Genomic DNA, 251,724 nt, shown 5'->3' on the forward strand with positions numbered 1-251,724 from the left:
TCTGTGGAAATTGCAGCAAAAAACTTTAAAAAGCTATTTATCGAGTTTTAAGTAGATCCAGTTTGTTACTCATTGTTCAATTACATTAGCTAAAAAAAAATATTATATGTAGTAGTAAGTTTCTATTGAAGCTAGAAAAAGAATATAGGGCGTATACAAATTTGTAGATTACTTTGTCCAATGTTTTGCAGCATCTTCTAAAGGGGCCGAGGTGTCACCCCCCTAAACATTATACATTAGATGTCAGTCCCCTGCACATATATGACAGTGACCAGGGTCGTATCCAAGATTTTTGTTCGGGGAGGGGGGTACAACAAAAAATGCCTCTAAAATTTCTTTATATTAATTTTTTTATGTTTTTACGATTCGGACAAATATTTCGGAGGGAGGGTTCCAACCCCCTAATCCCCACCTCCCAGATACGGCCTTGAAAGTGACTGGTCCACTAGGACTCAGTGACTAGTCGACAAGGATCACGGTGACTCGTAACTAGTGACTAATTGACTAGGTGTGACAAGTAACTAGTTCACTAGATGACTAGTCGAACATCAGATGATTGTTGTGCTTTAAGAAGTGATTGTACCTAGATACAATGTTTTGGACGCTCAAAATTAAGTTTATGAAAAAAGAAGTTTAAGTGCAAGGTCCAATAGTCGGAAAAAAATATATTGACAACGTATAGTATTCTATCACTGATATTGCATTCCTGCCGTTATTACCAAATACACATACTAGCTATCTTTTATTTGCTAATCAAGCAAAAAATTATTTCCCGTGCAGTATTTACTTTTTATTCATATATGATAAAGCACTTACAGTGTCAAGGACAGGAAAGCGGAACAGAGCCGTTCGAATCCGTTAAGTGGACATTTACACAACCATTCAAGTATTTGCCTTTAAACCTACAAAAAGGAGGAGCCTATTTTCTTACTGAAAAAGACCTTCAACGCAGTTAAGAAGTTTTTAGTAGTAGTAGCCTGCTACTAGCAGGTGCCAAATTTAGAAAAAAGAAAAATGCAATAAATAATTTTAAATAATAATTACTTAAACTATAATTAGTTTAAGTAATTAGTTTTGCTCATTAATTTGCAAGGTCCATATTGCAACACAGACGGAAATGTATATTTGCCCAGTATAAGTAGCATAAATGATTTTGAATCTGAATCAGATTACTTTCGGGATTGATTCGTTTCAATCCCCACTGCCACTGGTAGAGCGATCAAGGTAGGCCTCCGGATAAGTTATATACCAAATCCTCCAAACTCGTCGTAGTTACTTCATTTTAGTTTTGCTCTCAACCTGCACGTCAAAATTATTTTTTTACTGGTCTTGCACGACTATTTCCAAAGGCGAGGGATTCCGTGTTTGTTGTTGAACGTTGCTTCCACTGTTCCCGACTTTTTCAGGCTGCCAACAAATTTCCCGAAAACAAAAATTGTTTTCTCCAAAATTCTTCCGAAAATCAACGTTTGTAAATACATTAACGTTATCACGAAATATAATTCGTTAAATTCGGGAATATTTTGAAGAACTTAATTTGGCCGCAAAACTGATGTTAAATTGTTTGTTTAGAATCTCTCTCTCTCTCTCATTTCATATATTGAAAGACGAAATTAGAAAGGAAGCAAATATGACTACAAATCTCAAAAAATCCGAATTCAATATAAGACATACCTCAAGCTCAGCTAGGGATGGGTCGTACAGCTCCTCCAAGGTTGGTCTTTGGCCAACATTAAACGAATGAAGATTTTTGTAATTGTCTAACCTTGGCAAGGCTTCTTTTGTATGATGGTGCCATGATTTTTCGTAAAAAGAGCTATTTCGTGACCGTGGAGTGTTATCAGAATTTGTGTTACTGACCAAGCCTGGAACGTGCAGGGTTGTAATGTCAGAGTTGTGTTTATTCGCCTGCAGAAAAAAATTAAGTGACAAAATTAACACACATAAGCTTCTGCATATAAATCATTAAGCCATACCAAGGATTTTAATTTAACTTATAACAATTAGATTTGAACTGTGAAAACTTTAAAAAGATTGGTAAACAAAATGTGAAAGGGTGCATCTGAAGGATCTAAAGGTTCCAGCAAATATCCTACACGAAAATATTAGCCCTGTATTTTAAATCGAACCATCTTACTAATTTAATATAAAGTGAAAAAGATAAATAAAATGAAATTAAGACAAGACTTGGGTCAACATTTTTCTGATAGATAACCTTACTTTGTTCATGCTTTTATTACAAAAAAAAATTATTCAAAAGAGAATAAGAGAAGGTGTCACGATTCGGGGAACACTCCCTCTCCAACACATTTGGGCATTTCGTAGAAAATAAAAATTGCTAAATGCTAAAGTATTATGCTACAATTTCAGACCAGTCTTGCCGATTTTAAGTAACTTCGATAATGGTAGAATTTTACCAAATACAGATTCCAGAGCCAAAACCCAGAATGGGTATACTAAAATTTTAGAACCTAGCATCTACATCAAGCAAAAATGGGGTAACAGAGGGTGATTAGAAACCCCTTTGACAAAGTTTGTACCTTCATCAATTCTTCCGTTCCAAAGGCAACCCTCCCCGTTCTGGGTAGGACGAATTTTGGGCTCTTACCCCCTTTAAGCATCTTCATATTTTACTATCGTACAGGTAGCTATGTACACCCACCGTATTATTTGCCCATTTCAGTACTCTTTTTGTAAGTTGCAAGTGCATTGTTTTAAACTTTTTTTTTATTCTGCGTAAGCGCCTATTTTTGCTTCAAAGCATGAAAAATTGTAATAAATAGATTTTGAGCCCTTCTGTTGCTAGCCTGACCTAGTTTAAGAAAAAATAGCTCTTGGAAAAAATATACAAGGGAAATTCCTTGCTGGTGTTAGGGTTAATGGACTAAGCCTCTTATAGGTTTTTAAGCTTAAGGTAAACACTGGCTTTCCAGGAAAACTTTGGCTGGTATTTTTAAATGGGCTCAAATATCAAATGCTGAAAAGATTCTGAAAGTTAAACTACTTTTCTTTAATGTTAAAGAAAATTTGTCCTTAAATTGATTGTTTACTCTGGAATATGGAGATTGCCCAGAACTACATTTTGGAAAAACTTTAGTTAAAATAATTCTAGGGTTTACTATATTTTTTTTTTACTATTTTGTAACTTGTATTTATATTTTTTGCTTAGTAATTTTTATTTGTAATTGATCGTTTTTTCGCCGTTAATCTTTATTTTAAAAAGAAAATACTTTTGGCTATGTGAACCTATGCGTTAATATATTACTTTGGCACTGAAATCTTAAAATTAAAGGAATATACTTCTGAAGCTGGATCAAACATACCCCTTCAACCAGGGATACATGCAAGGGAAGGGCTCTGGGCCAGGACCTTCCCCCTAAACCCCAAATTTGCTTGAATATCTGGACACTTGAATATCTGGAAATTACCAAACAAAACTTGTTTTTATTATTCCCCTTCCAAAGTTTTTGTTACTAAGCTTTTCCCCCCCCCCCCCTCTTCAAGAATAAAATTTCTGCATTCAAGCCTGACTTCAACCTGTTTGATGTCATCTACATTGTCAATATAAAAAAAGTTGTATTTAAATTGAAAAATTTTAAAACAGCGGAGTAAACAAACTAAAAATATAACAGAGTTTTAAACAAAATAAAAATAAAACTGGGTTTTCAACAAAATAAAAATAAAACTGGGTTTTCAACAAAATAAAAATAAAACTGTGTTTTAAACAAAATAAAAACAAAACTGGGTTTTAAACAAAATGAAAATAAGACTGGGTTTTAAACAAAATGAAATAAATCTGGGTTTCAAACAAAATAAAATAAAACTGGGTTTTAAACAAAATGAAAATAAGACTGGGTTTTAAACAAAATGAAATAAATCTGGGTTTCAAACAAAATAAAATAAAACTGGGTTTTAAACAAAATGAAAATAAGACTGGGTTTTAAACAAAATAAAAATAAAACTGGGTTTTAAACAAAATTAAAAAAAGACTGGGTTTTAAACAAAATAAAAACAAAACTGGGTTTTAAACAAAATGAAATAAATCTGGGTTTCAAACAAAATAAAAATAAAACTGGGTTTTAAACAAAATGAAAATAAGACTGGGTTTTAAACAAAATAAAATAAAACTGGATTTTAAACAAAATAGAAAAAAGACTGGGTTTTAAACAAAATAAAAATAAAACTGGGTTTTAAACAAAATGAAAATAAGACTGGATTTTAAACAAAATGAAAATAAGACTGGGTTTTAAACAAAATAAAAATAAAACTGGGTATTTCTACCTGCAAAAAAACTATATAAACTTTTAAATAAAGTCCTCTAAACACTATATTGTTAATATATAAACAAAGCTAGTAACTTTGAACAAGTGTAACATCACTATTTTGAAGCTCTAGGGTCTTAAGCTTAAGTGTATGAATTACTTTTAATCTCTTAATCACTTTTAAGCAAGTAATAAAAAAAAAACTTTAGAAAGGTCATACAAATGGGGCGGCCACTAAAATTGTTAGCAATATCACAAGATTCAATTGCAGAAAATTCAGAGGCTTGAAAAGACTTTAAATGATAATAATGCATGTAGTTAATATACTTTTTCAGAGTATTATTTTGTACTTTTCCCATGTCTTACATTCCCTCGAGAAATTTGCAAGGATCGGCAGTTTCGGCTCTAGAAGTGAACTAGTTGACTCCAATAGAACGGTAATTACATTGTTTTCCAAATGCGGCGGTAATTTTTCCATCAGAAAATGTTTTTGGTGAGGTATTTTTTTCAACTTTGGCTGTTCTGGATTTTGCGAAAAAGTAGTGCATTTTGATCATTAGTATTGTTTTTCATAGTAAATTAAAAATGGCAATCAGAACTTTTTTCATTACCCTAGTTTTTTGTATTAGTGATTTTGAATGATATTGCCCGAAACATTAAAAAATTAAAAAAAACTTGAATGAAAATGGAGAGGCTGATTTAAATCAAGACAGAGTGGCAGTCTTTATTGGGCCATCTGCAATAGCTTTCATCAGTGAAATTAAAACAGCCAAAGAGTTAATGTCTTACCAAGTTAATGTCTTTTAATTCTCAACGTAATTAAACCTTATTCATTTATACTTTCAGACCTAATGAAAGGCAATTTGCATAAGAAACCACTGTAAATAAACATTATGACGCTGGTCTTACCTCAACTGAATCAACAGTAAACCTGTTTGAACCATCTGTATCCATTGTAGAGATTTCTATCTTCAGTACTTCTCTACTAGAAGTCCATGAAGAACTACCCTCCCAAAACAGTGAAGCTGTTGCCTTAAAGAGAAAGGATAGCTTAGAAATTACTGATAAGGGAGGATCATTAAATTTCTGAAATTCTTAGCTAAAGTCGCAAACTTTGAACAAGTATTACGAAACTGTTTTGAGATTTTAGGTTCTTAATGAACTACGCTTAATTAAGTGGTGATAAGGTTCTTTGGAGGAGTTACGTTTTATAATGACTTTGAAAAGACATGTTTAATACGATCATGGTTCAAACAGCTACCATTCGACACATAAGTATGTTGACACGAAAAACAGTCCATAACTCATAAGTATGTCCAAACACAAAGCCCAATATGTCCAAAAAACAAAACACAATATGTCCAAACACAAATATAGGGTTATGCGCATTTTTAGGTAAGTATTTTCCTTGAAAGGGAGCCCACCACCCTCTACCCCTGTACATCAGTCTGTTGTTATTAGAAACTATTAATTGATTAATATTTAAGTAAATTAAATAAATTTCATTTATCGACTTAATTTTAAATAATTTAAATATTTTAATAAAACTTAAAGAAAAATATTTAAATAAGTTTTGTTGCTTGATGTTTATTGTGATATCCATGGTAGAAAGTTCAACTTTTTTACTAATTTACGCATTTTTTACAAACCCCTCCTCAGTGGCGTAATTTTGTCAGAATCCTGAGGGGGGGGGGGCAAAAAGTTGGTCCTAATTTTCCCAAACCAAGTGAAAATGACCGTGAAAAATGAAAAATGAGCCATATAGTACCATAAGGGCAAATATATGCTAAAGAAAACTGATCTGTTTGTCTGGGTGCTTGATTATGTAGGTTTATCTTAGTTTTTACAAGATTTTTTGCAGAAACTATATTTTTCTGCTGGGGGGGGGGAGAAAACGGACGTCTGGATAGGGCAGTTGCCTCCTGCCTTCCGATAAAAATAAAAATCGTCTAGCACGCGTGTCGAGTTGTAGGAGTCTGTGATAGTACGATAGCTTAGTACTAAACTTTATATGGGGCATCCCGCTATATTAATTAATCAAATAAACTGTCATATGCTTGTAAAGTCTCATCCAAGGATGAGTTAAGGCTGAATGGTAGCAATCATAGCCCGACGATTGCTACCAAAATATTTAAATAAATGTTGTTGTTCGATGTGTTTAAAATTGCTAAGTGTATTAGAATATTCCACACTACTTGTTGGTATTATATGTGGAAATTTTGCTTCAAGTTACTGAATTATTGAAATTATCACAATCCTAGTAACCTCCCCATAAAAAAAAAAAAAAAAAAATGTGCAACAGTAGGAATCATTGCATAAAAATGGTATATTGCAGGAAATGGTGTTACATTGGAGGGGAGGACAAATTTTGCCTTTAAATTTTTTGACGTGCAAAAACGAAGAAATAGTAAAAAAAAAAGAGAAAAACGAGGATTATACAAGCCGGTGAAAAATATGGACTAAAATGCAAATATTTCGGTCAAGACCTCCGCTTGACCGCCCAAAGTGCAAGATAATAACATTCAAAAATTCACTAATTTTAATGTTACCCAAGCCACGAGCATAAGAAAATCTGCCGGTTTTTCGAAAAAGCGGCCCCCCCCAAGTCAGTGGATCTAGATGAAATTCTACCATCATACTCAAAATATCAGAGAACCCTACTATAGAGGTTTCAAGCTACTATCTATAAAAGGGTGGAATGTGTTTTTTTTTTCACCTGGTGGGAGGCAACTGTGCTGAATCCTAACCCATTATGGAGTACGATCTCCATATTGAAGATGTGGTAATGAGGTGCATTCTGGCATCGTTTCCTCTCTAATGATGCATGGCAATGGATGCATGGGTCTTGTCGGTCTAACCACCCGACAAAGCTTCTTTTACCTGGTTATGATTAACAATAATAAAAAGCCTCGGATAAAACAGATCTTTTTTAGACGACCTTTTGCACGTCCACCGACCATCCAAACAGACCTGTTTACGGTAGCCCACTGCAATGTACGTGGTATCCTAAGTTTCACCAGTTCCTATATTTAGGGAACTTGGTCAAACCGGCTATAATGTGCATCACTGAGACCAATCTCAACCAAGACATATAGAGCAGTGAGGTTGCCATACAGGGATACACGCTCCTCAGGTGAGATTGTGAACGTAGTGACGGCACTAAATACGGAGGAGGAGGTGTTGCTGTTCATATACAGAGCCATGTACCATATTCATGCCTAAATATACCAAATTCAGCAGGTGAAGAAGCCCTGTGGGTTAGGGTGACCCTTCCAAATGAGTCCGTAATTATTATTACCGTATATATCCCTCCAACCTGTCAGATTACCAGCTACTTTGAAGCCTCCCTCGAAAACATTCAGCGCAAGTTCGCTAAATCTGCCATTATCCTCCAGATAGACTTCGACGTCCGTCATAGTGCATGGCTTCGTAGCAAAAATACTGACAAGGAGAAGTCGGACTTGTATGCTCTATCTGTCTTATACAGGCTGGAACAACTTGTCAATTTTGACACGTATCACGGCCCAAACGGATCATCTCGTCTTGACCTCTTCCTTACAGATCCCCCTGACGGCTTTAAGGTAGATGCTCTTGCTTTCAAAAGTGACCACGTTAACGATATTACACACGGAAACCTTCATGTTCCGAATACATTAAAGCATGAGTGGACAATTTGGTTATAAGAAAGAGGTGGTCAGGACGGTTTGAGAAAAACACTTTTTGTTTTCAGCAGTGGAGAGCCTTTCTCGTTGAAGGCCCAGAGAAAGCTGCAGGGAAGTACCAGCAGGCAAATAGTTGACTCTGTTGAAAAACATATCTCCCCAAAGCAGATCCAGGTATCCAGTAAGGACAAACCCTGGTTCAATGCAAGAAGGTTATCCCAGCAAACCAAAAGGAACACAAGCGATGGCTACTTTCAATGAGCAAAGAGGATAGGATTGCATTCATCAACACGCTCAAGGATGCAGTTCATGTGATTCGGTATTCGTTCATGTACTGGGATCGGTATAAAGAGAAATTTGCCACCAAGGTTCAGCATGCTTCGGCAAAAAGTTGGTGGAGAATCATCGAGGAAACTTTACCGTCGTCCAAGGGGACTTCAATTTCTTATCTACAGATTCACACTAAAAGGCTGATGCTCTTGCTAAGGCTTTTGCCGAATTCTTGAATCTGGATGAAGACGGTAAAGAAGCGCCAAATTTCTCGGACTAAACTGTACTGTATCGCGTGAATTTTTGTGCTCCTAAGATCCTTCCTATTTTGAGGCATCATGTGACCAAGTCACAGGTCTTGACAACATACCAAACGTTGTCCCCAAATCCTGCAGCGCCGAACTAGCTGGACCATTATCATTGCTTTTCCAAATATGCTTTCGCTCCAGAACCTTGCCACAAACATAAAAATCCGCCCATGTTATACCTTCCCTAAAGCCAGATGGTGATCCAAAGAGCGTGGGCTCCTATAGGCTTATTAACTTACTCTCCTGCATTGGCAAAGTCTATGAGCGTCTCCAATAAAACATTTCAACAGTTCCTGGAATCAAATGACCTTCTAGGGGATCACTTATGTGGATTCTGGAGGAAACACTCAATACTAAACTGCCTAGCGGCCCAGCATCAAGAGTGGACCAAACATCTGGCAAGGGGATACGACATTTGACTATTGTCATGCGACATTGCCAAAACATTCGACAGAATATGGCACCGTGGCCTTCTAGAAAAAACTCCATGCGTACGGTGTTAGTGGATGTCTGTTAAGAGTGAATAAGAGCTTTTCTTTCAGATCGTTCACTACGGGTTGTCCTTGACAGGTTTATTTCCCAAGATTATTCAGTGAAAGCAGGGCTTCTCCAAGGCAGTGTCATGGGACCTACACTATTCCTTATCTACATAAATGACATGGAAGACAATCTTGCAAGCCCTCTTCATCACTTTGCCGAAGATACCACGACACACTCAGCCATCCCAAAACACAAGGATTCAACACAAGCCTCCCTTTCCCTACAGATGGATCCTTATAAAACTGAAAAGTGGTCTAATACATGGATGATCAACTTTAATGCATCGAAAACAAAGGAGCTTCTTATTACCCGGTCAAATGTGGTGCATGAACACACCAGTTTCAATTTCAAAAATAAAACTGGAAGGAGAGTCGACGAATTTCGTCTACTGGGGATTCACTTCCCCACCGATTTCTCTTGGAAGAACCACCTTGAATGGGTGAGAACCTCCTGCGCAAGAAAGATCGCAGTCACTCTTCACTGCAAAAACCTTCTTCCATCCATCTCGATTATCCCACTAAGTCCTGTATCAGACCCACAGTTGAATATTGATGCCCGCTATAAAAAGCTGTCACCACCACTCCAAAAGATCCAGAATATGGCAAACAGGACGGGCTGCGCCCCTAGCCATGACAAGTTCCAGCCTCTAAATGAAAGACTTTATGTAGCGTCCATGGCTGTTTTCTACAAGTACATAAACACACACACACCTCCCTCAAACTATCTCTCTCGCATTATTCCCCCCCCCCTTGGTCCAACCGACAAGGCAGACGCGTAGGCACACAGTTCGGTCCAATTATCTAAAGGAGGGCACGCCAAGAGCGGAGTGCTTGAAGAAGAACTTCATCCGCCGTTACACTTTTATCTGGAATGATCTTCCTGGGGATGTTATTCCTGCAAATTTACTCTGTTGACTCCTTCAAAAGAAGGTTCAACAGACATTTAAAACCTCGAGGTTTCAAAATGAGGTAATTGGATAGCGGCATATCAGATACTTTTAAGGGCCTGGCGCCGTGAACATAGGAATAAAAAAAAATAACGATCACGCATTCATTTTTTTTTGTTTGCTTGTTTTTGACTTTATATTTTCTCCAATGTAACCGTGTTGAACCAATGGTTCTAGAGCATCTGGAAGGACCTCCTGGGTTAACAGTTCTAGTACACCTTATAAGTGACCATAAAAGAAGGGAGGCAACTAGCCCACCTCTTACGCCTTACCCCTCCCATGATATTCAATTAAAATTTTGAGTTAGCAATTTCGTTCAACATAATTAAAAGGTTCAATAGTTATGCCTCTGGGAATGAAATTACCCCACCCCCAGAGCCCCTCGGAAAGGGGCTGTAAGTATTGAAATTTGCCCATTTTATGCATTTAGTAGTTTTTATTGGGAAATATAAGGACATTTTTCCATTTATGGGTGCAGAATTTTCTACGGGGGGTGAACTTTCTATGTGCACAATTTTCCATGGGAGAGAAAAGTTATTGGGGTAATTATAAGAGAAAAGTTACTGGGGTTAACTTAAGGAATTAATGAAAATCACATCATCAGATTCAGCGCTTCAGGAACCCAACAGGAGGTTACAATGTCCAATCCGCAAAAATGTGGCATTTTGTATTTTTTGCTAGAAGCAAGGGCACGGATGCGTGTTCATTTTTTCCCGAACATCGGAAGAGGACTCATACGAACGGAAATTAATAGTTGTTGTGCTCTTTTTAAGTGGCCAAAAAGATTCAGGGAGAGGGACATCTAGCCCCTCTCCCACATCCCTATTTTCTCCAAAGGCGTTCGATAAAACTTTTGACAGAGCCATTTTGTTCAGCATAGTTGAGAGGTCCAATAACTATACCTTAGGAGATTATATGACCTCCCCCAGCCCCTTGGAAAAGGTCAATAAGTTATGAAATTGGGAAATATGCATATATTTTCGGATGGGGGAGGGGGTGAAGTTTCTGCTGGGGGATTTTGCACGGGGAGAAAATGATGACGAAAATTTTCTGGGGGTGAATTCAAATGAATTTACTGAAAAAATATGCATTGTCAGTTTAATGTACATATGCTGATATTTATTATTTAAAATCTTGGTTAATTTTTGATTTCTTAAAGTTATAAAAGTGAAAACATTTAAAAGAATTATTTTTCAGTAAAGTACAAATTATATTCTGGCTTTTAGAAAGCATAGGGTTTAGAACCCTACTCAGATTAATTTCTGATCGTTTTGAGTTTGACTTATTTTAATTTCTTTTTGTTTTGGGTTTCATTTATTAATTGATGCTGATTTGTGGTAGTTGGATGCTTGGTAGATTATATGATTCTTTTTTTTTCATTTTTGGTTTAATGGAGTTCTTTACTTTTTTTTGAAAAACTTATTTTGTGCAAAATTTTTTTTATTAATTTCTGTTTGTTTTATATTGACATAATCTTTTTCAGGGAGAAAGACTGGGACTCTTTTGAAGTTAAACAACCATCCCTTCCATAAAAACCTTTAATATCCCCTGGGCAAAACTCACAACCCTTGCCCCTAATCTCTGGGGTTTGTTCCAACCCCAAAAGCCTTGTTATATGATAGTTAGACTATTTTGAACAGAATGGCTATCTCAAAATTTCTATTAGACACATTACGGGGCAATATGACGTATGTGTAGGGGGAGAGGGTAGCTATCTGATCGCGTTGACTCTTAAAAAGAGCACTAGAGCGTCTCATTACCAATCCAATGAGCCCCCTTTGAAGTTTACACGACCACACTTTCTATAAAAACCCTATGTGTTCCCAGGGCAAAACTTACAACCTTTGCCCTGAGGGCTGGAGGGATTTGTTATCCTCAGACATAATTTCCAGGCCTTTCTGATTGCCTTAACGAAATGGCTATATTAAAATTTTGATTGGAAGTGTTTGGGGAAAAGATGGGCGTGGAGAGAGACATTTGCCCTCTGATAACTTTCGTCTAATAACTTTCAACTAATAATAAAAATTGAGTCCTCTCAATTTCCAATCGAATGAGCTCTTTTTGAAGCTTCTACGACAAAAATTTCTATAGAAACGATAAATGCCCCAGGGGTATAACTTACAACCCTTGTCCTGAGGGCTATGGGGAGAGGGTTGTCATCTTCAAAGAACTAATTTTCAGACCTTTCAACTACGCTGAACAAAATGCCCATATCAAAATGTTGATTGGCAATGTTTGGGGAAACGATTGCCGTGGGGGGGATGATTCTCCCTCTGATTACTTTCGACTATTGAAAAGGGCAATAGCCCTCTCAATTTCCAATCGAAAGAGCCGTTTTTCCAGTTTTTGCGACAACACTTTCTATATGACATTATATGCCCCCAGGGCATACCTTACAATCTCAGCCCTGAGAGCTGTGAGGGGTTGTCATACTCAAAAACATAATTTCCGGACCCTTCAACTACGTTCAACAAAAATGCTATATCAAAATGTTGATCGGAAATGTTTGGGGGAAATGATGGGAATGGGGGGCATTCGCCCTCCGATCGCTTTTGATTGTTAATAAGGGCACTAGACCTCTCAATTCCCATCACTAAAACCCCATATACCCCCATACTAGCTATTTCAATTTCCGATCGAATGAGCCCTTTTTGAAGTTCTAACAACAATACTTTTTATAAAAAAAACTTATATGCCCCCAGGGCATAACTTACAGTCCCTACCCTGACGGCTGTGGGGGGATTGTAATCTTCAAAGACCTAATTTCCAAAACTCACCTACGTTGAAAAAATAGCTATCTCAAAATTTTGATTGGATGTGTTTGGGGAAATGATGGGCGTGAGAGGGGGGTTAGTTGCGCTCAAATCACTTTCGACTATTTAAAAGGGCACTAGCCCTTTGAATTTCAAATCAAGTGAGCTTTTTTTCAAGTTTCTACCACAAAGCTTTTAATAAAAACCATATATACCCCCAGGGCATAACTTGCAATATTAGCCCTGAGGACTCTGGGGGGAGTGTTATCTTTAAAGAACTAATTTTCAGAACTTTCAACTACTTTGAACCAAATGACTATCTCAAAATTTTGATTGCATGCGTTTGGGAAATGGTGGGAGTGAGAGGGGGGCTAGTTGCCCTACAATCACTTTCGACTATCAAAAAGGGCAATTTCCGATCGAATGAGCCTTTTCTGAAGTTTCTACAACAACACTTTCTACGAAAACCTTATATGCCCTCGAGGCATAACTTATGACTCTTGCCCTGAGGGCAGGGGGGGGTCAATCCAAAGACCTAATTTTCAGAACTTTCCCCTACGTTGAACAAAATGGCTATCTCAAAATTTTGATTGGATGTGTTTGGGGAAAAGGTGGGCGTGAGAGGAGGGTTAGTTGCCCTCCAATCACTTTCGACTTAAAAAGGGCACTAGCCATTTGAATTTCTACTCAAATGAGCCTTTTTTGAAGTCTCTACGACAATGCAATCTATAAAATTCTTATATGCCCCAGGGCATAACTTATAACCCTTGCCATGAGGACTGGGGGGGGTTGTCATCCTGAAAGACCTAATTTTCAGAACTTTCAACTACGTTGAACCAAATGGCTATCTCAAAATTTTGATTGAATGCGTTTGGATAAATGGTGGGCGTGAGAGGGGGGTTAGTTACCCAACAATTCCTTCCGACTATTAAAAAGGGCACTAGCCATTTCAATTTCCAATCGAATGAGCCCTTTTTGAAGTTTCTATGACAAAACTATCTATAAGCACCTTATATGCCCCCAGGGCATAACTTACAGCCTTTGCCCTTGGGGCTCTCGGGGGTTTGTCATCCTCAAATACATAATTTCCAGAATTTTCAACAACGTTGAACAAAATGGCTATCTCAAAACTTTGATTGAATTTGTTTGAGGAAATGGTGGGTGTGAGAGGGGGTAAGTTGCCCCTCAATCTTTTTCGACTATTAAAAAGGGTATTAGCTCTTTCAACTTCCAATCGAATGAGCCCTTTTTGAAGTTTCAACAACAGTGCTTTCTATAAAAACCTTATATACCCCCAGGGAATAACTTACAACCCTTGGCCTGAAGGTTGTGGGGAGGGAGGGTTGTCATCCTCAAAGACCTAATTTCCAGAACTTTCAACTACGTTAAACAAAAGGAATATTTCAAAATTTTGATTGGATGTATTTGGGGACATGGTGGGCGTGAGAGGGGAGTTAGTTGCCCTCTAATAACTTTTGACTGTTAAAAAGGGTTCTAGCCCTTTCAATTTCCAATCGAATAATCCCTCTTTGAAGTGTCTACAACAACATTATCTATAAAAACTTATGCCCCCAGGGCATAACTTATAACCCATGCCCTAAGTTCTGTGGGGGGATTCATCCTCAAAGACCTAATTTTCAGAACATTCAACTACTTTGAAAAAAATGGCTATCTCAAAATTTTGATTGTATGTGTTTAGGGAAATGGTGGGTGTGAGAGGGGGTTAGTTGCCCTACAATCACTTTCAACTATTAAAAAGGGCAATTTCCAATCGAATGAGCCTTTTTTGAAGTTTCTACAACACTTTCTATGAAAACCTTATATGCCCCCAGGGCATAACTTATGACCCTTGCCCTGAGGGCTGTGGGGGGTTTTCAACCCAAAGACCTAATTTTCGGAACTTTCCACTACGTTGAACAAAATGGCTATCTCAAAATTTTGATTGGATGTGTTTGGGGAAAAGGTAGGCCTGAGAGGGGGTTAGCTGCCCTCCAATCACTTTTGACTATTAAAAAGGGCACTAGCCATTTGAATTTCCACTCAAATGAGGCTTTTTTTAAGTCTCTACGACAATGCTTTCTATAAAATTCCTATATGCCCCCAGGACATAACTTACAACCCTTGCCATGAGGACTGTGGGGGGGTTGTCATCCTCAAAGACCTAATTTTCAGAACTTTCAATTACGTTGAACAAAATGGCTATCTTAAATTTTTATTGGATGCGTTTGGATAAATAGTGGGCGTGAGAGGGGGTTAGTTGTCCTACAATCCCTTCCGACTATTAACAAGGGCACTAGCCATTTCAATTTCCAATCGAATGAGCCCCTTTTGAAGTTTCTACGACAACGCTTTATATTTAAACTTTATATGCCCTCAGGGCATAACTTATAACCCTTGCTTTGATGGCCGTGGGTGGGGGGGTTGTCATCCTCATTATTTAATTTACAGAACTTTCAACTACGTTGAACAAAATGGCTATCTCAAAATTTGGATTGAGTAGGTTTGGGCAAAAGGTGGGCATGAGAGGGGGGTTAGTTGCCCTCCAATCACTTTCGACTATTAAAAGGCCACTAGCCCTTTGAATTGCCAATCGAATGAGTCTTTTTTGAAGATTCAACGGCAACTCCTTGTTGTACGGCAACAACAACGCTTTCTATAAACATCTTATATGACCCCAGGGCATAACTTACAACCCTTGCCCTGAGGGCTGTGGGGGAGTGTCCTCCTCAAAAACATCATTTCTATCTGGAAATCAACTCCGCTGAACAAAATGACTATCTCAAAATTTTGATTGGATGTGTTTGGGGAAATGGATGGCGTGGAAGAGGTGTTAGTTGACTTCCAATCAGTTTCGACTATCAAAAAGGGCACTAGCTATTCCAATTTCCAATCGAATGAGCCCTTCTCGAAGTTTCTACGGCAACTCCTTCGATGCAAAGTGCCCTGGTATGGAAAAAAATTATACATTGTGCCAACATTGTTCTTTACTTAGGCAGCGCTATTGCGCTGCCTATGATAGAGGGAGGCAGCAGCTCTTTTTCAAATTCATTTTGTTTTCAGTTAGTTTTGGGTCTTGTTTATTCGTTGATAATTATTTCTAATTACCGTAAGTTTGGGTCATTCTAAGACTCTATTTCGGCTTGTTTCAAATTAATCTAAAACCCTTTTTCCACAAAATAAGTTTTTCAAAGAAAAGTAAAGAACTCGATTAAACAAAAAATGAGCAAAAATAAAATCAAATAATCTACCAAGCGTGAAACTGCCAGTAATCAGCATCGATAAATAAATGAAACCCATGCGAACAGAAGTTACAATAATTAACCAAGTCAAACTCAAAACGAGCAGAAATTAATATAAATTGGTCACAAAACACTTCTGCTTTCCTAAGGCCAGAACAAAATTTTCACTTTACTGAAAAAAAATAAAGGTTCTTACTCGTTTAAATTTAATAAATAAAATAATATTAACGTTTTGATTACTAAATATCAGTATATGCATATTAAACTGACAATACACATTCATTTGTATTTTTTCAGTAAAGTGCAAATTTTGTTCTGGCCTTGGGAAGGCATAGGGGTTTGGCGCCCAACTTATGTTAATTTCTGCCCGTTTTGAGTTTGACTCGGTTAATTATTCTAATTTCTATTTGTTTGGGTTTCATTTATTTATCGATGCTGATTTGTGGTAGTTTCATTCCAATCGAATGAGCTTTTTTTGAAGTTTCTCCGACAACGCCGTCTTTAAAAACCTTATATGCCCCCATGGCATAACTTAAAACTCTTGTCCTGAGGGCTGTGGGGGAGTTTCCTCCTCAAAAACATGTTTTCTATCTGGAAATCAACTCCACTAAACAAAATGAATATCTCAAAAGTTTGATGGGATGTGTTACGGAAAATGATAGGCGTGGGGGGGGGGCTAGTTGCCCTCCAATCACTTTCGACTATTAAAAAGGCCACTAGCCACTCCAATTTTCAATCGAATGAGGCCTTATCGAAGTCTCTACGACAACTCCTTCAATACGAAGTGCCCAGGGTGGAGAGAGAGAAAAAAAAGGCACATTGTGCCCACATCGTTCTTTAATTAGGCATCGATAGCGCGCTGGCTATGATTTTTAGTTGACTTTTAACTTTTCTTAGAAAAACATCTTTTTAGACAAAGGTTTTTTTTTATTATTAATCACGGATAACAGCACTCTTGACCGTAACAGCATAAAGCCCAAAATGAAGGATAAAGAATCAAATAGAATAGAAAAACAAAAATAAAAACCATGCTAAAGAAACAAAATTCAAGCCGCAAATATGTCATCATCTGGATATCAGTTCATAAGATAAAGGAGAAATTTCACATTTTGTAGATAGTTATTTTAGGCCTCTCATGCATGGTAAATTTCATTTCATAATTTCCTTCTTTGTGGAGTTTATTTCCTATTCCTAAAATTATATCAATTTTGCATGTGATAATAATGATGATGAGCAACTTTAAAATTAACATATTTTCCATATTTAGAATATCAGAAATAATATATTTTGTTGTTGTATATTACAATCAAAACATCATATTTTAGATTTTGGGTGTCTTTTGACAAGGACTACACTTTAGTTAAAGTTTTTAACTACGAGGTGTATGATCCAAGGCTCTCCTAGTTTTGAAGGTGGCTACTGCTCCGTCCTTCAACTCCAGTTTTTACAGTCAAGTTTAATATTCATATAACAATGCATTGAGAATAATAATCCTCCCAGAAAAAAATATAGAGCGTAACATGTTACACTACAGGAAAAAATGTTGTTTGCAATTTCAAGCGTAGTCAAGGAGGCACACTTGTGCCTCTATAAAAAGGCGACCCACCACAATGTTAAGCGATTTCAGGTCCTAGAGGTCGCAGAGAGACGGCGGTAATCGCATTTTGTAGCCCAAGCTCAAACTAAAAACTCGCAAAATTTCATCCTCCTCGCGAAATTTAGAGGTTAAGCTTTCCTAGGGCCCGGGAGCTTATCTTCGAAATTTCAGCTCAATCCGATCACTCCTTCCCTGTTTTCAAAAAACCAAATATAACCACTTAAAATTCATGATCATTTCTTTTTTTTTTCTTAGCCACGCCTACAGGCCCCAGTTGGCAACTGATCCGGTTGAATGAGGACTCATTTGAAGCAGAATTCAACCTGTTAGGGCCTTTTGATATTTTCAGATCGAAAAAATTATCCCCCGAATTTACATTTACGAAAAACCTTAGTTTTTTTCACATAATACACATAAACAGGTTAGACATGCTTTGTTATGAAAATATCTGCGCGAAAATTTTCATAACAAAGCATGTCTAACCTGTTTATGTGTATTATTTGAAAAAAACTACGTTTTCTAAAGAGTTAAAGAGGCTGAGTTACAAGGTCAACCCTTAAAACGTACAGGGATAACATGTCAGTTTGGACAGAGTTCTGACTGCAAATCCTGAAGACAAAGCTCCTAGAGAGAACACTTTGAGAAGACAATAGTCTTGAAGCTAAGTTTAGGATAGACTAACACAAGAAATTTTCTTTAGTTGTGATCAAGGAGGCACACTTGTGCCTCTATAAAGAGGCGACCCACCACAATGTTAAGCGATTTCAGGTCCTAGAGGTCGCAGAGAGACGGCGGTAGTCGCATTTTGTAGCCCAAGCTCAAACTAAGAAACTTGCAAAATTTCATCCTCCTCCGACTTTATCTTCATGGGGTAAACTGGGCCGGAAGTTTGGACCCTCCCACCACAGCCCCCCTTTAACGTTGTCCACTTAAAATTCATCATCAATTCTTTTTTTTCTTAGCCACGCCTACAGGCCACAGTTGGCAACGAATCCGGTTGAATGAGGACTCATTCGAAGCAGAATTCGGCCTGTTAGGGCCTTTTGATATTTTCAGACCGAAAAAATTATCCCCCGAATTTACATTTACGAAAAACCTCGTTTTCCTATATTAGCCCATGTTAATTTTTCCCACAACCACCCCCCCCTTTAACGTTTTCTGATCGGGCTGAAATTTAGAGGACAAGCTTTCTTGGGGCCTAGGAGCTTATCCTCGAAATTTCAGCTCAATCTGATCACTCCTTCCCTATTTTCCAAAAACCAAATATCAAGTTTTTTGGGAATTTGCTTGCGTCGAAAATAGCTTTAATTTACTAAAAAACAATTACTATTGTGTCTGTATAGTCCAGCGGTTGATACTCCAGATTGTTAGGCGGAAAACTCGGGTTCGATTCACCATCAGAGCAAATTTTTTATATACTGAATTTTAACTTTAAAAAGAAATTCAGTTTATTTTTTAAATTATTTGAAAAAAATTACGTTTTCTAAAGAGTTAAAGAGGCTGAGTTACAAGGTCGACCCTTAAAACGTACAGGGATTAGGAGACACAGTTGGGGGGCTGTTAAAGAGGCTGATTCACAAGTTCGAACCTTAAAACGTACAGGGATTAGGAGGCACCCTGTACGACGTGATTTGAGTATTCAGGAATTAAAAGCCTTAACACAAGAATATTCAAGAGCGGGGGGTTTGGGGGCGGCAACCCCCCAACTTTAACTCCTGACACGATCAGCTAACAGTTAGTCAAGCAATAATAAGTAATAAACTGTACAAAAACGTGCAGAAATTATTTGAAAAAAACTACGTTTTCTAAAGAGTTAAAGAGGCTGAGTTAAAAGGTCGAACCTTAAAACGTACAGGGATTAGGAGGCACAGTTGGGGGGCGACTCCCCCCCAAATCCCCCGCTTTCGCAGCCTTTAAATAAAAAAAAAATTTCTTTAAACTGAAAGTAAGGAGCGACATTAAAACTTAAAACGAACAGAAATTATTCCGTATATGAAAGAGGCTGTGCCCTCCTCAACGCCTCGCTCTTTACGCTAAAGTTTTTATTGTTTAAAAAAAGAGTTGTGAGAAAGTCAAACTTTAGCGTAAAGAGCGAGGCGTTGAGGAGGGCACAGCCTCTTTCATATACGGAATAATTTCTGTTCGTTTTAAGTTTTAATGTCGCTCCTTACTTTCAGTTTAAAGAAATTTTTTTTATATTTTCAGCCTCTTTCAGAGGCACAGCCTCTCCCATGGGATAAAAAGTCACAGCATGGCAAAATCTGGATTTTAGATCGGATTTGGATTTTGATTTTAGATCGACTGAAAAACTTGTTATAGACATATTTATTCATAATATATATTATAAAGTAATACAAATATATATAGATATATTTATTTTGACTATAAGTTTAGTCATTTCTCTGTGACTAGGGCACAAGACTAACCTGGTATATTTATATGCAAGGGGAAAAAATAATCTTTTTCATACTTTTATGTTCATTTGCATGATGGTCTTCAGTGGGTGCCAGGATTCAAATAGAAAGAAAACATGACTTTTCACAGATAAGCAAATTTTGACTAGAGGTTCAGCCTTCTGTATGTTAATAATCTTTTAATAAACAGGCATTGCTAACGTGGCATTTGCTATTATTTTTTGGCTGAAATTTTCATCAACGGTTGGCTCGTAATGCCAAATAAAATCTGTTGGAAAAACAATTCTTGCACACAGTCTAGGGCCAAGTTTGGCTCATTACCCTCTCCCTTTCCTTCCTATTTTATCAAACTAAAAGATTAAACGAGTGGAACTCATTCACCTGTAAGAGATATCTACTGAGACTCCTTCTCAGTAGGGGCCTCCCCAAGACCATTCAGCTTGTCCTCAGGTGTCGGATAGGGGAACGTTGTACAGATATGTAGGGTACTTCCATTGAATAGGAGGTTCAGACCCACGAAGGACCAAGTCCCTGAGGGTCCATAATAGAAACTAGGGCACTCTCGCCTGGGGGTCATAAATACAGGAAGAGTAGGAAGAAGTCCTCTTGTACACTCAGAAGGGCCCACCGGTGTCTGGACAGGTCCCGTGAGCTACAAACCGTCTCCCAGCAATGAGTTAAATTGCATGGTGACACAGAACACCATCCTGGGAGGATTGTCTATATGAGGACAACTGTGGCAGGGCGTAGGATCTGTTTTTATATGGACAACGGCCTCTGCAAAGGGCTGTCTTGACCCTGTCGGGATGCCAAGGGTCTGGGGAACTAATGGTCAAGAAAATTCCCATGAAGACAATTCCCATTTCTTCAAATTTATGAAGAAATGAGTGGTCCCAGAAATGATGTGCCTGTTACGGCGTCCCCGGTTTCAAGTGACGCGGTCCTGCTCCCTGGAATAGCGGCGAGATCAAAAAGTGGGAAAGATATTCCCAGTGTAATAAATCTACAGACGGATGAATTCCAAGTTTATACCTGAAGTTTGAGATCCGCGAAGCGAGAATCAACAAGGCTAGTGATGGCTATGGAAACGAACCGCTGCCAAGCAGACGTTTTTTGTCTGTCGGAGAAAAGATTGAATGGAGTGTCTGAAGAAACCATACCAATCCGTGATTCCGACAACTCGTCCCTATTCCTAAATCCTGGTACTTATGATTGATCCGGAAACTATGGAGTTCGCTTTATGATTGGTCGCCGTGCACAAAAGCTCTTCTTGCATAGGATCCAGTGAATCCCAGGATAGCCAGACTACGAGTGAAAGAAAGACTATGCAACATCTCTATCATTGCTGTTTACGCACTAACAAGAGTGGCAATGGAGGACTCCTTCTTCACTGATCTGGAGATTACGATGCAGAAATGCCCCAAACGAGACTTGTTGATTCTAGCAGGTAATTGGAACTCCCGTGTTGGTCCAACAGACCCCAATGTTCACGATATAATTGGTGGTTCATTTATGGACAGCGCTGCTCCAATGGGGACAGACTACTTCAGTTCGCGAGATCCCATATTTTACCATCACCAACATCATGTTCCACCACAAACCCTCTCAAAGGATAACTTAGCGCTCAAACGATGGCTCAACAGCTGCCTAAATTGACTATCTATTGATCCGTCAGCGTTGGTGCTCCTCAGTAATTGATTCTCGAGCTTACAAAGGAGCATGATCACACGCTTGTAGGTAAAAAGACACTCCTGAAATTGATTGTGAGGAAGAAGCAACCCCCCCCCCCCCAAAAAAAAGAAGTTAGACTTGGAGAAACTGATGATTCAATCAGTGAAAGAATAATTCTGTCTGAAGTTACAGAACCAGTTTACAAGCCTGACAAACTGTGATGAAGATCCCACCATCCTATGGAAGTCCGGGATACCACTGAAAAGGTGGCTGCTTGAGTTATCGACTATGCTCCTGCAAAGCTGAGAAAAAAAATTATCTCTCAGAGAAAACTGTAAAACTAATTGAGGCTAGACGACAGGCATCAAACAACCGTAGTAAAAAAAAGTCATTACGTAAACAGCTTAAAACCAGCTTACGTCGGGACCGCCAGCAATTTTGGAATGAGATTGCCCTGGATATGGAAAAAGCAGCCAGAAATAATGACACAAGAAGGTTGTATGGAACACTCAACGAAACAAACTGAAAAAGTCTCCTATCGCTGGTCCCTTAAAAGATAATCAAGGTAATACGATTCCTGACGTGCAAGGTAAACTTGATCACTGGAGGAATCACTTTAAAAATCTGATTAATCCGAACACAGATGTGCAAGATGCGTTGATGATACTGCCACCAACAGCTGAAAAACCACCGTATGAAATTGACATGGCATCATCTTCAACTTCAGAAACAGTGAATGCAATAATTAAACGACTAAAAAGTAATAAGTCGCATGGCGAAGATAGTCTCCCTCCTAAGGTCTACAAGGCATCACCACAAGTTGTAGCGGAACAACTAGAGCCCCTATTCAGTCTGATATGGGAGAAGAAGACCTTCTCGTCTGATTGAAAAGTGTCAGTAATAATACCAGTATTAAAAAAAGTCGAAAAAATGTGACAACCGTAACTACAGAGGGATATCACTCATGGACATGGCCAACAAAGTATTCGCGATGATTTTGCTCAAAAGGATGGAGGGAGCAAGATATGAGCGGACGCATGAAAATTAATGCAGATTTCACAGAGGGAGATGGTGCACTGACTAGATCTTCACTCTTCGTCTTATTCTGCAACAGTACGGACGCTACAGCCTCCCTATAATTACCATGTTTCTGTATTTCGTCACTGGTTTCGACTCTATAACCCGTGAAAACATTTGGCGAATCATGATAGAAGATGGTACGCCGGTTGAATTTATAGAGCTGCTGCAGACCTACTACAATCACTGCAAAGCAACTGTAAGAGTTCCGGGTGAAGAAACTGAGGCCTTCCATGTTGATAAAAATGTAAAACAAGGATACACATTGTCCCCCGTTTTGTTTAATTACTGTATAGATTGAGTTCTAGAATGAGCACTCCCAATGGTTTCAATGAGTTTTCAATGGTGTCATAATGGGATTGGGCATTAACGTGCCTGACCTGGATTCCGCAAATGAGATTGTTACTCTTGCTGCTGATCCAGCAACTGCCGAAGAAATGCTAAATGAAATAGCATATTTCTCTCAGCTACTCGGTATGAAGATCAATACGGTCAAAACTAAAGTCATGAACCTAAATATACAGTCGGATTATCAGCTTGTGCTTTACGGACAGGAACTGAAAAAATCGAAAGCTTCACTTATCTTGGCTCGCTAAAAGATTCTCATGGAGGCTGTGACCTTGACGTACAGAACAGAATTAACGAAGCCCAAGCCATATTCTCTCAACTTCGTCGCCATTTGTGGAACTGACAGGAGATCAATTTGAAGACAAAATTTGTGTCTATGAGGCGGCAGTTAGGTCTTATCTATTCTATGTAGTTGAGACCTGGCCACTGAAGGCGCTTCATCTCCATGATTTGGAAGTCTTTGACCACCGCTGTTTACGAAAAATCCTGAGGATTCGATACTCCGACAGAATCTCAAATGCTGAAGTGCGTCGCCGCTGCTGTAACATCCATCCCACAGCCACGATCGTCAAACAGAGAATACTGCATTGGCTTGGCCATGTTCTGAGAAGACCCAATGACCAAATTATCAAGCAAGTGCTTCTAGCTGCTCCTCTGTCAGATTGGCCCGGACGCCCGGGCGGTCAATTGAAAAATTGGTGGGCAACTTTTAAAGATGACCTCGTTAGGATTGGGGGATTTTGGAAGCTTGGCAGAAAGTGGGAGAGCTGCTGGCTTTGGTTTGCTGAAGAGCTGGCACGAGATTGCGACAAATGGGAGTCAGCCATAAGGAGTCTTCTAGAGGCCGGGTGAGGTGTTCACGTCTGGTCCGCAGCAAGCACAATTAAGTACCAGCCACCCACGTAACAGGTATGCACTTTACCACTAAACTAGCAACGGTTAAATATAAATTGTTTGTATCTGTGTATTGTGGGAGTAAATGAACTTGACCTGGATTCTGGAATTTTTGTTGTTTTTGGTCCATCTGGGAAAGAGGGAGTTATCAACTTGATGGAGGTGAACATAGACTTAAGAGTAAGAGTTATGGCAATTAGAGTAAAGACAAGACATGTAGTTTCTGTGAGAGGTAAAGCTGGCTTGACTTTTTCAGAGTTGTATAAAATGATTAATTTCACTTCTTGATGATAGTCTATCATCCATCTTAAGGCTGAAGTAAAGTAAATAGGCATAGAGTAAGGGTAATTTACGCAATTTTTGACAGTCAAAATTTATAAATCTATGAGCAATGAAACCTCACTCCCATTGGAGACCATGAAACACAGTAAAGGTAATATATATTTTATATATGTATACTGTGCTATGTTTTATGTTTATGTATACTGTGGTGATATTATATTTATACTGTGCTATGAAGTAAGTGATGAGAAAAGTAAGGAAAGGTTTGTTTTTTCACCTTATTAAAAATTAAATTCACCTTAATATAAATATTCCTGTTTATATTTGGGACTTGAACACAGAGAAATGGCTAAACTTATAGTCAAAATAAGTATACCTATGAAAAATCAAGCTTTCATTCTAGCTAAAACCTGAAACGCCATTGAAAACTGCAAAGAACTTGAAAAGAAAAGTAAGAAAAAGCATCGTTCCCGAAATGTTTTTTCAAATCTTAAAAACATAACAAAAATGGATATAAACAAATTTTGCATGCGTTTTTTAGGGGTTTTTTTTGTGTACCCCCCCCCCCCAATAAAAAAATATCTTTGAGTAAAACCCCCCTCCGGAAAATATCCTGGGTACGGCCTTGTTCAAAGCCTTGAAGCTGTAGTGTCTTTAACCATTGTATTAGTCATTTTGTCCAAAGAGGCCCTTCAAACCTTCAAATACTAGCTTTTAACCCAAGCATGTGGGAGGGCAATAAGAGAAAAAAAAATTATTTCATGCTACAAACAAGAGGAGCCCAAAATTTGAAAAAAAAAATTATGAATTCAGAAAGCCCCCTCCCTGCTCCCAATACGTGCCTGTTTTGATCCATATTTTATCTGAACCATTTCAGGTTAACTTGTGCAAAATATGCGCAGATAAAAACAGCTTCACATTACGCAAATTGAATTTGAACACGTTTTTAATTTTTTTCCTAATTTTCCAAAGAATAATGTACTTTTTCGCAATTTTTATTAAATGAGAACAAGAAAGCCGAAAGTGTATTTGTTTGATTACCCTGATTGCATTGAGGACAAAGCAAATACTCTTGTTAATTTCGTTTTTGCTTGGATCCAATTCGAAGTTATTGTGTTTCTGATGTTGAGCAACTCCATAGGGGTTACTCATTCTTTTAACAATTGCATACATTAGGGGCGTACACCAACCGTGGCCGAATTCTAGTCAAACGTGATGCGAAGTGAGCAGTTAAATTTTAACTTAGTTGCTAGGTTTTTAGTGATTTTTCGAAACATTTGTAGACCTGCAATGGTGGTTTTAAAATTTACGAACAGCTCTGAAATTTCCGTCCGGCAGAATCAGGTTATACTGGTAAATGACCAACAAAATATATTTACGGCCCGAATATCTAGCTAAACATTTTACTTTATGTGATAAAAAATCATTACTTCAATCGAAATTTGGAGTGCTGCTCCTGGCTTAGAAATTAATTTCTAAAAAATACTGCGCAGTCTCCAGTATTAAAGATTTCATGCTTGTATTTGTAAAATAAAATATCATAATCGAAGGCTCTGATTAATTAAAAAATTGTTTTTGCATAGGAAAGTTTTTTTTTAAAACTAAAGTATCATAACATGATCAGATACTCAAGAGGAAAATATTAGTAACTAACACACATTATTCAGCTGTATTATTTATTCCGTTTTGAATAACAATCCGTTTAACTATAATGTACTTACACAGTAAGAGTTCAATGGGACCTTCCCATCCCACTGGATGGGTGATTCTATTGATCTGAAGGGAGGGGGATATCTTCCTTCCCCAAATTTTTTTACGATCAGTTTCAAGAGTGTTTTAATAATGGAAGACAAGTGTGTATGGGGGGAGGGGGCAAATCACTGCTGTATCCGATTTATAAAATGTCTCGAAGCCAGCAAAAATCGTCCATGGAAGTTGAAATGTAGAAGATTAAAGTGAAATTTCAAGTATTTTTGGAGATATTCAGCAATGAAGATGAGGTGACTGTAGATTCAGTATCAACCTCCGTGTCAATTTCAGGTTTACAGATTTCTTCCCAGGTTCATGCAGTGTATAAATGAATGTATCCCTGTGTCTAATTATGATATTGGAAATACAGCAATAATTCTGCGTCCTGGCATGATAAAATAAACGCGGAAAAAAAATAGCTTTTGAAGTTTGGCACATATCATGACAAAATGGCGTCATGGCATGATAAAATCCACGCGAAAATAATAAAAACAGTGTTTTAAGTTCGACTTGATTACTTATTGTAATTCTTGTTCGTTTTGGGTTTCGTTTATTTATTGATAGTGATCTGTGTCCGCTTTAAACTTGAATTGTTGACTTTATTTCTGCTTGTCTTTGTCTTAATGTAGCTCTTTATTTGTCTTTGAAAAACTTCTTTTATGAAAAAGAAATTAAATTAATACCTATTCGTTTTTAATTTTTTTTAATGGTTACTAATAAGAATATTTGTAAACTTCTTACTTCGGTTTTCAAACAGTGCGTGGTAACGAACTGTAAGTAAGAAGTGACAGGTTCAATAGTAACCAAATCTCTAAAAAACGAAATTTTGATACCAATAGATGCATAAAAAGAATCGGATTTTTATGCTGATTTCAAATGTGTAAGTTTCATCAAGTTTAGTCTTACCTATCCAAAGTTACAAGCCTGAGACAATTTTCCTTATTTTCAAAAAGGGGGAAACATCCCCTAAAATTCATAGAACTTTAATGAAAATCACACCGTCAGATTCAGCGCATCTTAGAACCCTCCCGTAGAGGTTTCAAGTTCCAATCTGCAAAAATGTTGCATTTTGTAATTTTTTTTTCCCCAGAAGAAAGATCAAGGATGCGTGTTTATTTGTTTGTTTGTTTCCTCAGGGGTAATCGTATAGACCCAGTGGTCCTAAAATATCACGAGAGGACTCTTTAGAACGGAAATTCAAAGTTCTAGTGCTCTTTTTAAGTGACCAAAACATTTGAGGGTATCTAGGCCCCTTCCCCAGCTCATTGTTTCCCAAAGTCATCCGATCAAAATTTTGAGACAGCCATTGTGCTCAGCATAATCGAAAAATCTAATAGCTAAGGCTAGAAAAATGAAACTATAAGTAATAAATCCAGGGCTAAAAAGATATTCAGGGAAGTTATTGCCAAGCTTCTAAGTTAACCCTTTTCTGATTTCTAAGTATTAGAAAGTTGCCAACTTGACAGGTTGAACCCATTGAAATTTCGACAAAACTACATTTTACCTTAATTTTCAGTTATCAGTTTATTTTCACTAGCTTTACTTCTGAAAATGCAATTTCTGTTATTTGGGTAAAATTTTAAGCCATATTAATTTTTTTTCAAAATTTAGGAAACGTATTGCATATCTTTAAATACTTATGAATTGGGATTGAGCAAAGTTGTGAAGCTGGAAACAGTTTTGCTGTGCTTCATTTAAGCAGAAGATCTATTTTTCAAGATTTCACTTTTATAATACAAAGATTTTTAAAGGTCATCAAAGTCTTTTAAAGGTCATCAAAGGTCAGGACCCTCTAGAGGGAGAAGCGGTGGACGTAGGTACTTGAAAATACCTTCCCGAGGCATAGTTTAGTCTGTAGACCCAGCCCTGAAAGTTTCATTTTCCTAACCTAGCCCCTTTCCAAGACAGTGAAAAGTAACTAAACTAGAATTTTACCATGGCACCAAGAGTAAAATTTATATAATGGTGAAATTTATATTATGATCAATTTTTTTTTTAATTACGTGGCACTTACTGATGTTAAAATTCATATAAATCACGTAGATATGAGCAGTAGCTCAGCCATTAAACATCTCTATATGATATTCTGGTAACCCACTAGCACTGGTAGAAAAAAAAAAGGAGACACATCAGCGCTACCCATGTGAAAAAGTTATTTTCCTTGTTGTTCAAGGCGGAGGACTGTCGTTCTCCTATACAAGGTTCTCGATCATGCTAATTCTAATAAAGTACTTTTCATTTCAATCTGATACTATTTTCGAAGGTTCTATGCTTTTTCGAAATTATGATAAATTTATTTTAGCAAAAAACTTTTACTTTTAAGATTAACCAAAATAATATTTATAATTCCTAAAAAAGTGTCAGATAGCAATATTTTTTCATCAGGCATTTTTGTTTTTTTTTCAAAACACGTTTTCCAACTTTTGGTTATTATGGGCTGTGGTTCACTCTTTGCTAGGTTATAGCAACTGCTGCAAGCATAATATATTTTCTCGTAGATTCATGGATTGTCATACATAATTTTACAATTGCTCATTTGCAGGCATCATTTTCCCCGATACTATTTCAAGGTCACGTCAGTAAGGCCTACGCGGTCTCTTCTCTATTATTTACTTTATAAGAAGCCTCTCGTCGCCAAACAAACCTAAATTTAGAACTACAATAAATAGAAACTATTGTACTTTTTTATTGGGAACATCAAATCACCGGAAGAGGAAACGCTAACTAATATGAATATCAAACGTAATTACAAGAGCTAATTAACATGAGAATTAATCTTCTAATTATGAAACATTACAATTTATACTAGTTTATCAAAAACAAGAAAATTTGATATGAAACTAACCAATTAGGTGGGAGGGATTTCAGATTATTCCACGGCAAATACATATACAGAAGTTTTAAACAAGAGCATTGATATTAGATGGGAAAAGGTCGTCTTCTGAGATTCGCAGAAGTGTTGGATTTAAAACCGAGGTTCTATGGAAGTGCAAGACTAAAAAAAGTGAATTGTCAGTCCTTCTGGTCATTCAACATCCAAAAGCATAGATATTTTTAATAGCCAGGGGGGGCCTAATTGGCCCAACACCCCTAGATGTTAAAAATGCCTATTTTGAGGCATTTTCATTCAAAAATGCCTCTTTGTATTTTCACCGGAAAATTGAAGAAAACAACAAAATTGTCCCCCTTGGATTTTGAAAAACCTTCCCCCTCCTAAATTTTCGTGAATTCACGCCATAATCTGGGTAAAGATTTTTCTAGCACCAACAAGATTTGTATATCAACATCCTTTTATCAAAGTCTTATTACCTCAGAACAAACTTGAGACTTTAATTTTTTTTAAGAAAACGGGAAAGATAATCCCTGGAAAGAGTCTTCCCAAGGAAGGCATGTGCAAATAACGGCGTCAACTCACAAAAATGCAAAAGAGGCAAAACATGTTTTTCAAAATCTAGGGGAGGGGGCAATTGTCTTTTTTCAATTAATTCAATGGAAATACCAAAATAAGGTATTTTTGAAAATCAAAGGGGAGGACAAATTCTCCCTCCCCATTGGTACCCTGTGTGTAAATAGGGGATGGGATTGATGGCTTCATCCCACCTCCCCCCAAAACATATAAAGATCTCTATGATTTTTCCTGAATTTATCATGTTTTTCATGCAGTTTCTTTTAATGCGATTTCATTTGCTTCTTTTTTTAACTTCTTGCGTTCCTGTCCTTTGTATTTTCTTGGTAGACTTGTAAATTGGTATATTTTTTTTTTTGTAAAGGTATAAGGTCGTAAAGGTTTTTTTCGTAAAGGTTTTTACGTTTTTACATTTTTTTCGTAAAGGTTTTTATTTTTTTCGTAAAGGTAAAGGTATAAAGGTAAAGGTATAAGGTTTATCTATTTTATTTTATTTTTATTTTTTTTAGAGCTTTTTAAAAAGGAGAGGACAATATCCATCGAAACAGCTGACAAAAGACACATTTGGGGAGATATTATAAAGAGCATGAATATATTTAAAATCTAGACAGATTAGTAGCCACGTCAGTCAAGATCCAACTGGATACAATGACGTAATAACCAAATTAGTGGGTGACTTCCTCCCCTTCACACCCTTTGCAACCGCAAGGCGCCAAAGAGAGAAAGGAAGGCAGTCAGATTAGGCGTTTGCCCGCCCGAACCCCTTGAAGACCAAAAATATGCAAAAGCGGCAAAATTTGACAGTATTCGAAAAATCCAGAACACTTCTGGCTCTATTTTTTTAACCGTTGCACCCTTCTAGAAGGACTTTTACGCTCGCCTCATCCTCCCTAAAAAAAAAAAAAAAATCCACTAACTCTATGGCGTATTCCCAATATTATTTAATTAAATACTCACAGGGTTCCGTAGAACACAAACCAAAGAAACGTCTGATTTTCTTGGGGTTGGGGTATCCCGAAAGCTGTACTTTTGATAGCATGGCGAAGCCATAAAAATTTACAGAGATCCTCACTCCTTGAAATATGGATTCAAAGAAACTTTGGATTACATTCACGTTAAACCAAGAGGTTATAATGATACGGAAGTCGCCAATCAAAAACTGTCAAAACCCAGTTCAACAAAAACAAAAAAAAAGGTTTTGGTTTGCTTATCAAGTTAGACGGAAGAATAAGTTAACGACCTTGTATGACATTAAGGTTACATAAAATTAACCTGCGTTTTTTTTTTGTCTTTTTTTGGTAGTTTTCTTCGTACACAGACTTCCAGGAATTAAAACAGTAACTTGTTTAGCAGTGGTACTACCAGTTCAGCGGTATCTTAAAATACAACAAAGCCGATCAAGGAATTTGCCACGGAAGTGTTTCAGGTTTCGTACGGGATTAATCTAACCCAAATTTTCCGAGCAAATCTTCCCAAAAAAGGAAATTCTGGTGAATGATTAAGATTATAATAATACTGAAGAAAGAAGAGTAAACCGATTCTTAAGAGTAATTATCAGCGTCCCTGGACTAAAAATAGATAAGTTGTCGGAGTCGGGCCCATATTCCTCCACCGAAGCCTGAAATGTATTCAACTAACCCTAAAATTTCTGTAAACTTCCATAAAATTACCCAATGTTTGGGTTTTTCTTTGGCAGCCCTGTCCGCCTCGAAAAAAACTTCAGTGGGTGTATCTGGCGGACAACGTCAATAATAGTAAACGAAAATAGCCAATCTCCATTTCTCCGATGGGAACTCTGTCAGCAAAAGATCAAATTTGTTGTGGTAATGCTTTAAAGGTGGGTTTTTCTGCTTTATTTATATACAACGAAAGATTGCGCCTTTTTTGATAGTTTAAAATTTAGTCTCTTTAGTTAATTATTAAGACTTTAAGGCACGAATAAAACTTAACAGTGTTTATATGTCAGTATATACATCAAGAAACTTATCACTTCCTCGAAAAACATAGAATATGTATTTTGTTACTGAGGTGGTGGGTTTGAGCTTAATAATAATAGCAATTATAACAAAAAGACAAATAAAAGGAGATGCGATCCAACACTAAGCTCGAAATAGGCGAGAGTCAAGGCCGTATCCAGTGGGGGGGGGGGGCAAGGTATTGGGTTTGAGCCCCCCTCCCCCCCCCCCAAAAAAAAAATGCCCGACTCGTAAAAAAGTAACAAAAATACATACAAACAAATTTTTGATGCGTTTTATAGTATGATTTTGTAAAAAAGAACAGACCCCCCCCCCTTCCAGAACAAAAATCATGGATACAGCCTTGGCGAGAGCACAGCTTTACTTCTTGGACAAAAATTAAAGGGCTCAAAAGACGTAGAGTTTTTAAACTAAAACCGGTTATATTTATTCAATATGGGCATATTCTACTCCTGTAGAATACTGGAGTAAAATACGCCCGTATTCTACCAAATGGGCCATATTCAGCTATATGCACAAACGCCACCCTTTTCTACGAGTAGAAAACTTGTATCTAGGAATTTTCACGACTAACACTACCTTTAAGCGTTTTTTATCCTTAGTTACTTGGGTTTAAAGTTTGGTGGGATTTTACTCCAACTGAACAAACATTGGCCCAGACTTGACAGAATCAGCGGTCCAAAAATCTGGCGTAAACAGAGGATTTCTGAGAATTTTTCTAATATGGGATTACGCTCATAAAATCTCGCTTAATATTTTAATTTACGGGTGACCTAAAACAATATCTTTTTCAGCGTCCATGTTTACAAATTTAAGTATTTACCAAGACAACACTGCCTTTTCACTGAAAACATCAGAATATTGTTCAAAGATGTACGCTCTTAAAACAGTAGATGAGAACGGTACGTGCCCTCAACCCTGGCTTCCTCCCGCTCCATTTTGTTTTGTCGTATGTTTTCTTTTCTTTTAATTATCTAACCTCTAGCGTTGGCATTGCACTTAATTAGCTACACACTTTTTTAACCAACTTTTTTTTTATTTACGCTATAGTTTTCTGCGCCAATGGCCTCACATATACTGCTTTCTGTTGCCTTGTGCAAAAGTATTTTCTATGACTTTTTTTTAGTATTTTTTTCTGTCTATCTTAGACTAGAATAAAAACGTATCACGTATCCGAGCATGGCATGACCGAAGTGTTAGTATAAGATAAGGGAAAAGTTTGAAATGAGAATTAAGTCTTTTAAGCCTTTCTTATCTTTTGGTTGCTCCCCTCTCACATAGGAAATTTCGCCCCTGGCTGTAGATAAATGTTTTTGTCAGCTTTGGAAAGTAAAGAAGCAAGAACCACTGAGTGTAGAGGATGTGACATAAAAAGAAAGTAAAAGACTTGGCAATTTAAAGGTGTTTTTCAAGGCCAAATAGATAGATTTTACAGGGGGGGGTCGGGCACTGTAGATTGTGCATAAAGACAACTTTCAGCTTTAGAAAGTTAAGAAGTTGGCGCCACTTAGCGGAGAGGATGTGGCATAAAAAGAGAAAGAAGAAAAGGAAAGTTCTTCCTCTTCGCCAGTTCGCCTAAAGATTTTCAACACACAAGTAAATACACATACAAGCTAAAAAAAATTCTAAAGAGAAAGAGATTCAATAGATTACCAGATTATCAATTGGTCAGACTAGCACGCAGGGATATTTTTTCGAAGAGGGGGAATAATAGGAACAATTCCGGGGAGAGGACTTTATTTATTTTTTTATTTGAATAAGATATGCCATGCAATTCAAGAAAATTTAGGGTTTCGGAAGGGAAGGGGGCTTCTCCATTCTACATTTTAATATTTATCCACCATATTATCTCAAATTCAACGGTGGGTTCACACGCAAGCACATTTTTTGTTTAATGATATGTATATAGGCAACGGGATTTTTCATTAGGGCCAAGGTGCAATGGAATGAAGACAGTTCACAGGAAAACCATAAAGAAGCGGGTGCAAATTCAGTAAAAAAAAAAAAAAAAAAATTAAGCAGGCCTCGGACGACAATTGGCGAAGTCGTCAAAACAGAAGAAACATGGGAATTACCTGGAAGATATTTTACACAGAGCAGAGAATTATAAATCTATTTATTTCCTTCTTATTAATTAAACCCGCTTGAAATATGGGGAAGGGTGTGAAAGCTATGAAATCTAAGGATATTTAGACCCCTAGCCCGTCCTGCTTTCATCCTTGATGGAAAATTTAACCAGATATGTGACCTCCCCTGCCCGCTTAGACGACCAAACATATGTAAAAGTACCATATTTTGCCGGGAATAATATGATATTTTTGGGTCCAAAAACTGACCACCGTAGGAAAACCTTTTTCAGCCCCCCCCCCCCGACTAAAAATTCCTGCACGTACCCATGGGATGTAAGATATTTGTTTTATGAGTGGATCAAACATCTTTTCAAAGGGTCTCTTTCCTCATTCGTTTCTTGTTTTTGTAAAAAGTAAGGACATTGGGATTCTGTCTGCAGGAGAAATTACCATAAATGAAGAAAAAAAAAATGAAAAACTCAGAACTGCTAGAACTACTTAAACAATTGAATTAAATGACATACCAAGCTGAAAAACACCAGACAATTAAAAGATTCTAGCTCCCTTGTATAATCAGATCCAGCTGAATATCCGTAATTCTAAAGTCGCTATTTACAAGAAATAGCTAAAAATAAAATCCAAAAAAAAAAATTACCAATCTGTTATAGACACATTGACAACAATAGAAAGAAAAAGGACAAGAGAAAATACATTATTGGTGCTCTTCGAACTCAAATTTTACAAAGCAAATAAAGGGAGGAATGCTTTCTAGTTCCAGATCATCCCTTAAACAAATCAAGGAACAAAAAAAATAACTGGCGCCACATCAATTTCGCATAAGTTAAATTTCTGGCAAAAACTTTGATATTAAAATCACACTTCAAATCCAAAACTAAATTCTATCTTAATACATTGACAAGAAGTATGCACAAAAAGTAGAAGTTAGAGATATGTACAGGGTTATAACCCGGTAAAAAAAATCACTAGATTTTAGGGATTTGTGCGCTAATTTAGTGATCTTATAGTTTTAGGTATTATAAAACAATCACTAGAAATAGTGATAAATCACTAGGGGTGGCAACCCTAGATGTGTTGGTTAAAATTTGGCAACTGTAACCAAAATAATTTGACTATATAGTAACTAGCAAAAGAACCTGCTGGACGACAAGAATAGCAACTCGAAACAAAACCGTAACTGTGATGTCCGGAGAAAGAACATTTTGCTCGCTTTCCCTCAAAACTAAACTCAAAAGTCCCTTCACCCCCTCCCCCCAAGAACTTTTCCTGAAACTTTCAACTCGATCTCCCAGCCGAATAAAACCTACTTACTTTATAATGAGAAACACTCGCTTGGTTTCAGGCTTCAGGTACCCGTTATATAATGTTCATATAGGCAATACAGTAGCCAACACGGACAATTATATAGGTCGATGAAAATATTGTAATCTAGACCTGATGAGCCATTTGTAAGGTACACATTTTCTGAATCCTTTTCATACCCTAAAAACGATTAAAGTCCTCCCGTGTTGCATAAGTGGAATTTCCCTTGGAGAAATTCCATTTTATTATAAATTATCCTCATATTATTATCATTAAGAAACTCCTTCATATATTTTATTATATTGTAATCTAGACCTGATGAGCCATTTGTAAGGTACACATTTTCTGAATCCTTTTCATACCCTAAAAACGATTAAAGTCCTCCCGTGTTGCATAAGTGGAATTTCCCTTGGAGAAATTCCATTTTATTATAAATTATCCTCATATTATTATCATTAAGAAACTCCAATTAAAGTTCTCTTCAGTAGTTACAATTTTTCTTCATATATCAGTTTATATTGGAATTTATTTTCATATTTCATTTATTATATTATTTTGATAGTTTATAGGGGCTGGGAGAGGACACTGGGCCCGTGCCTCCCTCAAGATTCTCGAGATTTAATGCTATATCTCGTTCGATGTTGTTCATATAACTTTCATGTTTTAAGGTGTTTTCAAATTACCCCCCCCCTTCCGAACGAATTCCTGCATACCAGTTACTCGTAATTAAAATTTTAAAAGTAAAGTTGTAATGCAAAGTATAAAGTTAAAAACCAATGCCTTGAAAACGAATACAGTCCCTATTTGCTGCTTAAAAGGGTTTAAAGGGTCAATCTAAGCTTCCTTTATTAATTACATTCCTTTTTCATAAATATATATATGGGCATGGGGGCATGGGACTCCTGCCTCCTTCAACTTCTCCAAAATATAGGATTTATCTAGTTAATTTCCTATGTTATTAGTAATTTTCTGTTTTTGGCATTTATTTATTCAAGCCCAAATAAATTCCTTCATACATTTCAGAGACGTTCGCATGGAGCGGGGCCTAGAGCCCCCTTGAAATCCTATATTGTCTCGAATTTTGGGACAATTCTAATTCAAAATTTTTAAATAAAAGTAATTTTTTATTATTACCCCTCCTCCTGAATTTTCCTATTACCCCCCCCCCCCCAGAGAAAAAATGCACACGTGCCAGAAACACGCCGCGCTGGTTCCTCATCATTAAACTTTAAAAGTCAGGTTGTAAGTTAAGGTGTAGAATTAATAAATTACCGATTATTTCAAGGTGCACAAAAAGGATACAGAAATGTGTAACATGTGAAAAGGTTCAATAGGGTAGGCGCTGCCAACTTTTAGCATTATGGTTTCAATAAATATATGTTTTCCCAAGATTTATTCTCCCATTACTAAAAAAAAATCTTAATTCATTCATTTCATAGTCCTAAGTTTGAAAACAATTTGATTGTATCTCCACGAAGCGCTTGTTGTTGAAAGGAAAAACGCCTTCCTGGCTATGATCCAAGGCCGTATTCAGGGGAAAGGTTAGGGGGTTGGACCCCCCCCCCCCGAAATGTTTGTTCGACTTGTAAAAACGTGAAAAAATTGCATACAAATATATTTTTGATGCATTTTATAAAGTGTTTACCTCCCCCCCCCAAAAAAAAAAAATCCTGGATACGGCTCTGCTATGATCATATTTTCTGTGCTTCATTTTCGTATGGAATAATAATATTGACAAACTATTTAAATAAATTCATAACCACAGAAACTAAACACGCCTAAAGCACAAGCACTGGTTTTTATCTTACACAGGGATTTAAATGGATTATTTTCACTGGGACCAATTGACTAAGAATAGAATGTAAGATCTGATGTTTGGTTCCCACGAACTAGCATAAACGGTGGCATGTCTTTGGTCAGCGTTTCTAGCCAAGCCATGTACAGTGGAGCCGAAACAGTGCCCTTTTGGGGAATTGGTAACGTCCTAAAAAGAAAAAAAAAATTCATGAGCAGAGCTAGACTACCTAAAGATAGGGGGGGGGGGGTAGATATCTTAGGTATTTTATAAGAGAATTGTCTAAGGGAAGTTTTAGATACCCGTTTGAATAACTGTATACAATAAGCTAAACGAAAAATGGGCGTCGAGCCAACTGCCACAATTCTGTAATGAAGGAAAGGTTAAGGTGAGCACGGTCATATGTTACGGATGACGGGTGATAAGCTGCTAAAAATATTTTTCGGGAATCTAGACGAAAAGCCCAACACCGTCCTCGAACAGGGTGAGAAGATGTTAAAAGAAAGATTCAACGGTAGAGAGAACTTCATGGGAAGGAGTAATAGTGAAGCTCTGAATAGGAAGGTTTCCCTAACAATTTTCTATTTTCACATAATTACCTGTATTTCTATTATCGTAGATGCCCCATACCACAGTAAAATTCTCGTTCACGTATCTTAGTAACGTACTGAAAATCAGAAGTTTGAAATTTTTTTTTTACAGTTTCTAGTTTCTTGTCTTGATAATGGAGGGAAATACAAATTTAAATACACAATTAAAACAATCTACTTGGAGCACTAAGCGGGTGACATGAACACAACTACTGTAACCCAGTCAGAGAGATAAGCCATCTGAGGCTAACAAACTGGTGACCAATCACTCTCCATCACACCCTCTTTAAATAACATCTAGCTGCCACCAGCCAAAATATTCCAGAGAATTTCACTCATTTTTAAAATATCATACCATCATAACTTTTTAGGGGTCTGGTTTATTCTTAACAGTCTGGAAACTACTTAGTACAACTTCTCAGGCAATAGACTTTTGTAGATCCCGAGACACAAAAAGTCACACAAAGTCACAAAGACACCTAAGTCCCTATTTCTCTATTCATACCTTCATAAGCAAATATCATTTGACATATCCTTATCAAACTTTAGGCCTTATCTTCACAATTATTACCTAGGATTAGGCCTAGGTCTGTAGATGGACGCCTATGATTAGGCATACACAACTTCCTTTAAAAACGTCCACCAAATCCTTATTCATTATTTTAATATCTATTACAATGGCCTACACTTAGTTACCTTCGCATGACATTGCTACCCTACATATTCATAAGTTGAGTAAAATCCACCTTATGTTTTGGCAATTCTACTTTCCATGTCTCCCCCAAAAAAACCCTCCTCTTAGTTAAAATATAGACAAAGTCAAGAAACTCATCTACTTCTTTAAAACAGAACTAATAAAACAAGAGCAAGGCCATTTCTACCAGAAACGAGGTCTGATCACCAAATGTTCAATTTTAACCTATCAAAAACTGAGGAGTCATCCGTCACCTTACCGAAGGTTCGTCTTGGGCATCTAGACTTAATCTTTAAATAGAAAGCTATCAAGAGAATTAACAAGTTACGTCGTCTGGGAATGTATTTCTCATCAGATCTCTCAAGATGCACACCCCTCGATCGGTTACATACCTGACACACACCGGCAAACCCAGTCCTCCTACGTAACCAAGCTGGGAATGATCCATTGTCATAGAAACATACTACCGTACAGCTCAATCAAAGAACAAAGAGAGAAAGCTCAATGAAGAAAAACAAACAACCGGGACTACGGTCAGTAGAAAGAAAAGATAAAAAACAAAACGACGCGGATATTTCGCCTGTATGAAAACGAGGAGTCTTCAACGCTGATGAAACAAATATAAAAACTAAAATAACCTAAAAATCTTTCACAGCTCAATCACACCTCTCTGTAATTCTTATGTTAAGTCCATTGACAAATATTGATCCAGCTTTTAATTCCATGAGCTCTTACAGCAGCTGGCTACACACAACAAGATGAAAAATTAGACTTTAAGGGCGACCTGTTGCACCGATGGGACACCAGGACAACCTCTAAATAATAGTTTTGGCGTGGCTTTAGTGATTGCTTCTGAATGACCACATTCCCTATTGACACACTATCACGACTAATATCCCCATTTGCCTATGCAAAATAGCCAATTCATGAATTGGCGACAATGAAGATAAAAATAAGTTGACTAGTAAAACAGGTTCTACTAGTTCACCAAAGTTATCAGGCCCTCAGTTTATATCGGCCCTGGCGTCATGGAGGAAGTCTTTGAAAAGATTTATTAACAGAAGGTTTTATAAGACTCCAGAGTTTTGACCTACACTCGGATGCAGAACCATTGCCATCTCTATGGTTGTATCTGACAGTTTATTTCAGAGTGGGAGTGCTCTACTAATAAAAGCCATTTTAAATTTCCTTTCAAGGATCAATTTGCCGAAAGACCTTCTTGTTAATGCGATTCTTTTTTTTTCAAGGGAAGACGGGGCCAAATCTGGACCCCCTAGGTGTTTTCCTTAACACCCAAGAACAACGAAAGTAGATTTCACCTTAAGTTTAGTCTATATTTTATAGCATACCTATAGACAGGAACATATGGAACATATAGCATACCTATAGAAAGAGTTAAAAAGAAGGATCTTAAGACTCAATGATAGTAATCACAAGAAGGATCTTAATCATATAGCATACCTATAGACAGGAAGATAAGGAACATATAGCATACCTATAGAAAGAGTTAACAAGAAGGATCTAATACTCAATATGGTTTCTTCTGGAAGCAAAAAAAGTATTTAGAAATTTTGACCTCAACCAACCTGGTAGAAAAATCAAAGTATAGAAGACAAATCAAAGCAAAATGTGCAGTCATTTACTCTCCTTATCTTCATAGACATTGAAGGAGATCGGCTATTGTAAACAAATTTGGAATAGAAGATTTGATGCAAGACATTCTGACAAGGTACTAGACAGGACCTTCATGAACTTTAAACAAGGATTTCAACATAAAACATTTATGTACTTTCGAAATATTTACTTTTATCAAGGACTTCATCGACAACATATAGAACAAAGTATATATGCCTATTAATTGCCAGGGAAGCTTACGAGGTGATATAGCTGTAGCTTTCTCAGGGTCAAATCGCACTTCAGTGTGGGGCAAATGAATGCAAAATTGGTACAAGAAGATACTTACGATACTATTTTCAGATTTTATTTTATGTGGGGGGGGGGGTTTGAAGAAGACTTGCAATAGTAGAGTACAAACTCGTAAATGTGAAACTAGTTCCTTCCTTTTTTGCCAATTTATGGAATCATATTCTCTGGGAATGCAGAAAAACTTCACAAAAGGACAAAACGGTCCTCAGAATAATATGGTTTCTGCATATTTTTCATAGAAACATAAAAATTAATTTATGTTTTTTTTTTCAATTCATACATTTCTATTAGACGTCAAAAATCGTTACATTTTGCAATTCAATATTTAATTACATAAATTTGGGGCGTCGACAAGAAAAGCCTTATTATAGTTCTCAAGGTAAGTGGGCTCTTGTCTAGTTCTCTAGTTATATTATAAGGGATATAGCCCTCCCCCTGTCAGGCCCGAAGGGTATTCTAAGGCACTCTTTATTTGACTGTTGGGCCAAGAGTTCATTTCCAAACACCGTAATAGCCTACTATATCCTAAACAACGTATTTTGAAATAATACGGTCAAATAATACAAGGGATGGCGTTGTTGATTTAGCCCGTCAATTAAACGACATATCGTGAAGGTTAGATCATAGTCCACAAGCATGCATAGACTTGGAAAAGAGCGACAGTTAGTATCTCCTATACAACATTAAATATACTTCTCCCTAGCCTCATCATATAGACCAGACGACTAAAGAAAGCTGGAAGAGGGCTCATTTAATCGCACATTTGATATCTAGCACCATTTTATGCTAAAAAACAAACCAAAGGCCATCCAACAGCCCTTTCTTCGCTCCTTATGCCTCTGTCATCCATTATACACCCTTCATGGTGTAAATGGGTTTACTATTACCTTTGATCGACACTTCAGAATTGATGGCCTAATGCCAACTTTCAATCACCTATTCGATGTGATCTCCTTTGAATTGCCTTACTTTTTACCATTATCTTTATGATAAGATATAATAAGATTTATTGCAACAAGCCTGCGGGCCATAGTAACACATAGTTTCCTATTTTGAGGGCTTCAGAGGTTCGTTTCTATTCAGTTACCTCTTTTTTCATCGAGTTAAGAGTTAATTGATTTGGAAACTGTGATATTAAGTCAATAGTTATGCTATGCTAATATAGCATAAGTAACAAAATAATACTTTACGGATTGAGTTACGTGAGCACGTTTAGCGCGTTGAATAAAGTAACGATTTAACTAAAATAGTTGCTTCAAGTTGACAACATATTTATGTTAACACATAGCTATATGTTATTGATGTGGAATCTAAACATCTCATTCAATTTCAAATTTCTAGGAATATTAGTTTTTGATATTTAATAAAAGTCCTGCCAAAACGGATCTGATGTCCTCATTAAGCGCAAAAAAGAATATTCCGTAGTAACGTCGTAAAGTCAGCTGAAAAGTCCATCATTAATCCCTCAATAAATATAAACAAGATAAACTTAATTCTCTTAGCAAACGTAATATTATCTTCTGTTTACACACAACATACCAAGGCTATATTTACTTCAAATATTTCAATTAGGGAGGCTAAACCGATCCAACATTAAAATACTATAAAAAGATAACGAAATACGTTTGGCTTTAACGGTAATCGATCAAACTTTCCTCAAAGAATCGCAACATTCAGAATTAAATCTGTATGAAGAAGGATTTCTTTAATCAATAGCCAATAATAATCTCCACTGAAAATCTACACTTTTAAGCTACTTGTAATAAATTGTCTGAAAATTAACCAGAGAACAAAGTGTGTATGGAAATGAAACTCTTATTTGATGGTTGAAATTACGCCTGATAGCACAAAGAGGAGGCAATAGGCGGAACAAAATTTCGGAAAAGTTCAAACTCATAATGCACGCTGTATTGCCATACCTACACAGGGGGTGACATAATGGAGTTTATTCGCCCCCCCCCCTTAAATCTTAATCCAAAAGATCCCCCTTGAAAAATTTGTGCTTGTAAATGTTTTTCCACGATTACCAGAAGGGTGGCCGGTTTGAGACACCCTCCTCCCTAAAGGGACTGCTGGCTCCGTTAAAGGACAGATGAGCGGAGTTATTGTTATAACCTGAAAGAAACACTATAGCCGTTATCTGTCTTTCAACAATGCAAAGCAATAAGACAATATACTTACATTACAACTAAGTTTGCTTTCATAGAATAATGTTGCAGAAGCTCACGCAGTCTCATGTGTCGATAAGTTTTATCTTTTAATGCAAGTAATTCACTTTGAGTAATCCCCGTTCCACCTAAAAATAAACCACAGTAAAAAAAAAAAAAATTAAAAATCCTCTGAAGCTATAAAAAACAAACAAACAATTGACCGTAGATAGCTTAAAGCCAAATTTTTAGCCTGTTCAAAAATTTCCACATTCTAAACATGATTCAGAAATAGAGCTGAGAAAAAAACGAATGTAAAGGTGAATATATACCATTAATCTTTGTTCAGCCAACAATTAAATTACAGCAAAACTAAAACAACAACTGTTGAATGGCAAAACATGGAATAACTTGCAGTTGGAATAACGTTTGCAAAACTCATAAATCAGCACATAAAATTAGAAAAGCAATCTTGCCAAAACAATAGCAATGCACTCATGAGAATAGAAGAGGATATTCCAACACTCCTAAAAAGTCTACTTTGAAACATCTAATTTCATCAGTCCAAACGTCAATAAGGTAGTTGTCTTTCAATGTCGTAACGCCATGGCGCCAACTCACGAAAATGTAGGGAGGCCGGAAAGAGTGTTTTCAATGAAGATCCAAGAAAAGATATTTTTCAAAATCTAAAAGGGGGTATTATATTTCGTTCGATTTTTTAAAATGAAAATACCAAACAAAGGTATTTAAACATGAGGGAAGAGGTAGCAACTCCCCCCCCCCCAATGAATTTTCCACGACGGAGTCCAATAACTCGTTCTCAAGTCCCGCAAAAACCGTTAATCTGGCGTACAACTGGTCAAGCTCCCCACTACCTCTAGTTGAATATAGGCTTGAAGAGTCCCGATCCATCTAAAAATCTGCCGGCGTAGAGTGACGTATGCCTCCTCCAATCACTTTGGTCCAGTGTGAGCGTTTGCACTTAGTTCGGTCCGATGTTTGCCATCGCCAGGAACTCAGACAGACTATAGGAACATCGTTTCTTCGATCGGCCGCGAGGTCACTTCCAACCGGCTTTCATAGGGTCAAAGCCGAAGATCTTTGCGGGTAAGTGCAGGGACATTCGAAGTGGGCTTCCAAACCAACGTAAGGTACGCTCGGCTGCTTGGGTAGAAAACCGAGAATGCTTGGTGAATTGCAGCAGCTTCTCATTACTCACGAAATCAAACCACCTTAGATCTTCGATCCTTCTCAGATTCTTCGACTGGAATACATCGATGGCCTTTAGGTTTGCGGTTGATGCATGCCATGTCTCAGCTCCGTAAAGCTTTACAGAACCGACGAAAGTCGTTGAAAATCCGCAGTTTAGTTGAACGACTGATGTTTGGTTTCCGCCAAAGGTGACGGTTCAGCCTGCCCATGGCAATATTCGCTTTGGATATCCTTGTTTGCAGCTTGTGGAGATGCGAGACATCTGAAGAAACTGTGAAGCCCAGGTAGGTGAACCTTTGGACAAATTAATGCTAGTTGTTCTGTCTAGCCTAACTGGAGAATTCACAGCAGGAGAAGACGGGTCTTTAGTCATAATTTTCGTTTTATCCCAGTTTATCAACATTCCCATGTTTGTCACCTCTTCTCGTAAGATTGGAAGCACTTCCAGCAACTGATCCACGGAGTTCGTTCGGATGACCAAGTCGTCAACAAAATCAGCATCTGAGATGACGCGGTCTCTAAACTTGAGTCCAAAAGTGAGACGTGAAGTTGTCTTTGTTACAATGTAGTCTATGATGGTATTGAAGAGCTCTGGAGCCACTGCATATCATTGACACACTCCTGTAGCAATTTGGAAGAACGGGCTGCACCGGCAGTTGACCTGAACACAGCTCTCTGTACCATGGTGTAGATCTTTGAAGAGTCTGCAGTATTTCTCAGGGAGGCCGGTCGATTTCGGAATCCACCAAAGAGCTTCTCGGTCCACTGAGTAGAACGCGGCACGAAAATATTATGCTAAGAAAGTAACGCAACCAAAAATAAAATAGCATAGCAAGTAAGAGGTTAAACACTCTACCAGAAAAATATGACCTGGAAGAAGTATTCACTGCTGAAAACCCAAGGCAATGCTGTATCGACAGTTAGACCATAAATTAATCAAAGAGCACCACTCTTCAAAATCACCCTACAATCCTTTATACCGATGTAAAAAATATTTGAAAGGTTTCTTATGTAAGTGATTTTGTTATTGATATTATGCAAGAGGTTGGCATTAAAGAGGATTTTTGCTGTTTTTGCATTCCGGCCAGAGAATTCAGGAGTGATTGCAAAACTAGAATCTTTAGATCAGCCTCAGATAGAGAAAGACTTCTATTTTCATATTTTGTTTTTACAATTCTAATGGTGCCAGGCCGTAAAAACTTGGGATTTGATATGCAACTAATAAACAATTTATTTAGGTTTTGTCCTTAGAATTATTTCTGTTGAACTTCGTTTCGACGTAATCAACAGATAAGTTGTCAGAGACAATCTACATTATGAGGTCATTCCAAATGATGGAGCAGTATCTTACAAAGCGGGATTTCAAACAGCGACTACGATATATCTCTTCTTGTAGACAGTTTGACCGTACCATGCTTCTGCATGATAGCATGTTGGCTTAAGAAACGAGGATCCGTATACATACAGCTCGTCAAAAAAAGGGTTGTGGATAGAATTGGAATAAAACAGCCATTAACACTTCATTAAATCTCTCACTTAGTGGTTAAAAAGGTATCTGATCTCTGCTCACCTTATTTGGGTTCTCTGGAATGGTGCCAGTAGGATTTTAAGATCCCTTCAAAAAGCAGGCACCCAAATTATATAATAAACCTTATATCAGAAAATTAAGATCTTAGCAGCATGTTTAACCAAAGAATAGACTCTTTTCTCTTTTTGTTTTTGTTGTAGGTTTATTTAATTTTTGTTGGTGAATTAGAACAGTTGGTAAGAGAAAAAATGAGTGAAAGGGAAGAAGAGAGAAAAAAAATAAGGTATTGGTATTACCTGAAAAGGTAAAAAAGAGAAAAGAATGACGCAACAACCAGGAGGGGTATCAGCAAGGTAAGTACGAACAAACACTGCGTTTCTGAGCTTTGTGGCTTTCCTGGATGGAGATGTACCTTTAGAGGTAGAAGTACACAGATGGGTGAAACATTATGGAGTCAAAAAAGAGAACCTGATAGGTATGGACTGATCAGGGCTGCGATATAGAAAAACTATGTATGTGAAGATCACCAATAGCAGCGAACTCCATAAGTTCCTCGCGAAAACTGAAGACGGAATGTTATCATTTGATGAAAGAGTTGTATCCGTCGAAAGTTGCGAAACAAAACCCACTTTTGTAAAAATAGAAAGAATGCCGCTAGAAATGGAGTTGTTAGATGTCCAAGAGACATTGGAAAGGTATGGTAGGGTTTTCTCATGAAAACGTGAGTATTACTCTGGTGACAGATATCTCGAAACAGCCAAAACAAGGGCAATAGCAAGCAATAGAGTAGATAAGAACATCCCTTCTTTCATATTCGTAAATGGAATGAGAATGCGGATATGGTGTGATGGCCAAATCAAAACTTGCAGTATATGTGATGAAACAGGACATTTAGCCGCTCAGTGTCCTTTTTCCTCACAGAGGTCGCCAAGAAACATAACATACAAACCAAGTGGCCCTAATGCCGTTAGTAGCCAAAGCAACGTTTGGCCGGAAAAACAACCTGCAAACCAAACAAACCTGAGACCCAAAGAAAAAGAAACTAAAGAGGAAAAGACAAATGCGCGTAAGAATCAGGAAGAAAAAATAGATCGCGAAATGGAGAAAATGAAACAGGAACTCGCAAGATCGGAAAAGCGGAGCACGACCCGTGAATACAAGGACGTGCTAGAAAGAAAAAAGAAACTGGAGAAAAAATGACAAGATGCTGATAGTGAAGATGACGAGTTCCAAGAGGCCCGCAGCAGGAATAGCTCACTGCCGGGAGTACTCACTAAGGGTATGACAAGGAAGAAAAAATCGCAAAGAACAGAGTCACAGACAGGGCAAGCTGAACTTTCGAACCGACTTGAAAGCATCGAAGGTGTGATAGATAGTGTGGAAGAAATCGTACAGAGCAGCAACAGCCCTTCGGCAAGCCAGGCATTGGAACTAATCGATTACGCTGAGACGTCTTTCTCGTCGGTAGAAGGATTAGAAACCAAGAAAGCAAGAACTAGAGAAAATGCAGAAGACATGGTGATAAATCAGCAAGAGCTTCCAAAAAATTCGCAACTTTGAACGTAAATGCAATAAAGCAAAGAAGTAGACAAATAATGCTAAAAGGATATCTACTAAAAGAAACAATAGACTTAGCATTTATACAAGAGAACGAAACAAGCGAATTAAAAGGTTTAGAACCTGAATATAAGTATCTTACGAATTGCAATGCGGGTGGAGGAAGCGTGGCGATAATATATAAAGAAAAGCTCCATGTAAAAGACGTTCGAACCGATACAGACGGGAGAATAATCAGGTGTGAGATAGGTGGGTGTAAATTTGTCAACATATATGCTCCATCTGGGTCGCAAAACAAAAAATTACGAGAAGTACTGTACTGTAAAGTACTGTAATTACGAGTACTGAAAACTGTCGAGAAAGGAAGCCTTCCGAAACATTGGGAAAGTGTAGGTAAACTAGCGATTATAAAAGTGGCCCAACAAATCTCTTGTGATACAGCAAGGTTTGAAGAGGAACACGTCAGCTTTCTATATAAAGTAGTTTACCAGCTAAAAGAAGAAATAAATGCAGGGAAAAACTCAAACAAGGAATATTTTGAGGCTCTATCAGAGATAAGAGAGGTTGAGCATAAGCGGGCAGAAGCAATAAAAATAAGAACTAAAATAGATGAACATATTCAAAACGAACAGTTAACAACAACTCTCATATGCCGCGAGAAGAAAAAAATAAGCCAACAACAAATGAGAAGAATAAGAAATCAGAAAGGGGAAATCCTTGAAAACGAAAAAGATATATTAAACGAAGCAAGAGATTATTACCAGAATGTGTTCAAGAAAGAAAAAGAAGAAACTGAAGACGAACAAAAGAAGGTTCGAGAATTTATTGAGGAAATCCACATAACAAAAGTAACCAATGAACAGAATGAAATGCTAATAAGCGAAATCACTGCAAAAAAAATAAAAAAATCATTATCGGAAACGAAAAAAAACAAATCACCGGGCAGAGACGGCATACCTTACAACTTTTATGAGCATCATGCAAATTAAATAGCCCCGATTCTGTCTGAAATGTTCAACGAGATGCTAAATAGCCCCGAAGAAAAAATTGGATGCATTGGAACAATGAAGCTCCTACCAAAGTCAGGAAATCTTGAAGAACTGAAGACCTGTAAATTTAACAAACTGCGATTATCGGATCTCACCAAAGTCCTTGCAAACCGACTAAAAAAGGTATTTGCTAAGTTGCTAAGTAAGCGACAAAAAGGAGGATTAGATGGACGGAAAACAGCTGATGTTCTAAGAGCCATACGAAACGTAATACAAGTGATGGAAAAAAAGAAATAAAAAGGGAAATACATAATCACAAGCTTTGACATTCGAAAAGCATTTGACAAAATAAGAAGAACAATCCTACTTATTATACTAGTGGCATACGATTTCTGTAAAGAGTTTATCGAATGGATAAAGAAGACCTTGGAGAAAATAGAACAGACAATTGTGATAGGTAATATGGAAAGCGATAGCTTTGAAGCAGAGACAGGAGTGAGACAGAGATACCCATTTAGCTCTTTATTGTTCGAAATATATTTTGACCCTTTGTTGCGATATTTGGAGCAAGAGATACAAGGAGTCGAGATAGGAGGAGCCCAACAAAAGATAGAAGGATTTGTCGACGACCTCACGGTTTTCACGGGAACAGACATGGATTATTTACGAGCTCTGCATTGTATAACTAAGTACTGTGATTTGTTCAAACTAGAATTAAACAAAGAAAAATGCGAAGTCCTGTCTTTAAGCGAAGAAGAACCTCAGTTTATTGGCGGGATGGAAAGGAAAGATGAAATAAAGGTTTTAGGTATCCAATGGTGGAAATTATGGAAAGAGACGGAAAGAGTAAACTGGGCTAAAACATTGCAGAAGTTAAAGTCGGCACTTGCTTACGGATATGGAAGAGCTTTCACAATATTTCAAAAGGCTCAGTACTTTAATATTTACTGTTGTCCAGTGATATGGTATTTCGCTTCAGTATCAAACCCCCCAAAGGCATCCAGAAGAAAATAAAATCAATGATATATCAGTTCGTCTGGTACAGAAAACCCCCTCCAAAGCTTAAACTTACAGATATGTTTCTAATGAAAAGCCAAGGAGGCCTACAAATAATTAACACAGAAGCCAAGATAAAAGAACTTCCCATAAAAACAATTATCGAAGAAATCCATTTTGAAGAAACAACCCCAATGAAAAATTGGTATAACGCATGGGTGAGAAATGAAAGGAGCGACTGCCCGAATTCGGTACAAAAACATTTTGGAACTGTCAAAGAATTACTGGAAAAAAGGATCGCAGACCCTGATAGCAAAAAAAAAATCAAGAAAACGGATATAAAACAATGGTTCATTTTGCAGGAAAACCTACCTCCAGCGAAAATTCTAGAGACGAGTGATCTTGACGATGAAAAACTGAAGAAAAATGTTCGACCTGATACACTCTAGTTTCTTACCGCCGAAGGTTAAAGAGCATGCGTTTTTCCAAGTTCATAAAATACTGCCAACTGAAGAGAGAAAATACATGATAGACCCCACCAAGTCGACTGGAATGTGCGGAAGGTGTGGAAATCAAATTAAAACACTTGAACATTTAATTCTTCAGTGTACAAGTGTAAAAACAGAATTAGAAGAATTGAAACAACTGAAGAAGTGTAGTGAAATACAAGAAAATGAGGAACTGGTCACGTCAGATAAGGTTGTAGAATTAAATTATGCACGGAAACCAATGAAACGAAAAAACACTAAGATTTGGCATACATTTTCACACATTTCAGCTACTATGTTTGGAAAGCAGAAATGAAAGATACGAACCCAACAGAGGTAATGAAAAAGGTAAAAGTTCAGTGGGATAGGCTAGTGAATATAAGGAAAGGCAAACAGAAAGGACAAAAGTGAAGGTAAATGTAAAAGTTTTTTTTTAAGAAGAGAGTAAAAAAAATGAAGAAGTTTTTATAATTAGAAATTGAGATGTTTTTATTTAAAAAAAGAATAAAAAAAATGATAAAGAAAGAAGTATTAAAAGTAGGATAATGATAATGTTTTATTGAGGATTGAGCAGCCAAAGGGGAAATGTAAGATGAGTAATGAGGGTATAGGAAATGAAGTAGGAAGATAATGAAAGATTCTATCTATTAGCTTTTTTTGTAAAGGTGGAGTATTTCATTTCTTTCTTACTTTATCTATTTATTTATTTATTTTTTTATTATTTTCTTATATTCTTATTTTGGGGGACGGGGATAAATGTGAATTATATATCGGGGGAAATATAGGTTGATGAAAAAGATTATGAAATGTGTAATTTAAGGTCACAATGGAAGGGGTGTCCTAAGGGGGAAGGGCAGCCTGAGATATCGGATGGTATAAGAAATTTGAAATGTAGTATAGGCTACCTCTATTTTTATACCCTGGTATATTTTGGAATACTCGAGAATTTGAAGGTCACCGAGAGGAGGGGAGGTGGGATTTATAAAAAAAAAAAAAAAAAAAAAAAAAAAAAAAAAAAAAAAATACACCCAATACTTCGTTTTTTTCTAAATATTTAAAAACATAAAATATGTTTTTATATGTTAAAACCATTTTTATTTCACATATCTTAATAATTTCGGACTATTGCATAATATAGTCACGCTTCTCAGTACTGTTCCCAAGTAAACGAGGATTACCACATTAGGCACTCCCCTTGAGGTCACATTCATTCGAATATACTTAAAAAGCTATTATCCATAGCACCATTGAACATGGTGGTCCACTTTTATCTCCGATCTGCTTCAATGTGGGGCTGAGGATATTCAGCTAAGTCAAAACTTGTTTAGGTTCAACGACAACATTCAAACAGTTTTATGTCGGTGAAAAGCACCCTTGTAACTCAAAACTCATCATTATTCAGAAGGCACTTCGGTACTGTAATCTATGCGAATGAGATCGGTTGTCCGTAGAAAAAAAAGTTTTGAATGAAGATAGGCTTTCTTTTATCCTTTTTCTACAACCTATCCTGTTTACCCTTTTTTGCATATTTTCTTAAATAAGTTGTATTTAAAGGATAATATTTTTCAGAAAAGGGCAGCAGAAGAGAATAGTTTGGGTCATAGCAACAGGAACTGAATCCACTTGGCCCTGTTTTGATCTCTCACTCTCAGCTTTTACAAGGAAATATTTGCTACTTGTCCCTGAGAATTAGTCTTACAATTGTTTACTTGCCTATCACAATTATAGCCAAAAGCAAGGCTTTCAACTTTAGTCTTTTAACTATGGGAGCCGATATCACTATACTTACTCTATCTGAACTTAGTTCAGTTTAATATTGAACGGTCAAATCTCTTCAAACAAAAAAAATACTTGAATTCCTTTTAAGCAGGCTACAGTAACTAAATCCATCTGGCTTTCCTTTGATTTATTGTTCTCACTTTTACCTACAAATTATCTTCCTTATCATAGTAAATTGATTTTACAGTGGTTAAATAAAAAAAAAATTGTTTTTAAATGAAAGCAGAGCGACATTAAAATTTGTAATCAATATTTTTTTTTATTCAAACGGTGTTTAGCCTAAACAAGTTCGCTTCTGGTGGTTGATGTATTTGTTTGTTTTCTGTAATTAAAACTCCTATTTTCCAGCTTAAAAAAAGCTTAAAAAAACACAAATTTCTCCATATATGACTGGGTATGCCCCCTTCTCGGCTCCACCAGTCTTTACACTAAAGCTATATAGTGCTTTAAAATTCAAATTCAAAACTCCTTGTGATTGAGAAATTGTTTTTAAAAAATTTAGGTTAAAAAAAAGTCAAACTTTAGCGTAAAGAGAGGGATATTGACGAGCGGGTAGTTAATTTACGTTTGCTTCTACAGCATATCTAGGGTTGACCTAAATGCGAGGAGGGATACCCCCCCACACACATACACAAAAAAACAACCTCAAAATTTGACTTACACACAGTAGTAGTACAAAAAACTAGTTTATTTGGTTTGTTAAATTAAAAAAAAGTTTCTCATAGAAATAAGATTTTTTTTTAAAGAAAAGTAATGCGAAATAGACGATGCGAAATAGAGTTAAATATTAATTCAAGCTTAAAACTAAAATATTAATTACTATCAATGAATACATGAGACCCAAAACGAACAATAAATAGCCTAGTCCAGCAGGAGCTCGTAGTGGCAAAATTTTTAAACAGATTAGATACCAAAAATATTAGAACCTTCACCTATGCCTTCTCATCCGAGTTAAGAATCGAGGTCTATTTGCCTTTCCCCCCGCATTCCTTGAAGGTTTCAACATCAAACCCCCATCAGTTTACTAAATATTGTAGACATGACATTCTGATGAGCTGGTAACAATAAGTGTCATTCGATTTACTTCACTACTTAACCGTGTATATATTATAAATCACATAGAAATCACAATATAATCACAATTATAATCACAATATATTATAAATCACATCGAAACTTGTACAGCAAAAACAATTTTTTAGATCAGAGGCAAAAACAGTCTAGTCCCTTCCACCTTCCTCAACATTAAATGTCAAGTCTCCTTGCCTCTTTCCTTTCCCAAACGGTACCTCAAAGTTTTATTATCAACCCCCCAAGCCTTTCCATATATAGGAGATATGCTTCGTCAGTTAATTAAATACACATAGCGTCTTACGATTTACCCTTGCTTCTTCCTTTAAGTCGAAAGGACCTGCGACTGTAAGTTTCAAACTGATCAGCGACATGAAGTTTTCAGGGTCAGATCAGATTTATTGCGGGGTTACGTGGGATCGGGTAGTAAAAAAAGGACATGGAATTGGGGTTGATTGCCTTCCAATCACTTTAGACTCTAAAAAGGGTACTATAACTTCTAGCTTCCAAGCGAATGAGCATAATCTCAAGTTTCTGTGACCACCCCTTTCCATACGAAATGGCCAGAGAAAAAAAAACGAAGAAATACAAAACTATATATGGAAGGTATATGGCTCTTTAGACTTTTTAGGTATTACTGGCTCTGACTGAATCCTAAAAGAAAGTTTTCTGGCTCTCGTTTACTGCCTTCAACCATAATTAAGATATGAGAATAAATAATTTTGTCTATTTAAATTATATGCAAATATTATACAACTGCTTACCTGGAGCACCTTCATCTGCTTTATAGGGCCTTATGAGCTGTTCAAACCATTCAATGGTCTCTTCCTTGGGCTTTTTACTAACATCAGGGACGGCAATGACGTCAGCATAGTCAATCCTAAATTTACTCAGCAAAGCAGCCATACTGAAAATTTAGTTAATTTTAGTAACTAATAATTTATTGATTATAAGTTCCACTCTGTTTTAATTCTCTTGGACTTCCTTGATCGATAAGTCAAATACTATCACCTGCTTATTTACATCATCGTTGATCACGTTATGTCACGCATTGAGCATATTATTTGGCCGAGGAAAATGATTACGCTACTTTTAGTAGTTTTCAATTTCTTAATTATTAAAATAGACTTGTCTCAGACAGCAAAAGAAAAACAATAAAATGCGAATAAATAAATTAAAACACACGAGGAAAAGAAATAAAAGCATAGGAACCTAAAGAGAAAAATACAAATAATAATAGCAAACCAAACAATATAGAATAAATAAAAAACAGCTTTAGCTTATTAATCGACACTGTTTTTCATTTACAACAGTTGTTCTCAACCTTATTTCGGTCATACGCAACCCTCCGAAGGTTTTTCTTTCACATACCCAAGGGCGGATCCAGGATTTTTTTTTCGGGGGGGGGGGGGGTACTAATTTTTGACTCAGTTTTCGACTAATTTTACTGATTTTTACCTAGGTTTTAATAATTTTCGACTCGGTCAAAAATTTCGGGGGGGGGGGGGTTCAAACCGGGTAACCCCCCCAGGATACGGCCTTGCATACCCTTTTCAAACAGTTCGTAGTAACGAACTATAAGTAAGGAGCGATCCGGCTCAATAATAACCGAAACTAAAAAAACGGAATTTTGATACCAATAAAATTATCAAAAGAATCGAATTTTTATGCTGATTTCAAATATATATGTTTCATTAAGTTTAGTCTTGTCCATTAAAGGTTAAGAGCCTGAGAACATTTGCCTTATTTTCGAAAAAAAGGAGAAAATACCCCCTAAAAGTCATTAAATCGTTATGAAAATCACATCATCAGATTCAGCGTATTAGAGAACCCTAATGTAGAGGTTTCAAGTGCCTATCTAAAAAGATGTAGAATTTTGTATTTTTTGCCAGAAGAAAGATCACGGATGCGTGTTTATTTATTTGTTTTTCACAGGGGTGATCGTATCGATCCAGTGGTCCTATAATATGATAAAGAACTCATTCGACATAAACTAAAAGTTCTAGTGCCCTTTTTAAGTGACCAAAAAATGGAGGGCAACCAAGACCCCTCCCATACCCCTTTTTTTCTAAATCGTCCGATCGAAATTTAGAGATAGCCATTTTGTTCAGCATGGAAGGCCGAATAACTATGCCTTTGGAGATAACATGACCTCCCACAGCCCCTGATAAAAGGTCTTTAAGTTACAAAATTTGTCCATTGTTTACATATAGTATTTGTTGTTGGGAAGTATGCATACATTTTTCTGGTGAGGAAGGCGAATTTTCTGTTGGTGGGATTTTCCACGGGGATAATTTTCCTTGGGGAGGGAAATTTCCAGGGAGTGAATTTTCAGGGGGAATTTTACACAGGGGGAATTTGCCAGGATTCCTATAGGAAATTTGTCTTCTCCTTGCCGACTCAATTTTACGCGTGGAGATGTTTAGGATAATTCTCTGGGGTAAATTTTCACCAGGATTGAATTGTCTACAGAATAAATCCGGGGGGGGGGATTTTTGCGTGGAGGTGTAGACTGATTTCCTGTCATTATTTAAAAAGAGATCAAAAATTAAAAAAACAAGTTTTTTCAACTGAAAGTAAGGAGCAACATTAAAATTTAAAACAAACAGAAATGTTTACGTATATGAGGGGGGCTGCTCCTCCTCAACATCTTGCTCTTTACGCTAAAGTTTGAATTCTATCCCAACTCTTTAAGCACGATTCCTGAATCATTATCATGAAGCACGAGAAGTTTTTTTTCAAAGTACTAAAAAATTTTAGCGTAAAGAGTGAGGTGTTGAAGAACAGCAACCCCCATCATATACGTAATAATTTCTGTTCGTTTTAAGTTTTAATGTTGCTCCTTACTTTCAGTTGAAAAAACTGTTTTTTTTTATTTAATACCAATAAAGTACAGTCTCTGAGCAAGAGTTATTTATTTCTATTTACCCCCCCCCCCTCTTATCAAAAAAGCTGAGGTTTATAGACAAATAGGAAACGGGAAACGAAAGCTCTGTAAGATGGGAATTTGATGAAGAATATTTGATAAGAATATATAGCAGATTTGAAAAAATTGCATAGTTTTAAGTATGGGGGTAAAACACTTCAAAAAAAAGAAGGCGATCAGGATGAAAATCAGGCCAGAGAACCATACATCGGAGGATATAAGCTCTATAACGTAAGTTTTAAGAACATGAGATTTTGTACTCTTTCAAGAACGATGGTCATTGATGCGTTATTTTTTTCCCAGGGATAGTTGTATCGAAGCGGCGGTCGTTCATATATCAAGGAAGGGATCATTTAAAGGCATATTTACGGTTCAAGTAGGCCTAAATTTTGAAGCAAAAAAAAAATGATCGCGCCACGGCAAAGTGCCAATTTCTGGCATTTGTGGAAGCGGAGCAAAATTTTTAGCCAGAACAGAACCATTATGCTATGAGTGAAAATTCAGAGACAACCATTGGTTTAAAAATATGGCAAGGCTGTTTACACAGCCCATCAGTTTCAAAGGTTATAGTGCCACGTGGCGGTGCCTAAATAATTGAAGTTCAACTTGTAAAAGTTCGATTTGATAAATCTAGTGGTGCTCAACCTTCTGCTCGTATTTCCATCACCAGCCTTTTAAGAGCCTATTATTAATAGCCTATAATAAGCCTATTTTTTAAGCACTTAAGCCTATTGTGAACAACCTAAATAATTGAAGTTCAACTTGTAAAAATTCGGTTTGATAAATCTAGTGGTGCTCAACCTTCTGCTGGTATTTCCATCACCAGCCTATTAAGAGCCTATTATTAATAGCCTATAATAAGCCTATTTTTTAAGCACTTAAGCCTATTATGAACAACCTAAATAATTGAAGTTCAACTTCTAAAAGTTCGATTTGATAAATCTAGTGGTGCTCAACCTTCTGCTCGCATTTCCAAATAAACAGTGGAATGCAAAAAAAAGAATAGGCCCAACTAATCTAGCCCATTACTATGCTTCATATCCTGAAGTCTAATTTCACAATTAAGTCGAACTAATTAAAATAAAAAAAAATACTAGAATAGTTAAAGAAAAGAACTATAAAATACACAGTGACAGTAACTTTAGGGAGTAGTTATGGTTAGGTTAGTTATGGTTATGGTTAGTTGATATCCACGAAAAATCATAGGTAAGGATGGATCATATTTCCATCATTTATTATTATATTTTTTTTTTGCCGTGCCCTCATGACTAGCTCCCTGTATCCTCACACCATTGATTTGTACAAAATTAGTTCATTTTGTTTTCAAACATAAATCCAACCGAACACAACTCATAATTTCTAGAAACTCCTAAAAATTAAATTTGGAGGGGGGGGGGGAATATTAATTTTGGAGGGGAGAATATTAATTTTGGAGGGGGAGAATAGGGAGATTTTTTCTTGTATTAACGTGGGGTTAAAATGCTTTATATCAAAGATACAGTATTTCTGTAGTTACTTTAACGTTAAAAGGATCACTTGCCAAAATTTAATCTTCACGAGGGGAAATTATTTTTGTTTCTACTATAAAATTTACATCAAACACCTTTTTTATATTTTGTTAGGACCAGTAATCGTAAGCACATACCCCCCTTGTAAGGATATTTACATCAAAGATACAGTATTTCTGTAGTTACTTTAACGTTAAAAGGATCACTTGCCAAAATTTAATATTCCCGAGGGAAAATTATTTTTATTTCTACTATAAAATTAGTGAAATTTTCGGAAATTTTATCTTGGTTTTCTCTTAATCTCAGCACCGAGTAATTCTTAATCAGAAAAAGTAGCTTACTTTGTATACGGTTATACAATACATAGTTATACATAGGAATAACAAAGCAAATGTCCTGTATTCTTTAAAAAACTAGAAACCTACTGAACAATGAAATTCTTATTTTTTAACTATTATAAAATAATTTCATTTCACTATTAAGGAAAAACTACATCCAGCATGTATCCAGCGGGAGGGGGTGTAGGGCCTTTGGACCCGAGCCACTAACATGTTCCGATTAAAAAATATGTATATTTGTATAATTTTCCTGTTTTCTATATAATATTTCCTTTTCTTTTTTCGAATTTAAATCTTCTCGAAAACCTAAAATATATTGATGCTTAACAGCCAGGATATAATAGATAGAGTTAAAACTAGATATAAATAGATAGATAGAACTAGATAGAAATAAAACTAGATATAAATAGATAGATAGACCTAGATAGAAATAAAACTAGATAGAAATACACCTAGAGAGATATAGATAGATAGAACTAAATATAAATAGATAGGTAGAACCAGAAAGAAATAGATAGATAGAACTAGATAGAAATAAAGCTATATGGAAATAGATAGACAGAACTAGATAGAAATAGATAGATTGAACTAGATAGAAATAAAACTAGATATAAATAGATAGATAGACCTAGATAGAAATAAAACTAGATAGAAATACACCTAGAGAGATATAGATAGATAGAACTAAATATAAATAGATAGGTAGAACCAGAAAGAAATAGATAGATAGAACTAGATAGAAATAAAGCTATATGGAAATAGATAGACAGAACTAGATAGAAATAGATATATTGAACTAGATAGAAATACAACTAACCTCTGTTGATCCATATCAATTTGGTCACTTTTATTGGCAATGCAAAATACCCGCAGCTTTGATCCACTCCATGATTGTCGAGTGGTCAATATATATGGCAACAATAAACTAAGGCCTATAAATAAACAAATAAGTAAATAAAACATATTCTTTTCATTTACATGCTATTTTTCCCATTCCCTAACCGTAAAAGTCTAAATCTTGTTGCATCATTTGCGTTTTATTGAAAACTACATGTATCTTGAACAGTATGGGTTTTTTTTTCGAAACATCGACGACAAAAAAAATATAAAATCACTATAGCAATCAAGATGACTGGAAAGAACTAATGAAAGTAAACTAATATTTAATATATAATGGTATTAATTTCTGGAAACTCGGTAATTCCAAATTTTATTTTACTGTAATTTCAATTTTTATTTTTCAATATTCTAAATATTAAAGGAAATATTCGTAATATATTTTGTTTTCAGTTTACCGCAAATGACACAACAAGCTTTATACTTTTACGGTTAGGAAAGAGGAAAAAAGTCAGTAGCCAAACTCCTTATTGTAGTATTTTTGTTCCTATTTTATTTGACTTTAACATTTAATTTAATTTTTACTCGTTTTAAAATTTATTTATTCATTTATATGATTTCTCTTATCTCTGTGTTTTCTATTATAGTATATTCTAAATACTGTTTGTTTTGGGTTTCATTTATTCTTTATTAGTAATTTCTGGTCATTTTGAGTTTAAATTTTTGTAGGAATTTATTTCTGTGTGTCTTGTGTTAACACGGCTCATTACTTTTCCTTAAAAAACTTCTTTTCGGAATTTTTTAAAACTAATTATATTCATTTTGATTATCAGAGTTTTGTTTTTGATTAATAAAATGAATATGTGTCCTGTTTTTCATGTCTCTGGCGTAAGAATTAAAATATCCGATTCTAATTTAATAGTTCTAATAAGTGGCTTTTGATTTATTTCAACACTCCCCTCCACATTCTCTGAGAGTTTAAACTAAATGCCATTTACCTTTGTCTACCTTTCCGTCTGTTTTCAAATCTCTCCAAATACCTCAGAATAAAGCAATGAGGATTCTTTTTAATGTTGATTGCAGAACTTCAGTTAGACGCCTATATGGGACTTCTGGAATTTTCTCTTTGGACCAACTTCATTTAATTTCTATCTCTAGTATTTGTCATAATTATCAATATAGTAATTTACCTGTCAATTTCTCCGGCATTTTCTCAACTAATTCTCAATTTCATAATTATCCTACTACGCATCGTTCAGACTTTTCGTGCGAAATTCACCCGACATCGAGAGCGGGATTCAGCATCCGTCACATTGGCCCAAAAATCTGGAACTCAATTCCTGTATCAGTTCGAGAATGCAGCAACAAGCGACATTTTCTAAGACTGGTGAAGAAATATCTTATGACTTGTTAAGCATTTTGTTCGTTAGGACTTTCTTTTTCGTTGTTGTAAAATTTAGTTAAAAAATGGCTGTGTATTTTCGTTGGCAATATTTTCAGCGCTAAAGTATGCCACCAGGCATGTGCGCTGTTTTGTGACATTTATTTATGTACGTGTTATAAATAAAAATATTCTACTCTACTCTACTCATTAGTCTTTCCTGGGATATTTCAGGTATGCCCTTCTAAGAGCCGAATGCACATAGTATCTTTTGATTGAATATTCTGACCCTTAGCCACTCCTAAGATACTGTAGATATATATTATTTTGATAGCCCGGATGCATAGAATGTCTTTTGATTTAGTTTAACATCCCTCTCAGCATTTCCTGAAGGCTCAAGTACTGTTCAAAATGTCCTGAAAGTTTAAACTTAATTTCATCAGTTGTTCCTGAGATATGGCTGATGCACCCTTTTCACCCAGACTTCAAATTATCTGATAATTGAGGAATATTTCAGGAATTTTGAGAATCACTGTTTTTATGGAAACAGGTGAGAAACCAGTGATTACTCACCTCCATCATCATAAAGCCACCAAACGTCGATATAACCTTTCTGCTGTTTCTTCCTAAACTGAGTCAAACTATCTAAGACAGGTCTTGGAATGTTCTCACCAAAAGCGGATCTAAAATCAAAAGATTAATTATAGAAGAAAAACATTAAGTATCAGGCAATTTCAAACACAAAGAAATATTCTCATAATACAGAAATAAAATACAGCAAAAAAATAACATTAATGAATTCTAAGAAAAATATAATAATATAGAAGGGGGACCTAGACTAGACTGTCGTTTGATTTTGTGAGTTTTTACCACTGTATATATAATTAGGCAGTAAGTTTATCGCAGATGATTTCTGGTACTTCATTCTCGGTGCGAATAAAAAGCTCCTCCCACTTATTCATGCATTAGTGGGTTGCTGTGTATGCGTCAATCAATGAGAAATGATTCAAAATTGTATTATTCGTAATTCCGAAAGCAGAAAAAAACTTGGTGAGCCGGCCAAGTCGTTTGCAACTGTCCCATCTCACAGGTATGACTTAATTTATATAAAAATTATGACTTAATCTATTATTTATATACTGTGGACTTAACTGATTGGCCTATAGGATTTCTAAAAATGGGGGCGGGGGGTTGATGAAATTTGTGAAAATAATGAATTTTTGTTTCTTCTAATTACTGGTGGAATAGATGTGATGGTTTCAGGGGCGGATCCAGGATTTTTTTAGGGGGGAAGGGGGCACAAAATAGGTTGATCCGATAAACTTACGTTAGGAGTAAGTTTAATTAATGCAAACTTGCGGTAGTTAGGTAAATTACACTACTTTAGACTACGTTAGGAGGGCGCCCCCCCCTGGATCCGCCACTGGATGGTTTATCATTTTTTTTTCACGTCGTGATATTTATTTTCTCAGATTTTAGTTCCTGTGAAATTTGAAAAGGCTAATTACCGGTTTTGGCGGAGAGCCAAAATAAGAGCTAGTTTCGTTTTCAATCAATGTTTTTGCGTGAAATAGATAAACCTTTCCTGAAGCTTGGAGAATAAACCTCTCTGCTTGAAAATCTTGATCCTTAGTGTCTTAAGATAGTAACATAGGTACCTGATTGAAGCCAATTTGAGGACTTGGGTTTTTATTATTGGTTGCTGTGGTAAAAGTTGCCACAATAGCCCTATCCAAGAAAATACCAAACGTCTGTTAAGAAGTGTTTTTCGTAAAATTCTTAGGGAGTTCAATTTCAATTTCAGAAAATTGAAGGACATCACACATTTTAGTGGCAGATCCAAAATTTTACGGAGCTTTACGCTAGAAAAGCTCCTATTATAGAATATTCTTCCAATTTGTTTACCAGAAAATAAATACAGTGCATTTCTTACTGCTGAGTCTGTATAATCTTAGACCTTTTAAGGCACAATTTCTAAAATATTTCTAAAACTTTTTTCTAAATAGGAACTATAAGAAATAATACAGTTTTAGCTATATATTTCAAAGATTTCAGCCGCTAAATTTTACGTTTGATTTTCCAGGGCAACAGAATGGCTAACAGTATGTGGCCGGGAGGATATTGTGAGAAAACCCGATTTTACTACTTATATAAGGAAGTATGCCAATGTATGGAATCGCCATTTTGGCCGATCAGACCTTGTTTGTGAGGAAGAGGGTCTTCACGGCAGACATCGGAAAGTTAAATTCAATGCTATACCATATCTGCTCTTACCCACTAATCCAGAGACTATCGAAGGCCAGAGGCTGTTTTCTGCAAGTGACTGTGTTGTGAGGAAGGAGTCTAAGACAATAAAAGACGGTGTCAGAGTAACCTTAAGTGATGCTATGGTTGTAGATCCGAAAAGTCACAAGCTGAATGAAGTTAATTTCACTTTCGTCCCTGCCTTAAAAATCATTAACGAAGAAGAAAATGTGTCCCATTCTTCAGAGATAACTGATTCTTCTAAGCAAAATAATTATTTGCTGATGCTTTCTAGCTTTTCCTTCGTCGTAACTCGTAGTTTGAATCCAGAAGTCTCCCCGAAGGACCGAACCGGGCACGCCATTCTTCAGGACGGGGTAGAGCTCACGAAATCAGTGATGGCCTTGCTAGACCGGGAAGAAGGGGGCTTTTTCGTAATGGAAAGAGAAACGCTCTTGCCTCATATAACCAGTTTGATGCAACTCCTAGAAAACGTAGAATCCCCACAATATGAAAATGAAGATACCCGTGAAAAATCCGTCTTGACAACGCCAAAAAAGAAAAGACCACATGACGAATAAACTCCCCCTTACCTAAAAAAGTTAAAAGGTTATCTGACGAGCTGCCTCAGAACTCAACAGATGGAAAATTAGGGATGAGGGAGAGGGTAGAAATGGAGTGCACGGAGCAGCTTCCAAGCTCGAAAAAGAAAATGATACAAAGTCAAGTCAGGTATACACAACGTAAAAAGAGGTTTAGACAGATCATCAAAAACCAAGAAAAAATGATATCGAGATGCCGTGCTAGAAATTGTGTAATGAAAGCAAAACTGAAACAGCTTTCTGGAACTAGCAAAAAAGAAAGGATTCTTGATGTAGCAAACACCCTTCTTAGTGATCTTACACTAAGGATGATCCAGTCTGAAATTTGGAGAGGAAAAAAACGTCTACCATACACAGAAGATGAGAAAAAATGGCTTTGTCGCTCTACTTCACGTCACCCTCTTCTTATGTGACTATCAAGAAAGCTGGTATTTTTCAGTTGCCGTCGCTTCCGACTATTCGTAGATACTTAAGAATGCTCGAAGCGCGAGATGGCATTGATGACGACGTATTTCAATTGCTAGAAGCTAAACTAGAGAAACAAGCTGATAGATTTTGCACATTAGCTGTGGATGACAAATCACTGAAACTTGGATTAACTTAAGATCGGTTTAAGGATGTAGTTACCGGAATTGATAGTGATGGAAAGCTGGTAAAATTTGCAACTTTTTCATGCTCCGAGGTATTACAGATAAATGGAAGCAGCCGGTTGGTTACTTTCTTACTGAGAAAGGGCCGAAAGGTAACCAGCTGCTGACTATGGTTAAAGAATGCGTGCAGAGGTGTAAAAATATTGGATTACAAGTCAAGGCTTTGATCTCTGATCAGGGGGGGACTTCAGAGGACTTGTAAAGAATCTTGGTGTCAGCGAGAAAAAAATATTTTTTGGCTTCAGTGGAGAAAAAGTGTATTATATTTATGACCCGCCCCACTTATTGAAAAGTGTCAGAAACAATCTACTGAAAAATGAAATTTTGTTTGAAGATGGCCAAGCGTCTTGTGTCGACGTTATCAATCTTTTTAAAATCGATTCCCGATATAAAAGGCAGGGCTGCCCCGCGCCTAAGCACGCGTCATGTGTTTCCTTCCAATTTTGACAAAATGAAAGTGAAACTAGCAGCCCACGTTTTCAGCCACTCCGTTAGCTCTGCGCTTAGATTTTATGCCAAGAAACATGCAATTCCTTCAAAGGCAGAAGACGCTGCACAGATTTTCACCTTTTTGACAAACTGTTTGAAAGTGTAAATGGAAGTTCTATTCTAGATCCAAAATCTCATCGACGAGGTATTACGGAGAAATCACAATCGTACCACTTTTTAAGAAACTCAGTTGACTTTTTAACAAAGCTTAAATTTTTAAACAGAAGTACAAGAAAGCCTGTACTATCTATCAACTCAGAAAGCCTCACTATCAACTCAGTCCTCTCTATAACTGATGATCTTCTTGGTAGAGGCGTAAAATTTGTATTTCCACGACGGCTCAACCAAGAAAACTTGGAAAATTTCTATGGCCAAATAAGACAAGGTGGAGGGTATTGCAACAAACCTACATCCAACAGGTTTGCAGTTCTATATCGACAGGCAACATGCAAGTTGTTGGTTAGTAGCCGCAAAAATACAGGCAACTGCGAGCCAATTCCTAACCAGGGAAATATTTTGGTCAACTTCCTTTCACAAAAAAAGTGACATACCGCAGGTGAAGCTGACTGGGCTTACCACGGCTCACCAAAGCAATAAGCTTCTGTGTGAGGAGAAGAGTAAAGACTTTCGTGAAATATCTAACAGCCTAGAAAATTACACCTTTACATATATCACGGGCTTTTCTGTTAAGAGGCTGCTAATTTGGCACAAGTGTCGATGTGTGCTTAAAAGTCTATTCAAGATGATAGTGAAGTTTTCGACGAAATTTATTGTTTTATGGGAGAAAAGGCCTACAAGCAGTCAAGCCTGAATTTATCCAGCCTTACAGCTCCTTCGCTATGAGTCGTTTCGTTTCTGTAAGACTGTGACTCCATTTTCCTCAAACATTGTAGAAATTCTTGTTGGAAACCGGGACTAACCAATCGAATTTGGCTTGAGTGCAAAGACCTGAATTGGGAAACTGGCTGCGAGGACTTCCCCCTTGAACAATTTATAAGATTTTTTTTCGCGCACACGTGCATATTACGAATTAAAATGTAAGAATCGGGAAATCGAGAGACGTACATATTAAGGAAAACGAACTAGCAAATAATTATCTTTGTTTTAGTACTTTAAATATTCGACTTTCCCTTTTTTACCAAAGGGGAAAATATTTTTAAAAATTTTCTTCGATTGTCTCCTTAATGAGCTCTTCGTTACTACAGACAATAAAAATCAAACCAATATCAATAGACATATGTGAAACGTGGAAGTGACTATATTTAATTTAGCTGCAAGTCTACATTCATGCCCACCACGTAATTTCCCTTTGAGAAAAAATTGATAAAACTTTTAAAACTAAAATATCAATGCGAAGCGCCAAATATCATAATCAAATATCATCGCTTTATGGCATTGTTCAAATAGAACTCATTTTTAACTTGATTATCGTTGTAAATTCATTCTTTGTCTTTCTTTCCATTCTTAAACCAATTTAATATATACCTTCTGCATTATTACAGCCCACTATATATATACATTCATATAAATTTATATGCAGCGTTACAGCCATAGCAATTATTCTCTTTTCCTTTTTTATTCTTTAATAATAATTTCTGGTCGTTTTGAGTTTGAGTTATTGTATGCTTCCATTTCTACTGACCTTAAGTTTAATATGGCCTTTACTTTTCTTAAAAAAAAACTTTCTTTTTCGTAAAGACTGACCAATTTAATTTGGTCAGTCTTACTTACATATATTAGTGTTAAAAAATTGTCGAAGTTACAAGTCCGTCGGGCAGAAAAAAATTATATAATCAAGGTTCTAGCCTGTAAATTTGCCGAGCAAAAGAAAAAGAGAAGAAAAAAGGCAAAAGAAATAAGCTAATCAAAATTCTAGCCAAAGGCGTCCACCTCCTCCCAAAGTCTTGTATCCACCAATGCGTCCAAGAAGTTGTCCGGTGAGGAGCGAAGGGGATGAAAGCGGGAATGCAACATCAAGTACCAGAAAAAACTTTATACTTTCCCCTCCCCCTTAAAAAGAAAGAAAACAAAAAAATAACTGTAAATATTTCCCTCAATAACAAAGACATCAGAATTAGCCTATTAAATAACCATCTTGTTCTACCTTCCTATATTTCCTGTGTTAATTAGTTGGGTATGTTATAAACATTTAACCGTATTTCATTAAATTTCTCGTCTTGAACAGACTGTTGGATCATTGTTTTTCCATTTTTGTTTTTTCTTAATTTTTTCCACTAAAAAATATGTACCCGCTTGTTTTAGGGCTTCTTGGTTGCTGCTTTTTTAGAGTACAAAGAAAAAAAAACGTCTATTTTACAAATACCCAACAGGGAAAAAATACTTCCGAAAAAAATTGACTGAAACGTTTGCCGAAGAAATTCATACGATTAGAAAGTCCACGAGACACAACTACTGAAAATGATCCCTTATTGAATAGAGCTACTAACCTTAACAGAGCTACTAACCCCTTATGAGCACTTGTCACGTTTTAAGGCGTGACATAAGTCCATATATCGTGAACATTTTTATTTGTTTTCTAATCTTTGTCATTTCCAAAGAAGGAGCTGATTAAGAATTAAACCTAGTGGAAAGTATTTTACAAAACCAACCTAAACTGCATGTTCAAACAACAAGCATAACTCTAGTAGCATCTATTTCTACTAATGACAATCCAAGCACCAAGTTATCTGATTCACTACCAATTCTTCATTATTTTTCAGAGATATGAGGGACGGAACCGACTAAACAAATTAAGTCTTTTGTAAGTTTAATACTTCATATGAACGTATGGCCTACAGAAAACAAGGCCCGTTATCAAGGCCCTATGCAGGCGTAGGGAAATTAGAATTTTCGTCCGACTCGTAAAAACGTAATAAAAATGAACATAAGCAAATGTTGATGAATTTTTATAGCGTTTTTTTCGTAAACCTCCTGCGCCAAAAAAATACGCCACCCCGGGAACAAAAGTCCTAGATACGCCCTTTGCGAGGGGACTCCAACTTATTTTCATTGAAAAAAAAAAAAGATGGTAAAATTCTTGGCTAAGGAAATTCCATTCTCCAGAACAGAAGCTAACCAGAGACACGCATGAAGAATTACTAAAACTGAATGAGAAATCTTCGTCGCCGTTCCAGATCGAAAACTGCTGAACGAGAGCAGTTTTTACTGTATGTCGAATAATGATCAAGGCTTTACACAAAATGAGGATGCTTTTCTTAGGGATTAAAAGACTAGGTTAGAAGAACAACAGATCCAGTGTTGGGCTGTTGATAAAAAAAATTGACTAGTTATATATATATATATATATATATATATATATATATATATATATATATATATATATATATATATATATATATATGCGTATCGACTTGCCAACTATGAGTGGTTTGATTCGGACATTTCAATTTCGGGTATAATGAACTAGTGAATTTAAGGGGGGATTTGCTTAAAACTGGATGACGAGGTGAAACTGGGGATACTTCAATCAACATCTGCTAGATCCACAGTGGCAAGAGGTAGCCTTATTTGAAAAGGTTATTAGGCCCGTAGATAGGAGGTTTTTCCTTTAACTGAATCAGAATCGTTTGTTTTTGAATGTGGCTTTATCAGCATTGAAATACATATGTATGTATATATTTATTTATGTCAATTTTTGATGGATGATAAATAATAAAAATTACTCCAAAAGATTGAGAAATATCGAGGAAAACCCATTTCAGTTGTCTAACTATCATTTTTCCCATTTGAAACAATGGCGTATATCTAAAAATAGGACATTTCTAATCTAGTTACAGCTTATGTCAGTCATAGGTTCTTTTCTCACTTTATTAGTATATGGGATTTTTGTAAATATTTGCGGTACTTGTGATAGCTAGATAAAATATTTGTATTTACTGTATATTTGCAGCACCTTTTAATGTTTATTAATTAAAAAAACTTTTTCCAAAAAATAAGTTTTTCAAAGAAAAGTAAAGAACTCCATTAAACAATAAATGAGCAAAAATAAAATCAAATAATCTACCAAGCGTGAGACAACCACAAATCAGCATCGATGAATAAATGAAACCCAAAACGAACAGAAATTACATTAAATAACCGACTCAAACTCAAAACGAACAGAGATTAAAATAAGTGGGGCTCAAAACCCCTATGCCTTCCCAAGGCCAGAACATAATTTGTACTTTACTAAAAAAATACGAATGAAAGTGCATTATCAGTTTTATATACATATACTGATATTTAGTAATCAAAATGATAATATTATGTGATTTATTAAAGTTATAAAAGTAAAAACATTTACATTTTTTTCAGTAAAGTGCAAATTATGTTCTGGCCTTGGGAAGGCATAGGGGTTTTGAGCCCAACTTATGTTAATTTCTGCTCGTTTTGAGTTTGACTCGGTTATTTATTGTAATTTTATTGTAATCTGAAAATTTTGATTAGATGTGTTTGGGGGAATGGGGGGCGTGAGAGGGGGGTTAGTTACCCTCAAATCACTTTCAACTATTAAAAAAGGCCCTAGCCCTTTCAATTTCCAATTGAATGAGCCCCTTTTGAAGTTTTTACGACAACTCTATCATTAAAAACCTTATATGTCCCCAGGGCATAACTTACAACCTTTACCCTGGGGACTCAGGGGGTTTGTCATCCTTAAATAGATAATTAACGGAACTTTCAACTACGTTAAACAAAATGGCTATCTCTAAAATTTGATTAAATGTGTTTGGGGAAATGGTGGGCGTGAGAGGGGGGTTAATTACTCTCCACTCCCTTTCAAATATTAAAAAGGGCAATTTCAATTTCCAATCAAATGAGCCCCTTTTAAAATTTCTATAACAGCTTTCTATATAAACCTTATATGCCCCCTTGGCATAACCTACAACCCTTGCACTGAGGGCTCTGATGGGGTTATCATCCCAAGAGACCTAATTTCAATAACTTTCGACTACGTTGAACAAAATGGATATCCCAAAATTTTAATTGGATGTGTTTGGGGAAATTGTGGGCGTGAGAAGGGGGTTAGTTGCCCTTCAATCACTTTCGTATATTGAAAGGGCACTAGCCCATTCAATATTCAATTGAATAAGCCCTTTTTGATGTTTTTACAACATCGCTTTCTATAAAAACCTTAAATGCTCCCAGGGCATAACTTACAACCCTTGCCCTGAGGGTTGTTGGGGGGAACATGGATTGTCATCCTTAAAGACCTAATTTCCAAAACTTTCAATTACGTTGAATAAAACGGCTGTCTAAAAGTTTTGATTTCCAATCGAATGCGCCCTTTTTCAAGTTTCTAAGACAAAGATTTCAACAAAAACTTATATGCCCCCAGGGAATAACTTATAACCCTTGCCCTGAAGACTGTGGGGGGACTGTCCTGCTCAAAGGTATAATTTCCTGAACTTTAACTGCGTGGAACAAAATGGCTATCTAAAAATTTTGATTGGATGTATTTGGGGAAATGGTGGGCGTGAAAGGGGTGTTGGTTGCCTTCCAATTACTTTCGACTATTAAAAAGGGCACTAGCCATTTAAATTTCAAATCGAATGAGCCCTTATTGAAGTTTCTACGACAACGCATTCTATAAAAACTTTATATGCCCCCAGGGCATAGCTTACAACCCTTTTCCTGGGGGCTGTGAGGTGGTTTTCATCCTCAAATACCTAATCTACAGAACTTTAAACTACGTTGAATAGAATGGCTATCTCGAATTTTGAATGGATGAGTTTGTGGAAAAGGTGGGCGTGAGAGGGGGGTTAGTTGCGCTCCAATCACTTTCAACTATTAAAAAGGGCACTAGCCCTTTGAATTTCCAATCGAATAAGCTTTTTTTGAAGTTTCTACGACAACACCTTCTATAAAAAAACCTTTTATGCCCCCAGGGCATAACTTACAACCCTTGCCCTGAAGGCTGTGGGGATGTGTCCTCCTCAAAACATAATTTTTATCTGCAAAATCAACTACGCTGAACAAAATGGTATCTCAAAATTTTGATTGGATGTATTTCGGGAAATGGTGGGCGTGAAAGGGGTGTTAGTTGCCTTCCAATCACTTTCGACTACTAATAATGGCACTGGCTTTGAATATACAATCGAATGAGCCTGTTTTGAAGTTTCTACGACAACGCCTTCTATAAAAACTTTAAATGTCCCCAAGGAATAACTTAAATACCTTGCCCCGAGGGTTGTGGCGGAGTGTTCTCCTTAAAAATATATTTTCTATCTTGAAATGAACTACGCTGAACAAAATGGCTATCTCAAAATTTTGATTGGATGTGTTTGGGGGAATGATGGGCGTGGGGGGGGGGGCCAGTATATATATATGCCATTGGGACTCTGAGGGGTTTGTCATCCTTAAATACATAATTTACAGAACTTTAACTACGTTGAACAAAATGGCTATCTCAAAAATTTAATTGGATGTGTTTGGGGAAATGGTAGGCGTGAGAGGGGGGCTATTTTCCTTCCAATTACTTTCAACTATTAAAAAAGGCACTAGCCTTTCAATTCCCAATTGAAAGAGCCCCTTTTGAAGTTTTTAAGACAACTCTATCATTTAAAACCTTATATGCCCGAAGGGCATAACTTACAACCTTTGCCATTGGGACTCTGAGGGGTTTGTCATCCTTAAATACGTAATTTCCAGAACTTTAACTGCGTGGAACAAAATGCCTATCTCAAAATTTGATTGGATGTGTTTGGGGAAATGATGGGCGTGGAAGGGGTGTTAGTTGCCTTCCAATTACTTTCGACTATTAAAAAAGTTACTAGCCATTTCAATTTGTTATCGAATGAACCATGTTTGAAGTTTATACGACAACGTGCTCTATCAAAACCTTATATTCTCACTGGGCATAACTTACAACCCTTGTCCTGAGGGCTGTGAGGGGGTTGTCATCCTCAAAGACCTAATTTACAGAACTTAAAACTACGGTAAATAAAATGGCTATCTCAAAATTTTGATTGAATGTGTTTGGGGGAACGATGGGCGCGGGGCGGTTAGTTGCCCTCCAATCACTTTCGGCTATTAAAAAGGGCACTAGTTACTACAATTTCTAATCGAATGAGCCCTTTTCGAAGTTTCTACGACATCCCCTTCGATACGAAGTGCCTGGGTATGGAGAAGAAAAAGAAGAAGAAAAAAGAAAAATAAATAATACATTGTGCCCACGTCGTTCTTTACTTAAAAAAAGGCACTAGCCATTTCAATTTCTAATCAAATGAGCCCTTTTTGAAGTTTCTACGACAACGCGTTCTATAAAAACTTTATATGCCCCCAGGGCATAACTTACAACTCTTGTTCTAAGGGCTGTGAGGGGGTTGTCATCCTCAAAGACCTAATTTACAGAACTTAAAACTACGTTGAATAAAATGGCTATTTCAAAATTTTGATTGAATGTGTTTGGGGGAATGATGGGCGCAGGGAGGGGCTAGTTGCCCTCCAATCACTTTCGACTATTAAAAAGGGCACTAGCTACTACAATTTCAAATCGAATGAGCCCTTTTGAAGTTGCTACGACATCCCCTTCGATACGAAGTGCCTGGGTATGGAGAAGAAAAAGAAGAGGAAAAAAGAAAAATAAATAATACATTGTGCCCACGTCGTTCTTTACTTAAAAAAAGGCACTAGCCATTTCAATTTCAAATCAAATAAGTTCTTTTTGAAGTTTCTACAACATCATATTCTATCAAAACCTTATGTGTCCCCTGGAGATAACTTACAACTCTTGCCCTGAGGGCTGTAAGGGGGTTGTCATCCTCAAATACCTAATTAACCGAACTTAAAACTATCTTAAACAAAATGGTCATCTCAAAAATTTGATTGGATGTCCTTGGGGGAAATATGGGCGTGGGGAGGGTCTAGTTGCCCTCCAATCACTTTCGACTATTAAAAAGGGCACTAGCCCTTTGAATTTCCAATCGAATGAGCCTTTTTTGAAGCTTCTACGACAAGGCAACCAAAGTCCATTTTCAACAAATGATTCCCAGATTTTTAATGCTAATAAAATGTTGGCTTTTTTCGAGACGGCTTTTTTCTGAGCAGAGATATATCTTTCTCTAATCATATCTGACCTAAGCTAAAGACATGAATAGATCAAGATCAATTTAAAATCAGAATGAAGCTTCAAAATTTAATTTATATATTTTCAGCAAATGTCACATAACTAGTAATAATAAATTTTTCACAAATTTTTGGAACGCACAGTTGCATTAGCCAGGCGCAGGTTGAGTATTTATACATTTGAATCCCTGAGTTTTTAAAGAGTGTTACTGATAAAGAGCTTTTCTTTACTGAAAACTTTCGCATATGTCATGTGCAGCCGCAATCCCGGTGTGGTTTGTAGCGTAGAATCCAAGTCTGGGTTATTATTTTCTGTGTGGATATCCAGTTTATCTGTTTGTTTTTTTTTTTTTTTTTTTTTGCGTTCTGTCCATTTATGGTCAACTCTTTTATTGATGTGTTTACACTAATCCCCATAAAGTTTATGAGTCCTGTTAAGCGCCAAGTATTTACGTAACATATATTTTATTGGATTTTGTGTGTACTCTCCAATTATGGCCAACTTGTCTCTTTCGTGTTGAACATTTATCCCGGCATAATCTATAATTACTGTGCAAGCGGAAATTGAAGGATGTTTTTTTTTTGGTTATGAACAGGACTTTTGGAATAGGGTGTGCCACCGGATCTTGTGGTCATGTAACTGAGCCACCGGAATAGGGATTTTGGAATAGGATGTGCCAGCGGATTTTGTGGTTATGTGCCTATGCCACAAGAATAGGGCTTTTAGAATAGGGTGTGCCGCCAGATTTTGTGGTTTTGGAACCGAGCCACTGAAATAGGGCTTTTGGAATAGGATGTGTCACCGGATTTTGTGGTTATGTAACTGTGCCACGGAAAAGGGCTTTTTGAGAGGGGTGTGCCACCTGATTTCGTGAATATATAGCTGTGCCACCAGTGGGGGAGGACTCTCTGGAATGCTAGAAGCAACAGTTTTTTTTGTTAGTTTCTTATTGATAGCGTGCCTTCGTATATACTAGTTTATTGACTGTAATTGTAAAGGAAAATTCGATGCTGTTTTTTTTTTTATTTATTATTTATTTTTTTGGTTTATATATTTATTTTTTTATTAACTTTCTTTGTAAATTTGTTTATTGATAGAAATACGAGATAAAAGAAGATTGTATAAGCGACAACTAGAAAGATCAGGAAAATGTGGAATGAAGTGAATAGGCCTTTACTGAAAGTTGAATCAGTGTGAAGAATCAAAAAAAAAAAACACTCAGACGCGTACACAGACTTTTTTTGTTATTTTTTAGGGGGAGGGGTTATAACTTCAAAAAATTGCCAAAATGTAACTTTAAAATTTGAAATAATTATTGAAACTTGGATAATTAAATAGCGGATAAATACTTATGATTAATAATTAAACAATAAAATGTGAAATAAACATGAAAAATAATAGCCAGAATGTAGAATAACTAACTGGAGGATGAAGGATTTGCAGCCCCTCTTTACAGTTAATCCTGCAAGATCATGTGATGAAAATAAAGGCTGCGAAGGAATACTTTCATTATTGAAACAATTAATGTAAGACGGTTTGTATATAATTTAGGCTCTTGAGTTATTTTTGCGCAAACTTCATTTATAGCCTTTCTTTCTGTCGTGGTTTATAATTATGCCCAATGTAGTTCTTGGCTTAGACAGCTAATCAGCCTTCTATTATATGTGTTATGCATGTTCTTACGGACTCAAAATTTTAATAGACTTTTATTTATTTATTTTTAATAGCATCGAAGTCTCTACAAAAAATCCTTCTTTTACAATTTTAAATTCATAAAATTATCCTTTAGTAATTAGAATTATTAATAAGCACAAAAGAAACGGTTCTAGAGGTTTCTAAACATTCTAGGTAAGCCCGACCAACATAATTTTTTTTGGGTTGACGAACAAGACACCTGAATTCGCAAGCAAACAAGCAAAAGGAGGGAGCGCCCGTCTAGAGTCTCAGGCGAGCAACCCAACCCGCGGGGGGGGGGGTATTTTCTATTTTCTGGGAGGTATTTTCCAGGGGGTATTTTCTGGGGGTAAACACAGGCCACCAAAAGAAACGAATTGTGGTAAAAACAAAACAAATAAGGGTTAAATATTCGATAGTAGAAAATATTCGAAAAACCCGTGCAATTTATTAAAATCGTGCAATAATAACATATTAATTATAAAAATGCGTAAAAAAATTATGCAAATAATAATACAAACACATAAACGTAGACTATATTAATTGCTTAGGACATGAGGATAGAAGTGGAGGTGTTATAGTGATTTACCTGATTATTTTGTAATACAGTCAACGTGGACTATAATCAACAAACGGTCGATTAGTCATAAAATCAATAATAGCTGAGGCATCAATAGCAATGGTTGATTTTCAGCAGAGATGGGGGATAATACATATCGAGCCCCTGTAACTGAAAAAGGCAGGCAGTAGCAAATCGCAAAAAGCTGCAAAGCCGTACCCAGAGGGGGGTTTGACCCCCACCCCCCGAAATACTTGTCTGACTCGTAAAAACGTAACAAAAATGGATATAAACAAATTTTGTTTGCGTTTTTAAGGTTCTTTTGTGTAAGCCTCCCCCCCACCCCGATTTTTTTTTTAATAAACCTCCTCCGAAAAAAATTCTGGGTGCGGCCTTGAAAAGCTGCATACTCTTTTTTGGGAGAAAAGAAAGGAAATACGACAAAAGGGGATAATTAGCTAAAATTTGTTAGATAAGCAAAATAGCAATAAGATTAGCAAAATTGAATTAGCATCAAAATAACCAAAGAGGAGATTACTGCTTACGCGTTCAAAGATCTGTTGGAGTCCTTTCTCGATCTCTTGGAATGTGATTTGATAATAGTCTTGTCTGGGGATTCTTGGGACTGACTGGAATTTTCCCCTGAAATAAAATTAATAAAATTATCTTTGATATTTCACCTTTAGTCGAGCCACATTATGACGGTATAAATGGGAAACAATGGCAAAAATACTTTTATTTTACACCAAGAGTAGTCACATAAATTTGTTTTTATTTGAGCTACATTGCAAACAAGCCATATGAGACTTTTCACATCTGTTTGCAAATTATCTATCTTTTGCGAATTCTGAAGTACTGGTTAGAATTCTGAGGCTATTGTAAATTGTAATACAGAGGCCCAAAATCGAAGAACATTAATCATATTTTCCAAAAATAGAGTTTGACTTTCACCAAAGTTCGTGTTTGGTCATACAAACCAAAGTTTGGTCCCTCTTCCCAGATGAAACAGCCAAGCTCGAGAGATGGAAAGATCACTCTCTTCAACACCAGAGTTGTCCCATCTTCTGATCGGAATCAGATAAGAGCCGCATCGCTTTTACAATTCTACTTTGCAGTTATGATGGAGATACAGTTTCCTTTGTCGGAATCAACAAATCCATAAAGACACTGAAAAATAACCAGGCGCCCAGTGTCTGCGGTGTAGCCATCGAACTCCTCAAGTATGCAAGTCCTGCCTTACTGCTAGGGCTCCTGTATTAAACACTGTTTTGCACAGTATGGTACAGGAAGACCAGGATTGTCGGGCTGAAATCCTGCCACTATGGAAACAAGAAGGATCCAGGAGTCAATGCACTAACTTCAGCAACATAACATTGCTCTCCGTGCCAGCTAAAATGTTTGGAATAACAGCCTTCGTCGTCTTAAAGGCCACTTTCGACTCTTTGGACTGGAAGTCACACACCCTGGCCCACACCCAGAACAACTGGTCTGTGCCAAAAGTACCGCTCTCTCTTTGAGACTTTATTTCAGCTCCTTTTAGGTTTGAATATCAGTGTTATTTTTCTTTGAAACAATTTTTATCAGTCACAGTTTCTAAAATTGATTTTTGTTTGTTTTTACTGGCATAAAACACCACGCGTTAATTGAAGGAACCTTTGTGAAGTTTTCGTAACCTTAACCTTTCGTAACCTTTTCTGCTTAAGGACTGAAGTATTGGATTTCGATTTAAATTTTAGGCGAATTTTTGAATAATCGGTGGAAATTTTCAGTCACCCATAGTTTGACTTAATTATTCAATGGAGTTCCAGTTATTTTAGATTTCATTCCTTCGTTTTTAGTAATTTCTAGTGCTTTTGGATTGGATATTATAAGTCAGCTAATTTCTCATTGTCAAATTTATTCTTTGCTTTTCACGGAAAAAGTAAAAAAAAATTTCAAGCCTTATAATTTCAATATAGCATATTGAGAATAAAGGCAAATTACAAAATAATTAGTATTTGATATTGTCTTTATCAGAAAGACAAAGAACAAATTATTACCGTTGGACAGAAAAAGCGAGAGCTATTTCTAAAAAATGCAGCTTTCCTGCATCTTAGACTAAAATCTTAAAATATTCTTTACTTAGCAGCTTGAAAGTCAGTTCCTAAAATTCAGGCTAAAGCCAAGATATATAAACGATGTTCGAAAGCATGCTATGGAGCTATTTATAAGTTTTTTATATTTATATATTCCATAAATACTTGTTAAGTCGCTGGTCGCTATGTCGCTGGTTATTTGGTTTGGAACGGAGGTCAATGGCGTGACTCTGTACGCTCAGCCAGAGGCGACCCAACTCTAAATGGGTACCTGGATAAATCTAGGGGGGAAACACTGAAAGCGTGAGATTTGCCCCCAGCCACGCATTGCATTCCCAGCCGAAGGCAGGGAATCAGGAGATCGGTACCTGTGCAACGCAGACCTTTTTATCAGCATGCGAGAAAGGTTTTTTTTTTAATAAATACTTGTATATAATGTAAATGCTTATATATGCTTGTATAAAATAAATAATATCATATGGATACTTATCGAGAACATAAATGCTATTAATGCTAACATTTATATTAATATTGATATTTATATACTCGTGTAGGCTTAACATACCAAGAAGGGTGAAAAAAGAATTTGATTGTTTGAAGTGGAAACTTATACAGCCATATATGACATAAAAAGTTGGGAAAAAATCACAAATTCAATTTCAAGTAAAAAATTAATCCATACGTGGCTATATAGCTTTTGTAATTACAAGAAAAAGTGGGAGGAAAATCCACAAAAAAGGGTAAAGAATACGGCACTGGATTTTACTGGCGCTGCTGATCTCCGTTTCATGGCCCTTCAGTCAGGAAGTACAATTGGGATCCAGCCATCCTGTGCTTTCGCATATCTTTCCTATTTACCTTCCCCAGGTTTCTCCAGGTACCCACTTAGAGTTGGGTCGGCTCTGGCTAAGCATACAGAGCCACATCACTTACCCCGATTCAATCCAAATAACCAGCACCACCAGGACCCGAGCCCCTGTCCTCCCGAATAAAGGGTCTCGGGTTAAGCACGCTAACCCCTCAGCTAGAGGGGCTTTTACAGACGAAAAGTGGTATCAAATATAACTAATTAGTTTTCTTTTGCTTTTAAAGTTCAGCGTTGCAATACTGACGAAATCGAAATACCGCCCTAAAAACTTCACAATTTCGAAAGAAGAAAAAAAATCGCAGTTTTTAGGTATGAATAGACAGGAGGGGAAAAGGTTTTAAGGAGACAGGAGGGGAGAAGGTTTTAATTTGATGTTCGTGGTACTTTAAAGCAATTAAAGCAACTAAATTAAAGCAATTAAAGCAACTATTCTATAAATTCTTATATGAATACACAAGCATTTACACATTCCACTAGCAATTTTTTTTTTCATCTTTCATGACAGTGTTTCCCAACTTTATCCAAATCACGTACCCCTTAAAAAAGATTTTCAGCGTCGACAACCCTTGGGCACAGTGCTATTAATCACCAATAATTATTTTAAGAAATTTGTTTAATTTTCTTCGTCATCTCAATAAAGACTGAGCTTTAAAGATACAAATAAAATACAAAACATGGATGAAAGCTGAGTATATTCATAATGTTATAAAACAAGATTAAATCCAACTAAAATTCTTTTTTAAACGAAAAATTTAAGAAAAAGAACATTGATTAATCACATTGTGATTTTTCCACCATTACTAACATTTTTTCGGGTACACCCCTCATATGCTTCCGCGTGCCATAGGTTGAGAACCACTGTTGTATTTTATTGTTTTGGGTAGGAGGGGGGAGGAAAGATTTTATTCTAACATTAAAAATGACAAGGATATAAATAAAAAATCGGTTGTGATTTCCATTTCCGTTTAAAAACTTCACCCTCTATGGCCCTTTTGCAAAAGGGCCATAGATTGTCAAGTCTTGGCTGATGCCACTTTGCTCTATGGCCATTCAACTCTCTATGCCATTTCAACCCTCTATGGTCATTGATTGTCAAGTCTTTGCTGATGCCACTTTGCTGATACTAATCGTAAATTATCAAAAGAAGAAGAAAATAAGGGCAAAGAAAAGGTATAATACCTTGTTGTGAGGTAACTGAAAATGTTGAAAAATCTTCCATATCGTCGGTAGATGGTGATTCCACAATTCTTTCTTCTTTATTAACCTGAACTGGATCCAAAAATTTGACATGGTCGGAGTAGTCCAACCCTTGAGGTGATCGAAGAATAACTACAGAAATATGGTTATCAAATGCAGCGCTGCAAAATAGAAAGTCAATTTAAAGAAAAGACGATTAAATTTAAATAAATCAAATTTTAAACATATGTATATTGAAATTTACAAGGATCACATTGGATTTGGCGGAAGGTGAGTAGATTCAGCATAGGATTGGAAAAAGCCAATTTTTTTAATTCAAATTTCAGAGAGAGAGAGAGAGAGAGAGAGAGAGAGAGAGAGAGAGAGAGAGAGAGAGAGAGAGAGAGAGAGAGAGAGAGAGAGAGAGAGAGAGAGAGAGAGAGAGAGAGAGAGAGAGAGAGAAAAGACGAAAGATCATTATACGTCTCAGAAGAAAAAGAAGAAACTATCTCAGAAGAAAAAATAAATGATCATATCAAAATATTGGTTCTCTGGTAACTTTGTACACCAATATGTCTGATTAACTCTATACCTCTGATTAACTTTATAGTATGCATAGACTGATTGAATTTCACCATTAGATTGTTTTTTTATGAGCTGTGAAAAAAATTCACAGCTCAAAAGGTCACAGTTCACTTTATTTTTAGCACTAATTTCTTCTTCTATTTTTGGAGCTGAATGAACATTTGAAAAATAAACAAGACGTTAGTGGAAACTATTTATATTTATCTCAGTCTCTGTTTTTTTTTTTTTTTTACTTCCATTCACTCTCTGTCTTACTTGTAATTAAAAACATACTTGTAAGTTATCTTTTTTCAGTGCAAAAAAATGATTTGCAATAATCTATTTTGAGCATTACAAAAGGACTACCAAAATTATTAATAACCAACATTACAACTCTACGAGTGTGCATCTTTTATGAAAAAAATGTTGATTTTCAGAAGATAGAAAGAAAAAAAGAACATACCAGCTTCTCTATTGGTTACTAATATAGCTAATGCAGACAGAAAAGGGAAGTTTATGTCTTTCATAAACAAGATAATTTAAAGGTCAATATAAAAAGTAAACAATTTGTAAGGAATCACGCAACAAACAAAAATATATTTTAGATTTAAAACAAAATACCGGCCATTCCCTTAATGATATTTTAGAGACTTTTTTATTTTATTTTAAAATTTTTAAAGATTTCAAACTTTTTTCAAGATTCTTAAGATTTACAACCTTTGAAAGACTTTATTTAAAATCTCGGGTGTTTTCTTTTAGTTGTACCGTTCGATGCAAGTGTTGAATATGACATAAAGATTTAAAATTTAGACAAATTTAAATTATAAAAATTTAGTTATATATTATTAAATTAAGAAATATATTTAAAATTAATATAATGATAGTATTATAATAATAATATTATATAATATTAATAGTATTTACCAAATTATAAAAATTTAGATCCTCCCCCCCCCCAAATGTTTGTCCGACTCCTAAAAACGTAATAAAAATGCATATAAAAAATTTTCTTTACGCGTTTTAAAAAGTTTCTTGTAAGCCCCCTTCCCTCCAAACAACATAAAAAAACAACATGTATAACAAATTAATAAAAAATTAATATGCTGTTTTATAATTTGTTGTTTTATAAACTTAATAAAACAACAAATGAACATGATGAAAAACAATTATACCTATTGGGTCGTCCAAAGATTTTTCTGGGCTGTGCTGTTCGAACTTAAAAAGGTAAACATAGAAGAAACCTTAGCCAATTGCCACCCAAAATCATGGACGTATCCAAGAATCTTTGTCAAGGGGGAGGGGGGACCAGAAGATTCTTTCAGGGGGATGGGGTATACTAAAAGACGAACTTTATCTAACTGTCCCAAATAAGGGTTTGTTAGTCTACATTTTTAAGACTAATTTAAGATTCGGAGTTATAATTCGAGGGGGGGTTCAGGATCAGAAATGTCCCTTTTTGAATACGGCCCTGACCAAAATATCACATATAAGACTATATAAAAGGGTGAAGAGAGTATACTTACTGAATAGCCCAAAAATATTCATTCAACTCATCAGCAGTTTTTGTTCTCCAACTTGACTTGTAACCCATCATCAAAATATTTGGCCTCATTTTCCCCAAACCAGTGGATTGGATAAGTACCCGAACACCAGCACTGAACTCTACTTTATCAATAACAGCGTAAAATGATCTAATTTTGTGCGATTTAAGCCAGGCATAGGCATTTGTTGTAAGGTCACTTCGTTGTCTTTGACTTAAGGCATCCTAAAACAAAACATAGCACAATCTATCAAAGCGTCTAGGAAAGGGGTTAGAAGATTTTTTAAGTGGGGGAGGTCGTATCCAAGAAATATCTTTTCATGTTAGTAGATCGATTGCCAATCATACGGTGAAAAAAAAAATGTTTATGTTCGATCACGGACTTCATCCTAAAATAAAACATAGCACAATCTATCAAAGCGTCTAGGAAAGGGGTTAGAAGATTTTTTAAGTGGGGGAGGTCGTATCCAAGAAATATCTTTTCATGTTAGTAGATCGATTGCCAATCATATGGTGAAAAAAAAAATGTTTATGTTCGATCACGGACTTTAAGCCCGGCATGTACACAGAGATGGCAATCGAGCCCTTGAACCCCCTCTCATGAAATTTAAGACTTTTACAATTATCCCTATAATTTCTCATATTTTCTATACATTTTGCTTTTTCTTTTTTTTTGTATTCTTCGAAGTTATACTTCGAAGTTATACTCGCGAAACAAATTCCTGCCTGCATGCCTGGTTTGATTCTAAGACCTATAAATTACAAGAAAAACCGATAGCTGCAATTAGTCTTCTATATCATCTGGTATCTACTAAATTACCAAGGACATTAAAATTAAAACATTGTTTGCCCTCTGGCTCCATCTTAGGTCTATTCGTACCTGAAAACTAGGATTTTCTAAGATTTTTGTTTTGAATGTCATACAATTATTAGGATTTTTTATCACGTGAATAATTCTCTCTTTCGTTGTCACACTGAATAGTAGAAAGAAACAAGCGGAAAGGTATTGTTTACAAACAAGCCCAACCAAATGGTTGCAACACCTAATTTATCTTTATGTGATTGTCAAGCAACGCAACAAAAAATAGTTTGGTACAATCGTTATTGAACTTATTGATTTAGAACGTTATTAATTTAGAGTAATATTTATGATTGTTTTAGTGCTTTATTATTGTGTTGTAAGGCCCACAACAAGCCAAGCTTCTTGGGCCAAATAATTTTTCTTTACGTTTGTAATAGAGTTTAGTATTAATAAAATGATTGATTGATTGATTGAACTATTCAACAAATATTATCTTGTGAGAATATGTAAAAATTAAGTAATAAATTTATATTCTATGAATCAGAAGAAAATAAGGATTCAATCGATATGTTAATGGTGAACTAAAGAGATAAATATAACAGAATAGGAGCTTAATTGGTCTTTCTAAAAAGAAGCTATTGAAAGTAAGTCACTTAAGTAGTAATTTACATTGTTTAATCTTGAATAGTTTTAATAATATCCAGGGCCAGACTTAGAGTTGATGGCACCCAGGGCAAAACTATTTACGATGCCCCCTTTGACTGAAACATTCACAAAAAAAGACACGGTTTTCTGGCCAGCTTGCCCCCCCCCCTCTCCCCTTGAACGGTTCTTATAATATCGATACTAATGCATAGCTTAGATTTATGGTAATGTTTGTCTTATGCCACAGAAATCAGGAAAGTTCACTTTCTAGAGCTCTATGATATATTTTTTTTTCACTCATTCTCTCCTCATTTTTTACACACGTTCCATATTTACGAACTTGGCGCCCGATAAGCGTAAAACTACATAACTGCATATGGAGGTCCTTTTCATTAAAAATTGAGTTCCTGGAACTTTGTAATATTTTAAGACGTATATAGCTGTGTAGGTTCTCACTTGCCTAATTTAAAGAATCCGATTCCATTTTTAGTGTCCTTGGTACATAAATCATTTTAGCATTTATACCTCTATAAATGCTCTATACCTCTATAAATGCTCTTTTAGCAGCATACACCTCTCTTTCCGTAATAACCGTAATAACATTCATTTGAATAGAAGTAATATTATCCAGGGTAAGTTTGGTGTTTTATACTACCTCCCTTCCATACATATTGAAATAGCAAGACCCCCTCCCATGAAGGAAGAAAACATTACAAAGTCTAAATAAAAAAGAAAAGGAGAATCCTTCACCCTACAATTTGAGGAAAACGAAGCTCCTGGTAGCACTGGTTTGTCCCTTACCAATGTCAAGCTAACCTTACCAAGGGTAGCTATCAAAGCAAATTTTACCCGTCTATTTATTTGCTAGCACCAGACGCAAGATCATACCTGGAGTTTTTTTTTAGAGGAGAGTTTGTTTTAGCCATGGTTTTAGCAACCAGCATACACCTCTCCTTCCGTAATAACCAATAAAAGCAAAAATATCTAAAAAAATTTCACTCGATAACATTTTGGCACTATTCGGGCTACGATTATCACTTTACTGCACAGTGGGAGAAATAAGCAAGTGGCTTCGGCGCGATGTATTCTGTGACTTAAAAACGGCAATAGAACTTACAATTTTCCTTCAAACAAGAAGATTCTCAAAAATTATATGACCATTATTCGATACAATCGCAGAGCAAGAAAACGCATCTATAACCATTCTTTTCGAAGCCACTGACGATATTTAGTATTTTCGTAGGTGGGGACTTGAAACGTAGGTAGGGGGCTCCAAAGTTCTCAGACATGTTAAATTGGATGATACAGTTTTTATTATGAATGGGTGCGTTTCCCCTTTTTATAAACTAATGAAAAATTCCTTCTGCTAATAACTCTTGAGTGGCAACTTCAAGTGTAATGAATTTTTACATAACTTGGATCTGCATAAAAAACAGATCCTTTCAATGTATATGCTGTTTTTCAATATCCATTGTTTAGAGTTTCGGTTACTAGTGACAAGGGTTGCTCTTTACGTAATTAAAGACGAAAACCACATTGCCTTTCCATGATAAAAACAACAAAAAGTAAAATAGTACGGAACTTATCTAGTCTAGTGAAATTTCTTTAAACCTTAGATGAATATTTGAGTCCTCTTTGAACTTCGCAAGTATTGATTCTGGGACTGCTCTAATAATTTTTTTTTTTTTTAGTCTTAAAGATCACATTTTGTTGTGTCTTATTTTACGTATATAAGTCGTTTGCTGAGAACGATACTTAGATTTAGAGCCGAAATATTCATTTAAGGTTTAAACAAATTTTACTGTTTCAAATAAATTTCTTATTGTTTTACTTGTTGTTTTTATGCTCTGCATAAAAACAACAAATTTGTTTAAACAAATTGTTTAAAATTTGTTTAAGCAAATTTTACTGTTTCAACTAAATTTCCTATTGTTTTACTTGTTGTTTTTATACTCTGCATAAAAACAACAAATTTGTTTAAACAAATTGTTTAAAATTTGTTTAAACAAATTTTACTGTTTCAACTAAATTTCCTATTGTTTTACTTGTTGTTTTTATACTCTGCATAAAAACAACAAATTTGTTTAAACAAATTGTTTAAAATATCTTTAAACCAATTTTACTGTTTCAACTAAATTTCCTATTGTTTTACTTGTTGTTTTTATGCTCTGCACGCGTCGTTCATTACCAAGATTGGCTTCATAGTTTTCATTTTTTTTTGTGATTCGAATTAAACACTTTAAATTGTGGTTGAAATCAATGCCGATCTCCTCTGAGAAAGAAAACACAAAATAATTTTGGATTTAAAAAATAATAATATGCTAAATACGTTGTTAACATCTAATAGAACTTCTATTATCATACTAAAAAGAACAAAAAAACATTATTTTCTGTTATATTTTTCTTTAATATTTAAAAATATTATAGAAATATTAAAGTGAATTTAACTATTTAAATATGAATATTAATTATAACTTAATTATTGTCTTCTTTAAAACACCGACTGAAAAGAGATTTTCTTTTTTTTAAATAGGGTACTAGACCTTCTAGTCCCATAAGCTGTTCAGTCATCCTCAATAAAAATATAGCTAAAATATATATATAGCTTTTATAAACAAAATATATATATATATATTTATATATATATAATATATATATATATATATATATATATATATAAATATATATATATATATATATATATATATATATATATATATATATATATATATATATATATATATATATATATATATATATATATATATATATATATATATATATATATATATAATAAATATAATAAATATATATATATATATATATATATATATATATATATATATATATATATATATATATATATATATATATATATATAATTTTGGATTTAAAAAATAATAATATGCTAAATACGTTGTTAACATCTAATAGAACTTCTATTATCATACTAAAAAGAACAAAAAAACATTATTTTCTGTTATATTTTTCTTTAATATTTAAAAATATTATAGAAATATTAAAGTGAATTTAACTATTTAAATATGAATATTAATTATAACTTAATTATTGTCTTCTTTAAAACACCGACTGAAAAGAGATTTTCTTTTTTTAAATAGGGTACTAGACCTTCTAGTCCCATAAGCTGTTCAGTCATCCTCAATAAAAATATAGCTAAAATATATATATAGCTTTATAAACAAAATATATATATATATATTATATATATATATATATATATATATATATATATATATATATATATATATATATATATATATATATATATATATATATATATATATATATATATATATATATATATATATATATATATATATATATATATATATATATATATATATATATATATATATATATATATATATATATATATATATATATATATATATATATATATATATTATATATATATATATATATATATATATATATATATTATATATATATATATATATATATATATATATATATATATATATATATATATATATATATATATATATATATATATATATATATATATATATATATATATATATATATATATATATATATATATATATATATATATATATATATGTATATATAATATTATATATATATAATATTATACATATACATATATAATAAATATATATATTTTTTATAAAAAATATATATAAATATATATAGCTAAAATAAAGCACTAAATTGTGCTTGAAATATAGTCTAGAAAAAAGGTGGTAGGGGGTGATTTTTCAGTCTTGAAAGTTTTCGGCAACATTTTTCTAAAATCACCCATTTCTTATGATGATATACTTCAAACTGTTCAACATTCAACCGGATAGAACATTAGACATATTTTCCCCAAGCGCTTGAGCAAAGGTCTAATGTAGACAAACTATTTAGATTTCAATAAAATCCTGTTTATTTATTCAGAAATGTTTGTTATCTTGATAAAAAACTTATTGAGCAACACAAAATGGTCATCATTACTTGCGCGAACAGTAAAAAACGGCAAAAAAGATGAAAAATGTCAACTAATTATGGTTGATACTAAGGTGGTTGTGCAAGCAAGTTTCTAGGAAGATGATAAAAAACCAAATTGATATGCAAACAATCTTACATATTCAGAAGTAAATAAAAAAAAAGGATCGCAGCATATTTTATATGAACGGCAGACAGAGGAAGAAAGGCGAGAGAGAGGAGGAGAAAGAGATGGAGGGGATAGTGAGAAGCAGAAGGAAGGAGGGGGACGAGAGAGATGAAGAGAAAGAAAGATTGTTTTCATAAATATGTTCCACATGAACGTGATTTTGCCGGAACAAAGCTCATAAAGAGGCCTCTTTGACTATAAATTTATATATTATATATATATATATATATATATATATATATATATATATATATATATATATATATATATATATATATATATATATATATATATATATATATATATATATTCAGTTATTTACAAATATATGTTTTTATATAAATATGCATATTTATATCATATGCATATATTTATACATGTTTATATAAATTTATATATATTATTTATTTTTCCGGCTAAGATTTTGACGTGCTTTTATGTTGTACCGTACATGAGCTTTAGTTGAACCGTTTTACAATTTTAAGCTACGTGGTTTGTCTGTTGATGGGATATTCTCAGTTAGCTCCGTTTTCTACTCACACAACTGCTCTTCATGTATAACTACTCATTTTATTCTAAGGATCTTCCCCTCCTTGCATCACAATTTTTTAGGAGAAACAAAAACATATAGGTTCACTCTGATTACCCGTCTAAGAAAGCGTTATTGAATAACCACTTTGTTCGGTGTTGCAAATTCATCAAAAATGTCTTCTCGAAGAGGAATCTACCCTCGCGTTCAATATAGGGTACTGCAATCGATTGCAATAATGTATATTGAACGCGGGGCATACCTAAGCTACCCGTTTATTCCTTCAAATATACCTTTAACAGACACAGAAAAGGTGGTGATTAACTTGGGAAAGCACTAACGGCTTATTGGACGTATTTGATGTAAATGGCGCTGCGGCAAATGTCACGAAAAAGATCCCTAATACATCTGTGTTTGCCCAGCGCTGACTAAAGCAAAGTTATAAAAAAAGACGTTCAATCTTTTTTAGCGAGAACGACCCAGCGACACAGCTATGTAAAATCTGGTTCTGTCAGATTGAAAGCGAAATTCTCTGGTCTTTTAACACGATTTACCCAACTAAAAACAGGTGGGTATGTTATTTTATAGATACATTCTAAATACATCTGTAAAAAAGAATACCAGCAGCACGTTTTTTATGGTGTCTAATCAGGAAGCTACAATTTTACCAACAGCAGCAACAGATTTTTCAATCCAACCCCAATCAGAAAAATACAAATATTCACCCGTAGCAAGACATTTTTTCATCAGGTAAATGCGAAATCCGGCTACCGATGGGAAATTCACCTCCTTTCAGAATCTAGCCAATGAAATACACCCAAAAAGGTTCCTTACCTTGGTAATATGGCCACAAAGCATTAAACCTTGTTTTTTACAGATAAGATTGGCAAAATCAATCAATGGGCTTCTTGACGGAGGGTTTCCAGAGAGAATGAGAATTTGAGGTCGGTAATTCTTAATATGCTCTTCGAGATAAACCAACTGATAGACAGAGGCAAGCGATGACTTATATATCTGGGCTTGAGTGCTTGAGCCCCAATTTACATCTGAAAGAATAGTGGCGATGCTTAGAAAAGGAATTCGGATTATCTTGCAACATGTCTTCTGAGACTGCCATTATGGAAAATGATTTTTATTTTCTCGTATAGACCCATTGCGAGAATTCGTTGTTGAATTTACTTAACTGTGGGTCTTTTTTCCTTCTTTGTTGTTCTTACAGTAAATAACCACTATTTTATTCCGAAGAATAAAACTATGTTTTTTTTTTGTTTTTTTTTTTAGTGTAAAACACACAAAAAAAACTATCTTCAGAAAGGGAATCCTTCTGAGGATTCATGTGAGATTTCATTTCCCTGTGCTTTGGCACGGCTAGTCTTTCTCAGGGCCAAAATTTTAAATATTAATATAGTATAAAACATGGACGTCTCATACGCAAGTCTGATGAGCTGTGAACCTGCATCTCCCTTCATTATTATTAATTAATAAATGAATTAGTAATTAAATGAATTAATAATAAAATAGTTAAAATAAATTAATAAATAATAAAATAATAAATGAACAATAAAATCATAAAACAAATAAATAAATTAATGATAAAATAAACAATAAAATAAAATAATTAATTAATAATGAATGAACTAATTATTAATAAACGAATTAATAATGAAATTAATTACTTAATAAATATTATTAATATTATTTAATTCGAAACTGAGTTTCCTTTTTTTTTTCTTGTTTTCATATCAATCTGCGCTGCAATCAATTACTAGACAAGATGACGGTACGGTGCTCTTAGAAACCCCACAATTATCATCTATATATTGGTTTGGCTTTACAAAACAAAAAACATAATTATTTAGTTCTTTATTTTACAAAAGCCGTTTAACTTTATTTAATTTGTTAGTTGGACGTAACCCTACACTACTACAGTATGGAGATGATAAGTTGTTGGTTGTCAATGTACTGTGTTTTTGCATTACAATTATTTTTCAAATTTTATTATTCATCATTTCTTCTTCCTTTGAATGGGGAATTTAAAAACACTGAATCGAAACTGTAATTTTTTTTATTCACCCTATGTTCAAATTTTGGTCTTATGTCAAAAGAAAAAAGAATTGACTTGCTTTAGATATATTTATAAATTTAATTCAACTCAAAAGCCCATTATTAATAGCACATATTTCGGTCCTATATATGGGAATGTTACACAAGCAGGTAAATAGGTAGAATTTTATTTTGGAGGGGGGGGGAAATAAAAAAGACGAAAATAAATAAATTATATGGAAGTTGTTACAGGGAATATCGTAAAAATTTCGAGACTTAAGGGAAGGGGCAGGGGCCATATATATATATATATATATATATATATATATATATATATATATATATATATATATATATATATATATATATATATATATATATATATATATATATATATATATATATATATATATATATATATATATATATATATATATATATATATATATATATGTATTATTTATATATATTATTATTATTATTATTATTATTATTATTATTATTATTATATATATATATATATATATATATATATATATATATATATATATATATATATATATATATATATATATATATATATATATATATATATATATATATATATATATATATATATATATATATATATATATATATATATATATATATATATATATATATATATATATATATATATATATATATATATATATATATATATATATATATATATATATATATATATATATATATGTTTAAAATATAAAATGCCGTCAAACAATACATAATAATTTGGAAGCTACTTTCACTAAGTCCATACAAATACTTTGAAATTTTTCCCTTGGAAAAGTCTCCCCCAGCCCGCGTATTAATAATAATCACATTTTTAAATTTAAAGTGTTAAAAAAATTGCCCGGGGAAAATTCCTCTCCAGAAAATTTTCTCCTCCACTATCAAGTATTTGCGTTCAGGGTTTCTAATACAAGCCTGCTTGAAAAGTACTAAGGCCCATGGGGGGGGGGGATATTTATACCTAAAATCTTCGCAAGAGGGCATTCACCTGCATTTGAAAGTTTCTTGGCGATCGGATTAACAGTGTAGTAATGCAAACAAAAGAGACACACATTACTACAATGTTCACATAACTGTATGGTATGTATTACAATACAGTTCATGAGATCGCCAATAAACTTTAAGAGGTTGTTGGAAACGCTCTTGCGAAGGTCTTAGGCCAAGCATAACCACCCCCCCCCTCCACCCCCGCCAAGGCCCTCTTAATACTTTTCACGGTGACTGGAAATAGAGACACTGAACACTTGACATTTCCTTCCGTTCAAATGTCATATTATTGACATTATTTCGAGATTAATTATCATCCACCAATACCCGACGGGTAAATTAATAAACCTGTTAAATTTAAAAATTCGATCGTTATTTAAATATGGGGAAAATTTTCCAGGAGGAAATTGTGGGGGAGAATTTTTTGCAGGGGAAATTTTTCCGCGAGGGGGATTTTTTCTTCGAGAGAATTTTTCGCTATGGAGGGGAATTTTCCGTGGAAGATTTTCCCACAAGGGGAGGGGATTTCCCGAGGGAGCTTATCAATTTCATCAATTGCTTGAAAAAAAATCCCAGGAAGGGAATTTTCATTAAAAAGTATTATCGCTATTACTACACAGGGGAAATTTTCTGCGGGGGAGATTTTCCACGTGGAGGGGAAATTTTCTGCATGGGAATGTTTTCCGGGGAGAAGGATTTTCCTTGAATTTCTTTTTAGATCACAGCAACGCGCGACGGGTAAGCTAGTACATTTATAAAAATAATAAATCTGTGAAATGTCATTCATTTTTTTTGCCAGTCAAAACTAGTTAAATATATTTTTTTAAGTTTTTAAAACTTAGTCAGGTAGATCTTGTCGACAATAGAACTGAGCATAGGCTAGTATATGAAATAAGGAATAAAGTGAGGATTGGCTATATTTTTACCATATGGAAGCCTCTAGCACAACCTTCCAGGCAGCATTAGTTGTTCTGAGACGGTTTCCTTATTTAAATAAAAAATTTTAGTCGTACCACAGGATGAGAGGGGATTGCTGGTATACAGTATTTATTTTTCTTCTTCTTCTCCTTCTTCTGCTTTTCCCTCTAATTTTTTCTCTTTTTTAATGTGTGTACTGCTGATTCAACTTGCTGCGCGTAAATTCATTATGAAGAAGTGGGTATGTGCAACGGCCCAGAGACGTACGCAGGGAGGTTTTGGGGCCAACCTTCCCCCGCCAAATATTATGTTTTCTTGAATATATAGGCACTTCTTATTCATAGTGTCAAGTGTTTTTTTTTTCATTATTACCCCCTCACCCTGAATATTACTATTACCCCTCCCCCCTTAAAAATATTTTTATTCGTGTCTGCCATAGCCTAATATCATCTTGTTTAACCTGTTGAGAGGACACTCTGCTCAAGTATGCAGCAAAAGACCAAAAACAAGAATATTCATTTGCAGTTAGATTTTGACTTATTAATTGAAATATATGGCTATGAAGCATGGACGCTCCGAAAAGCGGATGAAGATTTGATGAAGATTTTTTCCAGAGAAATTGCTTAAGGATTGTTCTGGGTACCCGGCTGACTGACCGTATTTCGAACAATAGGGTATACGAAAAGTGTGGTTCAATACCGCTCTCTAGGGCTATAATGAAAGAAAGGTTGAGGCGGCTAGGGCACGCTGTGCGGATGAAGGATGACAAATTTCCGAAGATTGTTCTTTTTGGCCAACCATCTAGGTCTAAACGGAAAGCAGGTCGTCCCCGTCTGGGGTGGGAGGACGTCATAAAGAAAGATTTAAAGGAAATGGGAACTTCGTGGTTGGGTGTAAAAAGAGAGGCTTTGAATAGATTGGGATGGAGGAGGAGCGTGCGTAGCTGTGGTGGCCTCAGGTGGCTTGGTGCTGCGGTGAGTTGCTAGTAGTAGTAGTAGTAGTAGTATTTTGACGTAGAACACAGCTAGAGAGAATTGTAGAATTACCTGGTTTTCTGTAAACAATGAGGAGGTAAAGACAGAGGAGACAGCCAAATGTAATAAGCGCTGTGGGCCAATTCATTAAAAACATCACTGCAACACATAAAACAGTCCCAAGAAGACTTATCCATCCTTTGTAATACTGAAAAAAATTAAAACGAAACTTAAAATGTGATTTTAAGTTTAAAATGCAATTTATTTATAATCCATAATTAAATAAAAAAGAAAAGAAAAGAAGGAAACAATCAGCCAGCTTTTGTCGTCAATGACAATCAACCAACAATCAACACTGTATAAGCAATACCACCAATTCATAAAAATGCTTGAATTGGTGGGTGAGCAGCAGGGTTGCCACCTGTTGCACGACAGTGCTTTTTTAGCACTATTTTATTATGTAATTTCCTATTTTATTATGTCTAATCTATTTTGTTATGTAATTATAAAAATAAAATTTGTATTATATAATGTTCAGTAATTTCCAATTGGCAATGAAAGAGGTAAAATACGTATAAAGACCATTGAAGTCAAATTTGACCCTTTCAGAGGAACATCTGGTCAGCTCCAATTAGAAATAAATGAATGAATATAAAATTAAATTAACTGCTAGTTTGAATTTCAATCTATCAATCAGCAGGTAGAGCAAAAATTCAATAATTTTTGGTGTTTGCTTATGTGTTTAGGCATCAAAAATACTCTGAAGCGATTGTATACTTGGGTTACTAATTTGACACGCATGTATGAATTTTCCGAGAGGTGGTTTGGTAATAGAAAAATCTGATAATTTGAATAAGAACTATCCAAAAATTCAGATAAAATTTCATTTCGGAGGAAGAGTTCAGGCCCCGAGGGCCCCTCGAATACGTCCCTGACTTCGTAAAATAGACTACTAATAAAACTATTTTGCACTCGATGGTAAAAACCGGTTCTGTATTTTTCTTTCTCACCAAAAACCCTATGTAGAAAAAAAATGACTTAATGATTTATCTATTCAAATCGGATTATGAAAATAAATAAGAGAATACTTGAATGCACATACAGAACTTTTGAATAAATATAAAATTAAATAGAAAAATTAAACAAAACTGACGGATCGTATCCTGAAGTTGCAACTTTGCAGCAGCTCAACCCTAAACTCTCAAAAATAAGCTTAATGGAGTTCTGAAGTTGCAACTTTACAGCAGCTCAACCCTATACTCTCAAAAATAAGCTTAGAGTTCTGAAGTTGCAACTTTACAGCAGCTCAACCCTATACTCTCAAAAATAAGCTTAATAGAGTTCTGAAGTTGCAACTTTACAGCAGCTCAACCCTATACTCTCAAAAATAAGCTTAATAGAGTTCTGAAGTTGTAACTTTACAGCAGCTCAACCCTATACTCTCAAAAATAAGCTTAATAGAGTTCTGAAGTTGCAACTTTTTAGCAGTTCAACCCTATACTCTCAAAAACAAACTATACTCTCATATATACTCTCATATAAAATAATATATAATAATACATATAATAATAATATATACTATATATATATATATATATATATATATATATATATATATATATATATATATATATATATATATATATATATATATATATATATATATATATATAATAAATTTCATGTATTCCACGATCTCATGTGTATGGTGACAGTTCTGCTAATAAAAAATTTATCAACTACGAGGAACATAATTGCAGATGTCTCGGAAATTAATACTTTAATTATGATTTTCTGTCATTGAACATTTTATTATACTTTGTATTTCATAGCACAAGGCCATGTCAATTGTTTGGCTATTAATGCATTTATTACCACAATAATTAAGGCCCCAACTAAATTCTGGTGTCATAGAATTACCAATGAGAAACAAAAAGATTACTTTCCCGTAATCCCAACGTAGTGTGCTTCGTTTTCATTGGTTTACATCGGTGACGTATTTTCGTAAGCCAACCACTTTTCCCCTACTTTTTAATACCTAAACAATTTTAAAACTTCTGAGTGAAATTTTCGGCCAATAAAGAGAACGAGTTAAATTCCGCCTGATCCAGTTATGATGCGTGAGATTCAAAGCCAGTAAAAAAAAAAACACGACAAGGTTTGGCGAACAAATGGCAGTGTGGTCTTAGTAATAAGAAATGCCTAATTTAAAGTATTACGCCGAAAAGGAGGTTTGGAGTCAAAATATTTTCTGCAAGTACTCCTGCTTTACTGAAGAATTACTCTTATAATACTTTTTAATTTAAAATCAGCAACTTAATCAATCTCTGCAATATTGGCTAAAGCAGATCCTTGGCGAAAACGCACGGAATTCATGTAGGGTCATCTTTACTTCTACCGGAAGCCTGTTGAGATTTTCAAGGCCGATGTATCTGACAGAAAACTTTGGCAAAAACTGACTGACAGAAAACTGAGAGAAAACTCTGACAAAAAACAAAGATTCTGTAGTACTTGGAATCGACGTTCGGACCAATTTCACATAACCCATTCAAAACTTATTTTGGAACAACTGTGTTCTGTCTCTTTAAAAAGTCAGAAAAGCATAGACATACAGGTAGCAAAGTTGAAGAAGATTCATACACAAACAGATTTACATAAGGTTGAACCACACAGAAGAAACAGCAGAATTTTAGAAGATAAACAAAAAATAATAACTTAAAATGACAGAAAACACACTGGCCATTAATTACTATATAATTATTTTAGAAGCCAATATGGCTAACTGAGCTACATGACATCCTTCATACTCAAATACATAAAAACATAGAAAATAGAGAAATAGAAAAAATAAAAGAAACAAATATAAAATAAAATGTCGTGTATTACCAATGTTTTCGAACTTACCAGTATTGCTAGAAATACAAGCAAAAAGTAAAAACAATAGATTAGATAACGGGTAATATCCCGTTTCAAAAGAAAAAAATTTTTTTTTTGCTAACTAGGAGTTTCTTTAGATTGTTAAAAGTATTGTTTGTCCTTTTAAGATTTAAGTTTATTTTCTTTGCACTTAAAATATACTGTCCTCAATGTCCCCTATAAATTTCAACAGCCCCCGGAGCAACACACAAACAAATATTATTATCATATAAAGTTCTTTAATGTTATGTTTTTACATTTATTTGAAATTTCTCTTCTTTTTTTGAATTTCACGTAATTTTCCTTTCAGCCGCTACCTCTGCTTCTAGGTTATCTTTTATATCATAAGTCCCGAAATCAAATAAACCATTTCAACGTCCCTTTCAGAAGATGGGGAGCTCAAGCGCTACAATTAGTATAGAAACATTAACATAAAACTGAAAAACTTATTGTTTTACTTTAGACTTTAATAAGTAGGGGGAGTGTTGAACCAATCTTTATCTGTGGTGTTAGAGCCGTCATTCGTAGCACCAGTAATGCTCAATTTTTTATATTATTTTTTTTTTTTAGCGGGAAGATCCGCTCTGCCAACCCCATCTTGACGTGTAAAAAAAAGAAATTAGAAGACGAAAACCCGCCATTACAAAACCTAACTGCGGAGATTTGTTGAGTCTCCAAAAAGGTCTATCTAAGACCATAATAGCGCATTTTCGAGGAAACTAAAAGCTTACCCTAAAAGTTGGCCTCCAGCCAACAGGCTTAACGAGTGTCACATGGAATGTAGAAAAGTTAATCAAGGCATAAGCAGCTAAGAAGAAGTTTGAAATCAACGGAGCAATTGCATTTAATTCACCTAGAAAGAAGAAAAATGAGGGAACGAGAAATAGCAGTATTAATAAGATAATGTTGTTTTAATTATCACGGTTCCCAAACAAGGATGGTAAATCTCCCCCCTCCTAAAAAACTAGATATCCGGTTAACCCCCCTTCCCCTTGAAAAATCTCTAGCTACGTCCGTGTTGAATACATCATGTACTGTACCGATGGTTATTTATTAATCAGCTTTTCTATAGAAACATCATTCGATTTTTAAGAATTATGAAAGATTTTCCATGGTCATAACTTTCCCCGAACTTCCCATTTAGTACGATTGAATGCACCAGAAAATATTTTTCCCGTCTATAAAAGACGAACAAAATTTTTGACCCATTTCGGGGCGTCAAAAACCAATGCAGTCAAAATTAATTTCAATTTTTTTTTGCACAGGGACCCAGACGGCCAAGAAACTTATAAATGTCACTTTGAAGCTGATTTGAGGGACGAAATATAAGGTCCCATTTTCTGCATATCAAGTCTTTTTGTGTTTTGGTCTGGAATGACCAAAAACATTTAAAGTCAAGTAACTGGGTTGAAGAAAAAGTATTAGTCTTTGGCAGTAAAAAAAAGGAGGCACATTCTCGGGAGAAACAATTTTTTTCAAAGTTACTTCAGTGTATAAGCGATCCTTTGATCAGAGTAGCTTACGGATATAAGTTTCAAGCTTTCGCGAAAGATTGTCGGTCCCTTTCGAACAAACACCACCATGGGAGACCAAAACGTTTTGTACCCTAATCCCTTTCATCAACATAACATGTTGAGTCCCCTTGCCTTCACAACATTGTTCTCTAAAGTTCTAGCTCCATTCCCCAAATCCTTCCCAGGATTCAATAAATAGGCTTTTTGATAGCCTGAGTGGATATACTGTCTTTTGATTCACTTCACTACTTGAAGGCAAATATGTTCAAAGTTCCACATGGACTAATAGTTCAAAAACGTTGAAGTGGGTTGAAGACTTGCACGTTTTTACTCCCAGATCTCCTCCCTCTAAGCACAAATCGTGAATGCCCCTTGACTCCTCCCCTCCCCCCACAGACATTCCTAAACCTTTAGCCCAATTCTCATCTGTCGTTACCAAGATGCCTCTGACATGTCATTTTGATGACCTCTTTGCATAGTTTCTTACGGTTTTCTGCTGCCCCTCACTCCAATCAAAACTTAGATCTTCTTGGCACCCCAACATCTCCTGGATATTTCAAGTCAAACCACTAAGCTGTTCCTGAGACTGTACAGATAGACTATATTGATAACCTGGGCACACATGGATTTTTTTTTTTTCGTTCTAAATAGCTACTTCACCCGGAATAGATTTAAGTCCCATAGGGGGTTCATAGTGCCAAAAATTTTCAAAATTTTGTTGGGACTTTGTCGAGCCCGTTTTGAGGGAAACCTAATTTGTTTCTGTTTTTTTCCTCCTGCATTGGGTTCCCTAAGTGAGGAGCATATGTATGTGAGTTTCGACCCGATCAGAAAACATGATTTCGACCCTTTTTTCGGGTCCCATTTTTTCTGGGGGGGGAGAAGGGATGGAAATTTTGCCACATTAGGCCTCTTAGCCCAGGAGCTTACGGCTATAAATTTCAAATCGGTCAAGGACAAAAACTGGCTTATTTCTGGGCTTCCTAATTCCCCCCTTCCCCGACAGAGTATTGGATCCTTTTGATCCAGAGAATGATCCTTGAAGCTTTTGAGCAAATCACATCACTACCAATATGAAACAAACCTCCCTTTTCCATTACCCACGTTTAAACAATTGGCAATTTGCATTATTTACTGCCGTCGCACCATGGGCCGAGGGGTTATGTCATCCCTGGAGGCATATTTGATGGACCTTTCGACTGATTCAACAAAATTGCTGTCTAAGAATTTTGATGGAATGTCTTTGGAGGCAAAGGGTGGGAGAGGGTGGTTGGAAAAAAGGGCATGGGGAAGAGGCTGGTTGTCCTCCAATCACTTTCAACCCCAATAAAAAGACACTAGAACTCTCAATTTCTAGTCGAAAGCTCCTCTTCGAAAGCTTCTACAAACCCTTTGCATACGAAGTGGCTGGAAAGAAAAAAAAAGGTTTTGGAAGTTTCGCCACAATATTTACTTTATGAGATTAATTTATCCTATTTTAGCTTTAGGATAATTTGTTTTGTTTATTAGGTCCCCCCCTCCAAAAAAAAAGTTTTACGTCAACTGAAATAATTTTCCGCGCACATGCCTGTGTACACTTGACAATCGCGCCATTTGGCGCTTTGCCGTCTGCCGCCTTCACGCTGCCTAACGTTCAAGCGTTTTGTGCTTTATGTACTTATTAGCTGGAACCTAGTAAAGAATGAATTACATTTTGAAGCTATTGCTTCTTACTAGGGTTTTATTAACAACAAAAATACACTTTTCAATCACTTATTGCCCCAATTCCTCTTTTTCGGGTAGAAATGTGATACTAAGTAGGAGAACTTTCCCATTCTCTTGTCATTTTTTGTCTCCCCGAACTTTTATTAATAGAAAACGAAAATTCAATTTTTTCAATTATGAATATTATCCCTTCTGATCTAGCCTAGTGTGGAAATGGGATACTAAGCAATGGAATTTTTCAATTCTGATATTATTTTTGGTCTCCCCAGACTTGAACTAATAGGAAATGAACTTCTAATCCAGAAAATATTCCTGAAATTTAAATTCGAGATTTCCCCCCTTTTTCCCCTGAAAAAAGGGGTATTTCAGCCCGACTGATTTCGTCTGATTTTAGATATGCTATTAAACATTTTTTGTTGTTTTTTTTTGCATTTTCGTGCCAAAACATTTCTGTTGTTCAAATGTCGGGTAAAAAACCGTATAAAAAAAAGTGGAAAACCTCAGTCATTCCACGACAAAACTTTGGCAACGAGCCAACAATATCACTATCACAAAACTACTATGTAAAAAAAGAAAAAGAAAAAAGAAAACATACCAATAAGAATACAGCCAAGAGCAATGATGAAAGTGAGTACATAACCTCTGACAGGCTCATTATTTTTGCCAAAACCTTTTCCAAAGTAGCCAATATACGGGTATAAGTTATCATTGCACAAAGCTTGAAACACCTTAGGAGCTGAGACAAGGCTAGCCAAAGCAGAACTAAGAGTAGCAGCAAAACAACCCGCATATATCAGAGGTCCAAACGCAGAAACCATCTCAATGACCTATAAGAAAATTAAAAGGATAGTAAATCAAAATTTAAGTATGGCACATTGTAGTCTAGCGTTAACTAGACAATTCATTCATGGGCATCCGTGGTAAAAAGGAGAGGCCGTTAGGATACTGACCATTATGTAGAATTATAATATATATATATATATATATATATATATATATATATATATATATATATATATATATATATATATATATATATATATATATATATATATATATATATATATATATATATATATATATATATATATATATATATATATATATATATATATATATATATATATATATATATATATATATATATATATATATATATATATATATATATATATATATATATATATATATATATATATATATATATATATATATATATATATATATATATAGCAACAGAATGTGGAGATAACTAAAATAATGTATAACTATGCAAGTTGAAAATTGTGAAACAGCTCTAAAAAGGGGAGAGATCCTAATTTAAATTGTACCATCATATTCAGCATATCAGAGAACCCGTTTGCACGGGTATCAAACACCTACCTACAAAAATGCGAAATTTTGTACTTCTTTTCTAGAAAGATGATGTTTGTAGACACGGAAACAAAGAACGATGCATATTGGCTAGTTTTTTTTTAGTTTTTTTGTTGTTTTTTTTTTAGGGGTGATCCTACCAACCTGATGGTCCCAGGACATCGGAGGGGGTTCATTCGAATAAAAATTGAAATTACTAGCGCCCTTTTTAAGTAGCAAAAGAGATTGTGCCAGAGCGAAGTGGCATTTTCTGCAATGTTGGCAAAAAAAAAAAAAACAGTTTTCAAGATTATCACGGAAATCATATTTTGAGCCTCCCACTTTCATAAGCCATAGTGCCCCCACAGTTGTGTATTCATTCTTAAAGATGAACGTAGCCCATAAGAAATGAAGATTTAAAACTTCGTTTAACTAAATTTATTCATTTGATACTAGTTAAAATTATATACAGTTGTGTATAATTGCACGTCAGCTATCAGACAGTTCGTGGTCGCGAACTGTAAGTTAGGAGCGACTCGAACCAATAGTAACCGAAACTCTAAATAAGGAATTTTGATAACAATAAAAAACAAAAGAGAGAAAAGAGACGAAAGAAAAATAAATAAATAAAGAGTAACAATAATACTACAGGGACAGCAACTACATACCATATTCATGTTGTGGGGTCGCACTCACAAACCAACAAGTAATTACAACTTAATCTAAATTAAACCAAATCAAGTCACCTCCAAAACAAAACAAAAATAGAATTCATGCTTACTTAATAATTTTTCTTTCAATTTTGCTTTAAAACCACTAAAATTTTCTAGTTTCTTCATATCATTATCCAAATTATTCCATAAATTTATACCCTTTATAACAAAAGAAAACGTGGACCTGGTAGACCCGATAGGTGGAGTATAATAATCATTTTTACCCCTAGTATTTTGGTTATGTATATTTGGTTATGCATTTATTTATTTGGTTATGTAAATTTAGAAGAGAAGCAACCTCTAGGTTAAAATATTTCATACATTTGCAGAGTGATGAGTCTTTCAGTTTCATGAGTGATGAGCCTTTCGAGACATAAGAGGACAAAAATGGGGGCAAACATTTTCCCAATCTGGTAGCTGGAGAGATACAAGAAGCTACAATGAGACACGGAGGAAATTCAGGCTGGGAGGGGAATTATGTAATAGGGTGATTTTGATAGTGGAGTATTGCACTGTCATCGTAAGCGCATACACTGATAAAATTTGAAAGTAATTAAAGATTCGTAATAAACAAATTTATGTGATATGCAAAAAAAAAAAAAAGCAACGGAAAATCGGTAATTTGAGGAAAAGAAATTAAATGACGATGGCGCATCCAGAAATAAATACTAATTTAAATGAAATTAAATATAATAATTATTATTATAAGCCAAATAAACCAACATAATAGACAGTAATCCGAAGCATACACACATTGTAGAAAGTACACCTGAAAAACACACATTGTAGAAAGCATATTTTCGAATAGAAACTAGGCATGGTCTTAAAAACATGAAATATTTTACAACCACTTTTTTTTGCTCCATTTCTCGACAATCGAAATGTACTAATTTATGGTTACAACCTAATTTAGTGAACTATGGCTGAGACTAATAACTGCTTTTGATAAACTTCTTAGTACAAAAGTACACCTGATATCAGTTGTAAACTCAGAACTAACTGGAAAACATGAGACAATTTCACGTTTTGCTAAACAACGTTGGGAATATAAAAAACTGCTTTTAAATTTTAAAGTTGGAGGGCTTTCACGCATCGTTCTAGTTTAAAACACTGTAACGGAAAACTTTTCATAGTCAAACACGGTACTTTATTTCTAACAGGGATACCTTTTTATTCTTTTTTATTTTTAAAGTATCAAGTACTCAAGCGACTTATGCGTCTAAAGAAATTAACTTCTTCTAATCTTAACATCGTGGTTACAGGAGATCTACAACCTAGTAAAGAGCAAACCATGGCCCATACAAGCCGAAAACTAAAAAGAGGTTTTCCAAGAAAATTTCAAGTGCAAAACATTTCCCAATTGACGCTGATTCGGAATACCAGTTATTATTTAAATTAAACGGGATAATAATCTTATTTTGAAGACAAACTTTTGAAAAAACAATAGAGCTAAACATCCAAGACGTGATGTCAAATCGTAACAAAAAGTACACCTATTTAAATCGTTTTTGTCGAAAACCTTTGCATAGGCCCCCACCAAGTAAAACGAAAAAAATCAATTTTTTGTGTGAGTAACCCACACAAAAAATTGATTTTTATAGTGATCTTTTTTCTCTGCCAGTGCTGGCAGGTTAGTCGTAGATTGTTAGTTCGTTTTAAAGGTAGAACTCATATCTACGTACTTTTTTAAAAATTCATCTTGATAGCACCAGAATAAAGTAATAAATAGCACCAAAAATCTTTTATGCGCCATTTCTAGAGGATAGAAGGCTAAGAAACATAAAATGCACACCACTGAAATCACCATCGTTGAAAATTCTTAATTGGAGGTTTGCAGCCACCTACGATAATTGCAGCAAGGATACTGGTTAGACGTTCCTTAGATAACTATTTATAATAGATCGCTGAGATCACTGTCACGCCAAAAGGTCGTAACTGACATTTTTAAGCTTGTGAGATAACTGCCAAGTACCATTTACCGAGCTACCTCGCGCCCTGGGTTCCCATCCATGCGATTCCATGTAAAAACTACCGTTAATTGCGTGATCTGACAAATTTCTTCCATTTTTTGCAGTAAGTTTATGCGTCACAACGGTTCAACGGCTGCATTGAAATGATTCTATTGAGCCGTTGAAAAACGCATCCGTTATTCCGAATTGAAAGCTTTGTGCTTGCGTCAACCATAAATTGAGAATCATAAATTGCAAGTAAATGATAAACTAATCATGTAAAAGTAAATGATAAACTAATCAGAAGTTTGCCATTGATATTTGACAAGCAACACGAGGGCTGTGTCCTTATAATACAAGATTTTAATACTCAAGGCCAGGGGGGATATTTCCAGGGAAACGAGCATAGAAAATAAGAATTATATTTTTCGTTAGGCATAGCTGGCCTAGGCTAGTACAGAATAGCCCTTTGATTATTTTTCCTGGCTTCAAGAACTTGATTTAGCCTATGCATATGCTTTTTTAAATGTCTCATAACATTTTTTTGCGCTTCAGCGGCTACAGTGAACCGTTGAACTTTTTTTTGCGATTTTCCGACATCCACTATCCGTGAGCAGCTTTGCGTTAAAAAATCGCATCAATAAGAACCAAAAGTAAGGGACAATCTTTAATCCCATGCAGGTCAAGAGGATTAAAGTCCGATTTAACAGCCGTTGCCCTTCTAATTCCTCCTTTGAGACCAGCTCAGCAAACAGTTTTGGCAACTATTTCATATGTCTAAAAATGTCAGATACGACCTTCAGGCGTGACAACGATCAAACAGTTCGTGGTAACAAGCTGTAAGTACGGAGCGACCCAGCTCAATAGTAACCGAAACTCTAAAATACGGAATTTCATACCAGTAGATACATCAAAAGAATCGATTTTATGCTGATTTCAAATATATAAGCTTCATCAAGTTTAGCCTTACCCATCAAAAGTTACCACCCTGAGAAAATATGCGTTATTTTCGAAAAAAGGAGGTAACACCTCCTAAAAGTCATAGAATCGTAATGAAAATCACACCATCATATTCAGCGTATCAGAGAGGCCTACTGTAGAGGTTTCAAGGTCCCTATCTGCAAAACTGTGGAATTTTGTATTTTCTGCCAGAAGAAAGATCACGGATGAGTGTTTGTTTCTTGTTCTGTTTTTCCTCAGGGGTCATCGTATCGACCCAATGGTCCTAGAATATCGCGAGAGGGCTCATTCGAACGGAAATTAAAAGTTACAAGGCCTTTTTTCAGTGACGAAAAAACTGGAGGGCAACTAGGCCCCCTCTCACGCTCATTTTTTTCCCAGTCATGATCAAAATTTTGAGACGCCCATTTTGTTCAGCATAGTCAAAAAATCTAATAACTATTTCTTTGAGGACGACTTAATCCCCCACAGTCCCCGGGGAAGACCTGTGAGTTATGAACTTGCCCATTGTTTACATATAGTATTGGTTATTGGGAAGTATACAGACGTTTTATTGGGAGATTTTTTCAGGGGGGGTGGGGTGGGTGGGGCGGAGGGGGTTACGCGGGAGGATCTTTCCATAGAGGAATTTTTCATGGGAGAAGAGAATTTTTCATTTGGGAAGAGAATTTTCCATGAAAGGGGCGCCGGATTTCCCAGCATTATTTAAACAATGATCAGAAATTAAATAATAAAAAAACAGTTTTTTCGACTGAAAGTAAGGAGCAACAATAAAACTTAAAACAAACAGAAATTATTACGTATATGAGGGGGGCTCGCCCCCTCGTCAATACTTCGCTCTTTACGCTAAAGTTTTTTAGTACTTTCAAAAGAGCTATCTATCCTTATTAACTGGCCTTCTCGATACTGAGATTATTCTTAAAGAATTGGAAAAAAACTCGAGCTTTACCGTCAAGAGCAAGGTATTAACCTGGGGTCGAACTCCCTCAAATACGTAAAAATTCCTATTCGTTTTAATTTTTAATGTTGCTCACTTACTTTCAGTTGAAAAAACTAGTTTTTTTTCATTTAATGATAGTTAAACTCGATTGAGTATATAGATGAACCACCAGAGTTTTTGTACTCGTTTTACCTCATTGAACTCATTTCCCTCTACGGACGGAAATTGCACTCTTTTTGCTGATTTTTAGCTAAAATCCAACTTTTTGCAGTCTTTTATGAAATGATGATAGAAAAAGTTCTAGCGAAATAAAAAAAAACTTCAAAATAAATTATGTGAGTGAAAAGATAAAACTCCTAGCCGGTATGATCTCTGCTATCTCTGCCTGTGCTTATTCGAGTCCTCCAGTCGTCTTTCCAGTGTTTCCAACCCTTTACGCGAAAGTCGAACAAATTAAAGTCAAATTAACAAGTGGAAACGGGGAAAGTGGAAATTCCAATTTAAACAAAGAAGTCAAAAGCTGTTTAGCACAACCATTCTTCTTGAATATCGAAAAGTGAGTATGCAGAAAGGTGAGGGAGAAGCAACGACCAAAACAAATCTTTTCAAAGTCTTCTCTCCAACTGGTAAAATTCTGCAAAGACTTTAGGCATTCGCACCATTTTAAAGTGCGAGTCGCCCATCTCGGCTTGTGATAGCCATTTTTTCTGAAATAAAGATCTTACCTTACCAGCCAGGGGCCCAAGAACTTGTTTTGGATGGGGTCCAAACCCTCCTGACTTTATTTTGAACACATTAAAAAATTTAAGGGCGATATGTTTCATGATCGCAGGATAACTTACATTTTTTTTCTAAATGACGTAAAAGCGACCAGAACAGTGAAAGGGGATGCGCGCGAGGCGACAGCCACGCCCGCACTAATTTTTTGACTTGCACTGTTTTTAAGCAAAAATCTCTCTTTCTTGTGCCTTGATTTGGATTCTTTTCAGACGTTGGCAGTTGGCAACCCTCTACTGTCATATAGAACTAACACTTATTATCATCTCAGAACCATAGAGAAATGACTAAGGGCTAATATTGAAGCTAATGTTGATCTTTACGTACTTTTAGTAAATGAGCACTGAAAGTGCCACGTCTACCTGCCACATGCCGTAAAAAAGCCTCGTTTGGGAGCTACTTAATGAATGGTGAGTGTAAAAAACTGATTATTCCGACAAAAGTGAATGAACTTTTAGAGGCTAGGAATAAGTGAAGATAAAAAGGTGACGTTGGGTAATGAAAACATTGATCAAGTGGGCAGCATCACTTACCTTGGTAGTATTATTAGTAAAGATGGTGGGAGCAGTGAAGATATTAAAAGTAGAATAGCCAAGGCTCAGGGTGTTTTTTTTCACAATTAAAAAAATTTTTGGAAGAATAAGAAGATAAGTCTGCAAACCAGGATTAGAATATTAGAAGCTACAGTGATGACAGTAGTCAAATATGGCTCTGAAGAATGGGCGCTTCGAAAAGCGGATGAAGATTTGCTAGATGTTTTCCAGAGAAATTGCTTAAGGATTGTTCTGGGTGCCCGGCTGACTGACTGTATTTCAAACAATAAGCTGTACGAAAAATGTGGTTCAATACCGCTTTCTAGGGCTATAACGGAAGAAAGGTTGAGATGGCTAGGGCACGTTGTGCGGATCAAGGATGACATATTGCTGAAGATTGTTCTTTTCGGCCAACCGTCTAGGGCTAAACGGAAAGCAGGTTGTCTCTCGTCTAGGGTGGGAGGACGTCATAAAGAAAGATTTAAAGGAAATGGGAACTTCGTGGGAGGGTGTAAAAAGGGAGGCTTTGAATAGATTGTGGTGGAGGAGGAGCGTGCGTAGCTGTGTTGGCCTCAGGAGCCTTGGTGCTGCGGTGAGTTGTTAGTAGTAGTACTTCTAGTTATTTCCTTGCTGAAAATTATTCTCATCGTTGTGTCACCTTTTTTTTCTTCGTTTTTCTTCTATTTTTTTGTTCTTTGTTTTTTTGTACGTCATATACAACCTGTGTGTTCATTGAGCATGGCTGGTCCATGCTGATAAAAGTGGCCTTTAGAGGTTATGCTGAAGTAAATATGTCAATAATCACCCATAATAGTTTATATTTAACCATAAGCCATAGAAAAAATATTAAAAATGATAGCTTAATTGAAGCCAAGACAAACTAATATTATTATTACGCGGCCTATATAATTATTAAATAAAAAAAACAAGTTTGTTTTTAAACTGAAAGTAAGGAGCGACATTAAAACTTAAAACAAATAGAAATTATTCCGTATATGAAAGGGACTGTTCCCTCCTCAATGCCCCGCTCTTTACGCTAAAGTTTTTTTTTTAAGTAGAGTTGTGAGAAAAAGTCAAACTTCAGCGTAAAGAGCGGGGCGTTGAGGAGGGGACAGCCCCTTTCATATACGGAATAATTTCTATTCGTTTTAAGTTTTAATGTCGCTCCTTACTTTCAGTTAAAAAAAAATTGTTTTTTTTATTTAATTTCTGAATGCTTTTGAATTAATCCTGGTTTTGAATTTGGCTCACCGTACATGAACAATTAAAACAAAATTTGCATATTAGTTTCACTTTTTTTAAACTAATAATAACCTTATAATAACCGAAGTTTGATTCTTGTTCCATTTATTTAGGAATGACTCCTAAATCACAAAGGCTGTTTATTTAGGACAATAGCCTCTTTTAAAAGTTAAAAAAAAACTTTAGCGTAAGAGCGAGCTATCGAGGAGAGCCAACCCACCTTATATAGGCTACGTAATATTTTCTGTTCGTTTTAATTTTTAATGTTGCTCCTTACTTTCAGTTGAAAAAAACATGTTTTTTAATTTAATTTCTGATCGTTTTTTAAATAATGTTGGGAAATCAAGCGCCCCCTTCATGGAAATTCTCTTCCCCCCTGAAAAATTCATCCATGGAAAGATCCTCCCACGTAATCGCCTCCCTCCAACCCCCCAACCAGAAAAATCACCCTCCTGAAAACGTCTGTATACTTCCCAATAACCAATACAATATGTAAACAATGGGCAAAGTTCATAACTTGCAGCCCTTCCCCCGGGGACTATGGATGAATAAGTCATCTTTAAATACGTAGTTACTAAATTTTTCAACGATTCTGAACAAAAATGGCTATCTCAAAATTTTGATCCAGTGACTTTGAGAAAAAAATGAGCGTGGAAGGGGGCCTAGTTGCCCTCCGATTTTTTGGTTACTTAAAAAGGGCACTAGAACTTTTAATTTCCGTTCGAATGAGTCCTCTCGTGACATTCTAGGACCACTGGGTCGATATGGTTACCCCTGGGAAAAAAAGAAACAAAAAAAACAAATAAACACACATCCGTGATCTTTCTTCTGGCAAAAAATACAAAATTCCACATTTTTGCAGATAGGAGCTTGAAACCTCTACAGTAGGGTTATCTGATATGTTGAATCTGATGGTATGATTTTCAAAAAGATTCTGTGACTTTTAGGGGGTGTTTCCCCCTTTTTTCAAAAATAAGGCAAATCTTCTCGTAACCTTTGATGGGTAAGACTAAACTTGATGAAACTTATATATTCAAAATCAGCATAAAAATACAATTCTTTTGATGTATTGGTACAAAAATTCCGTTTTTTAGAGTTTCGGTTACCATTGAGCCGGGTCGCTCCTTACTTACAGTTCGTTACCACGAACTGTTTGACAAAACGATTGCGAACAGAGCGAATGATGATATGTCCGTATATTTGTACGATTATGCAAAGGGCTTTGCTGAAAACGCAGAATAATGGACGATTTTTTGTGCGGTAGAAGAACGAAGTGCATCAGGATGTGTTTTTACAACACAGGTCCATGAACCCGTCTTGATAGTGTCATAGTTTTATGAGTAGCTTCTAGTTTGCATCATAACTAGAAATTATCCATTCTACAGCCAGAAATATTTGGATTTTTGGAGTTTATAATATGGTTTATTAGTTCTTTATCAAAAATCACACCAAATTGAATTTTTAGAGTTTAAATTTTATCTTAGGGTTTATCGATATTACGGATGGAGACACATTATCAGTTTCATTTTTCAGTCCATTAATGGGCAATGCAATGGGCATTAATGGTCCAATTGTACTAATTTATGGTTACAACTCTAATTTAGTGAGCCATGGCTGAAACTAATAATTGCTGATGATAAACTTCTTGGCATAAAAGTACATTTGATATCAGTTGTAATCTAAAAACTAACTAGAAAACAACAGGTAATTTCAACGTGCTGCTAAATCTCGTAGGGATTACAAAGAATGTTTTAAATTTTAAAATTGTAGAGCTATCTTTCACGTATCAATCTGGTTTAAATTATTGCTCGTTATTGATATTACGCAATCACTTTTATTTTTGCTCCATTACTCGACAATCTGAGTGTAAAAATTTTTGGTTGCAACCCTAATTAAGTAAACTACGGCTCAAACTAATAATTCCTTATGGTAAATGTCTTAGTGCAAAAGTGCATTTGGTATCAGTTGTAAACTTAGAACTAACTTGAAAACATGAAAAGATTTCACGTTCTACTAAGCCACGTTGGGAATATAAGAAACTGTTGTGTTGTTTTTTTGTTTTGTTTTTATTATTATTATTATTATTTAGTTGAAGAGCTGGTTTCCACCAATATGATTTAAATTATTGCTATAAAAATAAAAAAGTTTGTTTACCAGTTCTTTATTTTATCATGAATATCTTTTTCATACTCTGCTATTTTTTTCCTGGCCATAGAGCCTTACGGGGGAGTTTATATTAAATTGTATTTTGTTAAGTTTATTGATTGAATAAATTGATTGATTGATTGATTGATTGATTTCCATCGAGTTGAATGTTGAAAAACTAAAGTGCTTATGTATCTAAAGAAGTTCTCCCTTTGAATTTTAAACATTCAAACAATCAAACCTTGATCAATAGTAATTGGAAATTTTAAAAATATCTTTATCCAGAAAATTGTCTAGTGAGAACCATTCCCAATTGAAACTGATTCAGAAATGATAATTATTATTCAGATTCAAGAGCATAGTAACTTTTAGTTCAAAAGAATTTTTAGGGAATTTCAAACAAGATCCGGAAGAAGCGGGGGAATTTCAAAAAAGAACTCGAATATGACGTTAAATCGTAATAAGCATGTTATTGTCATCGCCGTCCTTAAAAACACCGTTGGCTCAAGGTTTACATCCCCTCTCCACATCTTGAAAAAAAAGAAAAATCACTTCTGTTCATGGGTAGCAGTGATGTCTCCTTTTTTCGTCAGTGCTAGCAGGTTACTGGAAGACCCCAAGAGAAATTGAAGACTCGTGCCTCATACTACGTACTTTTATATGTTTCTTCATGACAGCATTAGAATCAAGTGCCACATAGCATCGAAAATGTCACTTCTAGGGACCGTTACGGAGAAGAATAGAGTAGGAAATATGAAATATGCAAAATCTAAATTACCTTCGTTGAAAAACCTAAATTGGAGATGTGCAGCCTCCAATGATGGTTGCATTGAGCACTGGTTAGACCCTATAAATTGAGTCTAGTACAATGTCTCTTTTCTAAAACAGATATGATTATTTTGTAGACTAGTCCCAAAAAATCAATATTGGCTGTATTACAACTATACACGTAACTTCGAATTCACAGCAAAAGTTGAAACTCTCCAGTCTCTGGACAGAAATAACTGAATTTCTGAAGTTTGTACTCAGGTTTGTTAGTTCTTTATTTAGAATAATTCTAAATTTTGCTTTTACAGTCTAAAATTTTATATTTCTTGCTAACAATATTATGGATGACGAGACCAATGAACCAGTGCCTTATGAATCAGGTTTTTTTTTTTTTTTTTTTTTTAAATACTCAATCACTATCGGGTAACAAAAACACCCGCTTTTAGTAACAAAAAAGAAACAGCTTCTAAAATTTAAACAGTACACAAAAAGTTATCGATATCAAGGGTGGCGAAAGGCTATGGATAGCCTTATAGAATAGTCTATTATTTTTTGCAAGCTGCGTGATGATTTCTTGGCTATTCTCGTATTTATGCGTGGACTTTGTGTTTTCAGAAAGTGTTAGTTTTGCATAACCCTACAAATTCAAGGGGGCATCATGAATTAGTTTGTTTGAGCTTGTTTTACAGATCTTTGTTGCATCGGCTGAGAAGGAATACTTCATTGCTTTGTTCGTTTTAAGTTTCAATTTCGCTCTTTACTTTCTTAAAAAAACTGTTTTCTTTATAGAGATAAGGGCAGAATATAATTCGCTCAGCGAAGGAAATAGATTAATCGCGCAATTGGATGAACTAACTCATGCCATTTCAACGAAGCACCAGCCTCCAATAGTCAATAGTTTATGAGAGGTTCATCAATTCACCATCGTATTATTGCTGCCAGATAGTCTAGTTTCTTGAAGATGCTTGTGACTCTGGGCCAGTGACACTGGTGACCCAGAATCATATGACTGGCACTGCCACATGACTCGGGATTGTACAAAATAGCAAATCGGCTTGAAACTCGGATTACTGCTCCCACTGCTTGTTAAGGGTTTAACTCCTGCCGTATGGATAACGACGTTTTTAATGAAGTATTTTTAAAGATATTATTAAATTTTTCAAATAATTTAACTATTGCGTTTAAACTACAGTCGTATAAAACAGCACTTTTGAGCTTGAACATGTGCTCAAAAAAACTTTTAGAAATTCCAGAAAAAGCATTTTGTCAGCGAAAATGCCTCCAAAAATATACTTTTAAAATGTAGGGTGGGGGAGGCAAAAAATTCTCCCGTTCCTAAGAAACGCCACTGGTAGCAGGTCTGCCACTGAGACTGCCATATCCCAAGATTTACTTGAGAAAATCATAAGCTTTGAAAAAAACACATTCTTAAGATATTAAAAAATATCATATGTAGGCTGCTTAAAGTACCAAGGACAGTGAAAGTAGAATATGATCTTAAAAATTCGGAAAAACTGGGACTTCAGTTTTTAATTAAAAATACCTCCATGTGTAGTTATGCAGGTTTTGGTTGTGATGGGTTGCCAAAAAAAAAAAAAAAAAGAAACATGGGTGAAAAATCTGTACAAAACAAGCCGAAAACTTATGGCACAAAATGTGTTAAGGTGTAATTGTCGGGTTCCGGTGATTTCCCCCGATAAAATCCCCCACGGAGATTTCCCCTCGCTAATTTCCTCCCTGGAAATTTCCCCCCGGAAATTTCCCCTCGTAGGAGATGTCCCCCCGCGGTGATTTCCCCCCCTAGGAGATTTCCCTAAAAGATACAATTCTTGTATCTTTTCATTTTTAATCCCCCCTTCCCCTTCCTTGAAAAAGCCTCTGACCTTGCCTCCACTAAGCATTGGACAGTGTGCATCAATGTGTGCTTGAAAATGTAATAACTCTGATTACACATACACTCGAGGGGAGGTTGAGGATAATCCTCTTCCCGCCAGATTTGTTTCAAGCAACAAGAAATTCATCTTCAAGAAAAACCTGGCTAAAATTGTAATTTTTGTGTTCACCATCAGGAAAATCTTGCGATACAAGGGGTTGTCATCCTCAAAGACCTAATTTCTAGAACTTTTCAACTACGTTAAACAAAACAGCTATCTCAAAATTTTGATTGGATGTGTTTGGGGAAGTGAAAAACTTTTGGCAATTTCTTGGAAAGGCATAGGCGTTTTAAGCCCTACTCATGTTAATTTCAGCTCGTTTTGAGTTTGACTCAGTTATTTATTGTAATTTCTGTTCGTTTTGGGTTTCATTTATTTATCGATGCTGATTTGTGGTAGTGTCAGGCTTGGTAGATTATTTGATTTGATTTTTGCTCATTTTTGGTTTAATGGAGTCCTTAACTTTTCTTTGAAAAACTTCTCTTGTGGAAAAAGTTTTTTTTAATTAATTTCTGTTCATTACATAGTCTTTCCGGGAAAAAGAATATAATACTTTAAATCTTTTCTTTTTTTAAGACTTAATACTTTGGCCTGCTATTTGTATGCTGGAGAAAAATTTTCAGCAATTTTTAGCAACATACACCCTTTTAAAAATCCTGACACAAATAGTAGTGTTTAATTTAGTTTCATACCTCCTCTAGTTGACCTGAAATAGAAAACTTGATATCATTCGCAAAAAAAAATCTATTTACTTTCTTTGATAGCTTGGATACACTTACGCTATTTTGATTTGGTTAAATTTTACGAGCAGACGTAGCCCCGAAAGTTATAACATAATATCCTCAATCGTTCTTGGGATACTGTTGAGATGTCTCATTGGGAATTAGCATTAACACAGTGTATTTTTATTTAATTTTAAGGCAACATTTAATTTTTAAATTTAATGGGCAAATATAAGGGTGGGCGTGGGTGGGGGACTAGTTGCCCTCCAATCACTTTCGACTATTAAAAAGGGTATTAGTTCTTTCGATTTTGAATCGAATGAGAACTTTTCGAAGTTCCTACGACAACTCCTTCGATACGAAGTGCCCTGGTCTAGAAAAAAAAGTAATAATACATTGTACCCCACATCGATCTTTGCTATACAAATGCCAAGCCTTCCAGTCACTTTCGAATATTGAAAAAGGCACTGGCCTTTTCAGTTTCCAATCTAATGAGCCCTTTTAGAGTTTCTACGATAACGCTTTCTATAAACACCCCATGTGCCCCCAGGGCACAACTTACAACCCTTGGCTTGACGTCTGTGAGGGGGTTGTCATTCTCAAAGACCTAATCTCCAGAACTTTCGACTACGTTGAACAAAACAGCTATCTCAAAATATTGGTTGGATGTGTTAGGGGAAACGGTGGGCGTGACAGGGGCGTTAGTTGCTCTCCAATGACTTTCAACTTTTAAAAAAGGCACTAGCCCTTTCAATTTCCAACCGAATGAGCCCTTTTGAAGTTTCTACGACAGCGCTTTCAATAAAAACCTTATATGCCCCCAGGGCATAACTTACAACCCTTGCCCTGAGGGTTGGGGGGGGGTTGTCTACCTCAAAGACGTAATTTACAGAACTCTCAACTAAGTTGAAGAAAATAGTTATCTCAAAATTTAGATTGGATGTGTTTTGGGAAAAGGTGGGCGTGAGAGAGGGGTTAATTGCCCTCAAATCAATTTCAACTATTAAAAAGGGCACTAGCTCTTTGAATTTCCAATTTAGTGAGCCCTTTTTCAAGTATCTACGACAAAGCTTTCAATAAAAACCTTATATGCCCCCAGGGAAAAACTTACAACCCTTACCCTGAGGGCAGTAGGGGGAGTGTCATCTTCAAAGACCTAATATCCAGAATTTTCAACAGCGTTGAAAAAAATGATTATCACAAAATTTTGATTAGATGTGTTTGGAAAACGTTGGGTGTGGAAGGGGTGTTAGTTGCCTTCCAATCACTTTCGACTATTAAAAAGGGTACCAGCCGTTTCAATTTCCAATCAAATGAGCCCTTTTTGAAGTTTCTCCGACAACGCTTTCTATAAAACCCTTATGGGCCCCCAGGGCATAACTTACAACCCTTGCCCTGAGGGCTGTGGGGGGGTTGTCATTCTCAATGACCTAATATTGAGAACATTCAACTACGTTGAACAAAATGGCTATCCAAAATTTTGATTGGATGTGTTTGGGGAAAAGGTGAGCGCGAGAGGGGGGTTAGTTGCCCTCCAATCACTTTCGACTATTAAAAACGGCCCTTTGAATTTCCAATCCAATGAGCCCTTTTTCAAGTTTCTACGACGAAGCTTTCAATAAAAATCTCATGTGCCCCCAGTACATAACTTACAATCCTTACCCCGAGGGCTGTGGGGGGAGTATCATCCTCAAAGATATATTTACCGGGCATTGCAACCACTTTAAGCAAAGTGGCTATCTCAAAATTTTGATTGGATGTGTTTGGAAAAATAATGGACGTGGGAGGGGTGCTAGGTACCTTCCGATCACTTTTGAATATAAAAAAGGGCACAAGCAATTTCAATTTTAAATAAAATAAGCCCTTATTGATGTTTCTACAACAAAGCTTTCTATAAAAACCTTACATGCCCCCAGGGCATAACTTACAACCCTTGCCCTGAGGGCTGTGGAAGGATTGTCATCCTCAAAGACCTAATTTCCAGAAATTTCAATCGTTGAACAAAATGGCTATCTCAAAATTTTGATTGGATGTGTTTAGGGAAAAGGTGGGCGTGAAAGAGGGGGTTAGTTGCCCTCAATCACTTACGACTATTACAAAGGGCACTAGCCCTTTGATTTTCCAATCGAATATTTCTTTTTTGAAGTTTATACGACAACGCTTTCTATAAAAACCTCAGGTGCCCCCAGGGCATAACTTAAAACCCTTGCCCTGAGGGCTGTGGGGGGAGTGTCCTCCTCAAAAGCATAATTTCTATCTTTCAACTACGTTGAACAAAATGGCTATCTCAAAATTTTGATTGGATGTGTTTGGGGAACTGGTGGGCGTGGAAGGGGTTTTAGTTGCATTCCAATCACTTTCGACTATTAAAAAGGGCACTAGCCGTTCCAATTTCCAATTGAATGAGCCCTTTTCCAAGTTTCTGCGACATTTCCTTCGATACGAAGTGCCCTGGTCTGGAAGAAAACAAAAACAAAACAAATAATAATACATTGTGCCAACATCGTTCTTTACTTAGGCAGCGCGATTGCGCTGCCTATGATTATATTTTCTTATTTTTTATATTTTTCTTATTTTTATATTCTTATTTTTTATATTATATTATACTTTATATTATATCTTATATTATATTTTATTTTATATTACGTTTTATATTATATTATATTTTATATTTTATATTCTTATTTTTCTTATTTTTTAATATCTTATTTATCCTTCTAATCCGACGCTGTGTTTTATGGGGCTATTAAAATTATGTGTTCTTTTATATGAAAAAATACTTTCACAGACAATACAAAACAGTTTCCCTGATTAATTTGCTATAGATAATTTCGGAGACCACACTGCCTTTCCATGACGATAAAATAAAAGTTCAAAATAGGGATAAAATCCTTTTTAATAGACAGTGTATAGAAAATTCACAAAAAATACCAGATATTTGATCTGGTATTTTATGTGACCGAAATATCTGGTATTTTTTGTGAATTTTCTATACATTGTCTATTAAAAAGGATTTTATCCCTATTTTGAACTTTTATTTTATCTTTAATTTGCTATGAAACAGACTTTTCCTCTGTTCATCAAATATAAGCCTACTATCGTATTCCATGGTTGTTTTTGTCATTTTATTTTGCAATACATATGAAGAAATTTAAAAAAATAAAAAGAAGAGAATAAGGAATAATATTCAAAGAATAAAGGATGAAGGAATTCAAAACTCGACCCCAACGACGACTAAATCAAAACTGGCTGATCCAAGATATAAAAATAAGCACCAAGTTTCATCAGACTTGGATTCCTCTCACTTGGCACTCGAAAATATAGTCTCTGTAAATGATTAATTAAAAAAAAAAGTTTCCTTATGGGAGTAAAGAGCAAAGGTGAAACTGGAATTATTTTTTCGCAGTTTATACAACATATATCAACAATATTGGTTCAAATAAACTGACTTGTAATATTTTCCCAAAATTATAGAATCCGGAAAAAATAGCACTTTACTGAATACACAAAATTGAAGCAACAAAACACGATTAAGAGCAGAAAAGTCCTGAAGTACCCTGCAGAAAATGAAATACTAATTTATAAGCCTCTCAATAGTCTTTCACCGCTCATGAAATCAATCAATTTTAGTGTAAAGATCTAATTCTCTCAAAACCTCAAGTAAGATCAATTTTCAACGATGTACTTTTTATTTTGATCTGAAGCCATTTTCGAGAAATTTCAGGCTCTTTTTCAAAATACTTGTAAATTTAGTTTAAAACCTAATTTTACTGTTCGAAATAATAGCTATTATTCCTGAATCAGCTTAAAACGGCAACTTTGTCTCACAAGGCAGATTTTTAAACTTATTTTTCAACTTATGGTTACTATGGGTTGGTATTTTGAACTTATGGTTGCTATGGGTTGGTATTTTTCAACTTATGGTTACTAAGGGTTGGTTGAAGCACTCGCTGCAATCATGACAGGAACAATTAGCATTAGCTTAATCTCATTAATAGCAAAGTAATTGTTTCTCTAGCCTAAATAAAACTGAGACCATTCCAATAAGTAAGAGCTCCAACGTTAAAATAATACAAAACGTTCAGAATTAAAGAGTTTTATTACCATTTATCATTGAAAAATAGCTGTAACAACGGTTTATCAAACATGTTCAAATACCGTAAAACAAGTAACTAGCGACCTTCGAAAATTGTGAATCTGTAGCTAAGACAATATTGTAAACCGGCTATCTTCAAATGAAATTCAAGAGCGACGCTAAAACTTAAAACAAACAGATAGTATTGCATACATAAGAGCGGCTACCACTCTCTTAAATATATATTCTTAGATTAGAATGTGAGTTGTACTTGTTTGTTAGCCTCTTTTTTCTCTCTTTCTTTCTCCCGTGTGTTTAGTATGTCGTAGGTTTTATTTTAAAAAAAAAGTTTTTTTTCTTCTTTAAAGTTTTTTTTTCTTCATTGAGAAAGGCTCTCGGACGCGGAGCTGCAATATACCGATTTCTTTATTTAATTATTGTTTAGTTGTTTTTTTTTTATTTCGTTTTCACTGCTTTATTTAAATTAAACCGTTTTTCTCTCTTAATGTTTTGTAAATGGAAAAGTAGCGAGGTCTAAAAAATTATTGACATAAGAGCAGCTACCACCCTCTTAAAGCTATATTATTTACGCTGAAGTTTCAATGTAAAATACATATTAGTTACACTTATGAATGCAGCAAAGCTAAACTTCAGTGTGCAGGGGGCTTAGAGGCCAGCAGCAACCCTCATATACAGAATAATTTATGTTTGTTTAAAATTTTAACGTCGCTGTTTAGTTTCAGTTGAAAAAAAATGTCTTACGTAATGTCCATCCGTTTCGAGTATATTCCGGCTTTAAAAAATACGCGAGAGGCTGCCACGTCCTCAGCCCTCTTTACCCTAAAATTCAACTTTTGTACAGCATTCCTTGGAAAATATCACAATTGAATAAAGAGCACTCCTTCATTGTTATAGGGGTAAGAGGATCTGAGAAAACTACTTTTCTGGTAGGGATGTCTAAATCTTCGGCAGGAGAAGGGAGTCACCAGTAAAATATTGCACCTGGGCGATCCCCCTCCCCTCTTCTGCCTTTGTGCAGGTGCGAGCTTCGCGCAGTACTTGAATCTAATTAATCTTTAATTTCACACAGAAAATATTTCTAAAATAAGACAGGAATAAGCACTCCTTCAGCGTTAATATCGGACGTTTAGTCCAAATATGTTTATTTTTTTTTTAAATAAAGGGAGGTTATGGGGTAAGTACGACCCCTCTATAGACCTGAAGGACCTCTCGCAAAAAAGTTGGAAGACTCTGGCAAAGCCTGAGTTTTCTGGCAAAGACTCTGGCAAACATTGCACAAAAAGATAGCTCTCTCGTAATAAGGATTAACTCAGGCTCGATCTGAAGCTTCTTTAGAACATCTCAGACAACTAGTCTAGTGTTTAGCAGTTTCACCTTCATCAAAGGTTTTACATCGGTCGTAATCCACCCAGGATGAGAAAAACCATATTCAACGTCAGCGTTCCCAAGTGACATGCAGAAAGACGCTTTCGGCATCTTCGACAATAAAGTTCGATCCGCTACGACGGCTTCAGAATTCACACGAGAAAAATTACCGCAAGAATTTTCTTAAAGTCGCTGATACAGGTTTTTGATCATCCAGTCGTAAGCACAGGAAATGATGAATATCAATCTGACTCAATAGTTACTCTTTAATACGACGGTAGGCAGACAGGTGAAGTGCAGAGGATTCCGATTGCATCCTTAACAGGCATTCAATCATCAAGCACCATTTTATCTGATTGAAGAAAATTTCTGCTTGAATGGCTGAGTTCAGAAAAGTCTCTTTATCCCTGAAGACTGTTACCTAAGGCCCTCTGCATGAAAAAACGGTTAGTAGTCATTATTGCTAACCAACGTGTTTCATCATACAGAAAGTGGATAAGCGGCTCCCCACAATGGAACATTTCAGTAAACTGAGTAAAGACCTCCCTAAAGGATATGACACAGAAAGCTAAGGCTTTTGTCGTGTTGCATTCGATGTCTTACAATCTCCATTCTTACAAGTTCGAGCAAATTGCAAAAAAATCCGTTTGTAAGAGTGCTGCCCTCATCCTCTAACTTCGAAGCCTAACAGAATGTTGCATCGATATCACAATGTTAAGCAACTGGCTTTCTTCTTCTTTGTAATGACAATCCCTAAAGGTGAGCATATACTGATGTTGAAATCAGTGATCTTGCCTTAAAAATTGGCGTGAAGTCCGTTTTCAAGGAAACTGGGACAAAATAAAAAAGGTCTAATATGCTGCTCCTCAAATTCTTGCCTAGTTTTTTCCCTGGGATTTTGTCTGCTGGATTAGGCATGTGTATCCTTCTGCCTTTTTAAATGAAATAACAAACGGGTTTCAAAGATGGCTTCCCCCTGGAGACCATTCAGAGTGCAGGTTCAGCATCTTGCAAAACAGTTCTTCAAGTGCTAAGTGCAGGGTGTCTCCTCTTGTAGATAAAGCCCCATTCACAATGAGATTTAACTTCCAGCGCTAAACTGGGCAGACTAGATTTTTCATAGGACCTTCTGATTGGCTGAAAAATTCAACGAAAAATTTTTATTGGCTCAAATTAGCATTAGCCAAATCTCAGTATTAGTAAAAACTCAGTGCTTCTTTGTGTTACCCACATTGTCCTGTCAAAGGCCCATAGTAGTCAAAACAGCTCGTCGGAGGGAGGCCTGTGGATGATTGATTGATGCCTTCACAATTCACGGAAATAATACAGCAATTAAATAAACAAAGTCACTACTGGAAGGCCGAATTAAAGTAATTTTTAAAACAGTCGTTGAGGTCACGCTACTCAATTAGAGGTTGCACTCTCGTTCGATTGGTTCTACAGCTCACCCTTCAGTTCCCACTTTGGATCCTCAGGAGAGATGCCAGTAAGGCGTTAGGAGCCTCTAGAAAAAGCGGATGTCCGTGTTCGTCAATAAGCCGAATGCAAGACTTGTACAGAGAAAAGAGCAAGCTGGATCAAAACAGGTTCTTACAACGAAGAATCACGTCCCGCTTTCTTATGAAGGAGGACCGGAATTGATCAATATGTCCGCCCCAACAAAAATCTGAGGAGAGGTGCAATCCCAAAAGACGAAGTTTTGTCAACTCTCTTGACACCATCACCGTTGATGATGAAGTCAGGATGTCGGCACGAGACCTTCGATCGAGTCATTAGTAGCTCCTTAGTCTTGTATACTTCGAAGTTGATCATCAGGCATCAGACTGTTTCTGTCTCTAGGAGACCAATTCTAGGGAGAAGGAGGCTTTCTATAAGGATGGCGGTTTCTAATTGTTTCTCTAAGTGCGATTGAATAATTTTCAGCGAGCTGTGGGTTGATCGACTTTGCAGTCTCTGCGGCAAGAATGTCCACTTTTTCTTTATAGTGGATCCCTACATGGCTAGGAATATGCTGGAAAAACACTGCTATGTCAATCTTATATAGAGAATCAAGCTGTTCTCTTATCTCCTGCAAATCAGTATCCTTTGCGTTCCAGGTTAAGGTTTTCATTAGTTTAAGAGCAGTCTGAGAATCCGAGAAGATTACTACTTAGCTGAAATGGGGAGGAAAATTTTGAGTGATTTACCTCTTGGGGAGGGAATGGGGAGGAATATTCAAATATGATTTACCTCTTGCTCGAATTAAAAAAAAATAGGTGTATAATATTTCCACTGAGGTTTTATAAAATAGCTTTCGAGTTCTGCTGTGTGATAATAGATGGCATTTATTATTTTTCCTTTTTTTCTCAGAAACAAAATTGAGTTTTCATCCTTATCAGTTTCCCTACAGTTATCAATATGGAACTCCCCCTATTTTAACGCAGTCCTTATCCAGTCCTCAAAGAACCATCAACAAATATCTACTTTACCGTCGGTTGGTTGGAACAATACAAAGAATAAATTACACTGCTTAAATTAGGCAAAAAATACCATTGCAGGATTAAAATAATCAAAAAGTATATCTTATTATCGATACGTTATTTTAATTAATTTACATTATAAATTAGTTAACTAATTTCATATTAACTTATGCGAATAAATATTTATATTAATTAATTTATATCGATAAATTTATTGGTAATAATAATATTGATTTATGTAAACATTATTTATTTATAAATTAATACGCATGAACAATTAAGTATATCTGCTTAAACTCTACAACCTATTGGGCCCCTCAGGCACATAGCTTGTTTGAAGAAAATCGGAAACTTTCCAGGAAAAGAAAGAAAATTAATTTCTTTATAGGCATTGAAAAATTGAAATTGGTCATACAAGCGTTAATTCGAAGGATAATAGAAAAGCGGACGACTTATAAGTGATTTCATGTACAACTAGGCCTATTACCTACGCTTAAACAAAAATTCCTTTTCAGGACATCTTTTTATCTAAATTCCAAGAAATTTATAAGTTCCGCCAATCGACACAGCTACAAAATCTGCATATGGAAGAAACTTAAACTAAATATAGCCCAATATTTCATATTAAAAGTGTGTGCCAACCTCCGCATTATTTGTTATGTCTAAAAGATTAATCCAAGCCAAATTCTAAAAACTATTTCTAAAAGATTAATCCAAGGTCAATCCAAGCATTATTCCAGTTTTTGGCTGGTCTTGCACCATTCACCTCAGATTTTTGGAATCAAGGTGCAAAAACCCGCTGGACAGTCAAAATTGCCTAAGCTTAGACTGTTCCACTCAGTTGGACATTGAACAGACCACTTTGCTAATATTCTTAACACAAGTCCTTAAATCACTAATCAGAGCAGAAGGGTCGAAGATTTTACCAAGAAAAAACCTAAGAAGTAAGAGTCCTCAGTTTTCTTTAAAAATCGTTTTCTGTAGAAAGATGCAAGATCTTAGCAGATTGACTGGATAAAATATATAAAGGCCGTTTATATTTTACTTATTTATATATTCTTCGTTAAACAAACTTCTTGTCACTTACATAATCTTTTTTGAAGTTTTCTTCCTTTCCACTATTGTCAGATGCCCCTTTCAATGCATCTGCATTGCTTCAAATATCCCATGTGAATAGGCCAGTTTCTCTGAGTAGCTCTCCCAAGTTGGCTTTTTATGTTAACAATCTAGTTCTATTTTGGCTTTTAGAACAGCTGAGCTACTCGGAGCAAAAAAAGTTAAATGGCCAGGTCTTATAGGGAAACTTAAAACGCCACCTATATCAGTAAGAGTTAGATAGTGGTTGAGCTAGTCATTCAGAAATTTTGTATACCCTACTTTTTACAATTTTCTTATCACTTTCTTCAAGTTTGCCGGGTTCAGAATCCTCGTCCAATCTAGCAACGAAACAGAATAGTTGCAAATGCAAACGCAAGCAAACTGCAGAAGAAGAACCTCGAAAGATTTTATTACAAATTAAAGAGAATTGAAACTAATAATTGTTAAATCTTTGACGCTTCGACGTGGCAAGATATAGATTCAGCTACTAGTGCCAATAACAGTGTAGTTTCTGTAATTAATCATTTTTTTTCAAGAATTATTTTAAGCCAGAATCTAATACGTACAAAGTAGGCCTAGGTTGGCTTGAAAAAATGTTGGAGGATTAAGTACGCTAGTTGACGTTACGTTAGTAGGTCTATTGGTGACGAAATTATACTTTCACAACCCTCCACTAAATTTAATTTCCTGACCTTCTCTGCACTTTTTATTTAAACTGCTAAGCAGAATCTTTTTTCATTACTGCTCCCCCCCCCTTGGAAAAAAGTGCTTACGTACCTGAGTCTTTGAAATATTTCAAACAGACTAAAAATTGTTTAAAACTAGATAAAGAGAAAATTTGAATGTTACTATGGCGTATTGTTAGAACTAAAATAGCTGATTTGAACGTCTCTTGCAGCTATTGAAGACGAAAAATACGGAGAAAGAATCACAGTCAGTTATTTTTGCGAATGATTACATCGGATACTCATTGTCTAATTTCAACGAAATATTTTTGTACTATATAATGACTTAATATTACAAGTAATAAATACCAAGTAAGTAATTAATAACAATTTAGTAACAAATATTGCTAATTTCTGTTATGACTTGTATTCTAGCCTAAAATTACCATCTTCTTCTCTATGGGCCAATAGGTGGCAGTGAATTTGTTTAAACAGAGCTAGTTTCAATTCCGTGTCTTATTATTTATGTCAAAAAATATTTTCTACCTCGCAATATTAACCAGTAAGGACTCTACTCCTCATTACGGAAATCGAGAATTTCTTTTTAATAACTGTGCCCATTTGCACCATAAAATCTTATAAATAAAACCAACCTGAAAACTGTTCTCAAGTCCCCATTCGCATGCTCCAGGTTCACAAGCAGTCGCATTGCCAATAGTGCCATTAACCAGGTCCAGAACATTTCCAGTGGCATCTCTAACAACTGTGGCGCCACATATAATGGCAAAAGCGATATAAGTTACCGATGATATCAAGATGGCGGTTAAAGTTCCCTTTGGAATTGCTTCAGAGGGGTCCTTGAAAGATAAATATGACAAATATATAGTTGCGATTAAATAGTTACAAAAAAATAGCTATTACATCCAAACAAAAAGCAAAAATGAATTACACCCATATAAAAATGAATAGGTAAGAATAAACATAAAATTAATAGATGTTATACAAGAACGAATAACGCTGGAAGATAAGAACGATGATTTTGCAGTTAATTCTCGCCTTTTTTTTCACCGTTGAGCTGATCAAACAAAAAGAAGATATTTCTGAAGTACCTGCTGTATACCATATTGACTCTGTAATGTTTGGAATCCTTGGACTCGTATCATTTTTGTTCAGTTGACTGTTGTCATGGATTAAGGGGTAACAATATGTCAGCATGCACTTAGTATCTCGTATTTTGTGTAGAAGCAGAATTACATCCTGCTTCTACGCTTTTTATATGGACAATCACCAAGCTCCCAAGAAAAGAAAACATCGACAACTTTTAGTTGCAGGTTTAATTCTTGCCTCTTTTTTCACCATTGAATTAAAATCAAGCTGCCATCAATCCATGGCTAATTGGAGACAAAGTCGAGACAGACAGTCTGAGTAAAAGAAACAGCTGGCATAAGCCTTTTTCAGAAATGTATAAAAATGATGTCATTTTCACTTGTTGATAGATAGTCTATCATCCATCCATCTTAGGGCAGAACTAAGGTAGATAGTCATAGAACTTTAGGGATGATCGAGATTTTTAGGTTGACTCATGACGGACAATGTCGACTGGATTTGTATTCAAAAGAATGGATTGAATTTGCTTGGACCCACAGGCGAACAAGTGACCTAAGCCTAATAGTCTTGCTTGCTTAGAGTCTCAGGCAGACTATCGTGTTTTAGGATTGACACATGACCGGAAAGTCCCCTTGACTTGCAAGCAAACGGGGAGACCTATAGTTTCCCAAGTGTTTTGGTAAATGGCTTGGGAAACGGCTGGAGTAGCTATGCCTCTCAAATTGGACAAATACTTATGCATTAGTTCTTGGAAAGGCAGGCCCGTCTAGAGTCTCAGGCAGGTTGACTTAATTTTAGAATCGACACATGACCGTTATGTCACCTGGAAATGCAGGCAAATAAGCGTCCAGTCCGAAGCCTAACAGGGCTCGCCCGCCGGACTAGAGGGTCGGGCCAGGTTCAGCACCCAATTCATAATCTCAGACGTTAACAAAAAATAAAAGAAATACTGGGTTGACCGAAAAGTCGCCTGAAATCGCAAGTCAACAATTTTTACGAAGATGACAGTTGAACTCATGTTCACCTCCCACCCTCGTGAAAACAACCACTAGTTCAATAAAAGGGTAGATGTCTTCATTCAGGACAATAAACACCCATCGCAATTTAAGGTTTAAGCCAAGCAAGCATGTTTGGCCTCTTCTATGTAATATAATCAAAGTAAGCATGCGGAATGGATCTTACAAGAACCTCTGTAAAACTTCTAACTGAAATAAGAAAGAAGATATGACCTTAGTGACTGAGAAAAATATTTAATCAATTTTTTTAAGACTAAATTTACTTTAAAAAGGATTTAAGGTGGTATCTCTCTGATCATTTCAGATTGGTGACATGTTGTCTTTATCCTTTTTATAGGAGAGCTATATGTTTATCCTGTTCAAAATTTCCACTTATTAACCTCGACCTTTCCCGCCCTCGGTTGTCCTGTGAATTTTTTCGCGGACTTTTTGGTGGATTTTGTGAGCTAGTTTTTGCCCATTTTTCCTTGGTTCTGGGTAATCAGGTACAAACATGTTCTCATTTAAGCAAAGGTTTGCAGGAGGTATTGCTTATACAGGGGCAGCGTTCTCCCAGTTAAATAATGTGTAGCAGTGCTCCAAGTAATCCCAAAAGCTCAAGCTATGACTGTTGAACAGCGATGTTTTACCAGAACTCCTTTATGATTGTGAATCATAAAGCACGTCAAAAACTGCCAAAAGGATTGCCTAAAAAAAGAAATAAAAACAAAAACTGCATTAAAAAAAAATTGTCTCAGAAACATACTTGCAGTTCACTGGATTGAAAGAATACTGAATATGCAGATTAGAGCTAAGACAAACAGCTTCTAATCACCAATGAAATTCGTAAGAGACACTGGAGGTACTGGAGACATATGACAAGAATGAAAGAAGGCAGAGTCCCATATGACGTGTGGTGCTAAGAACCGCCTGGTCTGCACAGAAGCGGTAGGCAGCCCATGACCCTTAGTTGATAACTGAGGAAAGAGGCTACACAGTCCAGTAGATCAATGGAGGAGCTCTGGTCGCTCGTCCAGGCCGAGTGACGTGGAGGTCAACAGTTGCTGCCTTATGCGCCTCAAGGCTTGAGAGGACCTAAGTCCAAGTAAGTAAGGAGGTATAAGTATAGGAGGCATTTATTACCCTATTTGATCCTTCGTTTACTAAAACAAAACATTGGTCTACTTTAGTATAGTTTTTTTTTTCCTTTTTTCCCCTCTTCTATTGTTATATTATTCCAAATCTTGACAATTATTTTATATTAAACCTTAAATAAAACGGTGAGCTAAAATGATAGCGAAATATTGATAACCAGGTTAAAAAACCTTTAATTTCTGATGTGTTAAGACATTACAAAGCTCCAAGGGAAAAGAAGCGGGGTAAATTTGTATCCGCGGAGAAGAATCTTGAAAATGTCCATTGCTATGCAGCTAAAACAAATGTTTTGGCACTAAATTACGGACTATTTATTAGTTTAAAGGCCTGTGAATAAGAAGCACTTTTCGTAGTCCCCGCTATTTTCAAAAACAGAAAGATGCCTTGTTAAATTCTCCCCATTTTTCTGCAAAGCCCCATTCACACGTGTGCTTAGCTAGCATCAAAATTTTAGCCATCATCACTTTGGATTAATCAGGGCTGCTTATGAAAGAGGAACCAATTGGACTGGCGGAGAATAGCAGCAGATTAACAGAGAGTGAAAGTCTTAAAGAGCGTTCTAAAGAAAAGAAAACTCGTTTTCATTCAAAAGACTGCTACAGTGTTTTGTAATGGGCATTTCGTACCTATCACAATGCGCAAATTCCTTTTGAAACTTGAATTTTAACCGTCAAACAGCGTTTTGGCGTTTTGGCTAAGGAAATTTTGAGCTTCACTCAACCGGAGCAGCAATGTTGAGTAATTTTGAAGTCATTTGCTAATAATTCAGAGTCCCAATAAAGTTTTGCCAATAAAACAGTGAGCTTCACTCTAGTGTAGCGACACTGAATAATTTCAAAGTCTTTTGCTAATAATTTGGAATTTAATTAAATTTTTGCTAATAAAATAGAACGTTTCACGCAAGTGAAGAGCTAATCCTGAATAATATGCGTTAAGCAACGGAAACAAAATAGGCATCATTCCAGTTCGTAGTACTGCAGTAGCTTTTAACTATCTCGAAGCTAAGTAGAGGTCCTTGAGTTTCTTGCTTGGACATTGTGGGAATAGAAAAATGAGAACTTTTGTAATGAATTAATTTTAGAAAATTTTTCCACATGAAAGATGTTTTTAAAGAAAAGTAAGGAGCTGTGTAAACGAAACATTAGCAGAAATAAATTCAAAATTTAAGCGTAAAAGAACAATAAATCATGTTAATAAATAAATGAAATCAAAGACGAAAAAAATTACAATAACTAGCCAAGTCAAACTCAAAACAAGCAAAAACTACCGCAAAGAAGTGTCGGACTACCGGCCCCTGTGCCTTCTAAAGACCAGAACGTAATTTAAACTTTGTTGAAAACAGTATTTACTTCGAGTTATGTGTTTTTATTCTTCAAAAAAAGAAAAAAAACACCATCGTAACCAAGATGAAGATTACTGAAAAGAACAAATGAATGTAGATTGGCAATTTAATGTATACTGATATTTTTTCCTGAAAATGTTGATAGCTTTGGATTTATTAAAGCTATAAAAGAGAAAACGTTAAAATGTATTTTGTTTTCAGTAAAGTGCAAATTACGTTCTGGTCTTCAGAAGGCACAGTGGGTGTTAGTCTTACACTTCTTTGTGGCAGTTTCTTCTCGTTTTGAGTTTGAATTGTTATTTATTGTAATTTCTGTTCATCTTGGGTTTCATTTATTTATTAATAGGGATTTATGGTATCCTTACGCTTGAAAAATTATTTGAATTTATTTCTGCTCATCTTTGGTTTAGTGTAGCTGTTTAAATTTCTTTTAAAAAAATGTTTTCCGGAAAGTGTTTTTTTTATTAATTTCTGCTCGATTTTAACTGACTTATTCTATTTCATTGGTTAATGATAGAACATTTAAAATGTTTTGGTTTTCCAATTCGTATTTCACCACAATTCCTTCGGTTCCTATTCCATCCTAGAGCAGAGTAAGTAGTTTTCCCTTAGCAGAGAAGTCATTTTTCCTTTCCCCATGCAGTGATACTGTAGTTTCTAATACTATTTCTCAGCTTTCAAGTAGCCGTTCAGTTGATTGTTTTGGTTTGAGTTGCAATGTTCTTTAAAAAATTGGTCAGTTTGTATCTAACCCCATCTCACACATAACTAACCTCTCTCTTTCTTCTGGTGTTTTCCCTCATTTATTTAAAGTTGTTAATGTTGTACCTTTATATAAAATAGGTGATTCATCTCTAATTTCAAACTATAGGCCTATTCCTCTTCTTCCCTTAATCTCTAAGGCTGTTGACAAAGTAGTGCATCTTAAACTCTCTTCATTTGTATTTAGTACTAATACGACTGCAGGAAATTCTCTCATAACTAACTATCAGCATGGTTTTCGTCCCACTTTCTCTACCTCGTATGCACTTTCAGATGCAACAGAGTTTGTGCGTGTTAATCTTGACAAGGGCTTGTGTGTTTTGGGTCTATTTCTTTTCAACGGCATTTGATATGGTCGATTACCCTGTTCTTTTTTCTAAATTATCTTTATTTGAAATGCATGAAGTCTCACTTGAATGGTTTAGGTCCTACCTCTCAGGGAGATCTCTGTATGTTTCGGTTAATGGTACTTCTTCCTCTACCTTGCCTATTTTGAAACGTGTCCCACAGGGCTCTGTGCTTGGACCACTTTTGTTTTTAATTTATATTAATGATCTTGTTGATGGTCTTCATCCCCTTGTGCACCTTATTCTTCATTGCTGCAGTGATCCTGCCATCTGCCACTTCCCCAGCTCAAGGTCTTCTTGATAAAGTAAAAAGATTGGTGCTGGTCAAATAGTATAACTCTCAACAGCCGAAAAAGTACCATTGTACACTTCAGGATCTTATGAGAGACGTAAGGGAGCCAATCATCCTGACTTATGGGAATGATGTTATACCGTAAGCTACTATGGTGAAATTTCTTGGAGTGTATCTTGACTGTTTTCTTTCTTTTAAACCCCATATAACTCATACTCGCTCCCTTATTCTCCACCAGTCTTCAATATTACATAGGGTTAACTCATTTCTTCCCCCAGATGTTATGCTTTCTCTTTATTATGCTTTTATTTTTCCTTACCTTTCTTATTGCTGTTCTGTCTGGGGTAGTACTAATAAATCTCTTCTCTGATCACTTCAAAGAGCCCAAAATAGGGCAGTGAAGGCTACTTTTCTTCTACCTCGTTTTTACCCTTCCTCTGATCTTTATAATGATACTGGAATAGCTCCGCTGGATCGCATTGTGGGTAAAAGTTACCTTTATTTAGCGCATTCTGCTTTTCTAGGTACACTTCCACCGTCTCTGCAGCAGTTTTTCTTACGGTCAGGCTCAGGTAGGTACTCTTCTTTTTTACGTAGTTCTTCTCGCAGATTTATTTTTACCCAAACGACCATTTAAAGCAGCTCAGAGGTCTCCTGTTTTTCAATCAGTTCTACTATGGAACTCAATCCCTACTGATGTACCTCTATATCTTTCTGTAAAGGCAGTTTCTCGTCGGGTGTTTCCATTTTAAAATTTATTTCTTTTTTTTTGTTTCTATCCTAATTTATGTTTCTCTTCATTTAATATATTTTTCATATTTTAAAGTCTTTTTGGATTCTATCCTAATTTTTTATCTCTTTTCTTCATTTAATTTTTTTCAGTTATATGTTAAGTTTCCTTTCAGTTATATGCTAAATCCCCTATTTCATAAATGTCCTTGTCTTGTTCCAGTGTTTATTTTTTGTTTATGTTTTTTTTTGTGTGTGCGCTTTATTGTATGTGTTTTTTTCATGTGCTTTATAAAAGTGTTTTATTTTTGTTTTGTTGGCCCATTACAAGCTAAGCTTCTTGGGCGTGTAATTACTTTACATTTTGTAATTGTTTTTTTTTTAGTATTTATAAATTGATTGATTGATTGATTCTCTATGAAAATCCAGATTTCGGCTTACTATTTATATGTTGGACAAAATTTTTCAACAATTTTTAATAGTAGTTAGAATACAGTTAAAAACGTGTCAGTTACGTTTACGTTAAAAACATAAACATATCAGTAATGTTACGATGGGATATCAGTTAAAAACAAGCACTACTCAAATATCCCTGTAGTCCGTCAAGATTAGGTAATATTTGTATAATTCTCGTAAAATTGTAAAACGTTAATAATGTCACTGGTTATTCATCAGGCGCGAATAAATATAGCATTAACCGTCCATTTAGAGAATTTAGTTAAAACCAGTTTTACCTTCAGATCACCAGATATATTAGCACCAGCGAGAACACCAGTAGCAGCTGGGAAATAAACGGCAAATACGGTGAAGAAACTGTGCTCCACTCCTTCACTATATCGATAATCTGGAGCTAAATTGTTTAATAAAGTTTCGCCTGAAAAAAGTAAAATTTTTCATATTAGCATTAAGATTGAACATTAATAGCAACCTCCGAATAATGGCGAGCAGGGAGAAACACCTAAAAAATTAGCGTAAAATCCTCTTCTTTTTTCCTTCTTTTAAACCTTTAAGATGCGGTTGTTTTGCATGTGATCTAAAATATTCAATTGATCAGATTTTTATCAAAAAAGGTTATTTAAAATTAAAATCTTTGTAGTCTTTACAAATAGAGAAATATAGAAAATTCGACAGAGCTCCCCTCAACGTTTATTTATAAAAAAAAAAAAAGCGATTGCGTTAATCAATGGCAAATAAACAGTTTTTGGAATTGACTCTAATCAATCAATTTATTTATCAGAAACTAGTGAGTGCCAGAAAAAAAAGTAAAACAGCTTCGAAAGACAACAAAACAAAACAAAATAACATATTTACGACTACTACTACTACTACTACTAACAACTCATCGCAGCACCAAGCCGCCTGAGGCCAACACAGCTACGCACGCTCCTCCTCCACCCCAATCGATTCAAAGCCTCCCTTTTTACACCCGTTCCCATTTCCTTTAAATCTTTCTTTATGACGTCCTCCCACCCCAGACGGGGACGACCTGCTTTCCGTTTAGCCTTAGATGGTTGGCCGAAAAGAACAATCTTCGGCAATCTGTCATCCTTCATCCGCACAACATGTCCTAACCACCTCAACCTTTCTTTCATTATAGACCTAGAAAGCAGTTTTGAACCATATTTTTTGTAGAGCCTAGTGATTAACATACGATCAGTCAGCAAGGTACACGGAACCATTTTTAAGCAATTTCTCTGAAAAATATCTAGCAAATCTTCATCCGCTTTTCGGAGCGTCCATGCTTCAAAACCATATTTGACCATTGTCATCACTGTAGCTTCTAATATTCTAATCTTGGGTTGCAGACTTATCGCCCCCTCCCCCCTCAAAAAAAAGAAACAAATTCTGTCTACATGCCTGATCCAAATACGTCATCCACCATCTACAAGTTCATACAGTCAACTTGCTGGGAACTGTAATCAGAGCCTGTCAAATTATTAGCTGAATCAAAAGAATAATCATGAATATTTCTCTGATTTATTTATACAAATCAATATCTTATATTTTACGTTTAAAGTTTAAACCAATGTTTGAAATTTATTTTATTAAAGCTATTATACGGTATTTAAGTTACTTACAGTAATAATATAACAGAAAAGGGTATTATACTTCTTAATGAATTGCTAATTTTTTTTCAGTACAGATTTTATGTGCGTGCACGGCATATGAAGATTGTCTTAAGGAGACAATTCTGAACCTGACTTAGCAACCGGATATTTTGTGTAAAGATACAGATGATATTTTTTAAGATCATCCGTTTTGGAGCTTCAAAATAAATTTCGAGGGGATACAAAAAAAAACTGCAAAAACCACATCACAAATTTGTTTATATGCATTTTTGTTACGCTTTTACGAGTTAGACAAAAATTTCTGATGGGGTTCAAACCCGGTACCCCCCCCCCTAGATACGGGTTTGATGGAAATTAAATTAAATTTTAGGATTCACGTCTTTTTAGGATAAAACTAATATTGGGTGATCTGTCGAAACTTTTTATTCAGTTGTATCTAAACTTCCAGGAATGATTAAGCTAAGCCATATTCAACTGAGGGTGCAAGTGGTGGTAACAACCGAGTGTGCCACCCTTGAAGAGGACTTAAAAAAGGATTTACTTATAGCTTGCTTTCCAATCAGATAAAACTTACTGCAGCTGTTAAGAGAAACACATTTAGGATATTGCGGATTCGAGACAGTATGTACACAGATTCATATATATTGTGCCTTACAACTTGGAAATATAAGGTGCAAAGGATGAAAATGTATCAATGAAAATTTATCACGTGGCTCAATTCTTTTGCATGTTCCTTATCTATTCTGCCAAATTAAAAGTATATGTCTATAATTTATTATGATATGCAAGTTTTGAGATTATTCTGGATTTAGTTCGACAAACCATACATCTGAAGCAAAAACAAATGTGTTTGTGCATCTGCACATAGCATATGTGTGAAAACTAGTTTTCTATAGACTGGGCTGAGCTGAATTAAAAAATTGCAACAAAAATTTCCTTCATCTACAATTGTTTCATTAATGTTTTTTTTCTTTTGTTAGAAACTGTTTTTAAAGATTTTTGGGCATTTGGATTGAACAAAAAAGTCGATGACTTAGGGAACATTCCTTATGTAGTTTTATATGCTGAATTCAAATACCATAAACGAGAATTTATCTTCTATCTATAGTGCTTCATTTTTTTTTTCTGAAACCAAAATTTCGACAAAAAAAACTTGACAAAAGTAATTACGCAAAATTGCGTGTGCAAGGAAATCTTGAATTAAGCATATAAAAATAGGTTAAAGCCTTTTCTTAAGCAACCTTTCTTTTTCCGTTTTTAATTAAAATCACGAACAGACTGTAATTAAATACAGGGTACCTGATTTAAAAAAAAAAACCTTTCTTAGAAAGTAAAAAAAAGAAGTTGTATTAATATTGCTTTTTACAGCGAATTAGACAATTCAGCAAGAATTTTTTATACAGCCCACAGTTTTAGTGTAATATTTTTTTCATTTTTTTTTTTTATTGTCAACAGATCAACTCAACAGGTTTGATTTAATATATAAAACTACAACAGAAAACACTGGTAAAGAATTTGATTTCTTTTCCGGGAAGACACAAAACACCCAAATTTCACCCAAAAAATAAACTTAAAATTATTACGTGAGAATTGTGGACCGTAGATGAATTCCGAATGCACATCGAAGTCAGCAAAAACATTTGTACTAAAAGCATAAAGAAATTTTCTGAGGCCAAAAATTTGTTTACCAGTGTTAGCCGAACATTTAACAGATAATTTATAAAACCATAAACGTATAGATTTAACGTATAAAACCATAAACCCTAAACCCAAACTAATTATTATATTACTGCAAGCTTCTCGCAACAGCAGGTCACCTGTGAGACGAATACTCCGGCATGCGCTCCACCCTAACCTACCAGGCACGGTTCCAGAGTCAAGTTAGCGGAGAGGGTTCAAATTAGAACATAATTAAGTATTTTCGGACAAATAATACTAAACTTTAAGTTTTTCACAAGCTACCCCTCCACTCCCTATGGATCCTTGCCTGTATCCCACCCTATCCAAAGTTTCTACGTCAGCTACGCCCCATGAAAGAAAGTGGGAATAAACTTTACATTGAAGAAGACCAAATTTAACACAATAGCCGAGCGCCTAGGTTAGAATAATTATAACCCTGTGGTTAAACCTCTTTATTTTTGGGGTTAAACGTCCGATGAATGAATTTCGAAATACAAACTTATGGTGAAGGTAAAATTTCACACAGTAACCGAAGGGCTCGGTCAGCATAAATATAGCCCTTAGTTAAACCTCTTTCTATTTTTGGGTTAAACCTACAATGAAGGAGTTTTTAAATAGAAACCTATACTGAAGGAGGTCAAATTTCGCACAATAGCCGAGGGCCTCGGTCAGCATAATTCTATTCCTGGTGTCAAACCTACCATGAAGGTATTTCGAAATGCAAACTTATCCTGAAGGAAGTCAAATTTCACACAATTGCCGTGGGCCTCGGTCAGCATAGTTACAGCTCAGGGATTAAACTTACCATGAAGGTATTCCGAAATCGAAACTTATACTGAAGGAGGTAAAATTTCACACAATTGCCGTGGGCCTCGGTCAGCATAGTTACAGCTCAGGGATTAAACTTACCATGAAGGTATTTCGAAATGCAAACTTATCCTGAAGGAAGTCAAATTTCACACAATTGCCGTGGGCCTCGGTCAGCATAGTTACAGCTCAGGGATTAAACTTACCATGAAGGTATTCCGAAATGCAAACTTATCCTGAAGGAAGTCAAATTTCACACAATTGCCGTGGGCCTCGGTCAGCATAGTTACAGCTCAGGGATTAAACTTACCATGAAGGTATTTCGAAATCCAAACTTATCCTGAAGTAAGTCAAATTTCACACAATTGCCGTGGGCCTCGGTCAGCATAGTTACAGCTCAGGGATTAAACTTACCATGAAGGTATTCCGAAATGCAAACTTATCCTGAAGGAAGTCAATTTTCACACAATTGCCGTGGGCCGCGGTCAGCATAGTTACAGCTCAGGGATTAAACTTACCATGAAGGTATTCCGAAATCGAAACTTATCCTGAAGGAAGTCAAATTTCACACAATTGCCGTGGGCCTCGGTCAGCATAGTTACAGCTCAGGGATTAAACTTACCATGAAGGTATTACGAAATCGAAACTTATCCTGAAGGAAGTCAAATTTCACACAATTGCCGTGGGCCTCGGTCAGCATAGTTACAGCTCAGGGATTAAACTTACCATGAAGGTATTCCGAAATGCAAACTTATCCTGAAGGAAGTCAAATTTCACACAATTGCCGTGGGCCTCGGTCAGCATAGTTACAGCTCAGGGATTAAACTTACCATGAAGGTATTCCGAAATCGAAACTTATCCTGAAGGAAGTCACATTTCACACAATTGCCGTGGGCCTCGGTCAGCATAGTTACAGCTCAGGGATTAAACTTACCATGAAGGTATTACGAAATCCAAACTTATCCTGAAGGAAGTCAAATTTCACACAATTGCCGTGGGCCTCGGTCAGCATAGTTACAGCTCAGGGATTAAACTTACCATGAAGGTATTCCGAAATCAAAACTTATCCTGAAGTAAGTCAAATTTCACACAATTGCCGTGGGCCTCGGTCAGCATAGTTACAGCTCAGGGATTAAACTTACCATGAAGGTATTTCGAAATGGAAACTTATCCTGAAGGAAGTCAAATTTCACACAATTGCCGTGGGCCTCGGTCAGCATAGTTACAGCTCAGGTATTAAACTTACCATGAAGGTATTCCGAAATCGAAACTTATTCTGAAGTAAGTCAAATTTCACACAATTGCCGTGGGCCTCGGTCAGCATAGTTACAGCTCAGGGATTAAACTTACCATGAAGGTATTCCGAAATCAAAACTTATTCTGAAGGAAGTCAAATTTCACACAATTGCCGTGGGCCTCGGTCAGCATAGTTACAGCTCAGGAATTAAACTTACCATAAAGTATTCCGAAATCGAAACTTATCCTGAAGGAAGTCAAATTTCACACAATTGCCGTGGGCCTCGGTCAGCATAGTTACAGCTCAGGGATTAAACTTACCATGAAGGTATTCCGAAATCAAAACTTATCCTGAAGTAAGTCAAATTTCACACAATTGCCGTGGGCCTCGGTCAGCATAGTTACAGCTCAGGGATTAAACTTACCATGAAGGTATTTCGAAATGCAAACTTATCCTGAAGGAAGTCAAATTTCACACAATTGCCGTGGGCCTCGTTCAGCATAGTTACAGCTCAGGCTTTAAACTTACCATGAAGGTATTCCGAAATCGAAACTTATCCTTAAGGAAGTCAAATTTCACACAATTGCCGTGGGCCTCGGTCAGCATAGGTACAGCTCAGGGATTAAACTTACCATGAAGGTATTCCGAAATGGAAACTTATCCTGAAGGAAGTCATATTTCACACAATTGCCGTGGGCCTCGGTCAGCATAGTTACAGCTCAGGTATTAAACTTACCATGAAGGTATTCCGAAATCGAAACTTATCCTGAAGGAAGTCAAATTTCACACAATTGCCGTGGGCCTCGGTCAGCATAGTTACAGCTCAGGGATTAAACTTACCATGAAGGTATTCCGAAATGGAAACTTATCCTGAAGGAAGTCAAATTTCACACAATTGCCGTGGGCCTCGGTCAGCATAGTTACAGCTCAGGGATTAAACTTACCATGAAGGTATTCCGAAATCAAAACTTATTCTGAAGGAAGTCAAATTTCACACAATTGCCGTGGGCCTCGGTCAGCATAGTTACAGCTCAGGGATTAAACTTACCATGAAGGTATTCCGAAATCGAAACTTATACTGAAGGAGGTAAAATTTTATATAGCAGCCGAAGACCTTGGTTACCATAAATATAGTATTAGGGTTGAAAACCTCTTTCTATTTCTAAGTCATTTTTTACAGGTAGCATTTCAAGACTAGAGCTATTGCAAATGAATTATGGTTTCCTATTCAAGAAATCCTTTCAACCACAAAGATTTTAAAGAGAGGCCCTAAAAACCAAGAATCTTCAAGAACGGCTATAACAAAAAGCCAATTCTATGACATCTCAATTAATAAAAAGAAAATCTTGTTCTCAACATGTCAGAACCTTTAATTCAAGCAAGGAGTATTCAATACACACATAGTATACTTGTTTCAAACAAACACTATCCAAGAACTGAAATATTATTACTCTGAATACTCTGGTACCCTCACAGCCTCTGCTTTTGATCTATTTAGGCAGTAAACAAGTCTTTTTAATCCTGAATAACCAAAGGGTTACAAATCTACACTATCAGCACCTCCCCAAAGGCCCTGGCAATGAAAATTTACCCTTGATACGTTCTAAGACCATACTGACTATACATGACCTTTGACAAAAAAAAAACAAAAAACAGAAAATAAAATTAAAAAAAAAAAAAAAAAAAACAAGAAAATGAGAGTGATTTTCAGCCAGTGGACAAAAAGAAGTGAAAAGACGAAAGCAGATATTTTGGAAAACACCTTTGCAAAGCCGTCCTCAATACTAAAAAAAAAAAAACTCTTTTGAAGAGAACTCTAACCAAGCAGAAGAAACACTCAATAGCAGCAGAAGTGTTTCTTCTCCTTGGGGTAGAGTTCACTTTAGAAGTTTTTTTTAAAAAAAACTTCTTTTAAGCTTGGAGGAGGTCCTTATCGAAATATCTGCTTTTGTCTTTTCTCTTCGTTTTGTCCACTAGCTGAAAATCAACCCCGTGTTCTTGGCTATTTTTTAATTATATTTTCTCATTTTTTGGCAAACGTCAAAATTCACTCTTTTTCTGGTACTGAGGCCCCTAGAAATTGTCTTAATATTAGTACTCAACAAAAACTAGCTTGCAAGGCTACACAGAGAGCATGGCTTGCTCAATAACAAATCCAACCCCTTGGCCTTTTATCTCTTCTGGAATCCTGGTATTACAGGATAAGGGAGGGGGGAAATAGGTGCCACCCTCCCGCTTTATGGCACCATTGAGCCGACCACGACGAGTAATAGGCTGAGTTTATCCCCAAGATAGAAAATTAATAGGTACCAATTATCAACGGGATACTGACTTACCGCTATAACCGACAAATCCTCTGGCAACATCCTCCTCTGACATGGGTCCAATAATGCTACCAACTACAAAATCCGCCATTGCTATTATAAGAATACCCAATAAAAAAATTTGAGCCTAAAAAAAAAAAAGATATAAGCAACTGTCAACGAAGGAAAAAGGATAATTTTGGCCACAAGAATGATAAATTAAATTATTTCAGGGGTCTAATCGTTTTGGTTAATTTACTCTGGAGATATATTTCACACAATTAAGAATTGCCTGTCCCACGAAAATAGATATTATTTCAAATAAATTACTTTTCCTCAGAGCTTTCCAATGTAAACGTAACCATCCATTTTTCTTTTTACACTGTAATAAACAGCTTGCAAATAAATTAAGAAAAACTAATAGAAAATATAAACGTGGGAATATTTCCATTTTAATTGTTGGGAAGCAGAACACTTATTTCGTCAGGCTGTCGGTAACAAATTGATTAATTTAAGCTGATATCGAACTTTTTGAAAGCTTAAAAGAAAACATCACATCTTGAAGATAATTCTTTCCAAAATGCGTCCCGCTTAAGATTACAATATCCACATTTTTAAATTTATTTTCTTTCATCGGACAACGGACAAGCATTATTGCCTTCCGGTTTTTTCTTCTATTTAAAAAAATGAAATTAATTTAATATACAGGAAGTTTTTTTAGCAGCAAAGAGAAAACTATATACACATATACACTGGAACACAGCGATGCGCATCCAGCTAACACAGCTGATCCTAGGATGCAAAATATACCATTAAACCTGCAAAATTCATAACAAATAATAAGGCTTTGGGAAGAAAATCTACCGTCGCAGTGGAATGGAGTCAAACCCATTGCATCCTGCCAACTTTTGACAAAAAGAAAAACCCAATAAAACCTCAAAGGTCTTTTTGTGACCGGTTCTGTATTAATGTCTACTGGTTTTTTAAAATATTTTGTAAGGCCATTTTTAATTAAATTTGTGTATAGAGCGTTTAGCGAAAATTCCCCCAAGTCCCTATTTAAGGGAATATTTTTATTATTTAATAAAAATTATTTAATAAAGACCTTTGAGGTTAGCTGCCAAAAAGGCAGGTTTAGCAATAAGAATGTGTTTTTAGTTATTTTTCTTTCATTTCAATGAATTGGCTTGCTTTACTTCATTATATTTATAAGTCCTGGTTGAACTTCGCTGGAGTAAGGATGCCAGGACTGTTTTGAAAAAAATCTGCATTTTAGTTTTATTGGTCACATGTTGTTGTGAGTCTTTTTTCTTTTATATATTTTTGTTTTGCTGAGGACGGCTCTTGGACATATTCACTTCGGCTCTTGGCCGAAATATTCATTGAAATTATCTTAACTGTTTTACGAAAAGAATTCCCTATTATTCTTCTTGTTTTTTTGTTTTGTTTTTTGTGATGGAAAGGCAGTGTGGTCTTCGTCGTTATTGACATGTATATATATATATATTTATATATATATATATATATATATATATATATATATATATATATATATATATATATATATATATATATATATATATAATATATATATATATATATAAATAAATTATTCAGAAAAAATTCGGACCATGACAATGGGCAGGCAATTAATCCAAAATAAAAAAATAGAAAATAAAATAAAACCTAGCCAAAAAGCTTGGGTCGAAGTAGCTTGGGTCGGAAACCTAAACTGCCAACCATAGCAAGGGAAGAAAGCAGAGGGGGGCGACAAATGCCAACCCAGCATTTTGCTAGTACATATAAAAATTCAAGCGTTTGTGAGTTTCTGAGCTTGCATAGGAGAAACCGCTGAACTATTGAAGCTAGAAACGATAAATATTTGCAAAACAACCTTTGGATCATGGGCATTGTCGTAGGGTATGCAAAAATTAAAATTGAGAAAATGTGGTGAAGGCGCGAGGTATTCACCGTAGTGCAAGAAAAGAAGCGATAAAAAGCCAGCGAGGCGTTGTTTTTTTTTTTTTTAAAGGCCAGTAAATTCATCACTTTTGCTAATCTTATATATATATAAAATAAACCTAGTTCTCTAGCAGGTTTGAGGCTTGAATAAACGGATAACTTGACTTTTTCGCAAAATAATTTGGAACTCTCGTGATAAAATTAAGTTATTCAAACCCAAAATCATGCCATGGAAAAAATAAAAAGATGATAAATTACGCCATAAAAGGGTGAAAGAGCCGATCTGCCGAGCAAAGCAAGGAGGTAAAAACTCTGAGAGGGGGGCTGTTTGATAGCTTATCTATACAAAATGATGTGTCTGTCCGTCTATGTAGGCTTATGTGCAGGGATTTTTTTTTCTTAGAAAATAATCTTGAAGCCTGGGGATGGCAGTAGATATTAAAACAAAAAGACCTAAAAAACATACCAAAAATAAAAAAAAAGTTTTCACTGAAAAACTTAAAAAATGTAACCTTGTAAAAATGGCATAATCCGAACAACCAGGGTCCGAGTAAAAGCAAGATTCATTTACGAAGGCCTAACATTCCAAATCCTTTTATTTGGAAACATGGATATTCTCAAAGAGCACTTCAAAAGTTACTTTCCAACGTTTCCGTTGTAAAAAGTTTGCTTGAATATAATTAATTTACGTCTTGTGACATATTCACGCAATCCATAGTGTGATATATTCACACTAATCATACTATTAGTTATATCTACTCCACCTTTTTAAAATTCAATTGGTTTTAAAACCTCCTGTAAGGTATTTGTAATATTTAAACAGTTAAAGTCTCCTTACTGGTTCTTCTGTGTGAAATCTCAATCCGGTAAAATGAAGGAAAAGTATTTGAGTCACAAAATTTTTAAAAGTAAACTTTTTGTTTCTCTGTGGCATTACTTATATCAAATTCCAGGTTATATAAAGATGAAACACGTAAAATTTGGTAACTCTTGACTCTCTAGTTTTTATTCATATAAAATAAAGGGTAGTGTTTACAAAAACATTGCTCCATAAAACCCTTTTAGTTAAACTAGGAGATTCATAAACTAGCTTCAAAAAAATGTTTTAGCAACAAAAGCGGATACATAAATCGTTTTATTCATATAAATAAGCAACAAGCTTATAATACGTAGTAGCAGATAAGGTGAAAAATAAGCAAAAACACCTCACATTAAACACGATTAAGAAAAAGTATCTTCCCTGTGAAGGTGCTTTGGGAATCAACAGATTGTGAAAGTTTCAATTTTTTTTAAAGAAAAGCGTTGCCAAACTTAATCAGCAAGCTACAGATATCTCTTTTGATGGTTCAACGTGGCAATACTGACTGAACGTAGTGCTGATCTAAAAACTCCATATTTTTGAAAAAAAAATCTGAAAAATGCGGTTTTTCGGGCGTGAATAGACCTAAGGTGAGTCTCAGGTGCCAAAAAAAAAAAAATACCACTAATATAACTACCAACGACTGACCTCAGCACCAAGCCACCGGAGGCCAACACAGCTACGCACGGTCTTCCTCGATCCCAATCTATTCAAATCCTCCCTCTTTACACCCACTTCCCTCAAATCTTTCTTTAGGATATCCTTCCACCCCAACCGAGGACGACCGAGGCAAAATAAATGATTTTATTTTTATACCATTGGTACTTTAAAAAATTCCATATGGAAAAAAAACTGGAAACCCCTGAGAATGAAAATACAAATTCCGTCTTGGTTAGGTTTTCAAAATTTATGACGTGAACTAAGAGATATCCCTATTACTGAAAATTACTCTTTCTATCATTATGAAAGTTCAGGGTGGTTTCCGTCATTATCTTCCCGAAAAGATTAAATTCTTGTCCCACATCCATGAGTTGGCATTTTCGTAATTGTTGTATTGCGCAATATTACAACGTTTTATTCTTTTTCTTTGTATTAACTAATTTTCTTAGCAGAGGCTCCATAAGAATTTCGAAATTTTCTCAACCTGCGTACCAGCACAGATATGTCAAAAAAGCCCGATGGCTGGGATGGTTCACTGGAAAAAGGATAACATCCCGCAAAGGGTAACAGATTCATTTTATTTGACAATTTTTTGCGCCAGGAATTTGTCGATAATCGTAGAAACCTCTTTGAGGTGAATATTAAACCAGCGGAAAAGGTGAATATTAAACCAGCAGCCAATAATTTGGAAAAAGCTACACCCCTGGCAGGCACTTATGGCATTAGCGCAGAAACTCTAAAAGCAGTCATGCAGGGCCATATCCAGGATTTTTTGGGAGGGGGGGGGGTTACGAAATGATTTTTTTCGGGGGAGGGGGGTTACAAAAAAACTTTAAAAAACTTTTTGTTGCGTTTTTACGAGTCGGACAAACGTTTCAGGGGGGGGGGCTTCAAACCCCCTGCCCCTCCCCCTAGATACGGCCTTGCAGTCATGTATTATTTATTGCCCTGCTAAGTAAAAGTTATCAATTTACTGCTCCAGGCGGGAGTGTTTCCAGATTCACTAAAAAGAGTTTAAGAAATACTCCTACATAAAGAGAATGTCCCAATTCTGACGCAGATATTTTACATGGAAAGGCAGTGTGGTCTTCGAAAATACCTACAGCCTGACCAAGCCGAGGAGGTATTCCAGGCCTTCACCTCCACCACTACCCCCTCCAGAACACTGACTTTAAATGCGCTTAAAATTTTTCGTGCTAGGGGGGGGGGCAAGCTGTTGTCAAAGAGAAGATCAGCAAGGCAGTGTAGATTAAAGTGGGATTGAAAATACATTACCCTACTGATCCTCTCGTTCAGTACCTCAATTATCTCAGAAATGTGAAAGTCTCGTATACGACTTTCAGGTGTGACAGCATAAAAATTACACTAATTTTGTAAGAAAGTAATAACACCCAAAGAATCCATTCATTTGAGGACTTTCAATAAGGTTTAAAATAAAGAGAAAACTAGCGTCATTGATAGTGAGTACAGTATTCCTGGTTACACTCTGCTCAGGCTGGACAGGCTGGACCTTAAAAATAACATCCCTTTTTTGGCACTTTTGATTTCTAGCAACAAGGAGGTCCTTTGGGTTAAAGTAAACCTATCAAACAAATTGTTTGTTATTGGTACAGTCTATAACCGACCAAAGATGAAAATCCCAAACATCTGGAAGATTGCTAGGAATTTGTGAAGTAAAAGTTCCCTAAATCAGGTATAATAATCCAAGGAGACTTCAACATTCATCATGGCCACTGGATGAAAGTTGTATGACTGATGTGGAGGGCTTAGCTCTGCTAGACCTGAGTCTTGCTTACAGCATAGAACAATTTGTTGAATTTTACACTTACATCGGCCTTCATGGAGCCTTCATCCAGGCTTGATCTCTTCTTAACTGATCATTCGGATTCCTTTAGAGTTGAAAGCTATCCTTTTGCCAGTGACCATGTGGCAGTTATAGCTCGTGAAAGTCTCAAAATACCTCCACCTGTAAAGCACGAGCGGATCATCAGGTAGTATCACCGCACAGACTGGGATGGTCTTATTTGCAACTTCTTGTCGGCAAAGCCGTGTAGTAAATTTTTAAAAGAAGCCCCACATAAAGCAGCGGCACTTTACGAAAAAGCGATTACAGAGGCTATTGAGTAATTCGTCACATCAAAAACAGTAAAAGTCTCATCTCGAGATAAGCCATGGTTCAATGCTGGTTGTAAAAAGGCAATCAGGGCCAGAAAGAAGGCTCACAAGAAATGGCGTTCAGCTCAATCCGACGAGGACCGGGCTGCTTTTATTAGCGCTCGAAACGAATCTGTTAAAGCTGTGCGTCAAGCTAGAGCCGATTACAAGCACAAATGTGTAGACAAACTGAAAAATGCCCCTGCAAAGCGGTGGTGGAGGGTAGTCAAAGAAGCACTACAGTCATCTAAATCAACGTCAATTCCCTCGCTTCATGTTGAAGGAATGATGATCCAGTCAGGCCAGGAAAAGGCAGATGTTCTTGCACAATCCTTTTCAAAGGTCTCCCAACTTGATGAGGACGGAGTCTCCCCTCCCTCCATTTCCCGCACGAATAGATGCAAAAATCACCAGCGTTAACATAACTACCAGGAAGATGATCAGAACGCTAAGCCAGCTGGATGTCACCAAAGCTTCAGGACCTGACAAGATTCCCAATCTCATCCTTAAGAGACGTGCCCCTGAACTTACTGGTCCGCTCGCCTCTCTGTATAAAAAATGCTTTGCAGCGGGATCATTCCCAAGAGCCAGGAAAATTGCTCATATGGTCCCTGTTCCAAAGGCAGAGTCCGACCTTACTAATTTAAGATCATATTGTCCAATAGGTCTGCTGTCCTGCATAGGTAAAGTTTATGAAGGCGTCGTTACTAAGACCCTTTACCAATACCTTGAGTCACATCTGTTATTGGCAGACACGCAATACGGTTTTCGCAGAAAACGGTCTACGTTAGACTGTCTGATTACACAGTATCAAGAGTGGATTGAGCTCCTTTCTCAGGGACACGATATTCGCCTTCTTTCCTTTGACATTGCAAAAGCATTTGATCGTGTATGGCACAAGGGACTTCTTTGTAAACTGAAAGCCTATGGAATTCATGGTCGACTATTTGACGTGCTTGCTGACTTTCTTCGGCAACAATCGTTGCAAGTTGTCCTCGATGGCTTCCTATGAAAAGAACACTCAGTTTTATCAGGAGTACCACAAGGAAGTATTCTTGAGCCAACTCTTTTCTTGGTGTTCATAAACGACCTAGGGGACAACCTTTGAAAAAACCTCACCACTTTGCGGATGACACAACAACAAAAACAACAATTGCAAAAGACGAAGATCCCAGTGAAAACCACAAGGAGCTTCAACCTGGCCGGGTGAAAATTGAGGCATGGGCAGATGTATGGGTTGTAAGTTTTAACACATCGAAAACGAAAGAGCTAATTTCGAAGGCGCGTAATATGAGGGCTCATCCTGCTTTTGATTTCAGAGGAGAGGTAATAGCGCGAGTCGATACATTGCGCCTACTTGGAGTTAATTTCTCTTGGGATCCCTCATGGACTGAGCATCTCAGTAAAATTAGATCCTCTTGCAACAAGAAGCTAGGAGTTATGGTAAGATGCAAAAGTCTTCTCCCTGATGATTCTATTCTGCCACTTTTCTATTCGTGCATCAGACCTGTCATGGAATATGCATGTCCTCTCTTCACTGGTGCACCAAAAAGCCACATTGTTCCACTCCAACACATTCAAAATAGAGCAGTGCGTGCAGCAACCTCTGGCAACGCGAAAGCTAAAACCCCACCGCTGATCCAGGAACGTTTCGATGTGGCGTCCATGTCGGTTTTCTATAAGTACTTGCATAACTCTCCATCAGAGGAGCTATCGAAGCTCGTTCCTGATATAGCAAAGCCCTTGCGATCAACTCGCCGAAGTACAGCTCGTCAGGACTACCTTGAGCAGGGTACTTGCCGCCAAGAATATCTGAAAACGAGTGTAACCCGGCGATCGGTTGCCACATGGAATAGATTGCCGGCAGAGGTAATCCCGAAAAATCCTTCCCTTGATGCGTTCAACAGAAGGTATAATAAGTACCTCAGTGTTAGAAAACGAGGTAACTACCTGGACTAGCTGCAAATCACCATTTGTGATGGACTCGTGAAGCCTGTAATAATAATAATAATAATAAAAAAAAAAAAAAAAAAAAAAAAAAAAAAATTATGTATGGTAGTAACGAAATCCGAAGAATGCAAATCCTAAGTTTATCCCTAGATTATAAAAAAAGACCATAGCACAGTGGTTAAAGTCTGAAAAAAGTAAGTAAATAATTTTGCATTGGTGTTTTTTTTAATCGGTTCATTAAATGCTGATATATTCTCGCTTATGTGAGAACGAGTCAATAATGTAAAAGCTGATTCGTCAATTTCGTCAATATTAATAAAACCTGATGAGCGATTAAAATTGGCACTGGTAATTCAAAAGGAAAAAATAAAAAATTTATTGAGGATTTGAACAGGTCAATGAAAAAATTACAATCAAACAGTTCGTGGTGACGAATTGTAAGAAAGGAGCGACTCGGCTCAATAGTAATTGAAACTCTTAAATCGGATTCTGATATTAATAGATACATCAAAATAATCGGCTTATTATGCTAATTTTAAATATATGAAATTCATCAAATTTAATGTTACCCATCAAAAGATAGGGGCCTGAGAAAATGTGCCTGATTTTCAAATAAGAGGAAAACACCCTTAAAGTCAAGGAATCTTAATTAAAATCACACAATTAGATTTAGCGTATTAGAAAACCCTAAAGTAGAAGTTTCAAGTTCCTGCATACAAAAATGTAAAATTTTGTATTTTTTGCCAGAAGAAAAATCAAGGATGCGTTTTGTCGGGAGAAGGTGCATTAGAACGGAAATTAAAAGTTCTAGTGCCCTTTGAAAGTGACTAAAAAATAGATTGGAGGGCAAATAGCCCACCTGCCAAGCCCCTTTTTACCCCAAAGTCGCCAGATCAAAACTTTGGCATAAGCATTTTCTTCGGCATTGTTGAGATGCAATAACTATGCGTATAGGGGTAATATGACCCCCCACGGCCCGTGAGTAAAGGGTTGTAATTTATGAAATTTGTCCATTGTTTGCGTATAGTATTTGTTATTGGAAATTATACAGGCATTTTCCGGGCGGGGGGGTGCATTTTGTGCTTGGGGTGGGTTTCCATGGATAGTTTTACATGAGGAAAGAAATTTAAGGGGGTGAAATTTCCAAGGGGAATTTTACAGTGGGGGGAATTGACAGGATTCCTATACGAAATTATTTTTATTTGTCTTACTTTCTCTTTGCCAACTCAACTTTGCATGTGAAAATGTTCAGGGTGAATTGTCCGGGGGAAATTTCCAGCGGGTTTGGATTTCAACGGAAGAAGGGATTTCCAGAGTAGTCGGAAAAACGATTAGAATTCGGTCTTTTTGAAATGAAAGTATGCTAAGGAGAATTTTTCAGGCTGAATCGTCCGTAATAAATTTTACAAGGGGGGGGGGAGTTCAGCAAGGATGGAGTTATCTGGAGGGAATTTTACGGCGAGGGGTGTATTTTACGTGAGAGGAACTTTCCACGGAGGAGTTTTATGTGAGTAGAGGAAATTTTTCATGGAGGGTGAGCCAGATTTACCCACATTATTTGAAAAAACGATCAAATATTAAATGAATAAAACAAGTGTTTTTCAACTGAAAGTAAGGAGCAACATTAAAACTCCAAAGAACGGAAATTATTTCGCATAATTTCGCCGGGAGTATAAACGCCTTTTAAAACCGAAGAAGAGACTGGCTATTAAAAAGGGAAGGAGGAGCTGATCCAGTTTTATGAAAAGAGTGATATGCGGTCTTTCTGGAGAAAGATAAAAAAAGGGGCCTCCATAGCTCAGCCAAAAGTCCCAACAAAGATATTGAAACAATTCCAACTTTTATTTATGCCCATCTTCTTGGCTACCTTCAACTCAGTACTGGCTTCTGGAGAATGGCCCTCGCAGTGGAAAACATCCTTGATTTTGCCGCTATTCAAAAAGAGAGACCCAGAGGATCACAGTAGTTATCAACTGATATCTTTAGTACATACTCTTAGCAAAATATTAAAAAGAATACTAGATGCTAGATTAGCTCATTGGTTAGAAAAATATAGGATTTTGAAGGAGGAGCAGGCAGGATTTCGAGATGGATATAATGCTATTGATAGGATCTTAGTCCTACAGGCGCTTGTAGAGAAATATGCAAAAGGGAAGAATAGGTTGTACGTTTCATTTTTAGATCTAGAAAAAGCCTTCGACAGTATTGATAGGATTTTCCTGTGCATAGAACTGTTAAAGGTAGGCTTAGCAAGACTTTTTGTTGGGATACTAGCTGATATGTATAGAAACACATCTGGTATAGTTAGAGTTTTAGGGAAGGGATTATTGTTACCGTTTGAAATTAGAGAAGGTGCAAAACAGGGTAGCAGTATTTCGCCTAGGTTTTTCACGTTGTACGGAAATGATTTTATTGACCATTTTAAAAAGGTATGGGCCCCTACGGCGTTACTAGGGAACCTGACGTTATCTCTGTTGCTTTTTGCTGATGATGCGGTGTTAATAGGCAAGTCACCAGAGGAGCTCCAAATCTTATTGAGTATATTAGAAGAATATTTACATAGAAAGAAACTAGTGTTGAATATTAAAAAGACTGAGATTGTGGTTTTTAGAGGAATTCGTGTGAATAATTATTATAAAGGTGAAAAAGTAAAAGAGAGCGAAAATTGTAAATATTTGGGAGTAACACTTTCAGCAAAAGGAGGATGGAAAGAGCATGAAAAACAGATGATTAAGGGAGGGAAAGCAGTTACAGCTGCCATTTTACGTAATTCAAGGCTTTCAAGTATAAAAGATCTAAAAATGCATAAATATGTTTTTAATTCTAAAGTTTTGCCTACTATCCATTACGGAGCTGAACTCTGGGGGTATGACCCGGCACCACAATTGGAATCCATTCAGCTGCAACACTTTAAGAGATTAATTGGTCTTCACGTAACGACCCACAATCAGGCAATAAAAGATGACCTAGGTATATTTTCGCTGAGAATGAGTAGATTAGCACAGATGATCCGGTACTGGCTAAAGGTTCTAAGTCTGTCAGAAGATAGGTTAGCAAAAGCAGCTTATGTAGAGATGCTACGGTCGAAACGTAAAAGATCGTGGCCGTATCAAATAAATTTTTTTTTAGATGGATTAGGATTATCATATATTTGGAATGAGGGGCTAGAACCCTCAGATCAGGGTGAGTCGTGTTTGGCTATGATTGTTGAAAGAAAAAAATACCAGGAAGTCCAAAAGCGGACCCAGGCAGTTAAAAAATCTGAAACAATGAAGTTTTATTACCAAGTAAAAGAGATATTTTGGATTTGATTATTATTTTAAACTAGGATTACCGGGGGAAACATTGACGACTTAGTTTCGGATCCGAGCGAATTGCCTGCCACTAAAAAATAGAAAAAGAGTATTTGAAAGAAATAGGGTGGCCCCAGATGCAAATGCGGATTACTCTTGCCCCAGATGTAACCTAGGTATTGAGGATGTGGCCCATATTCTCACCAAGTGCCAGCAACTTTCTCTTTTATGTGAAAATTTTTTTGAGGGGGTTAACTGGTATTTCCGGGGTATCCTGAAAACGACTGTAAAAAGGACAATCAGGCAGTTATGTAAATATGTAAATGAAGCGTTGACATCAATGAGTGAAACTTGATATTTATGTTATTTTTCTTGTGGAGTGTAATTAAGAATACTGTTCTGTATGGCCTGTTTTTTGGCTTATAATAAATTATTATTATTACTATTATTATGAAGGGGTTGCCCCTCTTCAATACCTCGCTCTTTACGCTAAAGTTTGACTACCTGTCTATTTTTTTTTTTTTTAAAAAACAACTCTTGAAACACAAGGACTGTTTAATTAGAATAGGGAGTTTTTTTAAAAACTCCCTATTCCCTCACTATTAAAGTGCTTCAAAAAGCGAAAAACTTTAGTATGAAGAACAGGGTATTGAGGAAGAGGGCAACCCCTTCATTAACGTAATAATTTCTGTTCGTTTTGAGTTTTAATGTTGCTCCTGACTTTCAGTTAAAAACAAAACTTGTTTTTTTTACAATATTTCGTAGATACCATTTTTTGGAACGTGACAAAGTGTTTCGCTATTAAGCGAGTTGACTTGAACAAAAATATTTTTTTGCATTTTGTTACACGATTTGTCTCTAATACTAGCTGCAACTAATGATACAGTCAGTCGGTTCCACTCATACGCCTAATTAGGTAAGTCTATACTAGAATAGGAAATCTGGTATATTTCTAAAGCCTTACTTTCCTTTCAATTTACTAATCAATTTACCTTGGCTTCCCATTCCATTCCAATAACGACAATACCAGTAATGAAAATGATAGAGACTGTTCCAATGATCCTTGTATCATTAATACCGTTATCAATAATGCTCAGACCATATGTTTTCAAGAGATCGTTCAGAGACTCACAAAAGCCTATAATGTACATGGCTACCGCCACAGCATTTGCTATACTAAAGATGACACCGATGGATGCACCAAATTCAGGACCCAGGGATCTTGATATCATGAAATAGGTACCACCTAAAAAAATATATAATTTATTAATCATACAGATATCATCCACTTAAGATAAGATTTATTTTCTGAAAACTCACTATCACAGCCTCCCGAATTTATTATGCCAAATTCACACTCACACTTCCCCCCGAATTATACCAAATTCACTTCAGAGTTAGACTTAACAACATAAAAAAATATGATAAGATTAGTGCGAATTATCATGCTTGTAAGATGTATTAATCATACAGATATTATCCTCTTAGTAAAAGATATATCTTCAAAAAACAGACTATTACAAGCCCCGATAGGCTTAATTCGCACTTTTGAGCCAAACGTGAAAACAGAGCAAAAAAACAAATTTGACAAGATATGACAAAAATGACAGGGTCATAAAGAGAATCAATGCTACAAAAAGATTATTAATGCTACTACTACCTACTACTCCTATAACTTCTACTAATAATTCACTACAGCACTAATCCGCCTGAGACCAACACAGCTACAGACGCTCCTTCTCCACCCAATTATTTTCAAAGCTTTACTCTTTGCCTCTTCTCATGAAGTTACAATTTCCTTCAAATCCTTCCATATGATCTCTTACCACGCCATTTGGGAACAACCTGCTTTTCATTTGGCCTCACATGAATGGCCAAAAAGAGCAATCTTTGGCAATCTGCCATCCTTCATCCGTAAAACGTGTCCTAGCCTTCTCAATTTTTCTTTCATTATAACCCTAGAAAGTGGGGTGAAACCCCATTTTTCGTGCAGCTTGTTGTTTGACAGGGCCGTATCCAGGGGAAGGGGGGTTACACGGTTTGGACCCCCTCCCCCCAAAATTTTTGTCTGACTCTTAAAAACGTAAAAAAGATGGATATAAACAAATTTTGTATGCGTTTTCGAGGTTTTTTGTGTAAATCCCCCCCCCCTCCGACAACTTTTTTTTAGTAAAACCCCCTCCGAAAAAAAATCCTGGGTACGGCCTTGATCTTCCTTTGCCTTTTGAAGTGTCCACATTTCAGAATAGTAGTTGAATACTGTCATTGTATAGCTTCCAATTTTTTAATTTCGGTTCGTAGACCTATCTTCCTATTCTTTTGAACTTTCTCCAACTGAGAAAATACACCCTGTACCTTGGTTTGGTTAATAAAAAATATCAAAAACAATTAAAACTAGCAGAATTTATAAAGAAATTAAACCGGTTAAAAAAACACAGGTAATTTAGTCTTCGTGATTAAGAAACATGAGACACAATTTAGTAAAAAAAAAAGTACCTTCAAAATTAGTAAAATAAACTTTACACAACGAGAGTTAAAAAGGGTATTTACTACATATTTAATATATTTACTATAGCCTACTAAAGGATATTTACTACTTTAACTAATCAATTATATAGGAGGGAAAAGTTCTTCCATAACATTCTGTGGAAAATCTAAAAAAAGATTTTGTTGAATCGGAACGAGGGAGGCGAGGTCCAAGTGGGAGGGCAATTGACAAAGGAGAATTAAATTCTTCGGGCGGTTTGTATTGACGAAACGCAAGGAAATTTTTAAAATGACCACAAGACCATATCTATTGACTCGAGAGCATTGCTCCTTTGATATATGACAACACCAAGGGGAAAATGACTGTCGTCTAGGTCCTAGCGCTAGAGAGACCTGTCATCCTACTTGTGTACAAAGCCAAGTAGTCGACCTGGTAAAAAGACCTGGTAAAAAAAAAATAGCGAATAAAAAAATAAACTCATCGTATATTCAAATTTATCTCCCTAGAAACCCCCATTACAGTACTTAGTTCCTGACCTATAAAACTACGCTGATCTGTGTTATCCCTCAGTTGTCCAATTAAAGAAAAATAAAGCTCTTCATTTATTCAATTAGCTGCAACAATTTGTTTCACTGATACCTAAACGCATGACTCAATGCACATATTTGACAAGCATATAAGACGTTGTGGTCTAAATAGATAAGCCATGACCTTTCTCGAAGGTGGTCGAAAAGTTGGCTGCAGTAGCTCAAAAGGCGTTATCCGACGTTTAGTTCAGAGTTAGATTGATGATTCACCCCCTTTAATCCAGCTGGCTCAACCGGCTAACTAATCTGCTTACCAAAATACTCCCTGGTTCCCAGGCTACTTATAAGTCTCTAAGTCTGAGTGCCTCAGTGTCCTAAATTTACAATGTACCTCTTTTATTCGAAACAACTAGCAATCAAAACGCTGTAAAACAACTTCAAAAACTCAAAGCGTCCAAGAACTGAAAACATAATTTCAGTTTTCCAATCACCTATAAAATTTACGTCACGTCGTATAAAGCCTTTTGAATTATCATGCTCAGAGTAATGCGTCACCCTCCTAGACAATAACGGATTCAAATACAGCATTTCACTTTATTAAAAAAAATAAAATAAAACAGCGCCATCTATTCAACGTCATAGGCTATGTGTATCTATAGATTTAATAACCATTAAGAAAGATTGACAAGCATATAAGACATTGTGGTCTAAATAGATAAGCCATGACCGTTCTCGAAGTTGGTCGAAAAGTTGGCTGCGGTAGCTCAAAAAGCGTTATCCGACGTTTATTTCAGGGTTAGATTGATGATTCACCCCCTTTAATCCAGCTGGCTCAACCGGCTAACTAATTTGCTTACCAAAATGCTCCCTGGTTCCCAGGCTACTTATAAGAGCAAACACAAAAATAAAAGAGGAAACGAGCATGCGGTTTTCATCGGATATATAAGGAACATAATCTCAGTGTGAATGCTTATACAATTTTACAGGAGGGAGGGATGGGGCTTAAGCCCTCTACCCTGCCTCTCGACAGGCTGCAAATAGTAGGCTATCGTTCCTTATTAACAGAAGAGCTCTAAGTTCTCATAACGCTTTATTCACAGAAAATTAAGAATAATAACTAAACCTCTGTTACCCCACTGATTTTTTTAAAAGCTAAAAAAAACACTCTATTTCAATAAATCTAGTCAACTTACCACCTTTAATGCTTCCATTAGTACTGATAGCAGACATAGATATGGATGTTATAATGGTTACGCTTGTGGCCAGCAAAATAACAACAATTCCTTGTACTGAAATAAATACACAATTAGTCAACATTAATCAAACTCATTTCGGGGTTATAATAAATTTTTACGGAAGCAGGGGGGCATTTACTTTAAAAAAGGCTAATTATATCGACAATTTGGAGATATAGAACCAAAAAATTGCAATATTTCACGTGATAATATTCTCTTGCTTTTTTATTTTTCTTTAGCAGTGGGGCTATACACATTTGAGTATATATGTTCCATCTTAAAATGTTGCCCCTTCTTCTATAGCAAATAGCTATTTTTACTCTTTTGATCTCCTTTGATCCGTTGATGTGGGTCCAAATTTTTGACAGAATAGACATACCTACTGGAATTGAAATAGAAAAAAAAACATATTTTTGGACTATTCTTTGTTCGGCAGTATTCTGTTGCACAATTAATCAGCATAATTAAATATTACACAATCAAAAAGTTATCTATATAGCATGAAAACGTGACAATGGCCACACTCTTAGCCGACAAAATGACAACAAATACATAGACTAGAATGAATTTGACCCTTTTTGTATTTTTTTTCAAAACTTTACGTTTTCAACAACAATAAATAAATAAAAAACGTACTAAAATGACTAGTACAAAAAGAAACTCATAAAAACCCATCAACAATTCGTCTACATGCATATTTTTACGTTTTTATGTGTCCGACAGAAATTTCAAGGGGAGGGGACGGGCAAATAACCCTCCTTTCTGGGTACGGCCTTGAACTCCCCCTTTAGCTTTTTCTTCTTCTTTCCCCCTTTTTTTACTTCAGTGTCAAGTCACTTGATTGAATTTCGACTTCGTTCGTCTCCAAGGAAATAGACGAAATGATAGATATTTCTGCACTAAACATTTTTTTTCTTGAATCCCCTTGATCATTTCGATACCAAACTGCATTTAAACACATTCTCTGTGCTAAGAAATGCTGTTCAAGCGATAAAAAACAGACAGATAAATGCCGTAATTGGATTTAAACACACAAACACGAAAAGTAGTACGGTATGCTCAGTTGAATTAAAAATGACACTGACAAGTAACTACAATGTAAAAAGCCAACGAACGTAACGAACATAAAACGAACATAAGTAACTACAAACAGGAGTTTGATTACTGTCCCCTTCTCTCTCCTCAAAACGCATAAGTCTGAAGTCTATTGCGTCGTTTTTATACTGAAAACGAATTATATTACAAATATTTTCTTCTATATTTACAACATTGAAAAATAAAAATATAAATTACAATGAAATAAAATCTTGAATTGCAGAGTTTTCAGCAATTAATATTATTATATATAAAATATTCAGTTGTCTTTATTAGTTCTTCCAAGGACTGTTCAAGATCCAGATGTTTTCAATTTAGAAATTATTATTCATAAAGTTTTTAAATGTATTTTTAGAAACATATTTTGCCCTCTCCACCAACATTCTTCTGAATTGATGCCGCTGGTCATGATCAAGAACCCCTTTTTTACTGCTAAAGTATATAATCCTGAAGCCTAGCATATTAAACATGCGTATGTATGTTTAATGGTACACCAGGGCAATACTGTTTATATACCTTCACTAGCTCCAGGGTTGCCACCGTCAGGGATTAATCCCGGTTTTAGGGATTAATCCTGTTTTTAGTTTCTTGTTGTTAAATCGTCGTAGTCTTTTTCTAACAATGTAGTTTTACACAAGCACAAACGATAGGGGATGATAGTTATAAAGACACTGCAGGGGCGTTCACACAATTACAAGATGAGATTAAGAAATCGTACCGATTTGATTGGTTAGCTGGAAAACATATCGTTTGGTTAGCTGGAAAACACGTAACATGTCGTTGCAGCGGCGGATCCAGGAATTTTTTTAGGGGGGGGGGCAAAATAGGTTGATCTGATAAACTTGCGTTAGGAGCAAGTTTATTTAACGAAAAATTGCGTTAATTAGGTAAATTACGCTACTTTAGACTACGTTAGGAGGGGGACGCGCCACCCTCCCCCCTCCTGGATTCGCCACTGTGTCGTTAGGCAGAAAGACCAAGACAAATGTCCTTCAACCTGTTGATGTAGTTCCGATTTCTTTTCTACAGAATTTTTTACAGAATACTCAGTGGAATAAAAATCAGCGAAAAAACCGATATTGCCCAGGATATAGATCTACAACCACACCAGCACACAGAGGAAAGTGGTAAAAGGGATCCCCTACCTAACGACATCAATAATAAATACAATTATTATCAACTATTTATAGATAAAATCCTTTAAAAAAAATTCAATCATCAGACGTTTGAAGGTGCCAAAGGAATTATAGCCCCGTGAAGTGAATTTACTCTAGAGATGCCACCACAGATCGAAATCAGACCAAACGTAAGGCTTGGCAGGGCAATATGCTATCGGAACATCGTAAGTATTACGATGAACAATTACAAAATAATTACTAAATTAATTACTAAAAAGTTTTAATTTCTATATTTGTGGGTACATTTGGTTGAAATTCATTAATTGGTAAATAAATGGTGTTTTGCCTACGTGAGTGTTCAGCTTTTTCTTATCAACAGCAATCCCTTGTCGATGGGATCATAATCCCCTGGTTACCAGCCCCCAGGTTAGCACAATGCTACACATTATTTATCAAATTGAAACTAGATTATTGACTGTAATTTTTAGACTTATTTTTAAGTGTCAAAACATCTTATTTAAAGTATCTTGCTAGAATATGACAATGTCAGGTATACCCTTTAGTTTTATATTGGACAATATTATATTACAGTTTAGCAACCCTGTTGAAACGTTTCAATGTTCCAATCAAGGTCAGACTTTATTACATTAAAAATATTCTTGATTAAAACGGTAAAAGACAAAGAAAAGACCGGTCCAAAGAAAAGATAGAATTAGAAATGTTTCTCCTAGGTCAGAGTACGGCACTGGAAATATAGGTTGAAGATTTACAGAGAAAAAAACTAAGAATTCTTTCAAGCCAAATTGAATAAATCTGGTACGAACTCAAACCTGATCTCTCACCAAATTAATTTTAAATTGTTTCTCAGCAAAAGTTATTCCAATATCAATTTCAGAAAATAACAACTTGTTTTACTGATTCATTTGCTGATTACTGATTCTGATGAGTTTCTCAGAATATCAGCCATTCAAGGATTGTAGTTCGTAGGCATTTGAATCGAAATCTATCTTCCAGAATTATTCAGAAACCTTGTTTTCGCAATATGAGAAAAAGTGTAAATACAGGGAAAGTACAACCAATTTAGTGAATATTTTCAAAATTGGCAGATCTTTCATTTCGAGGGAATGCAAGCGTTATTTATCTTGAGAGTATGAAGATCAAATTACAAAAGACCCTTATGCCATATATAACAAAGAGCTTATTGTATTCTGAAAGAGAAACATGTGATGACGATTATTTATTCGCTATTGAACAAACCAAATCCGTCTTCCGCTTGCACATTTTTCTTAAAACTTTACAAATGGAACCTCAGACAAGGTGGATGTTAAGCACAGGGCTTTACTTTGTATGAACTTTCGACAAAATTTCTTGGAAATTTACATGGATTTTGAACAAGAATTTTTGTTTATAGCTTCGCGGAGGGTATAACCATAATGGAAATGGAGCACATTTTTCGTCACTGCTTAAATGTTTTCTTCAGTAATTATTGTAGACGCGATGAAACGTCTGAAACGCATGATACCCCTTTGCGGCGTAACCGACACGTAGGCACCGATGAGAAGGGAAGGGGGGATATCAAACATTTGCAGTTCCGTTGGAAAGACACGTACTTTGTGTGACTTAAAACCTGGCATAGGATCAGGACAGACAAACTAGGTTTAAATACAAGTGAACGAAACCGTGAAGCGAACGCCGTAAAAAAAAGAAATACTTGTCCTTCAACATGTCAGCTATGGCTGAATATGATTCTTTTTTCGCCTTTCTTTAAGGTTAAGCTTATTATTGCCACTGTTTTGCACAACTATACTGAAAAAGTTTTATCAATATATATGTAAATGTTGTTAAAGCCTATTATTAAAAGCCAATAAATGCCTATTATTGCCACTGTTTTACATAACTATGCTGACAAAGCTTTATCAATAAGCCTATATATTCAAATATAGTTAAATTAATATATGAAAGCTTCATTCTACGACAATCACATTCAACAGAAATTGAATTATTCTTTAAAATACTTCAGTAACAGTGGGATGACATACATTAAGTTTATAATTTTTAAAATCAAGTTAATTTTTGTATAATCATGTTAGTATAATATAATCATTAACCAAGAAAAGGCGAAAGATTAACCTGTTATGAGGAGAGGCCAGAGATATTGTTTTCTCTCTGTTGGGAATTAAATATGTTGCGTATGGTATTAATAATAAAACCTTGAACCTTTAAAAAACCAAATTTGATTTTTTTTTTTTTTTTTTTTTTTTTTTTTTTGCCATCGTTTGGCTTCCCTTCATTTTTTACTATTTCGTCTTTCCGTTCTTTATGATCTCAATTAAATTATTTTTTTAAGTCTGGATTTTTTTTTTAGTTTTACGATATTTTCAGGGTACCGATTTTTTAAGTTCTTTTTTTTCTTTTGTAGTGAACAAGCTTAACTGATTAAACAGACAGAAGGGTCGGGGTCTACATTTGTATCTTGGTTTTACTGGTCAGAAGTACCGTTTTCCATTTTCTTCGTAAGCATTCTATCAAAGCATAGACATTGTAAAGACTAGAAGGATTAGAGGGCGGTAGGTTTGGGATCGGAGTGAGAGGGAAGGAAGGAATAATTGAAATTTTGAAGAGCAATTATCAACTAGACATTAGGAAATTGACGAACTATGTCCGGTATAGGGATACATATCTGAAATAGCTCTCGGATAACGGAGGACTGGCAGGATTATTTAATAAATACAAGCACATGTATAATGTAGGTGGAGTTGCTGTTTCGGTGTTTTTGTGATCCTTTGTTTTTCTTCAGTTTGTAATTTTTTTAAACACATGACCCATGCGGTTATAGTGTTTAATATATCATATAATGTCATTAATATACACAAAGTAAAGAACAATCCATGTCACAGAGAAAACCAAAATAAAGCATAGAGGAAATGGACAAATTCAGCCTAAGTTAGATAAAAAAGATCAATTTTTGAGTCTTTACTCTTCTACTGCAGTATTAACACACAGGAAAAACGAGATAATTTTCTTATAAATATGTGATAAAGAGTGTGCTTTCATTGATTGGTTAACACATCTGTGATGTATTTTCGTAAGCTAATCACATTATTGCTTCATTTATGCAATTTCTCTGGAGAGAAATAGCCCACATTTTGAAATCCGATTTGTTTTTCGTCTTAAAACAAGCAAGTAAAAAGAATAAAAGTTAACCTCCCCCTGATTGGTCTCCTTGTGAAATTTTAACACAATAAAAAGAACGAACAGTTTTGAATGACGAGATTTTTGCATTTCAACTCTCTGTTACTCTGTCACACCATAATGGAATTGCAAGTAAGGATTTAAAAGCCTACGGAACATGGAAAGGCGTTACATAACTGCTCACAGAATAATAAAGGACCCTTCTATGTTGTTGCACGCCCCTCCTCCCTCCATTCAAGGACAATTTTTAATTATTTTTTTCCATTCTTGACCCTTTCCCTAAAAGTCACCTAGACCCTTTCCCCTCCGCTAACACTCAGAAAAAGTCTAGAATATGTGTACGCTTGCATTAAATTAACATATGGAGTTTCTTGGAGTTTGATTTGATGAAGATGAACTTACTAACGCCAGCTTGACCAACTACCCAGGAAAGGCGGAGAAAGAGCATAACACCCCAGATACAAAGGAGACATCTAACGAGTACACCTTTGATCCAGCCAAATTTGAGTAAAGTTGGCTCAACTAATCCATCTTGATTTACTTTGCCGTTGGTGCCCTGAAAACGAAATGGGTCATTATGAGAAGGAGAAGAAAAAATCCTTTCGCAGTTGAACATAGGGAGCAATTTGACTAAAAGCCAGTAGTTTGCATATATTAATAAAAATCAACACAATAGACAACAGCAATATGTAGAACTTTGACGAGCTCTAATTTAAGAAATCCCCAACCATCTATCATTTCACGCGATTACAAAGTAGTAATACTAGACTCTAGTACTAAATGGTACAAGGAAGCTGGTAATAATTAGTTAGTACAACACAAAAAATGTTTTCAATGGGCAATAATCCCCTGCACTAACCTGACAGCTCTACTCTTTCGATATTTATTAATGACATTAATCACAAGCGACACTGGAGCCAGGTGTTCTTGTACCAGAATTATGACTTGGAGAAGTTTTCAATATTATCTTAATTTCTTGTCCGCGCAACTTCTTTTTCTACGTAAATGATATTTTGGTTAAACATGGAATTAATAAAATGAGATCCTTGTCGACATCAATGTTTCAAAAACCGAAACCCTTATAAAAGGCAGATCAAAGCAAGTCCTCTCTGTCCTTTCTTCTGACAGGACACTAGATTAACCCCATGATGGTATAGTCATTTGAGTATAGTAGGAAATAAGGAATACAAGTGATATGCACTATGACTATGGAAACAAGGCGGCAATACCTTTTGAACAGCATTGTAGCTTCTAAAAAGAAGCCTTAATAAATAGATATCCAGTTTCCAATTGGTCTTTGCTAGTAGCTCATGTTTAACAGCAACCTTTATTGATGTTACCGTTGCGCTTGGCTTATTAAACAATTTTATAGTAATTCAGCTTAACCATACGGCTTTTTTTAGGTTCTTTTCTGCGGTTTGACGTTTTTGTACTGGATACCTTTGAAATATGAATTAAGAGATGAAATACGTCTCCAGCTCCTACTGGATCTGGCTCACAATTTACCAGCCAAACAAATCCTGAAACTCTTAAATCATTCTCCATACTCATCAACCGTGGCCCTTTAAGTGAACCGTGGCCCTTGACCCCTTTAAGTGAAAGCTCTCAAGAAGGGAAGGTGGCTGAGAGTAAACTTTTTTGTGCTGCTCCAGCCTAGACAAAAATATTTGTGGAACACGAATCCCTCACCTAACGAAAATGAATCAAGAATGTGATTCCCAAGGCTTGTTTCTTGAAGCTACAATGTTGCTGACGGTTTAGCACCCCCTAGTTTGGTTTTTATAATCATAGTCATCAAATGTTGCATACAAACTGCGTATAAAGACACACGTGTACCGTGTACAAAATCAATGGGAATTTTGCACAGCTCAGGCGAAAACAGATGTTAAAAACGGAGCTAGTCAAATCGTCGGACTCGTCCTATGAGGTTTGTTATAGCTGGGGCTCGATTTTGTAAAAAAAAATTTGGATATTTTTACCAACTCTATTCTACACAAGTGCAAAAAAAAGAGGAGAAAAATGAAAAACGAGAAAAGGGTAAAAGAAAGAAAAAAGGAGAAAAAGGGGAAAAGGAGGAAAAAGGAGAAATAAAAAAAAAACATGTCAATTAAACTCCGCCTTATAAACATGTAATAGCCTTTGGCTTTTCCCCACAAAGTTCTCGTTTTTCCCTATTTTTTTTTAAGTTACCCCCTCCCTAAAAGAAAAATCCTGCACATAAACGTATGTTTCCTACGTATAGGCTACTCCTTTTATATTTCCCAATTTTCTCGAGCATCACCCATGTCAATTAGCATCAGAAACTTGTGTTGCTTACATCTATAATAAAAAATATCAATCAAATCTATCAGTATTTCCATTTTTCAATAAAAAATTATCTAATGTATTCAATTAATGGTCATACATGATTAATTAATTTAATTTAGGGCAACAAAATTTAAAGACACGTGGCGGAAGGAAAAGAGCGCCCATTATGTAAGCACGCATTAAAACGTGCTTTTGCAGAAAAAAATCCGAAAACTACTAAATTACCAAATCTGTCGAAAACTTTTTCATCAAATTTTGTAAGCAGATGTGTCGTGGATTTCTGTCCTAGATACTCCTGTGTTACGAAAATATGTCGAAAAATTGCATCAAAAATATAAACAGAAAATTTGTCAAATTTGGCATGTACTATGTCCCTAAATCCTATTCAAATGCCAAACCTAATAACTGACAAATGAAAAATCGATAAGTATAGAAGGAGGCAATGAAGCAGAAGTCCACTTGGCAACCATCTCACACTGTATTCTGTGTCTCCGAAGTGTCACATTTAAACTTTTTAAATAAATTTAATATAAAAAGTCATTTAAACTTCAGAATGTTTCGTGTGATTATTAATCATCCAAGCTTTGCATTTATCTGCACCGGGAGTTAAATATTAAATATAAATTAAGAAAAGAGGGCAATCCAGTTTTACTACTGTTATGACCAAAAGCAAGCTCATTTATTTGTTTTTATTTTTAAGTCAAAACATACAAAGGATGGTTTTAGCTCTATATTTCACAATCGTTTGATTCGACTTCTTTCTTTTTTTTAAATTGTCAGAAATTCGCGGTAGAAACATTTTCTGCAATTCGTCCATGGTTTATAGATATATCACAATGGAATGACATTGAATATCAATCTTGGGTCAGTCACAATTTGCGGAATTGATAGTTCATTTAATTTATGCATAGAATTTGTAGTAAATTTGGTATATCACAGACTTCTAACTGGACGTCAACATTACAGGAATACATACATAAACGCATGTTTTCAGGTACGTGCTCATAAATTTAGTTGGTGGGGGGGGGGTCAACTCAAAGAACAAAAAAAAACAGGCAATATAGACAATCACAGAATCATAAAGTTTTCAAGATTTCGGAAAGAGACCACGCTCAAAGCAACCCCTCCTTTTTGGAGGGGGTGGGAGCTTCGGGTTAGTGTTTCCCCCCGAAAATCTCAAGATTTTGCAAATTTTCCAAACATGCCTTTTATTTTCCGGAAAAAGTGCCCTATTTTTAACGTTTCTCTGCAATCTGTCATGTCCCCTCCCCCTCATAAAATCCTTTGTACATGTCTGATGCGTAGCATTATCACAAAAAATTGAGTGCAGGAATTGCCTGAGAACACACATCTGTCCAGAATCATGATTATGGGTCGAAAATCTTATGGGTGATAAATTTAGTTTTAATTTTAGTTTGATTTATGCTCAGAATGGGATGGCCTCTGCTCTCTTTTTGGTCTTTTTAGTGTTTGTTTTTTTGTTTGCTTTTTTGTCTTAAGATATTAGTGTGACTTTGTTTGTTTCCATAGTTACGTATTAATCGAGCTAACACATCGAGCTCTGCCCTTCGTTGGCAAGAATTGAATTTTCTTTTCAGTGTTTGCACTAATAGAGATTTACTAACTAAAAAATATATAATATATACATTTGCCAAATTTTTAGTTAACTGTTTGAAATGGTGATCGACCCTACTGTATGAATTACCGGTGTCTCATAGCTCACTGTATTCTTGCTTTTTTACTTGCCATTCAAAAAGCTAGATTCACGTCGATTCCCAAAGTCTACAACATAATAACTTCAAACCAGAAACACATGCAGGGTTTGTGGGCTTAGGGCCCAAACCAAGACCGATCAATGCCAAGATCTTAGTGATTCGTCTTATAACGTTGGTACTTGACAATTATATTGACCACACTCAAGAAGATGGATCTGAGTAAAACCGGTTTCTCTGTCTACATTCGGAGATATATAGCTTAGTTTCAGTGAGATAAACTACTATACAGGCATATTTTAACTAATATTTAATATATATAGTTGACATTTTGGCTATGTTAGGTTAAGTATTTAATATAATGCGTTCTGAGCGGCCTGCTTTCCATAATTCTTTGTTGTAGTTTCCATAATTCCGTTATTAAAGTATTATATTTTCATTAGATTTTGGTACATTTCATTATGATTAACATAACTTCACTTCTTGGGTGTGTTCTGGATAATATACAAGTAGCACAATGGGTACTTCCTTGTTACCTGGTACACACTCGAGTAGAGGGTACCTGGTACACACTCGTTAGAGGGTACCTGGTACCCTCTAATCAATTTCGACTACTAAAAAGGGCACTAGCTCTTTAAATTTCCAATCGAATGAGCCTTTTTTAAAGTTTCTATGACAACGCCTTCTATAAAAAACCTTATATGCCCCCTGGCCATAACTTACAACCCTTGCCCTAATGGGGACTGTCCTTAAAAACATAATTTCTATCTGGAAATCTACTACGCCACAAAATGGCTATCTCAAAATTTCTATTGGATGTGTTTCAGGAAATGGTGGACGTGGAAGGTGTGTTAGTCGCCTTCCAATCACTTTCGGCATTTAAAAAGGTCACAAGCCAGTCCAATTTTCAATTGAATAACTTCTTCGATACGAAGTGCTCTGCTCTAAAGAAAAAAATTATAAATAGTATATTGTGCCAACATCGTTCTTGTATGCCCTCAGGGCATAACTTAAAACCTTTGCCCCGAGAGTTGTGGGGGAGTGTCCTCCTCAAAAATATATTTTCTATCTGGAAATCAACTACGCTTAACAAAATGGCTATCTCAAAATTTTAATTGGATGTGTTTGGGAGAATGATGGGCGTGGGGGGGGCGAGTTGCCCTCCAATCACTTTCGATTTTTAAAAAGGGCGCTAGCCACTCCAATTTTCAATCGAATGAGCCCTTTTTGAAGTTTCTACGACAACTCCTTCGATCCGAAGTGCCCTGGTATGGAGAAAGAAACAACACATTGTGCCCACACCGTTCTTTACTTAAGGAAGCGCTAGCGCGCTGCCTAAGATATCCAAGTGTGTTTATGGATGTTTTTATGTTGAGAGAGCGTACTGCTAATCACAAAATCGTTCCCAATGACAAACCTGACAAGTCAAGCGTGATTTTCATTTATGCTGCCAAGTCTGTTAAATATAACAGGGGGCTTTTTTTCAATATCTAGGGGGTGGGGCAGTTTTATTGCTTTTTGAACTCTTCAATGAAAATAAAAAAAGACATTCTTCAATGGAAATATATAAAAAGTTATTTTTCTAAGTTTAAGTGGGAGGGCAAAAAATCTTGGCAGGGGCAAATGATCCCGCCCATGAGTGTAGGGAAGCGGGGGGCAGGAGGGAGCAGCTGCCCCCCATAGAACTTCTAATTTACGCTAGATATAAACGAGAACTTTTTAAATGTTGGAATTTTATGTTGGATGTTCACTGGTAGATAGTTGAAAAAGCTGAAAATAAACAGAAAGCTCCAAACATTTTTTGCTATATCGATAGTACGCTTCAAGAGTCATGATTGATTTTTGGCCCGACACATAGATAGGAGACTGGCCCACGATCAGCAGTTTTTAACTTTTTTAATTTTCCAGGAATTGATTCAAGCGATACGAAGCTGCTAAGTATGCCAAAGCAAAGATAACTCATTCAATACCGTCCTTGAAGAACACAATTACTAATACTCCACAACTTTTCCAACTGAAAGCCTCTGTATGCAAGTGGTCAAAAGTGTCAAAGCTGGGCCATCCTGGTACTTTTTAAAATTCATGGGGGAGGGCAAAACATCTTGATAGGGACAAATGATCCCGCCCCCATGAGCTTAGGGAAGCGGGGGACAGCAAGAGGCAGCTGCATCCCCTAAAACTTCAAATTGACACTAGATATCAACGAGAACTTTTTGTGTGATGGAATTTTTCTGTTTGATGTACACTGGTAGATAGTTGAAAAAGCTGAAAATAAACAGAAGGTTCCAAATATTGTTTCCAGTATCGATATTACGTTGCAATAGTCAATATTGATTTTGGTCTAACATATAGATAGGAGACTGGCTCAATATATCGGAAAGTTGGAAAGTTTTTTAATTTTCCAGGAATTGATACAAGCGATAAGAAGTTGCGGAGCATGTCAAAGCAAAGGAAATTCATTCAATACCATCTTTGAAGAATACAATTAGAAACACTCCACCACTTTTCCAGCTGGAAACCTCTCTATGCAAGTGATCGAAAGTGCTGAGTCTGGTACTGGTTTAGCCCTGGTACTGGTTCGACCGACTATTGATTATGTCCGGCCACCTGACAAAAGAAAAAGAAAAGCAGCCATGGAAACGTTAAAGCATATTTTTCGGCTATAAAATTATGAAAGAATATGATCAGAAAATAAACCGCAAGTCAATCTTAGTAAGGTTTTAAAAAAAAGTTAAAGCGTACTAATTTCAAATTATAAATTGACTTATTAACACAAAAGTAAGCTAATCTCGCTGTTCCACCCGTCAGTGGTTGCAGCTTCATTTCAACTTCTGTCTTTAAGAAACTATCCATCTCGTAGGTTGGCGAAAAAGTCTCTTATTCCCGTCTCATTTGGAAACTGGACCTTAAGTTCTTCAGCTACTACTTTTTAGATAAAGGTTATATGGTGAACAGGATTTCCTTTTTTAGTTCTTCCTCTCAACCAAAATTTAATCACCAGCCTTGACTTTCCCAGTGTCAAATTAGAAGTTGCTGGTAGTGGGCTTGTCTTCAATGTCTATACTGAAGTCTGAAGAGTTGTTGCATACAAGCTCAACTACGTCAGAATCATCACTCCAACTGCAACTCTTGTTATGAGAAATATTTCTTTTGCTTTTTAGCCTTTTCACTTCCCTGACTTTGTTCCTTTCTAGGACTAGGGCTTTCTTGGTAGATATGACTTTTATCCCAGCAGTAATGCGTTCTTTCACAGGGGTGTCAGTGAGCACTTCTGACTTTTTTATAATTTTTTTTTCCTGTTGATTTTCCGTGTTGAGCGTTTTGGAAAGAGGTTTGCAAGGACAATCTCTTTTAACTAGTCCCCTCCTGACCTTTGCTTCTCATTTAGAGAGAGAACATGAGCTACATTCGTTTCGGGGTCTTTATTAGGAAAGGAGCATAAATGTCACACATGGCGCGCTGAGCATAGAAACTTCCCTTGTAAGTGCTTCACTAGATGTGGTAGGCATTTTGTCTGAGATATCTGACAAGATGAACTTACAATTCTTTAAGACATCGCTGTTGGTGGGGTAGACCTAATTGATCTGAATCCACTGATTATATTCTCAAGAGGGAAAGCCTTTGTATATGCTTTCCCCGGCAGCTCAGCAATGTTATAAAGTGATATAGGTTTATATTTGTGGGCAGTCATAAAGCTTGCAGCTTCCTGGTTGTAGCAGGCCTTAGGGCCCCATGACTGTATTAAGTTAAAATTAAGAAACCATTATTGTTAGCTAAATCAAGTAATTCATTGGTGTATCGGCAAATCTGGCCGTCTAGTTTTAGAAGTACAGGTGACTGTTTGGAGGGCTTGACTTGATTGATAAAATACTGCCAGTAAAGCAAAATATGGAAGGCAGTATTCCAACCAGAAGCATTTTCTGAGCAAATCATGATGGTTCCTGGTAAAGCACCTTTGAGTGAAATTTCCGGAGAAAAATAAGTAGAGGGACTAAGTTCTCAATGCATTAACACCAGTACCAATCGTGGTCAACTGACCTCTTTCTGCTGATGTGACCTTTCCTACTTACTTCTGGCCTCACAGTACAATAATCTAACCACGCTTGTGGATGTTCTTCAGACCCAATTTGTCAACTGCAAAATCATACTCGGTCCAAATCTCGTGTCCTATGAGTCCGCTCTCGAGTCGCTGAAAATTCCGTCTCTACGTGAGCGCATGTTCATTACTACCACTTCTTCGTACAAAACGTGTGAATGTCCGAAGCAAAATCAAGCTTGAACCCCCACGGTGCCGTACAAATCGTTTCGTGAACTCTTTTGTCTCTTTTTTTGTTAGTACATTTAATCGTTCGTAATTTTTTTCACTTTAGTGACCAATGTTGTAAAAAAATAGTGTTATTTATTTGCGGCCTAGGCCAAAACTATGAAAGCTCTTTTTATTAATAAATCTATTTCATTCTATTCTAAACATTCCAAATGTCTTGTTGTCTGAACCTTTGTTTATCTAGGCATTGATCCAGGTTGTTAAAGAAAGATTCTACACTATGACTGTTGAAAGTAGTTGCCCGTCATAAGCCTTTACCTTCTGACCTTCTTACTGGTAGAGTTTTAAGGCAATCGATAAAACAAAGGTACGAATCTTTACCTGCAATTCCTCCACAGTCTCCACTAACTTTGCATTTGCAGTTATCTTGCACTTTTATACTCTTAGTAGTAGCATAAGTGTATGCAAGTTTACGTTTTCTAGGGGAGTTAAGTCGAAATACATATCAGCTATCATTTTCAAGTAAGTTTTTAGTCCTTTGTTTTGTTCCTCTGTAAATATTTATCAAGTGTTGTAACAGGGTCTAAATAAACTCAGGTACAGACTTTGTAGAGAGATATTCAGCTTCTCAAATTTTATCATGTGGTCTTGCAGCGTTCCTCTAGGAAAATACATGGTACTTCCAGAGAACCCGATTGACTTTCTGTCGATTTAGACATAAAGAACAACTGTTTTCTTTCCTTCTGGATCCCAGCTGCCTTTCTTTCTTTTCTCCTATGTTTAACTTTTAAGCATGTTGGCAATTTAAAAAATCCAGTTTTATGTATCATGAACTTTTAGGTAAATATACAAAAAATTTTAAAGAAATACTGAATGATATTTTAATATAATTTCTCTTTCACTTTTCTTTTTTGGAATTTAGAATTTGTAAATTGTTTTCAAATAAGCTTGAAGAACTTTAAATCTGTAATTGGCTCCGGATACCAATAAAAGACTTTGTTTTATAACTCACCTCTGGACCAGTTTTTATTTGTTCCAGAATGCTCTTTGCTCAGTGACCTCTGGGATTTTAATAAGGAAAGAATGAAACTCATTTTCCATGTAATTTTGAATAGCTTTACTAGTATGCATGTATTTCACAAGTTTTACCTAGCATAGGGATACCATAAAGATCCTATGGTAGAGGCTCCACTGTGCCGGGTAAAGAAAGTAAAGCCTCAAAACCCGTTAAGGCAGGTGGTATTTCTTCTGATGAGCCCTAATGGAAGGTACTACTTGGAAATATTTCGCTAGATTTAAGGTGCTTTTGCTTGTAAATTTACAACGACTTACATTTATTGATTTGGACATTTCTATTTGGTTGATGGTTCGGTTATACCGTTTGGTCCTAGGTAGTTGAATAGATGAGTAAGGTCAAAACCTCGTTCAAGTGCACATTTGTCTCAATTGCTGGATTATGAGGACAGTGTTCAATGTTCAATGTTCAATGGGTTTATTAAACAAATGAAAAGAATAAATCACACAAAATCGAAATACTCAGTCCATTCCTGGACGCCGAGAACCAAAATCATTACAATTTAACATAATACGCAGAATGGTCACCGCTCCTAATCTCAGACAAAACCATACCCCTCATTTACCAAATAACTAAAACTATTACCTTCCCGTTCCTTACCCTCAGAGAAACCACCCCGTCATATTTAAAAATCATACATTTGTAATTTAAATTTACTACTTACATTTAATTCTATTTTTTTTTTTATTAACTATTCATTTGTAATGCTATTAACTGATTTTTTACTCTTTTTTTATATGATGCGAGGGAGCTTCTACCTCTCAGCTCTTCTGGGATCAGGTTCCATATCTTTGCACAAGCTACGTTAGGAGCGAAATCTGATTGCAAAGTCGGGGTGACGGGTATTTGCAGGTTTGATGATGATCGGGTATGAAAAATTATGCTGGTCTGAAATAGGTCAAAATAATCTTTTACATGCAGATGGCAGCTCTCCAGCTAAAAACTTGAACACAAAGGTCAAGCATGATAATTGATGCAGGGACCCTAATGACAAGTACTCTTCATTTTTTCGAATTAATATCAGGCATCGTTGATGAATCGAATTCAGTTTTCGCGGGTGGGATTTAAAAGTTGATTGCCAGATCATTGCACAATACTGTAAATGGGGTTTTATAAGAGCGTTGTTCAGGAAGACCAGCGTGTTCTGCGGCAAAGCGCTTTTCAGTTTTTTTATCATTCCAAAATTCCGGGATAGCTTCAACTCTACTGCTTGAATATGATGCACGAATGATAGGTTCTCATCGAGGAGGATTCCTAAGTATTTTGCAAAATTCTTTTTTGGCCGACTAATCACACCTCTGGATGTCTGGATACCACATATCTCCGGATGGACACTTCCAACCCGGGGAAAAAATAGAACGCAAGATTTCTCAACATTAATAACAAGTCGGTTAGCATCCCTCCAGAACCTCCCTCAGTTTAGACATGAGCGTTGTCTTATCCGTTTCACAGCAACCAAGCGCGGTGTCATCGGCAAAGGCCACGAGCTCATCATCTTCACCTTCGGACTGGAGGAAGTTTTCATCCTGGCACAAGTTAGAGCAGCGAAGATTTGTTCGTGCCGGGTTCAGCACTCGACTCAGATGGTTAACATGGATCAGGAAAAGATCATAATAATAATAAGAAAAGATAGGTTTCTTAGTCTTTCATTGGTGTGTGTTGACTGAAACCGATGATTTGGGATATGTAGTTTGCTATTTTTGACTTTTCTGAGCTGGATTTCTTAGTCTTTCATAGGTGTGTGTTGTCTGAAACCTATGATTTGGGATGGGTGGATTGCTACTTTTGACTTTTCTGAGCTGGATTTCGTAGTCTTTCGTTGGTGTTGGTTGTCTGAAACATATAGTTTGGGATGACTAGTTTGCTATTTTTGGCTTTTCTGAGCTAGGTTTCTTAGCCGTTCTTAGGTGAGTGTTGTCTGAAACCTATGATTTGGGATATGTAATTTGCTATTTCCGACTTTTCATAACTGGATTTCTTAGTCTTTCGTAGGTGTGTGGTGTCTGAAACCTATGATTTGGGATGTGTGGGTTGCTATTTTTTTACTTTTCTGAGCTGGATTTCTTAGCCATTCATAGGTGTGTGTTGACTGAAACCTATGATTTGGGATGGTTAATTTGCTGTTTTTGACTTTTTTGAGCTAGATTTCTTAGCCTATCATATGTGTGTCCTTTCAGAAAATTATGATTAGGGAGGTTTAGTTTGTTTTTATGACTTTTCAGAGCTAGGATTCTTAATCACTCATAGGTGTTTATTGTCTGAAACTTCGAGTTTGGGATGAGTAGTTGGCTATTTCAGACTTTTCTGAGCTATGGTTTCTTAGTATTTCGTAGGTGAATGCTGTCTGAAACTTATTATTTGGGATTTGTAAATTACTATTTCTGTCTTTTCTGAGCTGGATTTCTTAGTCTTTCTTTGGTGTGTGATGTCTGAAACCTATGATTTGGGATGTGTAGTTTGCTATTTTCGTCTTTTCTGAGCTAGGTTTCTTAGCCGTTCATAGGTATGTATTGTCAGAACATTATGATTTGGGATGTGTAGTTTGCTATTTCAGGCTTTTCTGAGCTAAGGTTTTCTAGTATTTCGTAGGTGAATGTTGTCTGAAACCAATAGTTTGGGATGAATAGTTTGCTATTTTTGTCTTTTCTGAGCTAGGTTTCTTAGACTTTCGTTGGTGTGTGTTGACTGAAAAATATGATTTGGGATATGTAGTTTGCTATTTATGACATTTCTTATCAGGATTTATTAGTCTTTCATAGGTGTGTGTTGTCTGAAACCTATGATTTGGGATGGATGGATTGCTACTTTTGACTTTTCTGAGCTGGATTTCTTATCCGTTCATAGGTGTTTGTTGTCTGAAACCTATAGTTTGGTATGACTAGTTTGCTATTTTTGACTTTTCTGAGCTATGTTTCTTAGCCGTTCATATGTGAGTGTTGTCTGAAACCTATGATTTGGGATATGTAATTTGCTATTTCTGACTTTTCATAACCGGATTTCTTAGTCTTTCGTAGGTGTGTGGTGTCTGAAACCTATGATTTGGGGTGAGTGGGTTGCTATTTTTTGACTTTTCTGAGCAGGATTTCTTAGACATTCGTAGGTGTGTGTTGACTGAAACCTATGATTTGGGATGGTTTATTTGCTATTTTAGACTTTTCTGAGCTAGATTTCTTAGCCTTTCATAGGTGTGTCCTTTCAGAAAACTATGATTTGGGAGGTATAGTTTGCTTTTTGGACTTTTCAGAGCTAGGATTCTTAGTCACTCATAGGTGTTTGTTGTCTGAAACTTCGAGTTTGGGATGAGCAGTTGACTATTTCAGACTTTTCTAAGCTAAGGTTTCTTACTATTTCGTAGGTGAATGTTGTCTGAAACTTATGATTTGGGATATGTAAATTACTATTTCGGGCTTTTCTGAGTTGGATTTCTTAGTCTTTCATAGGTGTGTGATGTCTGAAACCTATGATTGGGAATGTGTAGTTTGCTATTTTCGACTTTTCTGAGCTAGGTTTCTTAGCCTTTCATAGGTATGTGTTGTCAGAAAATTATGATTTGGGATGTGTAGTTTGCTATTTCAGGCTTTTCTGAGCTAAGGTTTTCTAGTATTTCGTAGGTGGATGTTGTCTGAAACCAATAGTTTGGGATGAGTAGTTTGTTATTTTTGACTTTTCTGAGCTAGGTTTCTTAGTCTTTCGTTGGTGTGTGTTGACTGAAACCTTTGATTTGGGATATGTAGTTTGCTATTTTTGACTTTTCTGGGCTGGATTTATTAGCCTTTCATAGGTGTGTGTTGACTGAAACCTATGATTGAGATGAGTGGTTTGCTATTTTTGACTTTTCTGAGCTAGCTTTCTTAGCCTTTCATAGGTTTGTGTTGTCTGAAAATTATGATTTGGGATGTGTAGTTTGCTATTTGAACTTTTCAGAGCTATGATTCTTAGTCCGTCATAGGCGTTTGTTGTCTGAAACTTCTACTTTGGGATGAGTAGTTTCGCTATTTCAGGCTTTTTCTGAGCTAAGGTTTCTTAGTCTTTCATAGGTGAATGATGTCTGAAACCTATGATTTGGGATATGTAAATTACTATTTCGGGCTTTTCTAAGATGGATTTCTTAGTCTTTCATAGGTGTGTGTTGTCTGAAACCTATGATTTGTGAGGGGTTTATTTCTAATAATGAATTTTCTTATCAGAATTTCTTAGACTTTCATAGGTGTTTGTTGTCTGAAACCTATAGTTTGGGATGACTAGTTGGTTATTTTTGACTTTTCTGAGCTAGGTTTCTTAGCCGTTCATAGGTGAGTGTTGTCTGAAACCTATGATTTGGGATATGTAAATTACTATTTCGGGCTTTTCTAAGCTAGATTTCTTAGTCTTTCGTTGGTGTGTGTTGTCTGAATCCTTTGTTTTGGGATGTATGGTGTGCTACTTTTGACTTTTCTGAGCTTTATTTCTTAGCCTTTCATAGGTGTTTGTTGTCTGAAACCTATAGTTTGGGATGACTAGTTTGCTATTTTTGACTTTTCTGAGCTAGATTTCTTAGCCTTTCATAGGTGTGTCCTGTCCGAAACCTATGATTTGGGATGGGTGGATTGCTACTTCTGACTTTTCTGAGCTGGATTTATTAGCCTTTCATAGGTGTGTGTTGACTGAAACCTATGATTGAGATGAGTGGTTTGCTATTTTTGTCTTTTCTGAGCTAGTTTTCTTCACACGAAAACTTACACACACACACACACACACACATGAAAACATACACACACACACACTTAAAAACTTACACACACAAAAGCTTACACACACAAAAACTTACACACACACACACAGACAAAAACTTACACCCACACTCAAAAACTTACACACACACTCAAAAACTTACATGCACACAAAAACTAACATGTACACAAAAAATTACACACACTCTAACACTAACACACTCACTAAAAAACTTACACACACACACGCAAAAACTTACACACACACACGAAAACAAATACACACACACACACACACAAACACACACACACAAAAAAAAGAATTAAACATCCACAAGAAAAATAACATTAACATAAAAAATTACATGCACACAAAAAATTACACAACCTCAATCAAAAATAAAATCACCAACCCACAATTACACACACACACTACCAATGAAACACACACACTAACAATTACACACACACACACAAAAACTTACACACCCACAAAAACTTACACACACACACACACACACGAAAGCATAAACAAACACGCAAAAACTGACACACACACACAAAAACTTACACACACACACACAAACACAAAAACATACACATGCACCCGAAAACAAACAAGCACAAAAACACATAAATCAACAAAAAAACATACACACAAACAAACACACACGCACAAACACACACACACATAAACACAAAACTCACAAACACACACACACACGAAAACTTACACACACGCAAAAACTTACAGACAAACAAAAACTTACACACACACACACACACACACAAACAAACACAAGCACACGAAAACTTACATTCACACAAAAACTTACATGCACACAAAAACATACACACACACACACACACACACACACACACAAAACTCACACACACACACACACACACGAAAAATCACACACACACACAAAAACTTACACACACACAAAAACTTACACACACACACACACACACACACACACACAAGTTTTTGTGTGCATGTAAGTTTTTGTGTGCATGTTAGTTTTTGTGTGCATTTAAGTTTTCGTGTTCATGTGTAAGTTTTTGTGTATGTGTGTGTGTGTGTAAGTTTTTGTGTGTGTGTGTGTAAGTTTTGCTGTGTGTGTGTAAGTTTTCGTGTGTGTGTGTGTGTGTGAGTTTTCATGTGTGTGTGTGTAAGTTTGTGTGTGTGTGTGTGTAATATTTCGTGTCTGTGTGTAAGTTTTGTGTGTGTGCGTGTCAGTTTTTGTGCGTGTGTGTAAGATTTTGTGTGCTTGTATGTGTTTATGTTGTTTTTAGTTTTCGGGTGCTTGTTTTATTTTTGTGTGTGTGTGTGTGTGTGTGTGTGTGTGCGTTTGTTTTCGTGTGTGTGTGTGTGTGTAAGTTTTTTGTGTGTGTGTGTGTGTATTTTTGCTTGTGTGTGTGTAATTTTTTGTGTGTGTTTTATTTTGTTTTTACATGTAAGTTTTTGTGTTAATGTAATTTTTTGTGTGTGGATGTAATTTTGGTCTCGTGTGTGTTAGTTTTTGTGTGTGTGTGTGTGTGTAAGTGTGTTTTTTTCTAATCTATTTTGTTATAAAGTTGTGACTTTGTTGTGAGTATAATTTTTCGTTTGTGTGTTTGTGTGTGTGTATAATTTTTCTTGTGCATAAAACTAGCTCAGAAACGACAAAAATAGCAAACCACTCATCTCAATCATAGGTTTCAGTCAACACACACCTATGAAAGGCTAATAAATCCAGCCCAGAAAAGTCAAAAATAGCAAACTACATATCCCAAATCATAGGTTTCTGAAATTACACACCTATGATAGTCTAAGAAAACTAGCTCAGAAAAGTCAAAAATAGCAAACTAGTCATCCCAAACTATAGGTTTCAGACAACAAACACCTATGAAAGACTAAGAAATACAGCTCAGAAAAGTCAAAATTAGCAAAATATACATCACAAATCATAGGTTTCAGACAACACACACCAACGAAAGACTAAGAAATCCAACTCAGAAAAGCCCGAAATAGTAATTTACATATCCCAAATCATAGGTTTCAGACAACACTCACCTATGAACGGCTAAGAAACCTAGCTCAGAAAAGTCAAAAATAGCAAACTAGTCATCCCAAACTATAGGTTTCAGACAACAAACACCTATGAAAGGCTAAGAAATTCAGCTCAGAAAAGTCAAAAGTAGCAATCCACACATCCCAAATCATTGGTTTCAGACAACACACACCTATGATAGACTAAGAAATCAAACTCAGAAAAGCCCGAAATAGTAATTTACATATCCCAAATCATAGGTTTCAGACATCATTCACCTATGAAAGACTAAGAAACCTTAGCTCAGAAAGGCCTGAAATAGCGAAACTACTCATCCCAAACTAGAAGTTTCAGACAACAAACGCCTATGACGGACTAAGAATCATAGCTCTGAAAAGTTCAAATAGCAAACTACACATCCCAAATCATAATTTTCTGACAACACAAACCTATGAAATGCTAAGAAAAATAGCTCAGAAAAGACAAAAATAGCAAACCACTCATCTCAATCATAGGTTTCAGTCAACACACACCTATGAAAGGCTAATAAATCCAGCCCAGAAAAGTCAAAAATAGCAAACTACATATCCCAAATCAAAGGTTTCAGTCAACACACACCAACGAAAGACTAAGAAACCTAGCTCATAAAAGTCAAAAATAGCAAACTACTCATCCCAAACTATTGGTTTCAGACAACATCCACCTACGAAATACTAGAAAACCTTAGCTCAGAAAAGCCTGAAATAGCAAACTACACATCCTAAATCATAATTTTCTGACAACACATACCTAAGAATGGCTAAGAAACCTAGCTCAGAAAAGTCGAAAATAGCAAACTACACATTCCCAATCATATGTTTCAGACATCACACACCTATGAAAGACTAAGAAATCCAACTCAGAAAAGCCCGAAATAGTAATTTACATATCCCAAATCATAAGTTTCAGACAACATTCACCTACGAAATACTAGGAAACCTTAGCTCAGAAGAGTCTGAAATAGTCAACTGCTCATCCCAAACTCGAAGTTTCAGACAACAAACACCTATGAGTGACTAAGAATCCTAGCTCTGAAAAGTCCAAAAAGCAAACTATACCTCCCAAATCATAATTTTCTGAAAGGACAAACCTATGAAAGGCTAAGAAATCTAGCTCAGAAAAGTCAAAAATAGCAAATTAACCATCCCAAATCATAGGTTTCAGTCAACACACACCTACGAATGTCTAAGAAATCCAGCTCAGAAAAGTCACAAAATAGCAACACACACACCCAAAATCATAGGTTTCAGACACCACACACCTACGAAAGACTAATAAATCCGGTTATTAAAAGTCAGAAATATCAAATTACATATCCCAAATTATAGGTTTTAGACAACACTCACATATGAACGTCTAAGAAAACTAGCTCAGAAAAGTCAAAAATAGCAAACTACTCATCCCAAACTATAGGTTTCAGACAACAAACACCTATGAACGGCTAAGAAATCCAGCTTAGAAAAGTCAAAAGTAGCAATCCACCCATCCCAAATCATAGGTTTTAGACAACACAAACCTATGAAAGACTAAGAAATCCAGCTCAGAAAAGTCAAAAATAGCAAACTAAAAATCCCAAAGCATAGGTTTCAGACACCACACACCAACTACAGACTAAGAAACCTATCTCATAAAAGTCAAAAATAGCAAACTACTCATCCCAAACTATTGGTTTCAGACAACATTCACCTACGAAATACTAGAAAACCTTAGCTCAGAAAAGCCTGAAATAGCAAACTACACATCCCAAATCATAATGTTCTGACAACACATACCTATGAACGGCTAAGAAACCTAGCTCAGAAAGGAAGGAAATATCAAACTACGTATCCCACATCCTAAGTTTCAGACACCATACTCCTATGAAAGACTAAGAAATCCAACTCAGAAAAGCCCAAAATAGTAATTTACATATTCCAAATCATAAGTTTTAGACAGCATTCACCTACGAAATATTAAGAAACCTTAGCTCAGAAAAGTCTGAAATAGCCAACTACTCATCCCAAACTCGAAGTTTCAGACAGCAAACACCTAAGAGTGACTAAGAATCCTAGCTCTGAAAAGTCCAAAAAGCAAACTACACCTCCCAAATCATAATTTTCTGAAAGGACACACATATGATAGGCTAAGAAATCTAGCTCAGAAAAGTCAAAAATAGCAAATTAACAATTCCAAATCATAGGTTTCAGTCAACACACACCTACGAAAGGTTAATAAATCCAGCTCGGAAAAGTCAAAAAATAGCGAACCACACGCCCCAAATCATATGTTTCAGATACCACACACCTACGAAAGACTAAGAAATCCGGTTATGAAAAGTTAGAAATATCAAATTACACATCCCATATCAGAGGTTTCAGACAACACTCACCTATGAACGGCTAAGAAACCTAGCTCAGAAAAGTCAAAAATCGCAAATCACTCATCCCAAACAATTGGTTTCAGACAACAAACACCAACGAAAGACTAAGAAACCTAGCTCAGAAAAGTCAAAAATAGCAATCCACCCATCCCAAATCATAGGTTTCATACAACACACTCCTATGAAAGACTTAGAAATCCAACTCAGAAAAGTCTTAAATAGCAAATTACATATCCCAAATCATAGGTTTCAGACAACACTCACCTACGAAAGTCTAAGAAACCTAGCTCAGAAAAGTCAAAAATAGCAAACTACTCATCCCAAACTATTGGTTTCAGTCAACATTCACCTACGAAATACTAGAAAACCTTAGCTCAGAAAAGTCTGAAATAGCAAACTATACATCCCAAATCATAATTTTCTGACAACACATACCTATGAAAGGCTAAGAAATCCAGCTCAGAAAAGTCGAAAATAGCAAACTACACATCCCAAATCATAGGTTTCAGACACCACACACCTAAGAAAGACTAAGAAATCCAACTCAGAAAGGTCAAAAATAGCAAACTACATATCCCAAATCATAAGTTTCAGTCAACACACACCAACGAAAGGCCAAGAAACCTAGCTCATAAAAGCCTGAAATAGCAAACTACTCATCCCAAACTATTGGTTTCAGTCAACATTCACCTAGGAAAGACTAGGAAACCTTAGCTCAGAAAAGCCTGAAGTAGCAAACTACACATCCCAAATCATCGGTTTCAGACAACACCCCTCACCGACAGCCGGGGGCTCAGGGAGAGTCTTTGAGGGTCTGTGAGACCTTTGGGGGCCGGTTGGCCCTTTGGGTGCTTGAGGGGCCTTTGGGGACTGAGGAAGGGCCTTTGGGGGTCTGAGGAGGGCGTTTGGGGGATAACATTTCGAAATTTTTACTTTTTAGTTTACTTTTTTACGGCGCATCCCTGCGGCACATCCTGCGGCGCCTCCCTGCGGCGCTTCCCCCGACCCGCGGTGAATCCCCATGCGGCGCATCCCCTTGCGGCACTTTCCTGGCCCGCGGCGCTTCTCGGGCCCGGGGGACCTTTGGGGACTGGGGGAGGGCCTTTGGGGCACAGGGAGGGCCTTTGGGGCACAGAAAGGGCCTTTGGGGGTCCGGGGGGCAGTTGGGGGCCTGGGGAACATGTGGGGACCGGTGGAGGGCCTTTGGGACCCCGTTGGTCCTTTGGGAGCTCGATGGACCTTTGGGGGGCCCGGGGCTGGCCTTTGGGGGTCTGGGTGGGCCTTTGGGGGCGCCGGTGGCCCTTTGGGAGCTTGGGGGGACCTTTGAGTACTGGGGGCTTCCTTCGGGGTTGGGTGGTGGGATTGGAACCCTTTGGGGTTGGGTTAGAGGACCTCACAACACTGTTCAAATGAAACTTGTGTATTATAACGACCACAGAGTTTCACCATTAAATTCTCTTCTAAAATCTCTTCAAAAATCATCTTTTAAAATGTCTCTAACTGTTTCGCCGAAATAGTTCCATAACCTGTCTAAAACAGTTTCGCCCAAATAATCCCTAAACGTAATTCAGAGTTTTCCTTTTGTTTTTGGCATCTCTGCGCTAATGCATTTAAAATTAATAAGAAACCTGATTACCGCGCTAAAACAATTCATCGCTAAGATGTTTCTTGGGGAATTGTTTCCATGGCCTTTGGTTATTAATATCCTTTGGAGTTCGACCAAAAGAGTTGTTTCCGAGGCAATGACATTAATGACTTAGATCTATTCCTGGAGACTCGTTTCTGGGCGAAAATTTTTAAAGTCTGACAGATGATGTCATTGGTTGATTTATATGTCAAGAAAGGGGAATTAATTTGTTGTTTCTAAGGGGAATTATTGATTCACGATAGGTGAATTGAGGTCGACAGCACAGGTGTTCCAAGGTCGATGTTGTTGTTGTTGTAAGTGCACGCTCTCAGCGAATGTCAAGGTCGATGTTGTTGTTGTTGACACACTTTGATTACGCAATCAATTTAGGTCATTGACCCCATTAACCACGTGTTCTCCCTAGGGACTCTATGCCCATATAAGGAGTTCGTTCAGTATTCTATGCCCATATAAGGAGTTCGTTCAGTATCAATAGGGGCCATTCTACTCATAACTTTCAGCCCTCCCCTCGGGGACTTCGGGGGGTTAAGTCATCCTAAAAGACATAGTTATCATATTTTCGACCATGCTGAACAAAATGGCTCTCTCAAAATTTTGGTCAGGTGACTTAGGAAAAAAATGAGGGTGGGAGGGGGCCTAGTTGCCCTCCATTTTTTTGTCACTTAAAAAGGGCACTAGAACTTTTAATTTCCGTTCCAATAAGCCCTCCCACGATATTCTACGACCACTGGGTCGATACGATCACCGCTGGGGAAAAACAAAAACAAAAAAACAAAAAACAAATAAACACGCATCCGTGATTTTTCATCTGGCAAAAAATGCAAAATTCCACATTTTTGTAGACCGGGGCTTGAAACCTCTGCAGTAGGGTTCTCTGACACGCTGAATATGATGGTGTGGTTTTCATTAAGGTTCTATAACTTTTAGGGTGTCTTTCCCCCTTTTTTCGAAAATCAGCCAAATTTTCTCAGGCGCGTAACTTTTGATTATTTTGATGTATCTATTGGTATCAAAATTCCGTTTTCTAGAGTTTCGGTTACCATTGAGCCGGGTCGCTCCTTACTTACAGTTCGTTACCACGAACTGTTTGAAAGTTCCAAACCTCCTATTTAGTGAACACCCAGCACACCATTCATTGACAGCAAACCAGCCAAAACATATTAAACCATAGATTACTAATTAGTTTATTAACTTTCTGATGACTTGCTTAGTTTAAATGAAAGATCCTAAAAGTGTCAGGGTAGCAAGAAAGCATTGGCCAAGCCATGGGGAGAGGTATAGCAATACATGAACAAAATTAGATAAACAGAAGTACTTTTTGACTGTAGGTTTGTTAGAATGAGGCCTTTTGAGTAGCTGAATGACAGAGAAACAGAGGAAATGATCAGTTGCATCAATTCATGGGAATTTGAGAGGAGGGAATTTATTTTTCAAAATCTAGGTGGACAAATTGGTCACTTTTTTCATTTCTTTTTAATATAAGTATCCGAAAAAGGCATTTATCAATAATAAAAAAACCCGAAAAAAGGTATCTTTAAGAATCTAGGGGCACGAAAAATCACGAGTCGCACACGTATCGCCCCCCCCATTTAACACCACTACAACTACTTGTGAAAAATAATCTTGCGACTCGAAAACTTTTCGATCCTTTTAATAGCTAAAAATTTCCCGCAGAACAACCAATAAGCGGAAGATACCACTGTAATATCATAGATTACGGTTGACTCAGTAGAATTGCTACTGCTGTTGCTTAGAGAGTAATTTTTGCTCGTCTCCTAATTCAAATCCTGGAACCCAAGCTCTACCCACCCAACCTCCAGAAGAAAATTGAAGATGCTCACTATGTTTCTCATGCAATTTGCTGTTTTTCCTTTTTTGTAAACCGATTTTTCAACACATCAAGAACAACAGTGTGGTCGCTATAACATACAAGTACCTTTGCCTCTCCCCTTCACCACAAAAAAAATCCTGGGTATGTGCCTGTCTTCCTTCCACCACCACTTTATTTCTGTTAGTATCCATGGTTGTCAAGTTTCTTGGATTACACTGACCTGAATTGCAAAAATCATCAGCCCAAATTAGCCATACTCGCCATATTTTACCAATTTTTTTCTTTATTTTAATGAACTAACTATTTCCAATTTTTTACTCATTTGGGCTTAGGCTATATTCTGTAATGTTATTGCCCAACTTGGTGTTACTGGCAGTACCACGCTTCGCAATAAAAGGATCCATGGGATTTAACAATTATATTATCTTAAACTGTATATTAAATTAACCCGAAATAGCCCAAACTAGAGTTTATGACGCGCAATAATATTCTCAAACTAAAACCGTAAACACGAAATCTGTGGAACAAATTTGATTTATAATTATACTAAATGCAAAATTCTAATTGCCCCGACAAGTACAGTAACTTTGATTCTTCGGATAATTATGAGTAGAGATGCCATAATATCTCCTACTGGGGCTCCTTATATGGGCATAGAACCACGTGGTTTATGGACTTTGTCAGTGAGAATTTGAAAAACATTAAACCATGAATTTTGTCACATTTATGGTTGGTTTCATGGATTTTCTCACTTGAAAAACCATGAATTTTGTCACAGTTATGTCTGTTTTTATGGTTTTTGTCAGTGAGAATTTGAAAAACAGGAACTTTCTCACTGAGAAAACCATAAACCACGTGGTGCTGTCATGAGTCAGAATACCTGTGCTGTCGACCTCAATTCACCTATCGTGAATCAATAATTCCCCTTAGAAACAACAAATTAATTTTCCCTTTCTTGACAGATCAATCAATCAATGACATCATCTGTCAGACTTTAAAAATTTTCGCCTAGAAACATTTCTCCAGGAATAGATCCAAAATCATTAATGTCTTTGCCTCGGGAACAGTTCTACTGGTCGAACTCCAAAGGATATTAATAACCCAAGGCCAGGGAAACAATTAGGCAAGAAACATCTTAGCGATGAATTGTTTTAGCGCGCGAGAAGGTTTCATATTAATTTGAAATGCGTTAGCACAGAGATGCCAATAACAAAAGGAACACGCTGAATTTACGTTTAGGGATTATTTGGGCGAAACCGTTTTAGACAGGTTATGGAACTATTTCGGCGAAACAGATAGAGAAATTTTAAAAGAAGATTTTTGAAGAGATTTTGGAAGAGAATTTAATGGTGAAACTCTGTGGTCGTTATAATACACAAGTTTCATTTGAACAGTGTTGTGAGGTCCTCTAACCCAACCCCAAAGGGTTCCAATCCTCCTACCCCAACCCCGAAAGCAAAGGTATTCAACTGTCCAGGTGTATCGAGAAGTAAAAATTGAGACAGCCAAACAAAAGATCAAGGAGCGTTATCAAAATGATAAGCTTTATAGAGAAGCAACAATTGAGCAGGCTAGATAAAAGAGCAAGGAACGGTATGATAATGATGAAGATTACCGAAAAAAACATAAGAAAAAAGTTGCTACCAGAATAATGGGTAGATACTGGGGTGACAAAAGCTATAATGAAAAAATTAAATTCTCTGCGAGGTTGTACCGAAGAACGCATAAGGACAAAGGGAAAAATAACATTCAGAAATACAAACCCCAAAGGGTTCCAATCCCCCTACCCCAACCCCAAAGGAAGCCCCCGCTACTCAAAGGTCCCCCAAGCTCCCAAAGGGCCCCCGGATCCCCAAACGCCCTCCCCGGGCCCCCAAAGGTCCTCCCCCGGTACTCAAAGGTCCCCCAGGCTCCCAAAGGGTCCCCAGACCCCCAAAGGCCCTCCCCGGGCCCCCAAAGGCCCTCCCCCAGCCCCCAAAGGTCCCCCAAGCTCCCAAAGGGCCACCGGCGCCCCCAAAGGCCCACCCAGACCCCCAAAGGCCATCCCCGGGCCCCCCAAAGGCCCATCGAGCTCCCAAAGGACCAACGGGGTCCCAAAGGCCCTCCACCGGTCCCCAAATGTCCCCAAGTGCCCCCCCGGACCCCAAAGGCCCTCCCTGTGCCCCAAACGCCCTCCCTGTGCTCCAAAGGCCCTCCCCCGGCCCCCAAAGGTCCCCCGGACCAGAGAAGCGCCGCCGGGATGCACCGTGGGCCCGGAAAGCGCCGCAGGATGCGCCGCAGGGATGCGCCACGGGTCAGGAAAGCGCCGCAGGGGATGCGCCGCAGGGATGCGCCGCAAAAAAAAAAGTAAACTAAAAAGTAAAAATTTCAAAATGTTATCCCCCACACGCCCTCTTCGAACCCCCACCGGCCCTCCCCTGGGCCTCAAAGGTCCCCCGGGCTCGTAAAGGGCCAACCGGCCTCCCAGGGTCCCCCGGACCCCCAAAGGTTCTCCCCCCGTCCCCCAACGGCCAACAGGGCTTCCAAAGGCCCACCCCCCGTCCCCCAAGGCCCCCAGGGCTCCCAAAAGACCACTCAATCCGCAAGGGCCCCCGGATCCCCAAACGCCCTCTCTGGGCCCCAAAGGTCCTCCCCCGATCCCCATACATGCACACAAAAACTTACACACACAAAAACTTACACACACACACAAAAAAAAATACACACACACACCAAAAAATACACACAAACACAAGAAAACTAACACAAACACACAAAAAATTACACACACACAAAAAAAAACTTACACACACACACACACACAAAAACAGACACATGCACACAAAAACTTACATGCACACAAAAACTTACATACACACAAAAACTTACACACACACACACACACACAACTAACACACACACAAACACAAACGAAAAATAACACACACACCCAAAAAAAAAAACACACACAAAAAATAACACACACACACAAACACATAAAAAAAAACAAACACAAGAACACAAAAAAAAACTCACACACACACACACACAAAAACTTACACACACACACACAAACACACACACAAAAAATACACACACACACACAAAAACTGACACACACACGACAAAACTAACACACACAAAAACAAACACACACACACACACACACACACACACAAACTAATACACACACACACACACAAAAAACTAACACACAAAAAAAATAACACAAACACACAAACACACACTCAAACTTACAGACACACACACAAAAACTTACATACACACAAAAAATAATAGAAACACACAAAATATCACACACACAAACACAAAAAATTAGAACAAAACTAAATATATAACTTGAAAAAACTCAATTACATTAAAAATTAAAATTACACACACACAAAAACTTTCAAACACTCACAAACAACCACACCAACCCAAACAAAATTACACACACACACACACAAGAAAAATTAAACGCACACCCCAAAACATAAAAACACAAACCTCACCAAAATTACACACACACACAAAAAAACTTACACACACACACACACACACACACAAAAACTTACACATTAACACAAAAACTTACATGCACACAAAAACTTACATGCACACAAAAACTTACACACACACACACACACACAAAACTTACACACACAAACACACTAAAACTCACACACACACACGCCAAAACTTACACACACACACACACAAAAACTAACACACGAACACAAGAAAAAAACTCACACACACACGCACAAAAACTTACACACACACACACACACACACAAACAAACAATAAACACACAAAAAAGAAAACATACACACACACTCAAAAAATAAAACACAACAATACAAAAACAAACACACAAAAAAAAAAAAACATACACAATAAAACCAAAAAAAAAAAGCAAAAAAAAACTTAAAATCATAAAAAAAATAACACACACACACACACACACAAAACTTACACACACACACACACGAAAACTCACACACACACAAGCCAAAACTTACACACACACACACAAAAAAACTTACACATTAAAACAAGAAAAAAATTCACACACACACGCAAAAAAACTTTCACACACACACACACACACAAAACTTACACACACACACACAATAAAACTCACACACACACGCCAACAATTAAACACACACAAAAACTTAAACACACACACACACACACACATACATACACAAAAACTTACACAACAACACAAAAAAACTCAAACACACACGCACACAAACTTACACACACACACACTCACAAAAACTTACACACACACACACACCAACAAAAACACACACACAAAAAAACAAAAACACACAAAAACATACACAAGAACACGAAAACTTACACACACACACACGCGAAAACTTAAACACACACGCAAACACTTACACACACACACACAAACTTACACACACACACACACACACACACAAAAACTTACAAAATCACATTGAAAATAACATGCACACAAAAACTAATACACACACACACGAAAACTTACACGCACACGTAAAAACTTACACACACAAAAGCTTACACACACAAAAACTTACACACAAACACATACACACAAAAAATTACACCTACACGCAAAAAATGACACAAACACACACACAAAAACTTACACACACAAAAAATAACAAACACCCACAGATACACACACAAAACATACACACACACGCAAAAAAAAACACACACACAAACAAAAACATAAACACACACACGAAAACATACGCACACAAAAAAACTTACACACACGCACAAAAACTTACACACACACAAAAACTTACACACACGCACAAAAACACGCACACGCACAAACACAAAAACCTTTTCCGGCGAGTTAGGTTAGGTTAGGCTAGATTAAGTTAGGTTAAGTTAGGTTAGGTTAGCCCACGTACGCTTCACTTAGGTTAGCTTAGGTTAGGTGAGAGACAGGGCGTACGTAGGCTAACCTAGCCTAACCTAACTTAATCTAACCTAACTTAATCTAATCTAAACTAACCTAATCATACACCTAACTTTTGCCTGTCTCTCACCTAACCTAACCTAAGTGAAGCGTACGTGGGCTAACCTAACCTAACTTAACCTAACTTAATCTAGCCTAACCTAACCTAACTCGCCGGACAAGGTTAGGTAAACTTAACATGAGCACTCATGATAATTTAACATAACCTAACTTAAACATGTAGACATATTTCTATTTATTTATTAACTTTTATTTATACCTAACCTAACATATTGTTTTGGAGGTTAGATGAACGAGTTTGAACGAATGCCTTTAACAATAGAATGAGTCCCTCATTTTCTAATTTAAAAATTTTAGGGGTAAATCCGTAACACAAAGGAGCTAAAATTTAATTTTAAATTAGAATAGAACCTAAAATTTTTAATCTCTTTGAGAAAAAAACAGAAGCAAAGCGGAACCCTTTTATTTTATTGTAAAAATTATAAGATAAATTTGAATTTTTTATGTCTTTGAGAAATTAAGAACTGAAGTGTGAGCTTTTTTCATTTTCATTCACGTAACCTTGTCTAAATTAACCTTAAAAATGAAATAAAGGTATGTCGACTTTGCATATTTTATTCAACATATCCGACAAATGCGCTGGAGGGTGACATTCCTGTCGACTTTTGGAGGATGTTTCCCCATTTTTCGGTAATCATGGCGATTTTCTCAAGCTCTTTTCTCAAGGTCATAGCTTTTGACTGATAACACTAACATCAAAACTTAAACGGTCAGAAATAAAGGCTGTTTCCAAAGATTTAGAATAAGAAAAAAATTGTCAGGTGTGGGACTCGAACCCATGACCCCGCATGGGGACCAGATCTTGAGTCTAGCGTCTTAACCATTCGGCCAACCCGATTTGTAAGCAATTCTTGATCATATTCATATTTTAATTTAGTTTCATTGGTAAAGTTCAGAATTGAGCTAACTTTTTTCTCTTCTTTAAGAAAATTCAGAACCTCGTCTAATTTAACCTTTAAAAATGAAATAAAGCTATGTCGACTGTGCATATTTTATTCAACATATCCGACAGAGCACTGCAGTGGTGTATTTCTGTTGACTTTTGGAGGATGTTTCTCCATTTTTCGATAATCAGGCAATTTTCTCAAGCTCTTTTCTCAAGGTCATAGCTTTTGACTGACGACAATAACATCAAAACTTAAACGGTCAGAAATAGAGGCCGTTTCCAAAGATTTAGAATAAGAAAAAAATTGTCAGGTGTGGGACTCGAACCCACGACCCCATATGGAGACCAGATCCTAAGTCTAGCGCCTTAACCACTCGGCCAACCCGACTTGTAAACAATTCTTGATCTTATTTATATTGTAATTCAGTTTCATTGGTAAAGTTCAGAATTGAGCTAACTTTTTTCTCTTATATAATAAAATTAATAAGATACTTTTAACATTTTTAACTTTTATAGTTTTTTTTTATTTAATCTATTAAATACAATAACAATGGAGTTTCTTAATAAATTATTTTAAATTATTTTTTTATTTACATCACAATAATGTATTAAAGAAAAAAAAGTACATAATAAAAATTTTACATGAATTTGGGGTAGACCCCACGAACCCCTCTGGGGACCAGATATTGAGTCTACAGCCTTAAACACTTGGTCAACCTGACTTGTAAACACTTCCTGATCTTATTCATATTGTAATTCAGTTTCTTTGGTAAAGTTCAGAATTGAGCTAACTTTTTTCTCTTCTTTAAGAAAATTCAGAACCTCGTCTAAATTAACCAAAAATAACTTATGGAGTTACCATACGAAGGTCAAAACTATGGCTCGTGAGGGGATCGAACCCTCGACCTTCGCGTTATTAGCATGACGCTCTAACCAACTGAGCTAACAAGCCATTAAAAATATTATCACTCTAACACTTAGATTTTGTTTTCGTGTGTGTGTGTGTGTGTGTAAGTGTGTGTGTGTGTGTGTGTGTAAGTTTTTGTGGGTGTAATTTTGTTTGTTCTTGTAATTTTTTTTTTGCTTTTTATTTTGGGCGTGTGTGTGTATGTTTGTGTGTGTGTGTGTGTGTGTGTGTAATTTTTTGTGTGTATATTATTTTTTGTTTGTAAGTATTGTAATGTATGTGTATTAGTGTTCGTGTGTGTGTGTGTGTAAGTTTTGGTGTGAATGTTAGTGTTCGTGTGCATGTGTAAGTGTGTGTGTGTGTGTGTGTGTGTGAAAGTTTTTTTGTGTGTGCAAGTTTTTGTGTGTGTGTGTGTGTGTATGTGTGTAAGTTTTTGTGCGTGTGTGTTAGTTATTGTGTGTGTGTGTGTAAGTTTTTGTGTGTGAGTTTTAGTTTTAGAGCGTGTGTGTAAGTTTTTGTGTGTGTGTGTGTTAGTTTTTGAGTGTGTGTTTAATTTTTTGTGTGTGTGTGTGTAAGTTTTTGTGTGTATAATCTTTTGTGTGTGTAAGTTTTGAAGTGTGTGTGTATGTTTTCGTATGTGTGTGTATATGTTTTTGTGTGCTTTTATGTTTTCGTGTGATTGTGTTAGTTTTTGTGTATGTGCGTGTGTGTGTGCTTGTGTCTGTGAGTGTGTGTGTAAGTTTTTGCGTGTGTGTGTGTTAGTTTTCGTGTGTGTGTGTGTAAGTTTTTGTGTGTGTGTGTAAGTTTGTGTGAGTGTGTGTTAGTGTTTGTTTTTGTGTTAGTTTTTGTGTGCATTTATGTTTTTTTTTGATTGTTATTGTTTGCATGTGTGAGCAAGTTTTTGTGTGTGTGTGTGAGTTTTTGTGTGTGTGTGTGTAAGTTTTTGTGCGTGTGTGTAAGTTTTTGTGTGTTTGTAAGTTTTTGAGTGCATGTAAGTTTTTGTGTGCATTTAAGATTTTGAGTGTTTTTGTTAGTCTTTGTGTGTGTGTAAGTTTTTGTGTGTCTATGATATTGAGTGTGTATTTAAGTTTTTTTTGTGTTTGTTTTATTTTGTGTGTGTTTGTGTGTGTGTTTGTTTTTTTTTGTGTGTTTTAGTTTTGTTTGTTTTTTTTTTTAATTGTTTGTGTTTGTTTATGTGTGTGTGTGTGTATGTTTCTTTGTGTGTAATTTTTTGTATGTGTGTGTAAGTTTTCGTGTGTGTGTGTGTATGTTATGTGTGTGTGTGTGTGTGTGTGTGTAATTTTTTGTGAATGTTTGTTTTATTTTGTCTTTTGTTGATGTGTTTTTTTTTGTGTATGTGTGTGTGTGTGTGTTAGTTTTTGTGTGTGTGTAAGTTTTGGAGTGTGTGTGTGTGTGAGTTTTCGTGTGTGTGTGTGTGTGTATTTTTTGTGTGTTTGTTTGTGTTTTATTTTTTGTGTGCATGTAAGTTTTTGTGTGCTTGTATGTTTTCGTGTGAATGTGTTTGTTTGTTCGTGTGTGTGTGTGTGTGTGTGTAAGTGTTTGTGTGTGTGTGTAATTTTTTGCGTGTGTGTTTATTTTTTCGTGTGTTTGTGTGTAATTTTTCGTGTGCTTGTTTTAGTTTTTTTGTGTTTATGTTTTGTAGTGTGTGTGTATGTTTTCGTGTGTGTGTGTGTTTAAGTTTTTTGAGTGTGTGTGTGTGTAGGATTTTGTGATTGTGTGTGTGAGGTTTTTTGTGTTGTTGTGTTAGTTTTTGTGTTTGTGTGTGTGTGTGTGTGTGTGTATGTTTTGTGTGTGTGTATGTTTTTGGGTGTGTGTGTGTGTTTTCGTGTGTGTGTGTGTGTATGTTTTGTGTGTGTGTGTGTGTGTGTGTGTGTAAGTTTTTGTGTGCATGTAAATTTTTTTTTGAATTTAAGTTTTATTGTGCATGTGTAAGTTTTTTGTGTGTGTGTGTGTGTGTAAGGTTTTTTGTGTGTGTGAGTTTTTGTATGTGTGTAAGTATTCGTTTGTGTGTGTGTAAGTTTGTGTGTGTGTGTGTGTGTGCAAGTTTTTGTGCGTGTGTGTGTGAGTTTTTTCTTGTGTTCATGTGTAAGTTTTTGTGTGTGTGTGTGTGTAAGTTTTGGCGTGTGTGTGTGTGAGTTTTCGTGTGTGTGTGTGTGTAAGTTTTGTGTGTGTGTGTGTGTAAGTTTTTGTGTGCATGTAAGTTTTTGTGTGCATGTAAGTTTTCGTGTGCTTGTGTAAGTTTTTGTGTGTGTGTGTGTGTGTGTGTAAGTTTTTGTGTGTGTGTGTGTAAGTTTTGGTATGTGTGTGTGTAAGTTTTTGTGTGTGCGTGAAAGTTTTCATGTGTGTGTTTGTGTAAGTTTTTGTGTGTTTATGTAAGTTTGTGTACGTGTGTGTCTTTGTTTTCGTGTTTTTGTATTTGTTTGTGTGCTTTTATTTGTGTGTGTGCATTTTTTTTTTTGTTTTGGTGTAAGTTTTTGTGGGTGGTTGTGTTTAAGTTTGAGTTTTTCAAATCTTATGTTTGTGGTTGTATGTTTTTTGTGTGTGTGTGTGTATTTTTGTGTGTGTGTGTGTGTGTGTGTGTGTATTTTTTTGTTTGTGTTTTTTTTTTGTTTTTTTGTTTGTTTGTATAAGTTTGTGTGTGTGTGTGTTTGGGTGTCTTATTTTTTGTGTGTGTTTTTTTTTGCTTTTGTGTGTTTGTTTTCTTGTGTGTGTGTGTGTGAGTTTTGTGTGTGTGTGTGTGTGTGTGTGTGTGTTTTTTTTTGTGTGTGTGTGTGTGTGAGTTTTTTTTTGTGTTCATGCGTATTTGTTTGTGTGTGTGTGTGTGTGTGTGTATTTTTTTTTGTGTGTGTAAGTTTTTGCGTGTGTGTGTTATTTTTATTGTGTGTGTGTGTTTTTTATTTTTGTTTTTGTTTGTTTGTGTAATTTTTTGTGTGAATGAAAGTTTTTGTCTGCATTTAAGTTTTCGTGTGCATGTGTTAGTTTTTGTGTGTGTGTGTGTGTGTAAGTTTTTGTGTGTGTGTTTGTAAGTTTTTGCGTGTGTGTGTAAGTTTTTGTGTGTGTGTGTGTAAGTGTTTGTGTGTGTGTGTAAGTTTTTGTGTGTGTGTGTGTAAGTTTTTGTGTGTGTAAGTTTGTTTGTGCATGCATGGGGATCGGGGGAGGACCTTTGGGGCCCAGGGAGGGCGTTTGGGGATCCGGGGGCCCTGGCGGATTGAGTGGTCTTTGGGGAGCCCTGGGGGCCTTGGGGGACGGGGGGTGGGCCTTTGGACGCCCTGTTGGCCGTGTGGGGACGGGGGGTGGACGTTGGGGGGTCGGGGGGCCCCTTGGAGGCCGGTTGGCCCTTTACGAGCCCGGGGGACCGTTGTGGACCAGGGGAGGGCCTGGGGGGGTTCGAGGAGGGCGTGTGGGGGATAACATTTTGAAATTTTTACTTTTGAGTTTACTTTTTTTTTGCGGCGCTTCCCTGTGGCGCATCCCCTGCGGCGCTTTCCTGACCCACGGCGCATCCCTGCGGCACATCCTGCGGTGCTTTCCGGGCCCCCGGCGCATCCCGGCGGCGCTTCTCGGGTCCGGGGGACCTTGGGGGGCGGGGGGGGGGCCTTTGGGGCACAGGGGGGGCGTTTGGGGCACAGGTAAGATCTTTGGGGGTCCGGGGGGGCAGTTGGGGGCCAGGGGGACCTTCGGGAATTGATTGATGGCAATTGGGACCCCGTTGGTCCTTGGGGAGCTCGATGTACCGGTGTGGGGCCTGGGGATGGCCGGTAGTGGGCTGGGTGGGCCGGTGGGGGCGCCGGTGGCCCTTTGGGAGCTTGGGGGACCTTTGGGGGCTGGGGGAGGGCCTTTGGGGGCCCGGGGAGGGCCTTTGGGGGTCCGGGGACCCTTTAGGAGCCTGGGGGACCTTTGAGGACCGGAGGAGGACCTTTGGGGGCCCGGGGAGGGCGTTTGGGGATCCGGGGGCCCTTTGGGAGCTTGGGGGACCTTTGAGTAGCGGGGGCTTCCTTCGGGGTTGGGGTAGGGGGATTGGAACCCTTTGGGGTTTGTATTTCTGAATGTAATTTTTCCCTTTGTCCTTATGCGTTCTTCGGTACAACCTCGCAGAGAATTTAATTTTTTCATTATAGCTTTTGTCACCCCAGTATCTACCCATTATTCTGGTAGCAACTTTTTTCTTATGTTTTTTCGGTAATCTTCATCATTATCATACCGTTCCTTGCTCTTTTGTCTAGCCTGCTCAATTGTTGCTTCTCTATAAAGCTTATCATTTTGATAACGCTCCTTGATCTTTTGTTTGGCTGTCTCAATTTTTACTTCTCGATACAACTGGACAGTTGAATACCTTTGCTTTCGGGGTTGGGGTAGGAGGATTGGAACCCTTTGGGGTTGGGTTAGAGGACCTCACAACACTGTTCAAATGAAACTTGTGTATTATAACGACCACAGAGTTTCACCTTTAAATTCTCTTCTAAAATCTCTTCAAAAATCTTCTTTTAAAATGTCTCTATCTGTTTCGCTAAAAAAGTTCCATAACCTGTCTAAAACGGTTTCGCCCAAATAATCCCTAAAAGCAAATTCAACGTGTTCCTTTGTTATTAGCATCTCTGTGCTAACAAATTTCAAATTAATATGAAGACTTCTCGCGCGATAAAACAATTCATCGCTAAGATGTTTCTTGCCTAATTGTTTCCATGGCATTTGGTTATTAATATCCTTTGGAGTTCGACCAGTAGAACTGTTCCCGAGGCAAAGACATTAATGATTTTGGATCTATTCCTGGAGAAATGTTTCTAGGCGAAAATTTTTAAAGTCTGACAGATGATGTCATTGATTGATTGATCTGTCAAGAAAGGGAAAATTAATTAGTTGTTTCTAAGGGGAATTATTGATTCACGATAGGTGAACTGAGGTCGACAGCACAGGTGTTCTGACTCGTGACAGCATCACGTGGTTTATGGTTTTCTCAGTGAGAAAGTTCCTGTTTTTTCAAATTCTCACCGACAAAAACCATAAAAACATACAAAAATGTGACAAACTTCCTGTTTTTTCATTCTCACTGACAAAATCCATAAAACCATCCATAAATGTGACAAAATTCCTGTTTTTCAAATTCTCACTGACAAAGTCCATAAACCACGTGGTTCTATGCCCATATAAGGAGCCCCAGTAGGAGATATTATGGCATCTCTACTATTATGGTTGATGGATGCTACTTGTTTCTACCTAACATGAAAACAATATCCCAGATCTATCACTATGTCCCCCGTGAAGTCAAGGGTCAATAATATAAATGACAGACTGTTTGTCTGCAATCCCACAAATCGACATGCTTAAAAAGGAAGGGCGTATCCGCTGTAGCCTACAGGGAGACGGCCCTTGAATGACATAAAACGTTCCATTTCATATGTATCTGGCGCAATCAAATGAGCAACTCAGTTGGGTAATTCAATTCAGTTGGGTAATTTTTGAGTTAAAGTAAGCGTTCAGACGCTGGGCTCATTATTGGACCAAGTCTCAAACTCTTTGAATCTTGAATCGGATTTGTCAGAATCTTGAACTTGATTGGTCAAAAGCTCAACAATTTTGAACTTTGAAATCCAAGACCGAGTCCACGCTAAAGGGCCTAAAGCACGGCTAAAGGGCCTTTCCGCTGACGACAACCCCCTCCAAATGGGTATACACTGCTTCGCGCATGAATTAAATTTTAGGTATGGAAAGGTTTGAACACAGGGGAGAGACCATGAGGCCTTTCCCGCCCCTCAAAATCTTGAAACTTTAAAAATATTTCCCAAGATTTTTACTCTTGCAACATTTTGGCAATTTTTAGTGATTTTCTTTATTTACCCCGCCACCCCCTCCTTCCATAAAATAGATGTGTGCGTACGCGACTAGTCTTGAGATTGCTTACGTCGCAAAAACTCACAAAAACATAAGAGCAGATACAACTACAGGTGAAAGACTCCAGCTTACATCAAAATTCTCGATTCCAGCCACTCCAGTTCGAGAACTCAATTTCCCAGCGTTTCCATCAATGGAACAATTACGAGCGGTCGTTGATCTTAAGCAGCTTTCACTTTTTTACGAGCTTATAGCGGAAGTAATTGTTTTTTTATTACAAAGAAAAGACAAAGCAAAATATGTCAGTGATACTAAACACGAATCAGTGATACATACTATTTAAAAAAAATGCTGTGGCATGAAGGTAAAGAGCTGAGTTAAAACTAAAACACCGTTTCAGATGCTTAGTCTAAGTACAACTTTTCCAAATGTAAGAAGGGAGATATACTGTCCACTGTTGGCCTAAGAACAAACTTGTTAGAGACATGCACAAGGCCGTATCCGGAGGAGTGGGGATTATGGGTTTGACCCCCCCCCCCCCCAAAAAAAACAAATTCTGTCCTACTCATAAAGTGATAAAATTGTATATAAAACATTGTACTTGTTAAGAATCCGGTAAACACACGAGAAAGACCGCATCGATATCTCAAAAATTCTTAATGAAAAACAGGTTTTCGCTGCATATAATTTGTACTTTACTGAAAAAAATTCAAATGGATTTACTGAAAAAATGTGCAATGTCAGTTTAATATACATATGCTGATATTTATTCCTTAAAATCGTAATTAATTTTTGGATTTCTTAAAGTTATAGCAATTAAAACATTTAGAAGAATTTTTTTCAGTAAAGTACAAATTATATTCTGGCTTTTAGAAAGCATGGGGTTTTAGAACCCTACTCATATTAATTTTTGCTCGTTTTGAGTTTGACTCTGTTATTTATTTTAATTGTTGTTTGTTTTGGGGTTTCATTTATTTATTAATACTGATTTGTGGTAGTCGTATGCTTGGTAGATTATTTGATTCTATTTTTGTTCATTTTGGTTTAATGGAGTTCTTTACTTTTTTTTGAAAAAACTAATTTTGTGGAAAATGTTTTTTTTAATTAATTTCTGTTTGTTTTTACATTGACATAGTCGTTAGACTGTTACATGATATTTAGACTATTTTGAATAAAATGGCTATCTCAAAATTTCTATTAAATGCATTTCGGGACAATAAGACGTGTGTGTGTATGTGCTGTGTGGGGTGGGGGTAGCTACCCTACGATCACTTTCACTCTTAAAAAGAGTACTAGAGCGTCTGATTACCAATCCAATGAGGCCCCTCCGAAGTTTATATGACCCTGCTTTCTACAAAAACCTTATATACCCTCAGGGCTAACTTACAACCCTTGCCCTGAGGGATAGGAGGATTTATTATCCTCAAAGACATAATTTCCAGACCTTTCAATTACGTTGAACAAAATGTTTATCTCAAAATTTAGGTTGTAAGCATTTAGGGAAATGATGGGCGTGGGGGGGGGGGGCATTTGCCCTCTCATCACTTTCGACTAATAAGAAAGGCGCGAGTCCTCTCAATTTCCAAACGAATGAGCCCTTTTTGAAGCTTCTACGACAAAACTTTCAATGAAAACATTATATGCCCCAAGGGCAAAACTTACAACCCTTGTCCTGTCGGCTTTGGTTGGAGGGTTATCATCCTCAAAAACATAATTCCCATACCTATCAACTAACTTGAAGACAATGGTCAAATCAAAATTTTTATCGTAAATGTTTGGGGTAATGATGGGTGTTTGGGGGGGGGGGGATTCTCCCCCCCCCCCGATTAATTTCGACTATTAAAAAGGGCAATAACTCTCTCAATTTCCAATCGAATGAGCCCTTTTTTAATTTTTTACGACAACGCTTTCTATAAGAACCTTATATGCCCCCAGGGCATAACTTACACCCTTAGCCCTGCGGGCTGGGGGGGGGGGGGTGTCACACTGAATCAACAAAATGGCTATACCAAAATGTTGATTGGAAGTTTTTGGGGAAATGAGGGGCGTGGGGGGGGGCATACGCCCTCCAATCGCTTTTGACTATTAGTAAGGGCACTAGCCCTCTTAATTCACAATTGCATGAGCCCTTTTTGAAGTTTGTGCGACAACATTTTCTGTAAAAAAAAAACTTATGTGCCCCCAGGGCATAACTTATAAATTTTGCCCTGGGGGCTGTGGGAGGTTTGTCATCCTCAAATACATAATTTCCGGACCTTTAAACTACTTTGAACAAAATGGCTATCTCGAAATTTTGATTGAATGTGTTCAGGGAAATAGTGGGGGTGAGAGGGTTGTTAGTTGCCCTCCAATCACTTTCGATTATTAAAAAGAGCACTAGCCCTTTCAATTCCCAATCGAATAAGCCCTTTTTAAAGTTTCTACGACAAAAAATTATATAAGAACCTCATATGCCCCCAGGGCATAGCTTACAACCCTTGTCCTGAGGCTTGTGTGGGGGGGGGGTGTCATCCCCAAAGACCTAATTTCCAGAACTTTAAACTACGTAGAACAAAATTGCTATTAAAAATTTTGATTGAATGTGTTGGGGGAAATGGTAGGCGTGAGATGGGGGTTAGTTGACCTTCAATCGCTTTCGACTATTAAAAAGGGCACTAGTTCGTTCAATTTCCAACCGAATGAGCCCATTTTGACGTTTCTAAGGCGACGCTTTCTATAAAAACCTTTTACATCCACAGGGCATAATTTACAACATTTACCCTGAGAGACTTGGGGGGGGAGTGTCGTTCTGAAAGACCTAATTTTCAGAACTTTCAACTACGTTGAAAAAAATAGCTATCTCAAAATTTTTATTGGATGTGTTTGGGGAAATGGTGGGCGTAAGAGGGGAGTTAGTTGCCCTCCAATCAATTTCTACTATTACAAAGAGCACTAGCTCTTTCAATTTCCAATCGAATGAGCCCTTTTTGAAGTTTCCACGACAACCCTTTCCATAAAAACTTTATATGCCCCCAAGGTATAACTTACAACCCTTGTCCTGACGGCTGTAGGGAGGGGGGGGAGTTATCCTCAAATACATAATTTCCAGAACTTTCAACTACGTTGAACAAAATGGCTATCTCAATATTTTGACTGGATGTGTTTGGGGGAAATAATGGGCATGAGAGGGGGGTTAGCTGCCCTCCAATCACTTTCGACTATAAAAGGGCAATAGCCCTTTCAATTTCCAGTCGAATGAGCCCTTTTTGAAGTTTCTACGACAACACTTTCTATAAGAACCTTACATGCCCCCAGGGCATAATTTAAAACCTTTGCCCTGAGGGTTGTGGGCGGTTGTCATCATCAAAGACCTGATTTCCAGAACTTTAAACTACGTTGAACACAATGGCTATCTCAAAATTTTGATTGGATGTGTTTGGGGAAATTGTGGGCGTGAAAGGGGGGTTAGTTACCTTGCAATCACTTTCTGCTATTATAAAGGGCACTAGCCCTTTCAATTTCCAATCGAATGAGCCCTTTTTGAAGTCTCTACGAGAATCCTTTCTATAAAAACCTTATATGCCCCCAAGGCATAACTTACACCCCTTCCCCTGAGGGCTGGGGGGGGGTTGTCATCCTCAAAGACCTAATTTCCAGAACTTTCAAAATGTCTATCTCAAAATTTTGATTGGATGTGTTTTGTTTAATGGTGGGCGTGAGAGGGGGGTTAGTTGCCCTCATGTCACTTTTGACTTTTAAAAAGGGCACCAGCCCTTTGAATTTCCAATTGAATGAGCCCTTTTCGAAGTTTCTACGACAACACTTTCTATGAAAAGCTTACATGACCGCAGGGCATAACTTACAACGCTTGCCCCGAGGGCTGTGGTGGGAGTGTCCTCCTCAAATATATAATTTCCAGATCTTTCAACTATGTTGAACAAAATGGCTTTCTCAAAATTTTGATTGGATAAGTTTGGGGAAATGGTGGGCGTGGAAGGGGTGTTAGTTCCCTAAGAGTTAAAACGTCATTCATAAAAACATTATTTCCCGTAGCCTAACTCTCCAAGGATTTGCTTAAATGGTTTGCATTATGCAGTTTACGAGAGATATGAGACAGGATGAGAGAGGTAAAGAAAGAATGGGAGAGGGAAGGAGGGAACTTAAAATTGATACCTGTCTTCGGTTGCCTAATGACGGATTATGAAGCTCATCTAAAGTCGGCCTCTGCCCGACTCTAAGAGAAAAAAGGTTGCGATAGTTATCAATATTTGGCAGTGCTTCTCTGGTGAAATGTCTCCAAGATTTCTGGTGCATGGTGCCAACTCCTTGAACGGTGTTGCAGTAAGGATTATGATGTGTCAACAGGGCTGCAGGGGATTCAGCTCGTTCCGAGTCATTCGGCAATGTATCACTAACTCGGATCTTACCCAGCTCGACATCGTGGTCATGTTTGCCACCCTGAAATTTCCATAAAATACTTATATATTTATTGCAAATGTATAACACACACTTGAGAGATATAAATACCAATGGAATTTAAACAAAAATGGCAGAAACAGATCCACAGAATTTAAACCTTTGGAACGAACCAGGATATTCGTTTCAGTGGAAGGTGGGGGGGGGAGATGTTAGACTTGAAATAAAACATATTCTTTAATTTTTCCTAAGGGAGGGTAGCCTACTGGCTGTTTTAGGCGGCTATTCACCACCTATTCTCTCAGCTTCTGTGTACATATGGTCTTAGTTATAATTGTATAAGATTTCATCCCTTGGAGGGGAAGCTGAGACAATTCTTTTAGGGATTTATAACAATAAAATATTTTTAAGCTAACTTTTCAATTTTTTTAGAGGGGGTGAGTGCTTCTGACCAATCAAACGGGAATACGCCTTTCCCCATGTGAATGTATGGTATTTTCTAAGGAAGTTGTAAAGTAATTTTGAAGCCTTTTCTTCCGTTTGGTTACAAACAGAATAGGCACTTAGGTTGATAAGAAATTCAACAAATACTCAGGACAAACCTATGAACAAAAGAATTCATTCCAACAAAAAGTAACATCATGGGAAGTAATGATATAGACAATGAGATTGGACCCAATATGTGTGTTAACCAATGGTTAAAAGGCAAGAACATTTCTATTCGGGATTTTTTTCAGGAGGGGGGGGGGTATCACAAAAACTTTAAAAAACGCATCCAAATTCGTTTATATGCATTTTTATACTTTTTTACGATTCGGACAAAAATTTGGGAGCGGGGGGGGGGTGAATTCAAACCATCATATACATATATATATATATATATATATATATATATATATATATATATATATATATATATATATATATATATATATATATATATATATATATATATATATATATATATATATATATATATATATATATATATATTAGGGTGGTCCTTATTTTTCAAAGTAGGATTTCTTCAGCAGGCACCCCCTAATCTTGTTTCTATTGTTAAAATACCACAGAATCCCAAAAAAGAGCCAAATATATTGACATTAAGAGGTCCCTACCAGAGGTTAAAATTTTTGTTTACTGCATGCTCATTGCTCAAAGCTGCATGTCTTGCGCAGTTTTCAACATTTCAACAGTCAACACTACACTATAGGACAGTAAGGTAGCTTTATGAACTGCTGGACTTATTTACTTATTTATCTGTAGGCTTCCCACAATGCATTTCAACACAAGACGTCATTTTTGTTGTATGTAATGTGAGTGAAAATGCAAATTTCAAGCTTTTATTAGTTTTATGAACTACAATATATTAATTATGCTTCACACTGATACAGGTAACCTTATTAATCTGATACTTTGTTCAGACACACTGACACTAACACAGCAATGAGTCACAGCATGGACTGCATGATTTGTACAAGTGACAGTACTGATGCAATATTAAAACCAACTACAAGAAGTGAAACAGACATATGGCTCATCGGGCAATTGTCAGACACTCTGATTTCAACAAAACTACCGTCGAAGAAGGAGGTCATGACGCTATTCTATCACTACAAGCAAGTGGCGAACAAGACAGTCTGTGAAGCAGCACATTCCACAGCCAATGACGTCCTTGCAGTTTGGACAAAGGCACACATTCCAACAAGGCTCAAGAAACATGTGGTAGTATATATATATATATATATATATATATATATATATATATATATATATATATATATATATATATATAAAGCTGACTGGTCAACAAACACAGAGTCGCTATATGAATGTCCGAAATGTTTGTTAAATATCCTTATTTCGGACTTTCACCTGTGAATGTCGGCATTCACCAGATTTCTGTCTTTCACGGTAACATACATATGCAATGGTATTCAAATTCTTTGGTTTTTGGCATGACATTATGCATTTATGAGAGTATTATGACAAGCACGGGAGTGGGAAAAAACGTTGTAAATTACGACCAATCAATGTTATGTTCCGCTTGGTTGTATAGCTAGCTCTGCCTGGTTCTTCATTAAAAAATGGTCTTCTGATAAAAGAAACAGGTATATCAGATATCAATATTACTAGCAGCTTGAAACTACTAGATGAATTGGCAAAAGGGTTTTAAATGGTTATATCAATGGTTGCCACAGGGCTTAAAAAACCACAAGACTTGTGGTTGTATCATCACTATCTTTCAAGAAGATATCTTACGCGAAGTCAGCATAGTCATTTTACACGCAAGAAATGGGAGTAACTTACTTCATGTGTAAGAGTCTAAGAAAAATAAACGGCTTCAAGTCCAAAGGAATGCGCAAAAATAAATATTTTTTGGTTCCCAAGTTTAATCGCTCAAAAATCACATTGGGAGATTAAAGTCACTAGATTTACAGGTATATCACCCGCAGCAGGAACTCTGATCACATTTGGTATTTCTTTTAGAAAAAAACCGGCAATATTGTATTCCCCTCGTTGGAATGCAGCTGCTCTTTGAGATTTAACGACTCTTCCTAATTGATTCGCTAGAACAAAATTAATAATTGACATAAGCTATAGCAGGACAGGTAGTTTTCATTACGATCCTGTAAATACTATCGAGAACCTTTCGCACTGTCGCTGTATTTAAACAAAGTAATGTAAATTTGTGTATATATGCGCATAATTATGCTATTTATAGGTTAAATACTTTGTAAAAGTCAAACATAGTCTGCGGCGAAGCATTTATTCTGTGTCAAACCGCTTTTCCAAATATACTTGCCATGTTTTGCACATATCAGTCAATGCCAAGAGCTCCGAAATTTTTTGGGGATGATCCAGTTGCATCTCATAGTACTTCGAATATACAAAAATATACGAGCCATCCAGAGTCTAATGTGAATTAATTCATAAAAAGAAATGGCGAGACAATACAAGTTAAAGATGTCATTCGTTGACCTCTTTAAAAAAAAATTTGATTTTTGTCTAGGACTGTCTAGCAATGTTTTTTTTTTTTTTTGTTTTTTTTGCAGAGTGACCATGTAATCATTTTCTTTTCTTTCTTTGTGCTAGTGGTTAAATAAAACGTATGCCTTATCCCACCTTTAAAGATCATGGAGCCTTGATAGGGATTAGTGCTTATTTTTTTTTTATCTAGGACTGTCTAACAGAGTTTGTTTTGTTTTTGCAGAGTGATCATGTAATCATTTTCTTTTCTTTCTTTGAGCTAGTGGTTAAATAAAACGTATGCCTTCTCCCTCCTTTAGAGGTCTTGCAGCCTTTATAGTGATTATTCTTTTTTTTGTCTTTTTTATCTTGGAATGTCTAACAGTGTTTGTTTTGTTTTTTCAGAGTGATCATGTAATCATTTTCTTTTCTTCCTTTGAGCTAGTGGTTAAATAAAACGTATGCCTTCTCCCTCCTTTAAAGGTCATGGAGCCTTTATAGGGATTAGTGCTTCTTTTTTTTTATCTAGGACTGTCTAACAGTGTTTGTTTTGTTTTTGCAGAGTGATCATGTAATCATTTTCTTTTCTTTCTTTGAGCTAGTGGTTAAATAAAACGTATGCCTTCTCCCTCCTTTAAAGGTCATAGAGCCTTTATAGGGATTAGTGCTTTTTTTTTATCTAGGAGTGTCTTGCAGTGTTTGTTTTATTTTTGCAGAGTGATCATATAATCATTTTCTTTACTTTCTTTGAGCTAGTGGTTAAATAACACATATTCCTTCTCCCTCCTTTAAAGGTCATGGAGCCTTTATAGGGATTAGTGCTTTTTTTTTTTTTTTGGACTGTCTAACAGTGGTTGTTTTTTTTTTTGAGAGTGATAATGTAATAATTTTATTTTCTTCCTTTTTGCTAGTGGTTAAATAACACGTATGCCTTCTCCCTCCTTTAAAGGTCATGGAGCCTTTATAGGGATTATTGCTTTTTTTTACTTTTCTTTTTTATATAGGACTGTCTAACAGGGTTTGTTTTGTTTTTTCAGAGTGATCAAGTAATCATTTTCTTTAATTCATTTGAGCTAGTGGTTAAATAAAAAGTATGCCTTCTCCCTCCCTTAAAGGTCATGGAGCCTTTATAGGGATTATTGTTTGTTTGTTTTTTTTTGACTGTCTATCAGGGTTTGTTTTGTTTTTGCAGAGTGATAATGTAATAATTTTCTTTTCTTAATTTGTGCTATTGGTTAAATAAAACGTATGCCTTCTCCCTCCTTTACAGGTCATAGAGCCTTTATATTGATTAGTGGTTCTTTTTTTTTATCTAGGACTTTCTAACAGTGTTTGTTTTGTTTTTTCAGAGTGATCAAGTAATCATTTCCTTTTCTTTCTTTGAGCTATTGGTTAAATAACACGTATTTCTTCTCCCTCCTTTAAAGGTCATGGAGCCTATATAGGACGGTCAAGTAGTGTTTGTTTTGTCTTGGAGCCTTTATAGGGATTAGTGCTTCTTTTTTTTATCTAGGACTGTCTAACAGGGTTTGTTTTGTTTTTGCAGAGTGATCATGTAATCATTTTCTGTTCTTTCTTTGAGCTAGTGGTTAAGTAACACATATGCCTTCTCTGTCCTTTAAAGGTCATAGAGCCTTTATAGGGATTAGTGCTTCTTTTTTTTTTATCTAGTACTGTCTAACAGGGTTTTTTTTTTTTTTCAGAGTGATCATTAAATCATTTTCTTTTCTTTATGTGATCTCGGGGTTAAAGACAAAGTATCCCATCTCCCTACATTTAATATCATAGAGCCTTGATTGGGTTTTGTGCTTCTTTTTTTTTATCTAGGTATGTATAACATTGTTTTTTTTGGTTTTGCAGTGTGATCATGTAATCATTTTATTTTCTTTCATTGAGATAGTGTTTAAATAAAAATTATGACTTATACCTCCTTTAAAGTTCATAGAGCCTTTATAGGGATTATTGCTTCTTTTTTTTTTTATCTAGGTATGTATATAAGGGTTTTTTTTGGTTTTGCAGAGTGATCATGTAATCATTTTCTTTTCTTTCTTTGAGCTAGAGGTTAAATAACACATATCCCTTCTCCCTCCTTTAAAGGTCATAGAGCCTTTGTAGTGATTAGTGCTTCTTTTTTTTATTCTTTGACTGTCTAACCGGGTGTGTTTTAGTTTTGCAGTGTAACCATAAAATCAGTTTATGTTCTTCATTTGAGCTAGTGGTTAAATAACACTTATCACTTCTCCCTCCTTTAAAGATCATAGAGCCTTGATATGGATTAGTGATTCTTTTTTTTTTTATCTAGGACTGTCTAACAGGGTTTGTTTTGTTTTTGCAGAGTGATCATGAAATAATTTTCTTTTCTTTCTTTGAGCGAGTGGTTAAATAAAACGTATGCCTTCTCCCTCCTTTAAAGGTCATAGAGCCTTTATAGGGATTAGTGCTTCTTTTTTTTTATCTAGGAATGTCTAACAGTGTTTGTTTTGTTTTTACAGAGTTATAATGTAATCATTTTCTGTTCTGTAATGGTTCTAGTGGTGAAATAACACGTATCCTGTATCACTCCATTAAATGTCATAGATACTTTATATGGATTAGAGCTTCTTTTTTTTTTATCTAGGAAATTATAGAATTGTTTGTTTTATTTTGCATAGTGATGCTGTAATCATTTTATTTTCTTTCTTTGTGCTAGTGGTTAAATAAAACGTATCCCTTCTCCCTCCTTTAAAGGTCATGGAGCCTTTATAGGGATTAGTGCTACTTTTTTTTTTATCTAGGACTGTCTAAAAGGGTTTGTTTTATTTTGCAGAGTGATCATGTAATCATTTTCTTTTATTTATTTGTGCTAGTGGTTTAATAAAACGTATCACGTCTCACTCCTTTAAAGGTCATGGAGCCTTTGTAGTGTGTAGTGCTCCTTTTTTTTTATATAGGGCGGTCTAACCGTGGTTTTTTTTGTTTTGAAGAGTGACCATGTAATCATTTTATTTTCGTTATTTGAGCTAGAGGTTAAATAAAACTTATGCCTTCTCCCTCCATTAAAGGTCATGGAGCCTTTATAGGTATTAGTGCTCCTTTTTTTATTATCTAGGACTGTCTAACAGGGTTTGTTTTATTTTGCAGAGTGATCATGTACTAATTTTCTTTTCTTTCTTTGAGCTAGTGGTTAAATAAAACGTATGCCTTCTCCCTCCTTTAAAGGTCATGGAGCCTTTATAGGGATTAGTGCTCCTTTTTTTTATCTAGGACTGTCTAACATGTTTTTTTTTATTTTGCAGAGTGATAAGTTAAGCTGTTTCTGTTATTTATTTTTTCTAGTTGTTTAATATATCGTATCACTTCTCAATACAATAAATATCATGGATACTTGCTATTGTGTAGTGCTTCCTTTTTTTTTATCTAGGGACTGTCTAGCCGTGGATGTTTTGTTTTTGCATAGTGATCATGTACTCATTTTATTTTCTTTCTTTGAGCGAGTGGTTAAATAAAACTTATCACTTCTCCCTCATTTAAATGTCATAGAGCCTTTGTAGGGATTAGTGCTTCTTTTTTTTTATCTAGGTATGTCTAACAGGGTTTGTTTTGTTTTTGAAGAGTGATCATGTAATCATTTTCTTTTCTTTCTTTGAGCTAGTGGTTAAATAACACGTATTCTTTCTCCCTACTTTAAATGTCATAGAGCCTTTTTAGTGTTTATTGCTTCTTTTTTTTTATCTAGTAATGTATAAAAGTTTTTTTTTTATTTTGCAGAGTGATAATGTAATCATTTTCTTTTCTTTATTTGAGCTCGTGGTTAAATAAAACGTATCCCTTCTCCCTCCTTTAAAGATCATGGAGCCTTGATAGGGATTAGTGCTTATTTTTTTTTATCGATGACTGTCGATCAGGGTTTGTTTTTGTTTTGAATAGTGATCAGGAAATGAGTTTATGTTCGTTATTTGAGCTAGTGGTTAAATAACACGTATGCCTTCTCCCTCCTTTAAAGGTCATAGAGCCTTTATAGGGATTAGTGCTTTTTGTTTTTGTTTGTTTTTTTAATCTAGGTCTGTCTAGCAGGTTTTGTTTTGGTTTTGCAGAGTAACCATGTAATCATTTTCTGTTTTTCCTTTGAGCTAGAGGTTAAATGACACTTATCCTTTCTCCCTCCTTTAAAGGTCATGTAGCCTTTAAAGGTATTAGTGCTTTCTTTCTTTTTTTTATCTAGGACTGTCTAACAGTGTTTGTTTTAGTTTTGCAGAGTGATCATATAATCATTTTCTTTTCTTTCTTTGAGCTAGTGGTTAAATAACACATATGCCTTCTCCCTCCTTTAAAGGTCATGCAGCCTTTATAGGGATTAGTGTTGTTTTTTTCTTTCTTTTTTCTCATCTAGGACTGTCTAACGGGTTTGTTTTGTTTTTTCTGATTGATAATGTAATAATTTTCTGTTCTTCCTTTGATATATTGGTTAAATGAAGCGTATGCTTTATCCCTCCCTTAAAGGTCATAGAGCCTTTATAGGGATTAGTGCTTCTTTTTTTATCTAGGACTGTCTAGCAGTGTTTGTTTTGTTTTTGCAGAGTAAACATGTAATCATGTTCTTTTCTTTCTTTGAGCTAGAGGTTAAATAACACGTATGACATCTCCCTCCTTTAAAAGTCATAGAGCCTTTATAGGGAGTAGTGCTTTTTTTACTTTCTTTTTTTTTATCTAGGACTGTCTAGCAGTGTTTATTTTATTTTAGCAGAGTTATCATATAATAATTTTATTTACTTTATTTGAGCTAGTGTATAAATAACACATATTCCTTCCCCCTCCTTTAAAGGTCATGGAGCCTTTATAGGGTTTAGTGTTTTTTTTTTTTTTTTTTCATCTATGTCTGTCTAACGGTGGGTGTTTTGTTTTTGCAGTGTGTCAAAGTTATAATGTTCTGTTCTTTCTTTGAGCTGTAGGTTAAATGACTCGTATGCCTTCTACCTCCTTTAAAGGTAATAGAGCCTTTACAGGGATTAGTTATTTTTTTAGTTTCTTTTTTTTTATCTATGACTTTCTATCAGCTGTTATTTTGTTTTAGCATAGTTATCCTATAATAATTTTCTTTAATTTCTTTGTTCTTGTGTTTAAGTAACACATATTACATCTCCATCCTTTACAGTTCATGGAGCCTTTTTTGGGTTTTGTGCTTTTTTTTTTTTTCATCTTTGACTGTCTAACAGGTGTTTGTTTTGTTTTTGCTGAGTGATCATGTAATCATTTTCTGTTCTTCCTTTGAGCTAGTGGTTAAATGACGCGTATTTTTTCTCCCTCCTTTAAAGGTCATAGAGCCTTTATAGGGATTAGTGCTTTTTTGTTTTTTGTTTGTTTTTTTAATCTTGGACTGTCTAGCAGTGTTTGTTTTGTTTTTGCAGAGTAACCATGTAATCATTTTCTTTTATTTCTTTGAGCTAGTGGTTAAATAACACGTATCCCTTCTCCCTCCTTTAAAGGTCATGGAGCCTTTATAGGGATTAGTGCTCCTTTTTTTTATCTAGGACTGTCTAGCAGGGTTTGTTTTGGTTTTGCAGAGTGATCATGTAATCATTTTCTTTTCTTTCTTTGAGCTAGTGGTTAAATAAAACGTATGCCTTCTCCCTCCTTTAAAGGTCATGGAGCCTTTATAGGGATGTGCTTTTTTTCTTTCTTTTTTTTAATCTAGGACTGTCTAGCGGTGTTTGTTTTGTTTTTGCAGAGTGATCATGTAATCATTTCCTTTTCTTTCTTTGAGCTATTGGTTAAATAACACGTATGCCTTCTCCCTCCTTTAAAGGTCATGGAGCCTTTATAGGGATTAGTGCTTGCTTTTAGTGCTTCTTTTTTTATCTAGGGACTGTCTAGCAGCGTTTGTTTTGTTTTTGCAGAGTGATCATATAATCATTTTCTTTACTTTCTTTGAGCTAGTGGATAAGTAACACATATGCCTTCTCCCTCCTTTAAAGGTCATGCAGCCTTTATAGGGATTAGTGTTGTTTTTTTCTTTCTTTTTTCTAATATAGGACTGTCTAACGGTGTTTGTTTTGTTTTTGCAGAGTGATCATGTAATCATTTTCTTTTCTTTCTTTGAGCTATTTGTTAAATTACACGTATGCCTTCTCCCTCCTTTAAAGGTCATGGAGCCTTTATAGGGATTAGTGCTTTTTTGTTTTTTGTTTGTTTTTTTAATCTAGGACTGTCTAGCAGTGTTTGTTTTGTTTTTGCAGAGTAACCATGTAATCATTTTCTTTTCTTTCTTTTAGCTGGAGGTTAAATAACACGTATGCCATCTCACTCCTTTAAAAGTCATAGAGCCTTTACAGTGATTAGTGATTTTTTTACTTTCTTTTTTTTTTTCTAGGACTGTCTAGCAGAGTTTGTTTTGTTTTTGCAGAGTTATAATATAATAATTTTATTTAATTTATTTGAGCTTGTGTTTAAGTAAAACTTATGCCTTATCCATACTTTTAAGGTCATGCAGCCTTTATAGGGATTAGTGTTTTTTTTTTTCTTTTTTTTCATCTAGGAATGTCTACATGGGGGTGTTTTGTTTTTGCAGATTGACAAATTAATCATGTTCTTTTCTTTCTTTGAGCTTGTGGTTAAATAACACTTATGCCATCTACCTCCTTTAAATGTCATTGAGCCTTTACAGGGATTAGTGATTTTTTTAGGTTCTTTTTTTTTATCTAGGACTTTCTAGCAGGGGTTGTTTTTTTTTTGCATAGTGATCCTATAATAATTTTCTTTACTTTATTTGTTCTTGTGTATAATTAACAACTATGACTTCTCCCTACTTTAAAGGTCATGCAGCATTTTTTGGGTTTTTTGTTTTTTTTTTTTTTTTTTTCATCTAGGAATGTGTAACGGGGGTTTGTTTTTTTTTTATTTTTGTTAAAGTAATAATTTCCTTTTCTTTCTTTGAGCTATATGTTAAATAAAACGTATGCCTTCTCCCTCCTTTAAAGGTCATGGATCCTTTATATGGATTAGTGCTGTTTTTTTTTTTTTTTGTTTTTTTTATATATGACTGTCTAGCAGTGTTTGTTTTGGTTTTGCAGAGTAACCATGTAATCATGTTCTTTTCTTTCTTTTAGCTAGTGGTTAAATAAAACGTATGACATCTCCCTCCTTTAAAGGTCATAGAGCCTTTACAGGGATTAGTGCTTTTTTTACTTTCTTTTTTTTATCTAGGACTGTCTAGCAGCGTTTATTTTGTTTTTGCAGAGTGATCATATAATCATTTTCTTTACTTTCTTTGAGCTTGTGGTTAATTAACACATATGCCTTCTCCCTCCTTTAAAGGTCATGGAGCCTTTATAGGGATTAGTTTTTTTTTTTTTATTTTTTTAATCTAGGACTGTCTAGCAGTGTTTGTTTTGTTTTTGCAGTTATCATGACATCATTTTCTTTTCTTTCTTTGAGCTACGGGTTAAATAACACGTATGCCTTCTCCCTCCTTTAGAGGTCATGGAGCCTTTATAAGGATTAGTGCTTTTTTGTTTTTTTTATCTAGGACTGTCAAGCAGTGTTTGTTTTGTTTTTGCAGTGATCATGCAACCATTTTCTTTTCTTTCTTTGAGCTAGTGGTATAATAACACGTATGACTTCTCCCTCCTTTAAAGGTAATGGAGCCTTTATAGGGATTAGTGCTTTTTTTACTTTTTTTTTTTATCTAGGACTGTCTAGCAGTGTTTGTTTTGTTTTTGCAGAGTGAAAATGTAATAATTTTCTTTCCTTTCTTTGAGCTCTCGGTTAAATAACATGTATGCCATTACTTCCTTTGAGCTAGAGGTTAAGTAACACATATGCCTTCTCCCTCCTTTAAAGGTCATGGAGCCTTTATAGGGATTAGTGCTTTTTTTACTTTCTTTTTTAATTTAGGACTGCCTAGCAGTTTTTTTTTTCAGAATGATCATCTAATCATTTTCTTTTCTTTCTTTGAGATAGTGGTTAAATAACACGTATCCCTCCTCCCTCCTTTAAAGGTCATGGAGCCTTTATAGGGATTAGTGCTTTTTTTACTTTGTTTTTTTTTTATCTAGGACTGTCTAGCAGTGTTTGTTATGTTTTTGCAGAGTGAACATGTAATCATTTTCTTTTCTTTCTTTGAGCTCTCGGTTAAATAACACGTATGCCTTCTCCCTATTTTAAAGGTCATGGAGCCTTTAAAGGGATTATTGCTTTTTTTACTTTCTTTTTTAATCTAGGACTGTCTAGCAGTGTTTGTTGTTTTTTTCAGAATGCTCATCTAATCATTTTCTTTTCTTTCTTTGAGATAGTGGTTAAATAACACGTATGCCTCCTCCCTCCTTAAAAGGTCATGGAGCCTTTATAGGGATTAGTGCTTTTTTAATTTCTTTTTTTTTTATCAAGGACTGTCTAACAGTGTTTGTTTTTTTTTTGCAGAGTGATCATGTAATCATTTTCTTTTCTTTCTTTGAGCTAGTGGTTAAATAACACGTATGTCTTCTCCCTCCTTTAAAGGTCATGGAGCCTTTATAGGGATTAGTGCTTTTTTACTTTTTTTTTATCTAGGAATGTCTAGCACTGTTTGTTTTGTTTTTGCAGAGTGAACATGTAATCATTTTCTTTTCTTTCTTTGAGCTAGTGGTTAAATAACACGTATGTCTTCTCCCTCCTTTAAAGGTCATGCAGCCTTCATGAGGGATTAGTGCTTTTTTTTACTTTGTTTTTTTTTATCTAGGACTGTCTAGCAGTGTTTGTTTTGTTTTTACAGAGTGAACATGTAATCATTTTCTTTTCTTTCTTTGAGCTCTCGGTTAAATAACACGTATGCCTTCTCCCTCCTTTGAAGGTCATGGATCCTTTATAGGGATTAGTGCTTTTTTTACTTTCTTTTTTTATCTAGGACTGTCTAGCAGTGTTTATTTAGTTTTTTTCAGTATGATCATCTAATCATTTTCTTTTCTTTCTTTGAGATAGTGGTTAAATAACACGTATGCCTCCTCTCTCCTTTAAAGGTCATGGAGCCTTTATAGGGAGTAGTGCTTTTTGAATTTCTTTTTTTTTATCGAGGACTGTCTAGCAGTGTTTGTTTTTTTTTTGCAGAGTGATCATGTAATCATTTTCTTTTCTTTCTTTGAGCTAGTGGTTAAATAACACTTATACCTTCTCCCTCCTTTAAAGGTCATGGAGCCTTTATAGGGATTAGTACTTTTTTTCTTTCCTTTTTTTTATCTAGGACTGTCTAGCAGTGTTTGTTTTGTTTTTGCATAGTGATCATTTAATCATTTTCTTTTCTTCCTTTGAGCTAGTGGTTAAATAACACGTATGCCTTCTCCCTCCTTTAAAGGTCATGGAGCCTTTATAGGGATTATTGTTTTTTTTTTCTTTTCTTTTTTATCTAGGACTGTCTAACAGGGTGTGTTTTGTTTTTGCAGAGTGATCATGTAATCATTTTCTTTACTTTCTTGGAGCTAGTGGTTAAATAACACGTATGCCTTCTCCCTCCTTTAAAGGTCATGGAGCCTTTATTAGTGCTTTAGTGCTTTTTTTTGCTTTCTTTTTTTATCTAGGACTGTCTAGCAGTGTTTGTTTTGTTTTTGCACGGTGATCATGTAATCATTTTCTTTTCTTTTATTTCTTTGAGCTAGTGGTTAAATAACACGTATGTCTTCTCCCTCCTTGGTAAGTCATGGAGCCTTTATAGGGATTAGTGCTTTTTTGTTTCTTTTTTTTTATCTAGGACTGTCTAGCAGTGTTTGTTTTGTTTTTGCAGAGTGATCATGTAATCATTTTCTTTTCTTTCTTTGAGCTAGTGGTTAAATAAAACGTATGCCTTCTCCCTCCTTTAAAGGTCATGGAGCCTTTATAGGGATGAGTGCTTTTTTTACTTTCTTTTTCTTATCTAGGACTGTTAAGCAGTGTTTGTTTTGTTTCTGCAGAGTGATCATGTAATCATTTTCTTTTCTTTCTTTGAACTAGTGGTTAAATAACACGTATCCTTTCTCCCTCCTTCAAAGGTCATGGAGCCTTTATGGGGATTAGTGCTTTTTTTACTTTCTTTTTTTTTTATCTAGGACTGTCTAGCAGTGTTTGTTTTGTTTGTGCAGAGTGATCATGTAATCAATTTCTTTTCTTTCTTTGAGCTAGTGGTTAAATAACACGTATCCCTTCTCCCTCCTTCAAAGGTCATGGAGCCTTTATAGGGATTAGTGCTTTTTTTACTTTCTTTTCTTTTCTAGGACTGTCTAGCAGTGTTTGTTTAGTTTTTGCAGAGTAATCAAGTAATCATTTTCTTTTCTTTCTTTGAGCTAGTGGTTAAATAAAAAGAATGTCTTCTCCCTCCTTTGAAAGTCATGGAGCCTTTATAGGAATTAGTGCTTTTTTGTACTTTCTTTTATTTATCTAGGACTGTGTAGCAGTGTTTGTTTTGTTTTTGCAGAGTGATCATGTGATCAATTTCTTTTCTTTCTTTGAGCTAGGGGTTAAATAAAACGTATGCCTTCTCCCTCCTTTAGAGGTCATGGAGCCTTAGTAGTGATTAGTGCATTTTTTTTTACTTTCTTTTTTTTATCTAGGACTGTCTAGCAGTGTTTGTTTTGTTTTTGCAGAGTGATCATGTAATCATTTTCTGTTCTTTCTTTGAGCTAGTGGTTAAATAAAAAGTATGCCTTCTCCCTCCTTTAGAGGTCAAGGAGGGTTTATAGGGATTAGTGCTTTTTTTACTTTCTTTTTTTATCTAGGACTGTCTAGCAGTGTTTGTTTTGTTTTTGCAGAGTGATCATGTAATCATTTTCTTTTCTTTCTTTGAGCAAGTGGTTAAATAACAGGTATGCCTTCTTCCTCCTTTAAAGGTCATGGAGCCATTATAGGGATTAGTGCTTTTTTTACTTTTTTTTATCTAGGACTGTCAAGCTGTGTTTGTTTTGTTTTGCAGAGTGATCACGTGATCATTTTCTTTTCTTTCTTTGAGCTAGTGGTTAATTAACACGTATGTTTTCTCCCTCCTTTGAAAGTCATGGAGCCTTTAGAGGGATTAGTGCTTTTTTACTTTCTTTTTTTATCTAGGACTGTCTAGCAGTGTTTGTCTTGTTTTTGCAGAGTAATCATGTAATCATTTTCTTTTCTTTCTTTGAGCTAGTGGTTAAATAACACGTACGCCTTCTCCCTCCTTTAAAGGTCATGGAGCCTTGATAGGGATTAGTGCTTTTTTTAATTTCTTTTTTTTTATCTAGGACTGTCAAGCAGTGTTTGTTTTGTTTTTGCAGAGGGATCATGTAATCACTTTATTTTCTTTCTTTGAGCTAGTGGTTAAATAAAACGTATGCCTTCTCCCTCCTTAAGAGGTCATAGAGCCTTTATAGGGATTAGTGCTTTTTTGTTCCTTTTTTTTTATCTAGGACTGTCTAGCCGAGTTTGTTTTGTTTGTTTTTGCAGAGTGATCATGTAATTATTTTCTTTTCTTTCTTTGAGCTAGTGGTTAAATAACAGGTATGTCTTCTCCCTCCTTTGAAAGTCATAGAGCCTTTATAGGGATTAGTGCTTTTTTTACTTTCTTTTTTTTTATTTGGGACTGTCTAGCAGTGTCTGTTTTGTTTTTGCAGAGTGATCATGTAATCATTTTCTTTTCTTTCTTTGAGCTAGTGGTTAAATAAAACGTATGCCTTCTCCCTCCTTTAGAGGTCATGGAGCCTTTATAGGGATGAGTGCTTTTTTTACTTTCTTTTTCTTATCTAGGACTGTTAAGCAGTGTTTGTTTTGTTTCTGCAGAGTGATCATGTAATCATTTTCTTTTCTTTCTTTGAACTAGTGGTTAAATAACACGTATCCTTTCTCCCTCCTTCAAAGGTCATGGAGCCTTTATGGGGATTAGTGCTTTTTTTACTTTCTTTTTTTTTTATCTAGGACTGTCTAGCAGTGTTTGTTTTGTTTGTGCAGAGTGATCATGTAATCATTTTCTTTTCTTTCTTTGAGCTAGTGGTTAAATAACACGTATCCCTTCTCCCTCCTTCAAAGGTCATGGAGCCTTTATAGGGATTAGTGCTTTTTTTACTTTCTTTTCTTTTCTAGGACTGTCTAGCAGTGTTTGTTTGGTTTTTGCAGAGTAATCATGTAATCATTTTCTTTTCTTTCTTTGAGATAGTGGTTAAATAAAAAGAATGTCTTCTCCCTCCTTTGAAAGTCATGGAGCCTTTATAGGAATTAGTGCTTTTTTTTACTTCCTTTTATTTATCTAGGACTGTGTAGCAGTGTTTGTTTTGTTTTTGCAGAGTGATCATGTGATCAATTTCTTTTCTTTCTTTGAGCTAGGGGTTAAATAAAACGTATGCCTTCTCCCTCCTTTAGAGGTCATGGAGCCTTAGTAGTGATTAGTGCATTTTTTTTTACTTTCTTTTTTTTATCTAGGACTGTCTAGCAGTGTTTGTTTTGTTTTTGCAGAGTGATCATGGAATCATTTTCTTTTCTTTCTTTGAGCTAGTGGTTAAATAACAGGTATGCCTTCTTCCTCCTTTAAAGGTCATGGAGCCATTTGAGGGATTAGTGCTTTTTTTACTTTTTTTTTTATCTAGGATTGTCAAGCTGTGTTTGTTTTGTTTTGCAGAGTGATCACGTAATCATTTTCTTTTCTTTCTTTCAGCTAGTGGTTAATTAACACGTATGTCTTCTCCCTCCTTTGAAAGTCATGGAGCCTTTAGAGGGATTAGTGCTTTTTTACTTTCTTTTTTTATCTATGACTGTCTAGCAGTGTTTGTCTTGTTTTTGCAGAGTAATCATGTAATCAATTTCTTTTCTTCCTTTGAGCTAGTGGTTAAATAACACGTATGCCTTCTCCCTCCTTTAAAGGTCATGGAGCCTTTATAGGGATTAGTGCTTTTTTTTACTTTTTTTTTATCTAGGACGGTCAAGTAGTGTTTGTTTTGTTTTTGCAGAGTGATCATGTAATCACTTTATTTTCTTTCTTTGAGCTAGTGGTTAAATAAAACGTATGCCTTCTTCCTATGCTTTTTTGCATTTTTTGCTTTTTTGCAAACGTATGCTTTTTTGTTCCTTTTTTTTATCTAGGACTGTCTAGCCGAGTTTGTTTTGTTTGTTTTATTTTTGCAGAGTGATCATGTAATTATTTTCTTTTCTTTCTTTGAGCTAGTGGTTAAATAACAGGTATGTCTTCTCCCTCCTTTGAAAGTCATAAAGCCTTTATAGGGATTATGGCTTTTTTTACTTTCTTTTTTTTTATTTGGGACTGTCTAGCAGTGTTTGTCTTGTTTTTGCAGAGTGATGATGTAATCATTTTCTTTTCTTTCTTTGAGCTAGTGGTTAAATAAAATGTATGCCTTCTCCCTCCTTTATTGGTCTTGGAGCCTTTATAGGGATTAGTCTTTTTTTTTTTTTTTTTTTTTTATCTAGGACTGTCTAGCAGTGTTTGTCTTTTTTTTTCAGAGTAATAATGTAATCATTTTCTTTTATTTCTTTTAGCTAGTGGTTAAATAACACGTATGCATTCTCCCTCCTTTAGAGGTCATGGAGCCTTTATAGAGATTAGTGATTTTTTTTACTTTCTTTTTTTATCTAGGACTGTCTAGCAGTGTTTGTTTTGTTTTTGCAGAGTAATCATGTAATCATTTTCTTTTCTTTCCTTGAGCTAGTGGTTAAATAACACGTATGCCTTCTCCCTCCTTTAGAGGTCATGGAGCCTTTATAGAGATTAGTGATTTTTTTTACTTTCTTTTTTTATCTAGGACTGTCTAGCAGTGTTTGTTTTGTTTTTGCAGAGTAATCATGTAATCATTTTCTTTTTTTCTTTGAGCTAGTGGTTAAATAAAATGTATGCCTTCTCCCTCCTTTAGAGGTCTTGGAGCCTTTATAGGGATTAGTCTTTTTTTTCTTTTTTCTTTTTTTATCTAGGACTGTCTAGCAGTGTTTGTTTTTTTTTTGCAGAGTAATCATGTAATCATTTTCTTTTCTTTGTTTGAGCTAGTGGTTAAATAACACGTATGCTTTCTCCCTCCTTTAGAGGTCATGGAGCCTTTATAGAGATTAGTGATTTTTTTACTTTATTTTTTTTATCTAAGACTGTCTAGCAGTGTTTGTTTTGTTTTTGCAGAGTAATCATTTTCTTTTCTTTCTTTGAGCTAGTGGTTAAATAACACGTATGCCTTCTCCCTCCTTTAGAGGTCATGGAGCCTTTATAGAGATTAGTGATTTTTTTTACTTTCTTTTTTTATCTACGACTGTCTAGCAGTATTGGTCTTGTTTTTGCAGAGTAATCATGTAATCATTTTCTTTTCTTTCCTTGAGCTAGTGGTTAAATAACACGTATGCCTTCTCCCTCCTTTAGAGGTCATGGAGCCTTTATAGAGATTAGTGATTTTTTTTACTTTCTTTTTTTATCTAGGACTGTCTAGCAGTGTTTGTTTTGTTTTTGCAGAGTAATCATGTAATCATTTTCTTTTCTTTCTTTGAGCTAGTGGTTAAATAACACGTATGCCTTCTCCCTCCTTTAGAGGTCATGGAGCCTTTATAGAGATTAGTGATTTTTTTTTAATTTCTTTTTTTTATCTAAGACTGTCTAGCAGTGTTTGTTTTGTTTTTGCAGAGTAATCATGTAATCATTTTCTTTTCTTTCTTTGAGCTAGTGGTTAAATAACACGTATGCCTTCTCCCTCCTTTAGAGGTCATGGAGCCTTTATAGAGATTAGTGATTTTTTTTTACTTTCTTTTTTTTATCTAAGACTGTCTAGCAGTGTTTGTTTTGTTTTGTCAGAGTAATCATGTAATCATTTTCTTTCTTTCTTTTAGCTAGTGGTTAAATAACACGTATGCCTTCTCCCTCCTTTAGAGGTCATGGAGCCTTTATAGAGATTAGTGATTTTTTTTTTTACTTTCTTTATTTATCTAGGACTGTCTAGCAGTGTTTGTCTTGTTTTTGCAGAGTAATCATGTAATCATTTTCTTTTCTTTCTTTGAGCTACTGGTTAAATAACACGTATGCCTTCTCCCTCCTTTAGAGGTCATGGAGCCTTTATAGAGATTAGTGATTTTTTTTTTACTTTCTTTTTTTATCTAGGACTGTCTGGCAGTGTTTGTCTTGTTTTTGCAGAGTAATAATGTAATCATTTTCTTTTCTTTCTTTGAGCTACTGGTTAAATAACACGTATGCCTTCTCCCTCCTTTATAGGTCATGGAGCCTTTATAGAGATTAGTGATTTTTTTTTTACTTTCTTTTTTTATCTAGGACTGTCTGGCAGTTTTTGTTTTGTTTTTTCAGAGTAATAATTTAATAATTTTATTTTCTTTCTTTGAGCTACTGGTTAAATAACACGTATGCCTTCTCCCTCCTTTAAAGGTCATGGAGCCTTTATAGGGATTAGTGCTTTTTTTTACTTTTTTTTTATATAGGACAGTCAAGTAGTGTTTGTTTTGTTTTTGCAGAGTGGTCATGTAATCATTTTATTTTCTTTCTTTGAGCTAGTGGTTAAAAAACGTGTTTTTGCAGGTTTACCAATTAATAGAGACACTGGGAATATAAATATTGATCCTATTTATGATAGTATTTTAAAAAAGGAACCCATACTTAATAATAAAAATAAGGTATTGCAAAATGTCCCAGGGGTTAGTTCAAATAATAAACCTAAGCGAATAGCAGCTTCAAAAGTTATGCATAAAATTATGTCGCAATAACTTATTCCTTGTTCATTTGGTATTTTAAAAGATTTAATCCAGTTACTTTTGTGAGGTTACTTTTGTGAGTTTTATGTACATTTTTTAGTTGTTTTTTTTTTTTTTTGTCTACGCTGAAGACGCCTTGTTTGATACGGGCGAAATATTCGTTTTTGTTTTTCGTTTTCATTTACTGGCCATAGACCCGTTTGTCGTATTTATATTTTTTCTGTCTAGGACCACTGGGTCTATACGATCACCCCTACAAAAAACAACAACAAAAGAAAAAAAAAAAAAAAAAAAAAAAACACGTATCCGAGATGTTTGTTGTGACAAAAAAACAAAACACAACATTTTTGCAGATAGGAGGTTGAAACATCTGTAGTAGGGTTCTCTGATACGCTGAATTTGATGGTATGATTTTCATTAAGCTTCTATGACCTATAGGGGGTGTTTCCCCTTTTTTTTCGAAAATAAGACAAATTTTCTCAGGCGCGTAACTGTTGATGGGTAAGACTAAATGACACTTATATATTTATGACTTTGTTATATATTTAAGACTTTATGACACTTATATATTTGAAATTAGCATAAAAATCTGATTCTTTTGATGTATTTATTGGTATCAAAATTCCTTTTTTAGAGTTTCGGTTACTATTGAGCCGGGTCGCTCCTTACTTACACTTCGTTACCACGAACTGTTTGATAGTTAAGGGTCAATAAAGTTCTTTGAACCTAAAGGCCCAGGAAATTCATAACTGATTGGTGAGATTCACGTTTGAAAGGTAAATACAAGAACATTTAAAATTCATAGACTATATCATATATGGATATAGCCTGTGGGTTATACTGAATTACATTGTGACATTTTTGAAAAATTTTCAAACTATTAGTGGCGTCCTTTTCTCTAGGAACCATCCTAGTGACTACACTATCCTCGTTTTCTTGTTTTTAGCAAATCAGACTGGCTTTGCTTGATTCTGTTTTGGTCAGCAGCGGCAATCCGGCAAAAGGGTCTGGTGACCAGCCTCTTGAGCTGTCAGCGCAGTGTGCAAGGAGGGCAAGCTGTTGCAGATTTTTTATACAGAAATAAAAACATAAGATTTAAAAGAAAGCAAACAGCGAAAAGAAAGAAACCCGAGATTTAAAATAGGAGCTTCATTTATTAAATATCATTGAACAAGCTTATTCTGGATGACAACAAAAATTATTCGTTTTTTAAGTTTAGTAGTTAAACTAGTTGGGATACCATTTTTAGATGTCATTGTTGCTGTTTAACACTCTGGTACTTTTCCTTTTTCTTTATAACCAGGGGTTGAGAAGTCAGCAAACAGCAAATTGACAAAGATTCATAAAATATTGCTGAAGTGTCGCCATCTTAGTGTACACAACCGATCACCACAACAAACATCCAATAACTGAAGATTTTTTAGTTTTCCCTAGCTTCGGAATATTCTTTATCCAAAATGATCCGTAGTTATTCAAAGTTTTAGGATTTATTCTCTAGACAATTCAATCCTGGTGAAAATTTACCCCGGACCATTACCCTTAACATCTTCACGCATAAATTGAGTAAGCAAGGCATAAGAAGAATGTCGTATAGGAATTCTAGCAAATTCTCCTAGTGTGAGATTTCCCCTGAAAATTCACCCCCTGGAAACTTCTCCACGGAAAATTATCCCCGTGGAAAATCCCACGAGCAGAAATCCCCCCCCCAAAAAAATGTATGCACACTTCCCAATAACAAAATACTATATGTAAACAGTGGGCAAATTTAAAGTCATATTATATGACTTTTAGGGGGGGAGTCCCCTTTTTCGAAAATCAGGCAAATATTCTCAGGCTCATAAATTTTTGTGGGTAATACTAAACTTAATGAAACTTACATATTTGAAATCAGCATAAAAACCCGATTGTTTTGATATATTTAGTGGTATCAAAACTCCAGCTTTTAGAGTTTCGGTTACTATTGAGCCGGGTCGTTCCTTTACAGTTTGTTACCACGAACTGTTTGATTACACACATATCGAACATTCTTGATGACTAATCGGGACCAGGGGATCAACCTAAAATTCCTATGCATTATTAGCACTGCACGTCTACAGGAAAGGAAGAGGATTTTCATATCTGGCCCTCCCCTAACCCACGAAATGCCCAGTTTAACCATGTATTTTGTTTGGAAAAGGTGCTCTGCCACCTTCTCCAGAACGAGCTCCTATGTGCCTTTATGGAATTAAATACGAAAAAAAACAAGTTTTTCAATTGATCGGGCGACTTTGGGAAAGAAATGAGCGTGGGAGCCTAGTTGCCCTCGATTTTTTTTTCTTTTTGTCACTTAAAAAGAGCACTAGAACTTTTAATTTCCGTTCCAATGAGCCCTCCTGTGATATTCTAGAACCATTGGGTCGATACGATCACCCCTGGGAAAAAAAGAAAAAAAAAAAAAAAAAAACACGCATCCCTGATCTTTCTTCTGGCAAAAAAATGCAAAATTCCACATTTTTGTAGATAGGAGCTTGAAACCTGTACGGTAGGGTTCACTGATACGCTGAATATGATGGTGTGATTTTCATTGAGGTTCTATAGCTTTTAGGGGGTCTTTCCCCCTTTTTTCGAAAATCAGCCAAATTTTCTCAGACCCTTTTGATGGGTACGACTAAACTTGATGAAACTTAGATATTTGAAACCAGCATTAAAATCTGATTCTTTTGATGTATCTATTGGTATCAAAATCCCGTTTTCTAGAGTTTCGGTTACCATTGAGTCCTATTTTTCCCTTTTATCCTGTCTACCTACATTCTACAGTTAATCTGGCTGCAGAGTCGACGAGTCGCAAACAACTGTCATGTTTATGACGAGCAAGGTGCTAATTAATTATACAGAACACACCAAGAAGTGAAGTTAGGTTAATCCGAATGAAATATACCAAAATATGATAATAATATAATACTTTAGAAACACAATTATCGAAACTACGACAAAGAATTATGGAAAACAGGCCGCCCAGAACGTACTATATTAAATACCTAACCTGGTCCCAAACCACCTCTATATTAAATATTTAATTAAAATATATGTACATCGTATCTTTTCATACTCAAAATAAGCCAATCATAACCGATTGCAGAGAGGCAAACCGGTTTTTATCAGATCTTAGAGAGCAAAATTCTTGAGTCTGTTCCGTATAATTAGCAAGTACTATACGTAAATGTAAAAAATGCAGAACAATTAGGTTGAGCTATATTTTAAAAGAAGGACAAAAAACGATACCTGAACTGCGTCGACTTTAAATCGGTGTTTTCCTTCGTTATCCATTAAAACCAGGCAACCTATTGCCCGCTAAATATTTCTCCACAAAAATCAGAAGCTTCGGATACGGCAGCCGCAATTTGGACACTAAAAGGGAAAATTGTAAGTTACCGAAACTTAGCTCTTAGCGATTGCCAAAAAAATTGTTTTGGAGCATTTAATGCCGGCAAATGCGGTATACATCCAGAGGGCATTTGGAAACACTTATTACAATACGTCATCTGAAAATTCCGGCGAAAATTAAATAAGACTAGGACAAACCCGAATTTTCAAAAGATGAGTGACACGTCCCAGGTGCTAGCGGCAGAAATCTTAGTATCAAAGAAATTTAATCAAATTTATTAGTTTTATATTGCTTACCTTAAATTAATTTAATTAGTATAAATTACTTACTTTACAGTTTTCCATTATACTTGGTTTAGGAGACACTAAACACAGAATTCAATGTAGTTTTTCATGGTCTTTCCAAATATAGCCCTACTAATTGATTCCTTCGCAAATTTCATTTCGATTCCTTGAAGACAGGGGCGCAACTTGCTATTTGGCAGAGGGGGCAAACCCTCACCCCAGATCCCAGTTTCCCCCCAAGCTGAAATTTTGTTTGTTCAAAAAATTGTCAAAACTGAGATAAGTCTACATAATTCAAGCATCCACAGAAACAGGTCAGTTTTCTTAAGTGTATATTTGCCTTTATGGTAATATATGGCTCATCTTCCAGTTCCCCCTCTCCTTTTCACTTGATGAGGGAAAATTGGCTCCAAATTCCCCCTCCCAGGATTTTGACAAAATAGGCTTAAAGCTCTTACAGTAACTACTTAAAGCTCTTACAGTAACATCATGCTCCTTCTTATTTACCAGCGGAAATTTCTTATCAATACTCCTGAAAACTACTTTGAAATAATCCTAAATACTGTACTTACTTATCTACATAATAAAAATGCACTATTATTTTGTTTTTCACCAAGCCAGTTACATAGAAGGAGTTGCAGTAGAAACTTCGATAGGAGCTCATTCGATTGGATACTGAAAGTTCTAGTGCCTTTATTAAGAGTCAAAAGTAATTTGAGGGCCACCAGGCCCCCTCCTATTCCTATCAATTCCCCGAGTAGATCAAATCAAAATTTTGAGATAGCCATTTTGCTTAGCATAGCAGAAAGGTTAAGTTTAAGTAAATAGGTCTCTTGGTAAGTAACCCCCCCCACAGCCCTCAAGGCAAGGGTTGTTAGTTAGTAGGCCTAGTATACGTTATTGAAAAAAATGGGCATGTTTGATCTTTAGTGTCCAAAAAGACGAAGGGTATTCAGACGAACCTCTCGGAGAATTTTGAGGGAAGTGCTGAAGTAAATCAAAGCACGCTATGTGCATATGGGTTACCAAAAAGGAGTAGCTCAGGAATGACTGAGTGTATTAATTTGGAACTTCCTGTAAATGATAAGGGGGGGAGGTAATCAATGGACCAAAAACGCAATATTTGAACGCTATTACTACTACTACTGCTACTACAACTACTATTACTACAACTACTGCTACTACTACAACAACTACTACCACTCCTACAACAGCTGCTTCTGTAACGAGTGCTACCAAGGCTGACGGTATTGAAGTTAAAATTGGAGGAAATGTTGAAATAAATCAAAACATACAACGTGCTTACTGTATCAAGCTGAAACTTCCAGGGCATGACGAGGGAATGTTCGACTGTCCAAAAAGTAACATACGCATACTACAACTGCTATTAATACTGCTGCTACTACTGTTACGACTACTACTAATACAACACCGCTACCGCTACTGCTACTATTGCTCCTACTACCGGTAGTACTCTACTACCACAAGCACTATGACACTGGTATTATTAAGACTAAGGATATGAAGGTGAAAATTCGAGAGAATATAGAGAGGAAATTTGAACTAAATAAAAACACTCTATGTACATGCAGATTGTCGAAAGGGACTATCACAGAAATTGATATGGGTGTTAAGTTGAAACTTTCAGGGAATGCTTAAAGAGGGACATCAGTTGACCAAAACGCAATATGTGCACGCTACTACTAAAACTGCTACTACTACTACTACTACTTATACAACTACTACTTATATTGAAACTCCTAGTAACGCTAAGAGTATTAAGAAAGGAAATTTCAGGAAGTGTTGAGGAGGAAGTTCCACTAAATTAAAACATTCTATGGATATACAGGTTATTAAAAGGGCATATCATAGCAATGGCTAATTGTATTAAGTTGAAATTTCCAGGGCTTGATGAGGAGGATGGTCAACTGACGAAAAGGCAATATGTTGATGCTACTGCTGCTAATAGTGCAAGTGTTAGGTATTTAATATAATGCGTTCTGGGGGGCCTGCTTCCCATAATTATCTGTTGTAGTTTCCATAATTTTGTTACTAAAGTATTATACTTTCATCATATTTTAGTATATTGCATTAAAATTAACCTAACTTCACTTCTTTGGTGTGATCGCTGTAAAACGTAAGTATCTATTTTTTTAATAACCGCAAAGTCATTGAATAGCATACATAAATAACGGATTGATTTTACAGGTAACATTTTGGTTTCACCAGTTATAATACCGATAGTGACTAATATACAATTTTAGATTGTAGGAAATACGTTTTAGTATCACTCGAAATAAAGCTCAAATAAGCCATAATATGAACTCTGGAAATCCGGTTATTTCTCTCTATGCAACGGAGAATTTCAAGTTATTTTACAAATTCTAAAGCTAATTTATAGTCCTAATATTATCAAGATGACTTCGCTTCGGACTTGTCTCCTAACTAATCATGAAATATCCTTTTCATAACCAAAACGACAGCTAATCATTTGACTGATCCATTGGGCAGAAGTGATACCAAATTAAACGAAAAAAAAAAAGCAACAATCCTAAAATTCTATATTTATACTGTAACAAGTGTCCTTAATCGGTTTGCTTTTACTGTACCAAAGCCCCTATATTATTATGTGTTTTCAGTAAAGCACTAGTTATTTAATATAATTACTTGGTTTATTTGTACTAGTTTTATTGATATATGTTAAGTTAACTGTGAAGCAATAGTTTTTATTCGTTTAAGTTTCAACTTCGCTCTAGCGTCCATGCACATAATAAGCAATGCTTAATCCAACTCGGCGCCATGGAAGACCGTATATAATACAGTCTTCCATGTGTCCATACAGTCTTCCGTAATCTTAGTTAATCGAGTGTTTAATTTGCTGAGACAGATAATACATTTTTAGGAGGAGATTTTACCTGGGCCATAGCTATAATCTTAAAGTTTATTGATACTAACTAAGAGTGCACGTATTGCTAAGAGATTTCATCATTTCATTAGCCAGAAAACTTTACAGCTGGATTATGTATTGAAAAGGATTTTTACAGCTTTTGATCTATCTCTCACCTACTAAAAATTATTTGGCAGTAATTGTGACAAGAGTAATAAAAAGATACTTATTCTAAATTTTGATCTTATTCAACGGAGGAAATAATTCATTTTTAATGAAACTTTAACAAAAACACATTTCAATCCCTAGAAAGATTTGCAATGAAATCTCGAAGTAAGCTTGGATATATAATCATTTTTCTTTCCTCTGGAAAGATTTTCTTGATTTTCCAAGAGGGTTCTCAGAGAAGTGCACTTTCTATTGAATTTTTTATCACATTTTGAGTTGTCTCTCGCCTTTAAAAGAAAGGACTGGCTCTTATTTATATATCACTTTTACAGGAGTTTTATTCCATAGTTCTATTTTTGACAGATTTTGCATGAAATGTTTTCAAAACCCCATCATTAATTTCATTTCTCTGGCGAGGTTCGAAGTTCGGTCTCTAGTCAACTATGTTAAATTTCTTGAACTTATTCTAGAATCAAAAGGGAAACACATAAACATATATTTTATTTATAAATGAGAACTTTTAAAAAATATATTCTACTGGAAAGATGGGTGGCCGAGAAATGGGGTTCCACTTCAAAAAATCTGGTTAATTTTTACGCTCTTTATTAGGCCCAAAATTGAGCATGGAAGTGTGTTATTTTATGAATTCCCTTGATACACTGCGAAATTTTGTGCAAGCATAAAGAATGGGATATTGAGGAGGGAACATCCCCACTATCTACGGAAGGATTTCTGTTCTTTTTAACTTTTATTGTTGCTCCTCAGTTTCAGTAAGAAAAAACAGGTTTTTATGTAATTTCTGAGTTTTTTTCAAATAATCCCAGGAAATCCATCTCCCCTCCATAGAAGTTCCCCTCACAAAAGCTTCCTCCAAGAAAAGTTCCTCCCACGTAAAATCCTTCTCCCATCCCCCGGAAATTACACCCGATCAATGCCATCCTCGCTGCAAATTCCCCCCAGAAAATTTCTTATCGATGATTCTGTCTGAAGAATTCTTCTTAGGAAACTCTCATTTGAAAAAAAGTATGTTTTTATTCAATTTCTGATCGTTTTCAAATGCTATGGCGGAATCCCCCCTGTGTAAAAACTTTTTCTCGGAAATCCTTCCTATTCTCAATAGATAGTTTCTCTTGGGGAAAATCCCCCCATCGAGAATTTCTCCTGGTCATAATTGCCCCATGGAAATTTCTTTCGAGAACCCCCCCCCCCTTACGTAGAAATTCCTCTGAGAATTCCAAATTGGCTGAAAATTTCTCCAAGAAAATCTCTACACTAGATGGAGTCACCAACAAGAAAGTAAGACCAATGAAACGAATTTCGCAAATGAATTCTGGCAAATTCTTCCATGTAAAATGTCCCCTGGAAAGTTTACCCCTTGAAACTACCCTCCCAATGGAAAAATCAAAGCGTAGAAAGTCAATCTCCAGAAAATCCACCCCCCCCCCCTAAAAAAAGAATGTCTTTATACTCACCCCCCCCCCCCCAAAAAAAAAAAAAACAAAAAAAAAACGATATGTAAGCAATTAGCAAATGTTATACTTTACAGCCCTTCCTCCAGGGACTGTGGAGGCTCAGGTCATCCTCAAAGACAATCTCATCAATTCCAGATACAGATTTTATAGTTACCCAATCACAGGTTGCGTCCGCGGTCCGACGGTTGAAAAAGAAGAAGTCGGCTGGCATTGACCGTGTATCCGCCCTTCACCTTAGCCATTGCAGACCAACTTTCATGGGCCACCTAAATCTTCTCATTCACATGATCTTCACTGCTGGACTCGTAACATTAACATTCGGCACTGGGTCACTTAGGCCAGTCCTGAAGAAAGTAAGACGTACTTCGGATTGTGCTTCTTTCAGATCGATCACAGTAGCACCAACGCTTCGTAAAATCTTCGAACTTTTGGTCATTGATGAAATCCAGGAAAAATGCTGGACTCCGCCTCCCTCTTAGTTTGGGTTCCAGAGGGGTCTTGGTTGCGGCCATGCCATTTCTACTTTGGCTTCAGTCTTGATTGACGCTGATGAATCAAAAGAGTCCATTGTTATAGGTCTGAATGACATCTGCCGTGCCTACGACTCACTTCTCCATGACCAACTCATTCTGGATATGGGAAAGAGAGGTGTACAGAAGGACATCCTACTACCCATTAAAGATATTTACGACCACCTACAGGCTGAACTCCTACTTCCTGGCCATGGTCGATCCCTCACTGAATATACACCAGACGTGATGCTGTACTACCGTGGGAATCCTGTGGTCCAGGTAAAAAAGGGTGCTCGACAAGGATAATTCACATCTCATTGTGCCTTTAATAATTGTATTATTGAACCACAGTCTACTATCGAGACAACATGCATAGCTCGTGGCATAGACGTTACAATGATAGCTTACGCCTATGAGATTCTGAACCCCAGCCGCACAGTCGCAGGTACAGAGACCACCTTCTCCACACTACAATCAAATTACAGTCGCATTGGTCTTGGATTTAACCCACAGAAGTCGGATATTCGTCTGTTCAACTGGCGCCAAGAAGAGGTCTCGTCTCTGAGGCTTGGAGAACTGTCTGTAGCCCCTGTCTCGAAAATTATTTACCTTGGTTTACCAATTGGAAAGGATCTAAAAACTACCCGCTCCCTTCTTATTGATCATCTCCGTAAACGCCTGGCTTTGCTTACAGTAGAGTAGTCTCATCTAAAATTCGTTTCAACCATTTAATTCTGGCTCGACTTTATAACGCAGTATCCCTTCCCCATTTCCTGTATATAAGCCCGTTTTGGAGAATTTTTCCCGAGCCAGAGAAAAGAAAGCTCAGATCCACGTTTTTTAAGTATGCGAAGTTCTTGTTGCGGCTCCTGTCGTGGACAAGAAATTCGCGCCTTGTTAAAAATTTTAAAATTGCGGACCCAACGGTAGCTATAATTGAACAAATTAAACGGTACAACGAGAAAGTCTCTTCCAACCCTTGGTACCGTTTGCTAAGGCAGTAAATCCCTGTCCATTTAATTTTATTTGCACATCTCTTGTCATATTTAGTCTTTTTACCGTCTCGTATCATATTTAGACTAGTTGATTGAGTCCGTTGACTATGAATTGAAGTTATAAAGTATTTTGCTGTAGGTTAGTTGAATTGAAGTTATCAATCATATTACTTATGTTTCTTCAATAGTTGGGAGTTTTAAAAGTAAAAATTTTTATATACCGGCACTGCAGCTTACAACTGAGTTTTTGTTTCTCGTCTTTGTAATTTGTTCGATTATGTGTTTTGTCTTGTAATTTATTTTTTGTGTGTGTTTTTTCTTTTTTAGTGATATTCCGTCTTTTGTACCTTTTTTTAACGGGTAATAAATAAATAAATAAATTAAAATAAAATAATTATTGGATCTTTTGACTATGTTGAACAAAATGGTCGATCTCAAAATTGTGATTAAACGACTTTCGGCAAAAAGGGCGTAGGAGGAGGTCTAGTTGTCCTCCCATTTTTCGGTCACTTAAAAAGGCCATAGAACTTTTACTTTTCATCCAAATGAGCCCTATCTCGATCTTCTAGTACCATGATTCCCAACAGGATGCACAGGCCTCATCAATGGGACATGGCAATATTTTGTTGGGTCATGAGCAGGACGTACACCCTTTGGCTGACTATACTCCAGAGCCTTGATTTTGAAAAACATTTTCATGTGAATGACGGCACGCTCAAATACATTTGCAGAGCAAAAAAGACGCCTGATAGTACTGCAATGACGTTAGGCATTGTATAAAAGGTGTTGTATTCAGACAATATTTTTCATTAGTATAAAATATGTTAAAGGACAATCCAAGAAAAGAAACCAAGTTAATGGTCTTTTAAGCTTCCTTCAGGTGAGTATGCATAAAGTTTTTAGCAACAAAATTTAAAAATCACAAGGGGGCATCAGGATTTTCGAAATACCTCAGTGGGGCATGACCCAAAATCAATTTGGAGCCACTGTTCTAGGACCATTGGTTTGATACAATTACTCCTGGGAAGAACAAAAAAAAATAATAAACACATTCATGATCTTTCTTCTGGCAAAAAAATCAAAATTCCCCATTTTTGCTGGTGGGAGCTAAACCTCTACAGTAGGTTCTCTGATATGCTGAAATATTTTATGTTTCCACTTTTAAGGAAAACCAGGCAAATTTTCTCAGGCTTGTAGCTTTTGATGGGTAACTTTAAACTTATTGAAACATATATATTTGGAACCACATAAAAATCAAATTCTGATCATGTATCTATTGCTATCAAACTTCCATTTCTTACAGTTTTGGTTGTGCCGAGTTGCTCTTACTTACGGTTTGTTACCATAAGCCGTTTGACAGGGACTATATGAGGACATTATTTGATGCTTTTTTTTCTCTTTCCGAAAGAAATAATCATTTCATTTGTAAATCCAGTTTAAAACCTTTCACAGACCCTAATGTGACACTCAAATCCTTATCTTAGGCAAAAGAAAATTTATTAAAAACATACCATATGACTATTTCCAAGTCATAAACTCAACAAGCATTGAATAAAAGCAATTAAATTAAATAAACTTAACAATTAATAAACTTTTGGCAGCCTACTGCCCTTTTGGTTGATACTTGAAAAAACTTTGTTTTCTTGGTGATCAGGGTTGTTTTGGTCTGTCAAAACCATATTAAAAAAACTAAATCTACATAATAACAGCAGATAACAATTATTATTATTTATTGGACAACCCGTCATACAAAAAAAGGAAAAGACGGAGCAATAAACGAAAAAAAAGAGAAAAAAGAAGAAGTACACATAAACTTAGAAGTGATAACAAACTTAGTGACGAACGCTGGAGCTAAGATCTAAATCAGCTCTTAGAACAAATTACAAAGACGATATAGAAAAACTCAATAATACACTGCACTGCAGGTACGTGACATTTTTTGTAAGTAATGAACAAATATAAGCAATCTGAGCATCCTTGCATCAAGCCGCAATTGGTAAAAAAAAAAAAATAATAATCATCAGTGAATTAAAAATATACAGTAGATAATCATATCAACTAGTCTAAATATGACAAGAAACGGCAAAACAATTACTCCGATATACATAAATATCAGAAACAAGGAAATTATCCAATTGCGAATTTTACTTCTTTACTTGAAACAATATGCTTAAAAGAATGGATAATAAATGAACAGTTAAATTATTAGTAATATACGAAATATATTATCAGAAAAAAATTGACACTAAGATTGAGAATAACCAGCGTAGCTTAAATTAGACTCGTACGAAAAGAGACTAAATCATCAATCAGTCTAAAATTGCAACAATCGCACTAAGCGCGAAAAAAAAAACCTAAAACAACGCAACAAATACATCTTAACTACTGGGCCAGTACCGACGAATGTTCTAACTAGATAAGAGTTTCGAGTCCAAGGGGGAAAACTTAATAGATATTTTGCGAACCGGGAGAAGACTGAACGAATTTTTTACTTGTCAGATTTTGAGAGCATTTTCCAAAACGACGATATGTACAGATAATGTGGTAGAGCGACAGAGTTGAAAAGTTTCGAAAGAAGACAGCAGTTGAAGCGTAACTTATTCATTACAAAAGAAGCATATGATAACCCAACTCTACGTTTAATGTGAGCAATTAACAGTTGTTGCGTGTGCATTATTGACGAACCAACGGGAAGACCGAGGTAGGTGATATGATCTACCGGCTTAATCCTACTATCTCCGAGAGGAATATACCCTTGCGATACCTGCCTCCAGTTGAAGAATATAACTTCGGACTTTTCAATATTGAACGAAAGACCTAGCTTTTCATACTTAGATTGTAGCGTTACGACAATCTCGCTAACGTCCTGGATAGTGCGGCTCAAATTCAAAATGTCGTCTGCATAACATATGAGAGATAAATCAAGACTGGCAAAGATGAGAGATGTGGGAACAGTTGACTGTGCATCAAGAACTTCATTATTGAAGAGTGAAGGGGAAGAAACAGCACCTTAACGGGTACATTTTTCAACGTCGACAAAAATATCAGGGGTAGGTGCGTAGATTTGACAGCCGTCAGGTTTAGATAATGGGTGAAGTATTAGGTCAACTTTAAGACCAGAATACATGTCTCGAAGGCTCTGATATATGAAGTCACTCCACGTTTTGCTGAATGGAGTAGCATAGCGGCGTGAATGAGAGAATCGAACGCTTCACGAACATCGTGACCGGCTAACAAGAGAGTTTCACCTGATGCATCAGCATCGATCAAAGCGTTCACGACAACCGACAAAGCGTGGGCACAACCGAGATGTGGCTGGAATCCAAATTGGTAAGGTGGAACATAGCGCTTTGCGTTCAGATGGTCAATGAACGGAAGTTCAAAAAACTTGCAGGAGGTAGAAGCCACCGTTATAGAGTTGACAGACAAGCACTGGGTGGCGAGTTTGCCTTTCTTTGGAATTGGACTGAGATCTCCAATCGAGAAAGAAGAAGGTACAACTCCTTGGGTAACAATCATCTGCATCAAAAGAGCAATATGGCTTACCAGCAGCTCGCTTACCAAAACGGTAATATGGTTACCGAAACAACAAAATTATTGGTTAGACAACCAGGCAGAAATTTATCAAGCTTATCTTCATATTCGGACTGTAGGGCGGCATCTAGCAGGGAGAATTCAGCAGAGAAGTATGAATTCCACTCGGAGTCAGGAGCTTGAGCGGAATAGCTTGAGCAGATAGGCAGGCACACGGAAGATCTTTTGATACATTTCTCCAGAAGGAAGGTTGGGACAGAGAAGGTTGCTGGGATGTCTCTTCAACTATTTGTATCATTTGGAAAGATAGTTTTCTTGCAAACTTTGTTTTGGTAGAAAGACGAATGTCAGAAACCAAGCCAGAGTGAGGAGGGTCACACTAAAGCCACAAATGGTACCAAAATTTGGATTTTCTCCAAACTTCAACTAGGCTCGGATTACTGGACCAATGCTTCATGACACCCCAACATATATGTTTAAGAGTGGTTGTGGGGTGGAAGCAGACTGAGCAAAAGGAAAAGAAATAGATACAGATATTGGAAGGTAGTCTGATAGTTGGAAGTCAGTAACAACAGGAACATGTGACTCTTGAAGAATTGCAGAAGAAATTGCATGGTCAAGGTTTGACACGTGACTTGAATGGTGTGTGTAAGTGTAATCGAGATCCTTCGGCAAGATCCTAAGCCAATTGTCAAAAATAACAGACAAAATAGAAGTACGTAATAACGAGGCGTTAGTTAAATTACAATTAAAATCTCCTATAATAATACAACACTTATCTAACTGGCTAATCTTTGAAAGATCCTAGTTACTCACATGCAAAAGTAATTAAAAATTCCGATTGGTCATTGCTTTTATCACAGGAAGTTTGCCTAAAAGTCCACCATTAATATTCAACGAATGTAGAGTGCAGCAGTAGACAGATCCATATCGTACTATGGGCTTTGCTAGTTGACTGTTGTTATTGGGACACTTTACACTGTAACAAGTATGGCTGGCAACTTTGCATTCTAGACAGAAATTTTTTTTCGGAACACAGAGAGGCAATGTTAGAGGTGTGATCTCATGACCCATAGCGAGAGCAGAGGGCCCGATTGGAGCATTGCGAGGCCAGGTGCCCAGTTTTATGACACGAGAAACAATGCTTTGGGAGATATGCAAATGCTTGTGCAGAAAGCTTTTTGTAGCCAACTTTCACAGACACTTTCAAGAACTGATCCAGGTTTTGTTTCGACTCACGGTAAACCTTGAACACTCGGGACTTTCCGAACTGTGAAACTTTCACGCAATTTGGAACAAGAGACTTGACTTGATTCTCATTGTATTTGGTTGGTATGCCTTTCAGGACTCCTATCAACAGTGGGGATTTCACACTTACCGAGATACTGTTCTGAGCATTCTCGGCAATTTTGTCTGCTGCACACTTTGACTTAACAAAAAGTTTCCATTCTGAAGCCAATTTTTTAAGTTCAGTTATTTCACCTGAGGCCTCAGGGCAAAATTTATCGACAAAGTCCTTACAAGCACTAGGTGAGGTCAGGTTTCCAGGATAGTTCTTTAGTACAACAGCAAACGTAGGAGCTCGGGTAGGGTTAGTTGTTAGGTTGGTATCAATTCTAGCTGGTAAAACAGGGCCCAAATGCGTTACACTCTCTAAAAAGTCGTGAATTTTTCGAGAGAGTCCATTAACTTTCGAGATTAAAGTAGCCAAGACTGCCTCCCCAATTGTTGGGGTTTCAGAAGACGAGAAGATCACAAAAGTGGGAATAGGCAGATTACCCTTTGCCGCCTGATTTAACTGCTTACACAAATCAGCTCTGAATATTCAGCTTCTTATACAAAAACTCTTTAGCACTGATAATAGTACCATGACAAAAAAAAATCACAGCTTTTTTGATAATCAGATCAATTTCTGAACCATCAAGCATGGATCTGGTGACAAGGTTCAGCAACGGATTCAAATAATCTTCATATTTTGATCAGTCATTGCACAAACTAATTATCATAGCCAGGGACAGTCCAGTAATCCAATCAAAATATATATGTAGTAGGTCAATCTAATATGTAGGTCAAATAATGTAATTCAAGTTCAAGGTAAACTATTTTCAAGTTCAAGTCCAATTATGAAATTATTTCAATAATACAGTCTAGCTGCATCTTCCAGATCCTCAGCAATTTTATCCATGGCCTCCACTTCACACCTCCTTAGTTCACAAACCTCACACCTTTTTAGATAATTCTTGTACAAGCCCCATCTGTTCTCTATTAAACATAAAGCTTTTTCACTACATTCAACTATTCCTCAAAAGTCTCTCTCAATTCTCATCCTGGCATCTATCAACATCATAACTTCTGGGAGGTAGTTAAACTTCCAAAATGTCAGCTTTAAACTAACCCTAGACACTACCAGATGGTGATATTCGCTTTTCACGTCAATAACAGCACTCCTATATACCCTAGTATCTTGTATTAATCCTGCCAGTCTTCAGTTTACAATAACATAATCAATAAGGTTTGCTGTCTTACCATCACATGAATGCAATGTTAACTTATGTGCCATTTTATGACCAAACACTATATTGGTTACAACTAGATTGCTATACCTACAAAATTGCAACAGTTTGTAGCCATTGCTGGTTTCTTTTCCTACACCAATTTACCAAGGCTATGACACCATCTATCTCTATGTACACAACCTGGACGTTGAAATCTCCTAATAAAAACAACATATTTCTACCTGGGACCATGTATATTTGATCGATTAGTATTCTATTATCAATACCTTCCCAGCCTAAATAAGACTTAGCAGCTTCCTTGTTCATCATGGGCCCTACTCCCTGTCTATGTACCCCATCCTTCCTGCCTGACTAAACAATTCAATATCACCTAATTTCATGCTTCCTACCCCTGGGATATGAGTTCCTGAAACTCCTAATAAGTCCAGTTCAAATCGTCTGAATTCGTAAGTCAAAATGTCGATACGCTAGTTATTTTTTTAACATTGCAACTTTCCAATATTCATGTTCTACAAATCATTGAAATTATTTTGGCCTCAGGAAAAGCAATGGTCCCAGATACCAGTAAAGGATGGGGAATAATATATCTTCTCAAATCTACACTGAAGCACTTAAGCCAGCTTAGAACCGGACAGAAAGACGTCCCTGAGACCTCCAGTATGAATGAAGGCTTTGTGCAATCCTGGGCCCATTTTGGTCACAACATGGTTTTCAGCACTTGCCAATGTTATTCTATCAACAAGAGTCAAAATCCTACACAGACAATCTCAAGCCTAGAGAATCAATGGTCAGAAAGAAATTTTTGCTAACTGTTTTTTTTTTTTGTTTTTTTTTACATGACTCTTGGCAATATTAAATTCCAGAAGATAAGCCTCAGCCCAATTTATTATTTATTTATTTCCCTCAAAATTGAGGAGTATATAGAATAGCCTACATAAATAAAGCAACAAACAAAGCAATTGATTTTAAATCATCAAAATCAAACATCAAACATTAAAACAAACATCAACAAACAAAACAAAACAACCAATTTTAACTGAGCTTGATAATATAACTGAATAAATACATAAAAAACAAAAACAAACATCAAAAATCAAAACAAGCAGCAACAAACAAAACAACTGATTTTAAATGAGCTTAATAATAAAACTGAATCAATTTGTAAAAACAAGAAAACACAACAACATAAAATCATACATTAATTACCAAGAAGACTAAGATTATTCTGTAAATGATTATTCATGATTTTCATATGACAAGGCTGGTCTGAGAAAAATTAAGTTGTCAACTTACACTGGCTTACAGCTGATAGTAGAAGTAGCATCATTAATTGAGATGTCAAACAGTGCAGGGTTCAGTACACTTCCCTGGGGAACTCCATCCAAACGTTACACCGTGTTAGATTCAGTACACTTCCCTGGGGAATTCCACACAAATGTTAAACAGTGGTAGAATCAGTACACTTCTCTGGAGAACTCAACCCAAAACATGACGAGAGGAAGAAAGAATTTGGTTACCACAGCCATCAAATAGTCAACACACTGACATTACTGGTGGAGAAAATCAAGAAACCAGAGCAGTGATTTCTCTCTAATTTTGACTATACACAGATTAATTGCAAGTCTCTTGTGACAACCTTTGTCAAAAGCTTTACAAAAGTCAAACAGAATCATATCAGCAGGCACCCCTGCATCAGGTAACCTAGTGATGTGGTCATAAAATTCTAGTAGATTAGTATCAATTGATCTTCCAGAACACAAACCATACTGTGAGCTGTGCACAATATTATTTGCTTCAAGATATTGAATAACTATAGAATTGACTATTTCTTCAAAAAGTTTAACAAGCACTGATGTTTTGCTTATAGGATGATAATTTTCAGCCAAATCCTTTCTACCCTTCTAAAATAGACAGTTTCCCAGTCCTGTGGTAATCTGGAAAGACTCAATGATAAGTTGAATAGCAAGGAAAGTAGCTAATACATGCCTGTTTGACATTCATGCAGGATACAAGGATGATTGCAGTCAGAACCAGAAGGTATCTTAGTTTAAAGGGATGCAAGTTCCTTTAGGACCATTGAATCAGTAATTAAAATTGATTCAACTTCAAGCAATACATTGTACACAGGAGGAGGGAAAAACAGTACCAGAATCAGAAGATACAAAAAAAAAGTAGAAAAGCTTGGTTGAAATTTTCAACTTTCAGCTCAAGATCAACAACAAGCTGACTATTGTACGGTATGTCCAGGATTGAATATCTACTGTGATATTTTTGAGAAACATAAAGCCAGAAAGTTTTTGGGTTATCCTTGGCCAAATTTGCCAAAAAAAACTTCTCAACTCCTTGGTGAGGTTTGTTGCCTGGTTACAAAAAGATTTGTATGCTTGATAATTTTTGCCATAACATTTCCATGCTTGATGATTTCTATTATTTAGCCTACAAATTTGAGTTGTGAGAAATGGTAAACTACTAGCCTGATAAGCTCAAAAAATTCTGGTACAAGACTTTTGAGCATGCAAAAGTTCAGCTTTATTACTTGAAGAACTATTTTCAACATTCACAGCAATAAGTTGATGCCAACTCACTTTGGCAAATTTCTTAGAGACTAGTTTGTAATGAGTATATTTTGTTATTTAGGAAAAGGTTTAGTAGTAAGCAAACACAGCTCTGAAATAATTGCAACATGGTCATTGTTTACAATAGATTTTGAACTTTTTCACCAATGGCTCCCCATCATCACTGACCATCAACTCTACAGGATTTTTCTTTATTTTTCTGGACAATGCGATTTGAGGTAATTTATGGTAAGAAGGTCTGGAATACTGAGTATGACCAGATCAAGAATGTTAGAAACTTTCTTTAAAACAAGTTGGTTCACATAGTATTTGGTAGAGAGAATGCTCAGAGAGAGCAGACAGAACAAGATAATTCATAGTGCAAAAGCAATATGCATCAATCAAAACAATTCCATGAAGATTAAAGTCACCCAAGAGGACCAAGATCATAATTTGCACAATCAGATAGCATTACAGCAAAATTTGATTCAGAGTCTAAATTTAGGCTGATAAAAAATCTGTATATTATAAAGTAAGAATTTCTTTACATTAATGTAATTATACCATGTAGATCCTATATTAAACCACTTAACTTTTCAATTTGAAATTTATCTCCATGTGCAAATGAGTTCTTCATTGCCCAAGATTTTATTTAAAGTGTATTGTAATAAAGGAGATGATATTTTGATTTGTAGAAACATACTGGATATTATAAAGTAAGAATTCCATTGTTTTATTTTTAGTTTTTAGGTATTGTTTAAGCAACATATGGGACCATCAGTGGGAGGGGGTGCATTTGCAAGTAAATTGGTAATTATGTTAGCAAAGAGCACTAGCCAGTTATTTAGAAACACATTTTTTAACTTTTATTTAGTATGGACTATTTTGAGTCCCTTAAGGGCTCAAAATATAACTTCCCACAAAAGCAATTATTAAATTATGAAAAAGCACAAAAAAGGCATCAACTGACATATTCAATTTCATCCTAGCTAAATTATTTTGTCAGCTATAAGTTTACCCAAAAAGAAATCAAGCATATATTTTCCAATCAACTCACTAATGAGATTGCTCAGAAATACACATACCTCTAGAATCAAAATTTCATCCTATCTAAATATAATATTCATTTGAGTCAGAAATTAAGTTTACCAGCACCCCCTAACCACTAATGTGCAAATATGGTATGTACCCTGACTTGTTTGTATGCACTGAATTCTCTGTGAGCAATTTTTTTTTCAATTTGATTTAACAGTTTATCAATTGGAAAACTTGCAGCATATATAAAATTCAGGAAATAAATCTGCACATTAAGAGAGATGGGGTGAAGTTTATTTCCAATGCGGATGAATGTTATATTTGGACTCAGAATGAAATTCTGATTCTAGAGGTATTCAGGGGCATCCCAAGGGGGGCGCACTGGCCCCCAAACTGTTTTGTCATTTGGCAAAATTTTCACTGAAGGTGATAATTTTGACAGAATTTTATAAAATGTTGGCAAAAATTTGTAAAACTTTGGCAGAAATTAGTAAAATTTCTGATTTCTGCTGAAAATTCAGCAGAAATCAGGTAGAAATTCAGTAAAATCTACAAATTTTGCCCCCTCCCCAATGAAGAGAGGCTTGGGATGCCCCTGGAGGTATGTCTACTTGTTAGCTATCTCATTAGTGAGTTAATTGGAAAATTTACCAAATCAAACAGGCCTATGCAAGTAGGTTATGTGGGAGTATACCCAATGGATAATATCTAAAAATTTATATTCTATAGAATGTAAAAATAATATCCAATCATACTTAGTTATTGCCTAAATTATCCAACTAGTTAACTATCTGAAAAAATCCTTTTAAGCAAATAAGAAATTATCTAACTAAGAAAATAATTGAAATTTAAAAGAAAAATAGTTTTATCTTGCTAGCCATGTAAAATAAAGCATAAAAGCCAACTTAGTATCTGTAACTAGGTGGATAACACTTTAACTTAATGCTTCTGATATATATCTAACTAGACAGATAAGTCAATTTTTCATGCAAACTAGTGATAATATCCAACTAGTCAGACAATTTTTCTCTTAGACATAGCATGAACATCTAACTTGGTGAATAACACTTTGTCCTAGCCCTTCTAATATTAATCCAACTAGGTAGTTAAGTAGCTTCCTGCCTAATTAAATATATATCAGAAGATCTAAGACTTAGCATTATCCACCTACTTAGATATTCTTGCTGTGCCTAAGAGAAACAATTTATCTGGCTAGTTGGATATTATCCTAAAACTGCATAGCCTAATGGAATTTATTTATCTTCCTAGTTGGATATATATCAGATGTGTTAAGACTTGGTATTATCCACCTAGTTAGATGTTCATGCTGTGCCTAAGAGAAATGAATTATCTAGCTAGTTGGATATTAACCCCAAACTGCTTAGAGAATTTTCTTATCTGCCTAGTCAGATGTATATCAGAAACACTAAGCAACATTATTATCTAACTAGGTAGATATTCTCTCTGCCAAAGAGAAACAATTTATCTGGCTAGTTGGATATAAACCCCAAACTGCTTAGAGAATCTTCTTATCTCCCTAGTTGGATATATATCAGAAAAACTAAGCTACATTATTATCTACCTAGTTATATATTCTTGCTGTGCCTAAGAGAAACAATTTATCTGGCTAGTTGGATATTATCCCAAAACTGTATAATGGAATTTGCTTATCCTCCTAGTTGGATATATATCAGGAGTGCTAAGACTTGGTATTATCCACCTAGTTAGATGTTCATGCTGTGCCTAAGAGAAATGAAATATCTGGATAGTTGGATATTAACCCCAAACTGCATAGAGAATCTTCTTATCTGCCTAGTTGGATCTATATCAGAAACACTAAGCTACATTATTATCCACCTAGTTAGATATTCTTGCTGTGCTTAAGAGAAACAATTTATCTGGCTAGTTGGATATTATCCCAAAACTGTATAATGTAATTTACTTATCCTCCTAGTTGGATATATATCAGGAGTGTTAAGACTTGGTATTATCCACCTTGTTTGATGTTCATGCTATGCCTAAGAGAAATGAATTATCTGGCTAGTTAGATATTAACCCCAAACTCCTTAGAGAATCTTCTTATCTGCCTAGTTGGCCATATATCAGAAACACTAAGCAACATTATTATCCAACTAGGTAGATATTGTCTCTGCCAAAGAGAAACAATTTATCTGGCTTGTTGGATATTAACCCCAAACTGCTTAGAGAATCTTCTTATCTCCCTAGTTGGATATATATCAGAAACACTAAGCTACATTATTATCCACCTAGTTAGATATCCTTGCTGTGCCTAAGAGAAACAATTTATCTGGCTAGTTGGATATCATCCCAAAACTGTATAATGGAATTTACTTATCCTCCTAGTTGGATAGGCTATATATCAGGAGTGTTAAGACTTGGTATTATCCACCTAGTTGGATGTTCATGCTGTGCCTAAGAGAAATGAATTATCTGGCTAGTTGGATATTAACCCCAAACTGCTTAGAGAATCTTCTTATCTGCCTAGTTGGATATATAGGCTATCAGAAACACTAAGCTATGTTATTATCCAACTAGGTAGATATTCTGTATATTGCATAGATAGTCAAATATACAGCGGTCAATATCTACGAAATCATATTATTGAGTTAGGAATAAAGTGAATACACCATTTGATGCCTTTTTTATGCTGATTACAAATATAATAAGCATTTCTATCGGAAATGAATTTCAGCCCCCCCCTAGATATGCAAATTCAGGGTATATATTTCTACATTAGGGGGGGTGGGGGTAAAGTTTAAACTTACCTCCCATTTACATCAGAAACAAAATTTGCAAACACCCACCCCCCTAATGTAGAAATATATACCCTGAATTTGCATATATAGGGGGGCTGAAATTCATTTCCGATAGAAAAGCTTATTATATTCGTAATCAGCATGAAAAAAGCATTCGAATGGTGTATTCACTTTAGTCCTAACTCAATAATATGATTTCGTAGATATTGACCTATACAGCTAGGTAGGTAAAGGTGTAAGAGTCTTAAAAATGTTATTATCTGTCTAGCATATTTTATCTTGATACTAAGTGTAGTTGGATATTATTTTTACATTCTAGAGGCTAGAATGTAATTTTTTTAAGAATATCCATTGGGCACCTTCCCTCATTATCATGGTAAATCTTCATATATAGGCCTAATTACTGCCACCAAGTACTTAGGCCTAGGCTATCTAATTGTAACTCTATCAAAGATAAAAAAGCCAATTCAGCTCCACCCTCAAACTAGGGCTTAGAGGGTAAAGTATCTGAAAGTGGAAAAGAGAAAAAAGAATGAAAAAAATTTCAATTACACAAGAGAAAGGTTTATTATTTAGTCTAGATGAATTTCATTAACTTTTAATTTAAATTTTGGCAAACCTGGCGCTAAAATAAATAAATAAATCATTAAAGATGGCGATACATAGATCTCACATTTCTGCAAAGATTTCCGTTCTTTTATTGCCCGTGCCACATCATAGTCACATCTATCCATAAAGAAAGCCAAATATTATGAATGACATGGCAATTTTCTTGATTTGAGTGTCACACTTGTATTTCAAAAGCAAAAATTAAAATTGCAAGAAAATGGTTTAAAGAGTTTGCTCCAACAGTAATTTGTGTCCAACTGTTCTCTACTAATGCCAAGTTTTCTTAACTTTTGACAAATTCCTCTCCAATATAGAAAAACCGCTGTTCTAAGTTTCCATCTTTTCTAGTGTCACACTTGTCGATAAAATCCAAAATTACTCACGACTACAGCGCCAATTACGTTCTTCGTTCGTAATTTCTCGAGTTGAACATTGTTCAACTTTCAAACATAAATTTCTTGACTGACCAATCATGCCCGTGCCACATCATAGTCACATCTATGGCAATATGGGATATGGCAATTTTCTTGATTTTAACGTCAAACTTGTATTTAAAAAACAAAAATTAAAATTGCAAGAAATTTGTTTAAAGAGATTGTGCCAACAGTAATTTGTGTCCACCTGCTGTTTACTAATAGCAAGTCTTTTTAGCTTTTGTCAGTTTCCTGTCCCAGATAGAAAAACCGCTGTTCTAAGTTTTCATCTATTCTAGTTTTAAAAATTATGCCTTAAACTTTGACTCTGATTGGTCAGTCAAGAAATTTATGTTTGAAAGTTGAACAATGTTCGACTCGAGAAATTACGAACGGCGAACTTAATTGGCGCTGTAGTCGTGCGTAATTTTGATTTTATCGACAAATGTGACTATAATGTGGCACGGGCATCAGAGTCAAGATTTAAAGCATAATTTTTAAAACTAGAACAAAGAGAAACTTAGAAAATCGATTTTTCTATCTGGGAGAGGAATCTGACAAAAGTTAAAAAGATTTAGTATTAGTAGAGAACAGTTGGACACAAATTATTGTTGGTGCCAACTCTTTAAACTAATTTCTTGCAATTCTAATTTTGCTTTTCAAATACAAGTGTGACACTAAAAATCAAGAAAATTCCCTTGTCATTCATGATATTTGGCTTTCGTTATCGATAGATGTGATTATGATGTGGCACGGGCATACATCTTTTGACAAAGAACGCTTAAAAGTGAAATCTTAGCCCTAAAGGGCTAGGCACACGTAGCTGATTTCGGGAACCGATTTCAGCAAGTGATTCTAATTAATGATGCTAAGAGGCGGGGCTTAGTAACGATTTTTCAGTGATTAATCATCATTAATTATGTTCTAGACAATGAATGAACTAGGGCTTTAGAGCTTCAGGCATGTAATTAATCGTATTTAATCATTATCGTAAATTAATCGTAATTAATGATGATTAATCACCAAAAACGTCACTAAGCCCCGCCTCTTAGCATCATTAGTTATAATTACTCGGCGTTGAATATACCCTTGCTGTAATCGGTTCCCGAAATCAGCTACGTGTGCCTAGCCCTTAAGATCTTACATCTTATAGTGTTCTTTTGTAAACGTCTTCCATCATTCTGCTCTGATAAGCGGTCTAAGAACAATGATGAGTATATCATCAAAGTTCTCTCATCAGTATTCTATATGTTAGAAAGATGGCGTCTTTCACACTTTTTGCTAACATCAGTGGGCTGTAAGATCTTAGAACAAAGATGAGTTAAAAGAACGGAAATCTTTGCAGAAAGATGTGAGATCTTAGATGTAAGAGGTTAGTGCAAAAGAACGGGCCTAGAATGATGAGAGAAGTTTGATGATATACTCATCATTTTTCTTAGACCGATTATCGTTGTAAAAAGTGGGAATGGGCTCATTTAGTCAGAGATTCTAGCTCCTAATACACACACTAAAGCATTTAGCGTTGAAAAGACAACATATTAGCCCTTTCACAACCATCTAAATTTATTTGGAAGCTGACTGAAGCCTTGGACTGCTCCAACTATTACTGCTACTAACAACTTGTTGAAGCATCAAGCCATCCGAATTCAACAGAGCCGTTCAAGTTCCTCATCCATCCCAGTCTATTTAAAAGTTCCCTCTTTATACCCTCAAAATACATTCTAATTTTTATTAAATACGTTATTATGACCTCTGCTCACTTCACTTTGAGACAGTCTCCATTTTGTTTGGCCCTGAGAAGATAGCCAATCTGGAAAATTTTTGGTAGTCTGAAGATTTTTATCCGCAAAATATGTCCTAGAGATCTTAACCTGTCTCTCACTATGACCCTTAGTAGCAGGATAGTACAAGATATTCCTGGCAGCTTAGTCATTGATATACGGTCATCCCAACGGGTAGAAAAAACCATCCTTATGCAGTTCCTTAGGAAGAGATCTAACAAAATCTATTTTTTTTATTATTTTTTTTTTTAATCCCACCGCCTCTCCTCTCAGTGGCACTAACATTAACAAAAAAAAAACTACTTTTAAACATTACAAAAATCTAAATGCCACCTACACTCTACAATTTACTAAAATTAGCAGCCAAAGAGTGGTCTTTCCATTATTGTACTTCTATTAAAATAATTTTTAAAAATTAATAACAATAAAATAAAATGCTCTCCCGCAGAGAGGACGTCCCCCCTCCACAGGAATTCCCCGCTTGCGGTGGCCATTTACAACAACAGACAAAATTTTTTCAAATTCCAATTCTGCAAAGAAGCCACTACCAAAAAAAAAATATAAAAAAATATCCCAATAAAAAAATAAATAAAAATACCAACAAAAACCAAAAAAAAAACCTCTTTTACATTATCATTTCAGCTTATTTTTACAACACACAAAAATAAACACACTAATATTTACGAAAAAAAAATAAGCTGAAATGACCATCAAACCCCATTTTTAAACTTCTTTTTTTTTCCTTTTTTCCCAATACTCCATTTTTTTTTCTTTTTTGGCTGCTAATTAAAAAAAACAAATATCAATAATTCTCTTTAAACTACCTTACTGGCAACGCTGTTTTCTCACTCACTCACACAAAGAACTATCTCTTACCAATAAAAAACTCAAACTCTCTCCACTACTTACTTTCTCACTCTCTTTTTCCACCCACCATATTTACAAATGATTCATAATTCAAAATCAAAAAAATACTCTCTCCACTCTATTCTTATCTTCAATAATTCCATTTTCTTCTCAATTAAACTCCTAAAACCCTCTAAACACACCACTTTCTTTCTTTTCCTTCTACTCCACACATAATGACACATATTTCCAATAATATAACACAGAGAATTTTTCTTTTTCACATCCAAATCCGAATTTATGTCAAATTTCACCAGCTTCTTCTTTTATTCATCACTTTGAACTTTAATTTTGCACTTTTCACTTAAATCGAAAAGAAACTGAAAAATTCCCTTATTTTGATTACACTTAAAGAACTTGCGGTCTAAACCATCTTCCACTACGTCTAAACAAAAAGAGCATTTTTCATGTTCATTTCTCAGGAAACGTGACACTCTATTTCGGTAAGGCAAAATCATGTGTATGACTTGAAACATAAGCTCTCTCACTTTTGGTTCCATGGGGAAAGAATGTAGATTTCTAAAGGCATTTTCAAAATTTACAAATGGTTATTTTTCTCTTACGTGATAACTGTTATTTTCCTCTTCGGGAGTTAAAATCCAGGTTATTTCAGTTTTTATTTATCCACTATCTTACATGAGAAGCCCTTTTTTTTGCAGTTGCTCTAATATCGGGAAAGAATCTTTCGTGAAAACTGGGACGTTTGTGTCTGAATTTGTTAAACTAGGTACGTTTAGTAGGGGAACCAACCACTCTCTGGTCATTTGAAATTGTTCTTGTGGTCCATTTAAAAATTCAAGTGTCACTCTAGCAAGCATATTTTGGCACAGTTTTCTAAAATCCAGTACTCCTAGACCTCCCGATTCCTTTGGGCAAAAGAGCAACTTCTTACTCAGCTTTTCTAGCTTACCGCTCCATATAAAACGCCACATGTAGGTTTCAATTTTTTTTGCTATAGGTTCCGGGAGGGGTATTACTGGGGCCAGATAAAGTATTCTTGATACACAATAAATGTTGACGAAAGTTGATCTCTGGAACAAGGAAAGATTCCTGCCTCTATCTTCGCCACATAGCAAACACTGAATCTCGAGTACTTTCTTTTCCCATGCGTTCTGCCAGCAATTTCCTCTGACTGAAAACTCCACACCAAGTGTCTTTACTGTAGGACTGACTTCCAGCCAAGTTTCCTTTTCCAAGCTCCTAATCCAACTCGCCTTTGCGTTTTTGTTAACGGGAGAATCTTGCTCTTTTTCTTGTGAGTCCTGACGGCAAAATTTTTCTCGTACCATTCTAGTCCCCGCATTACTGTTTTAATGTCACTCACTCCATCGGCAAAGAAATTCCCATCATCCACAAAAGCCTCAGACTTGAGAACTAAAGTTGGCAGTACTCTGATACCCGTTATTCTGGCTTCTATGTATTTTATCAAAGGGTCGAGATAGATCTCGAACAGAAATGAAGAGCTTGGGTCACTTTGCCGGAAGGATATTTCAAGGGGGAATTCGTCAGTGAGGTTTCCGTTTATCACCACTTTCGCCGCTGCCCCATGGTATAGGTTCTTGTAAAAAACGACAAATTCACCACAAAACGAATACTTCACCGTCATCAGTTCCCATAGGACTTCCCGGACTACCGAGTCGAAAGCTTTGATAAAATCAACGCATATTAAAACCCATTTGATATCACTTTCCGATAGTTCTTCTCTTCTAAGGAGTAAGTCGCGTAAAATCGCAAGAATATGTTGGACTTTTCGACCCTTTATGCCCCCGTGTTGGGTCTCACCCAGAATCTCTCCCATCAGCTTTCTGAGTCTGTTCATGAGTACTTTGGAACATAATCGGGTATCACAGGGAAGTAGAGAGGGCCTCCAGTTCTCGATATGTTGCATGTCTCCTTTTTTTGGCACTAATGTGATGATCGCTAGGGTCTGATCCGGTGTAGCTCCTTCACGTATCATCTCGTTCATTACTGATAACATGATTTCCGAGATTTCACGAAAAACACTTTGTAAAAATCGTAGCTTAAACCATCTCTTCCTGGGGCTTTCCCTGTTTTAGTAGAACTTAAAGCTTGTTTTAGTTCCTCTACAATAATGGGCTGACTTAACATTTCATTTTTGTCCTTTGTAACCTTTTACTTAAATTCAAATTCATCAAAAGCATTTGCTTCTCGTGTTCCTTCTTTCCATGTATATAAATCTGAGAATAAACGGTATACCATTTTTTTTATTTCTTCGTGATCATCTGTTATCTTTCCATCATGTGTTTTTATTCTGTCAATTTTGCTTTCTTCTCGTTTCCTTTTAGCTTTCATGATTGTCGCCAGGCTTATTTGTTCTCCCTCATATAAATCGTTTAAACGATTTTTTACTGTCAAGTTTTCAAATTTTTTCTGCTCGATTTCCTTTAATTGTCGCCTTATTTCATGGTACTCGAAAATCGGATCGCCTGTATTTTGGTCTATTTCATCTTTCAGTTGGCGAAGGACTTTTCTTAAAAATCGTTCATGGGCTAACCGCTCTCTTTCGCTTTCCTATTGTAGGTATTTTAGAAAATTTACGATCTGTTCTTTAAATTTAATCCATGCTGTTAGGTGGCTTTCGTGTTGTTGTTGTTCTGTGAGTATTTTTCGGATTTTTTTTCTTGGATTATTTCTTTGTTTCCTTTATCCTTGATAGTATCAGGATATAGTTTCCAATACGGAGCTCTCATGAAACATGCTTTCCTATTTACATCCCCTATACTTGCTCGGACCACGTAATGATTAGAGAATAAAATGTGCTCATGCTGATTGAAATTTATAGACTTTTGCATCACCTTTAATATATAAATCCGATGAATTCTAATTGCGCCTTGGTTTACGATTCGATTGAAAAAAGACTCATTCTTTTTCTTTAGAACTCACATGTATGTTAAATCATATGGTTTTACCAAGTTTTTCAGATCTTCACGTATTCTCTTTTTGAGACTCGTCCCCGTTCTTGTTTGCACATCCTCTTCTCTGGCTACGCAATTGAAATCTCCCATCAATAATTTACATCCAGTTATAGGGACGTATCTTGGTATGATATTCTGAATAAAATCAGCTCTGGCTTTGATGTTATTACTTCCCGAAGGCATGTGCACGTTTATGAGTGTGATGCTTTCAATCTGGAGGCTACATACGGTTCCATCTTCTTCAAATTTGAAGTTCTCCGGGTCCACTGCAATATCCTGCTTTAAGAAAAAACCTGTGTCGAAAGATCCACTTGTTGAGAGAAATGAATAACCACTTGCCTCTATTCAACAGACACGAGAAGTGTCAACCTCCTGGACTGCTAATATATCATAATATATCAAAACCTGATGCTTTCAGATACTTCGTAAAAACTTCCTGAAGTTTTTTTTGCTTTAGCCCGTTTAAGTTCAGGGTTCCAATTGTTAAATTCATTCTAAAATTCTAAAACTGACAAAAAATATCTTCGGCTTTTTATTTTTTATTTCTTTCCTTTTCCTTTGTTTGACTTGGTTTCGTTTTCTGTTCCTTGTGTTTTTGTTTGTTTTGCTTGGTTGTTTTCGTTACCTCCGATGGATACTTCGCTGAGGGTCCTTTTTGGTGTTTGTATCTTTCCTCCTTGTTTCTGAACCCTTTCAGATGATTTTTGGGCGGTAGGGGGTCTCAGGGTTCTCTTCTGGACTTCCACTGGTTTCTTTGGTTGATTCGTTCCTTTTTTCTCTTCAGGGTCGTTTTGCGCTTTATCATTTTATTTAGCTTTATCTAAATCCATTTTTGCATTATCTTCTGTGCTAGTTAGAATAAGGTCTACGGTCATCGATGGTGTCAAATTCCGTATTCCCTCTAGGGCGCTGCTTGAGCCTGACGGCTGACTTACAACAGTCCTAGGCGTTACCCATGGATTATTAATATGTCTGCCAATCGGATTTGGGCTTAAAACACTGTTTTTCCTCATGTTTCTTCTGTTTCTAGGGCGATCTTTTGCTTTATGAGTTTCGTCGTGGCATATGTTGCAGGCCTTGGGTTGCTCAGGGTAAAAAACATTCATTTTCTCATCCCCACCGAAGATGTTGATAGACGGTGGTATTGGCGTTTCAATGTACATTAATGCGGTCGCTCGGCTAGTGTAGACTTGTATAAACTCGTCACCACTGTATACCTTCCTTCTGATATTTAGAACAGTTCCATAAACTTGTAGTTCTTTCTTTATGTCCTCGCTGGTAGCTTCTCCTGGGATTTTTCGCAACTGGACTACGACCGGGCGTCGTCCGGAGCTGTCTACATTTACAGGATATATGCTATTTTGGAATCACATCTTCGGTTCATTCGTTTTACATTTTGATACGTGGTCATATGCCAGCGTTACCGATTTCATAGTGACTCGCACCTGTCCTCTCTTAAGATCATCGGAGTCGATCGCTCTTACTACTCCAGCGTTTAGGCCCAGTTCCTTGAAAAACCGATGAATGTCGATTTCTCGTACTTCATTTAGGACCGATTCTTCCATCATTCTGAAATCGAACACAACCGTACTTCTGGAAATTTTTTCCCCCTTATTTTTACTATATAAATAAACGCTATCAAACTCTCACTCACACTTCCTTTACACACTTTCCTTGACAAAATCTTCTTTGATCTTCTGATCTTTGATCTTCTGATCTTTGATCTTCTGATCTTTGATCTTCTGATCTTTGATCTTCTGATCTTTGATCTTCTGATCTTTGATCTTCTGATCTTTGATCTTCTGATCTTTGATCTTCTGATCTTTGATCTTCTGATCTTTGATCTTCTGATCAAGGTTATTAATCACAATTGACTCCTGTCTTCACTTCCAATGTTCTAGGAATGGCTCACAGCCTTACCTTACTGTTCTTCGAAACTTTTTTCAGCTGTAGAAAAACACCCTTAGCTTTTCTGCCTTGAAAATTTTCAGGACTGATCTTTTCGTTACCCAACATCGCATCTTCACCTTTATTTGCTCACTGTCCAAGCAACTTCATACTTCAACACTGATTTTCAAATCTATTATTAGGCCGTGAACATTCAAAGCCACCAAAACATTATTTATTTTGCTAATATTTTCATCAAGGACACTCAAATCATCCAAACAATCTCAGTGTAAGGAAGTTTTTCCTTCCTATATTATTGCTTGCTTTCCCATACACTTTGCAAAAAAAATAAAAAAAAATAAAATCAAAACAGACCATATAAGTGTTAACTCCTGATTCAACACAAACCAGCTACTAACATCACATCCTACTTAAACCATAATAATGATGTTCGCATACACAGCACTTATCATTTTGATATGCCACTCTAATTACCAAACTCACTTTTTTGACATTTCTTACAAAACGATTGAATCAAAATTTTCCTACGATCGTTTTATGCTCCTTCTTTTTTTAAAACCATATTCATATCCTTCAGCATTTATCTCCAACTTCACAATCACCGAATTTTAAAACTCGGTATTTTTTAGTAATTTTAAAACTACAATATCAGCACCTGGAACCTCCTTATTTTTTTTAAATTCTTTTTGCACTGTCTCTAACTCATCTTAACAAACTAATTCTTTATTAGCTTCCAAACTGTCACAACGTTTTTTATTCTTCAGGATATGATTTCCTATAGTTTTATCACGACTTCACACATTTTCAACAAGTTCTGTCTATTCCTCTTTAATGCTCTTCTCATTAGTAATTGAGGTCCCGTTTCTATCTTTAGCTGGGACAAGATAAGATTGACCGTTGCCTCATATTTTTTTAACATACTAATACATTATTTTACTATTATACCGCCTGGCTGGATTTTATCCATTGGCTTCACTTCACATCTTCTCAATTCATATTTTAATACTTTCCCTATATTCCTCCCATTCCCATTATATCTATCACTTAAATATATTGTGTACATACCCCTCCTATTTTCTATGAGACAAAGTGTTTTTCCTAATTCTTCAAATTGTTTTTCTAACTTTCCTTCCTAAGACACCATCCGCTACTTCACCAACTATTTTCCGTAAATTATTCCTTCCATTTTATGCATTGTCAAATTTTAGATTCTCCAGTTTCATATTCCGCTCCTCCAGGAAAGTTTCTCTCAAATTCTCATCCTGATGTCTACCAGCCAAACTTCTTCTTAGAATGTAGTTATCCTTCTTAAATTTCAGCTTTAGATTTATTCTAGACACTATTAAATGGCGATCTTTACTTTTAACATCAGTGACAGTACTCCTATATGCCGTATTATCTTTTATTGATCCTGCTAGTCGTCATTTTACAATAAGCTAAGCGTTGGGCCCATGGCACTGACTAACAGGTGAATGCCATTTTTTCTTATTTTTTATAAGTACCTATAAGCTTATTTCTTTCTTTTTCCTTGCCTGCGATAATCTTTTACGTCTTTGAATTAATAATCCAGCATATTAAGACGGACATATAAGGTCAGCTAAATAGTGACTCACCCGCAAATTCAGACATCTACATAACCGGATTTGCCAGGTTTTCTTTCATTTTTAATTAGCCAGCCAATAATTGCGAGAAATTCTGCAGTTATGAGTTGTCATTATTGGCCAGAATATCAAAGGGAAACAGCCCGTATAGAGGCAACATTTTTCGTTTGTACCTTTTAATTCAGGTAAGTTAAGCGTTTATTTTTGTACGTTAAAGATATAATACTAAGTTTCTTATAGTTTACTACACCTCTATTTTTCGCTTAGCCTAGGTCCAGATTTCAGAAGGTTTTGACACAATCTTTTGCTATAGATTAGTTCGGCTCCAATTTTGATGAGAGCATCTTATGAGACAAGACATCCGTGTTATTTTTTAGCATAGATATAAGTAACCCATTTGGTTGTATCTCTTAGATACCCATACCTAGCCAAGCGCCTACCGTAGTGACCTGAAGTGACGATTGAGCAATAGCGTCTCGAGCAGAGTTCGAACGAAAGGTTTCTTCTTTTCCGGGAAGGGTTTCTGTAGGTTATAAGGGTATAACCACACAAGTCACAATCTGTACAAGTTGGTTTACATAGAGAGTGAAGCCTAAGCCTCAGTCTTGCTTGGGTCTCCTTAACCAATTGCAGTTATTTAAACCTGCGTTTCTAAAGACATGGGCTAATTTGGAGTAAAATACCCACCAAATTAAAAAAAGATCTTAATTGATTTAAAATGTCAGGGGCCAAATCAGAATCTAGAACTAAGGCATTAAAACAATTATAGTACCTAAAACGTTGTATATAGGAGGATTTATAGGAATAGTCTATAAAGATTCCTTCCCCGAGGGACGGGATGAATAGACGCGAAAAATCATCTGCAATCTTTCAAGAAATAACTTTCAGAATAGAAGATTATTTTGGGCAAATTATTTGGAATTAGTTGCGAGTGGCGAAGGAAGTAAAGAATCCTGTTACTTAGGGATAACCAGCCAGTTCTGAAGTTATAAATTTGGGTATTTAGTAAAATTCTGCTATTGAAGAATTAATATCAGTGGTGCAGATTTTGGATTTTGAAGCCGTGTGATTTTACCCTGGCTATTTTTTAGTCTTGCTAGCTCAGTATAAATATTTTCTTGTGTCCAAGTAAAGTTTATGCTTGATTTTCCCTTATAAACTTTACGCATTGATACTTTAAAGATTTACATGTTTAAGAGATTTGTTCCAGGCGAATTATATTGAGATTCGCTACGTCAGTATTGAGATTCATGGAAATTGACAATACTAGTTGTTTTTTTTTATTCCTAAATTCCCTGTGCCAGATACAATTAAATATCTGATTTGCCACTGGTCTTTTATCGAGGTTTTAAGATTACTATTCAGTCTTCTTTTGAAAGAGTCAATAAATAAACTTTTGGGGATAACTTCCTTGGGAAGATCATTCCAGATAGAAGTGCAACGTCGGATGAAGCTGTTCTTCAAGTACTATTTTCTCGGCTTGCCAGCCTCAAGATAATTGTACCGAACTCTGTGCCTTCGTGTCTGTCTTGGTGATTGGACAACTGGAGGCACAATATCAGAAAGCTCTAGAGAAGGAGATGAATTTAAGTACTAGTAGAAAACAACCATCGACGCTACATCAAACTTCTCACTAACAGATGGGAGAAAGTCACGGGGAACAACTAAACCTGCCCTATTAGCCCTGTTTTGGATCTTTTGGAGGGGTATTAGCAACGTTTTTAGAGCACCAGCATACAGTGGGCGTTCATACTCGGCAATGGGCCTGATGGTAGACTTGTAAAGTGGGATGATGATCGAGCAGAGCGGTAGAAGGTTTTCCCATCAAAGCATTATCCCAACTTTCTTGTGCAGGATGTTTTACCCGATCAAGGTGGGTGTTTCAAGAGAGAAAAGTTGAATAATTGAATAGTTGAATGTTGTGTTGCTATTAGCCTTCAACGATACATTGAATGTCCCGACTTTGTTATGTGGCAATTCTTGATTTCGCCCCTATAAATTATTTGAGTAAATAGTTGCATTACGGACAAAGATAGTACGTATTTTCGAACTTAATCGAGGTTTTAATTGTAGTAACTGACGGAGATAATGCCTATTGAGAAAAATGTTCGACTAGTGGATTCAAAGAGATCACCTTATTAAACTGCGCTCAGGGTTTGGTTCTAATAGTCTAATTTCTAGGATACCTAGCAACATAAATTTCCTAAGAGCACTATGCAAGGATCCCAGCTATAAAAGATTTGAGTCACGAGTGTATCTGGAAACTAATTATTCAATATATGTCTCTAGAACTCTGAGATCACCTACTATGTAATGGAACACTTAAATTCAAGGAAAACACACTTGGGAAAAAAGAGCACTAGAACTTTTGATGTCCGTCCTAATGCGATCTCTCCCAATATTTTAGGACCATTGGTTCGGGAAACATTAAACTTAATGAACTTTCTATATTTTGAATCAAAATAAAAAGCCAATTCTTTTGATGTCTCTATTGTTATCAAAATTCTGTCTTTTAGAGTTTTGGGTACTACTTGGTCGATGGCTTTGACCATGGTCAGATAAAATATCAGACTAAGCAGAAACAAATCAGGAGGACTGTAAAAGAATAAGGAGCAGTCTTATTCAGCAGAATATATATATGTATATATATATATAATTTTCTAATATCTAAATAGTTAAGCTTCTAAATGATAAAAACTAAATATTAATTAAATATTAAAAAATTTAATTAATATGAATTTAATGACCACCAACTAAATATGAATCTTAAACACAAGTTACATATTATAATTTTCAAAATATATGATATATAGAGAAATAAATAATTTACAAAATTACAATTTTTGATGGGAATTTCTTTTTTTTAATTAGAAAAAAAATTAAATATTAGAAATTTAAAAATAGATAATATTCAGATAAATAAATTACATACAAATAAATAATTTATTATAGTCAATAGGTTTCCTCCCCTCAGAAAAGACTATATACTGTTTTGTTCTTTTGTTTCTCTGACTCGTAAATTGGTCTTAAAAATGCGGGTAAAATCTATTTCATCTAAAAAACTAACTCACCCCGAATAAAAATTATCTCGGTGCTCTCTCCCCCATAACAAAATTTCTGTCGTGCTGGCAATTCCTGGAAACATCCTCAATCCCAGTGAAAAAGTTCTCATCGTCCGTAGCAGACCCAGACGCTAAGCTGATTTACCAGCGGCGCTCAGCCGATGACACACGAACCGTCATGGAGAAAAATTTCAGCGGCCCACCGCCGGTCTGTCAATATTTAGCCTTATGATTTTGCAGGCATTTGTCAACTTCGGTGTGCTTAGCAAGCTAACGTGCTAAGTAACTTTGCAAAACTTTATCGATATTAAGTTCTAACCAGAAAATGGGAATAGTAGCTTGCAGACAGAATGGGCAGTGGTTTATTTAAGGGGAGGACGGAGGGCCTTGGCCTCCCAGACATTTCTCAAGTTTTTAAAGAGCTTATTCTCTTACTGGCAGCAGTCCTCCTGATATTTTTCAGCATAGTTTGATATTTTAGCTGAAGAGGGTCAAAGTCATCGGCCAAATAGTAGCCAAAACTCTAAAAAACAGAATTCTGATAATAATATCATATTCTTTTGATTCTTTTGAGACACATCAATAGAATTAGCTTTTTATTTTGATTCAAAATATAGAAAGTTCCTTAAGTTAGCGTTTCCCTTCAAAAGCTACGAGCCTACGAAAATTTCGGTGATTTTCGAAAAAGAGGGGAAACATCTCCAAAACGTTAAGGTACCTCAATGAAAATTGCACCATCAAGTTCATGGTCTCATTGAGCCCTAATGTCAAGGTTTCAAGCTCCTATCTGGGAAAATCTGGAATTTTGGAGGGATGCGTGTTTATTTTTTCAAGAGGTTATCTTCTCGAACCAATGGTCCTAAAGGATTGGAAGAGACCTTATTAGGACGGACATTAAAAGTGCTAGTGCTCTTTTTTCCCCAACTTCATCAGATCCAAATGTTGCGATAGCCATTGTGTTCAGTATAGTTGAAAGATCTAAAAACCAAGCCTCTGGAGATGACATGACCCCTCAGCCTCTGGGAAAAGGGCTGTAGGCTAACGAACTCGTCCACTGTTTACATACGATATTTGTTATTGTGATGTATATAAAAGTTTTTCGGGAGGGGTGATATTTTACGCATGGGTAGAATTTTCCATGGGAAGAGATTGCATGGGGAGAGCAGTTCTAGGGATGAACTTTCACGGGAAATTTTACACGGGGGTAATTTTCCACAATTCCCATAGGAAATTATTTTCCGGGAAAGGAATACTATTACTACTACTAACAACTCACCGCAGCACCAAGCCACCTGAGGCCATCACAGCCACGTACGCTCCTCCTCCATCTCAATCTATTCAAAGCCTCCCTTTTTACACCCTCCCACAAAGTTCCTATTTCCTTTAAATCTTTCTTCATGACGTCCTCTCACCCCAGACGAGGACGACCTGTTTTCCGTTTAGCCCTAGACGGTTGGCCAAAAAGAACAATCTTCGGCAATCTGTCATCCGTCATCCGCACAACGTGCCCTAGCATTCCTTGGAAAGGAATGCGGCTTCCATTGTTCAAATCTTGTCCTACTTAAGGCCTCAAAACTGGGGTTAATTTAAACGCTATTTAATGGTATTTGCAGGAAGTAGTTGTCAGCTGTTTTTATTCCTCTTTCCCCAAACGAACTAAGTCCGAATTTCTTCTGTGTGCACACAAAGAACAAAATCTGTTTCACTATTGTGACACACACTGGGTTAAAAGGTATGATGCTGTGATTTCTGGGTTTTATTGAGTATAATTGCAGGTATCACGAAAACACAAACATGGAGGGCGTTGTTGCTCGTGTTGCATTTTCCTCGAATTTAAGTGTTTCATTACGCAGTAGGCGATCTCGGAGTTCTAAAGAGCTTCAACAGACTTGTCTATTTATTCGAATTTGAACGATATGTCACCAGGGGTGTTTCGAATAGATTTGAACTCTTCCCTAATAAGAAAAATCGGCGTCAGCCGGAGGCACGCCGATTTTTCACCTCAAAATCAGCTATTCGCCGCCGAAAAGAAAACCGGCGCAGCATCCAGTCCATAGGCTCTGATCCTAGAATTTTCATTCGTTACAACAATGAAAGAATTCTGATATAGTAAATGAGGATTTCTGTATACAGTGATAATTAACTAATGTGCACGAACATTTCAACTATAGAATTAATAGCTATTTTCAGCTAAATACATAAGAAACCGAAAAAAAAAAAAATTGGAAAAATAACCCTGACTAATAAGGAAACAAAATAAAAAGTAAAAACTGAAGAGCTTCATTTTCTCACTGCTTATTAGAAAAAAAAAAAAAAAAAAAACAGAAAATAAGCAGCAAACGAAAAGACAAAGGTATTTTTTTTTTTTCTCCAGTTAATCTTTTTCCTTCCTGTACTAACCATTTGTTCCGGAAGAAGCATTGTTGTACCCTACGAGTGGCATAATTCAGATAGCATACATGTTTGCTTCGTTTACAACGATGGTACCGAAATGGTAAATTAGTGGATAAGTTTGGCCTTGTTGATATGTAATCTCAAACAAATGGTCTTACTACAGCTTTATGTGTACGAAAGCTTGAATTTCGTTTCTGTTTATGACCCTATTTTGCATTATTTATTTCCTGAAGTTGGTAGTTAATTTTCTTACTTATAGTACTTGAAGTTATTTTTGTATTGTTTTTTTGCTTTCTTCCCTTTTCACTTTATTTATACTTCACATTATTGTTTTTGCTTTTCGTAGGTAAAAAATTCATATTATTATTATATTGAAGAGGATATTGCGGTAAGGCGGCCAACAAACCGTCATCAGGACTTAAAAAAGAGAGAGAACTCTGTCTTGTTACGGTTTCCTTCAAAAGGCTAGTTTTTTTTTTTTTATCTTTCTCCTTTTTTTGTTTTGACCACATAGGACGGCTTGGCCTTTACCGAAATATCAGACTTGTCTATTTATTCGCTTCTTTATTATTCTTATACTTCTTTTAGTTTTTCATCAAACGTCATACATTCAACGCCATTTCGTCAAACGTGTGGTTTCAGAACGTATCTGCTAACAGAGTTCAGCAAACAGTTTTTGAGAAATCCAGACTTATTGAAACCGCTTCGTTCTTTTATAATAGAGAGACAAGGTCATCTTCAAACTTATGCTCACATTCATGCCTTTCTCCCTTGGCACCTTCAGTTATCCGCTAAACACTTTTCCTTGGTTTATCATTTATCAGATAAACGTAGAAAAAACTAGGTTCACATAATAACCAACTCTACAGATAAATTCGTGTTAGGTTTTTTTTTTTGGAAAAGAAAGATGATGGCATCTGTCAACTTTTGTTCCTCAAGAATTGTTTAGCCCGTTTTCTACGGCTATAATGAAAGAAAGGTTGACATGGCAAGGGCA

At 35.9% G+C, this 251,724-nt stretch overlaps 2 protein-coding genes across 3 annotated transcripts in view; both read right to left on the reverse strand.

Moving 5' to 3' along the window:
• Positions 1-31,574, reverse strand: part of LOC148951486 (bumetanide-sensitive sodium-(potassium)-chloride cotransporter-like) — a 115,174-nt gene extending 83,600 nt beyond the window's left edge. The window contains exons 1-3 of the mRNA XM_089090905.1: positions 30,376-31,574; positions 5,172-5,294; positions 1,675-1,908 (exon numbers count right to left, since the gene is read on the reverse strand). Of these exons, the coding sequence (XP_088947031.1) occupies positions 1,675-1,908; positions 5,172-5,294; positions 30,376-30,468 (450 nt within the window). The 5' untranslated portion in view covers positions 30,469-31,574. The remainder of the gene's footprint in view (positions 1-1,674; positions 1,909-5,171; positions 5,295-30,375) is intronic.
• Positions 31,575-35,957: 4,383 nt separating this feature from the next.
• On the reverse strand, positions 35,958-235,691 carry LOC148951487 (bumetanide-sensitive sodium-(potassium)-chloride cotransporter-like). 2 transcript variants are annotated; one of them, XM_089090907.1, is made up of 21 exons: positions 235,670-235,691; positions 216,280-216,405; positions 194,188-194,472; positions 155,776-155,929; positions 149,927-150,022; positions 146,711-146,964; positions 134,874-134,988; positions 127,479-127,618; positions 120,669-120,872; positions 96,892-97,123; positions 93,810-93,931; positions 90,235-90,370; positions 86,021-86,232; positions 79,035-79,276; positions 76,951-77,129; positions 73,374-73,470; positions 59,119-59,228; positions 57,145-57,259; positions 52,320-52,462; positions 41,970-42,084; positions 35,958-36,767 (listed from the first exon to the last, which is right to left on the reverse strand). In XM_089090907.1, exons 2-21 carry the CDS (start codon positions 216,322-216,324, stop codon positions 36,632-36,634), a joined length of 3,132 nt encoding a protein of 1,043 aa, XP_088947033.1. In that variant the 5' UTR covers positions 216,325-216,405; positions 235,670-235,691; the 3' UTR covers positions 35,958-36,631. The 2 variants fall into 2 exon arrangements, with proteins under 2 accessions (XP_088947033.1, XP_088947032.1); XM_089090906.1 differs by lacking the exon at positions 235,670-235,691 and having other exon boundaries at positions 216,280-216,425.
• Between the last annotated feature and the right edge of the window lie 16,033 nt (positions 235,692-251,724).

Source organism: Artemia sp. Qi Xiang Cuo, chromosome 6, assembly GCF_049724085.1.
Source record: "Artemia sp. Qi Xiang Cuo chromosome 6, ASM4972408v1, whole genome shotgun sequence".
Classification (NCBI taxonomy): domain Eukaryota; kingdom Metazoa; phylum Arthropoda; class Branchiopoda; order Anostraca; family Artemiidae; genus Artemia; species Artemia sp. Qi Xiang Cuo.

Bases quoted from the DNA above. Each gene is read 5' to 3' on its own strand.
- LOC148951487 (XM_089090907.1), bottom strand. From the start codon at position 216,324: ATGGATAACGAAGGAAAACACCGATTTAAAGTCGACGCAGTTCAG. The intron at 194,473-216,279 runs GTATCGTTTTTT...TGGAAATTTCAG, and splicing joins TTAAAGTCGACGCAGTTCAG to GGTGGCAAACATGACCACGA. The intron at 146,965-149,926 runs GTAAGTTGACTA...ATATTTTTTTAG, and splicing joins TAATGGAAGCATTAAAGGTG to GTGGTACCTATTTCATGATA.